Source organism: Sylvia atricapilla, chromosome 13 (genome assembly GCF_009819655.1).
Source record: "Sylvia atricapilla isolate bSylAtr1 chromosome 13, bSylAtr1.pri, whole genome shotgun sequence".
Classification (NCBI taxonomy): Eukaryota; Metazoa; Chordata; class Aves; order Passeriformes; family Sylviidae; genus Sylvia; species Sylvia atricapilla.
The window spans coordinates 13001155-13288449 of record NC_089152.1 but is presented as its reverse complement, the minus strand read 5'-3'; the positions used below and the strand labels follow the sequence as shown (position 1 = coordinate 13288449).

General features: G+C 40.2%; 9 protein-coding genes across 18 annotated transcripts in view; 8 read left to right on the top strand and 1 right to left on the bottom strand.

The window, feature by feature from the left end:
• RFX7 (regulatory factor X7) overlaps nt 1-29043 on the top strand; it is a 49679-nt gene extending 20636 nt beyond the window's left edge. The window contains exons 2-9 of the mRNA XM_066328481.1: nt 1338-1371; nt 8307-8389; nt 9209-9331; nt 15413-15529; nt 17312-17396; nt 18051-18258; nt 20520-20815; nt 21710-29043. Of these exons, the coding sequence (XP_066184578.1) occupies nt 1338-1371; nt 8307-8389; nt 9209-9331; nt 15413-15529; nt 17312-17396; nt 18051-18258; nt 20520-20815; nt 21710-25018 (4255 nt within the window). The 3' untranslated portion in view covers nt 25019-29043. The remainder of the gene's footprint in view (nt 1-1337; nt 1372-8306; nt 8390-9208; nt 9332-15412; nt 15530-17311; nt 17397-18050; nt 18259-20519; nt 20816-21709) is intronic.
• A 9359-nt stretch (nt 29044-38402) lies between these two features.
• Nucleotides 38403-87201, top strand: NEDD4 (NEDD4 E3 ubiquitin protein ligase). 2 transcript variants are annotated; one of them, XM_066328479.1, is made up of 29 exons: nt 38403-38484; nt 48042-48115; nt 49611-49689; nt 49896-49934; nt 50391-50444; nt 67585-67635; nt 68421-68482; nt 68807-68909; nt 69577-69746; nt 70324-70441; nt 70579-70746; nt 72501-72566; nt 73154-73273; nt 73688-73894; nt 74996-75073; nt 75331-75385; nt 75475-75533; nt 76374-76439; nt 77704-77933; nt 78482-78603; nt 78702-78772; nt 80175-80270; nt 81235-81308; nt 81465-81525; nt 82098-82157; nt 82251-82358; nt 82952-83048; nt 85248-85320; nt 85398-87201. In XM_066328479.1, exons 1-29 carry the CDS (start codon nt 38440-38442, stop codon nt 85498-85500), a joined length of 2709 nt encoding a protein of 902 aa, XP_066184576.1. In that variant the 5' UTR covers nt 38403-38439; the 3' UTR covers nt 85501-87201. The 2 variants fall into 2 exon arrangements, with proteins under 2 accessions (XP_066184576.1, XP_066184575.1); XM_066328478.1 differs by lacking the exons at nt 38403-38484; nt 48042-48115; nt 49611-49689; nt 49896-49934; nt 50391-50444 and adding an exon at nt 54067-55991.
• Nucleotides 87202-100921: 13720 nt separating this feature from the next.
• Nucleotides 100922-174452, top strand: PRTG (protogenin). The gene is given in 27 exon segments (XM_066328072.1): nt 100922-101003; nt 101570-101872; nt 129065-129209; nt 130209-130342; nt 130631-130768; nt 131890-132048; nt 132618-132777; nt 133383-133630; nt 137519-137683; nt 138713-139018; nt 139911-140099; nt 162848-162946; nt 163482-163668; nt 165284-165372; nt 165375-165400; nt 165403-165415; nt 166174-166262; nt 166264-166345; nt 169986-170051; nt 170054-170167; nt 170728-170848; nt 171768-171933; nt 172896-172985; nt 173564-173575; nt 174064-174093; nt 174095-174232; nt 174234-174452. Coding segments are annotated over 27 exon segments (3570 nt in total).
• A 15284-nt stretch (nt 174453-189736) lies between these two features.
• On the top strand, nt 189737-197769 carry PYGO1 (pygopus family PHD finger 1). The gene is made up of 3 exons (XM_066328477.1): nt 189737-189847; nt 194207-194292; nt 196084-197769. The coding sequence occupies exons 1-3, from the start codon at nt 189799-189801 to the stop codon at nt 197203-197205; spliced, it is 1257 nt and encodes a 418-aa protein (XP_066184574.1). The 5' UTR covers nt 189737-189798; the 3' UTR covers nt 197206-197769.
• A 6538-nt stretch (nt 197770-204307) lies between these two features.
• On the top strand, nt 204308-213725 carry DNAAF4 (dynein axonemal assembly factor 4). Of its 4 annotated transcripts, none has more exons than XM_066328475.1 (9): nt 204308-204361; nt 206640-206787; nt 207148-207281; nt 208285-208525; nt 209279-209424; nt 210022-210131; nt 210831-210984; nt 212027-212132; nt 213190-213725. In XM_066328475.1, exons 1-9 carry the CDS (start codon nt 204344-204346, stop codon nt 213297-213299), a joined length of 1167 nt encoding a protein of 388 aa, XP_066184572.1. In that variant the 5' UTR covers nt 204308-204343; the 3' UTR covers nt 213300-213725. The 4 variants fall into 4 exon arrangements, with proteins under 4 accessions (XP_066184572.1, XP_066184573.1, XP_066184570.1 ...); XM_066328476.1 differs by lacking the exon at nt 204308-204361 and adding an exon at nt 205903-206057 and having other exon boundaries at nt 209390-209424; XM_066328473.1 differs by lacking the exon at nt 204308-204361 and adding an exon at nt 205903-206057.
• Nucleotides 213726-215453: 1728 nt separating this feature from the next.
• CCPG1 (cell cycle progression 1) lies at nt 215454-267498 on the top strand. Of its 6 annotated transcripts, XM_066328467.1 has the most exons (12): nt 215459-215599; nt 219675-219746; nt 223569-223683; nt 224164-224243; nt 224458-224665; nt 225665-225760; nt 228700-228957; nt 229346-229357; nt 231900-232021; nt 233049-234460; nt 235628-235713; nt 267393-267498. In XM_066328467.1, the coding sequence occupies exons 2-12, from the start codon at nt 219687-219689 to the stop codon at nt 267401-267403; spliced, it is 2460 nt and encodes an 819-aa protein (XP_066184564.1). In that variant the 5' UTR covers nt 215459-215599; nt 219675-219686; the 3' UTR covers nt 267404-267498. The 6 variants fall into 6 exon arrangements, with proteins under 6 accessions (XP_066184562.1, XP_066184564.1, XP_066184561.1 ...); XM_066328465.1 differs by lacking the exon at nt 267393-267498 and having other exon boundaries at nt 215454-215599; nt 219623-219746; nt 235628-236359; XM_066328464.1 differs by lacking the exon at nt 267393-267498 and having other exon boundaries at nt 235628-236359.
• Nucleotides 236348-244219, bottom strand: PIGB (phosphatidylinositol glycan anchor biosynthesis class B; the record flags this gene model as incomplete). The annotated part of the gene is made up of 12 exons (XM_066328020.1): nt 236348-236836; nt 237412-237592; nt 238339-238549; nt 239476-239540; nt 240781-240992; nt 241404-241455; nt 241862-242002; nt 242598-242728; nt 242872-242976; nt 243603-243723; nt 243917-244040; nt 244120-244219. Coding segments are annotated over 12 exons (1575 nt in total), but the record flags the coding sequence as incomplete, so codon positions are not given.
• Nucleotides 267413-275238, top strand: RAB27A (RAB27A, member RAS oncogene family). The gene is made up of 5 exons (XM_066328471.1): nt 267413-267565; nt 269108-269193; nt 269828-269931; nt 270612-270735; nt 272881-275238. Exons 1-5 carry the CDS (start codon nt 267413-267415, stop codon nt 273077-273079), a joined length of 666 nt encoding a protein of 221 aa, XP_066184568.1. The 3' UTR covers nt 273080-275238.
• Nucleotides 275239-278034: 2796 nt separating this feature from the next.
• On the top strand, nt 278035-284740 carry RSL24D1 (ribosomal L24 domain containing 1). The gene is made up of 6 exons (XM_066328463.1): nt 278035-278179; nt 280363-280476; nt 282048-282120; nt 282830-282893; nt 283334-283419; nt 284331-284740. Exons 1-6 carry the CDS (start codon nt 278099-278101, stop codon nt 284402-284404), a joined length of 492 nt encoding a protein of 163 aa, XP_066184560.1. The 5' UTR covers nt 278035-278098; the 3' UTR covers nt 284405-284740.
• Nucleotides 284741-287295: the final 2555 nt, after the last annotated feature.

The following is a 287295-nucleotide window of genomic DNA, read 5'->3' as shown; positions in this document are numbered from 1 at the left end:
TTTTACTGTCCGTAGCACTCCCTGTTCTTAAAAATCCCCAGCAGCTCTGCTTTACTGTCTGCTTGGTGTTCCTGTCTACCCACCTGTTGTCTTCTCCTGCACAAAGTCAGCTGAAGTGGATGTCTGCTGATGAATCTGCTTCAGTGAACTTGTCAAATATTCTTGCCTGTTAAAATCTTTTATTGTGTTCTGTCACTATAGCCTGAGCAGTTCTTGTACGGGAAGGTGTTAGCAGCCTCTACAAAACGGATTTTTAGACTTCTTTCAAACTGGAAGTGGTGTAGCAAGCAGGACAACCAAACTCCTGCCTCTGGGCATCTGATGGAACAGTAGATGCTGGTTCCTGTCACCACCAGACAGCAGAGCCATTCGTTTTGTTTGTTTCTTATTTATAGTTTTAGTAGATCCATCAGCTGCCTGACTTGGTGCAGCTTTGTATGTCATAGCATCCATACAAAAGTAAAATAACTTCCATGAGATGTTTTGGTGTGTGAGGAGATTGAATTATGTTTTATTTTACTAGGAAAACAATTGCTCTCTGAACTCAAATGGTTGTTTGATGCTTGTTTAGTAGGTGCTCAGACTGGGGTTTTCTGTAGAGGAAACATGCTCCTCTTCAGAGCGATGACAAAATGCCTTCAGCTAGTGCTGTCAGATGAAGAATGTGAAGTAAAGCACCCTTAAGAAACACAAAAGCTGCTCATGGGTGTGTTTATAGGAAGTATAATAAGTTCCATACTGTTTGCCTGCCTTGGCACATGCACTGAGGTCATTCCTGGCATATTTCAGTTGAGTCCCCACCCAGTGTCCTCTTAATGAGCCAGCTGGGAGGTAGAGAGACTGACTTGGAAAACTCCAGAGCTGCCAGTGGAATAACAGCTGTGTGCCTTGTAGCAGCCCTTTGGAAAGTTAGAAATACATGCCTTGAAGTGGTGGGATTTACTGAAGCATGGGGAGAGGGAGATATTAATTGTGTTTACAGATAAACAAGTCACATGCATTTGAATTGTGTAAGAGCTACAATAAACGTAATGACATCCATCCTGGCTGCATTGCAGCTTGGGATAATAGCTAGGGATAATAGTTGCAATGGTATTTCATTTAAAAAAATACAGTTCTTATGTAAAAGAACAGAGCAGCAAGAATTCCAGCAAGCAGTTAAGGTGGGGTGACTTTCTACAGAAAAATAGCTGGCTGAGTATTATTCCATAGACTAGCAGGATATTTCAGAGCAAGATATAAACCTGTAGTGCAGCAATAGAAGTTCTAATATGTAATGTTTTTGTCATGGATTGTAGACTAATTCAGTGTTTCTCTTTTTCTTCCCTCACATCTAGCAAAACTGTACAATCTAAAGTGGACTGCATTTTGGTAAGTACAACTCCAGAATGCTTTTCAATATTTAATGAGCTGCAAGACCAAAATAGATGGCTCTGGAGACTGACAGCTATTATGAAGCCTTTCCTTAGCAATATTTCAAGATACTACCACTAAATATGATCAAAATTAGTTACCATCTCAGGTATCTTCCCAGAAATGTGCAACACTAACAAGTCTTGTTAGCTCTGCTATGCTGCTTAGGGCAGAGAGATAATTTTTTAAAGCAGGAAAGGCCCTTGGATTGCAAAAACATCATCTTCATTTGTGCATTAAAATAACAGAACCTAGGCAGTGATAAGAGATTATTTTTAGGAAATACCAGTTCTGAAAGAGGTTTTATTTGTTTTTAGTAGTGAGCGGGTTGTGAGATTTTAAAATCAGAGTCTTGAGTTCATGAATCTTAGGACTGGAAGAGATTGCTTATCCTGACTTTTTACCTTCAGCACTTCATCCAGAAGTACCAGTGGATAAGATAAAGGAGTATCATAGACAGCCATCTGGATACTATCAGATAGTATGGCTGAGCTAACAAAGAATACTCCTCAAAGTCATATTATCAAAGTCTAATTCAGGTGGTACTGAATTGTCTTGCCTTAAAATCTCTGAATTTATTGTTGTGTAAAATTTAAAGCTGTATTGTGTTGCAAACAAACTCTGTACCTCATTTAGCCTCTGTTTAAAAGTTCTTGGTTGCACCCAATGGGAATAGGGCTGTAGAATACAATTTTTGCCCCCTTTATTCCTTATTGACATTTGTGGACACCAAGCAGGTGCTTTAAGATCTTAACTATTTTGTATATGAGTCTTCAGTGGTAAAAGGACAGATTGCAAAAGTGCATTTGTAAAACTCTCTTAACACCAGGTATTTCTGTAGAAAAAAAAGAGACTTGGGGTAAGTGTTTCTAAAGTTGCATTGGAGAGGGAGTAAATAAGTAGGAGGTAACCAGTCTTCTGCTTTTGGCAATCTGTTTTAAGAAAATAGATTTGCACTAGGACTATTTTTGTATTAAATTCTGCAGATTTATGGACTTTGTGTACTGAGGTAGGGATTATCAGTTTGTGTGAGGGTATTGGGTAGGTCTTGTCCACTGGATTGACAGAGAAGTCTTGGACACAAAGCAGTCTCCATGGCTTGACTTGGAGCGGAGCAGCAGTGTCCTGATGGTCTAATTTTCTGTTCCAGATGCCTCCTTGTCTGTCCTGCTGATGAGTTCAGAGGAGTCGTGTCAACAGTGGAAAAGCCACTCTAGGTTAGCAAAGGTAGATCTAATGCTGTTGAGGTAGTTTATAATAGAAAAATCCAAGATCAGAATAGTTTGAGGAAATCAAAATTTAGCTGAGTTCTGGCAAAATGGTTTCTGTGGTCTTAGGTGCTTTGGAAAGCTGTGAGCTGCAAGACAGAACCTAAAAGCATGTTGAACTGAAAGGCTGTGGCTGTGTAGCTCTGGGTCCCTCCTTTGGTAGCACCAGTCACAGCCCCCGTGTGCAGAGCCACACACAGGTATTTATTCGTAGGCTGCCAAGTTAACACAGCTCAGCAAGGAGAGAGCTAGGAAGAAACAGAGGTGATGGCAATAGTCTGTTCAGGAGGTCTCTCGTAGCAGAGGGGTGTGTAAAGCAGCCAGTGTACTGGCACTGAGACTGCAACTGTTCATGCAAGAGTCCAGAGTTATCTGCCTTCAACTTGTGACACTGCACCACTCACATTCCGACATACTGTCAGTTTCTGGGAGATCATAAGAAAATCATTGTATACTGTGCAATCCAAAAAAGATAATTAGCAAGAATTGTGGTGTAAACAGTCATTAAAAATTCATTATAACATCTTTTTAACTGTAGTAAACATGTCTAGCAGTAGATTCTCTTATGACTTCACTCGTTATATTTGTAGCCACATACTAAGTGAACTTTTGAACCCGATTTTTGAAATGGTTTGCTCCATATAATCACTGAGCAAGAAGGCCAGGCTTTCTTTCCTTAGTCCTCTGAAAAGAGGCCAGTGCTGGGTGGATGGCCATGGCAGCCAGAGGAGCTGGTGGTGTGGGCTGTGCCCTCGGTCCTGCAGCAGTGAAGGTGCCACTGTCTGTTGGACCCTACAGGAGACAGGCAGAAGCTCCACTAAGCCTTGGCAGCTGTGCTTGGGCACTGGCAGAACAAAGCTGCCATGTGTTTTTAGGGCTTGTTTGGAATATTTAGCACCTGAAATATGTTCCTGCTTCTGCTCAGATAAAGCATATCAAATGTATTTACTAGCTGCTTTCTAGAATAAAAGGGTGTTTTTAGTATTAGTTATTTTCTGTCTTGGTGATATTTCCAACAAACCATGTGACCTAGAGTAACTTACTTAACCTTTGCTTTTTGTTTCTCTATTCATAGAGTGGGGAGATGATTGCTTGACTACTTTGCTATTTTTAGTTCTGGTTGTTAAATAATAGATGTTTGTTTCTGCTGAAGTATGATAAATTTTAGGACCTTCCTGCCAGTAGGTGCAGGTTACATTGCCATTGGCACAGTCTTTTTCACTTTGATTAAAGTATAGTTGTCTATAAATACTCAACATGTGGAAAGAAGTATTAGAGCAGTCCATGCTCTCTAGAACAGCAGTCTTGCATAAAGCTTCCAGAGTGCCCCTGGCCTTCAGCTCCTCTTATCCAAATCCAAGGACAGAAATAACCTGTAATTCTGCTTTCATTATGAAAATTTGAAATAGCTCAAATTTGAATGACATTTGCGCTGTGTACATTACAGAAGTAGCAGCTCTCCTGATCGTTCCTTAGTATATTCTTCTTCTATCGTATTTAAAATTTGGCCTGACTAGGTAAACAATCCAGAAAAAGCATATGGTTTTTTTGCTTGGCATTTTCTTATGGTAATCCCTTTTGAAAACTTAAAAATGAAGTTTGACTAATGTTTAGTCAAACTATCTAATTATCACCCAGGTAGGATAGTAGATCAGCAGTCAGAGAAAATCAGGAGAGAACCAATCCACCAAGGTCAGGAAACCTGAAAGATACTCTTTGATTTTGAGGAGTCGTGTTCGAATTTCTAGTTCAAGCAGAAACATGAATAAACTCTGTTTTCTATAGAGCAGATGAAGTCCTTAACCTCATTCTATGCTGAATAGATTTTTGTCTCTTTCTGCTGCAGAAACTTGCAGTGGCAAGTTAGTGTGTCCCTCAGAGTGGAAACAGATATCAAAACCTGCTATTTTCATTTAAAAAACCCCTTACACCACATCATTTTGGTCATCCTGGTTTATTTCACAGGTGTTTATTTTGCTCAACCAAAATTCCTGTTAGAATGAAAAAGAAAGTTGCATCTGTTTCAATGAAAATTTTATTCTGTATCTTAGGCAGCAAAAGGACAGATTGATTTGGAGCAGATGTGTGTGGCCACTGCTCTCTGGTTTAATTTGTTTGCTACTTATTTTGTGCATTTCTGTAGTTACCTATCTGTATTTGGTAACTGTCAAAACAGAAATAGCAGAGATTTCTTTTCCTTTATGTGTTACTGAAAGTCTTTGCTTAGCTGTGACTTGAGGTTTTTAATTCTTTGTCCTTAGTTTTTCTGTCTCAGAATATAAGATCACAGAGGTATTTTGAGTGCTTGATAGATTTTTTGGCTGAATTGAAGCCAAGCTGTACAAATTAGCATGAACACTGCCTGCTCCCCATCTTCATTGAATTTTCCTTTGTTTTATATGGTTCAGGTTGCAGGAGATAAAGATAATGTGTGAACAGCAAGAATACCAGAGGCGATGCTTTGTGCTGGCTTTACACCTCAGTCCTGCAAGCAGCTTAGATGCTTGTGCGTTTTTCTAATGCAAGTTCAAGAAATATGATTTATAAATAGCCTTTGGAGAATTATACCATCTTCATCTGGTGTGATAGACCCAGTCAATCAAGGTCAGGATACTTCACGCAAGACTTTTACTTAGATCCTTTTAAGTAGCAGAAGAGGATTCCCCAGATGTGGCACAGGCTCTGTGGTTTTTAGAACAGTAGCAGAAGCTTTAACAGGCTGCACAAAGGGGAGTTTGTCCAAGATGGTGCCAGCATCACATTCTTCCTTTTGATGCCATGACTCTCTTCCACTCTAATGACCTATTTTTTCCACACTATTGACCTATTTAGGGATTGGGGTGGGAATTTATAGAATATTTTACATTCTTGTTTCTTTTTATTTATTTCCGTATGTCAGCTGACATTGAAGAAGAAACTGTACTTACCAAGACTCTAACCAAAGTCTGAGGGTTTACAGAAATGCGTAGAGAAAACAGCCTAAACAAAATGTTTAATAAATTTTAGCTAAGCAAAACACGGTCTTTCCCAAGTCTACTTGCACTAACTGTCACACTCCATCTCATTGCTGCCACTTCTTCAGTTTTAAGATGATTTTCTCTAAATAGATTCAGTCTCATCTAATAAGCTTAAGTTTATCTAATTATCACCCAGGTAGGATTACCTCTGTGAACTGCCTGTGACTTCTTTTAACTCTCCCAGTCTGAGGAGGTCCTGCCTTCCCAGGGTTTCCCTGCTACTGTTGCTGGAAGCTGAAGGATTGTGCTGCCTAGGGCCAGGCATGGAGAGCAGTGGGGTTTGAGTGCAGACAGTGTGATAACTTCACTCTGCAGCTGCCCCTGCCAAGGATGTGGGGAAGCCATAATCCTCAACCACCTCACATGTAGGGATGCAGTTTTGCTCATGAGAGAGTTGCAGGCTCACTCACATCCTTTGGAAAACGTTCTCCTAACACAATCCCAGTCACATTTTTTCCTTTGTTGTTGGGGGTTTTCTTATTTTGTTTTTCTTTATTTGGGAGGATGGACAGATGGGACCTGTGTAGCGAGGTGGTTCAGACAGGGCACTTCCACACAGCCCTTTCCTCCTGCCGTGAAATGGTAGCCACAGAAATGGCTTCAGCTGGAGTGGGCACTGAGACTACTGCAGTGTATTTTGATGAAAGGTTTAATATTTCTTCTAAAACCTCGCCTTCTGTGTTGCACTTGGGCACATTAGATTTGGAAGGGAGATTTTTGTCTTCCACTTCAGTGTCAGACTCATGGGGAGAGGAGGGGGGGATTAATTTTGCCCTGGATGCTTTTGTCTCATGGATTAGTGTTTACCATGCAAGGTAATCCCACCCAGACAGTGCCCTTTGGTGTGCTGCTTGGGCTTTTGCCATTTAAAACAAAAAGAGCTAACTTCCTTGGACAAGAGGATGTCTAATGATGAAGTATGAATTTTCTTGTTAAATTTCTGCCTTCTCAAAAATGATTAATTTTCTGTAAATTCTTTCTTTGGAGAACATTGACTTTACAATAATGAGCTTGCTAAAGGAAAACCCACCAATTTAAATGCTGTGATTCATACAGGAAAGGAAGGACAGAGAATTAGACAAGACATACCCATTATTAAGAAATACCTCTCCGAATACCTGGTGGTCTGAGCACCACTGCTGTGTAAGCTGCTATAGAGCCACACAGAAATCAGTGTCAGCAAATTTCAGGAGTTTGTCAGAGGGAAAAAACCCCAACCAAATGTTACAGTTTGCTACAGATTATAAGAGAAACACATCCAGTGTCTGTTACCTGTGTGCTGCTGGAAGTGCTTCCCTTGGCTCTGGGCAGGTCTGTCACATCGCTGGTGGCCCCGTTGTGGGCAGCACTTCTGGGGTGGGGTTTGCTGGCTGGGATTACTGAGACACCCACGCTCTCCCAGCACCTTTCCCTGGCCTGTGTCCCACCAGTCCTTGTGCAGGGTCTGGGGTCAGGGAGAAGGAAGTGGAACCTCCTCTTTTAGGTGCTGCTGTCAGTTTTGTGCCAGCAGGGTTGGTCTGGACATGACTGGGTCTGGTAGGGAACCCCAGTTTGAAGTGAAGTTTAGCTTTTTGGTTTCCCCACACTCCATTCTGCTCACTGCTCAAGCAAGCCAGGTCTCACTGCATGTTGGTCCCTCCTCTTTTCCTTCTGGAAAGTGTTACGTTGGCAGCAAGACCAGTAAAGACAAGGGGAATTATCAGTAATCCAGAAGCTGTATTCTGCTTTAAAAAGAATCAAGTGAGTCTCCAGCTCTGTACTGATGGTGAACCACCTCAGGCAGTGCTTCTGTAGCATCTTCCTGAAGGAAACCCCCTGTGCTTCCTGCTGTGTGGCATTCCTTGCATTGCTGCTGAGCAGGCCCTGAGCATGTTACCACAATTGATTTTCCTTCTATTTCTAAGTCCACATAGCTGGTTTCAGATGACCAGAAGCTGGTCTCTGTGTAGCAATCGCTGGCTGCATACACCAGGTAAAACTCCCCCTCCTGTCTGATCCTCAGCGGGTATCCTCTGGAGGAGGAGTCTGGCATAACTGAGATGAATGTTAACTGAAGGGCTTGTGAGCAGTAACAACTTCAATAACTGATTTCTAAAGGAAACAAAAAAATCCGATATGTACATAGGTTTTTTAATTACTTCATTGAAGTCTGTGACACTTAACTATTAGTAGATATAGTGCATTGTGGGATCAGGTCTGGCATTCTATGCTCTTACAACATAGCTGGTTGTGATGCTGGATTCTGAGGTGATTCATATGTAGAAGACCAAGTTTTCATGTTACATGTCTGGTTACAGAAGTGATCCGTTGTTAACATTTTTCCAGATTCTGCTTTTATTGCATGTGAATTTTGTAATTGTAACAAGTGCTTTCTGGTGGGTGATGATGTGCAAATAAAATAGGAAATCACATTTCTAGTCACATAGTGCTCATAGTTGCGTTCTTTCACATAAGTAAATATATTCTTGTTTGAAATTATATTATTTAAGAATATACTGTCAGATGACAGTTTTTAGCTATCAAGCTCAACCATTCTTATTTGCTTTTTCTCCTCTCTGCTTCTCTCCACTTTTTTTTTTTTTTTTCCAAACCAAAACACCTTATCTAGCAAGAAGTTGAGAAGTTTACAGACCTAGAGAAACTCTACCTCTACCTTCAGCTGCCTTCGGGTCCCAACAATGGAGACAAAAGGTATGTGTGTGAGTGTAAAGGTGAGCAGCTGGTACTGAAAACTTGTTTTACTTCTTGTGGCACTTAACTGCCAAGGAATCATTCACATGATGTTGGTAGCAGAAGCAATCTTTATTAAACATTAAGTACTCTTGTTTTCCTGAAGATCAGATGCTGGGTTTTTTTTTAACTTTAGAATCTTTCATTGCATGAAAAGCTTGTGATTATAAATATCCTAAAATGAAAGAGTCATCAGAGAAAGTGTTTCACAGTCTGTGTAATTGTTCCTTCGCTGTTTATGTATGAAGTCACAAAATAGCAACACCAGTGTGATGGTGGGTGAAAGAAAAAACAGATGGTATTTCTGGTAACACTTATTTGACTAAAGGAAGTTCTAGAAAACCAACCTGCAGATCAGTGTCACAAAATAAAGCTATTCCCAGTAGGATGGTTATAAGCAGGCAGGTGCCTATAGAAGGCACACTGACTATCTCCTGGGAAAATTGGATGTTCCCAAAGGACAGGTGGCAAACTAAGTGGGCAGAAGCTTAGAGGTGGCCAGTATAAGGAATAATGAATTTAAGGGTCACTGTGTACTCGCAGTGTGTATCAGTCACTGTGTATCGGTCAAGAACTGGAGTGTGGAGTCTCTTCATTAACTTGTGGATGAAGGAAGGAGAAACTGCTGCCCATGGCTCAAGGAATAGGTAAATCCATCAAGTGCAGGCCCTCTTTGTCTCTGGTGTCTTTCCACCTATGCAGGCAGACAGTTTTTAAGTCTTGTAGGTGAGAAGGAGCTGTAGAGCCGTGTCTTCATCACCCTGCTCATTCTCTCCACAGTGATCAGATCTCCATGTCATCCAGCCGTGCCCAGCAGATGCACGCCTTCTCCTGGATACGCAACACCCTGGAAGAGCACCCCGAGACTTCCCTTCCCAAGCAGGAGGTTTATGATGAATACAAGTGAGTGCCACACCTATGGCTTTAGCCATGCAGTGTTCTGTGACACTGACTCTGCATGTACCCCACTGGTGTGTGTGGACATGTGACAGACCATGCTGCTGTACCCGAGGATGCAGTAGCTACTCTGTGGCAAACTATATTCATTACTGCTGTCTCTGGAGATAAGGCTGTGATTTTGAAATTGTGCATTGCATGTACAATTGCTGAAGGAAAGGTACAAGGATTTCTTAACAAGTAAATATCAGTATGAGGTGAATGAATGAATATTGGGTTTGTTTTGTGCAGTGTGGCACAGGTAAAAAGCATCAGTTACTATCTTTCCAATATGTATTGGTCTGCTTGTTTACATGCATACATGACTGCCTTAACAAGGGTGAGAGGTTGAATTGTTCCCCATAGATGCGGCTGTTTTGCACATAAGATCTTGCCCATTGCACCTTTCTTTCCAGAATAATGCATAAATATTGGACCTTCCTGCAGCAAACCTGATTTCTGCAGAGGCACAATATATCTGAATATGTATGAGACCAGTAACCAAGGCCACTGTGAGTCTGTGTTGTCAAGTCTCAAAGCTACCGTGTAATGAGAAAGCGATTAGAAGCAAGGGAGAGGGAGCTGTCTGATGAAAGTTGGATTTGAATTCATTTACAGAACATACCCCATGGGGGAGGGGGAAAGAAATAATCATCCTCAGCCCAGTTGCCTGAAGATGAATAACAGATTTATGATCTAGTATGAGCATTTCCATAATCTGGACGATTACAGTAATTTGCAGGGAGCTGAATCCCTTCACCTCCTAAGTGCCCACAGGATTCACCCCATAGTAATCGTTATTGCAGGGCTGCCTTCTGCAAATACCTCCTTTTAATTAACTCTCTCTGCCGAAGCGTTTGAGCGTGGTTGAGCTGAGGCCCATGGCGGTGGCTGGCCCGGGGTTGAGGCACGCACGCACCTATTTGTGGGCTCCCGCACAGGCGGCAGCGGTGACGCAGCCGGGCGGTGCAGCCAATGGCTCCGGCGTGCCGGCGCGGCCAATCCCCGGCAGCAGCCGCCCGCGCAGACACAGCAACAGCGGCAGCTGCTGTGCACCAGAGAGATGGGAGCCTTGTTCTTAAATATATTTCTTATTAAATAATTTATGGCCTGCTTCAGCAACAAATCTGCTTGGCTTCCATGCTGTGCCAAGCTGCAGATGCCCGGAAATATCATCATCTACAGATTGTGGAGTGTGAAATTTGGATGGCTTTGTATGTAGCTGCATCAAGTATTTGTGTATTGTATTTTTTTTCCCCTAACAAAATAAGGGTGGTAAGCAAATATTCAGGAAAATATCAAATGTTTGGAATCTGTTCTCCTTTGAAAGCTTCTGTTCTGTTTTTAAAACATTCAGTTTCTTTGAATATTTTCATGAGCTATTCTTGCACACCAAAGGAGAAGTGGAGTGGGACATGTGGAACAGGCATATAAATATGTGAGTTCGTTTTGATAAGTCCTTTTTCTTTCTTAAGGGTGCGAAGACCTCTCAAAACTCAGTTCTGTTATATTAACCAGTTACCATTTCTCTCTGCTATGTGCACAGATTGATCTTGCATGAGCTCACATAAGCAAGCTTATGCACTCTGCATGTGTAAATCTAAGGTGCAGGGCTTCAAAAGAGTGCTGCATCATACCAGCATCTTCATTCCTGGTGTGAATTTGGTCAAAATGTATCTTGCAAAACTAGCAGCCTTCTGCATCACCTTGTATTTTTTTTCTATGAAGAGGGAAAGACAGAAGCTTGCACCCCACACAAGTTCACCATTGGCAAGTGCTGATAGTGTTTTCAGCTCCTCCACATTTCATTGCCCCTTCTCACTGGGCTTGTTCAATACAGCGACCCTTCTTTCTGTTTTGTTACTCTTCAATTTAAGTGGGAATTCATGTTTCTAACTGGATAAAATTGAGTGGGTTCATCTTTCTTTTGAAAGGGATAAAATAAATTTAAATGCATCACAGTATAAGGCAGTAGCACTTGGGAAGGCTGAGAGCTTGCAGCTGAATTTTAGTAAGAAGGTAGATGAGAGCTGGTTCACCTCTTGTTGGTGCTGTGATGCTGCTTGTACTGACAGAATATGTTGAGCTGTAAGAAGTGGGTTTCTGTTGGGTGGTCACAGTTGTTCTGCCAGCTTCCTCTAGGAGTTATGGGGATACAGGCTGGAAAGTATGGGACCTCAAGGGGAGGTGCCCAGCGTGTTATCCAGCCTGCAGTGAATGGATGCTGCTTCCCATTAGATCCTTTCAATGTTTTCTTTTAAGTCAGTTTTACTTGGATGTCTTGTCCCTGTTAGAAAACATCCTTCTCCACACAGCCATGTGTAGATTTAGCTGAGTTTAGAGAATTAGGATTTCAAATCTAGATGCAGTCCTGCATTACTTATGCAGGCAAAATCCTTATTTACCCAGAAAATTATTTGTTGAGCCTTCAGTTAAACACTTGAGTCCTCTTATCTTACTTCTACTGCCATGATGCAAGGGACAAAAGTCATTCATATTTAAGTTTGGTGTCCTGAAGATTCACTTGGTACACTTAATATGGATTAGGAGGTCTTTGAGTCATCCTGTATCTCTTTCCTTTAGTCTGTAAATCATTAATCCTTGCTTTACTGCCTGCTAGGCCACTTGGTGCCACCTGATGCATAGATTATATGCACTAAGTGTTAAGAATATTAACCAACAAATTAGAAAAATATTCAGAAGCCAACACAGAAGAGGGCAGTAGGTATAGGTATACCATGTCTGTTGAACACGTAAAGGACACAAGGTATATGCTAATCTTGTTGGGTAGTGCTTATCCAGGGCTTTTATATAAAATTCTCTGATTGGAATAGATAAAACACCTATTGTGTTGCCAAGTCTAGTCCCATGTCATAAGCAACTACCCATATAATTCTTTTGAAAGCCAATCAAACTTGGTCGAAAGGAGTTGTTTCTCACCTCTGCTGCTATTCTAGGTCTGTAAACTTCTCAACTTCTTTGCTGCTGATCTTGAGAGTCTGACCTGCGATTTCATTTCTCTAGTGGTTTTCAGACATTGGCTTTCCATCTTACCTGATTATAAGTGCTCATTTATGTGCCAGCATTGTTTGTCAGCTTAATGAGAGCCTACGTCTTTCTGAGGTTCTTGACTCTAACCCATTTTTGGAGACCAGTTGTTTTGGGGATTGGATAAACCAAGACTTCTGTTTTGTTTCATTCAGTAGATTCTTTATCATTTGCTATTCAGGCTGGATTTTTCTGCCCAGGAAGCTGTGTAAGCTGCACTGCATAGCCTGTCTTCATCAGCTTTTTGGTGGTGGGGCTTTTTGTTGTTTTTTTTGTTTTTTTTTTTTAATGTGTTTTAATTCAGGTGCACTGCCAGTGTATTTTATGTCTGGAGTACCTTCAATTCAAAGATTAAAAAAAAAAAGAAAAAGCCTTTTCTGCTTATCATGTAGGGGAGCTCTGTACAAAAGAACAAAGCAACCGCGTGTCCGTTGTCATTCCTGTCTCTGCTTAGACCTTCCCTCCCCCGTCTGTTCCTCACCCACCCTTCAAAGAGCAAAACAGCTCCTGGGCTCAGCCGTGTGCCAAGAGTGCAAGTAGCAGAGAGAAGGGCTGCAGGGGAGAGACTCCTGGTCTGTCCTGTCAAGTCAATGAGAGACCACAGATGGACATGGAGGGTTCTCGGCCAAGCCAGGAGGGGGAGGGGCCGTGTAGGATGATCTGTCTGAAAACTGAAATTCCATGAGAACACTGATAGCTCAGAAATCACAAGCTTGCAGGAGCTGCCACTACGGATACGAGGGGACCATTTAGACTGTATGTTTTTGCTGCTGGCAAGTGATTGTCTTAAACCAGATGTGCGAGACTTGAGGAATGGATAATTTTATTCTCTTTTTATTTATTTATTTCCTCCTGAGGGGGGAATAATTTTAACTGTGAAGTTAATAGATTGGTAGGTGCCTAATCCTGGTGTTTTGCTAGTTTTTTTTTTTGAGTTTTTTTTTTCTTTTACTTTATTTTGCTGACATTGTTGAGTTTCAATCAAAGATACTGCTGACTATGGCAGAGAAATTTGGAGAGTCCTTTGAATGGTATTTGAGATTTTAAGTCTTGTAATCAGCATCAGTAAGCAACAAAGACTCTCCATTCAGGAATTTTCAGACTCAAGTTTGAATCTGTGGAGGCCTGGCCAAGATGCATGGGACAAAAAGCACAGAGAGATGTATTTATTACACATGGAGCAATGTCTAATTCTGATGAGGGTACAGTGAGGCAGGAAAGAGTTCCTTTATAATAACTTCAAAGGGACATATCTAGAAACCAGCTTCTGTGAGTGATGTATGTTGGAATGAAATGTGTTGGTACATAAATTTGGTATAAAGCTTCTTGATGTTCCACACAGAAACTGGACTGATGCCTCACTGGGTCCCAGTTGTAGGTAATGTCTCCTGGTTTGGATAGAGTGGCTCTGGATGTGAGGGGAGGCTCTGCAGGGGAGTGTCAGAACCAAGGAGTACAAATGTTGCTGTTTGTCATCATCAAAATCATTGCATCTATGGTGGGCTTTCCAAGTGGAGGATACCAACATACAGCCAGGGTAAAAGCAGCAGATACTTGCTCTGTAGTAACTAAGATTTTTACTGAGAAAGGAAAGGCAGTGGAAGTGTCTCAAGAAATACATACAGCTTTCTACACAGCTACAGCTTGGAAGAGAAGACATTTTGACTGGCCTGCTTGGATGCAGATTGTTACTAGGTGATACTGGGGGTGAAGCATCTGTTTCAGATTGCTACCTTTTCTTTACATCTGCCTGAGTTTCCAGTGGTTTGTTTGTGTGTATGTACCTGATTAGAGTAGCAGGCAACTGTGGGGTGTGAAATCATTGTTTTTCTGCTCTCTTGCTGATAACCATGCTGATGATGTACAGTCACCTTTTCAGAGGCAGGTTGTTTTTGTATATTGCTGATAGGACTTCTCATGGGAAAGGAGGTCATTGCTATCTCTTGCTGATGCTGTGGCTTGAGAAGGTTTTATACTGGTACATTTTAGGCCACAGCACATTTTAGGTCTGTGCAACAGTGCAGGGAGTTGCTGTCTTCGTGCAGCCTTAAGCACTTCCAGAGCAGGTCCTGGTTTTCTCCTTTGCTTTATGTTTCTGATTTTCCTGAACATTCACCTTTTGCAACAAGATCAACAATTCTTGTTCTCTGCCTCAAGAACATATTTTTTACATGTTTCAGATGCCGAAACAGAATTCCTTTTGCTGCTTTTGAGAACTGAAGACAGATAACAGTGCCCATTTTACTAGAACAAGTAAAGATGGCAAAATAATTACATTTTGTTTGTTTGTTCCTCTGTATCATCAGGTTGTATGCTGAGTTATGTGATGATCTTTATTTGCAGCAGCAGCTGGAATCTCTGTTAATTTAGGACTGTAAATAGAGTTGTCTACAATCAAGCAGCTCTCATTGTTCAGTAGAGCCACAGTGGTAGCAGGACTGGGTCCTCAGTATGTGCTTATGTTATGTCTATAAAGCTGGTTCCCTGGGAAGGCATCCTTTAAGTTTAGTTCTGTTAAGGTCTGTTAAATAGAAGTTGTATATGCAAAATCTTTCTCTGGACTCTGACACATGTCTTACGTACTGCTTTTCAAATATTCCTGCAGGACTGCAGGCCTTACCACACTCAAGCTGTGGCTCTGGCTAGAACAGAGTCTCTGCTTTATTGTGTCCTGAAATAAGTGAATTGAAACATATGCTTGAAACTGAGTTGTGGAGTAAATCTTAACTGTGCTCTAGATAGTGCCACTGCTTGTTATGTCTCCACATGACTTGTCTTTGAACTCAGTAGAGAACAAGGCAAAAACTGTGATATTAATAGCTCTGTTTATACATTTTTAATGCATTCAATTCGTTGTGGATAGCTTCATTAATGTTAAATGTGGTTCTAAATATGGATGGGGATAAGTGTTTTCTTTTGAAAACCTTTGGAGTCTAGCATGTAGATTGGCCTCTTGTATTAACTACGATTCCATTCACGCTTTCTTTCTCTTTGTTGCAGGAGCTATTGTGACAATCTTGGCTACCACCCATTAAGTGCTGCTGACTTTGGAAAGATCATGAAAAATGTCTTTCCAAATATGAAGGCCCGTCGTCTAGGCACAAGAGGCAAATCAAAATATCCTTTATAAGAACGATTCTCTTGTAACTTGTTCTGCACTTGCCTGGAGAACATCTGTTGTGGCTTAACTACCAGCTAAATGTAGAAGTAATGTTGAATAAAAAATGCCGACACTTTTCCAACGTTCTTTAAAAATTATTAGTTGCAGTAGTGTTAGGTTGCAAGATATAACTTTGGAAACAAGTACTTAAATTTAGGCTCTGACACTTAGTTTGTCACAGCAGCAAGGCATCGAAACCGTTTTATAATTTAGTGCAAAGAGAGATACTGGAATAAAGGGACCAAAACTGCTAGTGATTTTCAAACCAGTTTTTTCATCACTCAGAATTTTTTTCTTTTCTGACCTGAGAATTACACCTTCCCATGAGAACCCTTAGAAGCCACGGTGAAGTAATGTCCTACCTGCTGCATTCCCCAGGGTTGGCTCTCACTGCATCTCAATGTGCTGGGTAGGCAAAACCCCTGCAGTAAGCAGTGAAGGGAGAGCATGAAAAGGCTAAAAGGCCTTAATTAAAAACCACTCAAAAGAAGTAACAGTAATGACATGGATGTGCTGTGATACTGGCCTTTGCCAGCTCTCACTTGAGGCATGCACCTAGAGAATTAAATGCTAGCAAGCAACACAGAATTGCTTGTCTTCCATTGAGGAAAAAAACTTCCATGTTGTAGTAAATGGAGAAGTTATGTGTCAGTTAAACTCTTCCATGAAATACAGTGTTGGATTATCTGGCAGTGAATCTGGAAACTCAGTACTCACGTTTGGATAGAGCTAGAGAAGTGTTAAAGAAGAAATCATAGGAGGTAATTGTAGCTTGACCCAGGGGAACTCTTTAAGTTCTATTTCCAATATTTCTAACTTAGAATGATGAAAATGTGACCTTGTCTCATACCTACTGTAATTCCCAGGCTCCTTAGATTTCTTTTACTGTATTTATGCCCCATCCAGGTTAATGCAAGCAATTGCAAACTCAATGGCCTGGGAAAGAATACAGACGTATTTACAGAATGTGAAAGGTTAGTGGTCCTGGAAAGGATTTGTGTGTCATGGAGAAAAGACACAGTGTGTGAACCCCCAGACTAATGCTGTGGATAGGATAAGAAAGGCTGATTTGATTTTTAGACCTATAAACAAGTGAGTACAAGTAATGAAGGGAGCATATTTTTCTGTACCCATTTGATGAGTGTAAGAAAAAGTCTAGGTCTTCATATTTTTACAGAAAAAATATCATGGATGAGGAGAGAGTGCCTCAAAAATTATGTGAAATCTTAGGAAGGAATGCACTCATTCATCAGGCACTTTATCTTGTCCTGGGAAACTTCAGTTTGAGAAAGGCCTTCAGGAGAAGGAAACAAAGTAGAACCTAAATTTGAGAATACATTTTTTTTAATAGTGATTAACTTTTTTTTTTTTTTTTTTTAATTTATTCTCTCATCTTATTTTAGAAAGAGAATTTAGTCAAAACTTACGTTAATGATTTGAATATTGAGTAGCTAATTGAGGCTGCCTGGCATGGTTTAGTGCTTGTTCTAAGTCATCAAATGAAATTCATCATACCCAGAATCTCTGCATAGATTGAGAAACCCAGTGGGCTGGCCAAGAATGCAGCCATTGATAGACTTTAGATTCTGGCTGGCTCTGAGTTGATGCTAATGACAGGAATTCTTAGTTCTGTGTTGAGTTTGCTTTTGAAGCTTGTGGGAGTTATCAGAGGAATTACTGCTCTTCTCTCCTATTTCCCACCTAACAAGCAGACAATGTAGACCTTAATTGTTGTTCACATATTGCTACAGTGGACTGAGGAAGAAGGCTTTTGTGCATATGCCAACACTACCCAACCTTGACTTTCATAAAACTGGAGATGGGGTATGATATGTGTTTGCTTACTTATATATGTATTCCTGCAAGTTAACATTTATTATGCAGTTTTCCTGTCAGAACATTTCAAAACAAAGTGAAGATATGTGCAGCTTTTAAGGTTTTTATTTATGATTCTTACATTCTGAATCGTTTAACGTGTTTTTTTGTAAAGTTTATGATGAATTGCAGTCTTCTTAAACTAATTGAGAAGGTGAAGTAGATTTCCACAGTGTTCCTATCCACTGTGCATGTTTTAAACTCTTATTCTGTTTTGCTTTTACTGTATTTTCTAAGTCAGTGCTAGGGAAGAGATACCCCAGTGAAAGAAGCAGTTCCTGGGTAATAGTGAGTTGGCAAGACTCTGGATACAGGGGAAATCAATTGTTTGTGCTCCAAATATTAGGATTCTGTCTGTGATTTTCTTCCAGAAATGTCAATTTCATATAATGCCTTTAGAAACAACCTGTAGATTATCATTAAGACATTTAATTTCGAAAGATACTGATGTTGTGATCTCATTCTCTTAACTTAATGTAAAACTGTAAACGTACTACTTCAACTTTTGGTGTGATTCTGATAATAATTTGCTTTCTATTTTTGTTTTCAATGATGACCCTTATTAGTAAAAGTAACCTTTCCTCCTTTGTTTCTTTGGTTTAGTTGGATGGAGCAGAGCCATCAGGACAGCTGCAAACTGCTGATGAGGAAGTGGTCTCTGCAGCCTGCCGGCTTGTTTGTGAATGGGCCCAGAAAGTGCTGAGCCAGCCTTTTGATACAGTCTTGGAATTGGCTCGTTTCCTTGTCAAAAGTCACTATATTGGTACCAAGTCAATGGCAGCTTTAACAGTAATGGCAGGGGCACCAGCAGGTAATGAGATAATGCTGAATGTTGAAATGGGGGATCTTTCTACTGAGAGAAGTAACAGCTTGGTTAGAGAGAGCACTTCTCTTCAGAGTGAACTTTATCGCTGACTTTGAGCATTGAGCATTCATTTATGTGATTTGAGTGACATTGCTGCAAATCACTGTTCTTGTTGGTAGTCTGGGTAAATATCTGAAAATGAGCACTGGTTTCAGGTAGATGGTGGTCCTCCCATTGCTCTGGTGAGGATTCTGGTCTTCTAAAGAGCTTCAGGGCGTGTGAGTACTTGTGATGAACCTTCATACTTGGCTAGAACAGGAGTTCGATGTTGCTACAGTGCTGGTTTGTAGATAGACTTGTGGTGTAGCTGTGTTTCTATCTGCTAACCTGCTCTAGTTTGGAAACAATTTTCTGTCAAGAGCAGATTTTTTTTGTGTGGTTTGTTTGTTTCCTTCTGCATACTAAAAATCAAGTCACTTAATCATTTAAAGTGTGTATTGGTGACTGTGGATAAAGTAAATTACAAAATCAAGGTTGAGAAAGGAAATGCAGGTACACAACATGCCCCCAGACTTGCCTCTGAGTAGTTCTGACTAGGCCTATCAAGCAAAATGTCTTCAGATCAAGGCCAACCTCTTGAGACAGACAGTTTTAAATGGAAGGGGGTGTTCAGGTGATCCCCTTCTGGATCATGTTCTTTCTGCTTCCAGCTCTCTTTCTTTTATTCCAACTTGGACCTGACAGGTGGCAGTGGTGGGCTTTGGTGCTTGTATGCTCCATTGTGACCTAATGCTTGGGTACTTTGGTTTTGCTTCCCTTGCTGCTGGAAGGGACAGTCAGTGTATGGACAGCTCGTCGACTCACGTAGCTTCTCCCCTCACTTCCTTCAAGACAAGATTGGCTTTCTTCAAGGAAAAGGGCGGTTACTTCCAGTGCATGCCTCTATGCCTTGGATAGTCATTTTAGAAGAGGTTCTTCCTAGCATGACAAAAATATTTCCATTCCTCTTGCAGGGAACTACAGTGTCTCTGTGCATTAATTGAGAAAAAACCAACTTCTACCCTCAAAGAAAAATTCGGGGATTTTTTTTATTATCAGTATTACTTGCCTATATAGAAGAATTGTGTGCCAGTAATTGCAATATATTTGGGCATTTCAGTGCTCTGTGAAGGAGAAATTGTGAAAGTGGAGATGTGTTGTGACATTCAACATCTTGTGGTACATGCAGAATGCTGCTGAGAGTAGGCTCCCAGATCACAGCTCCTGAGCATGTGCTAGGCATCTAAACCAAATACTTGGGTTTAGTATTGTAAAATTAGTATTGGTAAAACTAGTAAAGTAGTAAAATGGTGTTGATTAATTTATAATTAGCAGTTATTTTAAAATTCTGTAACCTCAAAGTGTAAATGAAAGCATTTTAAAGCATTTCTAAAAGGGTAGTTCAGCAAGGTTATTTGGTCTCTAAAGAGCATGGTAATCCTCTTGACTGTTAATAAACAAAAGATCATAAATGTGCTGTGATTTTGTAAGGGAAATTAGTACAGAGGACACTAAGTCTGTTTTCTACCTGAAAACAGCACTTGCTTCTTTTGTGATCAGCAAAGTAATTTCTCCAGAAAAAGAAGTGTTTTACCATGCTAATTTCCATTGTTTTTTCAACTTTTTCTTCTTTTTTTCTTATTCTTCTTGAACAATTCTCTTTTTGCCATTTTGCCCCCATTATCCCTGATCACACAGAGGTTTTGATCCATTCTGGTATTAATCAGATGCACTATATTTAATGCCTTGGCCGTTAGATAATGTCATCTGCTCAGAGCTGCTCCTCTGTGACACAGTCCCACAGCTTTCTGGAAATATTTTTCATTTAAAGTGGCCTTAGAACAGGTAACCAAACAAAAGCACGGCAAGTGCTGGATTTTAAGGGCTCATGTGAAACGTGCCCGCCGCCCTCTGCTGCCGGTTCAGTGAAGTGCACCGGGCTGGGATTGTGTTGACACTCAAGTTGCCATTTGACGAGAGGCTCGGTACAGAGTATTTTTGCAGCTAATGCCCAGGTTGTCTAACAGACAAAGATTTTGCCACAGATGTGGAAACAAACTGAAGCTGAATAGATTTAAGCATAAAGTGCATGGGAGCACTTCATGGAGGAGGTGTTCCCAGAATGGTTTTGGAGATGCCTGCCGTGTATTCTCTATTAGACACAGAAGTGGCACCACAGCAGACAGGGTATGTTTGGTTGTAATTCGTTCTCCTTCTTTTGTTTTCAGGAATAAAAGGGATCCCTCAGCCCTCAGCTTTTATACCTACTGCTGAAAGTAATTCTTTTCAACCACAAGTGAAAACTCTGCCATCTCCTGTTGATGCTAAGCAGCAGCTGCAGCGTAAGATCCAGAAGAAGCAGCAAGAGCAGAAACTGCAGTCTCCTTTGCCAGGAGAGTCTCCAGTAAAGAAAACAGAAGGCGCTGCAACCAACGGTGTGACCAGTATATCCAATGGAAGTCCTGCCATTCTGTCCCCTCCACCTATTGGCATTGTTGTGGCTGCTGTCCCCAGCCCCATACCGGTAATGCTCTGCAGCAATTGTCTAGAGAATCCACCCTATGAAAAGGTTGTACATTGCCAGTAACTAAGCAGTGCTGTCAGTGGATTAGAATGGTTTCCATTCAAGGACTTGGGTGCCTTGATGCTTTTCTGTCTGGGCTGTGTTGTACCACATTAGTTACAGGGTTAATACAGAGGCAGCAGAATTCTGATCATGTAATGTATGCCAAGTTCATCTTTGAAGTCATTGAAGTGAGCCTTGACATGAAGTTTAACCAGATAAGAGAGCTGACACCAGTTGTGTGGGTCACTGAGGCCCTAATATGGAATCTAAATTGCCTTTCATTGGCCCAGTGCATTTAGTGACAGGTAGAATTTTATTTTGAATGAATGTCTGTAGTACAGAACATTTTTGTCTTTCAGCCGTATAAAATTGGGCTAGGAAGGTTATTTGGTTTTAAGATGTTCACTGTGCTGTTCATTTTGATCGGTAAGCCAATTTTTCTCCCTGATGGTGAGTTTGTATTTAACTCACTTTTGAAACCTTAACAATGAGCAGTATTTTGAACACATCATATTCTCTTTAGCCTTTGTACGTCTGTCTTTTTGTCCCAGGTGGTGAAGGATTGTATGAGAATGATCCTTTCATTAGCAGCAGAGCAGACTGGTGTGTACACCAGTGCCTCATGCCTTTGAAATAGAAGGCATATATCTGTCTACCAATCATTAGGCAGAGAAATAGAAATTGTCTTGGACATGTAGAAGAACATATTTTATTTCAGGCTGACATTCACTAGGTTTGGTGTATTGAGCTATGTTGTCTTTCACTTTGGAAATGCCCTGGGCTGAGGTCATACTGTGGGCTTTGGGGACTTCTTGGTTTGTTGCCACACCTTTTCTTTTTCTCTCTTTACAGGTGCCAAGGACCAGGCAGTTGGTGACATCTCCAAGTCCTATGGGATCGTCTGATAGCAAGGTCCTGCCGCTCAATGTTCAGGTGGTCACTCAGCACATGCAATCAGTCAAGCAGCCACCAAAGACTCCCCAGAACGTTCCCGCCAGCCCCGTTGGTGACCGCTCTGCCCGGCATCGCTACCCGCAGATCCTACCCAAGCCAGCAAACACCAGTGCTCTCACCATCCGCTCTCCCACGACGGTGCTATTTACCAGTAGCCCAATCAAGACTGTTGTGCCAGCTCCACATGTGAATTCCTTAAATGTGGTAAAAATGACAGCAATATCTCTTGCCCCGAGCAGCAGTGGTGTGCCCGTCAAACAGACGCCTTCAGTTAGCACTAGTGCAGGAGCAGTGGAAGAAGGGAGGACTGGTCCACAGATCAAAAATGGATCTGGTGTTTCACTTCAGTCTCCAGGATCCAAGCCTAGCACTGCTGCAGCTACGCCTGCAGTGAAGATCAAAACGGAGCCAGAAGCATTGCTGGATGAGAACTCTGCACAGGTCCAAGAGAGCTCTGACATGTCTAAATGCATAAAGGCAACCCCTGACCTGCCTCCTGCACAGCTAATTAATTTCGAGGTTGCAGCCTTGAAGGTTTCAACAGATGATGTCATGGAGCTAAAACCAGGTAAGGGCTGTGATCAGGAAGCTGAAGAAGCAGGGACCAAATATAAGACACAGTCTGATGAAATCACACCAGTTTCTTCAGCAGGCAATAATGAAAGCACTCTTAAGCTCACAGTTGCCAGTCAAAACTTGTCCAGCACCAGCATCAATTCACCTCCTACTGGTGAGTCTGTGATTAAAGACAAAACATGCACTAAAAGTCCAAGAAAGCGACAGCCTTCCACACTTCAGGATTCCCAGTTACCACCTGTAAAGAAACCACTAGTGGAGCAGTTTGCAACTGGTAATGCTGTGGAGGGTCAAAAAGCTAACAATGTTAAGAAGGCTCTGAAGGTTGGATCATTAGCTAGCAGTGACAATACAGCAACACTTGCTCAAGTTCCCAGCAAGGTACCCGTGACAGTACCTGTACCTTCTACAGCTGCTGCAAACCTAGCAACAGACCTTTCTTTGAGCACCAATTTAAATACCTGTGATCCTGCTTTAGAACAGCAGCTTACATCAGCATCATCTCCAGATATAAAAGTAAAATTGGAAGGAAACTTGTTTATCATAGAAAATGATTCAAAATCTGATGGCAGCTTTAACCCAAATACTTGGCACCATATCACCAAAAGCTCTGACTTTGCATCTGTGAATTGTGATCAGCAGCAAGATATCAGTGTTATGACTATTGCTGGGCACTCTGGCTCTAATGACTTACAGGAATCTGCGTGGGAGCCGGTGCACTGTGAAGGTATACAGCAGGATGTGTACAGCCAGCAGTTACAGAGCCAGATCCAGGACTCCTTGGATCAAATACAAGCACAGTCTTCAAATCAGTTACCTCTGCAGTCTGAGCTGAAAGAGTTTGAGCATACAGTCCCTCAGTCAAATGAAAACTTCTTTTCATTTGATGATGACCTTACCCAGGACAGCATTGTGGAGGAGCTGGTGCTCATGGAGGAGCAAATGTCCATGAATAATTCCCATCCTTATTCTAGTTTAGGAATGGCACTTCAGAGTCAGGTTGCAGCTCAAGGAGCTCCCGTGTCATCTCATCCAAGCAGCACGCACTTTTACCATTCGATCCATAACAACAGCACTCCAATTCACACTCCCACTCCCACCCCCACCCCGACTCCCACTCCCACCCCAACTCCAACACCCACCTCTGAAATGATTGCTGGATCTCAGAACATGTCTCGAGAGAGCCCTTGTTCAAGGCTGGCTCAGACAACTCCCGTAGACAGTGCCCTAGGAAGCAGCCGGCACACACCTATTGGAACACCCCATTCCAACTGCAGCAGCAGTGTCCCTCCAAGTCCTGTGGAATGCCGAAACCCGTTTGCATTTACTCCCATCAGCTCTAGTATGGCTTACCACGATGCCAGCATCATATCAAGTAGCCCTGTGAAGCCAATGCAGCGGCCTATGGCTACCCATCCTGACAAAACCAAGCTCGAGTGGATGAATAACGGCTACAGTGGGGTTAGTAATTCTTCAGTTGCAAACCATGGCATCCTTACAAGCTACCAGGAGCTGGTGGAAGATCGCTTCAGGAAACCTCACGCTTTTGCAGTTCCCGGCCAGTCGTACCAGTCTCAGCCGCGCCACCACGACACTCACTTTGGCCGCGTGACTCCTGTTTCACCTGTGCAGCACCAGGCAGCCCCTGCCAGTAGCACTACCAAGCAGGAGGGCTTTGCTGTTCCTGCTCCTTTGGACAACAAAGGAACTGGTTCATCTCTCAACAACAGTCTGAGATGCCGGAGTGTGAGCCCTGCTGTCCATCGCCAGCGTAATCTCAGTGGAAGCACTGTTTACCCCGTGTCAAATATACCACGCTCTAATCTGACACCTTTTGGAAGTCCAGTGACTCCCGAAGTTCACAATGTATTTGCTAATATCCATGCAGACACCAGTGCCAATAACATAGCACAGAGGAGCCAGTCAGTCCCGTTGACTGTGATGATGCAGACGGCCTTCCCGTCTCTTCAGAAACAGACAAACACTAAAAAAATAACCAATGTGTTGTTAAACAAACTTGATTCTGATAGTGATGATGCAGTGAGAGGTTTGGGAATGAACAACATGCCCTCAAATTACACAGCCAGGATGAATCTAACTCAGATTTTGGAGACATCCACTGCTTTTCCTAGTGCCAACCCACAAAGTATGATCAATTCCAGCACTTCAGTTTATGAATTCCAAACACCAAATTACCTCACAAAAAATAGCAGCACCGATCAGATCAGTTTTTCTTCTGGAGATAACCAAGCACAATCAGACATCGGAGAGCAGCAATTAGATTTTAGCAGCACTGTAAAAGACCTTTTAGGGGAGGACAGTCTGCCAACAAACCAGCAGCTGGTGAATCAGGTGGCATCAGATCTCAATAACGTTGCATCTGTCTTTCCCAGCGACATCAGGTTGTCTTCCGAGCTCTCAGGCAGCATTAACGATCTGAACACTTTAGACACAAATCTACTGTTTGATCCAGGTCGTCAGCAGGGACAAGACGATGATGCTACACTGGAGGAATTAAAAAATGACCCCTTGTTTCAACAAATCTGCAATGAATCCATTAACTCAATGACTGCATCAGGTTTTGAGTGGATGGAGAGTAAGGATCATCCTGCTGTTGAAATGTTGGGTTAATCTTGTTTTATAATATGTATGTAGCACACTGTATCTAAAAGACAGACGTATTGTATTTGTCTTAATGGAAGTGCCTCCCGCAGCAGAAACACTTGCTATGTATTGTGGCATTTTTAAAAAAAAGTTTGCTGTACCTGTTGCTCATTCTTCAGTAAGAAAAAGGCAGTCTTACCAATTTTAAACAAATTTCTGAAGGTGATGGGCTAAAAAAAGAGCCAGTATTAAAATTTGAATTTTGGAGTGTTTCCCATTCAACATTTCTTGTTTTAGCAAATAAAGAAGTGGTTAATGGCAGCTAGTGATAGCAGCTATGGTTGATGCTTTGGGAGGGGTTTAATTCAAGCTCGTTAGTAGGCTTTCATACTTTGTATTGGTTGTTACTCCTTAGTAGGTGGTCTTTACTGACCTTTGTCATCCAGGTTTGAAATGCAGGGTGCCTGCAGGTAGGTAAGATGGTGGGGAGTGGGTACAAGTGGACCAGGTGACATGCAGATGCCTGATCATTGTTTAGCTGTCTGGAGCAGTGCTCAATGGTGAACTTCAGGAAATCTCTGTAGGACTGGTGCCATTGGCATCTCCAGTGAAACACAGAGATGGGAAAAGCTAACAGGAATGATCAAGGAAAAAGATGCACTAAATTTTTTTTATTTAAGAGAAATAAATCTATGTAGTTATTTTATCCATTAATATTCATGACATACTTGATATTTTAGTTCTCATGTCAATGTTTTTATATTAGGTAAAATTAATGCAAAAAGATTTTGAGCACTGAGATTTAGTTTAGGCATAACCCCCTATTTTAAAGTGATAGGTACTGTTTATCGATGCTAGAGAAGGAACATGATATTTTTCCTCTTTTTTTCCTTTTTTTTTTTTTTTTTTTAATAGAGAGCTGCTGGAGCTCATTAAAATACTGTTTCTAAAGGTTCTTTTTTTTTTTAAAGTTTGCTCTTTCCTAACCTAGTGGAGGGCGTAGGAGGATGTTATTTTCTCTCTATTTCAGTAGGTTGAGCCTTTCTGTCTTTCTTGCTAACTCTCTTTCAAACAAAAGATTATTAAAATATTAGAAAACGTAGTTAATCTAAAAATATTTCATATAGAGCCATAATACTGCTAGGCACTTTACAGATACACAGTAAGACACGTGATCATTCTTTTGGTAAAATTTCTTTTAAAAGTACTTACTGTTTTAGAAGCCTGAATTCCATTTTCAAAAGTGATTTGACAGGGTTGATGAATCTTAATTTTTTTAAAAGGAAAAAAAATGCTGCTCCTCTGGAAAATGAGAATTAGACTTCTGTCTCACTGGTTCACTCAAACCAAAAAGACCTTTTATTTTATCAGCGTGGCATACATGCATCTCTAATGGTTAAAAGAGAGAGGTATTTACCCAGCTATGGCCTTGATGCTAGAAAGAGGACTTGGAGAGGCACGTTTTTAGAAGAGAAGTGGTACACTGAGTGTGCTATAATACTATCCCTTAAGCCTAGTATAAAATGGATTACTTTTCCTATGACCTGACACAAAGCAGAAAATAGAGCAGGAAAAAATTTTCTTCTTTTGCATTTCTTTTATGAGTGCTCATGTGTTTATGAAGAGGAAGGTTCAGTAAAGCCCTCCTAGATTTCTCTAAGGGGAAGATGCTCAGATTTTTCATGTAATTAGTGTTTTTCTTTAAGTGTCTTCTATTTCTTCAGTTTTTGAAAATAACTCGAGATCCCAGTACTGGTCAATTTTTTTTGGCAGTGCTGATTCAACTTGTGCTGCTGCATTGGCACTGGAGGCACTGGTATATCATGGCTTCTCTTGCCCTTGCCTCAGTTCATCACCAGTTTATGGCTTCTTCTGCAGGGACAAACAGTTGTGCCAAGCTATAGCACCTTATGGGGGCCTGATTTCACTGTGCTTGCATCAGAGGTTTTGCCACTTCATCAGGAACAAACCTGGAGAGTTCTGATCCCTCCTGGAAGCACAAGGATGTTGCGATAATGTGGTTTGCTTTAAGACCAAGTGACTCTTCCAAGGCAGTGAGGAGGAGACTAAAAGCTGCATAGTAGCCTTCTGTTGTCCTGCCAGGTGTCTGTCAGTAAGACGTGAGCCGTTTTTCTTGTAGACTAAGGTTATTGAAGGCAGGGCTTGAATCCTGTACTGCTTGCCCATGGCCTTTTGACAGGGATGTGCTGAACATCTTCTCACTCTGTAGGGAGAATGGGTGTGAGAGACACTCAGCACCTTTTTGTTTCTGTTTCCTGACCCTGTGTGAAGTGCCAGCACTACTGTGAATGGGTGAAACCTGCTTCGATGAAGGGGGAGGGTCCCTTCCAGCTCAGCCGTAGTGTGACTGTGACTCAGTGCCAGCTGCGGGAGGAGCTGCCCGGGTGCTGCAGCAGCCCGTGCTCCACGGCGGGCTGGCCTCACCCCGGGCCGCGGACACTGACGCTGCGGGGCGCTCGGGGGAAGGAAGCTTTAGCCTAACTGCTAGCTTTTTAAAGAAGATTTCTCACAAAAGCAAGAGTAGAGTTCAAGTTGATGCATTCTAAATTATGCAGCCATCACCAAAGGTTTTTAAAAGTGCATTTAAAATTATCTTTAAATGCAAGCATTACATTGGGCCTAACATGTGACTTAATTAGCAGAAATATTCTATAATCAGTGGGTTTAAAGCAAATATGTTTAATTTTAAAAGTATTAAATTCGATAAGAATTGTTTCAAGTAAAATCCAAGGCACAGGCACAGCTTTGTACATTGGTATGTATCATTTTAGAGATGTTTGTGTGTTGGTGTTATAATTAATGTTAGGTCCCTGTACTTAGTGCTAGTTAGTTCTTTATGATACATTGAGACAGAGCACTACTGCACACCAAAGTATGCAATACCCAAAGGAAAATTCTGTGATCCTAACAAATGGAAGCCTGTCTTTGTCAGATACTCCAAAACTATGAATTTGAGACAGTTCTGACCCCTTGTTTACATTATTGGCTTCCTACTAACATAAGAAATAAATTATTTTGATAGCAGTTTTTGCTAAAGTATACAAACTAGTGAATTTGTACCCTGTGTACAGTATTGCAGCAAACACTTTAAATTTGATTGCTTGGTTAGTCCAGCAAACTTTCTGGGTTCATATATTGCACTAAAATTCTGTTGAACCTGTGGCAGGCACATTCCTTAGGATAAATGCAACAAATACGGCCCACAGATTTAAAAAAAAAAAAAGGCAAAATGAAAAAAAAACCTTTTTAATGTGTTTCATTATTAAAAGGCAAAATGTCATTAAAAGTGACAGGTGAAATTGTCTTATGTAGCAATGTGCATTGATCTCAATGAGATATTTCTATTTTTGATTCTCTTACATGAGAATATTGCAGCAGGAAAAATTAAGTTTAGTTGGCTTCACCATGTTAATACATGATCACAAAACGTGCATGAGTGTTAATGACTTAATCTTGTACAGTACTAGATATATTCCTGTAACCACTTTTATTTTTTTTATTCTTTTGCTGTATTGAAGCTGGTTCAGTGTTAACCAGGTGAGCATAGTTATTCACAAGTTATTTACTTTTTTATGTTAACTAATTCAGCTTAGTTATTGTTGAATATGTTCCTTTCTTGGATTATTTTTTATTGTTCTGGTGTTGAAAAACATTTTTGCATCATTTTATCATGATAAGAATTCATGAAGTAAATAATTTGCAAATAATTGCAATAAGCACTGACTTCTGAACTGAAAAGAAGGAAAGCGTTTCTTGTGCAGTGCATCTGAGGATCATATAATAGTCTTGTACTATACTGTGCTTTATTTACTGCACCGTAAGGAAAGAAAAATCCCTGTTCCACATTTTCATTTAGTGCAGGAAATCCAGTTTCCTCCCCTCTTCCTCAGTGTTTTGTTGTCTGTTGTACTGCTGAAACTACAGTAGTTGAATATTGCAGTAGCATTTCAGTTATTTTTTTTATTGAAAGTGCTCAAAAATTGTTTTTTAAATGTTTTCAAAAACAATAAAAACATTTTATATTAAAATTATTTCTGGACTTTATTTCTTTATGTGGAAAATGTGCTTTAGGGCTGGCCTAAGTACACAACTTCGTGCAATGACAGATGACAGCTCCCCAGTTGAACCTTGCTGCAACTGCTGAGCCCAGTGAAGCTGAGTGTGAAGGTGAATCTTCCTCACTGGGGTGCCTTGGTCAGTCTTAGTCCAAGTGTTGGTTTCATGCCTGGGTGGTGGCTCTTGCTGTTGTGACATCAAACATCCCATTGCTGGTGTTGCCATCCACTGTGTTGGTGCTTGCCTGGTTTTGCTTTTCCATATTTGTAACGCACTCTTACAAGATGGTGTTAGTGTGACTTGACTTGCTGACATAAAGGGGAAAATACATGCTCTGATCTATGGACTCCTGTATTTGGATTGTAAAATTGCATGTAAACCCAGCAGTGTACCCAGCACAGTCTGTGTGAGCAGGATGGAAAGGCATTGCCACAGAGCAGGAACTGGCTACAAAAAGATGAGAGAGGATAAATATTGAGGTTTTCATGCCAAAGAGATAGCACTGGTTGACAGACTCCATCCCAGACTGTATGGGTGCTGAGATGGGCTGGTGGGTTACAAGATCTGACGGTGGCACAGAATCACTTAGGCTCATCATCAAAGAAAAAGAATTATCGAGGAGACATAAGACAACATAAATGAAAAAGGATCAGAAAGAGATTAATTTTAACATGTCATGGGAGGAAATAATATATCTCACTGCATTCTAAACATACTTTACAAAGAATTCTCAATGAACAGTTGACAGACATATTTTGTTCCACAGTCATTAAAAAATGCAAATTAAAAACTCCCAAGGTATGAGATGGGATATAATGTAGGAGATAATAGAAGGATACTTTAGAAATTGATAGTTCATCTGAAGTAGTAACAGGTTTTAATTGGAACCTCTCAGCCATAAATTTGAAAGAATTTGTCTTAATTGTTAATAAAAAGGATCAAAAGAACAAACAAATCTGTGAATGGTAATGTCCTAACAGGAAAGATTTAAGAAGGTAGAAATCTTAGAACTGAAGTCATGAGTTTTGTAGGTTTCAAATTATTAAATGCTTACATGCTTATTAAGAACATCCAGAGTAAGTCCTAAGCAATTGCTTTGAAATTTTTTACATTTGCATCTCCAGAAATACAAATCTGTATGTGTGAATGCAGCTGGTACTCCAGTAAACAGAATTACACCTCTGGGGTTAAGGATTGCTTTGTCAAATGAGGTGGTGGTTCATGTAGTCCATACAGTGTCTCTGGCAACTGATCCCTCTTCTCTGGAGCAGACCTGCATTACTATGTGGTCACAGAATAAATGGGCTCTTTAGAAACTGTTGAAGACTCAAGAGACACAAGCTCCATCTGAAGCCAGTCAGAGTTAACCAATGCTTGCATCTTGCTGCTCTCCTCCCTCTCTTAAAAATGGTACAAGTTAAGCTTGGATAAGGAGACAAAATTGAAGAAAAATATATAGTGAGGCTTACAAGTTGGAACAACACTGGGAAATTATTCCAAAATCAAAGAAGGATCAGACACCTGACTGTATCCTTCAGAATTTTCAAAGTTGGGGATCTGCAGAATAGTTAATTAACCTGAATGTGCCCAGGCCTGGGCTATGCTGTCCCTGTGCTGTGTTTGTCCTCTGCCTGCAGGGAAGCCTTGGCCAGGTAGCCATAACAGAGGAGCCTGCAGGGAGCTCCCACTCGGTGCTGGCAATAATGCCACTTGTGTGTCCTTGCCTTTTATCTGAAAGTGCAGCTAGAAGTTCTCATGTGAACATCCTTTCTGCTTGACCTTTGAAGTAGTGAGCAGAGTTGTTTTCTGGTAGGAAAATCCTGTAATAGCTCAAATAAGGCAGCCCTCCACGGGCAAGATGTGTGTGTGGATTGGAGGCCTATTCTGTGCTGCGCAGCTGGGGGATCTGAAGGGATGTGAGACTGTACTGTCCTGTCTGTAGTGCTTACTCCAGCAAATGGCATTTTAAATATTACTTCACAGGATCTGAGTGCCTTTGTTACTGCTGTTGTAACAAACCAACACCTTCTAATGCATAGTTAACATTATGTGATGAAGTGGCAAATCTTTCAGTCTCTTTTGGTTTTCCTACCCAACTTGTTAAAAAAAGAGAAGGGGATGAAATACAAACTCAGGAAAGCCACATTAATTATGTCAGAAGTGAACTGAGGACATGGAAAAAAATTGTTTGGAAAGCATTTAGTGCTAAAAAGACAGCTGTTTCTTGAAGATTTGTGTTTAAATACCCCAAATCAAAGACTACCTTGATATAATGCAGAATACATAACTGAATGATTATAGTTCGTGATAGGTCATAACATTTCTGCCATGTGCTTTGGATATGTAGGAAATAGCCTACTAGTGATGTAAATACTTGAAATGTGTTGGAACATTTGCATATGTATTCTCCAATGGCTTTGTCGTGCCTCCTCCTGAGTCTGTTCTTCCTGGGCCTGCCTACCCACTTTCTATATCTGGTAATACCTCAGTTCTGAAATCATTATAAGGGTCCATTTTTGTCCCTGTGGCTCATCTTTTCTCTGCTGTCAGCCTCCTTTTAAATAAACTGCTTTTATATGGATTATGATCAGTTATATATCGTTGGAACTTTGCCTAGCCACACTACCTAATTTGATGATGCCTATTAGAATAAAATTTTCAGTGGATCTCAAGCTGCTGATTCAAGTAATGTTAGCAGTATGCTACTGATGCAAAGCATACGCTGCTGTTTGTGTAGGGGGGTGTTGAGTCCAGTGTTAAAATTGTACTTGGAAAATTTGCCCAAGGACTGAAGTGAGCCTCAGCAGCTCATGAGCCTTATTTTAGCCTACCTGTGCATGCAAGGGGCCACCTTTTAATTGAACTATTTTTAAGTTGCATATATATTATACCAAATAAGCTAAATGTACTTTTAAAGCCTTCATATGTGGTCAAGGTAGGAAGAAGAAGATGCATAGGAAGTTGAAAATACTTTTTTATTTCTCAAGGGGTTGATATCCTTATGTTCACTTAGTAACCTAAATTTGCAGTGGATTTTTGTGATGACATAATAGAACAGGGTATTCATTACCTGACTGCTGCTGGGGCTGAGTCCATCTGTAGCCTCAGGTTTGTGAAGCACTGTGTGGAGGAGGAGGTAGCTAGTGGGAATCAAGAGAGGCTGTCCCTGCAGTTTTCCTCAGGTAGCTAACCGACCTATTGCTTCAAATCAGTACTTCTCAACATCCTTACCTCAGAGAACTACTGGGCTCTCTTTTTGCAAATATTCTCCTTTTGTTCCTAGTGTGGATGGGAAAGCACAGCACTGTAACTTGTCCTACATTATAAATTAACTGATAAGGACTTGGTCATCTCCTTTCCCTATCAAGAATGTCCTTGAGTGTTTTATTTGCCTGCTCTGTATCAGTACTTCAAAAGGACACTTGTTCCAAGGGCTATGATAATCGTTTCCCAGAGAGATCATGCCCAAATCCTCATTGCTCTGAGACAAGAAGAGGCATTTTCAAATGTGTTGTTTAAAAAGCTGTGTATAAGCAATCATTTCTGACTGGGAAAAAAATCTTCTTGATTCTATTTCAACTTGCTTTGAAAAATTAAAACCATCTCTCCTGCTACATATGTAGAGATGAGAAGGATGGTGAAGTGCTTGTGTCTAAGAGGCTCTGCTCAAAGGTTCTTGGTTCTTGTACTAATGGCATAACTAAAATCTGCTCTGACAAGGGTTAGTTGTGGACAGCAAAACTAACACAGGAGCCTAAAATGGCTGTCTCTGAAAAACCAAAATAGGAGATCTCAGGGCTTACTAACAAGGAATTGCTGGAGACCTGTTTTGCACATAACTTTAAATGGCTTCAGTGCTTTAGGAGTTATCTGAGGTTAGCTTTTTATCAAAAACAGGAGCTGTATAATAACAGGAGGATATTTGCATTTTCCTTTGCTTTTAACAGAGGTAATAATCTAATCATTAATAAATATCATTTTACAGCACGCACAGAGCCCAACATTCTTGTCAGTCAGCCTGGTTTGTAGGAGTACCTCCTCGTGGAATTACTTCCTATGCCAGCCAGACCTGACGATATGTGGATATTTCTTGGATGATGTGCTATTAAGTGTAGTTTGGCATTATCGGTAATTAATTCCCAGTGACAAAACTTTCAAGATCATTGGAAGCCAGTCAGTGAACCAAGGATAACACCTTGAAAATCTGTGTACTCAAAAGTATTTGAACATTAAAAATACCTCAGAAGTAATTTGAACCAACTTAATAACAGCAGTTATTTACTATTCCCGTTTTCCTAATGAAATAAGAGAGAAACACTATAAGAAGGAGCATCTTGTGTGAAACTGCTATGTGGGAAGATGGGAGTGCATTAGTGGTGCTCAGTCACACGTCACAGAGCTTCTCCCGGTCTTAGCAATGTTTTAGGCACTGGCAAAGAGCGTATAGCACATACTACTTCATATGCATATGAAGAGGGATAATCTCAAGGTATTTAAAGAAGAAAACCCCAAATATGTAATTCCCTGGAAAGTTCTTCTCTAACTTTGTGATGGGTTGAGCTGTTAGCAAAAATACCCACAATTAGTGTGTTAAACATGGGATCACTGGTGGATAATTAATCTGGGAACAGTGTGACAGCAGTTGACTGGAGCTCATCACCTCCGGGTTTCTGTTCTGGCAGCTCTCCTCCCCCTCAAACTGAAAATAGAGTGAAAAAGATGACATCTGAGTGGTGGTGATTCAGACAAGTGTTTACCATTTCATTCAAATGCATATGCACAAAATGAGTGTGACTTTCCACCTCCACTACAGTTGCTCTTCTTACTATGCAGGTTTGCTCATCAAGACAAAGATATTTTGGAAAGAAATTGCTTGTAAACTGTTATACAAGTCACAAAATTAGGAAAAACAGTTTTTATATCTTTCTCTTCTACCCTGTGAGAGTTGGAGAACTCGGCATATTTCCTGGGAGACAGGGAAGAAGGGAGCTGGCCCAGGGCAGGTGTTGATGCCTGGAGAACACAGGCCCACGCTTGGAGAGCAGTGTTAAATTTCGTCTGCAGGTTGCCCTGGAAAGGAGCTACTTGAGCAGAGAATTTCTTGTTCACATCTGGTCTTGTCCCTGGGTGATGGTCACACCTTGCTGTCATCCTGCAGGAGCAAGTAGAGCTGCAGGGCTTGAGACTGCTGGAGGCAGTGACTTGGCTTCAGGCAACACAGAAAGCACATGAATCCAAACAAGGATATGCAGCTTTTAAGGGAAAGGAGGAAAGTTAAGGAAAACAGAACCTGTGACTTTGGAGAACTGAGAGTGAAAAAGAGCAGGAAGGGGCTGGTGAAAACCTGCAAAAGAGCTAACAGCAGCCCAGTTGCAATGCAATGCAGAGACAGCTGCCAGCCTGGAGTGACTACAGACTGAAGTTCTTTCTTACAAAATTTAAACCTTTATGTTCCTATCAGTTTTACATCTTGTTGTCATGGTGTTTGAAATCTAGTATTAAATGCCAGGCTCTAGCCTGTATTTAACAGTAGAGCCAACAAGAGTGTTAAGTCTTGGGCTCTTAACTAGATCTCTGCATTAGTCTCTTTACTGAGACATTGCCTTGATAGTAAAGAAATTGAGACTATTAGGATACCAATACATGTTTACTTCTCTTAGTCATAGCAGTGACTCATGACCAATATATTTTTTTTCTATTAATTCCCTGTTGTACACAGTTTTCCATTTGCCTGTCACTGTGACATTGTGAGTGGTTCATAACATTTTCTATTGTATGACTCAGTAGAACAAAAGACAATAGGACAAAAATGTGTTTCTGCCATTTGCATCTGGGTTTTGTTGTTGTTGTTTAGTTGCAGTTAAAAAGACTTCTATGCCTTTGGTTTAAAGGAAGACCAGCAGAGATAATGTATCCAGTTTGGTTTAAAATCCTCTGTAGCAAAAGTGTATCCTACGCTTCATAAGTTAAAACATCCTTTGGTGTTACTCGATGTCCCACTTTTTTATCACTTAACCATATCTATAGTTAACATATATTCTTAAATTAAAGACTATTATGATAATCCTTTGAAATTCTGAAACAATTTTTTTTATACACATAATTTCCTCCTTTAAAAGCAAACACTGCTTTGTTGGGTTTTTTCAAAGTAGTTCAGTATATGATTCACAGATTCTCTTTGGCCTAGGAAAAGCATTTATGATAAAGACACAAACCATATATCAGAAATGTATATAAGATTCAAACCACAAATTGGATCTATCGGGATGAATGTCATCAGCTAAGATATGGATTTTTAAAAAAAAAAAAAAGTTGTAAATTTTTGATCTTTCAAGGGACTGAAAGTTAATTTACATGTCAAGAAAAGTCAATTTTGTTACCAGATAAGAACTCACTATTGGGATGGAGTAATGAGATAAAATATTAACAGATTTTTAATTGTGTGAATATACAGAGTGTTCCATTGCACTTAGATGATCCAAATTCAGGTTATTCTCTGCAACTGAAAATCAATTAATTGCTTTCAGAAGAGCTCTCTCTCACTAATAGTTTGTAATAGCATAACACCATAAAATATTAAATGCTGGAGATAGATATCTAACCTAAGAAATGGATGTTTGTTAATATATTGTGGTTTATGTTCCCCTGTTTTTAGGTAAAATAGTTATTTGGGTGAAGTGATAGATATCTTGCTGGAATATTGGAGATAACTATTGATCCCACTGAAAATGCACATAGACTTTACCTTAATATATGGATGCCTCGGGGTATCAAACCCAGAAACACAAGGTCTGTGTTTCAGATGTGTTCATAGCAGGTCATCTGCTTATGGATTTGGGCATTCTGTGTTCTAACTCCTGTTAGACTGTGTTCTAACTCCTATTCTGGACAGTCAGTGGTCTTTCCACACAAAAAATGAGTCAGTGCTGTGTTACTCTGCAACTTAAAAAATGTAATATAACAAAATGAGTATGTTAATGTCCTGTCGTGAATTTCAAAAGGGCATTATTTTAAATTTCAAAGTTATTGAAATGACACATTATTTAAAATTTAATGTTTGAGTTTTGATGTTCTACAGAAAAGCCCAATAAGTGAAGTGCTAATGAAATATTCACAGTGAAAACCTTTATTGAAAAGGACTTTAGGATGCTTCTTCCTATAGTCTTAACTGTAGAGAAAAACTGAGGCTGCAGAAAGGCAGACAGAGTTCTGGCTAGTGACAGTAAAGTATAGTAAGATATTTATAGGGAGAAATAAAAGAGTACCTTTTAGTAGACTAACCAATACAATTTTGAAACAAAAACAAACAAACAAAAAAACCAAAACAAAAAACCTCAGCTGTGAGCTTTTGGGGCTCTGATGATTTCCGTTTGACATGGTTTGTACACTCTAGCAGAGTATGGGAGACAACACTGCAAAACCCAGTGCTCGTGTTTGACAGCCACAAACCCACATGCTTTTTCTAGCAAGCTGTAACAACAATTTAGTAATCATCGTTATACTCAAACCCAGAAAAAGCTGGACCTGGAAATCGTGCCTGTTGTAACTTAGGCAGATTTTCCTTCCTTGGCTGTCACCCAGAAATTTAAATTTGGACAAACCTCTAAACTTGTGCTAGGAGAGTGATATAGGCAAAGCTGAGCCAAAGGAATTGGAAACTTTGCGTGTCCAGAGGGTCAGTTCAGAAACAGAAGGCCGTTTATTTTGAAATACCCAAAAACTTTTCTGGGTCTTATTTTCCAAACTTTCTTGGTTGGTCTTATAACAGACATTGTTTTCCCAAGTATATCTACCAATTCATATGAAGCCACTTGCCCAAATGCCACTTTGTCTGTCTGTAATACACTCACCTGAATTGTCATAGGTAATACCCTACACTGATTTTGGGACATGCACAAACTGATGTTTATATTAGGACTGCGTTTCCTTGGAGCATCTGGTTAGCCTCTGGAAGGAGAATGTGAGTGTGTGTGATAATGGGCATAGGTTTGCCTGAGTCTTTCTGAGGAGGTGTTACCTGGCTGTTCTGTGCTCTGCCTGGGGCACAGTCCAGAGAGCTGAGCCTGGGTCTCTGTTTGTTTTGGAGAAGGAAGAGTTTCCCACCGGATGATGGTGGCAGAAGTAGGTCACTCAGGGCGTGAGGGGCCAGGCCGGATCAGTGCAAAGGTGACGAAAGACCCTGGTTCCTTGCCAGTACAGGTGCTGCTACATTTGTTTGTTGTTAGTGACCCGTGATTTTCAGCATGTTCAGCCTAAGGGGGAGGTATGTTCTCTGCACTCCCAGGCTGTGCAGTGCCTGGAGGAGTTTGGCTTAGGCTTGTAGAAAGGCTTATGGTTATAAAGCTCAGACTAAAACACTCCATTTACAGCTTTTTTAGCACAGCTCTTGCTGTTGTCCTCCTCCTGCTGGAAAGGGGTGCTTAGGGAGGGATTCCTCAGGGATTGATTCACAGGCTTGAACCAGATTTTTTTCCTCAAGAAAAGCCTTGACAACATTGTTGTTTTGATTTCAAACACGGCTTTTACAGTTTATTTTTTTCTGTCCTCTGGCATTCTCTTTGCTTGGGTGTTAGGTCAGCTCCTCACACAGCTGGGACTTCCTTCCTCTCAGAGCACCCTGGAAAGGCAGCACTGCCTCATCCTGGTGGGCAAAGTCCTCTTTTCCTCTCAGTTTTCCCCAAATTTTTGCAATTTCACGTTCCCCGAGTACAAGGCTTTAGGCAAGAGCTCCATAGCTTTGGCCTGGCTCTCAGAGGTGCAAAAATCATAAGCTGCATCAGGAGAGGTTTAGGTTGGACATTTGGAAGAATTTCTTCACACAAAGGGTGACTAGATATTGGAACGGGCTGCCCAGGGAGGTGGTAGTCACCGTCCCTGGAGGTATTTATGAAAAGACTGGACACTTGGTGCCTTGGTCTAGTTGACACGATGCTCTTCGGTCGTAGGTTGTACCCGATGATCTCAGGGGTCTTTCTCAACAGAATCGATTCCGTGATTCTGTAAAGAAAGACCTCGACAGTGTAAACCACCGGAGAAAATTTTAGAAAAGCGGCGTTATCCCGCCGAGGCCCTGGGTAGGGCTGTGGAGGAGGGCAGGGCGGAGCACGGCGCGGTTCCCGCGGCGCCCTGAGGGGCTGAGGGCGGCGGCCGCGCGCCCCCTCAGGCTGCCCGCGCCGCGCGTGTCTCCAGGCGGGGCGCGGAGCAGGAGCCAATCGGGAGGCGCCGCCGCCATCCGTGTGGGCGGGGCTGGGGCCCCGCGCGCCAATCAGACGATGGCGATATGCACGGGGCGGGGCCCGGGGCGGGCACAAGGCGGGGCCCGGGGCGGGGCGCGGGCAAACGCGGCGGCGGGGGGCGCGCGCCGCGCGGCCATGGCGGCGTCTCCTGCGGAGGTGCTCGGGCTGCCGGGCGAGGAGGTGAGCGAGGCCTCGGGCCGCCCCCCGCGCCTCCCGCTGCCCTCTCCGCGGAGGCCGGGCGGCGGCTTCTCCGGGGGGCCGAACCCCCTGCGGGCCGGGTGTTCCCTGCGCACCCGCTGCGGTGGGGCGGGGGAGCGGGGTGAGGTGATGAGGGGGGTCCCGGCGGGACCGGCGCCCCGGTGCCGGCTTCTCTGCGCCCGGGCCCGCCGTAAGGTGGCGGCTGCCGTGCCGTCTGGCACCGGCATTCCTGTCTTGCCCCTTGGAAGCTGTGGAGCCTCCTCCATGGACGGAGCGATCCGCGTGCGCTCGCAACTTCCTCGTGACGGAGTGAAGCGGGATTTGTTCTCCCCCCCGCTCTCTTCCCGGTACCGAAGAATCCCGTCTTTGTTCCAGGCTGTGTCACAGGCGGTGTGACGGGAGCGGTGCGTGGATTAGAGCCGTACAAAAGGCAGTGCGGTGCGGAGCGGTGGGGCTCATCCCAGCATTGCCATCAGCGGGAGTGTGAAATCCTGTCTGTGTTCCGGTGTTTTTTTGCAATAAACCCGTGGGTGACTGGCAGTGGCCTCTGTCCTGAGGTCGTAGTTCCTGAGCACGTGGATCTTTTGGAAGGTGGCTGGGGCTGATGCATGTTTCTGGGTGTAAGCGGCAGACAGGTGGGGTTGTAACCGAGGCTTGTGCGCGGGGCAGAACATTATGGCATAGTTAACTTTATCAGGAAGAAGGAAAGTCAGGGTTTTTTTAAATTGCAGATGCAGGAAGACTAAAAGCAGTACCTTTGAAAGCTGTTTGGTGACCTGTGTGAAATGTCAGTAATGTTGTTTTTGAGCCAACGGGATAAATTACCCAGATTGTCTTTGATCAGCTCTTTTTTGTGTTCAGGCAATGATGATCTCTGTGTCAATGCATACTTGTTGCATCCATAATAGGAATTCAGTTTGTTAAAGCTTTAAAATACTATTCCTTGTCTTGTTAGCATGACTTTCTTTCTCATGTTAAGCTTTATTTCTGGAGAAGTAACTAAAAAAGCTTTTAAATGACTTTTTCTCTTCATCTTAGTATTTGAATTACATAGGATTTCTGATACAAAATTAGTACTGCATACTGCAAGGGTTGCATAACACTTCCTATTGCAAGATCCTGTTTTCAGTTGCTGGTAACTTTCTGAGGCTATGTAGTTGTACTAAGACATTCTATGCCTTAGGCTCTCTATTTTAACTTGGTTGAGCTTTGTTCAGTTCAGCTGCTTTGTAGCCTCCATTGCTATGGTGAAAGGATTTTCAAATCTGCTTAAAATGTAACAATTCTGATCTTCCCTCTGTCTTTTTGAGCATAAATATGTTTCTTTGGAACAGCTGGGGGAAAGGGGAGAAACCATGTAAAAAAATCTATCAGATCCAACTTTTTCTGTGGTTTAAAAGCTTAGACAAACTTTCTCAAGTGACATGTGAAAAGTGCAGTTTGTTTATGCTCAGAGACTTTAATATTCAGTGAGCACATACTGATTCGCATGTAAAAAACTTGTTCAGTTATCTTCATAGTTTTCATGTGAGATTCTGCGTGCAGAAATGACGAAACAAATGATCTTAGGGTTATAAGGAAACTGCTCTTTTAGCTGCTTTTGCCTAGTATACTAGAATGGAAAATAGAGTTCTTTGGATGGTCTTTTTCTGTACTCACAGAGTTTAGTGAAGATACTACAATCTTGAAGATTGTCTACACAGAAGCACTAGAAAAAACATGCTCAGAAACCCAAGTCATACTGAAAGTATCATCAAGGACTTTCCTGTTGTCTCTCTGCATTGTTTTGCAGTCTTGTCATAGTTTGTCTGCACGCTGCTGCTTCCCCAGGGCTGCTCTGGGGCCTGTTCTGTAAGATGGATTTGTTTGGGGTGTAAATCAGAATTGTCTAACGAAAGAAAGCAATGTTGTCTGCAAAACCTCCTTTTGCAGCTTTTGGATATGATCCTATGGTAAATATAATAACTATAAATGAATTGTTAATCAGGAAGGCAGGTGAGGAGAAGTTGGTGTAATTGTTGAGGCAGTTGAATGCAGCATTAGAGTGTGAATTCCATCATCACAACTGAAGTTGGGCATTTATTACAGATTTCTTTGTTAATGATGTATTAATCACTTGGACTCAATAAAGGAATACTGATGTGATGTTGCTGACAAGAAGAAGCTGGCATTAAAAAAAGGTGTAATTGAGGTTATTGTGGATACAGTAGGTTCATGTGTGTGCTGTATATAGGTGTCTGTGTTGCAATGCCTGAATCTAGCAGGTGCAGTTCTTAATTTCTCTGGTTCAGTTTTCCTTCTGTAAAGGTATCCTGTCACCCACAGGATTTATGACTTAGTTGACTATTGAAATAATGAGCTCTAGTAACATCAGTGTGGAAAGACCAAAATTCTGTATTCAGACCAAGGTCTTAGCAGTAGAGAAGTAGATCTCGAATGGTATGAAAATAAGAAGAACATGTTGCTTTTTGTCACCCTAGTAACTTTTTTTCAAGGGGAAAGGAATGCGATAAAGTGTACTTCCTTCTTCCCAGCAGGTCACACTCCTCTGACAGCACTCTTTGCCATGTTCCTTGGAGCCATCAGTTGGGAACATTCCCTGCTGCAGACTTTGGCGTGGCCGTGGTGTGGGAGCCCTGCCTGCTCTTGCCGTGCTCGGAATACATTTTCCTTTGAGTGTAGGGGCAGGTGTTGGTTCACACCCACAGGAGCAGACTGACACAACTGCTGCTGCCTTTCTTTGTCGCTGAAGGGTTTTGGAGGAGGGGCTTTCTCATACAGAACTTTTAAGTTGATGAGACTTGGGTTTCTGTACATCAATCACTTTGGTCAAGCATTTTCTGATGAGGTATTTGCTTCCACTTACTGTATTTTTGTGACAATTGACTGCAGTACTAAATACAGTATTTTCTAACAGTAATTATGGAATGTTCTTTCAAAGACTGAAGTAAGAATTGTTGATATCTTAGCTAATGCACTGTTATTTTTTTGGTTACAGAAGAAATTACATTTTTTTCAGTGGTTTGCTGTGTTAAAAATATAATTTCTTGAGAGTTGTCCTGTATCTATTTCTGTTTTCTATCATAATACCTGCTTCCACTGTAGGGCTTTGGGATGGCATTCAGTAAAACGGCACTGGTTGTCTATATAGATGTCTTTCATAGCCAGTTTAATTTACAGGTGTCTGTGTGTCAGAGTTCCTACACTCCCAGCCTGAATTAAAGACTTGTTTAGTTTAGCTATTTTTATGTTGGCCAGATAACGTTTTAAGTTAGATAGATTTTTAGATCTTTTGTATCTTTAATGTCTGGTTGCTTTCAGGAATGACTCTAGAAATGGGAACTTCTCACAGGCAAAATACACTTCCTACTTTGGATGCATTTGTCATTTCAGCTTTCTCAGTCACTTGAGAACTGTTTTGTGTAGAGCAAGTGTTCTTGTTTACTGCAGGTCACCTAAGATTTCTCATAGGCGTATGGAATTTCATTCTGGAAAGCTTTGTTATGTTCCTTTAGGACCTACCAGTGGAGTAGGTTGTTCATGGTTACTTAGCTTGTAGCTGGTGAAGGGAATCACTAGGATACGTGGTTTGTCTTCTCTGCTTCTGCACACCTTACCTCACAACTCTTCTCATATTGCTGTCTTTTGGAGGTGATGCTGATGTGGAGGAATGTTTCAGACATGACTCCAGAGACTGGCATGGGCAGATCTTCTTTTGGATTGCCTCTGACAAAACCAGTAATGTTGTTTGGCTCCTTTGTGCCTGAGCTTGAGGCTGCCCAGTGCTTCAATTCCTGTTCAAAGCCTATGGTCTCCCCAGTGCCTCTGTATGAGATGTCTGCTATATTTGACTGTTCTTATACAGGCACTCAGGCAGAAAAATAGGCATTCATGTCTCTGTGCTTTAGAAAGGCTCTCAATTTTTTCCAGGCTCTGAAGGGCTTTACCATTACAAGGCATGTCCTCTAATCCCATGTATCTGGATTAGTTGAGACCCTTGTAGAAACAGTGAAGCTTGCTAGTTTGTAGTCTTGAGAGGTTTCCAGATTTTGTTTAGAGTTTGCTTGTGTTTTTTGAACAGCAGTGTAATTTGTGCAGTAATCACCATTTCTTGGTGGGTGAGACTTGTATTTATGAGAACAGAATGCTCACATGGTACAATTAGGTTCTTCTAGTGAATTAGTAAGACCGATCTGTAACTGGCAGGAGGAAGTTAATGACTTTCATTATGTTTGAAAGATCAGCTAATGTAGTTTTATAATAGGAATCTTTCTCAATCTGAAACTTTGGTTGTTCTGAAATAATTTCTTCAGAGAAAAAAGGTTCAGCTCTGTTGGTCACTGTAGAGGGGACAGTGTTCTCTGGGTTGTGAAGCAGTGGTCACATGGGAAAGTCTCCTTCCCATTTTCCATCTCCTGGTGAAATGAGGTGATGATGCTAAAAAAGACTTGCTCTCATTTATGTCTCCTAACATATATGGCTGCCTCATCTGAGGAGTCTGATTATTGCAGGAAGTACTTTCCTCCACCTAAGGCTTCCCATTCTGTGGGAAATGCTTTCTTTCAAATGAGAACTATATGCAGACAGGAATCTTAAGAATGCCTTAATATATAGTTCCTGATGTTGCCAGAATCTTTCCAGCTGATGCTACTGTACTGTTTTATTGTTGTAATAAGCTTTGGTGCTCTTATCTTGGCTTTAGTGGTAGTTGATTCTTGGCCTATCTAGCAGGAGCAAAAGAATAACAGGATGTTATTGCCTAGAGGAATTGTTTACTACCAAGTGTTCTCTGTTAGACTACTCAGTCATTTTTATGTTGGCTTCCTCAAAAAAAAGCTATCTAATAGTCCAGCAGATACTGCCATTTTAAGTTTTACATTAAATTGACCATCCAAGCTTTGGCTCTAGTCATTAACATGTCACCATTTCTTGACCTCTGCCTTTTTTTCTCACCCTTTCTTCCTCCTTATATTTTTCTTCTGTCCTCTGCTCTCTCTTGGAGTTCTATCACTAAGGCAGGACTCACTCTCCCAGTTGTCTTTAGTGTTATTTTCCTACCATGTGAAGTTGGAAAGGATGGGGGTGAGCGTGAACAGTTTGTTAATACCTGTCCTTTGTAATTATTGACTGTAAGCCAGGCAAGACCATTCCATTCTCAGGGTTGTGAACTAGTTTTGAACTCCTTATAAAGTTGAATTTTTTTTCCAAGTGCTATTTTTCTTGTCCAAAATGAACAGTTTAAGAATGTCTCAATATATATTCATTGAACATGGGTAGTTTCATAGTGGATTTTGTGGAAATGAAACTTGTCTTCTGCAAGTGCCACTTTATTATTTTGACACTTGCTTTGCTGCTCTGAGAACAGATTTTACAACTATTTTAAGGCATACATAAAAAGCATTTCTGTTTATTATCAGTGCCAAGAATCAGAAGCTGGAAAGCATTTCTATTAAAGCTTTAAGTTACTGATTGTCATCATACTGGCTGGGAAACCTTCTATTTACACAGTAAATACAGTGTATCTGTTAGTAAATAGATTAATTATTAGAGATGGTGAAACTGAAGTGGTTTCTTTAGTCCCAGTTATTTTGACTAGCATTTGGAACATGTACTTTAGAATATACTAATACGATTAACAATAGAGTAATGATAAAACCTGGAAGTTGATAATAAGATAACCATCTTGCTGACTCAGCTCTGAAGAGGATGTTTTGTCTCACTTAATCAGACCAAGACGTTTTGGATAGTTTAGTCTCTGTAATATGTCATAGCCTTATTGCCCTACCCCATAGCTTTAAAATACTATATAATCCCTAAAAACTATTTAAGCTTGAATTTGTTGGGAGCAGACTAAGTGATACAAACACTGTGTGCAGCCAGTCCCTGGCAGATTCAGTAGTTTTAACAATATTTCTTCTATTTTCATTGGCTGTTTTTACCTGATTCATATTGGGCTGCTTACATTCTCAGAGGGAACAGCTTAACAGTTCAGTTGTAACATTATTGTATTCTTTCTTTTTGTTTGTTTTTTGCCTCAGCCTCTGGAATGGCTGGCAGTCAGAAGTTGTCAAAAGAAGCTGAATGTCCTTGTTCCATCTGTACAAACAATCCCTGTACAAGTCTGTGCCCAGAGCTGCTGCCTTTGATGGGCTGTGTGCATGTCTGTGTTACAGAGCAGCTGAGTACGAGGGCACTAAACCTGTGAAACCCCCCGTGGGTGCAAAGCAGCAGAAAATGCTCAGTTTCTTCAGCTATACAGACAGAATAAATTCAGATTGACCCGTTCAAGTTAATGTCAGGACTGCAGAAGCATGGGTAGACATTTATATCCAGGAAGAGACTTTTGAGGAGAGAAACTGGGCTGAGAGAGCAGTCTCTTAGATAAACTGAAGTGCTGCTAGGTGTACCTGGTGTGTTCCTGTTTACTGCCTATGTGCCTGTCCCCTCCTCTGCCACCACAACCACTGGAAGCATGGCAATGCATAAAAGAGCAGCAAGGCAAGTTGAGAATGTCTGTAGTCAATATGGAAGAGTAAAAGGTGTAGACTGCAGCCTGTGTATTTTTTGGACCACAAAAAGGCTTATGTTGCAGCTGCCTGTGGATCTACAGGAGTTAGATCCACAATTTCTTGCATGTGGCTGTGAAGGAGGCAAATAAGGATCTCCTGAGCAAAGGTGAATGAAGAGGATGAGGTTCAAAATAGCCTTTCAAAGCATGAAATTCTGATATTAAATCTGTTCCCTGTGGGTGCCAGAATCAAGTATCTGATTTGTCATCACCGTTGCAGAGCTTCATGGCCTAATTTTTGTCTGTATGAAATGAGCTTCAGAAGGTCCTGGAGCTCTTTGGCTGTTCTCTGCTTTGTGGGATCAGTGTGTTTGTGGCAGCAGTTCCTCAGTGGCTGTGCCATGGCTGAGTGAGGAGAGGTGGGATGGTCACGGCACAGGGTATCCTGTCGGCAGGCTCTGCCTCTTCAGGATGTGCGGGGTCACGGCATAACGGCTGCTTCCAGTGTCAGTCCCTGCTGACTGAGCTTGGATCAAGCTCTCTGAATTTCCCCTCACGTTCATTGCACACTGGTGTCACCAGAGAATAGGGAACCTCGTGTGTTGAGATTATGTATTGCCCTTGCTTCTTAGCATGGGTTTTTCCCTGAAGTTTCTCATCTCCAGAGTTTGGGAAAGGAAGAAGAGGGCACTTCGGTGTCACCTATCAGTTTGAAAAACCCCAAAGGGTGGCTTTTGGCAGGGAGAGCTGTTAGTTGAAAAAGCGAAAGTGAAAAAGGAGATCTGTTGGGAAGATTGTTGTGAACAATTCAGGAAGTTTTAAAAACTGTTTCTGTTAATCTAGAAAGGTGTTTCTGCGGGGAATGCTTTTTCATACTTTCATGGTGGTTTGGTTAGTTGCTCTTCTCAGCTAACTAAAATGCTGTCCTAGTTTGGCACTGACCCCAAATAAATAATAACCTTTCTTTCAGCAAGGCATGTCTAAATCAACCTTCAGCATGCCAGCATTGGGTTTGTGGCTTCTAGTTTCCTGAGGCTATGTGCAAAGCAATTTGTCTTTTTGTAAAATAGCTTTCATATTTCTATTATGATAGAAGTAAACAAACCATGTGATTGAGCCAACTTTAAAATCTCAGGAGCATAGATCCTGTTCTGGGGTCTCTCCTGTGTGGACTACACTGGTACACTATTAAGCCTGGCTTTGGGATGCCTGTGCCCAAAAGCATCGACTTGTTTTTGTTCTTCTCATGCTTGAATAATGGAACAAATCTCGTGGTCTAAGCAACTGAATGCAGATACAAGAAAACCTATTTGTCTTTTAGGGCTGTGTGTCCTACATCAGTGTGGAGAAGGAAAAGGTGGGGTTGTTTGTAAAGCTGATTTCTGTGAGCTGGGTCCCGTGGGCTGTGACTGAGGACCATCCTCCTGTTGGAAGGGGCTCAGGGTGCTCTGGGTGCAGTGCAGAGATGCTCAGGGAGAGGGGAAATGCACACATGGGACTCTTCTGAATCACTGCAGAAACTTGCTGATGTCGAATGTCACTGAAGCCAAGTAATTGGTAGAAGATAAATTCAATGTTGTTTTAGAATGTAAGATGGGTGGATACGTTAGGATACTTATGATATATAAAAGCATTAACAAATGGCTCTTCTTAACTGGATGCCAACATAGTTTTTTTACTTAGGTTTTCTTAAATTCAGTCGGTTCTGTTGTTGTCATAATTGTTGTTGATAATGTTATGTACCTTAAAAGCCTGATTATGACTAAGAATTTTGAAAGCTTCAGCCACTTTCTAGTGGTTGGTGCTGGGAGGGGTTGTTTGTTGGTCTTCCTTTTCTGAACTCTTAGCATTTCTAGAAGGAGACAATTTCCTTTGAGGTGAGCCCCGAGGATAGACTTGTGACTTGGCTGGAAGTGACTTGGACAATCAATTGTTTTGTCAGTAGGTGGACATTGTAGATGTTCATTTCAGTTCCCAGGCAATCACCTCTGACTGTAGAGGGTGGGAGAAACTTGCTTACTTTTTTGTTTTATTTTTATTTAGTGGTCTGTTCTCAGTTTTACATTTTTAGCTAGTAGTTCCTGCCTCAGGATGCAGCCCTCTCCGTTAGCTTTTAGAACCATTCCAGTTGGGGTTGGTTAAGGAGTCTAGCCCTGTGGTTAGATAGGAGACCAATGATAATACATTCTTAGTGCTTCCTAGGAATCTCCTTTAGAAAGCATTTTCAGTGGTATGTGGAATTCAGGAAACCTCCAGGGAGAACGTCTATTGCTTCACCCATTGCTCTTGTGTCTGTTTAACTCCTTAACCTAGACTGGGTCAGCTTTCCTCACAAGTGTCTCTGGCCCACCATCTCCTACAAACAGCCCTTCATCTGGAAAGCTTTTTGCTTTCCAGGGAAACAATGCTCATTTGTCTTCCTCCTCTGATATGGTCACAGCTGTTGGGGGCTTTTTTCCCTCTTGAATTCAGTACCTTATCAGATGAGCCATGTAGGACTGTGCAGCTGTATTAATTAACAGAAGTGCAATTACTTATGTCACTCCTGTGAAGCTAATTGGTATAATGTGTAATTAAAATATCTTTTGGTTTCTTAAAAAACTCATACCCTGATGGCAGGTCATATGAGAAATCCTGATATTTTAAGTGTGACCTCTCTGTGCTGTTAATTAAAAATAGATGCAAGAATGTTTTATTCTTGCATTTTTTCCAGAGTTTATTACTGCTTTATTAATCTATTATGATAAATTTTATACCATTTTCATTCTGCCCAGGAAATAAATATTGTCAGAGTCTATTTCCCTCCCTCTGATGAATGCCGAGATACCATCAGTGAAAACTTCTGTGGTCCGTGCAGATTTGTCTGAGTTGATAGAGCTATTTCTGTCAGACAGAGTGGCTGCATTGTTTAGTCTGTAGTTTTCAGTGTGAACTCCAAATTATGCCCGTAATTTCTTCTAGCTTTATTGATTAAAAATAGACCTGAAAAATAAATCTGAATGCATCTTTAATATGTTACTTTGCTTTTAAGGAGAACACGCGAATTGTCAGAGTGAAGGTTATAGCTGGAATTGGTCTGGCCAAGAAGGATATTTTAGGAGCCAGGTAAGAATATATTGCGAATGTATTAAGGGACAGCTGCTTCTTTATTTTCTTTCTACAGCTCTTCAGTTCTCAGTAAATTATTCTGTGCCTCTTGGAAAAAAAAATCCAAACTCTTTTGAACTCTTTCAACTGGCAACTTTATAAAATTATTAAAGACTATGTAAATGTGAAGATATCTGCTTTCTTGTCCAGGTGTGACTTGGACACATCTTATATATTGGCAAAACAAAGTAGAGGAATGTTTTATTCTCTGCATGGTAAAATAGCTCTGCCATGGAGGATAGATCCAGGTCTGTATTTCACTTCAGGTAGGCTGCAGTTAAAATAACTAGAGTTTAGTTGTAGTCAGAGTTTTCATCTGTGCTTGAGAGACCTGGAATGAACACAGTACTAAACACTGGCAGCTATAAGACTGTTTCAGCTCAAATTATGTGCAGAGGAACAGTGGCTTAACATTTAGCAAAGGGATGATCAGACTTGTGAGTTGGAAATTGAAATGCTTTTAGGATCTTGCAGAGTTGTCAAGTGGCAGAATGCATTTTGTGCTAAAGCCACTTTTGCTTCTGGCCTTTGTACAGAGGGTCTAGAAAAGTATTGATGGTTTAGTACAAGTTCTGCTGTCAGCTGCTTTGGCATATGTGCAGGAATGTTGTTATTGTAGCACAAAATTGCTGTGTGAGACATCAGTTTAGCAATAGAAAAATTTCTCTTGGGAAATTAATATTTTCCCTAAAGCCAGACAGTCTCCCTTAAAGGTTTTGTTCATGTGCAATTTTTTTTACTTCAGGCAAAAACAGATCAGCTTTTCTCATCATAACTTAAATATGTGAAAACCATATGCTCTTTTGCTGTATGGCAGACAATCCTGGTCATCTTTTGTTACTACTCTGAGCAATTGAATGCTTTGATTCTTCATGAAAAGTAGATATTCATATAATATGTTGGGGTTTAGTACCACAGAAAAGGAAAAGGCAGTATGACATTTTAAGCTACAATATTAGGACATCTTCATTAACAGAAAAATTCAGGTTAAACTCAAGCTCTGTCAAAGTGATAGAACATTTAGTAAAATTGTGGCATATTTGAGGAAGTACCTCAAATTCCAGGTGTTCTAAAGTGTTAAGATAGTTAATACTTCAAGATTTTTCAGTCACAGCTGATTTTTTTCATGCATGTCATATTGAAATGTGAGAGGATTTATTAAATCTGTTCTCAAGAAATAACTGTGCAAGAGGACAGAGTCCAATTGTACTGATATACAGAATGGCATAGCTGATAATGATCGTTATCACAACTAGTGTTTATATTAGTTTTATCTCTAAAACTGTGTAGGAAATGATTGTAATTACAAATGTCTGTGGTATTTGCAAAGTAATTGTAACCCCTGGTTACATAACTGCTATTAATTTAAGTCTTTTAAAACTTGACTGCTGATAATGGTGACCAAAAAGGGCATAGAGCAGCATACTATTTGTTCGGTTTTCTTCCCTACCAGTGACCCATATGTGAAAGTGACATTGTATGATCCAGGGAATGGAGTCCTTACCAGTATTCAGACAAAAACTATTAGAAAGGTTAGTAATCTTATCTATGTGGGTGTGGTGGGGTTTGTTTGGGGTTTGTGGTATTGTTTTGAGGATTTTTTAAATCAAACTCCAGAGGAAAGGTTAAAGCTGTAGGAAATACAAAAATTCATAAAAAATTATGTACACTTGTACAGAATTATCAGTATAACTAATGCTCTTTTGTTTTTTGTTTTTTTTCCTTCCTCTGCATATAGTCCCTAAACCCAAAATGGAACGAAGAACTCTTATTTAGAGTAAGTGATTTTGTTTGTAGCCTTATTACCTGTTGGATATTATGCTGACACATTGGGAAAAACTACTCACTACTCTCCCTACTTCAAAACTCTTCCCTAATTCAGAAATAACTCTACAATTAATGTTCTAAAAGGCTCACAAACTGCTTTCCTTAGAAATAGGTTTGTTAACTCTGGCACAAATGTTACATTTTCAGTCTTGATGTTGCCTTCTTTATTCTGTGAATGTTCAAAAGCATGTACATGGATTTAGAAACAGTTTGGGATAGTACCAGTTATGGCTTTTTGGTTCTAATAGAAATGCATTGCATAGTGGAATGGCAGCAAGGTATAAAATTCCTGTTTTATAGAGGCCTTTAGTATTTCTTTCCTCCTGCATAAACACAGTGATTTTGCTGAAGACAAGTGCTGGAATTCAGTATATGTGTTGATTATCACTATTCTTCTTTTTCATAGGTTAATCCTCAGAAACACAGACTCCTTTTTGAAGTATTTGATGAAAACCGTTTGGTAGGTTTTTTGTGTTAATTTTGCAGTGTATTAAAGACTTAAATGAAAGCAAGTCCATCAGGATTCAATGTGGATTAAAAAAACATCCCAAGGAACCTTAATTTCTATAATGAAACCTAAAGCTACAGGCAGACCTGATTAATTTATTTATCTGAGATTACCACACTCCTGAAGCTCTGAAGCAGTCACATTATTATTGTAAACTTCTAATGTGCTTTAACTCATGAAAGCATCATTCTTTTATAGTGCTGTTCACATGATAGCAAATTCTTTGCTGATATTGAAAGCTCTACATTGGATGTTTATTTTTCCCTACAAACAAAGCAGTATTGATATGTGATGTGAGAAGCTTCTTCAGTGTGTGAGAGTAGCATGAAAGAAGGCATACATGGATTTTCTTTGGAAAGCTCAAGAAGTGAACAGTGGATTGGGATCTTGTAGATAGGTGTCACTCTGAATGGTCACTGGTGAGATAAGGCTAGCTTGTGCTTTTATCTTAGTGAAATCAAAATTCTCCCTCTGACCCAAGCTCTCATTTTGTGTCCAGATGTCTAATTACCTGCATTTGTCTGTGTTTCATTGTAAGTGAGTAAGCTTGTAGCAGTACTCTCATGACGCTTGCATCTGTTTCACTGATGATCCTTGTCACTGGAACAAATACCTTTCCCTCTGCAGGAGTTTGGAACTAATAGGAGGGATTGAGTGCTCTTGCACGCCAAACACAGTTTCATTCCAAGTAAAGGATCTCTTTGTGCTTTGTGTTTGAGTGTGTGTTGGCCATGAAAAACATTTTTTCCTAAAGCTTTCTGCATGTGTTCAGTAAACCATTATATCTTTTATCAAGGTGCTGCTCTTCTGAGGCTGGGAAGAGTGAAAATGTGTGTAAATATAAGTACAAACTGCCTATAATAATGAGATTTAAGAATGAAGAGGCTTGTTTCTTGGTTATAGGCAGTACACCACCCCCAGACCATTTACTGCTTAACTGGTGATATTACCTGTCCCAAGTATTTCAAATAGGGTGTCTCTTTGATTTATTTAAAAGCAATGTTAAAGGGTCACAAGCACTTGTGGCCTACATGGGAGGTTAAATGTGTTTTTTCAAGATGCTCAGTTTTTCATCTGGTCACAGTATTATGGGTTACAGCATATTTCCTGAGTTTGAAATACTCTGTCCATTGCACATCTTGTTGGAGCATTGCTGCCACCACCTGGAAGCCACAAGACATGATGAGAAAGTAGGATTCTTGATTTTTGGGGGAGAAGGCCAGTGTTTTCTTTGTATTTTCCACCAGGAGAACTCTTTCACATTCTTTCTCTAATCGTGAACAAGTTGTTTGATCTGTTTGCACATGGGGAGGTACCAATTAAACATTTTTTTGGTATCAGCTAGGAAATGGTGCTCCATGCATGATTATATTTAGAGATCAAGGTATCATGACCTCATCAGTCACTCTGTAGTTCTGTAATAAAATCCCTATATTTTTCATTGTTTACATCTCACTTGGTGCATGGAACCTCCCATCTCCCTATTTCTCTTTAGCTTCCTCTCAGAAACAGTGTTTTTATCCAAGATGTCTTGGGTTGTTTTAAGTAAGACAAATTGTTGCCTTAACTATGATTGTTATTTAGCATTGACAAGCTCCCCCACTTCTATTAATTCATCATCACATGTCAAAAATCAGAAGTGCCTTGCTAAGTAGCTGTGACCAAAAGGTGTTTCGTCTTCTGTTACTACAGCCTGAGAAAGCTGGAGCTGGCTGCAATACCTGTGCAGGTGTAGCTGAGGAGGAGAGAAGTGTTGAGAAGCCTTGCTGGAATCCTAAGCCTTGAGTTACCAAATTATGTCAATTTATTGTTTTCTTAGGATTTCTTTAGTAAAATTGAACAAAACATTTCAGACCATCTACTGGGGGAGAAAGTAATGCTCTCATTAAAGGAAACCAACACCTCCAGTGGTTGCACTTTGTGTCACACCAATGTGTTACAAGCTGTGCCACTAACACATTTGTTCTTGGGGAGAGATGAAACCTTTAGAAATGCATTTTTTACTTTTCACTCAGTATCTTAGGGTCACTTGCTGATGTGTTTGGTTTGTGTTTGGTTTGTTTGGTTTGAAGGGGTTTTTTTACTGTGTTGCTTTGGGTTCAAATGTGAACACTTTTTGAAATTGACTAAAAGAATCTTTTATGGTATTTTCCTTTCCTCTTCTCTCCCCATCCCAGTCCCCCACCAACATCGAACTTCAGAAGAAGTGCTGTTGGTTATAATGAAATAAATGAAGTGTTGTATTTGTTGGCTTTTTATGAATAAGCTAGTATTCATTTATTGCTGCATTCTAATAATGGAATTCAGGTAATGGAGGTTAAGTACACCCTGGAGTATAATTAGAAAACAAATTTGTTGCTTGCAAACAAGGCACTGTGAATTTGATTCTTGGCTCTTTTTTGGGAAGGAGGTATAAATGTTAATTTTACTGCCTTCTAGCTTAAAATACAGTAAAGGTTAAATAAATATGAAGCAGAAAAAACTCCTAGTAGTATGACCTATAAAAGTATAAATGGCCTAGTGTTCTCTTCTGTTTGTACTCTTTCAGCAGCACTAAGTAATTTCATGTTAGTGCAGTAGCATTCAGTACTGCATCATATATGGCTTATGTACTCAAAAGTACGTTCATAACCCAATATTGTTGTTTTTCAAAACAAAACCCACAACAGAAATCCCACTTGACAGCAAGATTCAAGATTGTCTTTTATCAAAAGTCCCACTAGGTGCCAGCAAAGGACCTCTACAGATTATATGAGCCAATGATACATTTTGTAGGAATTCTCGATCCCTTTACTCTTGCAAAAATTGACAGTGTATTAACTTCTTGACATGCTGATAATTTCATTTAATAAATGAAAAAATATCTTTTAAAAATTAGTTAAGAACATATGAGGCAAGTAGTATATAATTATACAGATAGCTTTAATTATACATATAGCTTTCTGCTATAATTCTGTTTGGTAATGCCTTTTATCTCTGTGCATACTTAGTTCAGTGTTCTAAAGTTTGTGTAGCTGGTCGCCTATCTGCAAATCACATTGAACTGTAATGAATGTGTCCTTACTCTGGACTTCCAGCAAACAAGATGAGGTAGTTTCATTTGTAAGAATAATTTTGTTTCTTTCTACCTTTAACAACTGTAGTTAGAAAAGGTCAAACTAGAAAGAAAAACAAATGCCAAATTATTAACCAGAAAAACTTTTCTTGGCTCCTGTTCAGTTGCACCTCATTTAAAATAATGAATTAATAAACAGAGGGTTCTACTATGTGCAGATCTTAAGAAAGTGTGATTGCTTAGCAGCATGTGGATTGCAAGATAATGCCAGATTTCTTTCAAGTTTTATTTAAATAGTGCAGAAAAACATTTTCTTAAGGGAGAGGAGGCTTATTTTACTAGTTTGTGCATAATTCAGACCTCAGCAGTTTGCTAGCATGGTTACTATTTGGAAATTCAATCCTGGACTTGATACTCAATTATATGGGACTTCATTCCTACCAACTTCCTGTAATTCTAAACCTATGGGTAAAAATATTAGTAGTCATACGCTGCTGAGGAAAGTACGGACACATTGACTCAGCTCGTGCAGCCGCAGCAGGCGTTGCTGTTTAGAACTGGGAAGTTCTGGGAGCCTATTACAGTATTCATTTATGCAAATTCTGGAAGGTATAATTGAAACAAGGTCAGTAGTGTTTGTCAGCGTGTCGCAGCTGAGGTCCTTGGAACATAAGTGCTTTTTAAGTGAAGGCTTTCTGACTGCAAGCAATCGACGGTCCAGAAACTACAGTTCAAGGAATGGCTGACTTATTTCAAGAGGTACTTTCTTTTCAAATGCTAGTGTCTTGTAGAAATTAGGACAAAGACTGCAACTTTTATGGGCTTTTACTGTTGCAATTTACCAGCTCTGGGTTCTGCGCAGCTGCCTGTAGCCTTTCTGCAGAAGGATCTTTGTGGGTTTCATTTGCTAACATGCATGGAAATGAGAACAAATGGCACGCCGGTTAAGATTGCATTTTGCTACCCAAAGAAGCAACACAGATCCATTATCAGAAACCTCTGAAGATTTTTTGGATAGTAATAATTGTATGTACTTCAAAAAGTCTGAGAATTCTGCACCTAGCGTTACACAAGTGAAACTAACTCCTAGACAAGCTGCTTATGCACCTGTAGTGCAGCAAGTAATTAATCAAGAGAAAAGCACAACTGTTTCTTCACTGCAGATAAAAAAGAGCAGTTCACTGCACATTTCCTTGCAGTCTAGGAAGCAGAGTGGATGTTCTCAGTTTGGTGATGCTGTGGCTGCTGGTGAAGACACTTCATTCATTGGTATTGGTAGTGAAGGGAGCTGTAGTGCTGGAACTGTGGCTGATCATCGACCTAGTGACAGCCTTCTGAGCAGTGCTGCACTGGGCAGAGGCAGCCTCAGCAGCATTGCAGCAAGTGACAGTGGCTCGTTCAGCAGTGCTGGCAGTGACTATGGATCATGTGCAAGTACCACAAGTGATGGAGGTTCCTATAGTAACAGTGTCATCAGTGACAGTGGCAGTGGCTCTCTTTGGACAAGTGACAGTACTTTCTGTAGTAGTGTTGCCCTTGGTGACTCTTCATGTAGAAGCACGGCAAACAGATGTAATCCCTCCAGGAGCAACTCATCTCAGGAAACACTGTATAGAAGTAATACTACTTTTGACCAAGATGCTTTGTCAGTGAGGAAGAAAACTAAAATTCCATTGCGACGTTGTTCATCACTGGTTATTTTTCCTAGGAGTCCTTCCAGTACTCCTCCAGCTTCTCCAGTAAGCTCAGGCCAACTACCACACAGAGGCACCTATCAAACATCTCATAAATTAATTATTTCTCCTAGTGAGCTGGGACAAAAAGAAGATCAGACCATTTCCAAGGGATTCCTTTCAACAGCAGTCAATGGGCTTAGACTCTCTAAAACGGTTTGCTCTTCTGGCGAGGGCAGAGACATCCGACCGCTTTATTTGAATGCATCATTACAGGACAAAACTCAGATTTCAAATGGTCCTCAGCAGGCAACCTGTGAAGAAGTACCTGATGGCTTCTCATGTCTTTCAGTTCATCTTACACAAAGAGCATTTGCATCAAGCAGTGAAATGGTTAATGGCTCTTGCAGTCCAGAGTTAAATCTGAACTCTGGTGCAAAATGCCCTCATTTAAAACTGGAGCGTAGCACATCTGCATGTCTGCCCTCAAAAACAGATTCAGAATATCAGATTAATATAAATGAACTAGGAAGACCGAATGCACAGATGAGCAAAACTCACCATATTTTCCAAAGAAGCGTTTCCTTGGAAGGATCACGTCAAAAAGTTTCTTGCTGCTTATCCAGCCTTAAATACAAGTGTCATAGTGCAAGGACGTCTCAGTTGCACATACACTTCAAAGCTGGGAATGAAGGAAAAACAACTGGTGTTAAAAAAAGATATGGAACCTCTAAAAGGGAAATGTCTAGCACTTTGTGGAGGCCCCATAAGGTGAGTGTTGTGGTTTATAGAAAAATGTGATGGTGTTTTGCAGTTGAAATTTAGCTGGAAAGTAATAGAAGTTTGTAACTAAGACTTAAGCACAGTGATTTCAGAGTTTGCTAATGGTGTCAAATTATCACCATAAGGAAATTAATTTTTTAATTATGTGTAACCTTTGGGTTTTAGATTAGTTTCTTAGAATATGGTACATACAGTGGCATAGGTGAATAGGTGTTATGTATTTAATAGATTTTAAATAATAGTTTGCTATTTACATGAACTCAGAAGGATTTTCTTGTCTAGTTATTGAGACATGGGAGTATTTAAACTTCAGATTAAGTTTTGTAGTTATAAACACCTAATTTTTCAGTAAATTAATGATAGTTACTGAAGCTGTTTGCATTTAAAATGGGACAAAATGGGTGATCTTTTAGTTTTATTTCAGATAGGCTTTATTTTACAAAACAGTTTGTTGTATGTAGAATTAAAGATAAGTCCTATTTGAGCAGAGAAACTGTAAATACCATTTGTTTCTGTATACACCCTGAACCACAGGAATTTTCAGAGTTTCCTCTCACTCTTTTTTTTTTTTCCTCCTTCCAACTACTATTTCAGCCTGAGCGGTTCAGAGTAACTTAATACCTCTCCCAACAACATTGCTGTTCAAATTATAGTACTTGGGTCTAGAAGGCTTATATTAAATATATAATTTTTTTGGTAATGAAATTCATGTCCAGCTAAACTGCAGAGGTGTCTGCTATTATTAACTCTTAAGGCAGTTAGTAAAGCATAAGCCACATGAAAAGTGGATTTTTAAGCCTTGTTTAAATAACATTGTGAGGACTTAAATTGTCTGAATATTTTTACTTATGAAAGCTGATAAAAATGCAACAATTGATGGTTACTAAAATTGTTTTAAGAACTCATTCTCATTGATTTGACACTACTACCATATAACTAACATGCTTGTTTAGGTAAAGGGCTTTTTCCCCAAGACCTTATAATTATGACAATCCCTTTCTAAACTAGGAAGACAGTTACATCAGAGGTGTTAGTCTGGAATTTTCAGTCTTTTGTTGCCCTTAGAATAGTGCCTGATCACTGTACACTTTCTGACTTCTTTCGTGCCTTTTGGTTAGAGTTTAAAGGAAAATGCTCTTTCCTTCTTGGGAAACTGTGAGTTATGCTTAAGCTTCCTTATGAAACTCACAGTGGATCACAGATAACCACTATCTACACATGCATACATATTGGTTGGTGAGTCTTTGTCCCAAAATCACACTATAAAGTGCGGGGTAAAATCCACAATAAGCAGAAACAGATTAGATCCAGACTAATTAAAATGTGTCAATTGTTTTGAAAGTATATTGTGAAAAATGTTGAGTCATACGCTTCATTTCTCATCAACTTGCACTGCTGGATTTTGTGTTTAATTGGAACTGATATATGAATAATTTTCTGTATTTTAGTCCAAGTTTAGACTGTTAGCTAACATTCCCAGAAAACCTCCCCGGACACTGGACTGGCAGTAGTTTGTTTCATTTCCCAGAGGCAGTGTTTACAATGGATTGACACAAACACCAGGTACAGGAACCTTTCAGTCCTTGAATGGCTCATTTCAATTTTTATGTAAAACCAGTAAATAGGTAAATATTCTATAAAACATGTTATCAAAACCCATAAAAGCTTCCCCCACTAAACCAAGCAAAAACCATATTTAACTTCACAGGAGTTCAGCAATTCACTGGAATAAAATGGATAAATACCATTGTATTTGTTATTGGTCTTTGTGACCAATATAAGAGATTCTATGGCAATCATTTAATTACATAGTCCAGTTAATTATTATGGTGTATTGTGACTCATTTAAAAATAAACAACTCCCAAAATATTTCTCTTGACTCCAGTTAGTCTGGCCTAGTATATTGATATGCTGAGTCTGGGTTCAAATTTAACAAGTTGATACTGGAGTAGCATTTAGTAATGTCAGCTATCTGTACAGGGCAGCCATGAAATCAAATCACTGCTGTGGTCAGAGACTCCAGAGGCTGAAGCAGCAAAAGGTCTATGCATTCTTTTCTTCTGTGCCTTGCTACCAGCCTTCAGCCACCTCAGATCACATTTCCTGCTTTCCATAATCAACAGCTTGTTAAAGGCTGGCTTAAAAAAAAAATCAACACCATTTCTATGACAACTGGCCTTGGATTATTTTTAATTAAGTTACAAAACGGGGAATGGTGGTGGCTAGCGTGCCACTGTGCCACTGCTGGTCTTTACTGGAGACTTATTGAATAGGTTCTGTAGTAGATACTGGAATTTCATTTATGTGAAGCAGGAGGAAGAGAGGAGTCCATGGTTACTGCATTGAAGGTTGTCCTTAACTATGTATTTCTGCTTTAATGTTTTGGGGTTTTTCATTGTTGTTTTGGAGGTTTTTTAGTGTACTGCTTAGGGTAGAAATAATCTGCAGCTAAAGCATTTTGAGGTCACAGGTGTGGACTGGGAGGGTAGGAGTGAGTAAGGGAACAGGTTACTTATGATATACACATAAACTCCAAGAGGTACAAAGAAATTCAGAAACAGTGACTACAGTTCTAGTTCTTGCAGAATATAAACAAACTTCTAAAAAAATCAAAGTCCTGTTAATCTCTTCCACAAGTATATCATGTTGACATCTCTGTTGACATTAGCTGTTCCTTCCCCATCAGTATCACTCTCCATTGGATAATTTGAATATTGTAAATGTACTTGCAAATCTGAATTAGCAGCTGTATACCTTTAAAATAATTTCTTATACAGTTGAAGGAATCAATTGTGTTATAGGCCTTTTGTTTACAAGTAATTTTGCTCGAGTTTTGTCTCTAGTTATTGAAATGAAATGTTTTGAAGCAAAAACCCCCAATCTTCAGAGATGGTGTAAAATAAGTGATTTTCTACTGTCAGATTCATGTAAAGAAACCTTTTAGTTGGAACTCTTGAGCTTTTTTCACCAAACTCTTCATAAAAGATGCATTTTGAATCTTGCCATACTAAATTTAAATTTAGTAAAACAGTAATTTGAGGGGGCTGTGTATGAGGATTTCTCTCTTGAATAACTTCTCAGCTGATCTGAACATGCTGAGGGGATGAGAGCCTGTGTCTGGAAGATTGAGATTGCCTTGATAAATGCTGCACCACGAGTTAGTGCTGAATAGTCTGAGGTTGTCTTCTCTCTTGCATTCTCCTTAGATATGGAGCTTCTGTCATAGCATAATTCCCTCTCAGAAAATAGTGATCCAGCCAGGGAGAAGCACCAAGAGAAGGGAAGGACAACTGTGGCTTAGCTCCAGCTTTGCACATGGAGCTAAGGGCTGCATGTGGATCAGTGTCCCAGATCCGGGCAAGGAAGTGAGGTGGGAAAGGAGCAGGAAAAGCAGAAGATTATGGAGCCAATACAAGGCAAAGCACAAACTGGCATCTCTTTATGCTACTGTGCTATAGTAACCTCATAATCTAACAACTTTCATATTGTTCAGTATTGCATATCTTGAAGGATCACATTACAGGGCCATGTGGTGCATTGCTGTGTCATGGTCTGTCAGTTCATCAGGGGGAGCTGGGCTTGAGAGGAAGGTGGTGTCTTTCTGAGAACTCGTGGACTATGTTAGACTTAGATCACACAGGACTGTATGTGTTGTGTCTCAGATGAATTTTAGAAGCTGAGGCATACATCAATACATTGAAGGGAAGAAACGGTGTTAATTACAATAATTAACAATTTATAATTAGTTATAGGGGATTTCTTGCTTCTTTGCTTAAAGTGGCAATGACCTGTAGTGCTTTAATAGTTGGTACTAATTTCTTCTGGTTTTCATGTTGCTTAAATGCAGAGTTTAGTTACACCTTCTTCTCTACCTTTCTTCATGCTTAAGCTTTTGATTAGCAGTACTCCTTCAGGGGGAGAAAAAGATGGCACACAAAGGGTGGGATAGATCCTACAGCCTGGCTATGAATGGTTGCTACGTGGAGGCATTAGCAAAGGAAAGGATCAAATAATATTATTTGGTAGTAACTCCGTCTCTGAAGTTTTTCAGGTTTCACAGGTTGTATTTGGCAACTATGAACCATATGTAATTTTCAGAATATTGTACTGTAAGGAAGCAGATACTTGAATATCCCAGTATATTAAAGCTCTGGCACTTTTTAGTCCTCAGCAAACATTACATATACATATTACGGAGAAGTTTTATTTGGTTGTGCTCTGTGGAGATTATGATTAGCCTAATTCTGTTTATAGTCTGCAGCTGAACTGAATTTGGGCAGGTTTCTCATGCCAGAAAAAAATGGGGAAACTAAAACTGCAAAACCATGCAGAGCAGGCCTGCTGAAACAGCTTATGTAAATATGTAATTATCCAGTTTTCAGGGTGATTCATGCCCATTTAATCTGCCATGAGAGAGTGGGAAGCGTTGATGCTGTGGCTTCTTTAATGTTGCCACAAGCTATAGTTATTCTGTTTTTTAAAACTTGGTATACCTACAAGAATGTGTTTAAGTAAAACTTGCTCACAGGGCAAGCTAGAGACATTGTTCCTTTACTCCTCACTAGCCAAAGAACTTGCAGGCTTCCAGAAATGAGATCATGATAATTAGTTTAATTAATTTTTATTTTTTTTCCAAATAGGGAATTTGGAAATCAGTGTTGAAAAGTGGCAAGTATTGCACACATGAAAAGCAGCTAATGATGCACCTCTGCTGATGGCCTCCTTTACTGGTCAGGAAATGGTTTGTGCCATGGGGAAAGACTCACTGAAAATGTCAGCTCAGATCTTGTTGACAGACAAATAAAAGCTTAGGATTTATTAGGGAAGAAATAAACTAACAAAATTAAAAGCACCATTATGGAATTGTACAAATCCACACCAAATAGGTGCATGGCATGTATTTCTGGTTGTCCTTTTTCAAGAAGCATGAGTAACAGAACAAAAAAAAGAAGCGTAGCAAGATTGGTGTGAGTTTTATGTGAGGAGAAACACTAAGTAGGTCAAGAGGCTTTCAGCTTTGGAAAAAAAAAGATGGTATAGAGAGAGTTTATAAAACTATACTTTAGGAGAGGTGAATTTTTCCATTCCACTTTAAAAAAAAAAAGTTGTTTTATCTGCTGCTGAGGAAATTGTCTCAAGATCTGCATATCAAAAGTAGAAATGGATTTTAAGAAGATAGGTAAGTTGCAGAAAGGTCCACCAAAGGGTATTATATTTTCAATATGTATTTTAATGTCAGGATCAAGAGGTCCATGACCACTTACTCATTAGAAACTGGGGAGGAAGTACTGTTCTTAATTGCCACTATTATTATTCCTTAAGCATCTGCTCTTGACCATTACATGGAAAGGATACAAGGGTAGGCAGAGTGTTAATCTGACCCCCAGGCTCTCTGGTGCCTGCTCAACCCTTGCAGCCACAGAGGATCAAGTGGTAGAAATGCTTTCCCCTCACCCTTGGCAGCGAGTGCTCTTCTGTGTTCTGACACATGTTTTCTCATCTTCCAGAAGTGGATGAATTTCACAGATTAAGCAAGTAAGCAAAACTGAGTGGCCTTTTCAGTCATTTGCTTATGACTGACTTTCACCCTTGTCTGAAGGGGACTGCCCTGCATTTCTGTTAAGTGTCTCTTACTTTTTCCTTACTCCCTGTGACAAACAGAACATGCTGGTTTGGGAATGCAGCCAGCAAAATGTTTGTAGCTCATTGCAGTGTTAGTTTATGGATCTGTAATCATCTCTGTTTCAAGAGAGTGCATGATTCTATTTTTCTGTCATGATAGTTTACAATAAATCCAAAAGTCTACAGATAGATGCAATTATTGTTTGAGACCTTGGACTGTTTTCAGCTCTATCAACTGTAACATAAGCAAACAGAATTTAAGAAGGACATCAGCAAGTTCCTGGCTGAGGTTACATACAAACTTGAATTGGAGTCATTGAAGTTAGGGCATATTAAGATGCAAATGAGACACTCCAGCTACTCAGTAAGAGCAATGTGGTAAGAAACACAGAACTGGATTCTTTCAGACCTAGATGATTTCTCTGGCAATCAGTGGTTTTCCCAGCATAAGGGAGATGGCCTGTTTGGTAAGGTGAAAGTACAAGGGCTTTTTGAAGGAAAAGGAATTTCAGAATTTATTATGAACATTACTTATTTTTCAACACAGTTTCTACATTAGCCAGTAACAATGATTACTAATCATTGTTTCTATTAAGTTTGTTTTGGACAAATATTCAGCTTATTAATGAGAAGTCTAAAGGGGTTAACATCTGGCAAATTATACGCTAATAAAACCATATCTGAGATGGGAAGTGTAATATAACTTTGGTAGTATTGTTGAGCTTGTCTGAAATAAATTGTCATTCTGTTCTGTTGGAAAAGTCATTGTGGTTGGATTATTTGTGTTGTGGTCACCTTTTGTCATTAGAGGTTGAGGCACCCAAGGTCAGTTCAGACAGACTGGTTTTGGACAGGTGGGATTTATACAGAACGAGACAACCCCAGCCACTGAGTTCTGCTCTCACAGGTCCTTTGTCTACCTTTACCCCGGCAGCAGAAGGTTTAGGCTTGGGGCTGGGAGAGGTCGATAGCTGGGGCTTGAGGCTCCTGGTCAGCCGTGGGCTGAAGCTGAGTGTGGAAGGGGAAGCTGCGGTGTGCTGCCTGTGGCCACGAGGTGTGTGCTGCTGCAGAGGCACAGGGCAGTCCTGAGTTAGAGTTGATGCTGCATTTGCATCAACAGTCGACTTAAGAGTGCTTTTGAAAACTGCTGGGACTGACTTTGGAGCAGGGCAAGGCCATGCAGCCTGCATCCAGCCCTGCTCTAGGCTTGTTCTCTGGGAAGTGGCCGGGTACCTGTACAGCCCTGGGCAACTGATTTAATGTAGGGCTGAAAAGCAGCTTCCAGGTTCAGCCTGACTTTATGCCTCTGTGAGATCCTGAACTGGATCCAGTGAACTTCATGGGAGGGAGACCATGATGCAGATATGCTCCAGTTGTCTCCCTTTGGAGAAAAGTAGTTTATCTTATTTTTAATTCTATTTCTTCCCTCTTGCTCTGAAAAGCAAAAAGTTGATTGACTGCATCAAGTCCTTCAGCTGAATGTGTTAATTTGCCATCGTGGTAAAGATCTGGTTTATCTGTTGTTATTTCTGGGAGCAAATTACATGTGCAGATTTCACATTTGATAAGAGTTCTACACTTCTGTGTTTTAAGCTTTATAGTGTTAAATGGTGAAGGTAAAAGTGCACCTGGATTTTTTACTGTGAGAGTTTTTCAAACTTTGAAGTCTTAAGATTTTGCAAAAAAGCTTTCATAAATAGGTGCAAGAGTTTAATGTTTTTATACTGTTATAAAGATAACTGACAATGTCAGGAATGACTTGTTGAAATTGTACCTAATTAAATACTTGGTACTGTTTTCTAATTTTTTGTGGTGAATATTGGCAGATTTAACACAGGAGGACAAATTTGGATTGGCTTTTGGCTTTCCATAAAATATAATATATCTGCTTTTTATATGATAGCTTTTTGGCACATACATAGATCAAACCAAAGGAACTTGAAGTCCTGATGAATTAAATCAATGCATTAATAACTTTTGACATGTTCTCCGTTTATGTTTTTCTGAAGTATGTTTTGGTTATATTAGACAACTTGCTTTCTTGTGAACTGTGTAAGAAAAAAAAAAAAAGGCCTATCTTAAATTGGACTGTTAATGAACCATCAAGGACAAGTTCTGAAAGCAACACACATTGATGGACTAATATATGAATGTTGTCGTAAAAGTGCTGTAAACAAAATATGAACTTTTAAGAAAGCAGTAAGATTTTGATGCCAAATGTCTAAGCTATAAATGGAGAAACAGATGATGCTTTTTTCTGGTCTTTAGATAAGCAGTTGTCTGAAAATATCTTTGGAAGTGAGAGAGAATTAGTGGAAATATCTTCAGTGTCATTTCTAAACGCTGTCTGTTAAGCAGATGGTAAAACTGCTGAGGCATGTTGTGCTGACACCTTGCTGTTGAAACAGTCAGCAGGGCTGAAGGTCCTGCAGAAACACGTTGTGTAATAACCCTTGATCTAACAAAATGTATTCTCCCTATTTTGAAAATGCTGATGGGTTCTTAACATCTCTGTCAGAGATGCCAGCTTTAAGGAAATGCTTACGTGGCCTATGTGTCATTAAAAAAACCCTCCTTACAATCCACAGGTCCCCCTTAAAAATACAGGAGACTGGGACGGTAATGAATTCCATGCAACCAACTGTTTATTGCATTGCAAGATAGAGAAAACATTACTTGTAGAATCTGTGAATTTGGTACAATCTTAATGTCATAATTGAATCTTGGTTTTTTTGAAACAGTTACTTTTCCTTAATGAATAGGATATGCTGGCAGTATTTTATGGAAGAAAAAAAAAACCTCACTTTTTTCAATTTAGAGTTTAAGAGAACCAAATGATATACTCAGCGCAGCATGAAAAGAAAAATACTTGAATTTGCTAGTGTAGCTCAGGAAAGTTTTTTTTCATTCTCATCAAACTTGTAACTAATGTTGATGTTTGGGTGTTTAAACAAGAAGAATGTTCGTTTTATAAGGCATCTATTGAGCTCTTGTTTTCTTAAGCAGCGATAGTCCAGATCACTGTTTGTTTTTTCAATTTGAATTGATACTTATGTTCCCTCCAATAAAAGCTGTATGCTTTCTTGTTTTGCCATACAGCTGTGGATTTCTGTGCAAAGAGCAACCTGTGCACAACTAGCTGCCAGTTTATTCAGGAAAAGACTGGGAACATGCTTGGATTCTAATTAATGCACTAATACCACCAAACATTTGTCACAAAAATTGGTAGAGAAAATACTTGTTATTTCAACACCCTGGTCTTACACAAGAACTGTTTCAAAAGGCTGTGTGGTGAATCCAGCAGTTAAGAAAGGTGTTAAATTTGGTGACCCATTTTCAAACTGATAAAGGTTGTGCTCTCACTACTGCTCTTAAAGAGACTCAGACTCTGTGTGACTCAGATTGTGTCTGTTTAAAATCTACTTCAATTCCTGATGGGCGTTGCCGGGAAAAAAAGTCCCAAACCTAAAACTTATTAAGCATATATTCATAAAATAGACGAAAATTAGTTTTAAACAGAATTATTGTCTTCTGGTGCATTTCTTTGAATGCTTTGGCATTGCACTGGAGTTCTTCAAATGAATTGTGTACAGCAGCTGTCTGTCCTCACCTGTTTTTAATAACTTTCTACAGACTAAACCAGCGAATCAGTAAAATACAAGGCCTCTCTGTTAGTGCAGTATATCATTAATTGAGGTTTATGCCAAGCAGAAAGTTTGAGTTCTCTGGCTGTTAAGAAATTAGAAGTTGACAAGAACAACTGACCCACTTGTGTGTGTTGCCTGCTCTGATGAAACAGAGATCCAAACAGTTTCAGCTCCACTGGCATTTCGGTGCTCATGTGTGCGATGTCTGTTGCGAAGCTGCTTTGGCACCTCTTTGCAGGCAGTTAGTCAGCCTGTCATAGTGGGGCACATTGCTGGAGATCATTCCTGCTATCTGATTTATGTGTTAGTTGTTTGGAGGTCAACAAAAATCTCCGCTCAGGGTTTTGCTTTCTAGCTGGAGGAGAAAGTACTGTTTTAGAGTTGGTTATTGAGGCTAACTCTGCTAAAAATAGCAGGAGAGACAGCAGAATAATAAAGAGAATAACAGGAGCCCATACTCAAATTATGCTGGTAACAAACACAATGTTCTGAGGGTTTCTAAAATAGAGCAAACTTTTGTCCCACATTCCAATAATTTATTTGGAAAGCATGTTCCACTTGAGGATTGCCAAGAACTTTACAAATACTAAGCCTTTTAACGTGTCTAAGGTATGTGCTGTGCCATTTTAAAAAGAACCTCCTAGGCAAAAATGATAACTATTTTTATCCAGAATCCTGTGGTCTGTAATAGCACAGAAAGTTTTCCTTCAGTAGTTCAGGGAATCTTCCTCAGGTAGAAAACCTGTTGTAGCTTTCTATCTCAAATGAGTTTGTGGACTAAAAAGGCAGATGTTTTGTACATGTTTTCAATTTTGTCCCCTTCAGATCTGAACGTGACATCCATGCTGCAAACTGAATTTAAAGTGACATATCTCCAAATTTCTAGTATTTTATCACCTATGAAAATCCAGTAGCGCTTTTTGCAGGTGTAAAAATTAGAGGTTCATGTGAGAAGATGGATAGAATTAGACTGGAGTTTTAATGCTGTGAAACATTTGAATTGAAAATTAAAATAAGTTTTCCAGAAGGTAATTGAAACACATGGTTTTGCCCTGAGGTGAAGGAAATAGATGTCAGCAAGCTGCAAAGCCTTGTGGTGAAAAGTTTTATGGACAGACATGAAAGTTCTGGGGTGATCAGTTGGAATAAATGTAACAACAGATTTAGGAAAGAATGGGCACCAAATCTTTTGTTAACTGGAAAAATCAGGAAGCCTGGAATTTCAGAGGTTGCTCAAGCCACAGAGTTGAAGACTTTTACAGCTCCTTACTCAGTCTGTGTAAGAAAGTGAAGCCTTGTTGTAGTGTAGGAGTTGTTTTTTTTTAAAGTCATAAGCTTATACATACCTTCAAAATATTCCCTGCTTACCTGAGTTTATTCCACAGGCACTGATATGTCTTCATGTTAAAAGACCCTTATAATACTTTTCCTGCTTTTGTGAAGGTTCACAAAGGTTTTCAAATCATGAATTAATTTGAAGCAACTTAGCACATGCTCCATAATCCAGCAAGAAGTCAAGTAAAGTGCTGCTGGTGGTGATTATTGGTGAATACTGAAATTACTCATGTAGATTACTGAAATTGTAATTTCTTTGGCAAACAAAAATTCATGATGAAAAGTCAGGTATGCAATGATACTGTGTATTGTCAGTCCCTGTTCTGACAGCTCTGCATTCATAGTCTGCTCCCAGCTGGACAGTCCAGATGTCCAAGTCAGGCTAAAATCTTTGGATGGTCGTTGTTAAAACTAAACTCTGCAATGTGTGTGGACAGAAGGTATTTTTTCATAGTTCTAACAGATTTGCATGCCAAGCTTGGGACCACTGGAATTGCTGGAACTTCCAAGGCACTCACCACAGATTACACTTACTTTTGCTTCTTGTGATCTTTGACAGTAGCTGTATGATTTGGAAAAGAAAAAAATGTTTATACATGCCTGTTTCAGACAGCTGCCTAGATTTATGGCAGTTGTTGGGTGCTCCTAGGAGGAAGGTCCTTTAGGACAGTGCTGGAAATGCTGACAGTCTCGGTCTTGATGCTGAACAGCTCTCATTAGTCTGTATCATTTAGTAAATGGTCTAAATCTCCACTCACAGCTCCCTCAAATTTTGTTTTGAGAATGACAGAACTGTCCAAGGCTTTGAGTGTTGGGTCAATCAGAATTTGCTCTGTACAGAACAAGTTATTGCCTATAATTCAAAAGTGCTGTCAGGTTGTAAGAAGGCATTGCTGTGCTATCAGGGTGTGGGGACACTTTTTAAAACACTTTGCAGCTTTCAACTTTCTGTGGTGTTTGTTTTTGTTTTCTGTAGACTCGAGATGATTTTCTTGGACAAGTGGATATTCCTCTTTATCAGTTACCGGTTTGTATTTTTTGTTTTTAAGACTATGAAAGGGAAAAAATATTTCTGTATGCACTCTGTTAGTCATCTAAGGAAGTAAACAATACTGATAGTAAAGTAATTAAATTTTCCTGCTCTGTGGGTTCTTTGTTTTATTTTGTAGATCTGTTTGGAATTTTTCAGTGCTGATATTTATAAGATAATGTAGGTTACCTTGGATTTCAATACTGGAGTGCTTTCAGCTTTCCATTGTTTTACAGTCTTAAAGATAAGAAGAGATTGTAATTATTGTCATGTCTTAAAATATTTCTTTAAAGTCTGTAAATTTATTTTTACTGTTTCTTATTCACATAAACAGATATGAAAAAGAGCCTAAGTGGGAAATAGAGCTAGTGTTGCTTTGATCAATTTTTTTCTCTTTCTTGTATTCTTTTTGCAAAGCAGATAATTAGTTTTAAAGAAATATCACCAAGAACATTGAAATAAGTAAGCTTTAACATTTTTTTCTGAAATCTCAAAACATTAGCAGATACTAACAGATTTATCAGAAAGTGTCCTAAAAATAGGGTAGCAACCATGGCAAACCCTTTTCGAGAGCAAGTGTTTTATTCTGTAATGTGCATAGACACTGAACAGTAATTGTTTTCTTGAACCAGAGTACTGGTCTTGCTGCTAAGATTAAAGCTGGTATTACTGTTTTGAAATGTTATAAGGCCTTTAAAGAAATCAGTTGTAGATTTCTGATAATTTTCTTTGATTTCAAGTGCTTGATAAAGATTTTTCTTGAAAAAAAATTCTTATTCCAGACAGAAAATCCAAGTATGGAGAGACCATATACATTTAAGGATTTTGTTCTTCATCCAAGAAGGTTGGTAAATACCTCATGGAAATTCTAGTTTTTATATCTAAACAGTGCTCTTATGCAATTAGTTGTAAATATGTATGCATTTTCTAAGTTTTTCTGTTTCCATCAAAGAAATTTGAGGAGCCATTTCTAAGATATTCATGTTCTACTAAAACGTCAGCATTATTTTAAGTACTTAAGTATTCAGACGTCTGAAGCCTCAATGCCATTAATTAATGTAGATTATAAAATGTCAATTTTGTGTTGGAACACTTAAGAATAATCCTCTAGCTGTGCTTTTTCAGCTATTTTGTTTTACAAGTGTATGTTTTATTTTCTCTCCTGCAGCCATAAATCTAGAGTTAAAGGCCACCTTAGATTAAAAATGACTTACTTACCTAAAAACAATGGATCTGAAGAGGAAACCACAGAACAGGCTGAAGAATTAGAGGTAGGAAAAAATGTATTTATTGCTGAAAAGTGAATGTTAGGCATCACTAAGCTATAAATAGCGTGTTAGAAAGAAACCAGTTAAAAGTCATTGCTTGAATCTTGCCTACAATTTAAAGTGTTTAAGTTTCTGTGGTAGGTACTGTTTAATGTTGTTTGACCCCAGGCAGACACTAACATCTCTCTGGTTTTAGAATTTCAACTCTCTCCAGTCTATAGGGATATTTTGATCTTACCTACCATATATGTGTAATCTTTTTAAGCACATCCAAAGTAGATTAATAGACTTCTTTTCCAGACTTTATTCAACATACCTTTGCTGTAATTAAACTTTGTTACAGAATGGTGTGTTCATCTCCCTTATACATTCACAGCACATCTATGAAATGACAATATTTAAGCTTTTAATGTATTTGGTGAATGGTGTTTATTTTCCCACAATTAGCAACTTCTGATACTAATATATTTAAGGACTTTGAGTTAAAATAGGATTTCTGCATGCATAATATGCCCTGTCATTTTTTAGAAATAAATACACTAAAATAAGAGTCACATTCGCTGACTTAAGATGTAATGGAACTACACCTTAAAAGGGGAAGCGGCTTGATAAATTAAGATATTTTTTTCAACTTTTGTAGTATTAAAGGTGGTTATATTATGTCTTTCAGCCTGGGTGGATTATATTGGACCAACCAGAGGCTGCTAGCCAGCCACAACAGCAGCAGCAGGAATCCCCTCCACTGCCTTCAGGCTGGGAAGAAAGACAAGACATCCTTGGCAGGACCTACTATGTCAATCATGAATTCAGAAGAACACAGTGGAAAAGACCAACTGCACAGTATGTCTTTTAGCCTGAAAATTCAAATCTTATATTAGCTAGTGTAGTTCACCCTAGTTACATTGAAAGTGAGGAAAAATAAAAAGTGAGCAGCTTGAAAATTAGTAGAGACCTTTCCCTCACTTAACTTAGAAGCCCTCGTGCAGTGGTCACTGGCTAGCGGTCATTTTGACTTTACTGTGCTCTGGAAGTATGTCTTCAAATAGAAACTGGTTGCAGTTGAAGGGATAACAACTATAGGAATGGAAAATAAATAATTTTTCAGTTTTCAGCTTGGTCTTTTCTTCCCATCAGGGACTTAGTTAAATTGTTTGCCTTATTTTTTTAGGTTTATTTTATTTTAGGTTTATTTTTTTTTCTTTTTCCCCTGGAATGCTACCTGGTTCTTCAGCTTACGCTTCACATTGACAAGAATGCTTATTCATTTTAAATAGTTTACATTAATTTATATAGTCCAGACTGTTTCTTTTTCTTCTGCCAAAATGACTGTGATGTATGTGTTTGCTGTTAGCCTGGCCTACTGTTGAAAGATAAACTCTGGCTGCTGTTTGCTGACTTCTCCCCCCTGCCCCACCAGGGACAGCGTGGCTGTTGCAGACCTTGGCAGTGTGCAGCTGGAGGCCCAGCACGTGTTCACTCACCGGCGACAGATATCAGAGGACACAGAAAACACTGACAACAGAGACTCCCCTGAGGTAAAACAATAAATCTCAACATGTTTCTGACATGCAAGTGATTTTTTTTTAATTTAACCTACTCAAAAAGCTTGTCTTAACTAATCGTAACTTGGAACTACTTTTAAAAATGTTTCCCCTCTATTTTTCTTTTAAAGAGCTGGGAAATTATAACTGAAGATGAGGCAACAATGTACAGCAGTCAGAACGTTCAAATTCCTCTCTCGCAGAGTAGCTGTGACATACAGAGTCATCTTGCAGAAGAATTGAGTAACAGACTTACTACCTCTGGAAGTCCAGCTACTGGCCAGTCAACAGCTTACACTGTAAATTATTTTTCTCATTGTTCTGATAGAATTAGATCCATAAATATTTTATTTAGGAATTATATTTTTAATTTCATCTCAAATGCACAGACTTTAAGATTAGTCTTTTTACTTTTACTTCTTCCTCTCTGCTTTGCTTATATGGATTTCTGCCTGAGCTTAAAACAGATTTATGGGAGCTATTTGTCAGTCTGTAAATCTACCTCTTATTCTAGTGTCACAGAGTGCTGAAAACTGTGACGCTATTGAAAAAATCTGTCTGTATCCTGAAAGATTATTTCTAAGGGACTTGTGCTGTGTGAGTTACTTTTCCCATTAGAACAAATTCAAAGATTAACCATTTTTCATTTTGGATATTGAGATAAGGTTTTATGATTGGGTTGTTTAAACCTGCTGCTTCCTTAGCAGCAAAAAAGGGAGCTTGCTCATACAGTTCCAGCCCTTGTGCCAGCTGTGAAACCTGCCTGACCTCTGTGTGAGTCTGTTCAGCTTGCTTACCCAGCAGAAAACTACTCTCCTTTCCTTAACTCTGCTTTTTTGGAGTTTGAGCAACTGAAACAGCATGCTAGGTTGTCTGAGAAATGCTACAGGAGCAGAGGGAAAACAGCAGGCGTTTGTAGTCAGGGTGAAACTCGACTTTTTGGTGGTAGCAAGCAATTAAATAAGCTCAGCTGTCCTCTGCAACCCGAGCTCCACAAACAGCCTTGTAACCTGATATGTGACATGAGAAATCCACTGTTCATTGAGGAAAGCCTGTAGAGGTGACCCAGGCCATATAGTCAGTTAGATTTTGGTATTGAAATAATCATTAGTTTTTGGGATGTTGAGAAAGCCTTTCCAAATGTTAATTTGGAATTGACAACATTTATTTGGGTTTCTACAAATGTATCACTCGTGTTGCTGGAAACAGTCAAGTGAGAGTAACAAGACTTCACTTGATTTCTGCTATTCAGCATGGGATGGATAGCAGTGAAACTGTTATTTCAGCTTGCTTGGGTGGACTGAGCAAAGAAAAGGGCAGATGTTCAAATTATTTGCAAGAGACAGCTAGAATGGCAGTCTTGCCTTCCTTCATGTGCATTACACCCCACCCCCTTCACCAAAAAAAAAAAAAAAAAAAAAAGAAAGTTAATCATGCTTTTTCTTTGAAGTACTCCAATAGTATGTGGATAGGGAAAAAGATAGGGAAAAATCCTTCAAATAGTTGTGGAAATTCTGGAGCAAAATGAAATACAGGTGCCTAATTGCAGCAAATGAGATCTAAATGTGGCTTTAGGCAGGAAGATGGACACTTATGCAAAGTCCAGGAAATGAATTGCTCTTCTCTAATTGGTTATCTCAGACTGTCATATCTTTTAGTTATTGACCTAATCTACTCTCTGGAAAGTTGTGTTAGCTCTGCTCTATCACAGATTTTACTGACAACACAAAAAGTTCTATGCTGTAAACTCAAATATGCTGTAACAATTTGTAATTAATGTTTTGCATGCCAAAACATGTTTTGCTAGAGTTTTCTGAACTTTCACAAACCTCTGTCATTCTAAGATTATAACAGACTGTGAGCTTGACGTTTCTAGCTGTTAAAACAGGAGGTTGAAAAATACGATACTAAATCATGTTGCAAAACAAATACAACAGTTTTCTCAGGATGGAAACTGAAATAGCTTGAAGTGTGATAACCATGGTTGACTGTTTGCTGCCATCCTTAAAGCTGCAGTAATAGCTAATGTGTCATTCCTCTCCACTCCTTCAAGAACCATTCCAGCAGAAGAGGTAGTCTGCAAACATACAGACTTGAGGAGCAGCCTGCACATCCAGTGGTAAGTCATTTTTCAAAAAGCACAGGCTTTTAGCTGTGTTAGGTGCTGACATTTCAAATGGGATTTGGCCTTCCTTGCCCAGCAGCTGTCCTGACAAAATGGCAATTATGGGTCTAGTTCAGCTGCAAAGCTTTCATGTTTCAACTTTGTTTAGACTTAGATTGATGCATAGCCTGCAGGAGGAAGTAGTCTTGCCCTGATAATATGAATTTCGTTTCTCAAATGGTTTGCCTTATAATTGTTTACTTCTAATTAAAAGCTATACCACATTGCATTATGTTTTCATGGTGACACTGGAAACTGTGATCTCACAGCCAGAAGTACTAGGCTGGATCGGCCTAAACCAGGTATATAATTGAATCCTTTAACATGAGGAGTTTGAATTTTGTATAATCAAACAAATAAAAATCTGTGACTTTATACTATTCAGGAAGGACTAAAATACTTCTTATCTATTTTATCTAGTTCATAAAAGTCTTGAACCTTCTGGAAGATAGTTTTGTTGTTTTAATTTGACAGGAAAACCTTTTCACAGTAAGTTTCATAGTTTCCTTAATTGTTTTTCATCTGTTATCACTAATATGTAGTTACTGCCTACTTCGTCTGGATTACCCCCAGGCTGGGAAGAAAGACAAGATGAAAAAGGAAGATCATATTATATAGATCACAATTCTAGAACCACTACCTGGATAAAGCCAGTTGTACAGGTATTGCCTGTCTTAAGTTTACTGATGATTTTATTCATGGAACCTTTTAAACATCTTGCGTAATAGAAGCGGAGAACGACTTTGAAATAGAACACGTGAAAGGCATAAACTGTAATATATTTTATAATTTATAACGCATAAAATATCTGAGAGACAGCACAGAGAATGAGGAACAGTAATGTTTATGGCAAGTCACTCTCCCTTCTGGAGAGTGGTAGCTGAGGAGGTTGGAAGGCTTCTGTAAACCTTCAGCACTATCCATGATCATTAGTCAATGTGGTTGATATTAGGAAATCTGTTGGGGACTTGCTTTATGAAACTGCTTTCATGAGTCAAAAATATAGGTTAATAGAAGAAAGATATTGCTTTACAGGGCTTTGATTTGATAGGGTGTTTTTTGGTCATTTACCATAGATTGCTGTGGAAACAAGTCAGGTGTCAGCTGCACAAAGTATTTCTGCAGGAAGACAGCCACAAGCAACATCAAGTGATTCAGCACAACAGTCTTCTCAGCAGCAGCCTGAAATGGAGCAAGCCTTTCTCCCTAAAGGCTGGGAAGTCCGACATGCACCCAATGGGAGACCATTCTTTATTGACCACAATACCAAAACCACAACATGGGTAATGGAAAACTGTTCTCATTAACTCAAATCCTAGTTCCTCTTGAATCAAATATTTGCTGCTTTCGGCAAGCTTCCTTATGTTCCTTTAGTGCCAAGATAGCTGTCTGTCTGTTCAGGAGCAAGGTCAGAGCATGGTTCTAATAAAGCCGAGGTGGGGTGTTCAGTCCCTGTAGAGGCCATGGAGATGGACTCCATGATCTTTATGGGTCCCTTATGGAACACCCAACATGTTCTGTGTGAGTCTGAGTGATATGTAATAAAAATGCCAAGTTTTAATACCTGTCATGAGTAGAAGATTATCAATTTTACTTATTGTGTTGGTACTTGAAAGCTTAGCTTGGAAGGAGAACAGCAATCTGCTTCACAGATGTAAAGCCCCGCCTAAATGACATTTGCAGAACTGTGGTAGCTTATAGGAGCTGTTCACAGAAATGAGTTCTGTAAACATACCTTCAACAGGAAATCCATTACCTTGAGTTTATCACAGAGCACAACACAATTTTCTGTGAATGCTTAGAAAAGCAGACCATATGGATGAGGGAGTTGTACAGCTGCAGTTCCACAGAGAGGCACTGCACACCACTTGGCAGTGCTATTAGATGGGCTTAAGCGTCTCAAGAGTAAGTCAGTGTTACAGTCAGGTGAAAAGGAAAGAGAAATGCATTTAGTTGATTCAAAACGGGTATTCTTTTCTCCAGGTAGATGGAAAGAACTCATTTAACACAACTACCTTCATCCTAATTCCTACAAAAAAACCCAGCATATCAACCAAACAAAAAAACCCGCCAAACCCAAAAAGTATAAGATGTGTCAGAAGTCACGTGGAAAGAGTAATTCAACTCAATTACATAAAAATTGAGTTGAATGACGGATTCATATTTATATATATATAAATAAAATAAAGTGAAAGGTTACTAGAAAATTATTGTAAATTACTGGAGGACTGAGAATCTGCAAGGATTCCTCTGGCTGCAGAATATGCAACCATTACCTAATTGGTACTAGGCATGTTCTTTACAAAGCCATTAATAAAGACAAAAAAAATTTCAAAACAAAACAGCAAAAGGATTTTAACATGCTGCTTGTTTTCTTTTCAAAGGAAGATCCAAGACTGAAAATTTCTGTTTATCCAAGGAGAAAGACTTCCCTAGATCCAGTTGACCTGGGCCCATTACCAGTAAGTAAACCATTCTGTACTTGTTTTGCAGAAGAAACAATTCATCTATTTAAGTCAGCATTATTGAAATTTGCATATGAGAAAATGCAGCCTGCTTTTTCCTACAAAAAATACTGTTTTGAATTTCAGTGCTGATACTAGATGGGGAGGAATGCTCACAACTGCAGATCTTGTTGAGTTCTATGCACACTCTATGATCAGAAATTTATAATAAAAATTTAATGAAAACGTGTAATAAAAATGTTGCCTTTTTACAGCCGGGGTGGGAAGAGAGAACCCACACAGATGGAAGAATATTCTTCATAAACCACAGTATGTACAATGTAGTATTCTTCCCTACTCATAATTTTATTTGTGAACATTATTTAAATTAATGGAACGAATTGAAAAATGTCTTGCAGATACAAAGAAAACACAGTGGGAGGATCCTCGACTGCAGAATGTGGCAATAACTGGACCAGTAAGCTTTCCTAATGTAGATTTTTATATTTTTCAGAAATACTTTTAAAAGAATCCAAACCAACTCCTGTCATTTATCAGTTAGTCGGTCTAGTAAGTGAAACTTCCAGGTGTTTGAACAAAGCATTTTTCTTTCTTTTTAAAGACTGTTTAGAAAACCTTCTGGTCTTTAAATGCCAGAAAGAAAAAGCAGTTCCATGGTAGTAAGAAAGTTTCCTTATAGATGGAGGGGAGGGATTTGAAGTGGGTAAGAAGGTCTATTTTTTGCTACACGAGCTCAATTCATGAAATAAATTTGAGAAAAAAGAAGAAAAAGAAAAACAGAGAAAAGGGCTTAAAAGGAATTAAATTAACTTTCAACTGAAAAATAATAATCTAGCTTCAATACTCAATTTGAAGTGTGAAATTACCAGAACTAATTGCAAAGATAGTTTGCATTATAATTATAGATGGGTTTTAGTGTTCAGCTGATATCTGTGTTTATTAATAGCCTGCGTGTGTAAACAACCTTCGCTGTCCATGGAAAATAGAGGTGTTTGTAGCCAGGTCTCTCATGATACAGCAGGGAAATGGACGTGTTATGGACGTCACCAAAGGCATTTTGGTCACTTTGATCTGAGCCACTCAGGGATCTCAGGCAGTTCCATCAGCTAATGGGGAAGTACAGCGTGAATTCTGTGCATCTGATCTGAACAGAGAAGTGCTTTTCATTCCTGGTGTTTATAAATTGGAAGTCTCCCCTGGTACTCAGTTAAATATGTATTCCTGTTATCTCAGAATTTAAAGGGGTTGTCTGTTTTTCACAAGGCATAAGACTTTTTTCTTTTTTTTCCCCCCAAAGGCTGTGCCTTACTCCAGGGACTATAAGCGGAAGTATGAATTCTTCAGAAAGAAATTGAAGAAACAGGTTAGTAATCAGTAGGAATCCAGCAGAAGGTTATGAAACTTAGGCCTCTAAAGAAGGGAAATCTCAGGTTACAGGGAAGGTAAATTTACTGTCGGATCACAAATACATTTGTGAAGCACCAACTTGGTAACAATTGTGTTTACTCTAACACCAGGGTTTGTGACTTTATGCACTAATGAGACTGCAAGCAATCTAATTAAAAAAGAAATTCTCAAAGGTTAAAACGTCATGAACCTGAAAGTAAGATTGGCAACAGAGAAGTTTGGAAATCCCTGATCAGGCATAGAATCGGTTTTGAAAGTCAAAATTTAGAAAGTTCTCAGAATGTATTTTAGTCTGTGTATGTAGAAATCTCTGCTGTCATCATGATCAGGCTGGTTGACTGCAATAAATTGTTACAGCCTCAAAATCTGAAGTTTATGAATCTTGTTTCCAAACTCTTCCTAGTTTGAAGTGGCAGTGCCAGGTATATTTATAACATGTAGCACAAAAGACTGTAAATAGCATCTGGACAGCCAGATAACAATGAGTCTGCACAAGTTCAATCAAATATTACATCCTTGGGAGATATTTTACATATATAATAGCCCTTGAGTTTAGATCCATGCTTCACCTTCTACCTGCCAAGTCTCTCCATGCATTTTGAGCTGACAAGTAAATTGCACACAATTATACATGCACCTCGTTTTTTGTGTTCCTGGTCAAACAAGATTGACATTCATTCAAATGTCAGTATCTTAATCTGAGAAGTGAATGAGAGCTCAGCCACACAATACAGTTGTAAAACAGTTGTGGTAGTTTAAGAATTACATACAACTGTAGATTTTGTCTTATGTAAGAGAGCAGGACACGTAGGCTTATAGAATATTGAACTAGAAGGTGAAATAAGTCAGGTAAAATGGTTCCAGATAATTTTATATGTCAACTGTGAGCTGTTTTTAATCAAGTGTGTAATATGATAAATGTTCAGTGTCAGAAGAGACTCCTTGCTGCATGCAGGACAAGTGCTCATATGCTGTTACTAGTAAGAACTTAGTTTAACTGTATTTTCTTAGCATGAAATAGAGATTAGTATCTGAAGTTCTCTTTGCTAGTTGAATTGTAGGTAAATAGAGCCTCTTTTCAATCATACTGTGTTATGTTGCCAGGTTATGTAAGGAAAGGGTTTTCATGCTCTTTGTCTATTTTCAGAGTTGCATATTCTGCAAAACTAAGATGCTGGGTTTTGTTTCATTATTCTTTGTTTTCATATTCTCTTTCTTAGAGTGATATTCCAAATAGGTTTGAAATGAAAATTCATCGCACAACAATCCTTGAAGATTCTTACAGAAGAATTATAGCTGTAAAGAGAGCAGATTTCCTTAAAGCAAGACTTTGGATTGAATTTGATGGTGAAAAAGGTTTAGACTATGGAGGAGTGGCCAGGGAATGGTTCTTCCTTCTCTCTAAAGAAATGTTTAATCCTTATTATGGATTGTTTGAATATTCAGCTACGTAAGTAATACTGCTCTGGAAGATGTGAAAACATAGGAAAAGAAATTGTATTTCTCATACCTGCTTTAAAAATGAGGTTCCTGCTGCCCTTGCAAATGTATGGGAGGGTTTAGTTGATAATAACTGCAATAATCTGCACAATTGCTTGACAGAGGAGTAATGTAAAGACAGTACTTGTGGGGGTTTTTTACAGCAGTCTAATGTAAGCCATGCCATTTTTGCATGGACAGACATGTGCTTGCAACCATCTCCTGCACACAGAAGAGGCAGTATGTAACCAGTAATGCAGAGAATGTTATTATACTTTAGAATGAATGGGAGTTAATCCCTTCTCTTTGGTACATCTCTAACTTACTAAGGTAGTTTATGGTGGTTGTTTCTGATCTACTAATAGTCTTCTATTGCATATTGTTTAATATTAGATATCATCATGAAAAGCAATTATCGATTTAATAAGTGATGTCTTTCAGATCTTCAAATGTGCGACTGTTCCAATAGTACAACATTTTGTTTTTCTTTCTCTTCCCTGCTCCCTCCTTCACCTTCAGAGATAACTATACTCTGCAGATCAATCCAAACTCTGGACTTTGCAATGAGGATCATCTCTCTTATTTCAAGTTTATAGGTCGTGTGGCTGGAATGGCTGTTTACCATGGCAAACTTTTGGATGGTTAGTATTTATCTTATGTAATGTGATATTCAGATTAATACTGCATGTGTTTTGGGTTCCAAGTTACATCTGTTAAATTTATTTCTTCTTCTTTAAAGCCTTTTTTATTCGTCCTTTTTACAAGATGATGCTCCAAAAACCAATAACACTACGTGATATGGAGTCTGTGGTATGTAATTTGCTTTATCATGTGGATAATTTTCCTGTTAGTTTATAATGTTTATGTGTATATGTATCTTCAATGACATTTTGAAGGTTGAAAATGCATGATTCAAAGATATCTTAGGCTACGTCTTTTGTGAGTCTGTAAGTTGTATAGGAATTAAAACTTTTAATGAAAATCAAAGACCTAGACTCAGGTTCAAGTCAGTTAAGCTGCATTGGAAACTTGAACCTAAACTTTCTATGATGTTTTCTTAAAATGTTTTAGACACTGAGGTTTTATAAAATTAAATATAAGTACTCTTAGAATTCTTATCTTAGTTTTTTTCCTTTGATTATAAAAATAATTTCAGGGCCTGAAAATATTTGAGTGATACAATGTTAACATTTTTAGAGGAATAACATGTCCCTTAGACTTTTCTTGTTTAGTTGCTTCCCTGAAAATGGCTCTTACCCAGAATGCTCATGGCCAAAGTAAATTCTTTTTCTATTTTTTTAATCTGTTACTGGTTTTGCTGCCCTTTAAGATTGCGTCCTGATTTTTTTTTTTTTTGGTTGGTTTAGTTTTTGTTCTGTACTCTAGAATGATGGAATGGTTTGGGTTGCAAGGCAGGGACACCTTCTACTAGACTGAGTTGCTCCAAGCCCTGTCCAACCTGGCCGTGAACACTTCCAGGGATGGGGCAGCCACAGCTTCTCTGGGCACCCTGTGCCAGTGTCTCACCACCCTTACAGGAGAGAATTTCTTAATATCCAAGCTAAATCTGAACTCCTCATCCCATCACAAGGTCTCTCACTGTCTGTTCTGTAGCTCCTGTGTTGACACTGGAAGGTGCTGTAAAGGTCTCCTGGAGCTTTCTCTTCTCCAGGCTGCACACCCCCAGCTCTCCCAGCCTGTCTCCAGAGCAGAGGCGTTCCAGCCCTTGTAGCATCTTGGTGGCCTTCTCTGGACTCACTGCAGCAGCTCCATGTCCTTATGCTGGGGGTCCCAGAGCTGGGCACAGCTGAGCAAAGGGACAGAATCACCTTCCTCTAACTTCTGGTCACATTGCTTTGGACGTGGCCAGGATGTGGTTGGCTTTATTTTAATTTTCATTTCCTAAGGTTCTTTGTAGTAATGCCTGACAATAAAAAGAAGATAAATAGAGGATGAGAGACAAGAGAAAAGTCCAAAATATATTACTTCAGCTAGTGCTATACCATCTTACCACCATTTTTCTATGTGAGACATTTACATAGATTGCTGAGCAATGGGGTTTCAAAGTTTTCAGAGCTTTGTGCAACTGCAGTGTCTCTGTATCCAGTATAGGGTTACCCTAGGCAGAAGTGTTCACTGGGCCATCATGGAGCCTCTTGCAGTTTGTAATGTGGCTACTTTTAGTGTTTACTATTTTGTAATTCTCTCTTAGGATAGTGAATATTACAACTCTCTGAGATGGATTCTTGAAAATGATCCAACAGAACTGGACCTCAGATTCATAGTTGATGAAGAACTTTTTGGTCAGGTTAGTGTGTTCATGTAATATAGAATAGACAAAACATGAGAGAAAATACTTGACCTGTGAAATCAGGGGGTTTTATCTGTATGGTGTTAAGAAAAGCCCTTCACTCACTCAGCTCTTTCCACTCATGCAGTGCTTTCAACCTGGTACAATAAAGGACTAGGAAATACGCAGAGCTTTAAAAAATTGCTTGTGCTTTTTGTTGACTACTGCTTGCATTGAAATGTAGTTGTTGCTGTGAAGGCAACCAAGACTAAGATATCCATAGTACATTATTTGGGCTGGAGTAGAGGTTGGGTTTATGTGATTGGCTGGAATGGATGAGCTGCTTTGGAAACTGATGGAATCATTGGGAGATAACATGTTTCATTTCTCTTAAGATGTACTAGAAACCTATAGAAGAAACAAGTTCGTTATTGCATACAAAGCTATTTAACATAAGTCATGTAGAAATACCGCCAGTCTTGAGTAAACATCCAAATTACAGTTGCCAGCGAATCTGAGGATAATAATTTTTGAGGTCTTGTGTAACAACAGTGATCCTAAGAAGAGGCAATGAAAATGTACATCCATAACTGAAAATGAGATATTTGTCTTCTGAGGTTCTAGTAGTCACTTTGTAACTGGGATCATTGCTGAAGTGGTTTCTGTAATTGTTTTTCCTTGAGATTTGGAATGAGGACTGGGTCATGGAATATCCAGTTAGAGAAGCGTGCTTTACTCTGAACCTCTGTGCAGTTTTAGGTGGTGTGTTGTAGCAGGTCATTTCCCATTTCACCCCTCAATAATAGTCTTTTTTTTTTAATGTACAACATTTTATTTATTAAGTTACCTGTGTGACTGGATTTATTTCCCATACTTTACAAATTCTGCAGTCTTCAAGAGTTGCATGAGTTACCTGCTATTAACATAGGAATACTGTTATACATTCACCTTGTTTAAGACCTGTTCTGTGCATTGCATTTAGACCCATCAACATGAACTGAAAAGTGGTGGATCAGAAATTGTTGTCAACAACAAGAACAAGAGAGACTACATTCAGTGAGTAGCAGCTGCTGTGTGCAATGTACCTCACTGGGTTGCCCTCTAGTATACAGGGGCTCTGTGTTAGCTTTATTTACAAAAGGAAGTTGTTGCTTTCTATATAAATCACTTTTATTTTAAATGTGGTTTTGTTTGATTTGGTTTTTTTTGCAGTCTTGTAATTCAGTGGAGATTTGTGAGCCGAGTACAGAAACAAATGACAGCCTTTAAAGAGGTATAGTTTTAATTACAAAATAATTTCTTCTAAGAGTTTGTTGCATCTGATACAAGGTTTTTTGGACACTCTGAAGACCCATTAATAATTTTGTTAAAAGTATAAAAAAAGGCAGTGATACTGTTTGTAGTGTCAGCTTTGAATTATTTCAGAACTAAAAATATTTTGGTATGTTTTTACTGAGGTGTTTAATTCACCTTGAAAAATTTGCTTATTTCTCAATCCTGACTGACAGCTTTAGCTGTGGAGCAAACTATTTAATGACAACTGCAGAAATTAAACTTAATTATATTAGTTGGATTTAAACTTGGCAATTTACCCTTTTTTGTACAAATTGTATTACACAGTTGATATTCAGACTTCCATACTCATTGCTCAGTGTTGCACAGAAAAGATGTGAGAAATTAATTAAAAGTACTATAACAAAAGTGGGGACTACAGGTGTCTAAACATCTGTATTTGATAAATTTCTTTGGTTGTTTTTACCAAAGCCTCTAAATGTCCTTCTCAATGACTAAAAATCCTAAAATAATGTTGCCGTAATTTTTACAAACTTCCCTCATCTTTTTTAGGGCTTTTTTGAGCTAATACCACAGGATCTGATTAAAATTTTTGATGAAAATGAGCTAGAGGTAGGTGTATCATGGAAAAGAAAACAAACTCTGTTGAAACTTCAGTTTACTGACTAAAACTTTGGTGTTATTTGTTTTTCTTTATCTATGTAGTTATTAATGTGTGGATTGGGAGATGTGGACGTGGCTGATTGGAAACTGCACACAAAATACAAAAATGGCTACAACATAAACCATCAAGTAATACAGTGGTTCTGGAAGGTATAATAAAGTTCTAAAATTTTCTTACTGAAAATGTGTTCAAAAGCTGCTGCCTTTCTGCTAGTTTATAGTTTCATTCATTAAAAGGTTAGGTAAATATTATTTGACCATTAAAATTCCTCAGAAAGTAAGAAAACTAACTATGAGATGCATGTTAAGAATGTAAATGCAATACTGATGCTTGCTTTTTAAAAAAGATCCCTGTCTGACTGGGGTTAAAAATATTTGTGTAGGTTTTCCTGGCATGGTTACACTAAAGAGGTGTTAAACTCTTCTGTTTAATAAATTACAGGAATTTGGCTTCTAGTTCATAACATCAAGAAACTTCAAAGAAAGGAGGGGGCCAAATCTTCAAGGGAAGCATTTTAACAGCCTGCTAAGCCAGTAACCATACCCTCGTTACTGTGCCATTAAAAATCGTTGACTTCATAGCTTTAAGCAATAGGTAGAGAAGTAGGCTCTGTGTCACTAAAAAAGATGCATATGTATATCATAGACAGTGATTTAGAGGTAGATACTATGTTGCATAAGTCTACTAGCTAAAAACCTGAATTTAAAAACAAATCTTTAATTGTGATCATTATCATACATAGGCAGTCTTAATGATGGACTCTGAAAAGAGAATAAGATTGCTTCAGTTTGTTACTGGCACATCACGTGTCCCCATGAATGGGTTTGCTGAGCTGTATGGTGAGTACTTAAGATTATCTTCACAATTAAGTAACAAAGAAGCCGATACCAGCATTGTCCTGATCTTTGACTTCAGACACTGTCAAATTATTTTTCAAATTCTGTTTTAAAATTTAGTAAGTACTGGCAGTTACATGAAACAAAGTTAGAGAAGAGTCACTTATATCACATATTTCCCAAGTTCTATAAATACTTTGTTTTAATTCTGGTTCTGGAAGTTTTTAAATGTATGGGAGTCCTCAAATGAATGTGGATTTTTAAAGTTCTCAAGAGCTGCAAAAATCCCTTTTTAACACATGATTGAGCTTGAAGAAAATTCCCAGTTATCCAAGATCTGATTACAAAGGCATGCTGGCATCAGCAGTTAACTTCAGTTCCACAACTGCTTTTATCTGCTCATAAGCCACGGTTGTACAGATGCAGTTGTTTGTAAGGATATACTCCAAAGGAGACCACTGAAATGACACGAGTTAAACATAAAGTACTGAAGCTACAACGCAGAGACTGAGACAAGCAGAGGACAGCAGGGAGCGAATTTCAATAGCAAAGCCAGAAAAGCCACTGAGGGCAAGCAGATAGAGCCGCCACAAAGGGTGGGGACGCTTGGCTTAGGGGAAGTCTGTTCTCAGCTGCCATCACCTATTATGTTTTCTGCTAGACTACTTTATTAAGGCTAAAAGTGCTTGAGATGCTGTGCAAATGACTGAATAGCCTAACTCGCCTCTTTGATTAAACATTTCCTTTTTTATAAACAAGACATTAATGTGTTTATAAAACAAAAGGGTTGTGACAAAACCACCCATCATGTGCTGCCATTTCTCCATGTCTTAATTTTCATCGTAAATACTTGGTTTATTTTTTTCTCTGCTGTTCCATCAGTAAGTGGGTTGTGAGTTCCAGTGGGAAGAGCAGTGTGCTCTGCAGGCTTAGCCGTGTGTCTGCTGCTGCACCGAGCCTTGGTGTTGATGGTGGTACAGCACATTGCTCATCACAGGGGAACCCAGTCAGAATTCAGCTGCCTCAGGAGCTCTGACTGTTTGTCAGAGAACACGACTAGAGATGGAACTAAGAATTGATACAGTGAAATAAGTTCTTGGCTTCCTTTTCCTGGGGATTAGAATATGCTTGGACAGCCTTCTGTTTATTTACTCACTCGTTAATGAAAAATTCAGCTAGCAGTTGTGTTGCACAGTGCTTGCTTTGTGTCTCTTACAGTTATTTCTGTTTTACTGTTGCCAGCATGCCATCCTTACCAAACCCCAGTAACAATTACATTTCCTGTACCTTGTGTGGAAAGAGCTGTATGTGGTTTTTCAGTGTTTTGTGCTGGTCGGTGGCGCTTTGCTGCTGCTGGGCTGTTCCTTCCCACGGCCGCTCCGCAGCCCTGGAGCCGCTTCCTAGCGGAGATCTCCCTCTTGTGGCACCGCCGGGTGTTTCTGCTCCTCAGACGCCAGTGCTCAGACCCACCCGTGCTGCAGCGCTGGGACACGGAACAGAAATTCTCTGACGAGATCGTGAATTCTTTGTCTTTTTTTTTTTTTTTTTTTTCGTAACTGCGCAGTCTTCTCCCAGCTTAAGAAAATGGTTATAAAACGCTCTTTGCATCTACTTGGTGAGAACTGAGAAGTCAAAGAAACTTTGAGAGATGAGATGCTGTAAGACAGTTGTTGAAGGATAGAGGGAGCTGTGGCTGCCTTTGCTAGCCAAAAATGTTCTCTCAGGTGCAAAAGAACATCCTGGGAATACACGTGATTGCCGTGTTTCCAAAAGTTCTCACTCACTCTACATTGTTGTTGTGTTTGTAAAGGTGAACATTGACTACTTTCTACCAGGTTATAAAAAAACTTGGCATGTGGTCATAAACATGTATAAATTTACACATGCAAAATTCATAGCAATATGAAATTGTCTTGTCCAGAAAACTTCAATGCCAGCTACTCTGCATGTACATTTAGGTCTTAGGCCTATGAGCTTCAGGTGTAGAGGCTTCTTGAAAGTGAGTTATAGCAAGAAATAATTAAAATAGAAGTGAATTTGTGTTATTGACTATTGCTGCCTATAGTCCATATTTTATTCATATAGATAGCTCCTTCTAATGTCAGAACTGGATTACAAAACCCCCAAATATGTCATAATTTGAATCTCTGATTATAAAAGGATTTCATAATAGGGTAGAAATTGATGTGTTCTTCTCTTCAGGTTCAAATGGACCACAGTTGTTCACAGTTGAACAGTGGGGTACCCCTGAAAAACTGCCAAGAGCTCATACCTGGTGAGTATTTAATTCAGATAAATTATGACCTCTAGGGAAAGTGATAAAATACTTAAGAGTTTTCATCTGTTTTTCAGCTTTAATCGATTGGATTTGCCTCCGTATGACTCATTTGAAGATTTATGGGATAAACTTCTTCTAGCGATTGAAAACACTCAGGGTTTTGATGGGGTTGATTAAGACACAGACATAAATTATGTTGGTCCAGTGCTGCAATTTCATTTTAAGGGTTTACAAAGAAATCTGAATTTTCCAGGGACTACCATTGTATTTAGTCACATGGCTATTGAATCTTCATAGTATCTCGTGTAAAATAACTAAGTATTAAAAGTCACTAACTTTTGAAGATGTACTTTGTCATTTCCATAGTTTTGTGTACTTAGTGATACATGCAATATACACATTGGATCAGCCAGTGCCAAGTAAGTCAGAAACGAAAATGTTTTTAGCAGTTGCCTCTTGTACAATATTTGAGATTGTCCTGCAGTAAACTACTGAAGTAAAGCTGTGAAGAAATCTTTGCAGAGGATTTAAATTTGATTTGCTGCTTTAAGAGGAACAACTGAAATTGTTAAACTGTTTTTAAAAATACCCAGCCAAACAAAAAACACCCAGCAAACCTCATGTATTACATTATCATAATCTGTGCTGCTTCAAGCTCTTTGCAACAGATCTGCCCAAAGCACCTTATAATTCAGCATATTAGATAAAACATTGGAAAACATTTGTTTGCAGAACACTGACTTGCTGACACAGTTCTTAGACTTATGTTTCTAACTTGCTTTTGCTAAAACAGTGTAACAAACCCAAGATTTTTATACCAAACAGATAAGCAGCATAATTCTGAATTACGAGAAATAATATCCATTTTTTGTTTGAATTTGTATACTGATGTTGGTTTATTGAGTGTTCATCACTTTTTTTGATAAATTTATAGTTGAATGATAATATTTTCAATTCAGCCTTTTGCAACAAATCAATCTTAAAGTGAAATTTGTATGGATATCACTCAGTATTTAGTTACTGATAGTTAGAGGCCTTTATTATCCATTCTTGCAGTATTGCACTACATAACAATAAAAGAACATGTTTACAGGGTTTTCTGGGCCAAATTCAGCAGTCTGTTATGTGCAAACTCCTCTGAACTGCATGGAGATTATGCACATGAGATCAGGTGCAGAATTTGGTTCTGTGATATGTTTACAGGTTGCTAGTTTCTACAGCTGCATTTTTATATTTTTTTCTCCAGTATTAGTCTAGAAACCAAATTTGTTAATACAGTATAACCAAAGTCATAACCAACAATGTGCAATTTATTGTAGATCAACTTGTCATATATAAATATTAGTTTGATTTATTTTGTAAATGTGGATATTTTTTGTATTAATGTTAACACTTTTTTTGAGCAAGTGCTGGTTAAAATGATTAGCAAAGTTGATTCTGAAAGAAAAAAAATTGGTTTGTATACCTGGCTTGCTCAAATTTTAACATTTTATTACCAATATGATCTGAGGAAATGACAGTACCTAGCTTTGGCCAGCAAATTTCTGTTTAGTCACAGTCTTTATAAATATGCAAGAAGGAAGTGTAGCACATCTCTCTCTGAAGATATGTAAATTATGTAACAAATATTAATGGGTCTTAAGGGATATTTAAAATCCCACTTTGTTTTATCCTTTGACTAGGTCATTAGGACTGAGAGACGTGTAGACATGTAAATAAAGGTAACTTATACAAATTTCCCAAATCTATATGCAGTTTTGTAAAACGTGGATGATATATCAGTAAATCTGTATAGATTTGAATGTAGCAGGTTTTGTTGCATACTTTAAAGTATAAAATAAGGATCTTGAGAGCATAAATAAAAGTTTATTCTAATAAGTTGTGATTCAGTTCTTTGAAGTGCAAATCAGTAATCTTGAAATAGCAAGAATTGAGTAATTTTTATACTCTTAGGTAGGCCACAGCAGTAGTTCCACCACAACATGCTTCTACTTTTGCAGAGCTGTGAAGATGCAGCAGTGCTGTCTCCTGGTGTTCTGCTCCTGAGATGTGCAGCCTTGGAAAAATACACATTGTGTTTTTATAGCAGCTCTAGGTCACTGTCAGCCTTCAGTGCATGGCCAGCTGGAGATGCTGAGGAGAGGCCCCTCAGCAAGGCCACTGACCAGGTGAGGCAGGGCCAGGCTCCTCCCTGCTCTGGGAACCCTCCCAGCAGGTGCACAGCTGCGTGGGGAGTGGGAGAGGGGCCCTGAATCCCTGCAGCAGCAGCAGGGAGTGCCCAGCAGCATGTCCTTTCTGTGGGCTGTCAACTAGGTTTGTGGGGGAGTGGTGATGGCAGCTTGTGCCTCAGTAAAGGAGAGGCTGGTGCTGCTGAGTGTCATAGAATGGCCTAGGTGGGAAGGGGACCTTGAAGATCATCCAGTTCCAGCCCCCTGCTATTGGCAAGGACACCTTCCACTAGACCAGGCTGCTCAGAGCCCCGTCCAACCCGGCTGGGAACACCTCCAGGGATGGGGCAGCCACAGCTTCTCTGGGCAACCTGTGCCAGTGCTTCATTCTCACAGTAAAGATGGAGTAAAGACTTAGATACCTAATCTAAACCTACTCTCCTTCCATTTGAACCTATTCACTTGTTCTGTCACTACATGCTTTGCCCCATCTATCCTGTAAGTTCCCTTTGGGGACTGGAAGGCCACAGTTAGGTCTCCTTGAAGCCTTTTTTCCAGAACAGTCCCAATTCTCTGAGTCTTTCCTCCAGCCTTGTGGCCTGGGGCGGGGTGATGGGAGTGAGGGAGCCTTTGTGGAGGATGCCACAGGCTGAAGGGGCCCTGCCTTGTGTGCCTGAGCACAGAGGCAGGCAGGGCACAGCCTGGGAGGAGTAAAAGACATGGCTCATGTTGCTGGATAATGGGAGGACTGCAGAAGGGCAAAAGGCTGGTGCAGACCCTTGAGGGAACAAACATCCTGGTCAGGACTTGCCCTAGGCTGCTGTTTGTCATGAGGAAGGGAGCAGGGTGGTTTTTGTAGCTTCTTGAGGAATTCTAGAATTATAAACCCTGGCTCTTAGGGGAGACTAAATCCCCTCACATCTGTGGGCAGGGTAGTGCAAGAGGAAACAACCTGGGAGGCTTCTGTCGGGGGTCATGAACAGCCAAACAGGGGTGCAGTCTGGGGCAAGCAGGGAGGTGCTCTTTGGGTTCTGCTGCATGTCCCTTTGTACTTGTGTTTTCTGCACATCAACCTCTATAATCCCTGAAGCACATACACAGAGAGAGGGGGAAATTCCAGAGACACTCCTATGAACACCAATTTTCTTCACCAGAAACACAGTTCTGCATGTCAGCTGCAGGCTTCTTATTGTGGCATTGCAGAGGAGAGGTTAACAGCTGCTTCCTTGTGAGCCAACAACCAGCTCGATCCACTGATTTCACTGCTCTGAACAGCCAGGTGTGGGTGCCAGATGAGGGGTAAGGAAGAAAAGTTTCTAAGGTAGGTAAGGGAAAAAATGGATATAGGGTTGGTGCTTGGTAAGAGATTTTGTGCAGATCTGGTTAAGAAACATTGATCTATGAAGAGACTGAGAGATGAGAAAGATCTTGAGAGTAATGTACATTCCAGGGCAGGGGATGGATCACAACAGGAGGGAGAGAAGGGCTGCAACAGGAATAGTTTTGCTTTCCTCAGCTTTAAAAACACAACACTGAAAATTCAGAGGAGTTTGTGGTTGCAGCTTTCTGTGCTGCTCCAAGCTGTAGAGCTGTAAACCAGTTTCCTCCTGTTGGTTGTGGCTTCTGCAGCTGAGTACTGATTCCAGACATCTTGTATAGAACATGGAGGCTCCAGTGGAGGCTCTGCCTGAGATTTGGGCTCTTGGCTGGGCTCTGGGGCCTCCTGGAGCACTGGAAATGGCTGGGCCAGGCCTCTGGGTCTGTGGGTGATGGGGCACAGCAGGCACCTGAGCTGATGCCAGAGGGGTTAGATGTGTTAGGATGGTGTGAAACCTCCAGGAAACTCTTCAGGGGCTGAACTTCCTTGGGAAGTTAAACTATTCCTGTTACATATTTAATAAGGGTGCTGGTGGTGTTTGTTTGTTAATTATTACAGTTATATAGTAAAGGGTATTTCTGAATAAAGAGTTATGATGCTTTTGAAGAAGGGAATTTATTTAGCCTAGAAAAGGTAAGTATATAGAGTAAAAAAGACTTGCAGTGGAAACTTTAAAATTCCTTCTTTACTCTGATGGTTATGTCTGTGTAACTGCTCTGCAGTCTCATGGTAGGGAAATGAGACTTTAGGCATGAATGAGACACATTCAACACTCACTTGGAGGTTTGGGGCAGTGGGTACTGTGGGGTTTTCCCTTCAAAATTAATTTCTTTCAACAGATAAATTTTTAAGCTGGGTGTTACTTGTATCAAATCTCACTTCTCAAGGTGGTGCAGGTGATTCTTCAGCATTCTGGCTGCATCATGAGGTAAAGCTGTTTGTTAAAAGGAAGTTAAAAACAGTAATTTCTATAGAAAGTGCCCTTGAGTCTTCACTTACACAATTTGAAGGACGCATTACTTAAATTCTTTTTAATTACTACTTTAAAAAATCACATTTGTAGTGTATTGAACAAGTTGGTTTTTTTAATTAGAGACTAAGACTAATGCATCAAACCTGGGCAAAATACATGAGTATAAACTACTGATTTTCCTTTTTTATCCTGTTTATCTCTCTAACCTTGCTATTTCATGCATTCTTTGTAGCAACTTTGTAAACTATCTAGTGCCTTGACATTTGATTTGCTCTATAGATCTATAGCACAGTTTGGTGCTATTTCACTAATTGATGACAGCTTTACAAAAATCTGAACACATGTCCTTGAAATCCACGGCTGCCTCTGGCATGCTGTCAACGTGGAACGTGTCCTGGATCAGCACAGATTTCCTTTTATTTTTTCTTTTGTACTTTTTTCAGTGCAATTTCAGTATTACTTACCAAATACATGATACTCATCAATTCCCTAGGGTGAGAATTGCATTGTGGCAATGGTAACATACTAAAGCATATGAAATACTTAAAACTGAATATGTGTACTTTTAAATATTGTCTTCATTTTACTAATTACTTGTGTAGTCAAAAATAATGTCAGTTGTTAAGAGACCAGACTGCTCTCTCTCATTTTTCTCTCTCATTTTTCATGCTGTCTCTGTGTGTTTTCCTTTTTGTTTCTCATTAATTATTTTGTTGTGGTGCTTGAGTTCTTCACGTAAGATCTTATGATTTTATTTTTCTATGAGATTCTGCTTTTTATCAGGCAGTTTGTTTATTTTAATATCTCCCCTTTTTAATCAACTATTAAAAGACTCACTGCAGTTCTTATGATGTGAACTGGGAGGAACTCATTTATCTGCAGTCTGATCACCACCCATACCTCTGGAGGCATAGAAGCATGTTTTTGAAATGTCTGTACATTTAAAAGACAACCCACACCTACCATCTTCCATGGTTATAAATGGGAATTAAGCGTTTAACAGCTGTCATTTTGCTCTGCAGCATCACAGAATCAGTAGGAGATGCAAGCACAAGCTTTGGTGCTCTAATACTAAATCATTTTTCTTTGAAGTGGAGACTTAATTGCTTTTTCTCTGTGGAACATATATCATTAGCATGCAAATCAGAATACAAACAACTCACAAAGGGGATAATGAGGGAGAACTTCCATGTAATGCTTGGTTTATGTCCACGTGATTCTGTAGAAAAATGTTTTGTTTTGCTGAGCTGTCCTTAATTTGAGGTTTCTTGCTTAATGAGACTTCAAACAAATTTTGCATTGTAGGTTTCATGTTCTCATCCCAGAGAGAGGCTTGGGATTTTGGGGAGGGGGGAGGCCAAGCAGCTTGGAAAACCTAAACAGACATTAAGTAAGTGAGCCTGCCTCTTGAGGAAAGACAGATAAGGCAGCCTTCCCAAATGTGACAGAATGTAAAACTTCCCATTGAAATACACCACAGTCTAAAAACATACATTACAATTTGTTTTTCTTAACCTATTTTGAGTTTAGTTTAATGGCAAATGTTTTCATAATTGTCTGTTAGCTTTTCTGTTATTTTCTCCAAGCTGAAATATTTCTGATTGGGGTTTTGTTTTGAGGGCTGGGAAGTATGACCTTTTAGAGGCTGTGAATACACCTCCTTCTAAGCACTGCTGCTTGGGAGTATGCAAAATGCTAAAGGTTTAAATCAAATTGCCCTGAGGACTGCTTACTGACCTTTTGAATGCAAAGCTGTCAAAACCTTCAACTAGGCATCAGCTAGAGAAGAACATTTAAGGCAGATCAATGCAAATAGAAAACAATGTAGTTTTGACTTTTGGTAATTCCTAGTTAGTGAAAAACAGTTCCTATGCTGCAAGAGCTTCTGGAAGCAAACCCACACTGTGAAAGAGTTGCTGTGAGTAACATATAGTTATTTTACAGGGAAAACCTTTTATAATGTACTTAAGAAATTAGAAGTTTTCATTAATTGCCAAATCCTGATATAGTTATCTGAGCAGGATGCTTCATTGACTTCAAAGGGATTTTTGTCTACTTAAGGAATGCAGGGTCAGGCCCTTAACTAGTGATAACTTTCTTCAGTGGGTTGTCAGATATGACAAACTATGCCACTTTAATGGAGGTTACCCTGGCCAGGCCAGGCCATGCCATCCCATCCCTTTGTCTGGAAAATCTGCTTTCTTCCTTTACCCAAGTAAGGAGTTAGTTTCTCTGTAGAAGTTTCTCTGTAGGAGTTTCTCTGTAGAAGATAGTACAAATTAGTCTCTACCTGAAGCAGTGATTAATAGAAATATATTTTATTTATTGTGAACAGCTACAACACATTATTTTCTAGTTATGATAACTATATAATAAATTCAGTTTCAGAAAATGCTTGATGGGGTTATGAGCCCCACCCATGCTATGTATTGCTGCCCAGCAATTAGTTGTCCATCCTTAATAGACTTATTCCTAATTAGTTGTTTGTGCACTATTGCTTCCTGCAATGCAGAGTTTTAAATAAATGCCTGCCTTTCTATCTAAGCCTACAGAAACAGGCCCAAAACCAGGGGACTGAGAAGCTGTTCATTCCTATTTTAGGCATCAGTCCAGTAGTTATAGGCATCTTGTGCTGAAGACTTACAGAATAATTATTTCACAGATTAGTAAAAAGTAATTCTCTGTGCTTTATGAGATTGTTACAAGTGCTTCTCTTAGTATAGTTAAAGGTTAGCTATCAAAATGTGAGGTGCTGCTTTATCCAATACAATATGTTTGACCTTTATTAACATGTAGCTAAAATACATTATTTTGCAGATTAGTTAATTTTGCTATTCTCCACTGAGAATTTGGAGTCTGACTGGAAGCCTTTCTAAGATCAGATTTTTATTTATATAAATGTCTACAATTTTGTAAAGATTAGAGGTGAAGTTGAAATTCTGCTTGCTTACATAGACCTGAATTTGAAAAATGAACAACATTTTGGTCACGTAAATGATTTTCTGCACTGGAAAAGGTCCAGCTATTTAATTGACTCTTAAGGTCCAAACAGGCTCGATCAGTTGATCTCTCACTGGAGAAAGAAATTAATCTTGATCCTGTATCTAATTGAAGCAGCTCAATTAGTTGGTGTGGGGCTGCAGCTGCTGCGGGGCTGGGCCCTGGTGGGGAATGGGCTCCAGGATGTGACTGGGGGCGTCCTGCACTGGAGGTGTTAGAGGGCAGGCTCCTCCTGAAGCCAGCAGGAGCTTGGCAGAATTTGGAGGGCTGCTTGAACGTTTGCTCTGGTTAGGCATCATGCTTTGTGTGCTGCAGCTTGCTGAGGCTGGATGGGGTGGCCCCAGCCACTCCAGATGGGGCTTCCACCCAGTGACTTGCAGTGGCCTGGTCCTCAGCTGAGCACATTAGGCCAATTTAACTCCCTAACTTGTCATAACTGCCCCATGCACGTGGCAGACAAACTTTTCCCCTGGTTACTTAGCATGAACATTTTGGTATGTACTTCATATATGTATTATTTCAACAATACAAGTTCCATCATGTGCCAGCATCTGGCCATGGTGATCTTACAGAAGTATCTGAACACAAATGACAGCAAAAAGTTATTTAGTTATTTTAGTTATTTAGCATTTAGCAAACGTAATCCTGGACTAATGAATAGCAGCAGAGATAGCTGGATAGCAGCACAGTTATACTGTGAGCAGCTTTAACTGCTGCTTGCTCTCCTGATGTATTATGCAGCCATACCTGTGTATGCCACACACTAAATTGAACCAGGGAATTAATTCCAGTGAAACAAAAAAAAGTCATGATTTGCCCCCCAAGTTATTTCCATCAGAATGAGTTCTCTTGATTCCTTGCTTGGCCACACAACCTCTTGGTAACTGGCAGTGCCTGTGCTGGGTTGGCAAGTGCTGAATTGCATCAAACTGAGGGCAGCTGGGGATGTGCTGCCAGCAGAGCTTCTGATCTCCTCCTGCTCTGCTGTGCCTTGCAGAGACCAGGTGAGACCTAAGCCAGGTTAATAACAGTGCAGGGGAAGGAGGAATTGGGGTGGGCTGCTTTGTTTCCCCACAGTGCTTGGGCCATGCAGGGCACTGTGATCCAGCTGTGTCTCCTGCCTTCATACCCTGTCCAGCACTGGGCAGAGTTCTTCCAGAGCCTTTAAACAGGGGAGATCCCCACACGGCCCCCGGTGACTCCTGCGGCCCAGCTGAGATAAAATCCCAGCAACTGCAGCTGACGGAGGCAGCAATTTGGGCATCAAAAGAAATCACCCCTGCCATGCCCAGCTTTTGGCTCCCCTCGGTTCACCCCCCTTAGCTCGCTCCTTGCACCGGGGTGTTGCCTTTAGCGGGTCAGCCCGAATTCTTGCTAAAGCCGTTTTCATGCAAGTCACAGCTCCGTGTGGCCCTTCAAAAACATCTCAGTCTCCATCCCCAAAGCCGCCTTGTGCACCGGGGCATTTGCAGGCCGACCCTCTGTGTGCCTGTGAGGGGGAGGAGGTGCTGGGAACATGCCTTGAAGGCTTCAAATCTGTTTATCTTCACACTCCTGAGAGGCGATCGCTCTCCCGTGACAGGGCAGTGCGCTGGAGGGAGCAGCGCTGGCAGCACCGAGATAAACCGATGGGGCACAGGCTGCTTTGGCCAAGTGGCCTCTCCCTGACCAGCAATTCCTTATGTCTCTGTGAGATGAAATGGGACAAGAGCAGCAGGAAGCCTCCTCCAATCCTTCTTTTTAATAGTTCCTTGGGATAAATTGTAGATAAGAGGAGAGACCACATTGTTAACATGCTGAGAATGCAAAGACAAAGGAAAGGCAATCTTTCACAGCAAAAATAAATAGGTATCTGTAGCATGGTATATTCAGCAATGTGTCCAATTGCTAGATAGCCTCTGACTTGCCTTGTTTTTCATTTATTTAATTTCGAATATTTGTTTTATCATTGCAAGCATATAAAGGAAAAGAGGAAGAAATTATTTGCCTGTTTCCTGTTGTAACAGCAGAATGAAGGTAACTTATATAGGGATGAAAGGAGACCATATTTCATGCCTGTTGCTAAAAAAAATAGCTGCAGAACAGTGGGTTATCATGATAAGCATGACAGACTAACAAAAAGCTGCCTCTGAGAGATTCCTTTGTAGATTCAAACATAGAAAAGGGTAACCTAGGAGATATTTTCTTTCTGTTTAGTTATTCTTGGTCTGATACTTATTGTATCGACCCAAAGTGCCTAAATACTTTGATTTATGGAAGGTAACATCAGGGTACAGTACTGCAGAATTTCCAGGATTTTGTTTGTTTTGTTTGTTTCCATACTGGGGAAAGGGTTGAGAGAAGGGACTATACTGAGCCAATTAAAAATATATACATTGCAAATGCATTTTATGGGACAGCTCCCATAAAATGGGGGTCTCCACTTGCTGGCTATTCCTGTGCCTTGTGATTTCTATGTATGCACAAACGCTTTATGAAAATACTCTGTGTGCTTCAGAGTGCAAATTCCAGCTGCTGCCAGTCTGGTGTCACTTTGGTCCCATGCCCGCCGAGTGGTGAGGAATTTCCTTCCAGGAGTGCTGAGCATCCCTGAGCTCAGAGGAAGTAAATGGTGCTTAGCTCAATGTTTGGGAGCCCAAGGTGGCATGGCAGAAGTGTGCAGGCTGCCTGGCCTGGGAAATGTTCATGGTGGTTTGGCTGATCTGAGCTGCTGTCCCATGCTATTGCCATACCTTCTGCTCCATGTTGCATCCCTTGCTGTTTCTACACCTAAGAGCCAGGCTAGGGAGATTAGCCAGGAGAAAACAAGCTTTACTGAAAAACAGAAAGAATTTTCTGGCAGGTTATATGTTCAGAGAAATTCACATCAGCTGTGGCATGAAGGCCAGAACAGAGCTTGGAGTTGCAGTAAATCCAAACTCCACACCATAAAGTCTTTCCACTGGATGTGAGGGCAAGAGTGTACCTGGGATCAGGTGTGCCCCTTTCTCTGTAGCTGTGTGGTTTGTTAACAGTACCAACAAGATCTGGTGACTTGCATCTAGGAAACAGCAGGATGACTGACCAAAAATATTTAGATATTTTTCACACAGCAAATGGGCATGGGAGAGCAAGGGGAAGAACTTTTCCAGATCCCTTATGAGGTTGCTCTTCCAAACTGCCTCTGGTTACCTCCAGCAGCAGGGGAGAGGATGTTGGGGTGTCATCTGTCTCCTGCTGAAATTCATGGCAGGGTTCCTCTTCGGTGTAATGAGCCTTCAAGGGTGGGGTAAACATCAGGATACTGCCTCTGGGGCACTGTAAAACAACCTGGCAAAGGTACACCACTAATCTGGGCCAGTGAAACACTGGAAGATGGCTGGAAGGGGAAAAAATGCTAATAGAGCAAATGATTTTATTGCTTTCACTTTGGAGTTGTTGTTTTATGATGAGATGAGATGAGATCTGTGTTAAAATCCCTTTGTCAAGGGTGTGCTTTTTCTGTACAGGAAGGCTTCCTGGAGATAAAGTTCATTTGCATCCCAAGAGCTCTGTCCAAAGTGTGCTTGCCCATCTGCTCATGGAAGGAGTGAATCTCCTCGGAGAAGGCAATGGAACTGTACACAGGTTTAGAACGCAACAAGAAACTACTAAGTGACCAAATGTGCCAAAAGTAAATATTTTTATGGTAGGTCTTAATAGAGTTAGTGTAACATACTTAAAATCCAGGAATACAGTTGTAATTGGGTCAGAAGTTTGGCATGAGAAACAAGAAAGTGTCTAAAGATGCTTACAGTGACACCAGATCAAAAACACTCAGAGCAAGAACTTGTAAGGACAAAAGGGGCTACCCTGAGAAGAAGAGTTAATGACACCCTGCCAGGAGTGCAGCGTGGTGGCAGCCCCTTAGCTGGGCTTTGGGGACTCTGTCTGAAGGCAGAGCTAGCTGGTGCAAATTGCTGTAATTCCCCTGCAGTTAATGGGTTTCTGGCAATTACCACTGCTCCCAGCCTGCCCTGAGCTGCAGCTCCTGTACTGCTACAGCCACCCTCAGCTGCCCGTGCTGCTGGTACCCGGCAGTGCCTGCAGCTCCAGCTTCCTCCACACCAGCAGTGACACCCAGCAGCTCCTACCGGCACAGCTGGAGGATGAGCTGGGACCTGGCACTGGTAGCTGGGAAGGGCTGAGCCTGTGGGGGACCAGGATAATGAATATACATCCATTTGAAAATGGATTTGGGCTCCAGGACCCCACTACCACTTCTTATGGACTACAGCTAATTGAGGATAGTGATTGTACATATTCCAATGGGGGCACTTTAAACTGCTGTAAATAACTCTCTCTCTACCTCTCTTGTTTCCCACCCAGAGGTGTTCATTCCCCTCCTTTTCTATTCCATGACATTATGGTGTTAGAGTACAGCCATATGAAGCCAAAACCAGAGAAAAGACCATGTGGGCAAAACCACTTTCCCTTTTCCAAACTTGTTAGATAAAGAGGGATGCAGCAGCATGTGGGAACCCAGCTCAGGCCATTTGTGGCCATGCCAAACACCATCCATACTGCTGTGACAGCTTTTCCAGACCACAGGGATGAAAGAGCTAACATGATGCTATTCATTTTCTCAGATAGGGGTGAAATGCTCAGTGCAGAACTGACCACAGACCAAACAGGACTGTTTCTGGTTTAAGCTGAAGGAGACATAGATGTTCTAACACCAGAAAAATCTTATTCTAATGTGGAAAGAATCTGCATTCTCCATCCTGGGTTTGTGGCTGCAGTGATCTCATAAATGCAGGGTTCACCTTGGGAAGGTCCAGTCAGTGAATTTTCAGCTTCTTTCCTTTTTCTGAGGCTGCTACATTCCATTCCAGGGAAGACTCCTGGCTATCACTTCACTTTCTGGAGATGTTGGTAACACTAGACAAAGCATATAAGTATCACAATCATGAGATTTCGTTCATGTTTGGAAAATCCTTCTCTTTGGTTCATAATAATACCAAAATTCTGGATTTTATAGCCTTCACTCAGTTTAGCAGTCCCGGTTGTACTGCCAGCTGCCCATGGAGCAAAACGTTGAGTCAGATCTATTCACATCAATCTGATTTTTAAAATCTTTCTTTCCAGGGAAGCATATAGATCAGTCTGACCAGACCTGAGGCTGAAATGCTGCATAAGGTAGAGGCAGGTTATTTACAGACAGCAACCTCAACAGCATGCTGTTGTTCCAGCTGTTGATAGCACTTCAAAGAGAGCTCTTACATAAAAAAGGGTTTCTATAGGTCTGAAAAGAACCACAAAAACTGGGGAAGTTTGGATAACCAAAAACACAGCTTGAGTCAAACAAAAAAAGTCTGTGTTAGTGACAGAAGAAAAATTGCTGCCTTGCAGCAAAGTGGGCATGGCTGTGTTTATGTTGGCGGCAAGATGTTGTACTCCTGGACTGCCTTTCTGTCTTTCTCAAGATAATGCTTCTGAAATGGTTGGCCAAGTAGATAATTGTGTTCATTGGCTGCATATTTACAAATACAGTGTATTTGACAAAGTTACAACTGGCAGTGCCTTTAAACTGTGGTTCAGTGAGTTTATCAGTTATGTATGAGTTTAGATATGTTATCGCAAGTCTGCACAATCTCTTACCCAATTAATTACTGGGAAATGTGTTAAAATAATGAATCCTGACAAATTAAAGAGGGAGAGTTTATACTCATCTAGCTATTGAACTGCTTAGTTCTAGTAGGAATTGTATTCCTATTTTGTTAAACAGAAATGTGAAAATGAAAACACTGGGGTTTGTAGCTGCCCAGACACAGGGAAGCTGGAGCATTCCAGAGGGAAGCACTTTCTTTGTGAAGCCATTTAAGACAAATATTGCTTTTGATCTCATTAGTCAAAATCTTCTGCTGGCAAAGTGTAGTTCAGGGAGATGGTAAAGAGATGGTAAAGGAGTTTCCTCATCACAGCAGAATACAGCAGTGAGCACAGATGACACACCAAGGCAAACTAGCCCCCAAATAGGACAGAAGTACAACTTTACAATTTCCTTGCTCGCTCTCTGTTGGTGGTTTTTTTTTTTTTTTTTTTTTGTGCCCTGGTCAATTCAGACCAACTCCTCCTTCAAAAAGGGCTAGTGAATTGGGCAAGGAGTGTTTCCTCAGGGACAGGTGGGGCAGTGTCCAGTGCTGCCCATACAGCTCAGCCACATACTCATGCCTGCAGGAGGCAATGCCAGGGTCTGCAGGGAAATGACCTTACATCTCCCAGGGGCAGCTCCAGCCACTCCACCAACTGACCAAGGCATCTGGCATAGAAATGTTACTGCATATTGCATTCTCTATTGTGTTTTTCTTCTAGGTGTGCTGAGCTCCTCTAGCAAATCTGAAATGCAGGTCACACTGATGAACCACAGTTTAGCAGGAGAGAGTACAGTGCCAGCATGAGCTGCAGATGAAAGTTGTGAGTTTCCCATGAGAAAGAATGAATATTTAATCATTAATGCTCAAAAATAATATTAAAAAACCTGAGATTTTTTTCATAGTTCACACTTTTCTCATTATATAAATTAAAATACTGAGGATAGTTGAAAAATATTGGGTCAAGTGGATCCTGTTGCTGTATTTGGACACCAAGGCAGTCCTCTGCTCTGCAAAGTGACTGTGAAACTGTCTGAATGCTTTTTCCTTAAGTGATTTGTATGTAAAGTAAATGTTTCCTGATTATCTTCCCTGAAAACTCTGCTTGTGTATTTTTGACAAGCGAGGAAGGTGATGTAGGTCAACCTATGGCTTACATCATCATTTGGTAGTTCTGATTTTCTCATGAAGATTTTCAGAGGAGTCACTAACTCAGGCTATAGCCAGTCCCGGTGATGATGCAGCAGAAGGGACTCGTTTGGCTGCCAGCTCTCAGCTCTGTGAGCTTTGCAGTGCTGGCAGGAACAAAAAGCAGTAAAAACTTGCCTGTCACTGAAGTCAGCAGCTCTCACAATGAATGCAAACATAGGGCAAATCTGCTGAGTAAGAAGATGCCTTCCTACACGGTAACTTTAGAAAGTAGAAATCTGAACAGACAAAAAAAGAGACTAGAAAGTGCTGGCTGCAAGCGTGGAGTAAAATCAGGGGTGGAACTGAAAGCTTAAATGATAGCGGCAGCATTTGATGGTATCTCCCATACACATTATCCAGAGAGTGCTGATAGCATAAATTCTCAAGCCATATTTGCTGTTTAGGTTGCGTTTTTGCAAGCTAATTGAGGCAAATGTAAACCTAAGGCTGTTTTCTGAGGATGGAAGTGAAGGGCAGCTCATCCTCGACAGCACAGGGCTGTTCCATGTGGCCAGCTGGAAGTGGTTTTGTTGGTGCTGTAGGATGGGCTCAGTAAGAACTACTAACAAAATTTGGCTTTTTATTTCTGATCAATGCCCATCCTCAGGTCAAACATTTGTCCGCACGTGTAGGAAGGCCAGTTTTATCTGGGCGTGAGGATGCTCTGGCACACCCGGCCAGTGCTGCACCTGCCCCGGGCAGTGCAGGGTCCAGCGCTCAGCATCTGCCCTGGTTCGGTGCTCTGGGCGGGGAGCTCTGGCTTTGGCACAGCCCTTCGGTAACGTCGCGCCGGGTCCAGCGCACGTGTTGCCGATGCTCGCCATGCCGATGAGCCGTGCGGTGTCCCGGGGGAGCCCGGCGTCCCGGGGAAGGCATGGCCGGCACTCCAGCCGCGGCAGGGAAGGCTCAGCCCGCCCGCCGAGTACCACAGGCGGCAGCTCCTGCCCGGCTCGGGGCGGCTGCCGTCGGGTCCCGGTGCCGTTCGGGAGGAGCCGTGCTCGGCCCCGATGGCGCCGGGGCCCGCGGCCCCTCGTCCGCTGCCGCCCCCCGCCCGGCGCATTGTCCGCCGCGACCCCCCGCCCTGCGGCCCGCCCCGTCCAGCCGCGTCCCTCCCTCCCTGCTCCGGCCGGCCCTGCCCCTCGCCCCTCTTCTCCCCAAAGGCCAATGGAGACGAGATGCCTAGAGTAGGGCCGGGACGGGCGCGCCGGGGCCGCTCCGTCCGTCCGCAGTCTCCTCCCCTCGCCCGCTGACCGGTGTGTGGAGCGGCCGGCGGGGCATGCCAGCCGCGTCCCGCTGAATGGCGCCGCTCCGCCGCCGGCCGCTGCTGCGGGCGCTGCTGCTGCTTCTCCCGCTGCCAGGTGAGTCCAGCCGGCCCGCGCCCCATTGTCCGCCCGGCCCCGGCCCCGCCGCACGTGGCTTTATTTATCCGGCAGCGGCGGGACCGGCCGCGCAGGGAGCGGGAACCGGCGGCGGCTCCGCGCTTTGTTCGCGCCGCGACGGGGCGGGGGGAGGCCCCTCCGCGCTCTGCTGAGGGGTTTTCGCTAACGATTCCTTGTAAAATCAGACTTTTTACGACGCGCCCCGCTCCGGCTGCTTTGGCAGGCTTGTAAAATTAGCGAGCGGGCCGGGCGGAGCGGTCGCACCTGTGTGGCCACCGCGGTGCCCGGGCCGGCGTGGAAGGCGCCGGTTCTCTGGCTCCTTGGCTTTTTGCTGCCTGAGGGCTTCGTGCCGCTTGGAGTCTGTACCAAGTTTCCCCAGAGTTGTCCGAGTTCGGAGCGTGTGATAGCGATGGCTTCACCTCGTGCTGCGGGTTCCGCGGGATGACTCGGAGCTCACAGCGCGCTTGGTAACTTGCACGTCTCTGCTTGCACGTCTGTCCTTACAGGCAAAATGTTTTTTGTTATTTTTTTTTCTTCTCTCTTAGGAGTGTGGTGCTTTAGTGAACTGTTTTTTGTGAAAGAGCCTCAGGACGTTACTGTGTCAAGGAAGGATGCGGTGGTTTTAGACTGCCAAGCCCGTGGTGAAGCTCCTATAACTATTACGTGGCTGAAAAATGGAGGCAAAGTGTCTGAAAATGAACGGATCTACACTTTATCCAATGGCTCCTTGTATATCAGTGAGGTGGAAGGAAAGAAGGGAGAACTCTCTGATGAAGGATTTTACCAGTGCTTAGCTCTGAACAAATATGGGGCCATTCTCAGTCAAAAAAGTCACCTTACATTAGCAAGTAAGTCCCAGCTCCTGTTTATTAACCTGCTCCTGAGTTTGTGACAGTAATTCCCTGAATAGCACACAACCTATTGTTTTGATTATGTACCAGAAAAGCTAAAATGCAAGATTATAGAGTAATTCTGGAGAACTTTTACTTCTTTTTGAATGTTTAAAGATTATGGGGAAAACTTATGGTGGTCCCTTTTTCAGTTCCTGATGTGGCAGAAGTGGTGCAGGCACCTGTGAGACTTCTTGGGCAGTGGTGCCTTGTGTGGATGGCTTATGTGTGTCACTGGTTTCTGGAACAGGTGGTGATGCAGGGTCATGCTGGCTACAGAAGTCCTGGGTCTTTTTTCCCAAGTGCTGTCCTAGCAGCCTTACAAGGGTTATCTACAGATCTGAATTTTTAAAAAATTCCTTGTTCAGTAGCTTGATGTTGTGTTGTGCCATCTTGGGTGGAATGATTAGTGTAGATGTTTATCTCTGGGAGAGAAAAGAGGTTTTCTGGTCGACTGTAAGGCCTTGCTTTTCTGACACGTGTTCAGCCAAGCAGATGTGGGTGGTGTCCCTTTTGGTTCCTCTGGAACCTCCCAGAAGGGCCTGTGGTGGCTCCACTGGGGAGGGAGAGTCGCATTTCTGGAGTGACTCCCTCCTGCTGGGTGAACGGTGAAGGGAATAGTTGTGTCTAAGTGCCTTTATGGCTTTAACAGTGACCCCGGGTGTTTGTTGCCCTCCATTTTCCTATCATCTTTAAACATTGAGCAAGAGATATGCGTGAGGAACGGAATGCTGTGCCTTTTTCCATGGCAGTGCAGAGCTTTGCCACTAGACTACTTCTACAACATGATCTTCTTTTGCTTCCCAAAAGTACATGGGAATGTACTTTTCAAAGAAAAGTAAATTTTGGCAAAGTAAAGAAAACTTTCATTTCAAAGCAAGTATAACACAAAGAGTACACAGTTTATGTAGTCTTCTCATGTTCCCTCTATAATAGGACTTAACTGATGAACTTAATCTAATAGGAAAAGACTTCCTTTGACCTCTTCGACCCTGTTCTTAGTAGCAAGTTGAATAAAACTAGTGCTGGTACCTCTGTGAAAACCAGACATTAGTTCTAAGTTGCAGCTTTTACTAAATTCAATCTGAAACTGTTTAATGAAATTGGTACATTAGCTTACATTAAAAAATGTGTGAATGTCAACATTTGTTAGGTTTTTTTCTGTGCGCTTCTGATATGATTGTAAAAACTGTCCATGAGATCCCTCAGGAAGGTGTGAAAAGCCTTGTTCAGTGAGCCAGAGCACTGAGTGGTTTAAAACCATCCCAGAAGCAGGTGGCTCCAAGAGAGTGCTGAGTTTTCACGTGCTGTAAGAATGTGAAACTCTGAACTCTCCATTTCAAAAAACCTGCCTACTTATTACTTTTGATCTTGTTTATATGCAGGATTGATAGACTAAGTAATTCACGGGTGCTTTTGGTTAAAAGGTGAAAAATAAGGTATTACAATTTTTAACATTTAAATTCACCTCACCAAGTTTCAGAGTGTCAGCATGATTAAAAATTAGACAAGAAAACCCTTCTAATGAGGATAGGATTTGTTGTTGTTGTTGTTAACTAACATAAAGCTAAGCAGTGGCTGATGGATTCTGTGGGTAGAAGTGGAAAATTCAGGGGCTCTTTGAAATGGAGACATTGCAGGATGAGCTCTGTGCTTACTATCAGAGAACTTCTGGAATGGTACAGAGCACTATAGTAGAATAGCCTGGTAATGCAGTTGAAGTGTTTGGTTCAGACAGTACTGGACTTCTGTAAATGTTTGTTTCTTGCATACACATTTTTTCATCAGAAAGGTGGTTTAATTCTGCTGATTTTCACCAAGAAAATCTTGTGAGCCAATAGATTGCGTGCTGTGGAGTGAGATTCTTGTTTTGCAGCCCTTTTTTTTCCCTTCCTCCCCTTCTCTGTAAGACTGTGACAAAAGGTTTCTTTTTCTTCTTTGAATACTTGAAAGGCTTTCTATGGCTGTTGGAGAAAACTGGAAGAGATAGCGGATCCATAATGATCACAGTAGGTGCTGTTGACTTAGTGATTAAGTGGTTAACTAGTGGCCAAACATGAAGTTATCCTATGTAGCAGTCCCTTCTCTTTAGTCATGCACCAATCAGACCCGTTTCAGAATGTCATCTTTACTGTAAAGCTGTGAAATTGGGCAGTAATTTGTATTGTGATAATTTGGAGCCCATAAAACACGTGCAGAATTAGTTTTCTCTCTCTTTTTCACAGTGTTTCTGCCTGCTCTCATGAGCTGATTGAACTTTGCAGACATTTTAAGTGAAATAAATGAAAGTCTTGTGGGGGATTTTGTAGCCTTACAATTTTTCTTTTTAGAAGCAGTTGTCAATTGCTGCAAAGGCAAATTACTTTGTGGTCAGGGTACAGAAGGAACTATACATATTAAACAGGTGGAGAATAGGCATTAAATGGGCATTCTTTCTTTGGAGGAAAAAAGCAAATGCTCTCTTCAGTTACTGGTAGCAGCAGGGTGTGAGGATGTTCTTTTACTTTGCCTGGTCAGAGGTTTTGCCAATAAGCTTATCTTTTGCTTCAGAATTGTAATGTTTAGTGTTGCATTTGGAAATCAAAAACTTTAATCTGTCCAAGAGTTTAAGATCTGAACACACAAGGAGATCAGGTCTTGGTTTCTAAAGTTAGAAACTGGAAGCTGAAGGTTGCACTCTTGGCAAGAATTCCATTATTCATGTGCAAATTAAGAATTCACAGGGTTAAAAGGTTAGAAACTGGCCAGGATGAGGTTTACCCTTGTGATAAAGAGCAGATGACCCTCATTCATTGGCCAAAGCTTTCATGTAGCTCCTCTGCAAAGTTAGTGATTGCCATGAATTGTTCTTGAGGAATGCAGAAATTCAAATGTGAGCAGGCCTTTCCTTAAGTGTCACTATGGAGCCTTATCTCCCGAGCACATCAGAGTAGGTCTGCAGGGACAGGGTTCTTCCCCAGAGGCCCCAAGGCTTTGCTTTCCTGTTGTTCATCCATGCACAAAAGAATTTGACTAATTTAGGGCTTTTTTTTTTTTTTTTTTTGTGAGATCCCCCTACTTTTTTAAAAGGAAACTCCGGTGCTGAGGTAGTGCTTAGGTAAAGCTAAATATTAGTTTCAGTACATGCTTGTAGTTACTTCCAAAGCTGGCTGATTGATGTGGGGGCAGAGGAGGAGGTCCTGTCTGCTTCTTTGTGAGGCAGCATGTGGAAAGATAATGGTGCTACTTAAGAGCATGACTTACTCAAAATTCAACTTTTGCCACTGCTACCGAGAGAGATCTCTTTTAACAGAATATAAAGGGAATGTAGACTTCAGAGAAAGTCCTTTTGGTGCAACTTTAAATCAGCCAAAAGAGATGAGATTTTTGTTTTCCTGCATTTTAAAATTTTGATTATTCAACCACAGTTAACTAAGAATTCTGTCTAAGAATAAAGCTAGACTTCCAATAAAATTTTATTCGGGAAAAATGGAGAAAGTGGATCATGTTCTGAAGCTGGTAACATGGGCATTGGACAGTGATTGGATAGGTTGCTCACTGTTTGTCCTTTTCACAAAAAGTAGAAATGGAAGTCTTGTGGTGGTTGGATGGTATATGAACAGCATTCCTAGATAACCCTTTCTCCTCTAGTGGCTTGGCTGAATTGATTTTGATGTTTGTGAATTAGAAGAAATGTAAGTCTAATTTTTCTTGTACGGGTTTCTACATTTCACAAGAGTGAAATGTTATGCAAGAAGGTTTCTGGGATGTGCTCCTGGAGGGATGTGTGTGTGCCCAGTGCACTGCAGCTTGTGGAATGCTGGGCCCTTTACACGTGGCAGGCTATACTTGGTGGAAAGTTCATAATTTTGCTTAGCTACTGAGGCAGTGATGTGACTTCAGGTCCCACTGTCATGGCAATAATTTGCCATATTTACGTTTTTATAGCCTAATAGCATCTTTTCCTCTGCTTTTAAATATTTGCACTGAGGAGTGCATCCAGCTGAGCCTCTTTCTGTACTGTTCCCTTAGCAGCTCTAGCTGTTTGTTCCCACTTTGGCATTTTGCTGTTCCTTGTGTGGGCACAGCTGCATGTGTAACTAACTGAGCAGGGAACTGGTCTGGGTTAAAAAAATAGAATTAAAACAAAAGATAGTGTTTAACCCAGATGAGTTCCCTGATATGATTTGTCTTGAAGCCACTCAGTGATTGCACTGGTGTAACTGAGAGGACTGAAGTGAAGGTGGGAAGACTTAGTGGGGACAAGGAAGAGTTAATGAAACTTACACTCATCAAACTATGACCTTTGTGAAACATGTAGGCAAAACTTTTGCCCCTCTGCTACTGATTTTTTTTTAAAACATTTTTTATCTTGCCTTAAAATAACAGGATTAATAGCTGTGGTCTATCAATATAGTTTTCGCTTTCTATGAAATCTGTGAGTTCTATATCCATTTGGAAGACACCTGAAATTAAAGTTAGGTTTAATTATTTCAGATAGCAATGGAGAGAGGTACAAATTGTGAGAAAGAAGGGTGATGTTAGGGGGCAGAAGTGGTTTCGGATTGAGGTGGAAGCGAAATGGCAAATGGCAGCTGTAGGCAATAGTCTTGTATTGAAAGAGAGCAAAGTCTTAATGCTGTAGAACTGGTGTGGTTACAGACAGCTCGAGGAACCTGGTGGTCTGGGTTTTGACAACTGCTGCCCTACTGCTGTTGCTTTGATAAGTTGATTTGAATATCCTGAGAGAAAAATTTGTTTCTAAGCTGAGAGTGCACATGGCTCATCGTTAGTGCATTTAAATTCCAGTATTTTTAGGCAGGAGGATGAGGTTCCAATATCTTAGTCAGCAATGACAGTTGATAACAATGAAGAACACTAAGAGTTTTGTTCTTTAATTGAGATATCCTTAAGAAATAAGAAAACTAGGAAACACTATCTTTCTTAACCCTTTTTATTGTAGTATTTTCCTTTAAATCTCCCCCAGGCATCTTTTGACCTGCAGCACCTTGACAGAAGACAATTATCAGCATCCTTTAAAGACATAACCATTAGTTACTTTTTTGTTGTTGGTACTAGGGCATTCCCTCCTTTTTCAACACTTACTGGGCTGCACTTGTAAGAGTTCTTCCACAGAATAAGGAATGGGCTTTTTTATTGTTAGCAAGATTAAAAAATGTATAAAACTTAGCTTAGCCCGTATGAACAGTGTTTGTTTCCACTACCATGTCACTTGAGAGGTGGGCTTTTTATGGGTTTCCTCAACACCTCACTTTCAAATTTGTGTCAAGCCTAGTGCCAGACTGAGGCCTTCCATACCTTTGCTTTTCTTCCTCGCTGGTCAGACCAAAGCTGTTAGGGTTTATTTACTAGCTTTTATCATTGTAACTTTACAATGTATAAAGTTTTTACTAGCTTCTCTTTAAAAAGAATGCTCAATCTTTTTGGCTGTGTGCTCTGTAGCTAATAAAACCTTTACCTACATGAGAAATGTTGAAGGAAAACGTGGCGCTGTGCTACACATTGTTCAGAGCTCTGTCCAAAAGCACTCACTCCTTACCTGGTGCAAGTTCTGTGTGTGCTGTGTGCACAAACCTATGGAGATTCCTCTCCTGCTTGCAGAGCAATGTGTGGCAGCAAAAGATGCTGTTCTGTTCCTGCAGTGTGGTGCTCCCCTCCCACTGCTCTCTTTCTTCCCCCTCCCTTTTTCTCTGCATTTCTTGGTGTAGAAATTGTTGAAAGGGCATTCAGTAAGGCCCCCTTTTGTCAGCCAGCTCTGATTATCCTAAAGAAAAGGATCTCACTCTGAGCAGTTGTTTGCCTAGAGACTTGTTGTCACGTCTTCACAATTTAACAGCTGTGGCTATTGATGGTGTGCAGAACAATTTAAGACAATGACAAAAGAGAATCTTGGAGGAAGAATTTAGAAGTTACTATGCGTTTTCCTACAGAAATATGGTCATGCCCATTGTTGGACAAACTTGTGCTTAGTATTTGTCTTTCTCAGCATTTTGTATTTTTTCCACACTTTATTTCCAAAATTGTGGACATAATCTTTATTTAGTTTAGATTTTTTTTTTGTTTTGTTTTTGTTTCATCAATAGGCCCAGCTGTTAAATTGGGATTGATTACTTCCAGTCTTTATAACTGGTAATCACCACCTAAGTGAAAAAGTAATCAACAATGTCAAGACTCCACATTTTGTTGAGTAAGTGTGGGTTGTATGGTCAACATTAGTTACTAGGGTCAACCTCTAGGTAGCTTTTAAGCAGCAGCATTTTAAGCAGTGAATGCATTTTAAAGTTGATTGTCTCAGCAATTGAGTTAGAGGTGGAAAAAAAATCGCACTAGATCATTCGTGTTGGGAGTTAGAAATCCATCTGGCAGCCTTCCAAAACCTGCATCTGTAGTGGAAACAATTTTTGCTTGTATGGGTTAAATGGTTACTTGTAAAAGACATAAACAGCAGACTTAGAGAAGAGATGTCTGTGAAACCACCTGAGTATGGACAGTTTGCTTATGACTTAGTGTATGGAATTATTGTAAACTACTCCTCATTTTTTTCTCTGTGTAAAAACTTTGGAGGGAGATGGCCTTCCTAACTTATTAGAGGAAAAGATAAACAAGCATTACTAGACAGATTTTTTTTTCTGCTGCTTTTACTTTGTTTCATAACTCTTGATAATAATTCTATTGGTCTTATTGATTTTTTAAAAAATTAAATCAAATTTGATCTTAGGTGAGTAGAAGTTTTTGTTTGCTTGTTTGTTTTTAACAACATAAAGCTCTCAAAGACAAAATAAACTAAGTGGTATCTGGATAATGCAGTTAGCATCTCAAGGCCCTTTTCGAAGTGCTTGTTTCTCAAGTGCTCATCTCTTGTTCTGGTAGAGGTTTCTGACACATCAGAGCATCTACAGTGTAGGGAAATAGAATCTAGGTATCATTTCCCCCAGAGGCAGACAGGTCTGCTCCTGAAGTTCACTTAGATTCTTGTTTTCAAAACCCAACAATGACAGAATGTGTAATCTTTGTATTTAATGGGGTAAAAATTTCAGAGTTGCTGAGTCTTTCTGTGCCAGTATTACACTAAACAACTTTTAAAGCTCCCACTGTGGTCAGGGTCTTTTCTGACTTTGGCTGAAGAGAAAACTTTTTGGTAAATTTTTTGGTAGCTAAGCTTGAGCAAGTTTGGTTCTAGCCTGAATATTGTAGGAATAGTATTCAGTAAGTAACTGCTGGGGATGTCAGAGCAGTAGAATGCAACATGAGAAATGAAATACTGAAAATGAACTTGTTATAAAAGATACAGGAATGCTGACAACAAGCTTTATATCCAAAGCTTCTATCAGAATTTAATAGTTTGAGGCAAATGTTGCAATGTACCAAGACTACTTCACCATCTCTAGCAAGGTTACTGGAGAGGAAGAAAGTCAGCAGAGTGCAGTTGTTTAACCTTCTGTAGTCATGATTCTTGCATTTTTACCTGTTTTAACTGTCTTCCTCTTCATCGTTGCTTTGGATCTGCAAAACTGCTTCTGGTGATCCTCCTTCCTTATTCCTATCTGATGCCTGGAAGGAGGTGCTGTTTTCCAGTGGAGCTTATTTTCACAGCTGTGGCAGAGGAGGGAAGTGTCATAAGATACTTTGAGGTCAGTTTTGACCCCAAATTTAGATGAGGTAAAGATGATTCTACGGAAGTATAATATCTTGTCTCAGGTGCTCTGCCTATCACGTAAAATCAAACAATAATTATGATTAAGAAAAAGCTGTTTTAATACCCATTGCAATAATATACAATAAAACCAGGTCAGTATTACACTGTACTGTTTTTTGCTCTACAGCTTGTTACAACTGGGAGTTTTCAAATAACCCGTTATCTTTTCAAAGAAACCTTAAAATTAAAGTCTTTGAACACACAGAAGAATTTTAAATGCTTACTCCTACTTGTATAATCTTGAACATATTAATAAATTGCTTAGATGACTTATCAGCAAATTAACTAGGGTAAATTATTAAATTGCCATTTCACCATCCACATCAAGATCTCTAGTAAACCTCTAATAACTGTAACATGTGCCTCAGGCAGAGCTGTGCATTATGTATGTTCTTTGTAACAAGAATTCGTTGACTTTATGAAGCCATTGACAGACATTTATCATTTTGTTCATTAAACTTGTCTGTGACATCCGGTAAATTGATGTTAACTGGAAATATTCTCTGGGAGTTCTGGCACGACTCTGTCATTTTGCCTGAGGAGAAACTTTGTACCTAGCGTGTCCCAAATTACAAGGGTGAAACTTCCTTCCCCCACCTCCTCTCTGAAAGCCTAAGTGAGCATATGACCAGCTCTTTTTCTCCCCCTCTTGCTCCTAATGCTTATTTATGCAAACAGCCCTGTAGCCCACAGTTTGCCAGCAGATTTATCATTGATCTTCAATAGAGGCTGAAAGTGGATCCTGCTTTTATTAGTTCAGCCAGTCTGTGCCAGGAAGGCAGCTCAGTTTTATCCCACAGCGTACAAGAAATTAACTGTGGAATTCTTGGGAGCATTGATGGGAGTTCTGTGACATTCGCAGCACGTGGCAGTTAGTGCTTGTTTTTAATGGTCATAATCTTTACCCAGTTTTGCTTACTGCTGATTTTTACAGTGTTTGGTAGGTGACCAAATGCATTGCTGAAAGCCTTTATAAATAGTGCTTTGTGTGGTCCTTTGAAATTACTTTGTCTGGAATGATGAACAATATTTCTTTTTTTTTTTTTTTTTTTTTTTTTGCTCCTGAGTACCCAGTGTGGAAAAAATACACACTTCTAACAGCTGCCAGTGTTTGATTCCTGTGGGATAACTCTCTCTGGTAGTGGTAGAGGTTGTTAATAGGATATCTGCCTGCCTTCTAGTGTTCCTGTTGTGCTACCTGAATCCAACTGTATTGGGGATTTTTCAAACCAAAATGAATGGACTAACAACTTGTGCCATAACTGACCAATATATTTATTAAAGGGTCTATGATACCATCAAAAAACTGAATGTCCAAAAAATCCATTACATAAAATTTTTGTCTTTTGAGAGAGAGTAGAGCAGTTGGCTCTTGAAAATATATTGTGTCTCCCTACATAATAGTTCACTGGATTAAATGAATTTATTGATTTCTGCTTCTTTACTGACACACATTTATGAGCAGTTTCTTTGGCACCATGGCCACATGTCAAAGGTCATAACTTTCCTTCACTGTGGAAGAATAAAAGCTTTCAGATGGTGAATCCCTGAAATCTAAACAGGGTTTTATCCTCCCTTCCCCCCTCAATATAATTACTGGTTTTGCATGGGTTTATTTAAGATAAATGCACAATAATAATAAAGAAACCTGTACATACTAAAGGAACCTCTATATGAGCTATCATAAAATAGCTGCAGGAAACTCTATACATAAAAGGCAACATATCTAATCTACTAATAGGTATCATTATGGAGCACATGATAGTATATTAGACTCCTTTATGGCTGGAGATTTTATTGAAAATTGTCACTTTTTAGAACAGAATAAATATTTTTTTATGAAGAATTTTATTAGCTATAGCTTAGAAACATTGTTTCTTTCCTTTTAGAGTTGTGTACACTTGGTGCACCAGAGGAGATCCTGGAAGTAGATCCTACTGAGAGAATGAAGCATGTTCAAAGTCTGTGCTTTGTGTTCAGATGAATGTGTATAATGTTGACATTTCCTTTAATGACCTTAATTAGTAGTAAGTAGCCTGTGGGGTTTTTGGTGTGCTCTGGATATGAAAGTCCACTCATGATGTAAACATGAAGTTGTTAAATAAAGATACTTCAGTGAAACATAAAGAAGTTTAATCACTCCACTAGTTTGCTGGAGGTAAGTAGGCAGGAGCAGTGGGGCTTTGGCTCTGTCTGGGAAGAGCTTGTCTTCTCTTTTAGCAGCTACTGACTGGTAGATGAGCTCTGGCCGTCTCGAGAAATAGCAGTGTGACGGTAAACTCATCAAGGTGTTGATTTAAAATAGTTGAAATATTTGTGCTAGGTAGGGTGACATAGGTTTGAATTGTTAGTATGGTCTGGCGGTAGTCCTCTTAGCAAGGATGTTTCTGAAGGAACAGCAGAGCCCAGAGTTCTATCACTGGGAAAAACACCCCATGGTCTTCTAAGGAGGCATAAAAAGTCACCCCACTGCCTGCCCCAAGAAAGAATCATCTGCCAGGCTTTAGTTTTGCGTACTAGAGATGAAGCCTATTGATGCTTTTAGTCATGATTCTTGAAAAAAAAAATCAGTGGTAGACTTTTCTTTTGCTCTATTATTTTTATGTGTGTGTGTACATTCTAAGGGGGCTAGTGGCACTCTGATCTTAAATTTACCAAATATTGTAGAACTGTAGTTGCTAATTTTCTGACATGTTAACATTTTTGATAGAAATTTGTCATGTCAGTATTCATGTCTGCTTTTTAATTTTTCTAATACAGTATATTTCATCAGGACTGTTTATCCTGTTCCCTAGAGCAAATTGAAGATGAAACTGTTTTCTCTGCATTTTTTTTCCCCCTAGGACAGCATGGAAATGTCTACTTAGGGAACAGAGACATGGAACTTATTGAGGTCTTTGTGTCTGGAAGTAGCTTTTGTTATTGCTGTGATAAGAATTGGTTGTCCTGTAAGTTCTGAGGAAAAACCTCAAATTTCTTTTGTGTTTTGGCATATGTTCACACATCTTTACTCTGCTTGACTAGCTCAAGACAGGAGGTGATGTTTGTGCTGAGCCTGTTGCTTGTGAACACCGAGTTGGGCTATCCTTCTAAGCAGTCCTGGACAGATGTAGACTTGCTTTTTTCCCCTGTTCTGCATTAATGAGGAGCTGAAGTGTGATCTAACACTGCCTGGAGAAACCAGCTGGCATCGAAAGCTGGAAACAATGCTCTAATTACCTGGGGAGGAAGTTTGGGAGGGGAAGGGGGTGAGGTGGAGGTGTGAGTGCTCTCATGTGTCTGGAGGTCAGGAAGGGTATTGGTGGGAAGAGAGGAGTGCTGAGGAGACTCTTGTGGAGTGAGGGGACCTGGGCTTGGCTCGTCTGCAGATTGCCACGGGTACAAGTTCAGAGTGGAAGAGGACTGGGGGTCTGGCAAAGACTGGCAAAGAGAGTGCCCATCAGAGCAGCTGAGCTTTCAGCACATCGGATGTGGACCAGGAGGCTGGGCCTTCCCTTGGGAACTTCAGGAAGACAAAGAAGAATCTCCTAGTATGGGGAGCTTTAGAGCATTAAAAATGCATTTATGCTTCAGCCAGAAGCTTCTGCAATATGTGACATGAGTCCATTTGTCCTGACTTTTCAAGGGAAGTCCTCGATTACTTATTTCTTGTGGCCTCAATATTTGATATGAGGTTCTGAGCTGGAGCTGCAACAAGTTGGGGGAGCTGTCCACGACTGCAATACATGGAGCAGTGTGAAAGATCAGTGTTGTGTCTTGGATGTCTAAATTTAGTGAACATTTCAATCCACCATTCGAAGGTTTGTCCACACCCAATAGTAAAATTAAAATAATAATAGGATGTAATCTCAAGGTGTTGTGCGAGTGGATGCAGGAACATTTGTGAAGAGCTGTAGTGCAGAGCCCTGCAGGGAAGGACAGAAGGAAGCTGGTAACTCTGTTCAGGGCAGTGCTTAACACAGTGTAATACAAGGAACGAGGCCACACACTGAACAGAGAGGAGAAAACAAAATATTGAATAGATGCTCATTATGTGAGTACCATTCATTTGGTGCTGTGAATGGTGGGGGAAGTGTAATTGTGCACTTGTATTGTTTCCTAAAGCATGTATATAAACAGAGCAAATCAGTTATATAAACAGCATAATTTCTTTAGTTTCCCAACCTCTGAGCATGTGGGAAATTTTCATGATGTGTGTATACACACATGTAAGAGAGATATTGAATGTGTGAGTGGGAAAGTTTAGAGATTAGCTTCGTATATCTAATGATATATGTAATTTAAAAAATGAAATAAATATTCTTGAAAGTATTAGACTTTTATTTAGCAAGATGTAATGAAAAAACGATTTGTAGCATAGGGTCTTGTGGCAACTTCTTAAACAAGTAAGTTTGTCAGAACTTTCTGATTCAACCAAAACAAACAAACAAAAAATAATATATACATATGCTCATACATGCACTCTCTGGTGTTTGTCAGTTCAAAATTGACTCTTTCTGTCATCTGACTGAGATCAAATCAGGTGTATTGCTGGTGCAGAGGAGAAGAGCTTTTTTGAGGTGCCAGGCAGGACTGTGGGCTCCAGTGCTGTGGAGGAGTTGGCACCTGTGGGCTTCACCTCCTCTTTCATCTGCTCTGTCTCTTCTCTCAAATATTTAGTCCCCCACATAGCCTAGACTGTCAACTGCTTTTTAGGCTACAGGTCTTATGCTGAGCTGTAGGGCAGATTTTTTTGAAAAACAGCCCTGCAGTCACAACTAGAGAAAAGCTCCAATGCTTGTTTGGTTTGGTTTGTTGTTATTACTGTTGGTTGGTTGGTTGTTGTTTTTTCGGGGGGCTTTTTTGTTTGTTTGGTTTGGTTTTTGTGTTGGGTTTTTTGTTTGTTTGTTTTTTTGTTTTGTTTTGTTGGGTTTTTTTTTCCTTCTTTTCCTGATACATTTATGTAAAGAATCTCAAAGGCAGTGGAGCATTCAAGACCTTGTCCCTTCGATGCAATGTGTACATCTAGATCTTCTTGGGGATCTGTACCTTTGGGTGCTGGCACCTTCCTTCTCTGAGGATGCTTTTCACAGGTCTGTTCAGAAGCTAGAATTATGGGGAAGTATAAAGCATTATTTTTATTTGTTTTAATTGTTCCTTTCCTCACTACTTAGTTGCTGCTGTGTTCACCATTGTCTTCTGTTTATCTAAATAATGGTTGCCTGGCCTCTCACAAACTTGTGATGGGGAAAGATGGTGACCACCTGAAACAATAATATCTGTGGCAGAATAGCCTGAGAACTTTAAATAACCAAAGGGGGCTGTTTCCAAGGCAGCTAAGTGACCTTTGGATCCCAGGAGTAGACTATTCATAGAGGCAAAGCCTTTGTCCTGCTTTGACCAGTGGTCAGTGAACTCTGGCAGGCCCCTCGGCTCACCATCTTGGCCCTAGACTAGCAGCTGGTGATTGATTCATTTAACTGTCCAGATTCACATTCTTCTGTCAAGGACTTGTCAAGGAAGAAAAAGGTTCTATGGAGGGCTATTCATTTTGCTAAAAGGAAGGGGATGCATTATATGATTGAGTGGATTACTTTTGGGTCAGAAGAGTTCCTGCATTGCTCTGTTTTAATTCGGCCTTCAATCAAAGAGAGATTTAGTTTATCAGTGCAGTGTGGTGCTTGTGTAGAGGGACAGATAATTTCAATTCCATCAGTGCAATAGGGTTGTGTTGTTTGTTGTTGTTTCCCCCCGTCCTTTCTGTGATCTGTCCACCCCACTATGTTTCTGTCAAAAATCCATAGATTTTTGTGATTGGTTGATATGACAGAGTTAAGAATATTAATTACTATTAGTCTCACTCTTAGATTTAATGTGTGTATTATAGGAGTATTGATGTTCCTACTGCCTCTCATATATGGAGCAATCCAGGAAAGCATCAAGTAAGTAAAAAAAGATTAATGTGTTACCTTTGTTTTGGATGAAGAGAAAAGTGAGAAGAAAATAAATTAGACAAGATCAAACTAATGAATGACTTTCCTCCAGACAACACAGTGATGGTAATGCTGAGGGTAGAACCTCGAATTTTCTATCTAGTACCTGTGTCACCCAAAACAATAGTTGTACAAACTCAGCACTTTCTAAATGCTCAGGAGAGCTGTTCCCTTCTACTGGTTTAGGATGCCCTTTTTTTTGTAAAACTGGGAAGGTGTTTCCATGCATTATGAAACTTGAATAATTATTTCAGTTTTGCAGCTAATATGTCAAAAAAACCAACTTTGCGTTGCACTAGGGAAGTGTGTTTCAGCTTCAGTGTGTTGCCAGGCCCCTCTTTCCATTTGCTCTCCAGCTGGGTTGTGTTTCCTTAGCATTAGGATTTCCTTGCTGGTCCTCTTCACGAAGTCCTGAGCAAAGCATGGAGTTCTTAGCTCCTTCCACTGGAAATAACAGGCATTAGAGAGCAGATCCTGCCAGTTAACCTTCTGCCTCCGTTTGAATGAGCACGATGAGCTGCAGCAGATGAAATACGACCTTCAAGTTTCTTTTCCCCACTCTCCTAAGCTATGTATTGTTTTGATTTGGCTTATTGAACGTATTATGAGGGATTTTCTGATTGGCTCCAGGCCAAGATATTTTACTTCTGCTGATGGAAGTGCAAGTGCATAATTTAGAAGAAAATACATTGAAGCTTGATCTGTTGTATCCTTTTCTCTCCCTCTGTTTTTGGGGAAAAGGGGAATTTTGTATTTGTCAAGATAAATGAATGGCTTAACTACCTTAAGAGCACAAGGGAAGATGGAAGTCTGAGATAATCTCACCTTGCTAACACTTCTCTGTTATACAGCTCTGCATATGTGTCAGAAATCTGGGATAAGTAAAACACCTGTTGAATAGGCAGCCTTCTTTCATGGAAGCCTGGTGGTATTCCTCTCCTGCCAGCGGCTGCATTTCCCAGGGATCAGTCCGCTTGCTTGGGACTTGCTTGTTTGAGGCTGGAGTAGGATGCCTGAGATGGGGATAGCAGCTTCTGTGGGCTCCTGAGAACATTTCACTCAGTGTGAGAACACTTCACTCAGTGCTTCCCTGGTGGCTTTGATTCATGGCCTTCAGTTGGAGACAAACAATGAGCTTTTAAAAATCATGGAAAGGAAAAATGGCTTGTTATGGGGTATTGAAAAATATAAGTAATCTAATAACTAGATGTGTTATCTACTTGGGAGAACATGGCTGTTTGGTTGTGCTATGACTGGGCAAACTGGAAATCCAGGAGTCCAACAACTGCCTCCCATCCAAGCAGCCAATAGCCATAGCAAGGTGACTTCCTCTAACGACATTGAAGGCAAAACAATTTTTATCTGAAAGCTGCACTTCTGATTTGTTTCATGTGAAAATTGCAAGAGATGTAAACACTTTCCTCTCCTGCACCTCCGGAACTTTTCAGGTAAACATCTAGTGAAAGGATTTAAGTAGCTCCAATAAATAGGTGGTACTGACAGTGTCTTTCGTTGTTTGGGGTTTTTGTGTGAAATTTGTTTCTGATTTTCTCCTTGCTGCTCTCAAAGTTTAGGACATTCAGATTTTAACTCATAGTTCCTCCCCTCTGCTGAAGGACTCTTCTTGGGTGAGATCTCTGAGCTGTGTAATGCAGTAGTGGGGCATTTGGTGACAGGGAAATGAGCTGCAGGCATTTGGCCCTTGAGAGTGGAGGCATTTCTTCTTTCCTTTCCCCGTGGGAATGAGGAAATGTTGACATTTGGAGAGGAGGCTGAAGGGTTCAATTCCCAGCACCCCTGCTCAGCGTTTTGCATTGAAATGGTCTTTCATCCTGGGATGCCGATTCTGAAACATTGTAAGCAAAAAAAAAAAAAAAAAAAAAAAAAAAAAAAAAAGATGGAGAGCACTCCTATCTCTCAGGAATAGCATTTCTGAGAGTCCGGAGACTTAACAGCACCACCATATCAACTTACACTCATTCATATGGGGATGGTGTCAGTTTGCCACTGTATGAAAGGAAACCCCTTCCTCTGCCTTCCCCAGATGTGAGGGGAGGCGCAGGGTGGGTGGTGCAGCACAGGAATGTGTGGGGCCCCACTCCTGGCCTGGGATGTGCTCTCTGGTGCTTCCTCTGATTGATGAGCTAGGCAGGGTGAGGTGAAGAGTGGGTTTTGCATTCTGCTTGAGGTCTAGTTTTATTTTAGCCAGGAATAGCATTTATTTATTTTTAGAGATACAAGATCGATAAATAGAGGTCTTACCCTTCTGCTAGCATCTGTAGTGAAATTCATTGGTCAGAATGGGGCAGATTTATGCTTCCAGTGCTGCAGACTTTTGTTGCAAAGTGCTAAAATTGTCTTTTCTGTGTTGCGCTGGGCAATTATTACATTCTTCTTGTTCTTTGAGTAACTTTAGAATCATAGCAGTCAATCTTTAAATATTTCATGGTCAATTTTGATTTGTGTGCTTATGTGCTTATTTTGGTTTTGTTTGATTTTGTGGGGGTTTTTTTTCCTTTTGCTTTTCTTTTTGGCTGCCCTATTAGGTTAGTTGTGAAGGGACACGTCTTTTGTTGCAAAATCCGGCTTGTGTTCTGATCCTTGTCTTCATGTTGTAAAGTGCAAAACTGTGCTGGATGTTCCCCGTGCAACAGTTGGGCTATTAAGCAGAACTAATTCTTCACAGAATGGCAGCAACTCCAAAGAAAGGCATCTGTGGGATTAAGCATAGATACTAGAAGGCAATCACTGGGCAAACTGCTGAAGGAAATCAGTCCTTGCAAGGGAGAAAGTGGTGTGTTCTTTCCCCTGAATGCATGCAGCCACACAAGTAGAACAGCTTTGAAGCTGGTTAATGTGGCTTACTGTGTGCCTTTTCTCTCCTATTTCCTATGTTTCTTGTCTGCAGAAGAGCAGAGGAGAATTCCTTGATAAGTGCATTAGCATTTATTGTGCCTTCTGTGGCCACACACTGTTGCCTGGATGATAGATAGACTGAGAAGGGAAAACCCCAGCTGGGATGCCTTCAGAAGTGAAAAGATCAAATCTCTCATGCTTGTTTACATGGTTTGGTAAGGAATGTCAGTCACACCATCAATAAACTGTTGAGTATATAGAGCCACACATTTCAAAGCCTCAAGCTTTTAATTCCTTTGAAACAGTGTTAGTGATAACTCCTGAGGTGATATGTTTGTCTGCTTTTATTGGGATGGTAGTGGTATATTTGTTGCCTCTTATTAAATGATTCCGGTGTAGTAAGGCAATATGTGTACTCCTGTGAGTAGCTTGCATGTAGCTGCAGGAGTGGCATTTTTACAGGATCAATAACTGCTTCTACCAAAGTAAAATAGAAAGACCTGGGTCTATCACCCCGTACTTTCTTCCCTCACAGACTGAGAATTCTGATGCATGCCCTTGCATTGCAGTATTAAATTCTCATCTCAGTGTGGCTCTAAGAGCACCTGATGGGCAGGAGAACAAACTGTAAAATGAGGCATTCACGGGTTGGTGCTGTGTCACTGAGGATCCTCCTGTTATTTTCTCTGGCACATTGCTGCTGCTCAGGATCCCATTTATTGTCACAATTATGTTAATATGTTATGGAGAACAGGCTCTGTGTCTGTTCCAATGGTTTGAAGAAGTGAGGAGGGAACATTCTCTAATGGTCACCCTGTCAAATCGTGCCTTTCTATTCCTGCATGTGTTTCTGCATTGAAGAGAACTTTTGATGAGTGATTTTCCACTTCTGAGGAGGCAGTTTTCTTCAACTGCTTTGAGATTTTTTTCCATAACATAACAGAGTGGACACGCTAATTATGAACTCTTTCTGTTGATAAGGTTAACACTTTCCAAAATTTAGTGCTGCCTAAAATTTTAGCAAAAGAAAAGAGCTTCTTTCTTATATTTCTTATAGTACTATTTCTTATAGTACAATAGTACTATTTCTTATAGTACAATATATATCCTGAGAAGAAATGATTGCTTTTATCCTTGAAAAAATTGATCGGTATCAGAAAGATTCCTGAGGTATTATGATGGTATTGAGATATTTTTTCTTTTCATGGTTTTCCTCCTTTCTTGTGAGCTGTCTTCAAGATGCATCCACTTGAATCCTCTCCTCTTGATTTTTCTGCTCTGGCATAGATCAGAAACTTGCTCACAAAACATCAGTTCTGTATGTGGATATTGTGGTTTCAAGCTGAAACCAGGACAGCGGAGAAGACAAGATATTTTCCTGCTTTCTGAGGTTGCTGTAAGAATGAAGGAATAAGGATATAGTGTAGCAAAGAAAGGATAAATAAGTACATTTCCCTAAAAACCTGGTCCGGGAGAGCCTAGCTGACTTCCAAGATTTCAGGAAGAGAAAATACTTTATGTGAAACTTCAGACTGGTCTCAGCTTTGAGAAGCTGGTGGTGAAACCTGCCTGTGTGTGGCCATAGGCACTTTTATAGAACCTAGTCCCAGCCCAAATGATGGAGAGCTGAACGATCTTCAGTGAACAAATTCATACTTGGTTATTCCTGTACAGGGACTTTTAAAATGATCATTTGTCAGCCACTGAATTAGGAGCTTTAAAGAAAGGAGCAGGGGGACCTGAAAGTGTTAGAGGAAACAAATGAGATTGCAGCTGACATCTCCAAGGGAACTTTTGTTCGAGGGTGCTCAGGCTGTTGACCTCTTTGCTTCTCCATTTCATTGCCTTGAGATTATAGCATTCTTCAGTACCAGAAAAGTAGTGGGTAGTTTGTGAATGGGCAATTTTTAGAGTTTTGGTTTTTTAAAGCAGACACATTGGACATCCCTATATAAAGATTTTAATGCACAAAGAATCAGTTTTGCTTTGTATTTTACAAGTATAAGTTTTGTGTATGAGGTTAATGATGTCTTTTCTCACTTCTTATCAGAGATTGGAGAGTAATTCCTGGTGATCTGCATTTTAGTTTGGAATTCATTGGCTCTAAACATTGCACTTCTTAGAAATCTGCGCAAGTTGGCAAGAATGTGAGAGGAAAGGAAAAGTGAGACCATACCTTTGTTTCTTACTTTTTCCATTACTTTCTCTATTGCATTTCTCTCTCATTGATTAGTTTAGTGTGGAAGTTAGTATGTGGTAGGCTTGGAGTAATTGTTTTTGCAATAAGATGACTGTAAGTTTTAGCAGAGCAGTTTCCCAAATTGTCTGGTGCTATGCTGGAGGCAAACTGCAGTAAGCTGTGGAAAGGAGCTCAGCTTTTAGCTGAGCAGTCAGGAGAAGATTTGTCCAGAGCAGAAGTAGTGAATTGAGAATAGCAGAAAGGGCAGATGGCCCAAATCCTCACTCACCACCTCATCTGGGATCTTCTTGGTATTTATCAGTGAAAGCTTTCTGTAATTACCCCTATGTGCCAAGCATTTTCTGGTCCCTCCAAAACTCAGAATGTGATTTTTGAGAGGGTTTTGCAGGCTAATGCCTCAGAGAAATTTCCTCCTTAGATACAACAGTACTGTTCTGTGAACTGAAACGTGAGGAGCACATGGTGTGAAGGATCAGTTTTGTCTAAAGGGAATGTCAATTTTCAGAATGTGAATTTTCATGGCCAAACCTGCCTCATATTCTGTGCTTGTGTCTTTCACACTGTAGAAGTGGGGTTTCTAATATTGTTTTTCTAATTTCTAATATAGCTTTTTGCAACATGTGGACCTTTTTCTTTCTTTTTGCTATTTTTATGGTTGTTTAGGTTTGTGTTTTCAGGAACCCAAATTGTAGGGCTAAGGTAGCAGCTCATAAAAATGCAGTTCCATAATTTCCCTCTCTGCAAGGTTTTCCAAAGCATCACAGCGATTGCTGTAGAATATCATTGTATTCTGTACAAACTGTAATTCTGATCCACCTTCTCTAAAATGTTAAAAAGCTGTAAGGAGATTCTAAATGGCAAATGGTTAAAACACTTGTGGGATAGAGAGATTACTGGGCTTCCCATATCAATTATTGATAGTGTCAAATCAATGTGGCACTTTCAGTCTCATTTACCCTCCTTATTATTTAATTGTAAAGTAATAGTTTGAGTCTGGACTCCTTTTTCGATGCAGTTCTGAACCATCAGCCTTAAAACTGCTGCTACAGTGTTCATACTAAAGGGAAGGATTTTCTTCCTCAGATTTGATATCAGTAATTCAAGGCTGCTTTTTGATTTGGTCTCTACATTTTTTTAATTTCTTCCTTCAAATATTTCTCTTCTGTTACATAATATCTGAATTGAGTGTCATTTCTCCCCAAACTTTCTATGTGCAACCTCTAGATTTCCCTGGAAAGTTATTTTCTTTTTCATATTGAGAAATTACATGTCATAGTAATGGCAAACCAATGTGTTTCTGTCATGTCTTAGGTCTATCCTGCCTTCTTTCTAAGAGTGAGTTTGTAGTAAGCTGCTCGAAAGAACAAAGGAAAGGCAGGAATTAAAGCTAAAATAGGAAGCTGGGAAATAAAACAGAAAGGTAAAATGAATTCCCTTTAGCTGGATGACCACATTTCCAGGCAATTTGAGTGCATACTGATTTTAAAGTCATGTCTAACAGTTTAGTGTTAGTACCTCATTAAAATCCAGGGATTAATAGCAGCAATCTCCTTGTTGCACATTAAAAGGATTTAGTTTAATTTGGGATTAGTGGGTACAAGCTACTCTAGCAAAGCTTTTCCCAAAAAAAAAAAAAAAAAGCTTTTCCCACCTCACTTCCCATCAGTGAGGTGAAGTGAGATAGCTTAAAGACTCTGGTTTTTTCTAACTATTGCAGTTATGCTACACACACACACACACGCGTGTATGGATTTTAAAACTGTGGTGAACTGGTTCGTTAATCCTTTAAAATGTATGCTACCTTTGGAAGTGAAATTGTCTGGAAAAGCTTGTTTGAAGTGTAAAGAAAGGCAGCTGGAGTTGGAAAGGCACTGAAGGTATGGTTGGGCCTGGGTCAGTTCAAGGACATTAAAATCTGTGGGTCCTGGTGTTGGAGATTCAATCTGTCATCAAGACTTCCTTGTGCTTTACATAATGATAACGTGCAGTATTCTGCTGTCCTCTCCTGCAGCTACACAGGGGTTGGAACAGGATGAGTCATTGTTCTACTCCCTTCTTCCCTCCTACAGGTGTCTCTCAGCATACAAGTGAGAAGAAGAAGCATCCTGAGAGCCTTAAGTTATAGCTGAGAAAAGGCCTGTGAACACTATGGTCCCCTCACTGGTTTTAGAATTTTGGGAGAAGGAGAGAACAGTTGTTTAGTTGTTTTATTGCTATCAGTTGCTTTTTGTTGGGCTAGCCCAACTCATTAGCTTAGCAACGTGTTTACTGCCATTTACAGTAAATTTAACATTTACTGCCAGGGATTATTAATACAGAGAAAGAAAAATTCAATTTGAAAATTCTCATAAGTTAAGCACCTGATATAGTATTCTCCAGAATTTTCACTGAGTTCTTAACATGTGGGCAGTGATGTCAGCAGCCTGTATAATTTATCTGATTCTTTATTTATTTAGTGCTGCATCTGATTTTTTGGGGGGAAAAGCAACTAATTTTGTTCCAATTAAATTTAAGTATCAGGCTTCCAGTGTGGTCTGGTTATTAATTAAAACTAAGTATATGAAACTAAAGTTTTAGCCAAAATAGCACTTAACCATGCAATTTGAGAATATCTCTAAAATGCAAGGTTATAGAAAAAGTGTATTTTACTTAAGCTTATTTTTCCAACCATTCTGGCAGAAATTTAAAATAGCAGCTGACTTTAGTGAAAAAGCCACACTTTGCCATTTATCAGAAGAGTTAAACCTCTGGTAATTTATCAGAATGCCATTACCAGTATGTTGTTTGAATTACAGTCTTTTATAACAGTCAGAATGAACTGACACTTTTCCTTTGTGCCTGAAAGGGCCAAATGTGTTCTGGATGATATCACTTCCTCTCAGAGATGGAACTCAGCTCCATCTCAGCTCAGTTGTTTGCCTTAAATAATGGCCATTAGCGGAGGGAGATGCCTGTGCAGACAATGAGTGAGGTAAAGTCTTTGCAGATAGAGTTGCCTCTCTTATTTGCCTGCTCCGTGCCAATACATTTCCATTCAGCAACCTCACCTGAACTTCCCATGCTGGAGCTAAAACCTCTTCTTGCTTTTGCTGGTCTTACAAATATACAAAGAAGTATTAGAGAAAACAGAGAGCAATGGCTCTCATTAATCAGTAAGATTATCACTTCTCTCTTGAGATTCATTTCCCAGGGCTAATCAGATCCCAGCTCTTTTAATCTTTCCATACAGTTCAGGTTCTTTTTCTCTTGAAATCTCTCATTTTTATGCCTCACATTTTAAAAATAGTACTTCTAGGTTGAACAACACTTGATGAAAGTTTTAAGAGTGAGTGTAAGAAATCACTTTGCTTGTGGTAGCACATACAGGATGCCCTTTCACAGTAATCTCTTTTTACTTACAGTTATGAAAATCTTTACCCATATTGCTGTATTTGTGTGTCATTCATCTCCAAACTGTATGTAATAAGCAGAACTTGGACTCCAAAAATCTTAATTTTTACTGGTGTCTCTTGGGAAATGCAGGGAAGATTCACCCGTTGTATCACTTGATACAGCCCCAGCTCTGTGTACTCCACATCCTTGTTCAGAAATGAGAAGAGCTGTGTGTCTGCAGTCTTGCCAAGTGTCTGGATCTGTAAGTATATACTCATATAAAGTTTATTCCAAATCCAGATCCAGACCAAAGTGTGCCATTTGAGCAGCAAATCATTGGAAATGTGTGTTTATATAGCCAAAGGGCATGGCAGATCTCCTTTCATAATCTCTTTTAAGCCTCATTCCTACAAGAACTGAGAAACTGCAAAAGCTCCAAGAAAATATGTGCAAATTAGCTTTGGTGTAAAAATATAATACACATGATTTTTCAACACTGATTCAGAGAGAGTGCATCACAAAAACTGGATCAAGAAGACAAGAGTTGTCTTGTGCTTCCCTGAAATCTATTTATTTGGAAAAAGCCATAGCTTCTCTTTAACACACAAGATTATTTTTCGCAAATGAAATCTCTTCACCAGAGAGTTAAAAAAAATTGTAAGATTCTTGTTTTCACTTGAAGGGTTAGGGCTATTGTGAAATTCTCAATAGCATTAACAGATGCCTTGTACAAACAGCATTATGCACTTTTGTTCTTTCCACCTGAGCAGTTCATCTCTCTGAGTGGCCATTATCTCTTGAGAAACACTTAAGCATCGCCATCCTGTGCAGCACAGTTTCTCAGTATTTGGTGCATTCTGGTTTGTTGAAAACTGTGCTGCACTTTCTGTTTTGGGTTTATCTTTCATTCTTACAGGTTTTTTTATTTCACAGTTGTAGTCTGGTCCTGGGCTAGAGTCAGCTGTGATGAAACCGTAATCAACGTGAAAGTTGTTGAAATTTCCTTTGCTTCAGAAAATGAGTTCATAATGACATGAAGTGTGTAAGTAGAAAGTGCAGTGTGTAAGGGAACAACAGGTCGCTGGATTTGTGCTGCAGCAAGCTTCAGGACTTCATTTCAGGAGTGAATGAAGTGGGTGTGTTTTGTGTTTCTTTTTTGCTTGTTTGGTGTTTTTTGTCATAATTAAAATTGGTGAAGGACTGCTGCTGCATACAGACAAACAAAAGGGGTGATGCATGAGCTTCTTAAGTTTGACTTATTTATACCTTAATAGTTAAATGTGTAAACCTGCTTAGGTACACAAAGTTTTTATGTGATGCAGGATAGCATTCAATCCATATACATCAGCAGCAGTTCTCTAATACTTCATTAGCATGTGCAGAAAGCAATCATTTGGGTTTTGAACCTGAGGATATTTGCCTCAATGGTAAATGAAGGAATTCGTACCAGAACTGAAGTCTGATTTCCCTCTGTGCAGAGATGGCATAAATCACACAGCTCTGCCCAGTGAAGGTCCTCATTCTCAGAAGTAACCGCACAAACACATGCACCTATCACATAAATTTCAGGAATTTAGATCAGTAAATACAGTTTCTAGTTATTGTCTTCTGCTTCTGTAAGCAGTGTTCGGTATCCTGCAAGTTTAAAAGGGTGGGAGCATCAGCTTCTCAGAGCAGCATTAATCATTTTCTTTTGGCTATAAATCTGGGAACAAAATGATTAAACAGACTGGAGAAGAGGGGGGAAAACTCAAATAAAAAGGCACTTACATTTATTGCATTGCGAGGTTGTTTTTGGGAGCAGAGTATGTCTCTTGAGACTTTGTTTCTTATCCATTTTATAGAGCTCTGGCCTCTTAACAGCACTGCTTTAATGACTTTTTCTTGGGGTTCTGAGTTGGAATCAGTGCTTGCCAGGAAAACAAGCCTGTTACAAAGAGGTCAGATTTCATGAGACAGCAATAGACTTGTAAAAACAGATTTTACTGGAACAAAAAAAGTCAGAATTAAAAAAAACCCCCCAGACACGTGCATAAAGATTGATACAGACGGAGCAGGTATTGAGCTAAACTGCTAAACAATGTATAAACTTAGGTAAGAGGTAAGTGGGGATTTTTTGTTTCTAAAAACTACATTTAGTAGCATTAATAAGTTTTTTTTAAGATTTCATGCAGTTCTTCCTAGTTGTGACTTTTGCTGTCTTTAAAGATGAATTTTCAGGGGAAATACGTTGTTCCTGCTCAGGTGGAAGAATATTCTTTGCATATGAGCTTCAATTAACAACTTGCACTGGACTTCCTGTACAGTGTAGCTGAACCTGTTCTTGCCTGCTGTTGTGATGGCATTTTGTGGTGTGTGAAATACTAATTGTCCTCATTTTGCTTTGTAGTTCTTGAGAGTCTCACTTCTGTCTTTAATCTATAATTCTAATGTACCAAGTGCATGGAAGTAAATAATTCTTTTTATATACATAAAGGAAAACTTAAATAGTTTCTTTTGTCTCACTGCATCTCTTTAGGTAAATGTGCCAATATAAGAAAATTCTGGATGCAATTTTATAGTTCCAGTGGAGATGAAAATTTTAAAGCTGTGAAAGAGCTTTGTTTAATAAGGCTGTATGATTACCTTTCTGCCTTGCTGTAATGATCCTTTCTCATGCCACTGGCTGTGGTGCTGCTGTGCTACAGGATGGCTCTGAAACTCACATTGCATTGGTTTGGATAGTTCATATAATTTATACCTTTATTACCTTCCTAGAGTAATATTCCTATTCTGAAATGTGAGCAGACTTGTCTAGTTTGCTGCATCATACTTTCAGTAAATAAATGAAGAATACAAAGCACTGTATTTTCTGTTAAGAAAGAAAATCTGTTAAGAATTGCACTAGGGAAATATAATTCTGACTCCAGGTGAGCACAAATTTGTCTAGGGAGAAATTAGAACTAAGAAGAAGAGAGGGAAATAAGACAAGTTTGGATTCCTTTTGTTTCTGTTTCTTCTTTTTTACCACCTCTCTATTTTGTGGTGGAAGACTACAGGAGAGCTGGATATCATCAAATCCAGCACAAAGCAAATTTAGAAAGAGCAGGTTGTTCCCACATCTAAACTCTGTCCAGGTTATTTGCCTTGTACTGAGTCTGTTTTGTGAAGCTGAGCTTTTGCAAGTAGTCAAAAAACTAAGTCTCCTTTTTACTTCTGATTCCTTTGCAATCAGAAAATCTGTTTAAGGCAAGAACTGCTTTTGTGTGTCCCCCAACAGGCTTTAAATGTGAGAGTTCTGTTATATTATTAATGTTGTGGGGTTTTTTATGTGTTCTTGAACCTGGTACTGCTGAAAGGTTAAAGAAAGTAAAAAGCAAAACCTAGTTGTGTTGGTGAGAGAGGATAGTTCTGTCTGCAGTGAGAGTGGGGAGGGAACAGCCTCAGAGTGTCTGGGGCTGCTGCCAAAAGCCCAGGTTTGGCTGCAACAATGGGTTACATCTCTGCTCCCCGTGTGGGGGCTGTCTGAGCCACCCTGGAGGTGCCAGACCCCGTTTACAGTGGCCACAGTGTTTGCATCATGTGGCTCCACCTGCCTTCAGGTGGTTTTGTGTACAAGGTGGGTCTGTGGTCTAGTCATCCACAGTCCTTGGGAGGTCTGTTCACGAAGCTGCAGCACTTGGACTGCTGGTGTGATTAGGAACACTCATTCCTGAAGTGCTGCTGCAGGTACCGGAATGCAGTGCCAAAAAAGGGCATTTATTCACACCTGCAAAGTGAAATAAGCATGTGAATAATAGGAATCTTTCTGTTGTGTAGTCAGGCCTATGCTAGAAGTTAATTTGTGCATGGGGGGGAAGCAACCAGGTGAGTTCATATTTCCTTCACACCCCAGTATGCATCTCCCAGTGCTGTGCTGTACCATTAAAATGACAGGGAGAGGGAGCACTCAGTACAGTGCCTGTTGTGCACCAGTGCTGTCTCCATGGCATTTTTCAGGATGAAAAGCCATTTCCATTAATAAACAAGTAAAATAGAGAAATCATTTGAACACAAAACTAGAATATTAAGAGATGGGTAACTTTTTACTGTTGGTTTATCTATTGCAATCATGTTTCTCTATAATTTATATGGGAGTAGAAATTTAAGTGGAATCTGATTTTTTTAAAAAAAATAAAAAAGAACCATAAAGTTTACAGAGGTTGTTCACTCTGCAGTTACAAAGGGTGGAAACGTGTGTGAAATTATTTGTGTTGAGTTATCCAAAAGAAGTTGCTTCTAAAGAATTGTTCTGTTAGTTGTAAGTAAGTAGTAGTAAATAAGCAATTAATTAGCAGGTTTTGTATTACTTTCCCCTATTTTTGAGCAAGGAAATCCAACAACTGATCAATTCCTTAGCTATTAGCTGCAGAGTATCTATTGATCTACTGCTTCAGTTGGCTCAATATTGTGGACTCCTCAAGTTGTAGATGCTCAAAATGACATTGATGCTCTGTGCATCAGATGTCAGCTTGGTGACTGCTCAGACTGTTGTGATAAAAGTGTTCTCACCTCCTTAAGGTTATTTTGAGATCTTTGTTTGATTTTGGTTTCTTTTTCTTACCACACATGAACTTGTACAACTCTGCAAATGCTTTCTTTTATTAAAGCGAGTCAGGAACCAAAAGTCGTTTTGAAAATTTATTATTGCAGTCAGTTTTTTTAAGGCTGTCCCAAACTAGTTGAATTGACTTGAACTTTGTTCGTCTAATAATTGATATGGTTTTCAGCTGCATGCCAGTCAATTTGTATGGTTAATTTATTTAAACGTGTTGTATTTATTTTCATTGAAACATTTTTTTACTGAATTAAGTTAAAGCAAAGTTATTTTAAGTAAACCTTCAACCAGTGAAAGCATTCTATTGAGCTAAGTTGACAAGGCAGTCAGATCCTTCTTTCTTTGCATACAGAAATAAAAAGACTATGTGAAGTATTTCTGGGTATTTTTACAAGTTGATCTATGAACTAGAGTTTGATTTAACCAGGAATTTTTTTCTCACTTCAGTCCCTTAAAATTGATGTTCTCCTGTTTTTAGCCATTTCTGCATTTGAAGTCCAGCCACTTTCAACTGAAGTCCAAGAAGGTGGTGTAGCTCGATTTGCCTGTAAAATTACAGCAAACCCTCCTGCCACTGTGACATGGGAAGTGAACAGAACAACTTTGCCTTTAGTCATGGACAGGTATGTGGGGTTACACATTTTAGAATGTATTTTATTCTTTGCTGTCATTTTGATGCTGCCCACAAGGAGAAAATCTGAATACTTGCAGTGTCATTACATTCAAAAGATTCCATGTCAGCTGTTGAAATAGCTGGTCATAGGTATGTTGCTAATGAATTTTAAATAAGTGTTATGAATGCAGATCAGAGTCACCCGCTATTGTCTGCACAGTAATCACTGATCTTTGAATTCTTATTGGTGAATTTTGTGTGCAAGTCATCCTCAGGAACAGGCATTGCAGTGGGGAATGGAATGGGTGAACTTTGGCTCTGGGGGTGGCTTGAACTAGCGGGATTGCTTTCACTGGAGAATTGATGCTGAATTTGTTTTTATTTAGAGGGACAATAAAAATGATATATACAGAAAGTTGAGTTAAAACACTTTAAACCAAGGAAATTCTGTACAAGGGGTCTTCTCATTAGCTGATTATCTTGAAGAATACTGTCTGCTCTCTAGCAGATTCTTTTCCATGTCCAGTTTGTGTTCATTGAACTGACTCCTGTGCATTTTGACCTTTAACTCCATTTTAAAGTGTCTAAGATACCCCCATGCAAAGGAAGGAAAATGGAGAAACTAAAAATTGAAACTATAGGTGGATTTCTGGTAAGTGTACACCAGTTATGCCCATATGTCAGAAAGTGCTGTAAAAAATCAGCCAACCTGAACAGTATGAATGTAGTAGCAGACTAAAGAAGGCTGGGATGGTTGATTCTGAGGGTGAGAAAGATCTGCTGGTTGAAAGTAAATTCCTCTGCTCTCATCGTGGTGCTGGGGGGAATTTTGCCTGTAGTTCAGAAAGGCAGGAAGGTGAGTCATGTATTGGGAATGTTTTTGAGTCTCCAGCCTGCTGCTCCCAGGTCAGTGAAGCAATGACTGTTTGTAAATCAAGGAGTTAATTCCACCATGGTGTTCGCTGGCTGAATGTTTATCTACATTTCTAATTTTTTGTTTCTGTGGCAGGATAACTGCTCTGCCTACAGGAGTGCTTCAGATCTATGGTGTTGAGCAGAAGGATGCTGGCAATTACCGATGTGTTGCCACAACTGCAGCCAATAGACGTAAAAGCACCGAGGCAGTGCTGAGTGTTATTCCAGGTATTTGCCATGAGAGATTTTTTTCAGTGGCACCATATTATTTCTTACAGTTTAGCAAAAACACTTAAAAGCCTTGAAAATGTGTAGGTGAACCACTCGTCCAAATAATTTTGCTTGCTTTTATTTTGTGCTAAAATATTGTTCAATTTAAGTTTACCCAATTATTGAAATAAGGCTTTGATGTAAATGTAACTTTCAGTGTCCCTAAAAAAATTGTTTTATTTCATATTTAATTGAGTTTTTGTTCAACTATGCTCACTTTTATCATTTTTTTTAATCTCTGCAAAGCCTCAGACTTGAAGCCTTTTCACAAGCCGTCTATAATAGCTGGTCCTCAAAACATTACAGCATCTCTTCATCAAACTGTCATCCTGGAGTGTGTAGCCACAGGGAATCCAAAGCCAATCATCTCATGGAGCCGGTTAGGTAGGTCTTAAAATTACAGCATGCGACCTTCAGCCTGTGGAGAGGAAGTAAAACTGGAAAAAAAGGATTTGAGCAATTAGGTTTCTGTTCTGAGGCTCTGTGGAGTAGGTAATGATTAGTAGGTGAAGGTAGGATGAGTGAAACACTTTCAGTTCCATGCCTCAGTAGTGCTGCCAAGAAGCCCCAAGGTTTTCTGAAGCTTTGGACTCTCTGCTTCTGCTGTCGGTCCAGCAGTGTCCTGGGCACAGGTGGGCACAGGGACAGGCAGGGTGGTGACCTCCAGGGATCCGTGACTGGAGAAAAATCGATGGTGGGGCACGTTGGGGTGGCTGCATCATCAAACAGACCTGTAAGAATTCCTTCCACTCTTCATCTTAGAAGCCCTGTGAGAATTGCACCTTCTGCTGATGGGCCATTTGGACTATGAATAGGTATAGATAAACCCAGGACAGTCAGCCTAGAAGGGGAGAAGAAGGAATACAGTAAGAATAATAACACTGAGCACTACATCACATCTTTTTCATGAAAACTGCTTTCTGTTTCCATTCCAACATGTACCTAAATGTACCAACATGTAGAGGACTGTATGTGTAGAAGCAAACCATGAAAATTTTTCCTCTATTTCTAAAAGTGTAAGAAATAAATGTATCTTTCCTGGTTGATTCAGTGGCTCTTATAGACGAGCAAATAGGAAAAAAAGTTCATATAATAGCTGTAGAGCATTTGCTGTGAAAATAGGAGAAAATACATGGTAATCAAATATACTAGTTTCATCTGCAGCATAATTCAGGAGATGGTTGATCACTGTTTGTAAGGATGTGGGTGTTGGTAGTGATCAACTGAATCATAGTGCTGGGCACATGGGAGGTTAACTTCTAGCTGAGATGGTGAGTTCCAGACATAAATCACTTAAGAAGTAGTGAGGCCTAACCATCTGAATGGTCAGGTAGTTGGTGAAGAGCAAAGTAAATGCAAAATGGAAACCTCTGAAAGCTCAGCCGTGATTTCCTCTGCATTTTTTGACTTTTGTACTTTAAGCCATTACTGTGTAGACAACCCAATTTAGGTAAGTTATTTTGATGAAGAGCCATGTAACCCACTTCTGCTGTTCTCTCCAACAGACCATAAGTCCATCGACGTCTTCAACACCCGAGTCCTTGGGAATGGGAACCTGATGATCTCTGATGTGAAGGTGCAGCACGCAGGAGTGTACGTCTGCCGGGCCACCATTCCTGGCACTCGCAACTTCACTGTGGCCATGGCAACTCTCACTGTGCTGGGTGAGCCCTCGCCCATCTCCAGTCTGCTTGAACATCTTGTGTCTGTCCTTTGGAGCTCTGCAATGTGCTGGGCTGACGTTTTGCCTCAAACATCCAGTGCCAAGGGCTGTAGGGAGACTGCAGAGATTGAGCAGATCAGAGAGCTGTGGCTGCCTTCTTCTCTCTGTTGACTTAGATGAGGAGTGTCAGATACTCAAGATTTGAGTTGTGAACTAGCACTTGGAGATACCCAGGTGCAATGTTTGCTCTGGGAAGACAGGCTTTCAAAATAGAAAAGGACCCTGTAACCCAGTAGAAATATGTAACGTGTATCTATGAGAGAACAGTTTGTCATAGTGTGGAGTTTGATTTGTTTGTATTCATAAAGGCATGAACAAAAATACTGTCTGTGCAGATAGTGTATCTTTAAACAAATGTGCTTTGTTTACAAAGAATGTGCCTTCTGCTTGTGTGTATCTGAGGAGAGAGGATTTATTTAGAAAACTAAGTATTATTACTGTTTTGACTGTCCTTGCATTTGTAGAGGCTTGATTTTTTAACTATTTTTTCCCCTTGTAACTTATCTGCAGCTCCACCTTCATTTGTGGAATGGCCAGAAAGCTTAACGAGGCCTAGAGCTGGTACTGCTCGTTTTGCCTGTCAGGCAGAAGGAAATCCTGCCCCCAAAATTTCGTGGTTAAAAAATGGAAGGAGAATACACTCCAATGGTAGAATAAAAATGTACAACAGGTAAGAATGCAATTGCTGTAGGAGAGCTGTGCTAGTGATGTGCTACCAAAAGATGACATTACAGTAGCTAGCCATAGACAGTCAAGATGGAACTTAATTCAACCTGAAATGGGACATTAAATGTAGTGATGGATATACATTAATCAATAGCTAAAGTTAGAAAAGCTTATATGGTAAGTGCCTTACCTGGCGGGGAGGGTGGGCAGGACTGAACTGAAGAGTTTCACCACAGAGTTACTTTAGATTTACAGAGTAGCAGAATCTTGCTACTACTTCTGTTGAGCGAGCAGTTTATATTAAACAGTTGGTTAAGGAATCACAAGCTTGAGGGTCTGCTTTTTGCAGGGAGGGAATAGATGTACAGTTTTGTTTCCACTGTGCCTGGCTTTGCAGGCACAAACAGAAACATGGCAGGTTTTGCAGAATGCTTCAGGGTGCTAAATTTCACTGCTGAGCATCCATTTGTAATAGAAGAATTTGTGGCATGAAAGTCAATTGTAGTAAACTTAGGAAGCAGAGACAAACATAACTTGTTGGGAATGTGGAGCTAAGTTTGTCCAAGATATGAGCTTTTTTTTCCACCTTTTTCTTCCTTTTGGGTGCAGTAAATTGGTGATTAACCAGATCATTCCTGAAGACGATGCCATTTACCAGTGCATGGCTGAGAACAGCCAGGGCTCGGTTCTCTCCAGGGCCAGACTCACTGTGGTTATGTCAGAAGACAGGCCCAGTGCACCTTACAACGTCCACGCTGAGACCATGTCCAGCTCAGCAATCCTGCTGGCCTGGGAGAGGCCTCTGTATAACTCAGACAAAGTGATTGCATACTCTGTGCATTACATGAAAGCAGAAGGTAAGCAGTTTGACTTAAATGCCATCTAATGGTTTGAATGTGGCAAGAACTTGAATGTCCTTGCACAGACTGTCAGATTTGAATGGTTCATATTCAGGGCCGTGTCAGAGCATTCCAGCATATAAATGCATACTGTAATCAACAGGCAAGCTTGGGGAAAAATGCTATTCCCACATAATCTCAATTGTGGGGCTCAGGGTTCTTCTGACTTATCTGTGTTTGATGGCTCCAGTGAGCAGATTCTAAGGTTAGGAGAGGACTTTGGAACCTGGGGCCTCCATGGTGCTCACTGGATTTCCCTCTGTCCTCAGCAGGAATTTCTGCCTACTCTCTCCTTAGTGTGCATGGCAGGGAAAAACAGGATCCTGGAGAGCTGAACTTCTCATCACAGACTGCTCTTTTTTCTAGTTCCACAAATTCTTGTGACTTTATTTGCTTTCAGATATTTTGGAGTAGAATAGGTGACACTTGGTCTTCACTACCTTCTGTTAAAAGGAATATTGGCCAAATGGTAAAATCCACTCTTTTTTCACCCCTTGGTATCCTGTAATGAGAAAAGTCTATTCAAATGCTGAGTGGCCATGAGTGGCTTATCCAGTCTCTGAAATGATACACAGGTTCCTGTACAGAATGGAATGGATAGCTGGAATAAAAATGAGCAACTAGACATTTAAAAATCCCTTAGTATTATGTAATTGCTTTGAGTTAAGGTAATTTAAGATCATAGGGAACAGCCATTTTTCAAAAGCAGGAGGTGATGGCTTAATGACTTGAAAACTTGTTAGGTGCATGGCTTCAAGTAAGCTGCATTGCAGCCCTGTTTTCTCAGAGTGATTTCTGTTTCCATTTCTATTCAGTAAGTGGTTTATTCAAGGACAGGACTGCAGATGCTCAGCTCTGTGTGGAATACCAGCCTGCCATCTGCTAAGCAGAGGACAGGAAGGACAGCTTAATTACTCTAATACTGATGCAGGAATAGCCACATTTGCTTTTGCAAGTGGGATATTTCAGGACACAGGAGAATTTTGTCTGGAGGAAGGAAGGAAGGAAAGAGTTTTAAAAGATAATGAGAACAAGAGGTGTGGGAAATTACCCCCTACTCTTTCAGTCACTGAGGTATTGTGCTCACAACCCCCTCATACAGCTAATATGAATAAAGTCACACTGGATAAGTTATCTGGATAATTGTAAAGAGCAGAGGCCTGATAACTTCAAAGAAAACTGGGAAAGTGTCCTTAGGGAAGTTTGTATTTGTGCAGGAATTAATCTTGTGCAGTAGTGAAAGGAGGTGTCTTCTGGGATATGATTTTTGCAAAATCATTTTGCAGTCCCTGCCTTATTTGCTTGCTTATCCAAAGGTTATATTTTGTGAAAAGAGATAATAGCTTGTCCTATTTTAAAAAAACCCCAAACTTCAAACAAAAGCAAGCAGCCAAACAGAAACCTCTGAGTTATTTGAACCTACTTTCTCAAATACCCATTTTTTCATATTTCCTGACTGTCTTTTGGTATTTATTTTATTTAATATAATATTGTTGTGCATCCTTTCACATTAGTGAAAAAAATCCACACAAGGAGAGTGGAGAGGGCTGTGTAAACAGGAGTAATTACAGTGGTGAGATTCAAAATGTAGGTGATCTGCATGTGTTTTTAAATTTGTAGCATGGTTGCATAGTATCAGAAGTTTGCATCAGATTTCTTTTCTATAAAATAAGACAAAACCTCATTTTTGTCTTATTTTAAAGAAAAACGTTGAGTTTCAAGGGCTAATGGCCTGCACTTCTCTATAATAGCTTTCTAGGTGATAGTGATAGCCTGTAAACCTTTCTGAGATTTTGCTCTTTTATCAGAGGCATTACTGAAAGTCTAGAAAATGCCTTTGTGAAAAATTAGTACATCAACCATCTCTCTAATGTAAATTTAGAAACAACTACATTTAAAAAAATTCAAATTAAATATTAAGGAAAATCTTTTGATGAGATTCACACTGTGGCAGCTCATAGGAGTCTGTTGACATTGTCAACATCTTATTTGCTCTCTAAAAATTCTAGGTAATTATGTATTAATGTGAATATTATGTATGTATTGCTTTCATTATTCCTTTCAGCTTGTCTTTCCCCATTCCACCCTCACACCCTGGTTCTGACTCTAATGACGGTTAAAAATTCTCTTGGCTACATCGGACTTGACGAGGTTTTATCTTTGCTTGAAGCTTCTTATGAACATAAATATATAAACAAAAAAGTTATGTATATATTGGTCTCTTTTTTTAGTTAGGAGCCTCCTTTGTAAGTGTGAGTAAAGAACAGTTTTGCCAAAGGAAAACAGTGCTTGCCAAGTCTCCTAAGTTGTACTGATGTTTGCAATAAACTTTTAACAGAAAGCAAAAGTGGATAATGCATGAATTGTATGCAGTTTTAAAGAGGGTTTTTTTGTAGACATCACAATGTGGTAGGTACTTTGAATACAAAAGATACCATCACTTATTGTTACATTTCACAACTCACATATTCCAATGTTTCGCTGCAAACACAAGTTCAGGTTCTCTTCCTTCTATACAAAAAGTTAGTGTTTTAATCAAGCTAGCTGAAAAAACTAACAGGTGTGGGTTTTGTGTGTTTGTTTTTTGTTTCTTTTAGCAGAATATTTTACATTCAAATTGGGGTCATAGTAGCAAGAAGAATAAGGGTCTGATGAGCATGCATGTTGGAGTGTGTTAATTCCTTGTTAGTGATTTAGAAAAGGCACAAAGGGAACACTGATTGTGGTGGAAGGCAAGCCTTGTTCTCTATTATGGCTGTTTCATTAGGGCCTCTGCATGAGGCCTAGCAATCCATTCAATGAGAGAACAAGTCCTTTTAATTTGAGCTCAAGGATCTTGTTTAGCAGGTCAGAAATCGTGCCTTGCAATTCCTAATTAACAAGCCATTAACTAGTCTGTTGTGAGATGCTCGTAATCTTGTCTAATTAAAATGCTATCAAGTTAATTCATAAATGTGGGAAAACTTAATGGTGGAATTTGCCTTTCGTTTTGTTTATAAATTCAGTTGTGGAGAGGAGGAGCTGGCTCTTAGAGAGTTTTGATTAAGTTGACATGCACTTGGTGTGAATTGTTCTTTAACACAGCAGCTTTCACCACACTTGCTCCACTTTATATCCTTCTTCTATAGGAATAAAGCCCAACAAAGACAAGGACTGCTGCATGCATTGCTATGCATGTTTTAGTGTGAATTGCTGACAATTTTTTTCCTGTTTTATTTTTTTTCTTTTTTGACAACTTGCTAAGGACCCAAACATTTTTGAAGATTATTCTGGTCTGTTCTTATTGGCCTTTCTCCAAATTAAAATAAGAAAACGTGTCAATCAAATGTAATAGAAGTGGCAGGGCTAAAATGAGATCCTTTTGCTGAATAAATTCTTTTTGTTTGTTTCTTTTGGGGGGCATGAGGGTGTTTGTTTTGTTTTTGATGGAGTGGAGCCCTCACATTCCTCACAGTCTGCTATAGAAAGGCTCTGTAAATAGGTTTGGAAAAAGAAGCCCTGACTCTAAACAAATAGATTTAGAAGCTGTATGAATGATAAGGCTATTAGAGCTTGCCCCTTGTGTTACTGTACATTGGGCACGGTTTGTTGTGACTAGTGCTAAATAGGGTTTAGAGTTGCATTCAGCATCCCTTATTGAGGAAAATCCTGAAACACCACAACCTGTACTACAGCAAGACACAGTTACTCCTGTGCATAAAAGAGCTCTTACTTAATAGGGCTGAAAAAATAGAGGTAGGCTGGGGAAGAACATGAAATTACCTTTGTAAGAACTTAAAGCCAAGATACTGTGATGTTTGAGGATTTTCAGGAATTTTTGTTTGTCTAACCCTTGTTTTATACCAGGTTTAAATAACGAAGAGTACCAAGTGGTCATTGGAAACGATACAACCCATTACATTATCGATGACTTGGAGCCAGCCAGCAACTACACCTTCTACATCGTAGCTTACATGCCTTTGGGAGCCAGTCAGATGTCAGATCATGTGACTCAGCACACCCTTGAAGATGGTAAGGAATGATTTTGGTTAACGTTTTTGTCTGCACTGGGTCGAACTGTGCAATCCAGTGGTAACAGATCTTGAGGGCTTTGAATTTCTTTTGATACCAGTGAGACTTCTGGATACCACAGTACAAGACAGCAACTCATGAAAAGAATGAGAATAAAATAACATTGTGCAGAGCAACACTGTGTATTACACAGTCTCTTTCTATGTTGAGAGACATTTAATTAAATCATGTCAATAAATATTCCAGATCTTTAAGAACTCCTTTCATTATGAGATTTTGACAGTAGCCTAGGATATAGTCTCTATAATGCTCTGTTGGACATCTGAAATGTGGTTCTAACTTCACTCCTACCACATCTTTTGCAAATTTTGTAGGAAGATTAGAAATACTAATTTGCTGTACAGAAAAAAAAAATTAACCTATTGTTTTGTTTTGTGGGGTTTTTTGTGTCTATATGCCTTTTTTAGTAGAATCAGAATTTTGTAAAAGACCCTGCTGACTAATTTCTGTGCAATGATTTAATTAATCTGAACATCATGGCAACAACAAACTGTTTAGTGTAGATCATTAGATCTGATTAATAAATTCTGACAGGGTTAAGCTTTGGCAGCATGGAACATTGCCATTTCTAGTTGTCTGCCTGTCTCTTTTGTCAGAACCCTCATTACATGGTAAGTGGAAGAAAACATGCACCAAGTGTTCAACTGTGCCGGTTGTTGTCTGGAGCTGCTGCATCTAACCTTGGCAGGCAGTGTGTCAGACCAGCCAGATGCTGATTGCCTTTGATTACTGCTGGCAGCAATAAGAGAAGAAAATGTTGAGGGCCTTAGAGAAAAGATTTTGCTTAAGCTGCGGTGCGTGTGGGAGGTGAGAAGTGTGAGAAGTGTCAAATTATCCTTAAACAAGAATCTACGCAACTGATTGGATTATTTAGTCTTATGTTGCTGACATTTCATTATGGGCTGAGGCATCAGACAAGAATTTTCTGTCTTTTCCCCGAGCTCAAAAGCTTTGTCTTTGCCTTTTTAGTTCCCTTGAGAGCTCCTGAAATCAGTTTGACGAGCAGGAGTCCTACAGATATTCTCATATCCTGGCTGCCAATTCCTGCGAAATACAGGAGAGGCCAGGTGGTCCTGTACCGCCTGTCCTTCCGCCTGAGCACAGAGACCAAAGTGCAGGTGCTGGAGCTCCCAGGCAGCTCAGATGAATATCTCCTCGAGGGCCTGAGGCCTGACAGTGTCTACCTGGTTCGTATCACTGCTGCAACCAGGATTGGCTGGGGAGAGGCGTCCTTGTGGACCTCGCACAGAACTCCCAAAGCTACAAGTGTGAAAGGTAATTCTGAACAGACTGAGCCCTGAACAACAGTGGCTTCTGGGCTTGTTGGATTTTTAAATTTTCTTTTCATTTCAAATTATGTGGAACAGAAGCAAATGAGTCTAGAAGCCAAAACATCTGAGCAGCTCACAAACATGAACTAGAGTTTTCTGTACCATTTTGATCAGTGTAAAATATATTTCTGCAAACTAGAACACTAAACATTAGCAGTGTAATGTGCTAATAATATAGGATCTGAGCTTATGTCTGTATTATAAAAATGCATGTATCTTTTTAATATGCAAATTGACTTGATATGTGAAGTCTAATTTGTTATAATCAAGCTTTGGATTTTATTATTATTTAGTAATGTCATGCAGAAGAACATTCAACTTTGCCCAGATAGCTTGAAAACTATGCAGATTTGAATTTTTCACTTTATTCCTTAGCTGTAGTCCACATTCTTCTGCTTTGGATTTGATTGACTACTACAGTGAATTATTAACACTTGATGAACTGAGATGGTATCATTAATCATATTTCCTCTGGCTCACTTTAAAACAGGAAGTTGCTTTGTAATTGTCTTTGGAATGTTTTCATTTTTGTTTAAAAAGAACTACCTTATAAATTTATTTATTTATTCATTTTTTAAGATGCAGAATTAAAGCCTGTTTCTATTCTGTTGCATTCTAAATTAAGTTGTTAAATTCAGTTTATAGGGAGTCAGACATTATAAGAAAGAAATAATTACATGAATACACAGATGAATTAGAGTCAAAGTCCAGAGTGAAGTTTGGACTGATGGACATCCAGATTTTTGCCTGAGAAATAGCTGTTTCTAGAATACAAGACTGTTTTATATATATAGAGAGAGATAGAGAGATATTTATATGTATTTCTGTAACTCCAGCCCCAAAGTCTCCTGAGCTGCGTTTGGAGCCCATGAACTGCACAACCATTACAGTGCAGTGGCAGCAGGACTCTGAGGACACTGCAGCTGTCCAGGGCTACAAACTCTACTACAAGGAAGAGGGGCAGCAGGAGAATGGACCCATTCTGTTGGATGCCAGTGACCTGGAATATACTGTCAGTGGTTTGGGTGAGTGCACAAAATATTTCTCAACTCTCTAAGGTGTCACTGTCTTCCAAACGAGCTTAAATCAGTTACAGGCCTGTAAGGCAACAGAGTTAGGTTTGGCGACCTATTTTCTCAGCAATAAGCTTTGCAAACTTGAGTTAGGCTGCTGAGGGAGTAGTCTTCATATAAATATGTGTTATATAACACTTGGATAACTAGATCTTGTAAATCTTGTATAAGTTGGAAGGACACCCTACTACTTATCACAAGATATGGAACTTAGTGCTAGAAAATGAAATGTCTCTTTAATATTTACTTTAATATGCAGGTTTTTTATGTTTTTGATTTTTATGCCTGATCTAGGAACAGTGAAAGATTAATACAAAACACCAAAGATTTTTCTCTGCTATTTTAAGTGCATTTCTGTCTTGCTCGTAGCCTTAGTCACAGGTATACTGCACGACAAGAACTGCTTGTTCAACATAAAAGCAAGTAGCTCTTGTGCATGTTATAATTCTGTTAATATTTTTAAGGAGTACTAGTAAATATTTGCAGGACTGAGCACAAAGATTAGGGCACAGAGCTTGCTGAGTGCCACTGGAGTCTTTCCGCTCAATGCCCAACTCTGTTTCCTCCTGTAGCTCTTGCAATGTGTATTAGTACAGATTTGTTGGGATCATCCCAGGTGGAAGGTACTTTGTTTACATGCAGAACTGAGAGTTTCTTTCTATCACATAATCAGTAAAGGTAATACAGGACTTGACGCTGTTTGAATTGTGTTGAGATAGTTTACTTGGTGGTATTGCAGAGAATTAACCTTGACTAAGTTATCAAAGTTGACCTGCAGTCTTAACTAAGTCAAATGCCTTCTTGACCATGCTCAAATATTTTCATCTGCTGCATACAGCTGAGATACAATTTTAGGGGAGATTTGAGAAGAGTATTCTGGTCTGTTAACTGGACAACTGACCATCTGTGACCATTTCTAGCCAGAGCATCTGGCAGTGGCCGACTGTTTAACAGGGCTGCGAGACAAAAGAGCACTTCTGAGAGCACAGAAAGGATGTGGTGTCTGGGTGTCCTAGGACAGAAATGCATAAATCTTTTTCTTATTATGCAATAAAAAGCGGTAATTTCAAACACCTGCAAAGTTATTAACAATGAGATCTGCATGATATGGATTTTCTCAGTACACTAATACTCCTCAGATGAAAATACTGTTTTACAGAATTACATTAAAATGTATATATCTGTGTGGTTTTGTTGGATTTTGTTTCCAGTAAGCATGTAGACAGATGAGAAAATGAAAGAAAAGTGAGTTTGGAAATTACTTTCATATGGTCACAGCTGATTGAATTTCAAGAAGGAAGAATTCATGTGCTTGAGTTAACCATTCAGTCATGATGCATGTGATGTGTTGAGTGTTTATTCTTTATCATAATTCTCAGTATCTAAATACCATATACTCTGATTGCTGTAATTTATATTTTTCACATCTACATAATATGTATTGCTATAGCATAGTTTCACTGAAGAGTAGTTAGGTGGGTTTTTTTTTTTTTAATGGGATGTATTAAGTTATTTGAAGTGTATATCAAATACGAGTTTTCCTAAGTTCCTGTGCTGGTTTTTAAATTTTTTTTCCTTATAGCATTTACAGTAGAAGGCATTCATCACTACAGCTACAAAAGACTCAGCTCAGGAAAATTGATTAGGTCATGATTTTCCACTGCTAAGATAATTACTTACACTGCAGCTTGAAAAGTTCACAGAGACTTCTCATAGTGATAGTGCCTGTCTAACTACTGTGTTTGTCCTTTGCCAAACTGCCTGCTTGAAATACTTGTGCATGCCAAATTTTTTCTTAGAAAACAGTGCACAGCCAATCTTCTGCCTCTGGCAGCTGCACATGTGGAGATTATAGCAGGTAGAATTGTATGCAATATAGAAATCCACAAAGACTGTAGACACGTCCGTACATTAAGAAGGTGATTTGTTCATCTTTTTATTTCATGTGAATAATTGAAGTAATTTGGACCAGTACATCTATTTATATATGCATCTAAGAATTAAAAAAATTAGTTATTAGAATGTGGTCCTACCTGGTAGGATTTGAGGTGAAACAAGGCAAGCCACCACACTGGGTTTTGTGACTGTGGTAAACTGATTTTTCATGAACTGGACAGAGGCTTTGAGGACTGATGTTCTGTCATCCATTCGCCTCTCCTGAGGACACTAAACTACTGATTTATTGACAGAGTCTTTAAAATAAATGTCTTCACTATGAGCTACAGGAATTAGAATACTGCAAGTGTGAAACTTGAAGGGGAAAGGTGTGTGTGTTAAGATTTTGGTATAATATACATTGGGTTATATGGTCAAAAGGTAAGGTTATTCCTAATTTGAAAGAATAAGCTCACAGTTCTAGGTGCTTCCCAGTGGCAAAGAAGGAGCAGTTTCTCATGCATTATCTGTTGCCACTGAATTTATATGGCTTCCAAACTCTCCCCCTTCATGTCTTTGTCATGACCTACGGCTGCCCTACCATTCCCTGTTTTTTTGCATAGTTAATGAACTGCAGATAGACTTGTAGAGCATGTCAAGACTTCTGTCCATGGAACTTTGTGCAGATGTTGGTACAAATGCCAGTTGTGCAAGATATGTGTACTTAAAGAAGACATTTCCCTTACCCTATGGCAATTAAAGTACATCACAAAATGAGAGTTCATGATTGTCTCAATCAGAGAGAACATTAGCATTGTTATTACAAGCACTGTTGATTGCTTGGTTGTTGATAGCTTTGATATAACTACTGTAAATGATTGCAAATGTCTACAGGACTCTTGATGGAAAAATAATGATGATGGATAAAGCAGAATCAGCAATGCTAGTGTGAAATAGATGACAATGATTAAACATGGAATGTAGCAATATGAATATTATGCTGGTTATTTTTAGTCTTTTGTTGGTTCCTACTTTGTTTTCTGAGAAGTGACCTCTCTTTCTCCGGTGTAGGTCTACCCAGTTACTTCTGTGTGTTTTTAAACTGGATTATTTAGCATGATAGTCACCTCGTAAATAGAATTAAATGATCTGATAGTTTATTCTCAAAATAAATATCCACAGTTTCACAGAGACATTTCACATTTGTTTGTGTTAAGGGTCTTTGCATTTATTTTTCAATAGCAGGCCATTTCCTACTCCAGTGTAAGGTTCCATTATTACTTGAATTTGCCACAGGAGCAGACCCTTGGGTGCATACCATGCATTTTTGCCTCTGCTTTCAATTCCTCCATTACTTCCTCCTGGTCTAGAAATTTTTTCCTCACAGAAGGTTTTCCATTGTGAGCCTTGATAAGTCTGATGGTACAGGTAATGGTTCAGGATGCGTGTTCAGAAGCTGAAGTGAGTTTTGCTGATGGGAGGGTTTGTTGGGGAACCTTCTCACTGTGCAACAGGAGAGGGACTGGCAAAACTTGAAAGCGAAAACAGAGGCAGTGTCCAGAGAACACTTTCTGAGTGTGTTCAGATTATTTTTTTTCCAAAGAGTATTCATGTGCATGTGCATCTGTGCCTCCATGATGTTGGCATCCCTGCTGGGCTAAGTGTAGCATTAGCCTGTCCGAGCTCACTGTATTTGCAGCTGTATCATTGGTAGGAAAGTGGAGCCTGTACAAGGATGGCAGTGACTCAGAAGAGCCCATCTGAAGCTTATCTGGGAGGATAAAATCAAATTCAACTTCTTGGTTAGCAAACTTAAGAAAATGTGATCAGTTCTGATGCTGTGACACCAGAACTGTTTTTCAAGCTTCCTGGAAATCTTAATCTCTGAAACGGCATTGTTCAGTTCTTATCATGCTGGTAATTAATTAAATGAATGCCACTGTGATGAGGGGTTGGAACATGTTCGTGTGCCTTTAGCCTCCAAGCCTCCTGTACTCAGAAGGAGGGAGGAAACCAGAAATTCACTGCTAATTCATTTTCCCCTTGCTGCTGTGTGGGAGCTGCATCACCCTTGGTGCTGGCAGTTCCAGGAGTTTCAGAAAGTTGCACTTCGGTGACAAGGCAGACAGAGGGTCCCAGTAAATGCACCCAAAACCCTGAGGCCAGGAGGTGTACTGGCAGAGATGTGCACACTTCTGTAGGTGCTCTTTTGTTTTTGCTGCATGATGATATCAGAGTAACATCTCCCACACAGACACCTTAGGGGATGGAAAAACAGGTCTGTTTGCTTTGGTGAAGATGCCTTGAGCATGGGAGCCCATGTTCCTTGGCCTTTCCCTGGAGAAGCCTCTCCCAGGACAGCCTGTGGAGAGGAGTGTCCTGTGCTGGGAGCACTGCTGGCTCCCCAGGGCCTGGGGCTGCACGGGCAGAAGCTGCCCAGTGCTGCATGGCCACGAAATGGAGTGTTTTATAAAATAAACCATTACACTAATAAATTGGTTGATGATTCCTGAGAGGCTAGGAGACACTGCAAGCTTTCTCTCTGGGAAAGCCTCTCCTGTGCTGATGGGATCATCTAAACTGTTTAACGTGAGGTGCATGATAACCCTGGTACTTCTCCTGTTACCCTGGTTTTACATTACCCATTTGCTTTCTCCCCGCCCCAATTTAGTACTTTTGGAAAAATAATTAGGTTCTGTCAGACTCGAGTGTGATGTACTCTAAAAGTTTGATCTTAATCAGAAAAGCTTCCCCATCTGAAAGATCTTCTATGTTCTGCCTCTTCCCACTTACAGAGAGGAGAAATAAAGCAAAGTGCATTTCCCATGTTCCTTGACTTGGACAATATTTCCAAGTGAAGAATTTGCCAAAGTCTGAATGACACAAAGGTGCATTTTGTGACCCTGCATGGCACCCCCCTTTGGAAAGGGAGCTTCTGCTGAAGAATTAGCCAGCTACCTACTACACTTAGGATTCCCCCAGAGACTTGGCCTTCAGTTGTTTCATTCCTTGGGATCTATTTATATTGTGTTACAGCCATGACTGTAGCAAGCTTTAGTCCAGGGCAGCAAAGATGACAAGGTCATTCAACAGTCTGTAGAAATTGAATAAGGGTGTGGTAAGAAGAATCAGTGCAAAGAATTCCTCTGATTAAGTTGCCTGATGCACATCACCTAAGCTTTTCTTGTAATAATTCTGTTAAAATGCTTTAAAGTTTCATAAAGCAGTTGATAGGATGGTCAGATAGCTCACAGCAGTTCATTTGCACCATATTGCAAATGAATGTACTGGAAAATGTAAGTTGAAGAACTTAATGGTATCTCTGACCGTGTTGATGCTATCTTTCTTAAGAACTGTGAATGCTGAAGTATTGAGAAAGAACACTAAGTACATTTCATGTGTTAACGTAGTTAGTTCTGAAAGCTGGGGCTATAATTTCAGTTTTATCCCATGTTTTGTTGGTGTCAAAATGTAGTCTTACGTGCTTGTATCTGACAGTTCTGGAATACTGAAAATTATATATATGGGAATTGATATTCTTTTTGTTTGTAAGTTATTGTGGAAATTTAGCTTGGAATTCCCATACAAATTCAAGGAGCCAGGCATTCCTAGTTTAATGAAGTGATATGAAAGAAACGCAGGACTTCTTGGGAAATAACTCTTTTTTTTTTTTCCATTGTTAACTGTTCTCAAATGGCATTAAAGAAAATATAATTTAATATAACAAGATATACTTCTTTCTGTTTGAGGTATTTTACACAAGATCACACATCCACAGTTAATGAAATGCTGATTTGAACAAAAGACAGCTCTGTTAAGAAAATAATCTAAAATTGCTTTAGTTCTTAAAAAAGACCAACTAAAAACTCTAATTTCTTGCTTGGAAAACCAGATGATTGCACTGCCTGCTGTATATACTGTAGTCATTATATTTACATTGTTACATAGTGGAAAGTGTGCAATAGCCCAGTAGGTGACCAGGACAAATATTACCATTTATTCCTCTGTTACAGCTGGGTCAGTCTAGTGTTTACTCATGCTGATTACATCCTTAAACTAACCTCTTATCTGTCAATTCTCCTGATTGTTGTGGTAACAGCCTTGCTACTACTACTTATCAGCTAAAACATAAGGGATTGCTGAGAGGGGAGGAGGAATCAGTCAAATTGCACAGGAATAAAACCAAAAGCCCTAGAAGTGAACTGGGTATTTTAAAACCAGCTAACTCTTTCCCAGCCATGGCAGGTTATGTATATTTGTAGCTCTGCGATGATAATGCTCCTCTGGCATGTCAATAAACAAGAGACACGCATTCCTTGCTCCATAATCATGAAAGACAGACCTGTCACCACTCTAAATGAGTCTGTCTTCCAAAATGCAGACATGGCATATCTGCATATCATTTTTTCTGGTTTTTTTCTTCCTTCAGGTTTTGAAAGTTAGATTGTAGATTAGAAGAGAAGGAATGGAGGGAGCTTTATTACCCTGTAACTTTTTTACCTGTAAGATATCAAAGCAAATGCTGCTTTGATAAGCTTTTTACCTCTTTTATATAAGGAACCATATTGCATTTTACAGGCTGTAAATGTAAACAGAGATCAAACTGTGTTTTTTGTTCTGTTGTGATTTACAAACTGCCGCATCATGTTTTTGTTTCCAGTGTATGTCAATGCTAGTAATTTCTCTAGGCCTGTTTGTAGCAGAGAGGCTCCCTTTAGGCTCAGATTTACCATCCATGCTTGAGGAAGACCAGACTGAGTGGCTGAGGCAGGGAATGCCTCCAGTCTCTGTCCTGTGTGGCATTTCTGCTCATGTCCTTGTTGGTCCGTGTGCAGCAGGGTTGTACTGGGGGACAGTGCAAATACACTGACACGAGGTGACCAGACACTGATTCCACACTCACCCACTTGGTTCATGCCTTCCTTATGGAAGGAAAACACTGCAGTGCTCTGTTTAGGTGAAAAATTGATTCATCAGGGTTGTAAATTGGATTCTTACTGGGCAAAACTGAAGCTGGTGTTGAACCTCTGTGGCCCTTTGTTGGAGCTTGTAGCCTGGCATCCATTACATCAGCTGTGTCTGGGCAAAGCTTTATTTAAGCACTTTTTGCACACGACTGAGTGGGAATCCCAGATAAATATCAGCTTGTTCTGAGCAGAATTTGCTGGGGGAGCAGCCAGTTTAACTCTCAGGCTGCTAATGCTGCATGCCTTCTATGCAGTTCAAGTGACACATCTGTAAAAAAGCTGTATGCCTTCTTTCCTGTGTAGTTCTGCCATTATTTGTTTTGTGTTGTGCAATATTGCAGATTTGTATCATTATTGCATATTGTCACATGAATTTTTGTTTTTTAAAGAAAGATTCTTTGTCCTCTATGTTTTCTGTCAGAATGTATATTTGCCTCTAATAAAGAAATTGGTATATGGTGTTTTAAAAATGACATCACAGTTACTTCTGCCCATGTTTTTGGTTTTTGAAAGTAATTGTTACTTTCCTACAGTTAATTTCTAGTGGAAAGCTTTAATTAATTTGTATGTATTTGCCAATTTTAAATTACACTATCCATTACCAATTAGCCAGTAATCAACTTTAGTAAGCACTGGAATACTGATATTGTAAACATCTGCATTAGCAGCATACGTGTTTTGGTGTTGATTTTAAATATTATGTATGACAGACCCGTATGAAGAGGAATCCCTGGACTTTCTTTGAATAACGGCAGAGTCTAAAAACTCATGGAAATGTATTAATTTTTCTGCATGATAAACAGTTAATCTTGCGCAGAAAGATGCATTCTTGATCTCTAGTTTAGATCTTCCAGAACCAGGTAATTGTGTTTTGGATGGATTTTTATGTCTAATATCTTTTTATGTAACCTTCTGGAATATGCTCCGGTCTGATTTGAACTCAGTTTACTCTGGGAAAATAGTTGTGACATCCTCATTTAAACACAGGCCTTGACTTTTAATTTCCAGACTAGTGGCTCTTCAAAGGGGCAGGACATGGCAAGGGAGTAGATCCTCAGTGCAGATAAAGATTGAGTGTACTGTACTTAAAAAAGTCAAAAATAAAGAGTGCTAAGATAAGTTAAGCCCTTCTCTAAAGAGATACTGTGAGCTGTCAGGATGAGGGAAGTGTCATTGTTGGGACAATGCCTTGTAGCAATATTAAAAGGTAATAATGTAAAGATATGGGCTTTGCTAAGGCAACAGGAGAGTTGTGTTCCACGGAGGGGTTTTGCCTATTTTGAGACTTCTGTCTCTTTATAAACTTTCCCCACACTGAGTTGGATGCATGTTTTTCTCAGGGGATCAGATTAATTCTGTCATAACTCAAAGAACTGGAATCAAGTGTGCTTCAAAGCCTTCAAGGCAGGAGGAGGAGATTTTTTTTTGCACTCTGGCAAAATAACTTGGCCAGCCCCTATGAAGGAAAATGTGTTGTCTTCAGGGTATTTAAAGGTAACTTTCTGATGGTGGGGAAAACGATTAAATCTTGCAGGAAATGCTCTCTGCTGCTCTGCGTTCCTGGGTAGGAATTCATTTAGAGCTAAACCTTGTGGGAATCAGTTGGGAGATTGTGTCATGTTGATTGAGTAACAGTTAGGATGCATGCAAATAGTGTTGCTTGTTCAGTTGCTGGAGCTGAAGGTTGAAATTTGCTTTCGTGAAAGGACATATTGATCACTCCTTACAATAAGAAAGTAGTAATAACTTTAAATTAAGAACCTCCAAAATGTTTTTAAGTATTATAGTGAATGTGTATAAATAAGTTTTGATAGCTGTAAAATAAAAGTGACCACTAAATAAAGACTTAGATTTCTGCAACTGGAAATTAGGGTAATGTATACTCCCGTTTAAAGCTAAAAAATGAGCAAGCAGATGATGACAGGAATGAATAGATAAGTGAAAAAGTTCTTAAACAAAACAACAAAATAAACCAAACAAAGGAACCCCAGGAATCTGAACTGCTAATGTACATTCCTGCTGTACATCCTTTTTAGATTTAAACAGAACTTTAAATATGGTGGGTGGGGGTTTTTCCCTCCTTTTTTTCCTGGAATGAGAGGATTTGTTTCCGGGAGAACAGCATTATTTAATTTGCTATTTATTGGACTTCATTAGTTAAATACTTAAGTCCTAGATTGCAAGAAACTGCTCCTTGGAGAAAGCTTAGAGAAAACTCCTGTTATAGGAAATTAAATCAACATTGTCCATTAATCATACTGCATGTCAACCCCCAGACCTCTCTTGATTGTTCTTGGTGATGTGAGGAACCATTAGATGTGTGAGGTCCTTAAAGGTCTGAGTAAGTCAAAGGGGAAGAGTTTAAAAAAATGCCACCATTAGCACATGAAAGAGACTTCAGAGTGGACAGAAGAAAACATTTGCTGTACAGGCTAGTTACAATTTCTAATTTTTTTCCCTTTTTTATTTATTATTTCTTCCATTGTTAAGCAACAATTCCAGATGTTGTGATCCAATGTTGATTTAATTCATCCTGAAGCTTTTTTTTAATTAGCTTTTTTTTTGGGGGGGGGGGGGGTCATGTTACCAGTTGTAGCTGTATGGGAAAAGCATAATAGGGGATCTTTGTATTTCTGTGTCCGTGGTAAGTAAATGCACTTCTAAAGCTAAGCCATACCAATGTTTTCTGGTAGCTTCTGCTTGCCTTGAGTAACACCTTGGTTATATTTTGCCACTGAAGGCAGTATAGCTAACAGAAACATTTTTTTCAATTTTTGGGGAAAGATGCAAAGTGAAAAAAGCGCTCGTTTGTTTTGTTCAGGGCTTCCTGCAGTCACACTTCTGTGGCAAATGAAGGAGGGGGGATGCAGGAAGGGGGGGAAAAAGACAATCTTGTGTTGGAAGAAGCCCTTCTTGCTGTAAAATGTCTTTTCCAAGCCTGGGATTGAAGGTGGTGGGGACCATGGGGGGGCTTGTGTTGGTGTGTGTTGGTTTTTGGTATTTTGTTTGTTGTTGTTTTGGTTTGGTTTTTTTTGGGGTTGTTTGTTTTGTTTGTGGGGGTTTTTGTGTGTTTTTTGGGGGGTTCTTTTTGGGCGGGGTGTTGTTTGTGGGATTTTTGTTTTCTAATCTAGGAAAACATTTAGTAATGAATAAGATTTGCATAAAAATTAGCACAGCACTTTCACAGTGTTTTTTTAACCTTTAATCATAGCTGAATACTGTACCCCTGTTCAGGACTGGTTATCATACAAAACAAAACCACTTGTTACGCAAGTGCTTGTTAGAAACTAGGACAGGGAAATCACTCTGAGCCTCTTGGTAGATCTCGTGAAAGACTTGCATTTCTTCTGCCTCTTGTGGCATCAGTGTGGCGTAGCTGGGGTTCGTTGTACAGCTGGCACTTTTGTATACTCAGACAAAGGAGGAGTATAAAAAATCCTGTATGCAAATACACCTCGAAAATGTGGAATTTTTCAGGCAGTTGAACTGGAGATGTTTTGGGGTGGTAGGTAGGATGGTGTATGTGGAGGAGAGACAGATGGGTAGAAGTTGCAGTACTGTGCCTTGTGTCCATTTACTTTCTCCCTTGTATATTCCAGGCGCAGGGAGGGCTGTGCTCACAGCCTGCTGCCCAGCTCATGTGTGTGTCTGCATTTGCATGTGCATATAGACAGTGCTGGGAAAAAAATAAGATAGCTTTTTGATCCTCTTTGTCTTAGTCTAGCCCAGTACTTCTCCACCACAAGTGTACCTCTTACTGTGTTAGAACTTTGTTATTTTCATGATAATTGCTAATGGCCTTATTTGGCCTTTTTTCTCTCATGTCCTGGCTGCCTTCTTACAGCTTCTCACCTGCCTTTATTTAATTTCTCATAGTTTCCCATCAGCCCTTGTTACCTTGGTGACAGTCACTTGCCTTGGAAATCTCTATCTGTAGCACTCCCTACCAGTTGTTTGTGCTGGAAACTTTTCTCAGAGGTGGCTTGGATTGATAAGGCCTGTGTGTTATCCAGGCAGAGCAGACAGGAACATGGGGGCTGTGTTTGGTATCACTGTCAAATGGACAGTGGTGTTCATCCTTCTCCTTCAGAAACTGACAGCCAGATCTTGCTTCCAGCCAATGCAATCAAATTCCTGAAGAAAGGCACCAAAGCCCAGTGAAGCTGTAGGACAGAAAAGTGAAATCACACACTGCTTGGTGTGATTCAGACTCGGGCATACTCAAGGTACTCCAGCTGACCCAGCAGTGCTACCCCTCCCTCTTTCCCTTAAGCCTCCCTGTCTCCCTGATCTGTCTCTCAAGGGTCATCTTCCCCCTGGCTGGAGCCTGGAGGAATGTACCAGTGGGGCCTTCAGAGCCTGTGTTGTCTCTTGTACCCCTGTGCAGGGCAGCTGAAACGCTGCCTGGAGCATCCACTTCAGGCACTTATTCCTATTTCCACTATTTCCAATAACATGTGTTCATACTGTCTGTGCTAAGAACACATGCTGTGCTCTTCCAGCACTTTGTTAGCATTCCCAGGAGTTTACAGGAGTGTTCACTGTCCCGTGTTCCACACTGGGTACCTGGAACACAAGGCAGAGAAGGGCCATTCCATGGGCTGCTCAGGTACTGATGATGTTTAAGACTGGGTGGGATAATGCTATCCCTGCAGTCAGTGGCAGAACTGAGCTGTAAATATTCAACTTTCGCAGCTTTGCATTCAGTCCATTAGATAACAGCTCCCCCTTGAGGGAAATGACTTTGTTAATAAAGTCATAACACAGCTCTGCGATCAGTGCAGTTTTTTGGGTAGGTTTGAGGGGTCACAGTTTCACCAGGCTGTATAAAACAAAGTGGACTCAATGGTGGCGTGTGCTGAGCCCTGACCAGCTGCCAGGGCTCCCTCTGCTGCCTTGGATGTTGTTTAGCTCTCAGAATTCATCCAAGTGCAACTCAGAGCACAATAAAGTAGCACAACCTGGCACTCTTGGAAGAAAACACCCCACATTCCTTGTGTACCTGTCTCTGTGAATTTGTGCTGCTCTCTGTGCTTGCACACTTCTGACACTTGTGTCAGGGCACAGGGTGGAAGTGGCAGAGGAAGGCAGTGGCAGGAGTGAGTGCTGAAGGTTGAGGGGAGCAGCTGGCTTCTTTCAGGCCCACACAGCTAATGCTGCTTTAAAATCTCATCAAACTGCAGGCTCTCCACGGAGCTATTTGTAAGCTGAATTGATGATGAGAAACCTTTTAATTGTACAGAGGGAGACAGCTAGCTAAAGGTTAAGTAGCTGTTGTTTATTTTAGTTAAGTCAAATCAATCAGTCAGACTGCTTTCCACTTTCTAAGTGTTGTATAAACGTCAATATGCAGAGGGATTACATCAAGATAATTTCTTCTTTTTTCATTCTAGATATTGGATATAGGTTAAATTTAAATCTTGAAGCATTAGAAAAGTTAACACAAAATAACTTCCATTATGAATTGTATCCCACTCTTTTGCTCTGTATCCTTTCAGTTTTGTTAGTACAATGTTTGACATGTGTTTTAAATGCTTGTTCTTCACAAAACTGTTTGAATAATACACTAGGTAGGGCAGAAGATTTAAATTATAATTTGTCTGTGGTCAAACATCTGGACAACGGTAGCGTTGATTCTATGAAAGTGATTTTGCTTATTGCAAAGTTAAACATTTGAGGAAAAAAATGAAACCAGAACAAATTTCCATGTATATAATTGTGGAAAGTACTTTACAGATATAAGAAACATTCTTGAAGAAAGGAGAGATCATTAAAGTTCTGCTGCAGTTTCTGCAGAGGTATATCTTCTTTTCCATGTTGTTATTGTTATTCTGAGCATCCTTTAAGGTACAACAAGTTTGTGCCTGTGTTTAAATATTATCTATATTAATACCATGTAATATTGTAACCCATTTTCATGTAGGGAAAGATACACTTTTGTCTTTATGAAATACAACAAAGTATAAAATAAATCATAGAAGATGTGTTGGCAGCCAGAAGTGCAAAAGATTTTAAAAGTTTGAGGAAGCCTGAAATGTTTCAGGCTACTCTTCTTGTTTAGATGCTTTGTGTGGACATTGAGCATCTTTGTAGAAGGGTACTCAGTCCACAGTTCACTGAGTAAAGGATTTGACCTACTGAGAGTATTAGGTCCAAATTCAGATTGCACATGTTGGCCTCTTTTACACCACCTGCAAGATTTCTCTGTGGTGCTTTCAAGAGCTGGTGTTTCAGAAACTTGGTCTTAATTAAATAGTCTTCAAATAAACCATTATCATCTATTTAACTAAAAGCAACAACATCATTAACTTGCACAGCTGCTGCCACTAACATAGACTGAGTAATCCTCCTGATAAATTATCTTAGAGGAGCAGAGTCTTGGCCTGGAAAGAGATGAACACAAGATGTCATTGAAATGCTGTTTTGGGAGGAATCAATGTGGAGATGAAAAGTTGTTATTTTGATAGAGAAGCAGGTTGTTCTGGCCTCCTAGATGGGTATTTCCAGCAAATTCCAGCATACTGAAAGGACTCAAAAATAAGTGTAAGTATGTAGTATATCAGGCTTCATTGCCTGGTGACAAGCTGTCACTTTTCTGTGTTCTTTTAATAAACGTTTCTGTGCAAATTCATAGCTCCTGCCAATGTGCCATTGGATTGTTATATCCTTGCAGTGGATAGAACAGTGGTGAATGTTAGAGCTAAAGATGTTGTAGGGTCCTGGATTCCTGGATATTTCTATTGTCATTACAAAAGGAATTTTCTTTAGGGCATGTTTTAGAAGTTTGGGATGAGCTGTATGAAATGTAAACCTAAAAATAACACTGCTGTGCCAAACCATTAGGGGGGTGGTTCAGCATAATCTAAATGTAATCAAAATGAATACCCTTACTAAATGTCAGAGACACTGAAGGGAATGAGGCCTCTAAGAAGGGGAGGGTAAAGTAACAGACATGCTCATGTATGGGAGAGATCCTGCAATGCATCTCATGGCTGAGGAAACAGAGCCCTGTGTCCTCGTGCCATCACACTTCAGGTGAAATTACCTGCTGAGCTAAGGCATTTTAAGATGAGCTCTTTGCAACTTCTGTTACCTGTCTTCCCTGCTTCCTGTATATTCACATGTTAACTGGAAATATTTAGCATTATATGATGGATTTCCAATGAATAATTGTATTAAAAGTAGTGTAGAAGAGAAAGCTCAATGACAGCCTTTTTTTTTTTTTTTTTTTTTTTTTTTTTTTTAATGCATCTGGATTGAACTTCAGCAATTGAAGTATGAGAGTTGTAATATTAGCAGTAAATGTATCAGTCTAGCTGGCAGCTCATGACAAATGGGTCAGTTTAGCAATTTCACTATAAGAATTTGTCAGCTGTCTAGGTTAGCTTGCCCCCCTTGACCCCTTATTCAACCATTGAGTGCCAAATTTTGAGCTTCCTTAAGAGGCTGCTTTATTTACATGTGCAGACAGTGTGTGATAACAGTTCAGTGCCCACACAGCTGTGCATGTCCCCAAGGCCGTGGGACACGAGTGCAGTGGGTGTCCTGTGCTGCAGTGAGAGGGAGCCAGCCTGTGTGAGCCCAGCAGGGCTCGGGGACACCTGCAATAACAGAACATCCTGCTGAAGTTGGGGCCCTAATTATCCATGCAGCTGGACAGAGCCTGTGCAGCCAATATTGACCTTAAGAAAAATACAGTGGTGGTTTCCCTTCACATGTATTTTGTTTGTCAAACATTGACTTGTTTGACACCTAAGAAGTTGAATGTGTTTTAGTGCAGTTTCCTGTTACTCTCTGAAGGAGGGAAAGAGTCAGACTGATTTTTGTTGCCCTGCCTAAAATTTTGCATCTTGCAGACACGCTTGCAACAGCAGAGATCTTAAAGCTTGACATCTGAGTCACCAGACCACAGATGTTTTTGCAATGAAACCTTGCACCTCCTACAAAGTCACTGTGGTGCAAGTAATGATAGATAGTGTTTTCATTTTGCTGCACAAAAGGGTCAAAATGGCACTGGGAGTCCATGACAGACCAGCAGAAAATGTTGGTTCTGAAAGAAAATTTATATCATAGCTCCAGGGGAAAGTTTGGGTGCTGTGAACAGATTGCCTTTGTCATTGTGTGCAAATGTGTTGTTTGTAAGGTGATGCCGGATGTCAGGCAGTCAGTGCATATGTATGATAGAGCTTGGTACCTAAACAAATGTTAAACCAAATTTGGTAAAGTGCTCGTTGCACTGTGTTAGGTGTGTCTTCTGGAAGCATTCCTCTTAGCATGAAGGCCAGGCAAATGGTCTAAACTTTCTTCCTATCTGCAACCGAGAAATGTTGCTCTCCACTGAGATCATCTTTTCAGCCTCTTGCATCTTACAGACAAGACCTTTAGTAGCACGCTCCTGTTCCAAGGCGTGTTTGTCGCAGCATTTCTGTGTGGGTTATTTCTTCCCCCTTCTCCTGAGGCACTGCTGCAATGTTCGGTTCTCTAACAGTGCTCTATCACTCGTGCACGGCTCACTGCTGTATGTAAGGGAACCTGTTGTGTGGGGTGGCACATCCTGTTTGGATCACCGCATGAATTCTCAGCGGACTGTGTGTGTTAGTAACTGGGTAATTACAGCCCTGCTGGCTCCTTCGGACACTCACCCTCCCCCCCTCGCCCTCCCTTTCTTCTTCCAGAGATGGCCTCTCTACATAATTCCATTAAAGTGATTGTGCTTGGAGGGGTGGGCTGAGGGCAGTGCTCTCATCTTTCAAAGCAGGACCAATGAGCTATGTGCTTTCCACTGGGCAGCAACAAAAGAAAAGGTCTCTCAGAAGAAAAGACGAGCACAAAAGATCAAAATTAGGTGTTTGTCCAGGCCTCTGGTATTGCTTTCAAGTTAGCTTTTGAGGGCTCACTTTGAAAACGGTGAGCCAGGCTAGTTAACATAAGGTGTCTGCTGGTTTAGAGAGCGCTGTCAGAAGAATATTGGAAGAGAGCTTTTTGCTCGTGCAGTTTACCAGTTCTCCGAAATGCAGGAGAAACGCAGGACTGATGGCAGACCTTACAGGCATGGTGGGAATCTCCCACACCCGTGAGGAATTCGAGAAAACTTAAAACCTTTGAGCATTGTCTCACTTATTTCAAAAGAAAGAGCTAAAGGTCTCCAATATTATTTCCGTGGGCCCCGGGATGCTGTGCACTGGGGAATGCCCTGCCCGCCCTCCCCCAGCCCTGTTCTCTACGGAGCCGCTGTTGCTGATGGTGGGCAGCAGGAGAGGTGATGTTTTTACTGCAAGGGGGTGTGAGGTGCTGTTTGTCCTGGGGCCCTCTAAGGGGACAGCACAAAGCTACAAAAGGGATACAGACCCTTTTCACATTTAGACAAATAAGCGAGAGCCATCCAAAGCCGTGGAAAGCCAGACTGTTTAGCTGGATCAATTCATGTGTCACATGTTCCAGTTTCTACCAAAATAAACTTTTACAATGTTGTACAAAGAACAAATTGCTTAGTTTCTACTCCAGTTATTTAGTTTGCAAAGGAAAACATGAGTATCACAGACAGTCTTGTTCCATCTAAATGGTTAAAGTTACCTTTAATTTAAAAAAGAAGTCATGAGATATAAAATACTGGTGATTTGTAACTACTCAAACTATTTTGATGTGATATTAAAAGGTTGTTAAATTTAAGATTTGATCATTCAGTTGTGCAACCAATTGCAATTCCAACTTTTTAAAAATAAAATAAGTTAAATATTATTATTTGAAGCTAGTAATAATGCTTAGAAATTGCATATCCAGAGCTTCAACAAGTTTTTAAAGCTGTAATAGAAGAGGGTTGCTTAACTGTGTTTTAATTGTTTAATGATATGTATAAATAAGGTAAAAGGGCATTTTTTAGAAAAGTGAAATGAAATCCAGTACTGAAAATCTGAGAGGGAATACATGCTTTAGAGAGGAACAGAGCTGAGTCTGTGTCATCCTCCTATCTCCCAGCTTTATGTTCCTGTTTGGATTGATGCACTTCTCTGGTACATTTGAAATGTATTTGCTTATTTTCCTAATAAGTTTCTGCTGTATTTTACATTACTTTGCTTCAAAAGTACATTTTTAAGATAGTATTTCTCAGTGCTCTTCCTTTCCCACCCTTCCCCCTTAATAATTCCCCTGGACCTCTGTTGCTTGGAGCAGACCTTTGGCTAGCCCCAGATTCGGTGTCAAAGGCCATGACCCGATGTCAGAGCAGCCCATGCTGCTGGCCTCTTCTCTGAATAATTATCTGGAGTTTTATTGTGTTCAGGGGATGGGCTTGGGGGCAGCACAGTCACCTGGCAACCAGGGCCAATGAGGGCTCCAGCCAGACCACTACCCAACAATGGACCTGTAGGTTACACAAAAAAAAATCCAGCACCACAAAAGATTAAATTAAAAATGGACATTTGGGCGCAGAGTTTTGTCCATAGAACAACTACTTTTTCAGCCTACTGTGGGTTTTGATACTTTTAACTGAAAGGAAAAAAAGGATTATTTTAAATTTTGTATGCAAGCTGGAATAAAATTGAATATTTTTCTTGTCCCCATCCCTGACTGTTAGAATTGCCATACTGACTGTAGCTTAGGAAGTTATTTCTAGGTTTTTAGTCACTGAACTTGGCTAAAAATATTGATACCAAACCTTTTTTTTTTTTTTTTTCCTCTAGAAATTTAGTGCTGTAGCCATCCTTTTAGGGACAAGAGCAAAGCCCTCAGTATTTAATTTCTATCAATATTTTCCTTTTAAATTGCTGAAAACAGGATGTTCAAAACAGGACGAAAGTGTGTTCCAACAGTAAATGATAGTAAAATGTCCATTTTCTTTCATCTTCCCTATCTTTTCCTCCCCTCAAAGAGGACTTAAAATGTCTGAAATCCAGATTGTGGGATGCTGTCTCTTCTTATCAGGACTGAATGAAAGGCTGCTGGAGGTGGACTCACTGTTCTGGAGGGGTAGGAAAAAAAAAAGAAGTTCTTTCATGGTCCTGACCTCGGATTCTTTCTTAATTTTATCTAGCCCTGACCTGTTGGCTCTGCTCTGGCTCCTTTCAAGGCCTTCAGAGCTTCACAAACATGCAGCAGCTGAAAGAAACAATGACAGGGCTTTAGGGGGTTGCAATATTACACTCTCTTGTAACCTTGGCTAAGTAGCCTGTAAACAGATGCTTTCTCTGAAGCATTTGCCAGAAAGCCAAAATTTTGGCTGTGTGTGATATTGGCAAACACTTTCTAACACTTTTGGTTTAGGGACTCCTGATTTTTTTATTCAATATAAGCTTCAGCTGAATGAACAGTTACCCAGAGTATGTCTCGTGTGAGACATATATATATATAGAACCTGCTGTTAAAGGTTTTATACTTATCTTTAAATTTGCCTAGAACAGAAGAATTGTATGAAGACAAATTATCAAATCTGAATGGGATAAACTGATTTGAAGCTGGTGTTAATATGTAATCGGGACATTTGTATTTCTCTGTGTTCTTTTGAGAAGGGAGGATGGAATATGCATTGATTAGGATTTTTCATTGGCTGTGTTGTGTCATGCTGCTTTAGTCTTAAAGAGTTTTAATAATGCAATATAATATTGAAAATGGAATTTTTTGTTCCTGTGAATGCGGAAGTGACTTCATTTCTTAGTGATTTTTTCTAAAAGTTTGGTCTGTTGCAATCTTGGTAATTTAAGAATGAGGTAGCTGCATTATAAAGTGCTTTCACCAGCTGCAAAGTGATTAGAAGCACGTTTCTGTTTTTAGTTGTTTAACTGCAATAGGGGCATTTAATCTTTGATGCCTCCCGTTTTCCCCAGCTGTGTCCATGGGGAGTGCACGGGGACACCACCTGGCTGCCGTGGGGTACTCTACCAGATGGGAATGAACCTTCCTCTCTCTCCCCACGCCAACCTTTATCACTTGGGAAATGGCTTCAAAGCAGAGAACCTCGAGTTGCTTCTGCCTACCACTGTGTATATATTTTTACTAAACCATTTATTTTATCCCAGGCTTTGAAAACTAGGCTCTGAATGTTTAATCCTGTTTAACCAATAAATAGATGTGATTTGAACATACTAAAATCAAAAGTTGGAAAAGAAATGGGAGTATCTGATATGAATATTTCTGACTGACAGCTGTTTTGTAGTTGCAAGTTTTCCCCTTCTGAAAAGAGAACTGGAAGATTACATAAAAGCAAGGCTGATGGCAGGAGTAAAGAATCTGAATAATTTCAAGCTGGTGCAATAAAATGTAGATGTTCCAGTGAAGTGTAGAGCAACAGAACAGCTAATAAGTCAAGTCTGGATTCTTTGTGATATTTTTGCAGTTCCTCTGTTTCTCACATGCAGACAGATAAACAGCTGTGGTTTTTCCTCCATGCTGGGAAATGAAATGAGTTGTCACCAAACCGGGTTGGTGGTAAACTGTAGGACCAGGAACATCTGAGTGCACTGTAGTATTTTTCTTGAAGAATTTGTATCTGCTGTGATCTTTCTGTCTGCTTTCTGACAAGCTAAATATAATCCTGGAGATTATATCTCAGGGATGTAGAAAGACAGTAAAATACACCAATAAATCATGTCATCTGAATTCTTACTAAAATTCCGCTACTGTAATGTTTTATGTTTTTCCAATGTTACAGTCTATGTTTTATATTATAGTTCAGCTTAATTTTTTGCTCATACTTGCCGTATTAACTTTGCTGTAGTTTTACTCTGAGCTGCAGAACCCATTGTGCACTCACAAATGAAGACAAGGCTCCCCCATGTGTCTCTCTGCTGAAAGACCTACCACTCTTGGATCTGCAGGACTCACTGCAAATTTTTATGGAAGAGTGGATGACAGGATGTGGGATTCCAGAGGAATATCACCGGGGAGCAGTGACCTACCCCAAAAACTGCCATAGGAAGATGAGGCTGATCTGACATTAATTGCAAACCAGTGGGGTTTTTGGGGGGGGACAGTATCTATTTGATATTTGAAGTTAACCAAATAAGCCATAAACAGAAGACATAAGATACCTTTTCCTACTCTTCTTTTATAGGAGTATTGTTACCAGAAGCAAATTTATGCCTCTGATGGAACTGTTATTCATGTGCTCTTAATGCTGATAGGTTTGGTTACACAAAAGGGTGTGTGCAGCAGATCTCTTGAGCTGTGTGAAGCTACTCCAATTTATCACATCCACTCTGTGGTGTCTAAAGACCATCTCTGTTGTTCCAGAGGCACTCCTGTAATAAAATTTGTGAATGAGCTTTAGTGTGTTACTATCAGCATCACTGCCAACTCCCTAAATTGCACAGTGTAGATTTTTTGTCCTTTCCACCAGCTGATTTAAGTAATAACAATAAAAATGCCTATTGAAGACCTGTAAGTGCTGTGACAATCTTAAAACACATTTAATACCAATAGCATAAAACCCCCCAAATGATATTTTACAGAAATAAATTACTTTAAAAATTTCTTCCAGTTGGTAAATAGGCTACAGAATTGTTCCTGTTCACCTTAGGACTGGGAACAAGCCTTCAACTTCTACACAAATGCTGGCAATGGCACAGGAATTATTTGAGACAATTCAATGTTGCTGAAACAATTCAGTTATTCAGAGAAATTTTGCAAATGCAGAGATGAAGTCTTGATATGTTGTTTTTTTTTACTCAAGCTGAATTTATGTTGAGTGGGCTGAGTAAATCACTGCACTTGCTTTGTCTCTGAAGAGCAGGGATTTTCTGTGGAGAGATTGTGTTACTTCTGGGTCTGTTATGAGCAGGACTGTATCCTCCAAGCCTCCTGTGCGTGGATGGTACACACTGGTTTTGAGGCTGTCAGTCCCCAGGTGCCCATGCTATCCCCAGTCTTTTATCAATGATTATGTGTAAACTACTCCAGATACCTGTGGTGGTTAAAGATAAAGCTCCTGAGGGTTTGTTTTCTCTCTACGGATCTGTCTGGCTTTGAGTGTTGGATCCAACTAAAGAACTGTGAGATGGAAGTGTTTGTGCCAGGTGTGTAGTGGGATTGCCACTGAGGAGTAAATTATATCATCAGCATATATGAAATGTAAAATTGTAAAAAATATTCTAAACAAAGGTTGCTTCAGACAAAAAATATTTCCCATTACCTCATAAAACAAATCGTGAGCAAATAACTGCTGGAACTGAGGCAGGTCTTTGGCAGAGCTTTGGGTACTGTGTTTGGCACATGGTGAAAAAATTATCCATGTGGATCTGCATCTTGGTGGTGATTTGAACTGATCTTCCTGAGGTTGTGTGTGTACTCTGTGAAGCAAGTTTCACATCGATTTCTATTGCTGCTCAGCACACTGTCTTTAATTCTTTTCTGTTCTCCTTTTTAGATGACTGTAGCATTTAGGTTTTGCTAGGCCAGTACATAATGTACTCCTCCCTCCTCAGTTGCTATTTCAATTACAGAAACAGATGTTAACTTTACCTAGTGGTATCTCATTTACAGCTGATATGGGTAACTACAGCACAAAAGTGTGTCTATTTCAAAATAAATACTAAGAGATTTTATAAAGTGGCATTATTAGGAAGTTACTCTGCCACCTTCACAGAAACATTCAATCATTTTGTTCAGATGGTGTTGCTGGTGCAGTGGACTGCAGGGGGAGCCAACGATCTGATGGAACAACATCCTGTTCCTGGCGAGGAATGTCAGGACTTGGTGTTCCTGTTTATTTCCTGAGAGGTCACTTCAAGTCTCAGCTAAAAGGAGAAAGGGAGGAGCTTATTTTGAGAAGGGATAATATCATAATATCTTAGGGCAGGGAAAAAAGACATGAACAAGATCAGCACGGGTATATAACATCTCGAACCTTCTGAAATCTTAATTAAAAGAAATAGGTTCATGTTCATAGAAGAGGAGAATATCCTAGTACTTGCATCAGTACTGGGGTGAAGTTTAGCTCATATGAATCATAGCAAATTCCGCCACTGCAACTCATTGTGATGTGCAAGGGGTTGGTTGCAAAAGCAGTAGCAAGGGAGTAGCTGCAGGAAGCAGAGCAGCCACCCTGGTGCCTGCCTTGCCTCCTGTGGGTGCTCCACACCATCACCACTCAGAGAGCTCCAGGCCCTTCCTAACTCATTTCTCTGTAGCAATTTTCACTTGGATCAAGGGCAGCATATCATCAACAGAACAGAGAAGCAGCAAACTGAAATGGGCCACCCAAAGGTCTGGGCAGAGAAAGGCTATGGGGAGATCCTTCCAGCTTGGAATGGTGACCCTCCAGGAGTGCCAGAACCAGTTGTGAACAAACATCTGGAGGCAGAGTTTCCTAGTCAAAGCATTATTAACATTTCTGTTGTTTCACAGTTTATCTCCTTCACAGCCTGGAACCAAACATTTCCCCTTTCTTTGCTGGGTGCTGTCTTGCTGTTGCTTTGACTGCCCTGCTTCCTTGTGGCTTGTGTATCCAGAAACAAATTTGGTCTCTGTGGGCCTCCTGCTGTTTGTTTTAACAAATCTTTATTAAAGGTCTGAAAAACACTTCCAATATACTGACTTGGACTATTAAATCTAGCTCTGTAGCTGTGAAGGTGTGGCTTTGTTAAAGATAGAAATGTGGAATTTGTCCTATTCCATTGATTCTGTTACAAACCTTTACTGTAGGCTATTGTGAGACTGGGAGATGAACTGGGGAATTCAGAGTGCTGGAGCTAAGACAGGCTTCCAGGCATCCAGCCTGTCCCTCAGTCCACTGCTCGTAGCAAACAAGTTTTGAAACAAACTTTCAGGATCAACTTGTCTCACTAGCTGTGTAAGTCCAAGTATCCTTTTTTCTTAAAAAATATATATATATACTTGAGCTTAATTATTCCTTTGTTCTTTCTGCAGATCCTAGAAGAAAGTATCATGTAAGGCTACTGGCATCTAACAGTATGGAAGAAGGTTATCAGGCTGACCAAACAGTCAGCACTCCAGATGTGTCTGTAAGTGTTGTAGATACATGAAGAATTTATTGAGAGTTGAGGTGTTTCAGGATCCCAGCAGCTCTGTGTTTTTAACTTTTAAATAATCAATTAATTAAGTGTAAACAGAGAACAAGAAAGATCCTATCAGTGACAGATACTGCCTTAGTCATCCTGCAAATGAGACAGTGTCCTGTGTTCATGAAGCACACTGAAGAAACAAAACAGCCCAAGCACATTTCCTTCCCTTGCTGGACTGTATCTGTATCAGCTAACATGATGAATCCTGTATCTTAAGAGAGATTTCTCTCTTTTCCTTGTCTCTGCTGATGGTTTTGACTTCATTTTTGGTTTAACAAGTGGGATTGCAGAAATAATACAGGACATGTATTGGGTTAGGAGGGATCTCTAATAGCTTTCACTAGATTCCTGGGTCTGAATACCAGCTAGTGCGGGTTAGGGCAGGTTTGTGTCTGAACTGTGAGCTCAGACCTCTTAATGTAACCAGCATCTGTACACAGTGCAGTAAATCACTGCTGCTCCCATTTTGCTTTAATCAGCTGTCCGTGATCGCATGGTGCCACCGCCACCACCTCCTCACCACCTGTATGCCAAAGCCAACACCTCATCCTCCATCTACCTGCACTGGGGAAAGCCTGCCTTCACCTCTGCTCAGCTCATCAACTACACCGTGCGCTGCAACCCCGTGGGGCTGCAGAATGCCTCCCTGGTCCTCTACCTCCAAACGTGAGTGCAGCGCTGCTGGGCCTCTTGGATTGCCAGTTCCACATCCTTCCCGGTCACTTTCTACTCCTCCGCTCTCTTTTAGTTTCCTTTTATACCAACAACTTCTGTTTCCCTCAGAGAACTGTGTGTTTGCCCATTGGCTGCTAGTTCAGTTTCTTGGGTTTTTTTAAAGATAATTCATTAGAACAGCTTATTCTCTGCAGTGATCCTTGTGTGGATCATCAGGCTAGCTCTTGATTTTTTAATGTCTTTTTAGCTGTATAGGTTGAATTTAATTTTAACCTTTTTTTCAACTATACAAAAGACAATATTTATTTTATAGGTAGCTGTTCTGGCAAGATGAACTAGTCCAGTGTCTGATTTTAAGGCTGAAATGAGAACTTTTTGAAGGGTGAGCATTTCATGATGGGATTTCCATGTTCCTGGTGTGTTGTGTGACACCCTGCCAGGGGAAGCTGAGTAGGATTGCTTGCTCTTGCAGACAAGCAACATGTGAGAACAGGGAAGGGAGCCTGCCTGGGTTGCTGTTCAGCCTCTGACCAGCTGGTGTGAGAGTAGAACACTTTGCTCCTTGCTGGGGCACATGGGGCTGGTTAAGGAATCATGTGTGTAGCTCCCTCAAACTTCAGTTTACTCAAGCCTCAAATAAGAAAAATGCTGTCTTAAAGGATAACTAGTTTTCATCCTTATATTCATGGCTTTTCTTTTCCAAGAACACATCTGCTGCTGTATAACTCCCTGGCTTATTAACGCTTAGACACAGTATAATCACCATGTCAAGATCTTAGTGTGCAGGTGGAGCATAGGAATGAGTGCTGCTTTCTGTGATAGGATGAGGCTATTGCAAGCACTGGTTACTGCCCCTGCAGTACAGAAGATGAAATACTAAATGAGATTTAATAAAGCAATATCTGTAGAGTAAGACCATTTTAAATGACATTTAATCTAGATTGGGGTATTATCAATCCAGACTTAACCCTGGCATATACGAAAGATTTCCCTCTGCCCTAGAATCAAAGTAAAGTGAAATGTCTACAACTGACTTTGTGATCAAATTGTAAACTCAGTATTATAATTAACAGAATCAATTCTGCAATTAATAATTACTAAATATTGCTACCAGATGAGTGAAGAGCATTCATATTGATCCCCTAAACATGAGGTGTGGGGGCCATAAGTGGAAGGGGATGTTGCCCATATAGCCTCTCTGTGTGAACTGGGAGGCAGATCCAAGAGCCAATACCATGTGCCTTGTCAGCTGTGATGCAAGTGTGTTACTGCAGCTTGGAGCACAGTGTCCTATGGACGCGCGTGGGAAGAGCTGAGTTTGGGATACTGTGGTGATCAGCCAATAATATTGTTTGGCATCAGCTGTTCAGACAACATCTATAAAAACTTGAACTCACGTCAATTGACAGCAGCTATAACATCCTCCTGAGGGCTCCAGGGCTGGTACAATTGCATTTTCCAGGGAGGCAGCACAGATGTGCCACAGGTCTGGACTTGGATGGTTTGTCCTGTGTTGAACTGACAGTGGGAATCTGCTCATGTGACAGAGACATCTGAGTTGGGGATCTCTCAAGTCAACTGCTGCTGTTTAATGTATTTATTCCAGGTCAGAGACTCACATGTTAGTTCAAGGTCTTGAGCCATAAAAACCATGTATGAATTTGCAGTTTCGACTGCATGTGGACCAGCTCTCCAGTCTTGGAGTCCTGTAGTCTACCACACCTACCCCTCCCTGAAGGTAAGGAACCAGGAGAGAGACGCCGTGGTCTAAAAAGAACGTTCTGTAAACTAAATGGCCTGAAAAAGTGCTCATTAATTTAAGCTGTGTGTAGGAGAGGGAAATCCTTTCCTCTGAGACACTGATAATGCTCTTCTTGGTGGGAGATAGAAAAATGCTAGCAGGGAAATCCCTGGTTTTGGAGCTGTGAAATTCTTTTTCAAAATCCACCATAAATCAACATTGATTTTTGTATAAACTGTGATACTTTCACTACTGCCAGCCACTGAATAGAAATAACTTGAATAAGATTTTAAAATTTGTATGTACTGAAGAGGCGTGGCTGATTCATAGGCATTTATGAAAACATATTTTAACCCCATAAATTTTGGAAACTAAGAATATTACAGATCTACTGACTTAGCTGCTGGTTTGATTTAATGTTAACCTGGTAGGAGAAACTCCACACCTGCAGTTTCATGTTCTCACCCATCACTGTTTGGGAGGCTTCCGTGTCACAGGATAATGGAAGTGGGAGTTTGTCAGTAACTGTTTCTTTCTGGAGTTGAGGGAAAATACAAAATTGGTTTTTACAGAATCTAAGCTATTGACAGCTCAGAGTTAACAGGAGAGTGTCTCTGAGGAGCAGTATGTGTTTGTTTCAATGTGGTTTCTGGGATGGAGCAGTGGCCATTAGGACTGCACATCAGTTCCTTTCTGAGCATTTAATTGCATGTAAATTGGGTTAGCCTAATAGCATTGTGTTACTGTTCTCACAGCACCATCTGGCCCTCCAGTAGGAGTGAAGGTGACTTTGATAGAGGATAATACTGCTTTGGTTTCCTGGAAGCCACCTGACGGTCCTGAAAACAGTTGTTACACGGTACACCATCCTCTATGCATCCAGGAAGTCTTGGATTGCCGGGGAATGGCAAGTGCTGCACAGAGAAGGTAAACCAAAATCATGAACCTATAAGCTGGACAAACAGTGATGCTACTTAAAAGATGCTTGTTACTTTCAGCAACCTTGAACTACACCACTACTATGAATCATGAAGTAAATTCATATAAATGTTCACAATAAGTTCCAATTAGTTTAGAATTATTGCCATGGGGAGATGTATAAAAACAAGTTCATATTCAGTAGGTGAGGGGAGAAGGGGCTCTCTGTGTTACTTTGGAGCTCAGTGTGTGCATGTAAACTAAAATATCTTGTAAATCCAATTACACCCATCTTAGTTCTGTTGTAGCCATGATTGTGATGGTTTCATTTTGTAATGCACTCTTTCACACCTGAAGTCTCTGAGATGCCTTGCTCTCCAGAAGTAAGTGTTTAAGTGTGGCTGTGTGGGTTTATATGTTTCTGTTGATCACTGCCAATCCAGTTAGCTCAGTTTGCTTAATGAACTTTCTCCTACTCCCAGTAAATCACTCTGCAAATTCAATTTAACTCTCTGGCTCTGTTCTACTGCTGGAGCCCCAGCTAATCTCACAGTACCTTGGGTATGCTTATGTGAACTGCGTCACATCTCTGTGAGTATACGTAGAGACAGTATGAACTTTTGTAGGCACGTTTCTGAATAATACTGGGGTTTGAAGAGCTGAATCAAGCACAGATTTCTACTGTAGCCATAAAAAAAAGTAAAAGGCATTATTGTTCCTTTGATAGTCAAAATAGACAGAGGTAGTTCAGAACAGATAACTTTCTAATTATTTCTCTTTCTAACCAGAGGGGAAAGCTCAGAGTTACAGAGTAAAGTCATGTGCTTGAGTAGCCTATTTAAGAGGATTGCCCTGGAAGAGTTATTGTTTTGTTGTTCTGTTTTGTTACTTGGCTGGAAGCTTAGTTGTCAGCAGAGAGTGAGGCTCTAAATTTTCTGTGGAGACAATTCTAAAACTTAATGAATATGCTCTCACAGAGGGTAGTTCATTTCACCATCATGGAGAGTGAGCTGTTCTAGTTCAGAGCTGTTGTTCTTCGTGATGCTCCTGCAGAGAGGACAAAGGACCAACAGCCCCTCTGAAAGGTGGCAGTGCCACGTAGGTCTGCTGCAGCACAATGGTGTTTGTCAGGCTGGCCTCAAAGAGAAGGGGCAGCTGTCAAGGGTAACAGGAAAATGACTACTAAACTAAATTTGTGAAACTAGTCTCTGAAATATCAATCAGGTTTTCTACAGGGAAGATTGAGCCCATGGGTTTTCACTGTTAAAATTGTTCAATGAAACAGTAATTTAAAAAAAGTTGTCCAACTAAATTGTCGGAAGAACAGTGATATTGTTACATTAAAGGACAAACTGACTGTTAATTTTACTCAATAAAAAACCCAGCAGATTTAAATTCACGGAGAGAGCTTATATTGAAGACTAAATCTTGTCATTCTGTTGATGATACACTGTATTTGCTGCATGCAGCAAAGTGGCTGAATTGCTTTCAGATACATCGTTCAGCTCAGTCATGCCTGTGAAACTGAGCAGCAGCGTCTCTGATAGTATTTCACCAGAGATTTCGGATGACAGGATGGCAATAACAGTAAACATTTTCATGTATTCCCATACTGAAAGTGTTTGGAGGGAATGAGCAAATGGAGAGCTATAAATCTCACTTGTATTACTGTGCCCATCAATGTTGGAGCCACAATTTTTGCATTTTGACAGTTATATTAGGGTTTGAGGCATGGTGTGGAATTCAGGCATCTTGACACACTAGGACAATCTATTATGGTCGTTAGTTAAAGTATAGATGAAAAAGTCTGTGAAAGGGAATTAATATGTAGAGATAGAACTGGGCAAATACCATGATCAGTCCTGTGACAGTCCTTTCATAGGTAATTTGAAGTAGAAGCAGGGTTTGGGTTTTTTAATGCATTTACTCTTTTTAGATTAGTTAACCCTGTGCAATAAATAGCATTGTTTTGTCCTGATGCTAAACTTGTTCTGCAGATGATTTGTGAAATCATGACTCTATTCCATTCTCATACTCCCAGAGAAATCCCCTCAAATAATAAAAAATATTAAGTAACCCATCACGCTAAAAAACCACAAACCAACCTGCAACCTACAAAAGTCCTAGCATGGGCTTCAGTTTTATGCAGGAAATTTTCTCCCAACCCACCCCCTAATTGACCAAGCTTGTGTTAGGCCTGGCAAAACCAGCAAACAAAACTGCATTTTGGTGCTGATCCATGATGTGAGTTGTCTTCAGCCACCTCCCCTTCTTCCCTGGGTCTCTTCAAGTGGACCAGAAGTTACAGCCCTTGCACACCTGGTGTGCAGTAAATCAGTGCCAAGTGCTCTCTGGCTTTAGCCATGCAGCAGATTGGAAAGGAGCTGGTGGCAAAGAGCCTGTGATATTGAAATGTGACCTTTCACCCCTGCTGGTGCTAAATATTACAGCTCCTTTGGTTACAGATACCTCACATTTTACTTCAAATGCTTTCAGCTAATGGTTTTTTTTTTTATGGAAGAACTGAAATAGCTTTTGAAGTAGCTTCCTTTTTTGCCGAATGTATAATCTTTTCTGTCAACAAAATAACCTTATATTTTATACGCTCCCATGCTACTATAAATTTTGACTTCTCAAACCAATTAAAAAATTAATTTTTGACTTAAGTCTGAGAAAGTAAATGAAATATGTGAAAGTGATGAGATAGATTTAGTGCTGTAACTAAATTTAATTTTAATTTATTTAATTTTAGTGCTGTAACCAAATTTTATTTAAATTAAATGTCACTGTTAGGGAAATAAAAGCAGCATATTTCTATGGTAGCAAGAAACACAGGCATTTTAGAAATAAATTGGAATTCTAAGCAGTAGTTGCAGTCCCTGGGCAGGCAGAACTCTCATTGACTTTGATAGGAGTTTTGCCTGTCTAAGGACATGCTTGTGAATCCTATTTATGTTCTTAATCTTTTTTTTCTGCCTTCAGGGACTTAAGGAAATGAATCCCTAGCATACGAAAAAGACATTTTCTGCAATATTCTTAGTAGCACGGCTTAGATGCACAGTAATCAAGGAAGCCCACACAGGTCTAAATAAGATTTAATTTTATTTTTAAATCATGGTGTAAGGTACTCTTGCAGAGCTGTTCTGTTCATTTAACAAGACCTGAAATTTGACAACTGAATCTGGATCTTTTGTTATGTCAATTTTCATTCACATGTTCATGCTACAGGAGGTGGAGGAGAGGCACGTATGTTCCATATGAGAGAGGTTTAATGGTCTGGTTTCTCTGCCTGAGAGTCTGGTTAATGCTGGGTGCATCTCCTCACAGATGTGATCACACTGAAAGGCAGCTGTGCTAGATTTAGGGTTGGTGTGTCACAGCCAATACTTGAATCTTGGGTTGAGCTGTATTGGCACTTCACAGTGTCTGTGTTCAAATAGAATGGAAAGAAAGGAAAGAAGAGATGAGAAGGCAAGCCCAGTGTTATTCTGTAGCTTGTATACGCAGGGTAAAATGTCTCAAAGTGATCACAATCCTCAAGCAAGAATAGAGGTGCTATTGGGAAAGAAGTGTATGGTCCCAATGTCTGAATCTAATTCTTTTCCCAAAAGTTTGTCAAACTGGAACTGTTTATTGTGTCCTTTCATAGGAGCGATGACCATGGCTTTGCTGGAAAACCTTGTAGCAGGAAACATCTACTTGGTTAAAATAGCAGCCTCAATGAAGTGGGAGAAGGACCCTTCTCAAATGCAGTGGAATTTGCTGTGCTGCCAAAGGAGACATCAGAGTCTAACCAGAGACCTAAACGCTTGGATTCTGGAGATTCCACAAGTCAGTAGCAATGTTTTGATTACTAAAACATCGTCACAAGTACTGGGAGAAAAGATCCCTGTTTGTTTTAGCTGTAACCACTTTCTGGGTAAACCATTGTTTCACGTGTGACAGTCCTAACATTGTAGCATTTTCTTCTCCTAAATGAAACAGTGTTGGAATTTTTATCTCAATTCAACTCAGAACTAGTCTCATTTTCTTGCTCAGAAATGGAAAGTTGCCTTTCAAATGAGAATACATAACTGGTTTGAATTTTACGTCAGTAGCTTTGCAGCCAGTCTTCTAAGGCATTTCCTTTAATTCCTTTTTCTGGCTTTGAGATACAGTAGCACTGGTCTGTCCTTTTCCTCCCTCCCAGGACTGCACTGGCCAGACACTCCTCTGGTCTACAAGTTTTATTTTCAAAAGTATCAAATGTACCACAGAGAAGGACTGCAAATCTCGTTAGAAGGAAGCGTTTGTCTCTGTGGTTGTAACTGTAACCTTATTAATTTCCTGACAGGGAGCAGGGGTTAACTCTTGTTATTTACTGAGCCTTGCTATGTTCCTTTTTGATACAGCTTATTCTGACTATTACCATCTGGACCAGAAATCAATGACTGGCATTGTTGTTGGGGTTTGCATAGCCTTGACCTGCATCCTTATCTGCATCCTGATCTTAATTTATCGCAGTAAAGCCAGGTATGTTTTTGTTCTCACAGATGAGCCCTTTTTCAATGCACTCACTCTTGCATGTGCTTTCTCCTCCAAGAGTGCTAAGTTCTCTTCACCTGTTTCTACCAATGCTGGAAACAAAGCACTTTATTGACTCTTCCCACTCTACCTGAGCCCCTTCTCCAGTGAAAAGGAGGAAGAACCCACAGAGGGAGTCAGTGGTGGTGCTTTGACAGCCCAGTATGAGGCATGTTTCCAGCTGAACCCCTGTTTTGGGTTCAGATAAGCATGCTGCTGTTCATCACCTGCTCCTCCTGCTGAGCCCTCCACACCTGGTTTGCAAGGCTTTAACCCCCTGAGTGCTGCTGGACAAGAGGAACTCTGTCATAAAGGAGTTCCATGATGCACATTTAAAAGCAGATTATGACGCAGTTTCTTTGCAGTGGTGCAAGCCACAGTCTTTGTCTCCAGCAGCTAGAGGGTATAAACTGGCCCCAGTGATTCTTCCCAAAACTTTGGGATCAAAATAACATAAGTCACTTGAAATAATAAATTTCAAAACCCTCTGAAAGTGTTTTTCAGTAACAAAGGCTTTTTAGTTTACATGCAGGAAAAGATGGATTGGGAAACAGTCTCTGTGTCGTATGGTAGAAAGGTCTTAATGTCATTAGTGGTTACTTCCTCCAAGTAATATTACTAATCATGACAATTCCTGTCTGCACATAAGCTTGTAGCCTACTGTGTATGATTAACTGGAAGCAGATGTTATTTTTATCACAAGCAATAACATTTAAATTCCAAGTGAGTTAGGAGTATCATATAACAAAATGTAAATGCCAAGAATATACCAGGATTACTTGATTAATAATAGCTTTGAAGTTTATCCTTGATTGTTTTGTATTGTATTCCTGTGGGACAATTTTTATTCCTCCTTAACATTGTGTAGGAAAGCATCTGCTCCTAAGCCTGTGCAGCAAAGCACTGACCAGCTGTCACATACCAGCATCTCATTAGCCAGTCCTAATGAGGTGGAGAAGAATATTGAAGGAATTGCAGAGAATGAAGAATCCTTATTGCCAATGATAGTGGGAAACAGCTTCATTGATGCAAAGGTACTGTGAGTTTTATTAACTCCCAGGTCAGAAATCTTTCTTTAGAATTCATTGTTATAGCACCAGAGTCCTTATCAGAAATAAAATGTATATCCTAGAAACCTCCAGGAGGCTGTTTTACTAATGGGACTAGTGCAAAGTTGGCAATCCAGGCTCAAATTTTTTCAAGACTTATCTGAAAGTTCAGCTGGAGATCTGGTTGGAGTACATTTCTCTTTGACTGTACTCTGCAGATTGCAGAGTTTGGCCTTGGCACAGCATCCAAGGATAAAGGCTCCATAGACTCAGGGCTGGTGCCAGGAGATAAGTGAGAGTCCTTGTCAGCACCTAGCTCAGTCAGTGCTGTGCACAGTCCAGCCAACCATGGCACTAAGCAGGTGTAAAGAAAAGTATTATTTTTCCATGTATTTACTGGTAAGGCAGGTGTTGCAGTTTATAAACTCATATTCATTCAAATTATAAATGATGATGACAGGATGTAGCAGTGGATGTGCAGAACCTTCAGTCCAGGAGTCCAGTGTGACAACACCATAGTGGCCTTCCTTTCACATGCAGACATTGTGAGTTCAGGCTTGTTCTGTTCACACTGCAAACTTGAGTGCAGCTGCTCCCGAGGATATGTGTGAGAGCTGAGAAAGTGGAAATGGACCCAGCAGAGGCACAGACACTGCCTGTGAATGGCCACATTTGAAGTACTAGAGCAATGAGCAGTAGCTGGAATATTTTGCTGTGTGCCTGCGGTATGGCAGCTTGGGTCTGGACAGAAAGCTTGCCAGATTAGTGGGTCTGTTCTTGAATTGTCTTGAGCAGATGGGTACCAGACCACAAATATGTGACTCACTACTGAGGCTTCATTTGTCTTTATTTTCAGTATGGAGCCAAGAGGTAGGAATAGAAAATATTTTCAAGCATCTTCGAAATTAGTATATTAAAATAAATGTCTGCATCTTCCTCTGTTGTAGGGAGGATCTGATCTGATTATTAACAGCTATGGGCCTGTCACAAAGACTAATAACAAGAAGAAGTGGCTGTTCTTCCAAGATGCTAAGAAGGCGAAAGACTGAGGAGGTAATGCTCTAATGGGCAGAGATGCACAATCTTTACTGTAATACCCTCTTTGCAAAGGAAGATACATAGTTTTCTGTTTATGGAAAACCATATTAGTGGTCTTAATATTAATTGGATAGTTTCAATTGTGTAAGGTTGATGGTGCTCTTGTCTCACCATAGTAAGTCTTACAGAAATTCCATTTTCTGACAGATATTGTTGTCAGGACACTGTGACTACAGTTGACAGACACTTTAACTCTACCATTAACTGATTGCCTACTGCCTTTGCATCTGTGAGCAGAAAGATTCCTGTGTACTTTGCATTGCATGAACTACTTCTGCAGAGACTCTGTATAAATATAAATACAAATTAAATATGTATTTACAAATAAAAATATATATTAAAATAGAATCCTTTCCTACCATGGCAGCTAAATTTTTTGTTGGCTGAAGAGAAACAGATGAGAGGAAAATAGATGATATACCCGAAGTACTGAGAAAATTGAGAACCTGAATAGGAACTATTTGGCTTCTGAAATGTTGGTCTGGACATATTTGCTATTTGCTGAGAAAAAGAGCAGTTTAAAACGGAAGTGTTAAACCAAATCTGGAACATTACTATGCAAATTCACACCTATGGAGCATATAACCATTCTTCATTGCATTTTAACTTGTTATTGTGCTCTTGTGTGTTTAAGAATTAGAAAGTCCTTGATATCCATGTTGTAAAATCATATCAAAAAATATTCTACAAGCAGCTGTGTATTTCTGCTGCCTCAAAATGAAAAGATTTGCTATCACCTAAGGACTAATGCTTTAGGAATATGCATGAGGGGATGGGAGGGAGCTCTACCAAGTGAGTTTTTAAAATACTCTTCACGTTCTCCAGTGAAATAATTTTTTATCAGCCGTGCTCTATCTAGAAGGATTATTTCATCTGCTGTGGAAAAGAATGGGCAAGACCAGAGATGGATTATTTTTAAACTGGGAGAAGCATTCTGGTGGAGCAGGAGACAGGGAAGGCAGTACAAACGCCGATGCTGACGCGGCGTTTCTGAGGCTGTGTCTGTGTGCCCCGCAGGCTCCGAGGCGGTCCTTGCGGGCGGTGTGCGTTGTACCAGCCGCGCCCCGCGGCGCCGCCCGCCTCCCCGGGCCGGCACCGCGCCTTCCCCGCGCCCTTCGGCGGCGACACCGAGCACTCGGCCAACAGCGAGGGCAGCCACGAGACCGGCGACTCCGGCAGGTTCTCCCCACGAGTCCAACGACGAGGTTCTCCTGCCCGCCGTGCCGGGGCTCTCCGCTTTGGGCAGCAGTGACTCGAGCCCCGGCAGCGCGGAGCCCCCGCTGCTGCTCCCCGGCCCCGCTGCGGGTCCACCCCGCGGGGCCCGACTGAGCCCGGAGCCTGCGGTGCGCGTCTGTTCGAAGGACAATGAACAGGGAGCCAAGTTTCAGTGTGGAAAGCCTGACTAAACCTAGCAGGTGATCCATAGTTCTGTTGAATGTTGGGGGTTTTGGTTTGGGTTTGGTTTTTTTTTTTTCTCCTATATTTTGGTTTGTTGTTTTTTTTAAAGCTCACTCATTTGAATGTTCAGTGGTCAAAAACTGTGAAAGGAGCGAAGATTTCTGACTGAAGTTTAAAATATGTCACTGGAGCAAAGGGAAGGCTGTTGGCCCTTTTGCTGACTATCTACCTCAGTTTGCCGAGAGGTGAACTCTGAATGATGACTGCTTTACTCATTTGTGTTCTAGTTGCTCTCAGCTATGGAACTGATGATACTTCCTAGTAGTGTTGTTTTATTTTGGGGTTTTTAGTTTTCATTCCCTGCTCCCCGCAGTTGTGTGGAGAGAGAGAGAGAGTGTGTGTATGTGTGTATGTACTCAGTGATCAGGGAGTTGTATAGGTTGGTGGACAAGATTGTTTAGCTGAAGCTCTGTCTTTAAAAGAAGGAAACCTCAGAGTATAAAATGTTATGACTTCATGTGGTTGACACAGAGTATGTTAAAAACTGGGGAGAACTGGAACTTCCACATATACAGCCACATGAAATCTTTGTACCTCTTGATTCCTTAGACCCTCAGTATGGCCTGGGACAGTGCCTTTCCTCAGCAACCTGTGCCAGCAGCTGCTGGCAGCACATCTGCTCTATTCCTGGGCTCTGGGACATGCTGGATTCCCCACACTGTGACAAATAGTGCCCCTGTATTCACAGTAAGGTTAAAAATTGTAGCAAATGAAGAAGTACTCATCATTTTCAACAGCTTAGCTCTGCCTGAGAGTTAAGCAGTAGATGACCACATGCTGAGTGTTCCAGTATCACAGTACTTCTTAGCAGTGGTGCCTTGCATTATATATTATGTAAATACTGATTTGCCTTATTCCTTCTTAGTGTCATAAAGTTCCTTTTGGAGTACAGAAGATGCCTTAAATGCTTCTTAGATGTTTAAGTAAACTGTAACATGAGTTTATATTTCATTTTTACCCATTTTTCAGTGCTGATAAGCAGTGCTAGCATTGTAGTATGTCTCAGAACTGTTGTTAGGATGCAAACCTGCTCCTTGCCTTCACCTAGTGTGCTATTAGCCAGGAATTTTAGCTCAGGGAGTGATCTTACCTGTATGCCAATCTAAAACTCTGATGAGGCTACCATGAGAAATAAAAAGCCAGAGCTTTAGTTGAAGAGTCTGTTGAAAGAGGTGCTACTGCCTCGAACCCATGCAATTCCTGTTTATACTACCTCCTTTAAAAATTATTCTAGTGGGTTTTTTTTTTATTTTGTTGTTGTTGTTTTTTCCTGTACTCAGGGAACAGTTTTACTTTTAAGCTGCCTCACGGAAAAGTGGAGCAACTGACAGGGTATCATTTTGTGTTTTAATAGGAGAGAGCGAGAGACAGGGAAGAGGCTGGTATCATCCAATGTTATAACTTGCCTGTATCTGCATCCAGTCCTCTTCCCACTCTTCCTCTTTCCCTGTTCTACTTAAACAAGAAAGAAAAGAAAAGAAAAAAAAAAAAAAAAGAAAGAAAGAAAAAAATTAGGCATATGTTTTTACTTTAAAAAAATTGTTACAAATATAATGTTATGAGAAATCAACCATAGGAACTCCTGGCTCTATTTAAGTCTGTCAGAATTCCCACTGACTTTAGTGGGGCTGAGATGTCACCTCCAGGAGTGCCAGGCTGACTCCTGGGTGGGCAGAAGCTGTGGGTGAGCCCTGCTCTCGTGGTTGGGGTGTGCTGAGGACTCAGGCTCTGGTTCCTGGAGCTCTTGCCAGTCTGAAGCACACAGTACACATTCACCTCTCCCTAACAGATTTGTTCATTCAAGTGCTTGAAGAATGATCTTGTACCAAGACTTTTCTGTGGAAGAGAAGGAAGCCACATATGTCCAAAAGGAATTGAACTAGTTTAAAAAGCTATAGGTTTGAAGAGCTAAATACATTTTATTGTATAAGTAGTTACTAACAAAACCAATAGGGCTTCTCGATTGTAGTAGCCGATTGCATAGGTGAGTTGTATGCTTCAACAATTTTAACTACCTTGTTGTTACAAGAGCCTTTAAAGAAAGTTATAATGCCAGCAGATATCTCCAAAGAATTCCAAGTGTAATTTTTTTCTCCAGCATGTAGTTGATGAACAGTACAGTATTAAGAAAGAATATTTTTAACAGTTTTTTTATGTACGTGCTGAAGAAAAGAAAACCTTTTCACCAAAGATTTATTTTTGGTCTTGTCAGGCAGAATGTGTAGTGTACAGCAGAGTACTGTTTTTAGTTAGGTAAAGTGTGAATTAATCAGAACTAGAGTAAGAATGTGTAACTGTCGCATGAAGTTTCACACTTCATCTTTCAGAGTAGCCTCTTGTGTTAGATGCATTCAGAAAGAGCTGATATGCAGATGGTAACTGCTTCTCCAAAGACTTGTTTGCTGTAAGTACTGGCAATGGGGAATAATTTTATAATCCTTGTTACAGGTAAATAAATACTATAATCTTAAACTCTTCCTTCCAAAGACCCATTCTGTAGTTTAACCTACAGATAATCTGAGAGAAACAGAGTTCATATAAAAACTGCCAATCTTATATAGATGCTTGAAGTTCAATAGCCAAAGAATTGAAAATATTCAGTGTATTAGAGAGCAGCACATCCAGAACTGGATTCATCACTTAATGTTTTATCAAGGTACTTCTTATCAGCAAATAAAGAAAACCAAAGATATTTAAGGTTACCTCAGCATATAGGCAAACTTAGTTAGGCATTAATTATTCTTTTTCTTTATTTTTATGTTAACCAAATATAAAACACTTCTCCAGAACCCAGTCTACATTCATGTGCTTCCCTTTGGCGCAGTCATAATTTAGGCAGAACAAAAATCCTCTCTTCAGAATTCATGGCCTAGTATTAATATATCACAAGATTTTGTGTGAGAAAATTTGTGTTATAATTGAAAATGCCAACAAGGTAAGCAAAGGAATATCCAGAAAAATTGTAAAAATTGATAATATCTCTTTTGAACTTAACAGTGGAATCAATCCTTCATAATTGTAACAGTGCAAAATTTAAAAGTTTAAATGCTTCATAGCCTTGAAGCCACTGCATGTGATTATAAACATGATCTTACAGATGATAATTTTTTCCAAAGTTTATACCTGTGGCTGTCTAAGGGAATGAATTTTTCACTTTGCTCATTCCATTTGCCTAGAAAGAGCTGGCAGAACAGAGCAGGCAGACTGGTTTCAGGTTTTCCAGGTTTTACTTCTGGGTTGTGTCTGTAGAAATTGGGTCCTGGAGAAAAAGATTAATTTCTTAATTATGACTTTATGAAATATGTTCTGGAAGATGAACATAAATGTGGAATTTAGTGTTACACTATGTGAATTGATTTTGTTTAAGTGTAGTAAGAACTAAGGGCCATGGCTGGTGTAATGAGTGTATGTGCAACCCTTGTGTTTAAAAAAAAAAACCAGCAAAAGTGTTACTGTAGATGTGACTTAAAAAGCATCAAAACTTACAGAGGAAACCTCAAAACTGACTTCCCATGGTGATGGTGTCTGTAAGAGAGGATCTGCCCTTCAGTGCCACAGCAAGGCCTGGAGCCAAAACTCAAAGCTCAGTCTGCCCACAGCTTCACCTGTGTGCTTTCTTCATATTTAACAAATACAGAGCACTGGCATCTTTCAGGAGTTACCCGGGATTGTGACTGTGTGTGCTGTGCAGGACAGGCACATCACTTGGTTACTTTTTAATAGCTCTGCTATTCTAAGAGAAACCTGAAAAATCTACATATCACTTTTAGTAATTTTTCTCGATTTTTGAATAACTGATGATATTTTTAAGAGAAAAGAGTATCAAGAGATTGCTTGCCTGTTTTTAATTATCTTATAGTTCATTCCCTCTCTGGGTTTAATCCCATGCTTTAGATATGAGCTTCATCTTGTTTGCCTTATTCAAGTCAGGGTTCTCATCCTATTTCTTTTTAAGCCAATGAGGGAATTAATTTGTATTTCAGTTTGCATAGTCTGGACAAACAAAATAAGCTTTTGTTTTTTAACTCTTCATAGCACTATTATTTTAAAAGGACAGAAGTCTTAGATGGTTGAAACTCTCACTGGCAAATGCATTTTTGTAAGGTAAGTCACCATGCATCAGAGATCCTCTGTAACTCTCCATGAATCCAGTATTAGCCTGTAGTAAACACTGAGTATTTCAAGTCAGTTTACCTCTTTTTCATTGCAAATCAAGTCAAGTTGAATGACTTCTCATTTGCTGCAGCCCGGGTGTACACAAGCATAGTTACTGCTAGCTCACAGTAAATGCTACTCTGAGCAAACTGAGCTTTTGTTCATTTTATGAATTTTTGTCCATTTAATGCAGTTCATGCAGGGAAAAGCCCATCTCCCACCGTGGGGAACATTGGAAGGTTTTGCAGGGCACTCCATGTTTAGCCAAAAATGCCATTCATAACAACAGAGAGAGCTGCACAGGTGTAATGCTGGTGGTATTTCACAGAAACCAATTTACTGACATTATTCTCATAAAATTGAAAGCAGAATTACACCTAGTAATTGCAAAAATAGTAGTTCTTAGCTTGAACAATTGTTACACACTGGCCAGTCGCTGCAGCTGCGGCTCTTCTAATGCAGGCAATCTCCAAAGCAGAGGGATTCCTGTCTGCAGGAAACACTGGGCACCTTTCTGCAATAACACTATGTAGTATTTTGGAATATGTGTTTCAAAAACCACAGTTCTTCAATACAAGTGCAAACCCAAATCACTTGCTGTTAACAGAGAAAAGAACACAAATTCAGTTTGGCTCAAATAGCTCTATTTCTTTGAAATTCCTCTAGATTTATGCTTAGCCCACTCCTGACTGACTCAAAAGGGATATAAAACATGCTTAAGGCTTTGCTGTGTTGGGCCCTCTGGTTCCATAGGGCTCCTTTAAAAAAAGAAGTTTTCAACTTTTTATGGTTGCATATACTCACATTGCATCTGCCTGGTGTGTTTTCAGTGAAGACTGATTGTATATGAAAAACTGATTTATACAAACGTTGCTTTTTGATTGTTTGGCTTTTTTTTTTTTTTTTTTTTTAATTTTAATTTTTATTTTAAAGTTGTGAATGACTTGCCAGTGTAGGAGCCAGGTGTGTATCTGACATTGTGGTGGTCTGGATCCTTTCACTCTGTGTGCCATTTTCTTCTAAGGGCAGCAATGGCTGACTGGCTAATGGAGGATGGAGCTGAATTGTATTAATTTTATATTTGTCTCAGGGGATCAGCTCCATGAATTCCATTGCATGAGGGAAGCTAATGTTTGCCCTGATTTGAATGTAACTTTTTAATGTCTTTTAAAAACTATTTTGTTTAATAATGTGGATTTGTTTTTCTTTTTCTAGCATTCTAGTAAATGTTACCTAGTGTGTTGGTTCATTTTCCCCCTCCAGGGTTGTTTATATACTACCCCAAGGTCATGCCAAAAAATAATAGAAGTTTAAATGCCAATGTTTATGAAACTGCTGTCTAAATACTGATTGATTGCACAGTTGAAATAAAAGTTTTCCTTAGTAAAAGTGTTACTTGATATTTATTTTCAGTGTCTCTGAGGAGTGGCTCAAAACAAGGAAGATAAAAACTGCAGCACCTCATTTCAGGCTGAGCAGATGGGGATATTGTTGGCATATCATGAGGTCATAAAAAGAGGTAGACAGTAAATGGAACTTATAATTGAATTTCATAGAACTTTCCCAACCATGTATTCATTTATCACTTATGTACCTGGAATTATTGCCCACCTAAATCTCTGTGTCCCACTGCTGAAAGCCCATGCAAGATCACTCTTCTGTGTTATTTTCATGGGGTGTGAAACACGTGGTTCTCAGTGCAGTTGCCCTCAAAAGCCCAGAAAGCTGCAGGCAAAGCTGCATTGCTGAGTTTCCCCAGCACATTTACACCTGTTGAACCCAATGTTCAGTGTATGACAGGACTGAAAATGCCAGTGCTGTTGGTCAGAAGGCAAACGGCTGCCCTGACAAAGGATTTCTATAGATGGAAGCCAGTCAAGTTCAGTTAGTGAGGAAGTTATGTTCTGGAGGGATTTAATGGTTTCTGTTCTAGCAGGTTGATCACTGATTGCCACCTGAGAGCAAAGAAAACTTGGCTGGGCAGTTTGGAGAGTTGAGTTCTGAGCTGGATTTAGAGTATTGGTGCCCATGCAAAGTACTGGGAATGTAACCACAGAACTGACTGCTGTCATTCTCAGGGTCTCCAGGGAGACTAAAATCAAAACACCAGTGGAAGTGGAATCTTGCCATACTGGGTAGGTTTGACTTCAGTTTTTGTCTGTGTTGATCCCTCAAAGATTTGAATTCTTCTTTACTGGCACTGGATATACGTAATGGAAACTGAAAGATATTCACAGGTATTTTGAAGCTTTGAAATCACAGTATTGGGAATTGAAGATTTGAAATAAATGTCCACTAACTTTTCCCCATGTTCAAGAAATTATTGTTTCCGAATACAGGTACTTTTACTTCTTATTCTGACCATTTCTAAGAGGCACGAGCACCTTCAGGTGCCCCCAAGGGAGGGCACACTGTGAACACCCCGGGAGTCAGAGCTCTTCTGCTTTGTCAGCATCTCCTGCTGAGCACTTGGGATGCCTCAATTCTGCAGTAGGACCATAAAGTCTCTTTCCTTTTGAATTCTCAGAAGACAAAAGAAATCCCAAAAGCCTCATCATGCTTCTTTATGAATCACAGCTGTTCGTACCTGCAGGGACTGCTTATAGACCAGTTCTTCCTAGCTTATATGACATTTATCCCTGGGAGTTTTAGAGCACCAGCTGTGGAGATTATTTAAAAAACCAGCTCTAATCCAAAATTCTTTATTCCTTATGTTCAAATATAAGAACACTGAAATATAGTTATCAAGAGATAATTGAGAGAGTTAGACCAATGCTGAAAATATGATCAAGTATTTTAAGAGAGTATTTGTAAAAATGAATAAATTCTAAATAGACTAAAATAAATTACATTTTAAAAGATAACAATTTTAAATAGCTAGGGACCAGTCAGTCTTGGACTGTGCAAAAAGTCCAAGAGCAAAAAGCTCGACCAGTGCAATCCAGAGATGATGCTCTTTCTCTAAGTGAGAAGAGGAACCAACTGCAGTTTCCAGTTATGTTACTGCTGGTTAGTACAGGTCCATTTTACAGTCCAGAATCCTTGTTCTCAGTAGCAACAACTAAACAGTAAAGCTCCATCTCCCAAGGAGTTACTGTTACAAAGGAAAGCTTAGAAACAGCCCTGGTTTGGGGTCTGATGCTGTCCTACCTGCCAGCAGTCTGCCACCAACCTGAATGTCTGAGCTACAGACAGGTGAGTGCAGTGGGCCACTTACACTGAATGGCCACGTTTATTGAGGTGACAGCATTGCTGTTCCTTTGTTTAATTTATCAGTGACAGCAATCTACAGTCTTATCTTAGGTGTTTTTTGGATAAAAGGATCAATACCTTGGAATATGAAGGCCATCTGAGCTAAGAATCTCCTCTGCAGCTAAAGCCAGACTTCACATCTTATTATATATGAAAAAAAGAGCTCTGCTTTCCTTTCATTTATTGAAGTTACTACTCTGAATATTTACAAGTAAATCCAAATCCAGTTGGGTTTTCTGTTTGGGGATGCATAAACATTTGCTACCTGTAGGATTAAACTATGCCCTAACTTATTTCTGATGCATGGGCACTGCGCTGCCCAGCCTGTTTTCCCTTCTTCATCTGCAGTCATGGCTCAGTATTGGCTGCTGGGCAGTAACGCATATCCTCTGTCAGTGAGAGAGAAGCTGTAGGGCCAATGTTACTGCTGTCTTTGTTGCAGGGTCCTACTCTTTCTATAACTGATGTATTAAGCCTTTGCTTCACCTTTTCCTCCCCACACAGCAAAGAGGACGGGATTTGAACCCCTCTCTTTTCACATACTTGCATGTTAGAGCCCCAGGTAAATGCATTCAGATTTGACAAGGAGAGATCAAACTGTTTCTACCTGAAAGAGGAGTGTAAGCTGTATTTAAATCCCGTAATTTAAACCCTATTTACACAGGAATGCACCATTAAGACATACAGAACTATAAATAGTTCAGGATCTAGCTGTGCCCAGTGGCAGAGGTGCTGTGCACGGGTATCCCTGCTCCATAGGATCACCCTTGGCTGCCAGTGGAGGCTCTGACCCTGAGAGACTCCTGCCCATCCTGGTGGGTGAGTCCCCCTTTGGCCTGCAGGAACCAGCTGAGATGGTTTCCTGGGAGTGCTGCCAAGTGGCCCAAGTTCCTCAGGGTTTTTCTCAACAGATGACTGGAAGTTGACCAAAATTCCAGGTGGGTTCAGGGGGTGCTGGGTACTGTAATTATCCACAGTTTTGAAGGGTAAAAGTAAATTTTTGTGGGCAGTAGGAGATAATGTTTCCTATTATACTCTGTGGGACATTTTAAATCACTGCCTAAAACACTGGATTCGACTTGAGCTGGAAATAAAGTGGGGACTCCCTAGAGCTCCTGTTAATAGAATGGTTTTGAATTGCCTTTTATCTGCATAGCAATACACTGGGAGAAAAAGATTTTCATGAGTAAAGCAGCAGATTTCTGGCTAGGCTGCCAGGCTCCTGCACCACATGAAAGCAGGAAAAGTGTTGCACACACTGCAGCTTACTACGGTCTTTAAACAACTGGCAGTTTGGTGTGCTGGTCTGGGAGATTAACCCCCCCAGTGTGCTGAAAAATATCACCAGGGGATGAGTGACAGACCTCAATCTATGCTGCCTCCTCACTTTTTGCAGTTTACAGACACAATAGCATAAAACAATCCCACTGAACTACTTGCTCATAGCCTTCCTTATGATAGGTTATGCAACTGAAGTTGGAAGTAAGATAGTTTGCAGCACAGACTGTAAAATAATAAAAAAATCCATTAAAATTATTCATGTTAGCAACCATCCTGCTTTGGAATAGGTTCTGAATATTTAAAAGTCAGTAACAGCTTGCTCAGTCTCTACCAAATAAAACAATCTGGCTTTGCTTTACACAAAACCCACAGTCAAGGCAGAATGAATCCCTTGAGATCAAGATTTCCAGCTTCAAAGGAAAAGTAAACCCCAGGCTTGAGTTTCTAAGTATTTCAATTAAAATTCTTCTGATAAATCAAAAGCAAGACAACCTCCAGTTCATAACAGGAAGAATTCTGGCTTTTAAAACACTTTACAGAAAAATGGCTATATTAAAGAGGAAAGCACTCTCATTTGTTATAAGCTGCTTCTCTGCCTTTGTGGTGTACCCCGGGTAGGATGAGATCAGTGAAGAAGGTCAGTGTGCTGGAGGCCATTGTACACAGCTGACAACCCCAGGCAGTCCCCAGGAGTTCACCTGTGCTGGGAAAGGCTCAGAGGTCACCTCCATGCTGAGCACTGGCCAGGGGTGGGACCCTGGCCCCCAGCAGGGCTGGCTCCTGCCACAGCCTGGCCTTCAGAGCTCTCAGCCCAAGGGAGGAGGTTGCCATTTCTAGTGGGGATGACTGGAAATAGCCTTTTAATAGGAACACTCTGCAACTTAGTTTAGCATTCAACAAGGTTTTAAGAGTTTATGATGATGTTTCTTTTCTGTAGCTCAGCTGGGGCAAAACTTAGAGCCCAACCCTGCAGCTGCAAAAAAGAAAATGACAGGACCTCCAGAGGAACAGCTATATAGCATCCTAAAACCTCTGCCTTCAAATTTCAGATTTGAATACTAGACAGAATACATGCCAAGTAATTCAATCCAGTTTGGTGTTTGCAGACAGACAGTGCATATCTTTTAAACAGTTCTACACTCTTTTCTTGAAATCCTGGATTTCATGTGAATTTTAGCCTGGGGATTAGGGAGGCTCCTCTCAGATGTAATGGGTGAGTGCAGCATCTATGTAACTAGGTCATGGTGTACTTAGGCATATTTAGTTATCTGTTCTTGTGTTCTTCCCTACTTTAGTGGCACAATAAACAAAAGAGGGAATGAAGTTGGATTTGTTATCTCCTCTCAAAGGATGGCAGAAGAGACTTCATAGTGGAGGTTTCTTTGCTGCATTTTCTAACAAATGTTTGTGTTTTTTTTTCCATTTTGCATTTTGTAAGCAATGAAGTGCAGGAATTAAATGCTTTTCTCTCTTCTCATCAGACCACAATAAACAGGAAAATGCAAAGGATTCAAGGCAATGATCCAGAAAGAGCAAGAAATTGCATTTCTTTCCTTTCCCCACAGAGTGTCCCCATTTCACTGTTCGTTGCTCAACAGACAACCACCTCTGAGTAGGCAGAAATCCTTTTTGCAGAGAAGCCTACAAAGCTTACTTAAACATGTATTTGTCTCTTTCTAAAATGTATTCTATTGCAGTTAACAAGGCAAACTGAAAGTTCCCTTTTACTTATCATAGAGCATTTATCTGTCTTGGTGACTTGACGATCAAATGAGGATTTTTAATGCATATACACAGACACACTGGATTTCTAGTCAAAACTTTTGGGTTTTGATGCATATATAGCTGTAAATACAATAATTAAACTTAACTTCCTAGATAATCAATATCATCTTTATCTTTTAATTTCTAAGGTACTAATTAAGTTTTATATATTGGATACCAAATTTCATAGTTTAAAACTATTGGAAAATTGTAGGTTTTAACACTTCGTAAGTTGAGTGTTGTTGGCAAGAGTATCTGAGTGCATGAAAGCTGCTTTTTTCTGTGATACTTAGCATATATGTACTTTAGGTGCAAGCTGAAAAAATAAATTTGCACTCAAAAAACCCCAATGTCCCACTAGGTTTGATAACTAAGAGCTTGCTTTGAATGTTAAAATATTTGTTCCAGTATAGATATGACACTAGAATGGCCTTTGCACAGCTGAGACATTTTTGATCAGTTCACTAATAACTTGTTTTGCAAAGCTTAGAAAGATGTGTTTCATCAGCCAGTGATTTTGCAATGTGATTAGGCAAAGGCATGATCGTTCTCAGACTGGTCATATGGAAGAAAACTAATATAATGGGCTAATATAAGAAAAAAACTTCCATTCTTTCACAGGTTAATTCATAAGCCAATATATTTTGCACTTTTCCCCCTACAAACAGTTTTGTATCCATTTCAGACTGAAGTCAAAACATGAATAAACTATTAATTAAATTCTGTTTTGTATTTTGTACTTTATATTATGTGGCTAAGTGGCTAGTGCAGAAGTTTAGGCAGTCCTAATTTTTGCTGATTAAAAGCAGAAACGAAACAGACGTGTGCTGGTGAGGCCTGGTTTACATCACCAGAACAGATGTAGCATTCACCAGCAGGCAGAGCAGTTTGCACTGAAATGGCTTCAATGGAAGTGTTTCTGTCACAGCCACAAGCCCTCAGGTCTGCAGAGATGCTCTGGAGCCCACAGACCCAGAAGGGACCTGCTGAACACATTTTCCCAGAGTGGTATCAGCTGCACAACCAACCAGGCTAAAAAGCATAAAAAGCACATCTCAGTGTAATTTATAAACATGCACGTGTTCAGTTTTACTACCAGCAAAGGGAGGTGTGGAGGAGGAGAACAAATGACTCTGGAGCAGGGGTGTAACTCCAGCAGAACAACAAAGGCAGATTTTTAGTGCTGTCTCTGGCCTGACAGAAACTCCCCCCAGCCTTGATAAACAGTCCAGTTTATCACAGTGGGGCTGTGAAACATGGACAAGGTTGCAGAATTAGCACTTAAATTTGAAAAAGAGGCCTTTTAGAAAAATGAATTACTGTAATTTTCCCTCATAGCAAGTGGGGGAAGTGAATCTATTGACGCTGGAATACTGTCACAAGCTAAGACTATTGCAATCCTAATTTCCTTAAACATGTCCCCTTTTTTCCAGTTCAACACTTTCTATCCAGGTGGGAGAGACTACTGGCTGCTCAACTTGTGTGTCCATATGCCAGGAAACCTGCCCAGGTGCTGCCAGATGCTGTACCTTGGCTCTGCCCTTCTGCAGTGCTGCTCTCCCAGCTCCAGGTCCATTGCACAGGGCTTGATTTCTCTCTGTGTAGGAGTTCTGCAACAAGCTGGTAAAGCAGAATAAAGCTCTGCATGTACTTGGGAATTTTATGTATTTTCAAACATACATTGCTTACATGAGAGAAAAACATCCGGACTTCCCCCTGGTACTGGAAGTGGCCAAGATTACAGTTTAGCCAGTTTCTGGCTTATTTTCTTCAGATGTCACACTTTCTTTTTTATTTCTTAATTTTGTTCCTCTGAGATAGTATCTTGACCTCCATAAAATCAAACAGAACAGATCTTTTATTTTTTTCCTTTTCTGAATTCCTTAAACATCAGTAAATTTCTCTAAAGTGTTTATATTTTTTTTCCACCAGCACTTCTGCATACATTCATATGTAGTCAAAATGGGCTTCTGTGCTCTGCTACTCCCTGCTCCTGAGATATGCAGTAGATACACATGAAAAAAAAATGCTATAAAAATCTATTATAGATCCAAGTCTAATTAATATTTGTCTCCTGAAAGGTTAAACAGTGTTGAATGTCCAGATGCTATGACGACAATTAAAAAAAACTTCCTCTGCCTTCTCATATTTTGCACAAAAAGACTCATTTAGTAGCCTTCTTTTTAATCTGAATTCAGATGGAAAAGACCCTAGAAGTTATCAAACCAGCTCCTCTATACTTAAGAAAATGTTTAGGTCTGACGAATGGTTGAAGTCACTGTTATCTCACCAAAGTCACCCTTCTCACAGTCAGGACTGGTTATACTGAACAACAGTGTTCACAACTGAGTACTCTGGCAGGGACTAAGTGCTTTCTGTGTGGTTGGTATTGTTCAAAAAGAAAAAGAAGAAAATTTACTTGAGAATGACAGCATCATTATGGTTCAAAAGGACTTTGGAGGTCTTGACTTCGAGTCCAGCCTCTGGCACAAAGAAGCCTAATGCTGAATTTGGACCAGGATATTCTGGGTTTTGCCCCGTTAGAAGCTCATTTCAAATTATAGGTCTAATTTTTCTGTCACACTCTTCTGTGAAGAGCTTTGTCTCTCTTTTCTTGGTAACTTCCACTTAGGTGTTGGAAGCTTCCTAACTAGCTACCCCTAAGCCTTCTTAATTAATGCCAGCTTTTTAGGGGAAGAAAGGTTGGAATAATTTTAAGGACAACAAATGAGCAGTGAGGCTTATCAAGTGGTGAATAGCATGGCATAATGAGAACTTCTGTCGATTTTTGGGAAATATTTGGGATGCTGGTGTAGCAGGCACCTGAGCCAGTGAATCAGCTCCTTTCAGACACCACATCAGCTATTTCCAATGAGAGTTTAGAAGTGAGTCCAACAGGATTTTCAGAGACTGCACACAAAAGACCTGAGCCAGTTAAAAGCTGAATTTGGATGAACAGCAAAACAGACATAATTTTTTGCAACTAGAGCACTGGGTTAAATCTGAATTCCCAGCTCCCATTTCTGATGCAGACAATCTCCCCGTAGGAATCTTTACAGACTCAGTGACATCAATCTGCGCATCCATAATTACAGTCTACATGCCATTACACGGCAGCCGTGCACAAAGCTCCTGCAGCCCTGGGAGGATCAGCCCGGCCTGCAGCAAGCTCTGCCACAGAAAATGCAAATCTCCTCACAGATAAGGCACATCTTCCTCCAAATATAGACAAGCTCACACCCACCTTGCTAATAACAGGCTCTACTTCCCTTCGGTAAGATTACACAAAATCAAGCATCTCATCTCCTGAGAATACTGGTGGTGTGCTGTACTTTGAGGTATGCGCATCTGGGATCGCTGCAAAGTAAGAGGCTGTGGACAAATAAAAATGATGTCTAGGGAAGGACAGAAATCAACACAAATTGAATTACTTTCTCCACTTCACTTTTGCATTTTGCATGTCTAATAGCTATACCACTATCTTAAACTTTACAAGAATGTAACTTTTTCCCCTCAGAAAAAATGTTCCAAATACTGGAAAAGTCTCAACTATCCCTCTAATAAGAAAGTACATAAAGAAATAGCACTGCCAAGTATTTTGAAGTCAGGCATGTGAGCAAACCCTATTCTGTACAGCTGGGTATTTTTTATCCGCATAGGAAGAACAAACCTTTATGCAAATGGTACTTTGAATGCAGTTGATTAAAAATTTTGATCTGGATCAAAAATTCCATATGTAACACCGCTAAAACGCAGCCACTTCATAAGATGGGAAACCGAGGCAGAACGTGTTTGCACACAAATACACCGACACTGGCAGCGATTTCTCTTGTCCCCGTGTGTTTTCAAGGGTTCCGCAGGGTTTAGGGAGGCTGTGAGGGCACCGGCTGGGCCCGGTGGTTTGTGCGGTACCCCGGGGCAGAGACGGCGGGTGGCAGCCGTGTGTGCGGAGCTCTCCGTGCGGAAGGTCCCCCGCGGGCCGGGGCCGCCGGAGCGCGGTGCTCCAGCGCTTCAGACAGCCGCCCGCGCGCTGGGAGAGCGGGAGCCGCAGCCTGGAGGCGGGAAGCGGGCGTCAGGCACGTGCCGCACCGGAGCCGCGGAACCACCGACCCGGTCCCGGCCAGCGACTCCCCCGTCACGGCGGCGGAGGCGGCCCCTGCCCCGCTCCTGCCGCTGCCCCCCCGCGCTCACGGGCACCGCCGGCCCCGGCCCGGCCCGCGGCTGTCCCGCGGCCGGACCGAGCCCCAGCGGCGGCCGAGGGGAGGGTGGTGGCGCCGGCGGAGCCGCCCCAGCGCGGCGCCTTTGTTCGGAGCGGCGGCGCGGCCGGGGCCGGCAGTCCCGCCGCGCTCATGGCGGGAGCAGGGGGAGCCCCGCGGAGCGCCCCGCGGCCGCTGCCGCCCCTGCGCGCCCGGGAGCCGGCGGGCAGCGGGGGCTCGGCGCGCTGAGCGGCGCCGTGTCCGGCGGGGGCGCTGCGCGGGGCCCGGCAGCCCCGGCGGCGGGGGCCGGGCGAGGCGGGCGCCCGCAGCCTGCGGGGGCCCTGCCCGGCGCGGCTCGGCGCTCCGCGGACCCCTGGGCGGCCTCGGGGCAGCGGCGCTCCGCTCGCCGGACCCCGCCCGGCCTGGCCCCCGCCGCGGGCCGCGGCGGAGCCCTCCCGCTCCCAAACTTTGCAAAGTCTCGTAGCTCCGCTGCTGGGGCGGCGGCGGCTACGGCAGCAGCGGGCGGGGGGCGGCGGCGGAGGAGGCGGGGGCGGAGGGGGCGGGGTGCGGGCCGGCGGCGGCGGCGGCAGCAGCATCAAAGAGCCCCGATTCTCGCCGCCCTGGGAGCCATGCGCTGCTGTCTGTAATGTCAGCGGAACAGGAGAAGGACCCCATCGCGCTGAAGAGATCCCGAGGTACGGCGGGGGCTGGGCCGGGCCCGGGGGCGGCCGCCGCCGGGGCCTGGCTCCCGTGCGGAGCGCTGGCCGAGCCGCGGGATGCGCGCACCGCCCGCGCCGCCGCCGCCCGCCGGGTCCCCGAGCCGCGCAGCGCGGGCCGGGCCGCCCCCGCCTCGCTCCCTCCCTGCGGCTGCGGCGGGGCCGGCGGTGCGGGGGCCGCTCGAAGTTTGGTCGGTGGGGCCCGGCCGGGCCCCGCGGGCTCGGGCAGCCTGCGGGCCTTGAACGGCAGCCCCGGGGCTCGCCGTGCGCGCAGGTGTGCCCCGCGGGGGAGGGCGGCGTGCGGTCCTGTCTCTTGTGTGTCTGGGGATGTGCAGCACATTAGTATGCAGCGAGCATACTGCTGGTGCAAGGGAATACGGCGGCAGTGCCACATGTCCGAGTTCGTGCTGATGCAGAGCCCATAAATTACACTTGAGTGTTCGCTCTTCTGCCCCAGTCCTGGCTCCTGTGCTTGAGTCTGATTGGGGTTTTGTCTTTCCCTTTTCGGGAAATGGAAAAAACAATCGAAATATTATTCTTTACTCATAGCACTGGTGTATGGCTCTGGTGAGGCTTGAAGTATACATTTCTTTCAAAGGCATATGGAGAAGGGCAGAAATGCAGGATCTCCTCTGACTTCGGCAGTGCAGCTGACTTTAATGGCAGTGGCACATCAGCCTGCGTCGTGATAGTAGTGTCCTTATAGTCCTTAGACACAGAATGCCTTTCTGAATGAAATAATCAAAGATAGCAGGATGGGTGACTGAGTTGGGTGAAAATCATTGCAAAATTATAGAATTTCCAATTTAGTGCTTCTCATTTTTTTACCTCCTGTTTTGCCCCTGGAATTCTATTGTTCTTGAGGTTTTAAGCATTTTTTTCCAGTTGGATAAGTGGGAAAAGGTGCAGATTCCACCGTGCATGTTGTCATTGATTTACAGTTTGCTTTTCTAAAACTGTTATAGTAACAGCTGGATTGCAAGCTTGAAAATGAGAGAATGAAAACACACAGTAGTGTTACAAAGGAGACTGGGATTCATTAGACTCCTCTGCTCTCAAGCCCTGATTCTGCAAATATTTAAGCATATATGGTTTCACATGCCGGAGTTACCCACCAAGTTCCACCCAATTACAGCTTTATATCAAAACTGTTTACAGTCTCAGGGCCACAGAATAGGCTCACCAAATCTGGTTGAAATTAGACTATTTTTAGTTTTCTGTCTATAATGAAAAGTTTATTCAGCCATTTATGTTTCTTGGGAAAATGTCCTTACTGAGATGAAGCACTGTTTAAAAAGACTCTGGCATCCATCCTCTAAAAACCTAGACAGAGATTTGTCAGTGAATATGAAAATATTCCATACTGTATTTGCAGTATGTTAAGTATGCATAAATTACATGCAAAGTCAAAATCCCTTAATGTGTAAACAAAACTGCAACTTGCAATTCTCCTAGCTAAAACTGAAAATGTCTGTCTTAGGTATGCATGAAGTACAAGAGAATATGAGGCTTATCTCTTCTCCTTTACCCAAGTGTGAATGGCTGAAATTTATTTTATCTGTAGTTTAATAGGGGAATAGTTATCAGATATGTATTTATATCTTTAGATCCATGAGATAGATGATGTCCCAGTCAAAAGAAAAATTAGTCTTGGACAATTAATAATTTTTCATCAGTGCAGAGTTCCAAAATGCTTGGTACACCTTTAATGAAAGTCTGTGTGGTAGGTACCAAAAGTGACTTTGTGGAAAGTTTATTTTGGCTTCTTGAAAATGGGCCTTATTCACTCTTTTCTGGAGGTATGCTAGGACTAACATTCTGTTTCCTTTCATGTATAAATTAAATCATTATAGAACCCACAGGGAAAATAAAAATTCTTAGGGCTGAATTAAATCATTGACCTCACACAGTGAGAACTGAAAATACAAAAGCTTTGTGCCTTTCCAGACACAGGACTTCCTTCTGTAAACCGAGGCATGTGAATGGCCTTGCTGATGAAAGTAATTCAGGTAGAAATGGATGGAACTTGTCACTGGAATTCTAATGTTCATGTGCTTATGCTTTTGAAGAATGATATCCCAGAGAGGGATTTATACGTAGTTTTATAAAGTTTTAACTTCAGCTGCTGTAAACCAGCATTTGCATATGACCCTCAGTATTCTACTTGATCACAGATTTGCTGATGTCTGTGCTGCTAGTTGTTGAATTTATTTTAATAAATCTGGGTATTTTTAATATTTTGCTATCAGTGGTTAATGTCATTTATGCTTTAAGAGTACAGGGACATGGACAGGAGTGTGATTTATGCAGTTGTGAGGATCAGTGCAATCTTACACTAAATTTAGTATAAACTTACAGGAACGCAGAAGAAGAAGTTGATAGAAAGTACAGGAACAGTTTTGAGAAAATAGATTATAAAGAAGATGATTTATAGAGTTAAAATTTAGGGGAAATTTGCCATAATTCTTGATGTAAAACTTAATGCAGTAATCGTTTAGTATCTACAGGTGATGCAGTGGCAGTGTTTCATAGCACACTAAGTATATGGAGGATTGTATATTCTAAATGAAGGCAAAAAACGTCTTTTTTAAAAAAGTAATCCCTAGTATCTCTTAAGGTATCTTAGACCACAATATGCTATGTGCATGCATAAGTTCATTTTGGGAACTTGATTGTAATGTCATGTCATTGTCTTTGAAATTCAGGCTTAAAATTTGATGGATGTTGATCTGGGATATCCATGTATCTTCCTCATGTGTAATGAAAAATAAAATAAAATTTCAACAGTGGCAGCTAGAGCCAAAAGGAACTTATTTAAGCAGAGGCAGAACTGGAGTCACTTGGGTCTTACTTGAAGTAGGACTGGTAAATTCCCTGAAACCTCAAACAAACAAACAAACAAAGGCAGGAAGTGCTAGGAGTGGAAATTTGTAAATTTGTCAGGCCTCCTTGGATCAGGAGTATTTCAAATACCTTGGATATTTTGGTCTGTGTACAGTAGGACTGCAACTTCCCTATGAGAAGTGCTGAATACTCCTAAAGCTGGTTTACCTGTCTGCTGGGAGCACTTGTCTAACAGAGCACTGTAATGTCATACATTGTGCTGCTTTGCATAATGCTGTTGATAATTCACAGTTATCTCCGGGTTGTCTTTGGTAATGAAGACCTGTGTGTTCAGCTGGATGCTTGCATCTTGATGAAGTTTGACACGCATTCTGAATACCAATTTTAAACAAACAACAGTAAATTTTTTAGATGGGATTGCCTGCTTACTGTTCTGTGCTATTACTATATACTTATATTAAAGAGCAAATAAGCTATTATCTTAATGATCCTGGGAAACAAAAAATTAATATAATTTAAGTTTCTTAATATAATGATGTTAATACTTTACCATGTGTTGCTCTTGTATCACCTGAAATTGCTTTTCATACTTCAGCTCAGGATTTTCTTTGTTTTCCCGTATTGTGGCAATTTCACTTGAGCCCCATGAAGACAGTTAAGGATAATAATGAGTGTGTTTGACTTATTTTTCATCTATGGTCAAAGTAGGGTTTTAAAATTCATACAAATTTGAGAGCTTGTCCTACTGTTGTGGAAGGTGGAAAATTCTAGGTGAAGTACAGATATCTCTTTCTATTGCTTGGAGTCAAGTCTGATTGAGCAACTGGTGAAATGAACATTCCTTACATCTTTTTGTGCCAGGATGGCCTTGCTGTTATTCTGTGGACTTTCTGCAGATGTGGGTTGGTTCACTTAATTATTGGCAGGTGTCTTTTTGTTTGATCAAGTCTTGCATTTAGTGAAATTTAGGTTTGATACACTGGAGATGCGTCTAAACAACATGGCAAGTTTTCAGTGGTTCTTGTTAATGGATCTGCTACTGTTTGCTTTTCCTTCGTAGTGGATTGTAACACTCTTGTATATTGCTACACTGAGTTTGATAAGTGCTGTGTCTTTGTGAGTTAAATAAGAGGTGAGTCTTAGACATGGCTTTTTGCAGTTCTATTGAAAGTTTTATGATTTATGCAAACAAGAAATACTTTTAACTGGTGGCATGGACATGTTAAGAACCAAGGGATGAATAAAAATAAAATAAATGGAAATGTTTATTTCAATAAGAATGAGGATGAATGGGACGTGAAAGTGATAGTAGACAGAGGTATAGGAGGGGTGTTAGCTTACCTTCAGATGTGTGCTCCCTTAGCGCTTGCAACATAAGGCACCAGAGTCAATGCGAGTTCAGAATTTGTAACAGAGATCTGAGGCTGTGGTAGTTGCAGGCAAACTTACGATACAATCTGCAAGAAAATTAATGCACTGATTGACATCTTGTAGGTGGTGACAGTGGATTGGATGGGTTAGGAGGACCAGGAGTTCAGCTTGGAAGCCCTGATAAGAAAAAGCGCAAAGCAAATACACAGGTAAATTCCCTTTGCTTCTTTTAAATTCTTAATAAATGGTGCACTCACATGATGTTTGCTGGTATGACTGTCTCTCATTGTTCAGAGTATCAGTTTGTTGTCAGAAATAGCAACTACATACCAAGTATTTCAGTTTTACTTTGAAGTTGAAATCTTCCTAAATGCTAGTTATTTGTGCTGAAGTTTTAATCCCTGTAAGTTGCCAAAGACATATAAAGAGAGGAGCACATTCAGACTGCAACAACTTGTACTTTTACCATAGGGGTTTGATTCTGGGACAGACTTTTTTTTTTAATGACTTTGTAGCCATTGGTAGAAATCTGTACAGCCTGAGTAGCTGCCATGATACTACTTCTCTCCTTATTTTCATTCCTGTATGTGTAGGTTTGTTGACTAATAAATAAGTACAAATTGTTAATGCTTTGACCAAACTCTTGGCATGCTCCCCAGATGATTTTCTAGCAAAAGCTAAGGCAGGTAGGGCTCCTTTCCAGTGAATCCCTGCAATGTGACATTTCTAGGCAGTTTTTCTTTCCAGAAAAGAAAGCCTCAATACAAAATACCTTAAGCAATTGGATATCTGTAGTGCCAAGTTTTCCTTTGTGTGTTTATTCAGCTTTGAGTGAGAGTATCTGTTAATTTGGTACTGCCCAGTGGGAATACCTTTAGTTAGGTAAGAAAACAATCACTTTCTGTTAGGCCTATGCAGAGTCCATTGAGCTGTGGATCTGTTTTCTTCATTTTTGCTTTGTTTTAAAGTAATTATGCTGAAACCTGCTCTGAGAATTTTTCAGTTTCTTCACGAGGTTTCACACCTCTTTCTTAGTGGAGTTTCCTTGTGTTTTGGAATGGTAATAACTCTAGAGGATATGTAGATTAGCTTGTGTTCCTTCTGACCAGGTTAAAATTTGCACTGCAGCAATGAATTTTTTTAATAAATTTTCAGTCTTACTTTATTAGTACTTAGAAGGAAGCGCTTTCTGTGAGCACAGTTAGCATGAGTGTGAACCCAGCAGATGTTTCCTACAGGCTAATCTAGAATGAATTTCAATTGTATGACTGCACTGGTGACATTTAAACAGACTCTGGGCTCCATTAAACACTTGATTATGCTCTGCAACCAGAGCATAATCCTCATGTTTCCTACCTACTGACTATGCTTTGCAGACTGTCCACAATCACTGAATGCTCTGTTTGGTATAGAAATGTACAGCATGGAATATTCTACAGACTATAGAAAATAGCAGTCTGCTGACTCCTGTATTATAAATGCCTTTTTTAGGGTTACAGTACCACTAGGTTTGTATATCCTCACAGCAGTGGGGTGTCTTAAGAGATATGTATTCAGTAACATGAACCCAAAATGAAATTAAGGAAATGGAAATGTTTATTTCAAAATATATTAAGCTCAAAAAATTTGAGCTTCAAATCTGCTCTTCAACAGTTGGAAATACTTTGTGTATGTGTTTGTGGCAGTTGGATTTCTGTATTGTTGCTTGTATTTTGTAAAAGATTATGAAATAGAAGTCACATATCAAGTAGTATTTTCAACTGCAAACTTTTTAAAACACTGAGACTACTATAAATCACCAGATTATCTGGAGCCCAAGCTCCTCTGTTGCCTCTGTACTGAAATTTCAGACAGCCTGGCAGGGTACAGTAGGTGAATTTTACACAACAGCTGAACAGTTCTTTCAGCAGTTGTATTGCTAATCCAGAACCTTTTTGGTTAGTCTGTCTTGCAGGGAAATACTAAAACTAATTAAAGTTTTGTATTTAAAATATTTGTAGGGGTCAACATTTCCTCCTCCATCTGAATATGCTCCACCACCGAACCCAAGCTCTGACCACCTCGTAGCTGCAAATCCATTTGATGACAACTATAATACTGTGTCTTATAAACCACTTCCTTCAGGAAATCCATATTTTAGTAATCCTGGTTATCCTGGCTTTGGAGGCTATAACACGTTCAGAATGCCACCTCACATGCTGCCCAGAGTGTCCTCACCATACGGTGGTTCTTACTCCCTCAGAAACCAACCACATCCTCTCCCTCAAAACCCTGTTGGCATGGGTTTTAGTCGACCCCACTCCTTCAGCTTTGGTCCACATGATAACCCAGGTTTTGGGAATCAACCACCTTACGGCAGTGGTCAGATAAATCAAAATGTCAATATGCCTGCTCAGCATTTCAGGCCAAATCCTGGGGAGAACTTTGGCCATTCTGGTCAGATACCTCACCCTGATGTGCCAACTAACTTTGGGCCTGGAAACAATCCAAATTTTCCAAATTCTCAGCTAGAGTCAAACCATTCTTTTGTTGCTCCACCAAACACGTACAACCAGACAAAACCATCAGCACAAAAGCAAGACTTTAGTCAGGGTGCAAGCAAAGCATCCAGCCAGAACACTGCTGCTCATCAGCATCATCACAGGACAGAGGACGTTGTGAGTCAAGGTAACAGTGACCTAAAAAATGTTACTCGAAACAATGTGGTAAATCAGGATAACAGCCATTCTAATAGTGCTGAGAACACCAACGCTGGCCACGCAAATGGCACACAGAGCAAGTCCCGCCAGCCTCGAGGTGCTGCGGAGGGATGCAACTCTGAAAAGAGCAGCAAAACACCCCTCCATCCCAGTCGTCATGGACACTCGTCCTCTGAGCCCGTCTACCCGTGTGGAATTTGTACACATGAAGTCAACGATGACCAGGATGCCATCCTGTGTGAAGCCTCTTGCCAGAAATGGTTCCATCGGATCTGCACAGGCATGACAGAGTCGGCCTATGGCCTCCTCACGGCGGAGGCGTCGGCAGTGTGGGGCTGTGACACTTGCATGGCTGACAAGGATGTGCAGTTAATGCGCACGAGGGAGGCTGCAGGACCACCTGCACTGAACACAGAAGGCTGACACAGCCTGACTGGCTGCTAGGGAGCAGATACTTGCTATGAAAATTCGGATACAAATTGGGTACTTCACTTTCTGCAGACAATCACTTGTGTTTGATTGCTATAATCTTTTTTTTCCCTAATCTCTTTTCATTCATAAATTTCCATGTCAGCTTTCGTACTCTTAGTTTTATGTGTGCAAATGTTTTACAGGATGGGATATTTTTTGTTTCTGATGGAACTGACAATTGATCGGAAGTAGGATGGACATTGACAATATTATTGAAGGAAAAAATGTGCCTGTATGAATAGCCCTAATTTGTTGGTGTGTATTAATGTGTTAACTAACACTAGCATTTAGTGCTTGGTTTTAATGGTACTATATTTGCAAGTACTCATTACTTCGTTTTTTTCTTTTGGAGTGAATGTCTGTTATTGATGTTCTCAATAGCCTTTCTTTGAATATAGTAGAGATGACATGGAGGAATGTGCAGTACTAATAGTTGTTATTTTAGGGTAAATGCAGAGAATTTTGTATGTGCTTTTTCCTATTTTTGAAGTAAAGCATTAATATGCTATTCAAAAATCATGAATTCATGCTTAGTAACACAATGAAACCCACTAACTATTACACATTTCTGTTTCCTTGAAAAGGCAATAATCTCTTGACTTCTCAGCAATTACTTGCTGAAGGCTCTTGCTAGGTCTTGCATTATTTGGAAATCGTTGTGAAATAGGATTAAATTGGAAAAAGAACACATTGAGTTTATGAAGTCTACTGCTTTAAATCTAGAGAATGCCAAAAGTAGGGTTGCGCATGTAACCTAAATTCATTTATCTTGAGGACATACCTTGGGATAAAGTCTTTGTATCTGTCATGGTTGTGCAGTCATGCACCTCTCTCTCATTCTTTTTCACTGATGGTTCCAGTCTCCTGCCTCAGTGCTGCCTGAGAACTGTGGATGAAGTAGTGCACGGAAAATCCTGCCCAGCTTCTAGGGCTGTCAGCTCCAGCCTGCTCAGTCACCCTGAGCTTACACAGTCCACTTGGCACGAAGGAAGGGGGCAAGGCAATGGAGTGTGCTCTTCACAGGCTCTGCATTGCATGATAATTTGGTTAGCAAAGTCTTAAAACTAAATTCTCACCTCTGCCTCAGCCAAACTTGCAGTGAGGGGGTGGGAAGTCTATGGTGAAGAAAGAAAATACAGCTGTCACATCAGGTGAGTTTAGCTCACATCAGAACTAAGTAGTCAGGAGTTTAGCTCCTTTCCTAAACCTGATATCCTACTGACAAGTATGAATGGCACTAGAGCTTCATGTATGATGTTAAGAAATTCTATTTTAATAAGGGTAATTTGATCTTATTCTTAAACTCAGAAATAACTCCCTTTCTCTCTTGAATGTTGGGAAGCATCTAGCCTTGAGCAGTTCAGCCTTAGCAGTGTGGTGGAGTTGCACATGCAACTGGAAAAGTTTCTTTTGAGAGAAATGTCCTTTTGAATTAATAAAAGGAGGCACTGTGATAGCAGATTCTGCTTGGAATACGTACCACTGTGCTGGAAACAGTCTTTAAACAGCAATTAAATTATATGTTAAGCTTACAGGTACTAGTCATGTTCCTTCATGTGATAGATTTTTCAGCTCTGTGATGATGAATGATATAGGAGTTTATAGAGAATATACAGTCATCTAATAAAGAGGTAGTTTTTATGGTAAGCCATGCTAATTAATGAAAGTAAGGCCTGTTTGATAGTTCATGATCATGTTTGATTTTAATTGAGCTCTACTCTCTACATTCGTGGAAGATGCTGTGCAAATCCATACAACTTGTTTTATTTTAAAAGTGAAAAGTTTTGCCTCTCATCAGAAGAAATAAAATAATGTCTAAAGTGTAAGTGACATTTCATATCTTGAGAATTTTCATGTATGGAGATGTAAAGTGTGAGATAGATCAATCCAGAGCTTCTGTTGTCATCACTAGTTGCTTTAATTTAATACATTAACTAGACTTAATCTTGTTTTTTTAGAGGTGTGATTTTAAAACCACCAACGAAAAACCAAACAAGCCACAACCTCTGTTAGTGAGATTTATTCCTCAGTAGTTTTCCTAATGACTAACAGACTGTTTGAATTCGCTTTTGGTACCTGAAGTAGCAATTAAACCAAACCTTGTTTAGATAGATTTGTTCCTCTGGGAATCAGTTTAATCTCTGCAACAATTAGCACTGTGAACATAATGGAGCTGGTTCACACCTACAGTAATATAAATGAAGTAAGTTGCTCAGTGAAAATTCAACCAAAGCTCCAATGATGATATTGTTATTTTTCCTACTCTCCATGCATCCTGTGAGAATATTTGGGGGCATTTGTTCTCAGAAGTCCAATTCATGTTTTAACATTTTGGAGCAGACATTATATTTAAAATAGCCATGTATTTCTTAATCTTTTCTTCAACCCAACATGAAGTTAGGCAACTATTTTCCTAGATTAGCTGTTGGGACATTTGTATTTAAATATAGTGTTCTTAAATACTTAAAATCAACTAGAATATCATTTCATTAGGCCTTAAATTGTGTATTTGTGAAACTTATTCCAACAATTTATTTTAGATTTTTCTAAACTGGTATAATATTGGGTTTGTAACCCAGTAAATTTTCTGCATTTATTAACCTGTAAGTTCACAGCATTAGCAAATGTCAATGATATGAAATAAAAAGAAATGAACAACCAACCCCACACTTGTTAGCACACTGATCCTAGAGACAGGACTGACAAGGATCTCCAGAAGTCATCCAGCCCATATGCTTGCCCTACTGATATGCTCTTGGCATACTTGAACTCTTTATCTAGAAAGCAGTTATATTTTGGTTTTCTCTGCATGTGTTGACTAAGTAGTAGTTCAAGTATGCACAGGAAAGACAGCAATCATGTTTAATTAGTAAGGTACTAGGAAAATGTCAGCTGATTAGCACTAGAAGTTAGTTCTAGAATGATGGGTGGGAGGGAGGGCGGGGGGGTTGATTAGAATAGGTGAGGTTTTTTGTAATACATGAAACAATTTGTATTGAACTCTCATGTGCTTCTTTCATTACTGGTGATTTAGACTGTACTGGTGCTGCACACCAAAAATATTGCAAAGATTTTGTAAATCTTGCAAACCTTAACATTTTTATGGGAAATGCCTGTGTCCTTTTAAAATAGTTTCTGGTCATGATCAGAAATGCAGCCTTATATTGCTCCCAAATTTCCCCCACCCCCCCCCCCCCCCCAGGCTGAAATAAACAGGTATAAATTGGATTGTGCTGTCCTTAATACTTTTTTGCTAGTGATCAGTTTTAAATGAGAAAACATGTAAGTGACAGTGCTGGATACAGACTAGAGGGCAGGTAGCAAAAATCCTGTTTCTTCCTGTTTTACTCATTTCTTCTACAACTTGAAACTAGCAGGTTAACTGTTTGTGCCTGTCTCTTCTGAAAGAAGATGGGACTGATGCTTACTTCCAAAGGTTGTTTAGAGGCCTAGTTACTATTTGAGATCTTCAGATGAAAGAAGCTAGAGAAAAGTAATGAAGTTTGCTCTACTTAAAACAAAAATATAATTTTGGGGGCTGCTCAAAGAAGATTATACTTTGTGACCTCTGAAGTTTTTAATCTAAGAACCACTTTTGTAATCACATTTTCCAGGCTTAATTTCAAGCATGTGAGAATTAATGAAGTCAGTGAAACTGCATGCAAACAGTCAAGAATGTTTTAAAGTGTTTGCAGTTTGGGGCCTGTGATACTTGCAAGTGAAACACTTTTATGGTTTGAGATTTTTACAAAATCAGTGGTGTTAAAATGTAGCACCTTTTTACCATTTGTCTTTATTCCAACTTAATACAGTAACACATCTGCATTATATATATTCTTTTCATTTTATAAATAAACATTGCCTGTCAGTAAAAGTATTGGTGTAACATTTTTAAAAAAGGAAGTCATGCTTCTTATCATGTTGTATGTGACTTAAATGACTGTTTCATATTAAAACTAATCTTTCCTTATGTACTGCTTAAATATACCTGTTTTGGGATATCAGTTCAGTACTTTTTTATACAATCTTGAATGTGTTCCACATTGGTGACATGTATTTTTGCAACAACTTTTTTGTTTTGATTTTAAATTAGAGCATGTCTGATGTAATACATGCATTAGTGCTGTGGTGTGTGACAAAGTTAATGTATGTAATTCAAATTGGAAAAGTTTCCAGACTTTGTCCAACATTAACCCTGTGCCCAGGGATTCAATTACTATGTAATACAAATTATTTCATACCATGATGTGTTTTAAGCTACTCTATGAAGTATGTGAAACATTATTGTTTATGGATTGGTAGCTGGTGAGGTATCTTGCATAGAATGAGGTATGATAGATGGTAGCAATTAATGATGATTAAAACTGAGTACCTTTCAGAACACACAGCACTGATATGCATTATCATCTTGTTGCCATTATTTAATATAAATTTCTTAATATTATCCACTGATAAATGGGTGAACATTTAGTAATCAGCTCCTGGGTGTGAAAATTCAATTCTAACGTTCTTTACTTGTTTTACAGAACATTTTTTGTTTGTTTAGAAGGCATATAATTTTTTTGTCTATTGGATGTGACTAGTTATTTGCAGGAGGATGTAGAACTGGATGTATTTTAAAGTTATTCTGCAGTTGCTAGGTTTTGGCAGAAGCTTTCTATATTAGAATAGACTCTTCCCTAAAATTGGAAACTAAGTGTACTTAGCAGAACTCTTTAAGGCAATATAACCGTCCTACACTACATCTTGAGTTATGCACATTCACTTCTTTATGTGGAAGTGATAACTTCTGCTTTATATAGAAGAAAAGAAAGATCCCATTAGTGCTGTGTGTCATCAGTTCTGGGGTAATTAGTTCTGAGTGGTGTTCAGGCCCTCAGAGGTGCTGCCTCTAGCCAGAAGTTTTCAGTGTCACCCTCTGTCTCCTGGTTTAGAAATGGCTTATCCCAGCACCACAGGGAATAACTATTTCTGCATTGTTTACCATACGTAATTTTCCTTTTCATGTTCAAAGAAGGTGCCTCGAAATAATTTTTTGATCCAACTCTACCTTTTTATTTGGAGATTTGTGCACTGTATTTCAGGAATTGCTGTACAGGAGATGTTTTGGGATTGGAGTTATGAGAGTTGTCTGTTCCTAGACACTCATCTTTTCCTTTACAGAATGGTCTAAATCTGAACTTCCACATAACTTAAGGAGGGCAAGCTCTTAATATATTATTTTTGTTGTTGTTTTTCTTTCTTGGTTTTTTTTTTTTTTTTTTTTTCTGAAATGTGAAATAATACAAAGTTGTTAGGGATTTTTATTTAAAATGTAGTCTTTCCTGCAAGCTTGTGTTTGTGGCCTTTAGAGCAGGCACTGTGGTCTTTAAGGCCTTCTGACTTGGAATTTTTTTGTCCACATTCTCCTTTTAGAGTTAAAAGTGAGTAGAAAAAGGCAAGTTACCAATCTACTGCCATCCAAACAATGCAAAATATAAACTAATTAAGATTGCTGACATTTAAATTTTTTTTGTTAATAACAGTGTGATATTTTTACCTTTTAGAAGAACATATATCAGAATCTGATTCAAGTGTTCTTGGAAAATGTATATGGTAGACTTTGTCCAGCACTGTACGTAACTGTTGCTTTCTGTTGTCTGGTTTCAATTTCTTTTAAAATAAAGATAATTTTTGTGGGGAAGTTGCCTGTTGACTTTCTGAAGATGATGTAATGCCTAGATGGACTCTTCTAATGTTCTGCCTGTGAGAACGTGTTTGGATTAGGTGTAATCCTGCAAGAAGCAGCATGAGGTCATATGGATTAGAAAATACAGCTCCTGCCCCTCCTGGAGAGCTCCACGCTCTGTAAAGGTGTTAATCTGCAGTAACTTCAACGCAGATGGGAAAAGGTCTTGTGCCTTCAGCCCCATTTCTGTCCTCACAGGATGGGAGGGAAGGCTCAAGCACCGTTTGCCCGAATAGATTTTTTAAAATAACTTTCTACACTTGGAAAGTGATTATACAAAGAATTATTTATTCCAGTTTATAGAATTATTACTAAGCTCTACCTGTTGGTTAAAATGCCAGAACTAACATATACCAAATCACTGCTTTACCAATAATTTTTAAAAGTAACTGATATAGGTCCCAAGCCACATATTCAAAACAGTTTATTGAAATAAAAAGAATCTCATAAAATGTTTCTGTTTTTTGTTAATGATGTGGAAGGATGAGAGAGAATTTAGAAAGGATGGGAGGAAAAAAAGGTTAATAATTAAAAATAAGAAAATGTAAACTATCTAAAGGAATTTTTTTTTCTCCCATATATTAAAACTTCTGAAGCCTTTAGAAGTGAAATAACCCCAAAAAGGATATATGTATGTATAGGCATCTGAAAGGTCCAGAATATTAATAATGTAATTAAGGTTTGTGTGGTGCATAAATCTACATCCTTCATAGCACAGGAGATGGGAACTTAGGAATCAGATCTTCAATGGAAAAAATTTATGTTCTTTCACTGCAAACTTTTCACTGCAGACTTTTGACTGATAAAGCTAGTGGCAGCAGAAGAACCAGGCTGCATGGGTGTCTCTTGTTTATTTTGCACGTGTGTCACAGCGAGAGCACCGCAGCTTGTCCAGGTAAGGCTGTGGAGGGGGTGGGACAGAGGTGGTGGTTCTGCACATACACATCAATTCAAAGCTTTTAAGGTTGATCCAAGACCTTGCTGAATCCCTTTTGTGTCCTTTAGCACCTAAATCTGCTACTTTGACATAGAAACATATTACAGATAGTTACTGTGTCTCCTACAAGCTTTGCATTGCAGATCTAGGTTTTAAGTAAATAGACATTTTGGTTGATGTATTGGAGCTCTTCTGTGTAATTTGAGAAGAGTAAATACTGGTAACCCTAACTGTGTCTTGTCTTGTAAAGCATGTATGCATAATATAGCTCTTCTAGCAGGAATAAATAGTAAGCTACTTCATTTCAGTATATTCTCTGTGATTAAACTAAAAATGACACCTGAGAGACCAAGGCAGACGACCTGCACTCAAAACCTCTGACTTCTGGCTGTGAATGAACTCTGTAACTGCAGGATGCTTTCTGGATGGCTACACCTGGAGTGGTAGGAGATTTTGGGCTACTACTTTATAATCATTGTAGCTGCTGCTGCTATGTACTTTGAATGTTCTTGGAAAGAGGAATTTGGTTCTGTTCTCAGATTCCAGTCCATGCAAGGATTCTTCCAGATGATATTGATGTGGGTGAATGAAGATGGAGAATAACCCAGAAATCATATGAGTTATGATGGGTTTCTTGCTCTGAAAGTTTTAAATCTCTGCATGATCTACTTTTATATATCTACACAGCATTTAAAATTAACCCCTACTAGTTGAATACTGCTGTGTATTATAGGTAATAGAACATAAAAATTAAATTCTCAGTGATACACATCAGAAATACTAGGTAATGTGAGCCGTGTTAAACTCCATTATTCTTGGTCTCATTTTAAAAGAAAGAGGGAAAACTAGACACTATTTCTGGATTTTTCCTCATAGTTCTAGGTAATTGTATACTTTTTAGGAACTTAAACATACATCTTTAAGGCCATATTCTCCAGAAGCAGTTGCTTCAATATACTAGACTTTACTTTGGCAGATACAGTGTTACAGTTTGTTTGAGAAACGTGGAGTGCTAATGTGCAAATTACCTCCTGAGCTCTTGGCAGTGACAGTCCAGCAGACAATATTGCTTCGCAATAGCGTGGGGCTGCCTGTATGACCCAGTTATTTTTAGGGGACCTGTGGAAGTTTCAGTGCCAGCATTTCCAGAGTAGGTCAAGGAAGGTGATCCTGCCCTCTGCTGAGCCGTGATGAGGCCACACTTGGAGTATTGTGTGCAGCCCTCAGCTCCTCAGTACGGGAGACACGGAGCTCCTGCAGCAGGTCCAGCACAGAGCTACCGAAGCTGGTTCAAGGGTCTGGAGAATCTCTCTTACAAGGACAGGCTGAGGGAGCTGGGCCTGTTCAGCCTCAGGAACAGGTGACTGGGAGGGGACCTCAGCAATGTGTGTAAACCTCTGAAGGGAGGTGCCAGAGGATGGAGCCAGGCTGTTCTCAGTAGTTCCGAGCAATAGAACAAGAGGCAACAGGCAGAAATTCTCAGGAAGTTCTGTCTGAACCGAGGAAGAACTTCTGTGTGGGTACAGGCTGCCCAGAGAGGCTGTGGAGTCCCCCTCACTGGAGATATTCCAGAACCATCTGGACGCAATCCTGTGCCATGTGCTCAGGGATGGCCGCAGTTGAACAGGGACGCTGGACCCACTGTGGTTCCTTCCAACCTAGCCCATTCTGCGTATCGATAGAATCCATCCTCGGCTTTTGATTTTTTTTTTTTTTTTAATCAGAAATTCCACACTACCGGCAGTTTTGTCTCTTTCTAGAGCTGTATGTGGACGATACGAGCCGCATTCCCCCCCGCGGTGCTGAGGCGTGAGCGCCGGCGGCCGGAGCCGCGGCCCTCAGGCGCCCGGGGACTACAGCTCCCGGCGTGCTCCGCGGGCGGGCGGGCCCGGGCGGAGCCCCGGAGCGGGGGCCGGGTGGAGCCCTTGAGCGGGCCCGGGCGGAGCCCTTGAGCGGGCCCCGGGCGGAGCCCCGGAGCGGGGCCGGGCGGAGCCCTGGAGCGGGCCGGCCGCGGCCATGCCGGTGTGGCTGCGGGAGCACAGCTGGCGGCAGACCCTCACCGCCGTGTACCTGTCGCTGCCCCTGCGCGGCGCCCGGGCCACCGCCGCCAACATCTTCTGCAGCGAGCAGTACCTGAAGGTGGGCGGCCGCGGCCCGCTCGGCTCACGGGCCCCTGCCGCGCAGGGCCGCGGGGTTGCTCCGTGACCCTGCTCAAAGGCACGCGCGCCGTGCGCCATGGCAACACGTCAAGTTCATCTTATCTTTTATACCCTTTATCTTTTCTAATTTCCCTCCGTGTGCCGCAGGCTGTTAAACGCCCGTCCTGCGCCAGATAATGGCTTTACCACTGCTCATTCCCTGCTACTGCTCGTGCCACGCAACAGGTGCCAGCCTGTACTCTCATAAATAAACTGAATTGATACATTTGCTTACACTGTGAATAATTATCCTGAATTTGAGATCTACGGCAGTGGATCAGCAGTGCTGAAGAACCGACTTTTCCAATGCCATTAATAAAATATATAACCTTGTGATGACCCACCCTTAAGGGCAAGGAAGCGCCTTCTCTGGGCTTCTACAAACCTCCACGGTGGATACAAAGCAAATTAGTTCTGTCAATAGGATCTGTTTCTTGAGGCTTACTGTATGCTTGTGCTGTGTTTTGAATATGTGAGAGTTAATTTTAAACAGTAAATATTAGTACAAATTATATTTTTGTAGGTAAGCATCCCTCCCTTTTTATTTGAAGCCATTTTATATGCTCCTATCGATGACACAAATAGCACAGCAAAGATTGGAAATGGAAACATTTTCTTCACTTTGTATAAAAAAGAACCGGTCATGTGGGATTCCCTTACTCTAGCAAATGGTAAGTTCTCTATTCTGAAAATTAGATTATGTGTAAGAAACCCATACTGTGAAACTGCTGCTGGTAGATATCTGCTCAGCTCAACCTTGGTGTTCACTATTAAAAATAGAAAGTATGAGCGAACAAATAACATCTACTGGTTCTAGCATGTATGAAAAAACTCAAAATTTCTTGTAAAATTTTTGTGGGTAAGAAAATCTTAATTTTTCTCTTTTAGACATGGGCTTGGTAGACATTAGTTTGTCAAATTGTAACCATGTTGTATTTGCCAAAGTAGCAGAAGAAATCCTGTTTTCATTAACATGGTACATACCAGTAGAACTCCAGGCCTAAATGACTAAAACAGTTTATTTTTTTAAGCTGCCAAGGAGAAACTACAACATCTGAGAGAGAATGCTGTTCTAAAAGCCCATGAAAAGGCAAAAGAGGAGACAGAAGCAAAAAAAATAACAAAACAGGAACACAAAAAATATGCTTTGGAGGCCACAATGAAGGTAGGTTTGGAAGGAGCTCTACAAGACATACAAGTAAACAACTACCAACTAATCTGGCAGATGCTTTGCTAAAAGTACCAATTTTTATTAAAGTGGTGGTGAACCTTATTATTTATTTATTTCTATAATTTAAAATGTATTTATTAACAAATATGAAAATGTTACAGAAAAAGTGTCTAGCAGTTGCTGTTTTCTGTGAGTAATACTAATGAAAGTTTTTGGTGACAAGCTCAGATTTTTGTCTATTGAAAGGAGAGTGGAGTTATGTGGCAAATCTGTAGTCTTTTGTGGCCTTTGCAGGTGTTTAATCCTTTAGCACTCTGAAAAATACTGTTTTTAAAAATTTGCACTTATTCTTTCTGGTATTTTATATCAGACTTGCTTTTTTAAAATGTTTGTCTTTTGTGTGTTGGTGTCTGTTATTCTGTTATTTATGTATATTTTAAGATATGTTCTTAACATTTTTATGTATATAAGAAGTCTGGTCACTTCACTTGTGTTCAAATGAATTTTTTTTTTTTTTGGAGCATGCAATGAAATATCAATATGCAATATGGACCAAAAGGAGCTGCAGTTAGTGACTTTCTTGTTGGCAGCGTTGCACCTCTTCTAAATATGTAATGACCTCAAAGAGAAGAGGAGAAATAAGAAACAGAGTATTCAGATCATCATATGTATTTTACATTTCTGTATTCTCCAGAGATCCACATTGGAACATGGCTAGGATTTTCAGTGTTTAAAAGTAAAACTTAATTCTGAATGTTTCTAGATTGTACCTTAGGGTTGTTAGTACAATAATTTAAAGATGAGACCTCTAAAGGCTAATCAGAAATCTTTATTCTCAGAGTAATTTTTAAGCATCTTAATTAACTCTGCTTGTATGATCACATTATTGGTTACACTATGCTTGGGATATGAAACTGGGAAAATAATGGTGACTTTAACTTAGTCAAGTCAGTATTATCAGATGTTACGTGTCTCATAGGGCTTTTTGTTCAAATAGCTAGAGGAAGAAGAAAGAAAAAGAATTGAAGATCTGAAAGAAAAGGAGCGGCAGAAGGTTGCTAAAGAGTTGGAGTTATGGAAAAACCAACAAAAAGATGGTGATGCATACAAGAGCATACAAAAAAAGGGAAAATTACATCAAGAAATCGAGCCATTAAAAGAGAGAAAAAGTGAAAAAATGAACCAAACTCGAATTCCTAATGAAGGAACTTCTAAGACCAGACTCAAGTCCACAAAAGGTTGTATAATTGAACAGTGCTTTATAATTCTTTAAAGTGTGGGTATAACTTTATTCCTAGATGTTTCTAATTCATCACTTATCTTTGTCTCCACCATATCGAACCAGTTCTTTTAGCTTGCAGTTACTATAAAATTGTTATTTTCAGGCAATTTATTGAGCTAAAGCACATGAGTTCTTAGCTCTTGTTGAAGTCTTTGGAAATACAAGGGTGGGTTTTGTTCTAAGCTTTAGAAAAGTAAATCAGAAAGCCCTTCTGGTAGTGTAATGCAGGCTTCCTGGGGGTGGGGTTTCTGTTACCCAAAGTTACCTAGCTGCTGGATTTCATAGAAATATTCAATCTTCTTTTGTGCTCTCTGTCCTGTGTCTTGCCTCCATGGAAAGCTAATTCAGGGAACTAAACCAGCAGAAGATGTTTAATTTTCTGTTTGTTTGTTTGATTTGACAGGTTAGTTTTAGCTCTTATGGTTGCCCTGTCACAGCATCATACAGACAACGAAGAGAGAGGTGTAAGAGGAGTTTAAGTTAGTTTGTGACAGATGCTGCATAATACCATTTATTTACTTGCTACATTAGGAACAAAAATTGTTTGAACCTTCCCTTCAAAAGAAGAAGTTCAAACTATTCTCAAGCAATTAGAGGTTTAATTCTAATGCGCCACGTTTCTAAGTCAGGTGTACTTTGGACTTAGGTAGAAAACCAGAAAAATCTGTTGCTTCAGTTTTCATTTCCAGTGCTCTAACTCTTTTCCTAGGTCCTGGCTCCTGTAGTATATTTTCACAGAACTTAAAGGAAGAGCAGTTACCAGCTCCCCGATCTGCTGCTACAATTAAAGTCAACTTCACACCCCGAGTTTTTCCCACAGCTCTGCGAGAATCTCGTGTTGCAGAAGAGGAGGAGGTAAGTGGGGAATTATTTATTATGTATTCAGTCAATACAAAAATAATGTCTGTGCCAAGGAATGTTACCTATGCAGTTTCCTTATCTTCCAAGGAAGGCAGTCTTTATTTAAATTAGGATATAAAGAAACAATTTTCCATAAAAATTCTTTTCACAGTGTGGTTGTGCAGATTAATAAATAACATGTTCCTTTTTTGGGAGGGGGAGAAAAGACAGCAATATTAATTTAATTCCTTGAAGTGCAAAATTTGAAATGTCCTAACTCTTATGTTTAAGATTCTTTCATTTCTGTCTTAAAATAAGCTCACGGCTCTTTTGAGCTCCATTCAATGAACACAGAGTAATTTTGAAAGATCAAAACAGACAAGTAAACAAAAATGTGTTAGGGATGTGGTAACGTGACTTCTCCTGGTAATAAAATATTTGGGGAAATAATGAAGTTTTTCATATTGGACACTATCACATGTTTTTCTCTGCCCGAAATATGTGGTTAATAGAATTCTTTTGATAAGTATGAGTGAAGAGATGAAAATGAAATCCTGTTTTGGATTTGAATTTTTGCTTCAGAATTAATACTAGCACATTTTGTATTTACAGTGGCTACATAAACAAGCAGAAGCTCGAAGAATAATAAATTCTGATTTATCTGAGCTGGAAGACTTGAAAGAAGAGGAGAAGAATCCAGATTGGTTAAAGGACAAAGGAAAGTAAGTTACATTCCACTTAAACGTGTATTAAAAATTAATTAGCTATATGGTGTTTGTTTACTGTTCAGTTTTGGTATAGTCTATTTATTCTAGACAGAGTTGGTGAATGTCTAGAGTAGTCATGGTAGTTGTATTAGAGATTTTATTGACAGCTTATGGGCTTAGAATCTGATAAATCCAGAGATGCAATTGTTGAAGCTCATGATGAACAAAATCATTGTAAACACATTATACATATTCTTCTTTGAAGAAAGTTGGGGCAGTGCACTATTATACCTAAGTGGATTTAATTTTGTTTGTACTTTTTTAGTGAGAGGTTACACATTTGTATAAAATAAACTTTAGGAACTTGATACAAATATTGGTTTATTTATACAGCTGTGTTATACAGAAAGCTTTGATTAGGCAATCATAATGAGATATACAAAGCTTTCAAAATGAGTCCTGTGTCTACATAAATGTGTCTACTCTTACAATGCTTCATTGCTTGTAAGCAGTGACTATTTTTGTCACGTATCTCTAAGCTGTATTGTCAGCATCAAGGTGCACTGAACTTCAGCTATGTTGTTCTCAGAAAAGGTTATAAAGGGGCATTTCAAAGGAAAAATCTTTTGAAAGTGAGTTAACAATAAGTAGGTGTTTATTTTGTATTTATCCCCTTCTTTAAAGTGCATGTTTCACTTTTTGTTTAACACTTAGCAAAATGTTTGCAATGGGAGACTACCTTGGGGCTGTAAATGCGTATAACCTTGCAGTGAGGCTGAACAATAAACTTCCCCTGCTGTACCTGAACCGTGCTGCTTGCCACCTTAAACTGAGAAATTTACACAAAGCTATTGAAGATTCCTCTAAGGTATAAAAATCCAGCAGCTCAGGCTGTCATCTTATGCATTAATGTGATTTGTTACTGTGATGGTTCTGTTCTAAGCAGATCTGTAAATACATATTAGTGTAATTCAAAGTTTTAAAATTCAAAATTGATATAATGAAGCCATGGCGAAATATTAAAATTTGATAGTGATTAATGAACTTTCAGAAATTTAAAACAAAATAACAATAAAGTAAACCCTAAACCAGGCTTCCACACATTTGTGACAAATGGCCATATATTGGCCAGTATGTTTCTTTACAGGTAAAAAATATTGTAGCAATATATACACTTGAAAAAACCCACAACTTGGAGCAGAGAAAAACAAAAACCAAAGTATACTCATATGTTTTCTTTTATGTTGTGGTGTGCTTCATTTGGCTTGAAGGAAAAAAATGTGGTGGTGATGAGCAGGATAGCTTAAAAAACCTCCAACAAACCAAATATTTTTAAAGAACAGCTGTATAGTCCTGATGTTTTAGCAGCTGTTATTTGCACAACAAGAGGAATGATCTCAAATGGCACCTGAATAATGTAGAAAAAGTTTTCCAAGGATTTTTATGTTTTGAACTAATAAGTAGTTGAGTCTTGAAACTTGTGGGTTTTTGGTCTTGTTGTTGTTCCTTTCTAGTAACTACTACTAAAACACATGTGCTTTTTTAGTGCTACCTTTTTTTTTTTTTTTTTTTTTTTTTTTTTGATAGCATGATGGTTATATGATGTATAAAACCAGAACATATTATTTGACTGCAATAAGCATTTAACATGGTATTTGTCAGTCTTTACCCATGGCAATGTAACTGGGATTGGCAAACAGGGATGATGGATATGAATCTTAATGACTAGATTCACAAACCATTTATAGTTAAATTTGAATAGCTATTTTCTATTCCTGTTTGAATAGTTATTATGTCACTGTATAATAATAGTAATTATAGGTGAGAGAAGTGTTTGTAAATGAGAAAAAGCCCCAAATTATGGGAAAAAAATCTACTTATAAATACTTTGTGTGCTCTCATTTGTAAAGGCACTGGAACTGTTGACACCACCTGTTCCTGATAATGAGAACGCTCGAGTGAAAGCCCATGTGAGACGTGGAACAGCATTTTGTCAGCTGGAGTTATACACTGAAGGTGAGGGCTTGCTTTTCTGAAAACATGCACACGAGTTTATAGTGACATGCAAGTGACTCTGTTCAGCTCAGTGAGGCTGCTCACACCCTCATGTTTTCAGGAGGTCTATACGATCTGTTTGTTAAAAACCTTTATACCACATTCTTTAATTTTTTTAAAGAATTCACTGGATACTTGAAAAATCTTTACAAGTTTGAGAAAATGGATTGCATTCTTAATTTAAGGAGTTTTTCCCATTGAAGATGTTAAAATAACATGAAATATTTCTAAAATACTTGTGAAGTGCTTAGTAACAATTTTGTAAAATGAGGTAGGAAACCCATATTGATGAGTAAAATGATTTAGCAAGTACAATTGATTTGTGTGAGAATACCTGAATTTGCAGTGTCCCTATTGAGTTCCTCAGGAGTATCCAGATTAGTTTTGTAAAACAAATTTACAAGTGAAAAGCTGATAACAAAAATTAAGAATATTCAAAATATTAAAAAAAAGAGTCAAAATTCAAAAGTGTTGAAGTACTAAGCTTTGCCCATTGTTTGCCTTTATCTACTTAGGCATCACTTGGTTATTCCCTCACAGCTTCATTTGCACTTTGAAACCTTATAAAAAAGACTAACGTAGGCAACATTTTACTTCCTGTACTCATGACTTGGTTTTTTCCCCACAAGCTCTAGTTTTCACAGTCTTTTTTTATTCTTATTTTCGCACAGGATCATTTCCTCTCTTCAGCAGAACACTTTAGAACAGTCTCCTCATGCACACACACATATATTGGTGTATATATGAATGTAGAGGTTCTATTTTCATGTTTCAAGACTTGAAAATGCTTATGTGGTAGAGTGTTTCCACTGAAATGTTTTGTAAAATAGGAAAAACAAACCAAACATTTATTTACTGATGGAAGCTTAACTAATGTCATTCTGATGCCATCTTACTTAAGGACAAACCTCAAGATCAATACTTTACACATATGACTGGGGAGTAGTTATTTCCAGTTAGTTGCTAAAGAGGATGTTCTTGCTTGATTGATATTCTTATTAATGTGTCTTAATATTAGGTCTTCAGGATTATGAAGCAGCTCTCAAGATTGATCCTAGAAATAAAAATATAGAAAAAGATGCTGAGAAGATTCGACATCTAATTCAAGGAACAATGCAAGGCTCTTAATTTTAAAAAAATATAGAAAGGAAACTCTTTAATGCCTTTGAGGACATCAGAAGGAAACTTCTCTTTAGTGTGTGTTACCTAGACATTTTTCTGCTTCATTCAGAACACTTACAAAATTAAAAGATTGGATATATTATTGGAAAGTAGAGTATTATAGACATGATTAGATCTATTTTATATTATTTTGATACAAAGTTGTCATATTTTTGCTTTTTGTTAACATCCTGTATTACTCTGACAATCTGAAGCCCTGGACTTGAAATTATTCCTTTTTGTTAAGTGTTCAGTCCAAGCTGGGACCATTTCAACTACACCTTTCAGGAGTTGTTTTAGCAGACTTCTGAATTTTCTGCATCAGTCTCTTTCCTAAATACCATTTATGACTGATTTCTGTCTTTATAATAAAGTATTTATCATGCAGGTATATATTATTGTGTGCAAATTTGGTAGTGTTGTATCAGGCAGGCATTGTTTCCAGCTGTTTTACTTAGTGCCTTGAGAGGAGTGCTCAGTCAGAAATGTCTGGGGTAGCTGCTGCCCCTGCTTTCCTACAGAAAACTGCTGCATTGCACTGAAAGGGGCTGAAAACACTTTTTTATAACAGCTGGAAGGAGGGCAGTGCAGCAGTTTGGGTGCCTCAGTTGAGTGTAATGCTATCCTTACAGATATTTCTGTTTTCTTGTTATAATTACTGAGGGGAAGTGAGGGCTAAGGAGAGGAGACAGGCAATGGGAGGAAGATACATCTTATTCAACCCATGTTAGCCTTTCAACTAATGGGGCAAAGCATTTCAAATTTGTTAACTGTTTGTGGTCAGAGCAAATATTGCTCAAGATGTGTATTGAAACACATGCATGGTGGAGAGTGAGGAACTTAACACTTTGACCTTATTTAGTAAACTGTGGACAGTGGTAATTTGACTCATAAGACTATGGAAGATAGTAAAATTTGAGCTTTGCATCAATTTCTGCATTAGTGATAATCCTGAGCATAAAAAATATCTTAATATGTGTGGCAGAAATAGTTAATATGGGTAATAAAAATATGAATGAGAGTAAGAATAGAGTGAAACTGTGGGTGATTTGATTTAGTTCTGACCTTTTTTTCTAAGATACAGGAATATGAAAAATAGAGTCCTAGAGAAATGTACAAGTGACTGTGCTTCCTCCCTCATGCTCACATGTGTGTATTTTTATTTTATTTTATTTTCTCTGTAGGGAGTGAGTTATCATATGACAAATCCTTCTTGGTCTGTTAATGGAAAGTGCTCTAGTATCATTGAGCCTGCTGTAAAACTTCTCTAAGGTACCTCCCTAGTGCTGCTGAGCAAGCCAGTTACAACCTGCTGCTCTTCAGAGGTGCACTGAAAGCTTCTTTCTTTGTTTCTCAGTCATATAAGACATGAAGCCAATGCTTAAGTTGCTATTTTAGTTAAAACTTGAGTAAGACATTGACTTTGTTAATGAGGCCTGTTGTCATCTCCGATTAATTTTCTTGTTCCAGTATCAGAGCACTGTTGGGGTCTAAACCTCTGGGATTTTGGATCTGCTCTGTTTGTGCAGTGCCTGTTGATGAGATGTGGTCTAGGGGCATGGGGGCGAGTTAAGAGTTGCCTTGTCCCCCGTCTGAGAGGCTCTTGGGACAGTTTCTCCTGAAGCAGCAGGGCCTGTACTTTGAGGAGACTTTCCAAATTACTTCCTAGTCATCAGAGTTTTTCCACTTGAGGCTAGAAGAATCAAAGATTTGTTTTTAATACAGCACCTTTGGGTTGGATATTTTTTGGGGGGTAGGCGGGCATGTTCTGGGGTGTTCTTTGGCGGCGCTTTTGTTTGGTTGGTTTTTAGGGGCTGAGGGTACTGTTGTTTGTTTTTTCCTTTCCCTCAGTACCAGCGTTACTGGCACGGATCGCAGCGCGGCTCCTCAGAGCTGGCTGTCCCCGCGGCCGGCTCTCCCGCGCCCAAGGGGCTCCGCGCAGCCCCGGCCCGGCACAGCGGCGGCCGGCCCGAGCCGGGCGGCGCGGCGTTGCCATGGCGGTGCCCGGGGCGGGCCGCGGGGGGCCGGGCGCTGCGCTGCCGCGGGCGCTGCGGCTCCGGGCGGCTCCGGGCGGCTCCGGGCGGCTCCGGGCGGCTCCGGGCGCTGTGGCCGCCGGGCCGCGGCGGGGCGCGGACTGCGCTCGCCAGGGTGCCGCGGGCGCCGCCCCGCGCGCAGGCGCCGGCCCGGGCGGGCCGGGTTGTTTGTGACGGCGTCACCGGCGGCCGCGGGCCCTCGTCCGTGCCGGGCCCCGCCAGGGCCGCGCTCAGGTAGGCGGCGGGACCGGCCCGCGGGGGCGGCCGCCCTGCCCCGGCCCGGCCGCGGGGAGCTCCGGGGGGCGCGGCGGCCGGAGCGGGGCAGTGCCCGGGGCGCCGCGGCCGGGGCGGCCGTTCCCGTGCGGGGAGCGGGGCGGCCGCGAGGGGGGCGAGCGGGGGGCGAGCGGGATCCGCGCCGTGGTCGCCGCCGTGCCGGCCCCGGCCTGGGCTGGCGTTTGCCGGCTTCCTCCTCTGTCATCGGCTGCCGCTGCCTCGCCGGCTGATGCAAGGTGCTCTGTCTGATAAACACTGTCCTGGCGCTTTAAGTGCGCTGGCGCCGAGCCGCGCTCGGGCTCAGGTGCGCTCCAGGAACACCTGCGCGGGACGAGCGACGGAGCGGGGAATGGCCAGGGGCTGGCTTGTAGGAGCCGCGTTTGTCTTGCCTTCATGACAAGGGAGTATTCTGTATTTAATATGGGTTGCTAAATATATTCTTAGAGCAGAATGTTACTTTGGGAAAGAAGTGAAAGCTTAGCAGAAATAATAAACTTCCATGAGAACCCTGAAATGTAATAGCACCGAAACTGTTTTTATTTATGTTGTGCAACAAAGAATCGACTGTAGAAGAGAACTGAGAGTTTTTACTTGGAATGACAGTGCAGCAAACTCTGTAGAACACATTTGTATTCCTCTTGTTGTCTGTTACTTGTCTTTGTCAATGCTTATTGAAGGTTATCTTTTTAGTCTAGGAAACCCTCTTTTTAGATAATAGAGCTTAAGAGTTTATTTAGACTGAAGTAGTTCTTTTTAAGACTGGTATTTTTTCTGCTTCACAGTGGATAAATAGGATGTGGTATCTCAGATTTATTTTTATATACATATCTGGGATAACATGGTATTGTGTTATCAACAATACATATGGCTGTAAGCGTTTACACCTTATGCTTCTGGTTTGCATTTCACTACGGATAGGCAAATAGTTCACACTTTTGAATCCTGCCCCTGTTCCCCAAATACATACAAATTGAACTCTGAAAATAATGGGTATTTAATTTGTCCAAATAGAAGTTAAGAAGATGATGTCCAAAGCAGCAATGAAGATACGTAGTGAGCATACAAAATGAGTGTACCAGGGGGTGTGGTTTTGGTTGTTTTTTTTTTCCCCAGTCTTTCCTTCTTGGCTTGGCCTGACGTATTACAGGACATGTGTAACACTGGTGTATCCTCCAGTTACCCCTGCTGTTACTGGGCTAGAACCCATTAGTGTCATCTTGATTCGTTGGGAAGTTTGAAGGCTTTATGGCTTTTTAATTCCTGCTCAGAGCTATCTTTTTAAAAACATTTGCATTCAGGAAGACAGTGGCAGCATTTCCAGCCCCTTTAGCTGGTTGGAGAAGCATCCTGGTTCTTACTGGGACTTTGGCATTTGGTGGAGAATCAAACTGGAGAAGATTTTGTGGGTGGATCAGTTTGGCCATCAGGCTCAAATTAGTCTTCTGTTTTTCAGCTTACTTAGGGGATTGAATTTGACCTAGAATTTAGTTATGATTATGTGTATTTTATTAGTCTGTTACAGAAATAAGCTGTTTAGCTGATGGCTGAAGTTTAGGAACACTGTACCTAAGAAATTTTTTTATTAAAGTTTTAGGTCTTTTTGATCTTTTAGATTTAACTAAGTAATAAAGTGCTTTAATTTTGGTAACTGTTTTACATGTGTATGTTTGCTGAATGTACCTGTAGGAATACATTTACTCTATAGATGCCCTTCAGTCTAATGCCGAACTATCTATCTATGGTAATTTGGCTAAATTTAGCAATTCTAACCATACATCTTAGCATTCTTCTAATTATTCTTTTTTAAAAAATCCATTATTTTTCTTAGTTTTTGGGATGGGAAGACAGATGTCTATGTGGAAGGCAAAGCCATAGTTGTATGTTCATAAGATCCATTTGGGTTTCTGCAGTGCTCAGGGTGTTTTGTAGCTGCACAGGGAGAGCAGGCTGGTGTTTCTGTCGGGGTAGCCTGGGCCCGGGGTGAAATGCTGAGTTAGCTGGGGGAAGGGAGATGTTGCAATGTCCAGCACAGAGTCTGCCATTACAATTTGGGCTTTTAAAATCTCTAGTTGTACTTGTATCAAACTGTACTGGTGCTCTGAAGTTGTCTTTTAAGAATTCACTTCAGGTTTTGCAAGGTAGCCAGTGATGTTTCTGACAGCTGCTGGGAGTTACCTTCCTGTGAAAGGAATGCTGCTGCTGCTGGATGCCTGGGCACATTTAGGGTAATTAATGACACCAAGCAGATGCCCTTGTCACATGTAAACTCCAGAACTTAGTCTTTGCCATTTGGGCACTTGTTATTTTGATGATTGAAGAAGTGTGATTTAAAAATAAATCATGATTTAAAAAAAAAAAAAAATAAAAAGATCCTTGTATGCAGTGTGATTTAAAAAAACCCAAACAGCTCAAACCAAAATAGATTTCTTTCCACCCCCTCCCAACCTGACATCCCCTGGTTGAGATTCCAGGAAAAGCACTAATGAAGGAAGAAAAATATCTTTGGGAAAATTACAGCCATATTCAAAGTAGGGCTTTATAAAAAAATAGAAACTCAGTTTTTCTCTAAGTTTCATATACTTAAGTTGCCTGTTAGTGAATATTTGTGCTTAAACTGTTGTTGTGATTGTGCCTTTTTTTTTACAGAGGAACTCTAAATGTATTAGTTGAACTTGATATGAAAATGGTTTTTTCTTAGAAAAACATACAATAGCTACCATAATGCATGTTTTTATGCATCATATATGAGATATGAGACACATTTACTATGTTTTGTGAGAAAATTAAGTGGAATTGGAAGTTTTATATTTTGTTGTGCCAGTTTCTAGCCACACTGGTGTATTTAGATGTTCTTATTCAAAGTTCTGTGTATAATTTCTGTGTTGAGAAACGGGGAGTGAAGACAGGATTGATGATAAAGTAAAGAACAAATTAATTTAAACACATACATGCTTTCCTCTGTGTTCTTACTGGAACTAAGAGTGGGAAATAAAGCAGGTGTCTTAAATTCTGTGATAAAAGATTTCTTGAACCATGATTTCTTTGGCTGTTTTTTTATGTTGATGCATAATATAACAGGCAATCAATTGGAAATTGTTCAATTTTGGCAAGATGTTTTCCACCGAGATGAATCCATAGTCAATTTTATGTAACAACTTGATGTATTTTTATTTCAAGGAGCAAGAAATGTATTAAACTCCTTTATAAAGTCTTTTTGCTAATTAAGGACTTGAAAAATTGATCAGAATATGCAATGATAATTAATACTCTGTATTCCTGGTAAATTCCTGTTAAAAAGGAGAAAAGATAAACAGGCAGCTGCAGTTGGACAGTTCTCTTTTGAAAGTGGGTACCAGTCATCTGGTAATGTTAAAAAAATTTATACTTTGGGTTATTTTCATGCTGTTTTTGTAGTTGCCAGGTACACTCTGAATTTTCCTTAGAATCTGTGTGTTTGAGAGTACTTAAAAGGAGTGAAAGAAACAGGAAATATTGTTTTAGCCCAGTAGTTGAAGGAAATTGCTACCAAAACATTCTAATCTGTTTCTTCTCAAAAAAACCACAGTGTTTTTTTGAATAAACTCTAGTTTCTGTGTATGCAACAAAGCAGAAATTATTTCATGTACTGAATCATGTCCTATAATTTGTCTATAGCATCATTGTTTAACTTTGATTATTAGTTTACTGACTAGCCTTGTATGTGTGTCTATCTAGTCTAAGGCTTTTTGGCTGGCTGAAATAGGTATGTACCCTAGCAAAGCTATAGTTGCTCCAAGTATAAAGAAGATAATAGGAAATAGGTACAAAAGAGTATATTTCCTTTTTTCAACTTTTATTCTGGTTTTTTGGGGTTTTTTCTCAATTCCAGAATAACAATTTGTGTGTTAGTGTATTGTTCTGTAACATCATGATTTCCATTCTTCTGGGTTTTTGTTTGTTTGTTTATTTTTTGTTTGTTTGTTTTTTATTTTTTATTTATAATAGAGCAGTGAAATTGTGAGTCTTGCATATTAAAAGAGACTACTTTTACCTGCAGTGTGCTTTGAAAATGTCTGAAAATTCCAGTGACAGTGATTCATCTTGCGGCTGGACTGTCATCAATCACGAGGTACCCAGTTTCACATTGCTAAAGTTCTGTCAGTTTAAGGCTATCTATATGCAGTAAAATATTATTTCAGCTTACTAATTCTTGTTTTGTGTGGATGTTGCATACCAACAGAGAATATAGAAGAGAAATTTATTAGTAAATCATAAAACTACTATTTTAAAAAATGTATCATTTTACTATAGTTGATATAAATTTTGATATTTAAAAGGATTTCTACTTCTGCAAAGGTTTTACTTTGAAGAGCTGGTAGAATTTTATGACATGCATTCTTCTGTTCCATCCTGCCTGAAAGCATTTACATTCTGTTTAACTTGTCTGTTGTTGCTGATGTATTTCTTTTTCTCCTGATAAATCTGTACCCTCATCAAAACAAGCAAAGTTGGGAATCCTGGGCAGGAAAAATATCTTGTGCAGAAGGGAATGATTCCATGATATCTCCCAGATTTTTCTACCACTAAGGCATCTGATCCTAATTTCAGCAGTGCCTGTTCAGGAACAGCCCTCTGTCCTTACATAGTCTTCCCTGGAGAAAATTAGGGCAGGGACAAGTGTGTATTCCATGGCCATAATGGGACAGGTGTCTGGATCTGATGTTGGTTTCAAAGTTTGCGTTGTGTGGGTGAAATCAGTGCTGTCAGTGGAGTCTGGAGAGCAGGAGTCTTATGTCAAGGTCAGCACTTAGGTTTGATCAAATGACTGCACTGACTGTGGTGATTGAAACGGTGCCTTCAACACCTGCTCAGGTGTAGACACATGAATGTAGATAAGAGTGTTTTATCTTCCCTTCCCACAGGGCACAAGGCAAGCCTGAGTTGCTCAGAGTAGCCCTTCCTGGTAGAGTGGGTATCCAGTATCCTTTCCTCCTTCAGTCCTGAGGATTGTTGTATCTCTTCAGATCTTGGCTGATGTGTGAGTGCAGGATGGGTGGGTTGGTTCACTTGTTTGGTTTGGTTCTTAAGTATTTAGCATTGTCTTGTAAACTGAGGAGGCCATTGAGCCAGGATCCTTAGGACAGATGAGTTGACAGTTTTCCTGGAATGACAGGTATTGCCTGCATCTACTTGTTGCCTGCCTCAATCTCAGGGCAAGAAATTTTCAGGACCAGTAGTTGAGGTGTTTCATTCAGAAGAGGAAAGTAGGAAAAAATGGCTGAAGATCTTGCATGGTGATCAGCTGTCCTTCACTGCACACTGTTCTGCAGATTATAATGAAAATGGGTAACTCAGAACTGAGCTGTTACAAACTTGTGATCACACTCATGTTTGGACAGTTCTGTGATGCTTTCATTTCTGTTGGCAGCAAAGTGATATTTCAGAGGTGGTTAAAACTTCTTTTCCTTGTTTTGGGCTTGATGGCAGGTTGGGAATCTTGCCACCAAAAGAAACAGAAAATTCATGCACTCCATTCCTCAAGGCCAAGTGGGCTACAAGAGTGTGCAGGCTGCTGGACTCACAGAGTTCAGATAAAAGTGAAAGATTTTAGAGGCTGAGTTCAGCAGTTGAGTTATTAATCTCTGCAGACTTTATTTTCATTCTTGGGATGGTTATTTTACACTGTAACTGCAAATGAATTATGCAGTCTAAATAAGTTAACATAACACAAGACTGTAGGATGGCTGGGATTTGTCTAGCCAAAGCAAAACAAGTTTCTGTGACATGGAGATTTTGTGTTCCCAGTTACTCATCCCTGAGTCAGTGAAATAAAAATGGGGAAACATTGGTGTTTGAGAGCTGCCATTTTTAGCATTTTTCTTGCAGGACAGCTTTGAATCTGAGCATGAAAAAAGTGGAATGGATGTGATGGCCAGGTACCTTTCACACAGCTGGTACCCAGGGAGGGGAACGTGGAGTTCCATAAACTGCAGTGAGTTGATTTGGATATTTAGGGCAGAGGTAGAACTACAGGTTAGACAAATTTGGAGTACTGTAGTATTATTTTCTCACATACTGTTGTAACCTATACTGATGATGACACAGTGGAATATGTTTTTTCTGGATATGTTTTACAGTGAGTTGAGGGGCAAGAATTGCCTATTGTCCAGGCTGTGGCTGCAGGGAGCTGACAGCTGTGTGTGCTGGGCTGAGGGTGGCTTTGGACAGAGAAGCAGTGCTGTGCTTTGATGGACTGCTCCTAAGAAAGGACTTGCTAATTTTGTGTAGGAGTGTAGGAAGGTGACAATATCTTCTCTTGACCTCTTTGCTCTCAAGGTCCAGCATCAGATGAAGTGTATCAGAGAGTTCAAGCATTCACATTTGACTGTGTGCTTTTAAGAAAAGGATGGCTTACCATGTACCTAACTAGCCTGTTTTCTTGGGTTTTTAGCTAAAATTGTAATCTCTCTTAAGCAATACTCCTGATGTTTTTCTTCTTGTGGAGCCTGAGCCAACTGAAATGTTCTTCTTATTATTCACAATTTAAGAAATTAATGTAGTGGTTCTATCACACCAGAGAACAATTACCACATAATAAACCTGTATACCTATCTATAAAACCCAACCAACCCCAAAACCCCAAATAACTTCATAATTTTTTTCCTGAGATTTCACTCAGATTATAGTAAATTACTTGTAAATGAGAGCTGAATTTCTGCAAAACACATCAAATCAGCATTGTGATACTTCTGTAGTCAGAAGGAAGAAGATAGAAGGTTTAGATACAAAGTGTTTAAAAAGATACTAAGTATTTAAGCTGACGGGAGCAGGTAATGTTTGAAGCCGTTTACAAAGAAACATAATTTTGTAACATGATCATAGAATGTACCTTATGCAATTCTTTTTGAGGTGTCTAATCTTCCTGAAGCACAGTCTCCCTAAAAACAAAAGCATACATGTTTGCTTGAGTCCTGACATGAGACATCCAGGGAAACTGATCTGGAAGTAATGCTGCTACTGTAATTTCACACCTGCTGTTGCAAAAATAACTATCTCTGTTTACAAAAACAGCTCAACTTATTTATGGATCAGAGTCACTTAGTGTTTTTCAGTTATGTTTTGCATCTTTGTGGTTTGCTAATAGCCTTACTGGTGTCTCATCAGTACTTTTCAACAAAAACTACAATATAAAGATTAAATATTTGGAATTGTCAAGCATAATGCTTGCCTTTAGTACCCTGCAGTCTCCTGGTGTTTTTTATTTGCAGTTCCTGTTGTGCTCTGGTGTTGCTCACTGGCAGCAGATTAATAATGAAGGCTCCTTTCTGGATTAAAGACAGAAATCTAATATAGAGTTTGTATAAATATTTGGTTTTGAGGTGTCAGAGATGTACTATGTAAGCAGCCTTTCAAAATTTGTGGCAGGAATTGAGATGGAGTAAAATTATACATAGTTTTTCCTGGTAGTAGTATTTATCAGAACTCGTGTTGTATGCTTGAAAGGTCTATTTTTGGGATGGGAGGGTGTGTGTATTTGCATAAAATAGATGGACCTGGGAGCAAGAATCAGATCCCATATTCAAAACCTCCTCTGTTTCTCTAAATTCCATTTTATAAATAGGTCTAATAAAGACAATAAAATAATTATTTAAAATACTCAGTGTAGTTGTTAATTAATGCCTAAATTGCTGTCATTTTCCCCGCTAGAATTGTCCTCATCTTACTTTTTTTAACCTTAGTTACGAGTATTACAAATTAACACTTGTTTCACTGTAGTTAATTATTTGGTATTTCACTTGCTTTTCTTAGCTCAAAGTTGTCTTCAGTTTTAAAGGCTCAGTTTTTTTGTTTCTCTTACTAATATTCTATTTTCTTTGTAACCCTTTTTTTTCCTACTTTATTACTGGAAACCCCAGTAACTGTAATTTCCATTCAAACTCTTCACCTTCAGGGTTCTGACATAGAGACAGTGACCTCTGAAAATGGAAGCACGAATGATAATCCTGAATTTGTTTCAGAAGAATATGTTTCTTTGCAAGAAGAGGAGCAGGCAATTGATTTGCAAGGTAAGATATTAAAAGAGGAGCAGTTTGATGAAACAGGTCAATATTTGTTGTAGCATTGGCACAAAATTAGTATTTTCAATAGATTTTTATGTACTTTGTGGGCCTCTATCAGGGTATTTGCTTCACCAGTGTTATGAAAAATATTCAGTCATCAACTTTATGAAAATATTTTTTCCTGAAGCAATGTGAAATTAGTAGAATGTCTTTGATTTTATTTGTACTTTAGATGTGTTTATAAGATAGCGTGCACTGGTGTTGCTGAAAGATAGTTTATAGAAGTGTTAGTGATAAAAGAAGTATTCCCTATTAATGTCATAGATCAAATAAGAATAATTTGGAAGTAACCATCAATACTTGTACTCCTAAAAATGACATTGTGACGCTGTATTTTAGTATTATGTGGGTGTGGGCATAATTTGTGGTTGTTGCTTTTAATCCCATGTTCGTGTGCTTGTTTATTTCCTCTTTTTATTATTATAGCTCAGTGCAACAATGATGAAGAGATCCCAGCAGTAGATAATACTCTATCTGGTATTGAGGAAACTCAGACAGTTCCAGAGGTAAATTTCATTACAGATTACATTATTCAGAAGCTTCTGTAAGCCCCATCTGTCAATGGCAAAAAATGTTTTCAAGGCATTAAAATAAAGACACAAGTTTTTCCTTTCCTAAAATTCCAACAATTCTTGGTTGGTTTTTTTTCTTTTTTTAATTTGTTTGAATTATTTTGGATTTTATGTGTGTGAATAATTCTCACATTGTCCCTTTCTCTAGGGAAATAAAGAAAAAGTTCCTGATGATGTGTCCTGCATTGGAACTATTAGCGATGATTCTGACATTGTTACCCTTGAAGCTCCAAAACCAGAAGAAACTCAGAGTCAGGAGGAAGCTCCAGCTGATGGTGAAGAAGCTCAGAGTTCAGAGGATTTTAACATGGGTTCCTCCTCTAGCAGTCAATATGCATTTTCCCATGTAGAAACTGGTAAGAGCAATACAGTCCTATGCAACTGTATGCAAAAATACCACTAGGAAAAAAAACCCCAAACCAGTCTTTGGTTAGAGACCCCCTTTTTGTAGAGAGAGGAAAAAATAATGGTCTTGTTGAGTACATATCAGTCTCTAGAAACACTCTAGGTGCTCTCTACAATTTTGTCTAAGTGTATGTCTGCAATCTTTTTTTTTTTTTAAACACTCTCTCTCATTAAGTGTTCACTATTTTAAATAGAAAGTTAATTTGTAGCATATCTTGCAGAATTAAAATTACTTTTAGTTCATGGAATAATTGTAGGTTTTCTCTTGGCAATGTTTTGGGCTTTATATAGAGTTGGTATGAATGACTAGCAAGTGGGAGACACTTTTTGGTGCCATGAGGACTAAGCAGTATGACTATGAAAACTTTGTACCACCCTCATAGCTATGTAGTGTGTATTTATATATTTAAGATACTCCCAGTGCTTGGCTGAAATAAGCAGTGCTTTATAATCAGGAGGAAGGAGATGAATATTTCTCCAATGAAGAGCAACAAACAAAACCCCAACAAATCCAAACAAAAAACTTCATGTTTTGTTGCTCTTCTGTAGTTCTCTACTCTTCCCCTATTATTCTTTTTGGCTGTTTGTTTGAAATCTTTTCTGTTCTCTTTGTTCTCTATGACACCTTTGTATTGCTGATCTTTATCTTTCAAATTAAGTTTATTACATAAGCAGGATTTTACCTAAAATATTATTTTATCTTAGAATAGGATACAGCATTATTAAATGTTTGTATATCTGTATAGTATCCACTGGAAGCAGAAAGTGACAGATTGGCATCTAATTATAACCAGTGAAGATTTGTAACAAAGCTGTCACCTTCTTTAAGTTGTTTGGGGAATCTGGCTTAATTTTTAAGTTACGATTTAGTTGACTTTGTTTTTTTTCTTTTAGAGATGAGTTCTAAAAGTGCTTTTTTTTTTCCTCCTCTATGTTTTTGTACACAAAAGTCAGTTGGCTGGAGAAGCTGTGGAAGATTCCTGATTGTGTAAGGGGATGGGGAAATGAGGTGAAAGAGCATGTATCTCGCAGTCTTCCTTTCCAAGGTGGTGTGATTAAATTTGATCAGCTTCTGCAAAGCTGATTGCTTATGGCTTGCATGGAGTGTTCTTACCATTTCTGATAGCAATCTGACTTGATCTTGTAGTAGCCATATTCTAGACAGATGCTGAAAGCCAATCCTCACTGAAGAACTTGGCTAAGCTGTCAGTGTCTCATGTGCTTCTTTAAAAAGATGTTAACCTTGCACGTAGGTTTGGAGCAGACATCAGTAAGGTTTGTAAAAGATTTTAATGTGTGTGCTTGATTGTTTAAATGGAGAGTTCTTGTTGGATTCCAAGCCTACGTGTGACTGGCAAAAAGAATTTATTCCTTCTAACTTTAAGCTGATTTCAGCATGACTTTTAGTGCTGTACATTCAAGTGATCAAGTATTGCAGAAAATGTCAGGAGTATTTTGCAGTTATTTTAGATGCTGAAGTTTTAGCAGGGACAAAAAGTGGTGACAGAAATCTTTGCCATTCACTTCCTGTTGAGTGTTCTTTTGTCTTGGAAAAGGATGAGCCTCAGAGTCTTCCTAATGTAGATACTGAAGTGTCCTACAAGGATTTTCTGCCACTTCTTTTTTGCCAACCAATTCCTGTTTAGGCTGTCTTCATTGTGCAGACAGAAATGTTTTAATACTGCTTCTTGAGTGACATTGAGCCAGCAGAAGTGAGCTCTATCTGAGCTGTGTCTGTGCAGGAAAGTCAACTGACTTAATCTGATTTCTGATGTAGATCTGACACTTCAAAGTCACAGTAGAAACTAGGATTTTGGACTGCTGTTGTGGTCACACTTTGTTTCAATTGTAGTCCTCTCCATCCTGGTACTGTTAGAGCACAGCTTTGTACTGAACTCCAACAGCAGCTGTAAGGCAGTGTCTTTCTTGCCTGGAAGTGTAATTGCTGTTGACAACTTGCCAGCAAGTGCTTATGAATGGCTTTAAGTGTCTTACAGCATTTTTCTTTCTGATTGTCTTTTTTTTCTCCTTTCCTATTCTTTGCTGTCCAGTGCGTATCAAAGAATTTTCCCATTTTCCTAGAAGCAGCTTCACCACTTAGTGACTCCTTAACCACTTTTGTATTCCATATGTGTAAGCTTCCTTGGTTGTTGAAAAACCCTAAAAACCCCCACAGAGGAGCAAGAATGGCACCTAACTTTACTAAGTTTGTCTTGTATATTTCTTTATAATGTCTGACCTCTGCATTCTAAGAATGCATTCTGAATGTTTGCCTTTGTTTTCCAGGATTGGGAAGAGTGCATCTGTTTAAATGACTGAATCTAAAATAGTGTCCTGCTCTACTAAGCTATATAAATTCATTTAAGTGTCTGCATGTCTGAGTCACTGTTTAAGTGATTTGTCTTTATTGCAGAGTCTGCTTGGTTGGTCTGGTTTGACTTATTTACTAAAATGGGGTTTTTTATTAAGGGAGGAAGTTGTCTTTCATAATCTGTCATGTTGCTTGTCCATGGACTTAGAAATTAGAAGTGTTCCAGATACTAATTAATAATCTTTTCTGGGCTGGACACAATCACTTCTATCAAGTTGTAATTTATTTTAAGTGAAGAATCTTAAGTGGTAATGCATTTTATAGATAATAGTTAGCACTGCTTGGCATTCTTGTCTGTTCAGTGATGTGTGCATGGCTTTGCTCAAACAAATGATTTTTCTGTTGTGAACTGTTCAAGGACAGTCTCTCTATATTTGTATTTTTACATTTTGACTAATGACATAATTTCTAGGAGGGACATTAGTGTTGTGTGATTGTGAGCAGCAAAATTAGTGTCCAAGCAGGAGCACTTTGTCATGTCTGGAGACTTCACTGATCCCATTCAATTTATTGCAGACATGTGAATTAGGTACAGAACGTAGATACTTAAAAGCTACTTTTCCACCCTACTACTGCTTGCCCTGGATATTTACCAAAAGATAGGCTTTTAAAGGAGGGAGATTAAATCACTTATATACTGGATTATATAAATCTATTTCCAGTAGCAAACATTTGTACAAATGGAAGCAAGCAATTACAGCTCTGTTGTTATTCTCCTGGTTAGAATATGTGACTTTTGGGCCATTGAAACATGAACATACAAATGATATAATAAGTATAATTTTGCAAAAGTTCTATGAAAGTTATTTTTTTAGGGTTAGAATTTGTTCTTATCGCAAATCTTGTCCAATTTACCAAAACTTCAGTCAGGTAATAGCAGAGTGTTGGGAAAGAACAAACAGAAAAATACTTGAGTGTTTTTTTTTCCTGTGCAGTAGTGGTTAAAAATGGCATTTTTGAAAGGTGGGTAAAAGTGTTAACAGATAGTATATGGTAGATATTAAGATAAACAAAATTGCATATTTAAATAAATTTGTATCTTGATTTTGAATATTTCTAATAGCTACATTAATGGAGCTTTATTGGAATTTTGTCTGCAGTTGCATGCAGATCACAAAAAGTTTTTTGAGAGTACGGAACAAAACCATGTCTGCCTTCTAGGAGGCCTTCTTTTAGCAAGCCTTTATATTGCTCTTTCATTATTAAGTATTTCAGTTTTAATAGCTGCAAGGGAAGGAAAACTGAATTCTTAGTCTTTCTACCTCACAGGAATTTGCAGAGGCAGTCCACGTAGATGCTTTAGGAGACAGGATTGGCTGAAACACTTTGTAATGAGTGAATGATAAGGAATGGGGAAGCGCCATACAACTTTTTACTGATGATTTCTCGATTCTCTGTCATTCAGTTGAAAAAAACCAACAAATTAACTTTGGAGAGCACACATTCCTTGCATAATTTCCATCACAAACTACATCATTAGGATTTTAATTTTGTTTCGTTAACGTCCTCAAAGATAAACGCCGCATCTATTTTGCATAAACGTGATGGCTCTGGACGCTCAGTTTGCCCTTGGTATTGAAGGCGTTTTAACCAGCGCTGTGCGTTGCTTTGCAGTGTTTCCAGCGTCGCAGGCCAGCGCTGCCGAGTCGAGCAGCGATGACAGCAGCGGGCAGAGCAGCCCGGCGCTGCGCAAGCGGCGGCCCAGGAGGCGCGGGGTGTCGGGCTGCGAGCCCGAGGGGCCGAGCCCGGCCGAGGCGCCGCCGGAGCCGCCCCGCCACGAGCAGCACCAGCGCCACTTCGGCAGCGGCCTCAACAGGTGCATCGTCCTGGCGCTGGTCATCGCCATCAGCATGGGCTTCGGACACTTCTACGGTGAGTTCAGGGAAGGTCCGCGTCTTGCCTAGCAAATGCTGGTTTATTGTGACTGCCGTGGTTTTCTTATCCTCGGCTAACAACCTGAACCCAAAAATGAGAGAAAGCAGCTGCCGCTTTATTGGTAATACAGGGATGTCCTTCAGCAGTGCAACTGTATGTAATAACACTCCTTCGTATAGTAATAAGGTAAATAGTGATTTTTTCCTGAGTAGCTCTAGTTTTATATGAAGATATGCCTGTCTGAAAAGACACGTGATTCAGTTGGAGGTGGAAGATACATTCTCTTTGGATTTGGTGTTGACTAATTGCTAGGGATTTAAATTTTGGTGCTTCTTTTGAGATTTTTATTATTCTTCACTCGATCCCCATTTTTTTTTATTCTTAGGTAAACCTGAAGGTAAGAGCCTTGAGTGATGTACTGTGGATGCTGTGCTTGCATTCAGATTTACTGTTTGAACCGTGTGTGTCTATGTGTACACACACATCCACCTATGTATGTGTACTTACATTATGAAAATAAAAAATCAAGTCTCAGAAATTGCTATAATCCCATGTATAACTAATCCAATCATACAAACACATTTTGTGTAGCAGGTACAGCAGGTAGTAATAACTGGTGTGAGAATTGGTTGGTGAACATTGGCATGTTAGAGGCATAGAGGAGCACAGTGACCAGTCTCTGATAGTGCTTGTGGTGGGAACTTGAGATTCGTTGGTAATCACTTCACTGTGTTTAGTTTGATGTCAATGATGAATACTATCCTTTTAAAGAACTTGGAGATCTATGGATGAAAAATACACTTTGAATGTGGATTCAGGGTAATGCATTTTTAAAAGAATTCACTTGTTCGTTCATTGAATCTGTACTTCTAAATAAAAATTGTCATCACTGATGACAGTGATGGCAGCATTTTCAGCAGAAAGAAGGCAATTCTGTGTGGCTTCAGTTTTTGTTTCTTCAGGTGAAAGTTCTTCATGGTTATATGATAACTTATCTTTCTATCACTAGAAAGGAAATAAAGTCCTGGTTCTATCTTCCTGTTTTTAGGTTTGGGTTTTTTTTTTATCAACACAAACTTGCAGAGAGAAGTCCATCTCCCTAAAGGACTACTGTGTATTTTTGTGGTTCAGCTTGGAATGAATGTTTCCCACAGCACTCTTCTAATGTTAGGCTAATTGTCATGTAAGAGGATTGGAAAGGGTAACTTTTTATAAAATTACTTTTCTTTTTTTGGGTCAATATCAGGATAGTGTTTTCCTTTTAGGTAGAGCTCCAGGACCCCCTTAAGACTTCTAGAGATATAGAAAGCAACTAGGGTTAGATTTTATCAATGACTGTATCCTAATCAGTATTAAACTGAGTTAACTAGTTTTATAATGCTCTAGGAAGGAAAACTGAAAGAGGGCAAACTTTTCAGTAACAGGTGAAGCTTAAATTAGGTAGAAAGTCCTTGCTAGAAAAATGTCTCCTTATAGACATTCAGATATTTAATTTTTGTCTTTAACCAGAAACTGCAAGGGGGACTATAGCTATAATGCTAGGGATTTGGATTGGTTACTTAAAGAATCTGAAGGATACTGTGACTTAGAGTACCAGCTGGAAACACAAACCAATTACTGAGGAATGGCACCTCAATATGTTCATTTTCTGTGCTGCTAAATGTCATTTTTGTTTACTGTACCTAAAATAGGATTTTTGATAAGGAGAGAAGGAGAGCTTTAAGTGTTTTTCTGTAATTCAGCTTCTACCTAACATGAACCCTTTACACTAAATGATGATTTTTCAGATGCAGGCTTTAGATTGTTAGGATCTATGGACTTCCTCAAAAGTATCTATAAAAGATAAATATTAAAACTAAATTTTTGTCAGTATACTTAAATTCATTTATAAAAGGATCTGTCCTGCCAAGAAGTGTTTACTAGGACTCTGCAGACTTAAAATCATTGCTGTAGACTGAACTATTATAATTCTACTTGATTTAATATAACAGTCTTTTTTTAAGGTCACACTTGACAATAGATATAAATTAGGAGAGCAGAAAGCATTAATCAGTGCAAGTGTACTTACAGTATTTCTTCTGTTTAACAATATGTCTCCCCCTGTCTTTAAATACAGAAGCAGAGCTCTGAATATGCTGCACTGGTTTTGAAAGAAATACCTAAAAATTGTTGTTGCCTTCCTCTCTAGAGTCAATTCAAGAGAGTCTTGAAAGCAAATATATAAAAACTACATCTGTGTTAGGATTTAGAGAACATGTGTTAGGTGAGGAAGTACCAGTCAAGAAGTTGTTCTTGACAAAAATTTGGTGGTTAGTGCAGCAAAGATAATTTTTCTGAAAACCAGGGTGTGTCAGCCTTTGTTTGACAATTGTGACAGGACAATTGCTTACTCTGCAGCCTTTGCTTATGGATAATGACAAGACAGGGCCTGCGATACTTGCTGCTTTGTGAGCAGTGTGTAATAATTGTATTTCTGCATGAAAATTTAAATACTGTGCTAATACCCTCTTATTAATGTAATTCAATTAACAGTCAAGGTTGTTGTTCTGAAGTGGATAATACCTGGACCAAGAGTCACTGTTTTATCCTGGTTGACTTGCATGTTACTAAAAAAATTACAGAGAAGTCACAAATACTCTTTCCTGCATAATTTTTTTTGTTTGGATCTAACTTCTATGTAGTGCTCCAAAATTCCTTTTTTTTGTTATTGATGAAAGAAAACAGTGTAGAAGCAAATTTTTGCATCTGAGAAATTGTTTATCATTGAAAGAAACAATTTTTGCTACAGATAAACAGTTACTGGTAAGGACAGGGCTGTAATGACAAGGTAAGAATGCTTTTGAATTGGCAGAGAGAATGAAGATAGTGTTTAAGTTCCTCTGTTCCTCTAACTGCTTACTCTAAGTCAGTATATCAAAATAAATTTTTTATCTTTGTAGGTACAGTGCAGATCCAGAAACAGCAGCAGCTGGTGACAAAGACACGTGAATTAAAAGATATGAAAGATGACCTTTACCAGTGCCAACAAGAGCAAGGAGATCAAGTGCACCACAAAGCGGGGGTAGGTATGAGCTTAGCTGGAAGTCATTGCATAATTCTGTCATTATGTGTGTGTATGACACAAAGTAAAATGAATTTCTCACACAAATCCAACACATTTTTTTGTCTTTACTAAGTTCTTTCAGAGAACTTTCCCCTGAATTCTTGACAAAGATTTATGTTGATTGAATTTGCTCTCAGAATGTGTTTAAACAATGCGGGGTTTTATGTCTGTAGCCTGGGAGTTATCTGGACACAGAGACACTGTTTCCCTGTGATACAATGCCAGGTTGTTAGTAATGGGGACAGCTGAAGTAGAAAATGGTTGTAAAAACATGTTGAACCTACAGGTTTTGTGAATTTGCTTTCTAAATTATCAATAGTTAATAATTTTTTAAATACATAAGCCGAACTTCTGGTTTTTACTGTTGCATCATCCAGAGAGAAGATTAGGGAGTCTGGGGTATTTTTAGCTTTTCTTTTATGTGTCTGTTAGCAGCATTTGTACATAATTCAGTATGTTCTAGAGTTTGTGAATGATGCCAACAGACTGGGGAGCTCCTTTTGTGTTAGTATATAGTTACACAAACAGGTATTTTCAGCAACAGATTTGGTTCAAAATCAGTTTGTGAACTTTCTGCCCCAACAGCTAAATGTCTATGCTTCTGCTAATTTATTTTTGTAATCTGTAAATCCAGTTTGCTGAACAGCAAACATGCACATTTTGATTTCTTTTTAAGATGTTAGGGTTCATGTACCCAGCTGCCTATCCTTCAGCTAGTTAAACCAATACAAGTGAGGGGTGATGACCTCTGGCTGGCTGGGGGAGTTTCTCACATGCTCTTTGTTGCCAAGAAAGTGTGTGATAAACAAACCCAACTGAGATAAACAAACCACCTCTATTTTTGCATCTTGCTAAGCATGTTTCACTGCATCCAAAATTACAAGTAAGCTCTGTTTGGGCTACGTTGGTTTTTCATCTTTCGAGATAAAATTGTAACAGTTCTCATTGTAGTATTTCTGCTTGTTTTCTTTTTGGTTTTTTTAAGTCACTCAAGGGAGATCCTGCCACGTGTTTGACCTTTACTGATGTGCAGAAGAAATCCTTTGATTCTCAAAAAAAAAGTCTTGCTGCAGAAAATCAGCACTTAAGAGAATCTCTAGAGAAGGAAGAAAAAGCTTTGGCCTCACTTCAGGAAGAATTAAGGAAGCTAAGACAACAAATTAGAAACTTAGAAGATAAAGGTAGTAGCACTGAATCTATTGTAATAGAAAATCAGAAACTAAGGGAGCATTTGGAAGAGGAAAAGCAAAGAAACAGCAATTTTCTCAGGCAAAAGGAAACACTGTTTGCAGAGGCACAGATGTTGAGGCGAGAACTGGACAAAGAACGTCATGTTACAGAAGCTCTGAAAAAAGAACTGGAACAGTTGAGTTCTCGTCAAACCCCTGACAGTGTTAATGATGATGATGATGAGACATTAAGAGAAAATCAAGAAATAGAAACTCTGAGAGGAAGACTGGTAGAACTAGAAAAAAAACTAAACTTTGAGCAACAACGCTCCGACTTATGGGAGAAGCTGTATGTTGAAGCAAAAGACCAATCTGAAAAACAAGAAATTAATGAAAATGGACAAAAGAAAGGCACTAAAGGGCAAAATAAGAGTAGGAAGAAATCAAAGGAGACATTTTTTGGTTCAGTTAAAGAAACTTTCGATGCTATGAAAAATTCCACAAAAGAGTTTGTAAGACACCATAAAGAGAAGATTAAGCAGGCTAAAGAAGCAGTGAAAGAAAACTTGAAAAAATTCTCTGATTCTGTGAAGTCTACATTCAGACACTTCAAAGATACCACAAAAAACATCTTTGATGAGAAAGAGAAGTCATCAAGCGATAAAAGATATGAGGCAAACAAGAAAGCTCGAACTTTTTACCGAGACCATAACTCCTATGAGAATCTGAAGCACATGCATTACAGGGGACCCCACATGCCAAAAGAATCCAGAAATGGAAGGAAACATCATTTTACAACATTTGAGAAAGATTCAGATTCCCAGAAATGTCTCAATGATCATTTTTGTAACAGAAAGCATCAGTTTGCCCTAAAGGGCTGCTCTGGCATTTTTGAATGTGCTCATCAGGAATTCATTAGTCTCTTTAACAGAGTTTCGGATCCCATCAGGGTGGATGAATTTAATCGGCTAATGAGAAAGTATTTGCAACAAGTTGTACATAACTTTCATCACTGGAGAGAACTAGAAAATTTCATCAGTAAGTTTTTTCACAATGGATTGTTTATACACGACCAGATGCTGTTCACTGATTTTGTTAATGATGTCAAGGATTACCTGGAAGATATGAAGGAGTACCAAAGTAATAATGAAAAGGTTTTTGAGGATTTGGACAAATACGTCTACAGATACTACTTCCATTATGATAATTCACCCCAGTATGGACCCAGGTTTGTTTCCATCTTTCCTGAACTTGATAATACAAAGTGGTTTTTGTAAAGACAACTAATGCCCTTGTTGTAATGGATGATCTTTGAGCAGGTGTGTGTATACAAATACACACACACATATGCTAGGAGACTTTCTGAAGGACTAAGTGGAAATACTAGATGATGTTATATAAAGTGGATCTGTAGTACTTTATATTGTGTACATAGCACCATCTGATGTTTCTGCTGGGTCCTTTAGAAAACTGTAACTGCCAGCAGGATTTCTTTAGAAGAACACCTCGAATAGCCCATCTGATGGAATGGATAACTGTCTTGGAGCATTAACTAGGCCTTCCTTGTCCTTTGCTGACTGAGGTTTTTGAGTATATTTGTGGTGTCTCTGAGTCCTGTTCTGGCAGATACATTTCACTGCTCTCCTGTAGGTTAGTGTAATACTGGGTTAGTCTGAATGCCCAGAGCAGAGCTCCTCACACAGCGGGCTTTACTTCAGATCCTGACCCTGGCTACATTTTGTTCAGACTTGCCCACAATGGCCCTTGGTGTCAATTGTTTCCTGCATTCCTTTCCTGGATCTAAAGGTGTTCTCAGGGCTTTACAGATTTACACTTGTATTATTTATCATTTTGTGTACTTTACTGCAGCTGGAAGTCTGAGTTATTAACTACTTTGGGGTCACTAAATATTATGTGAGGTAGCACTTTCTCCTATTGAAAACAGAATCATGAGGGTGATAGTCCTATTTTCAGCTACCCAGTTAATGTGGTTTTGGCAAACACATAAGGTTTATGATTTTACTCACAGTTCATCTTCCTAATTTATTATGAAATTAACTTTATTTTTTATTTTTTTAAAAATAGGTATTTAAATACCTAATTTGTAAGAATTTCAGCCTGCAGAAAATCAATTCCAAATTCTTTTAGATACTGTTACAGAGAAGTTTGTGACATCAGCTGCATTTTTATTTTTAGGAAGCATTTCTTTTATATGTACCATCTTACTGATGATTTAAACAAACAAATGCCTCCCCCATTTTTCTTACAAGCCAAAGGACTACTTATTACTAATTTTATTTCCAATGAACCTCAGCATGTTAAAAGCTGTACTTGAAAATGTAATTGTGTTTCAAAATGCTTTTAGTAGTAATAAGCTTTTGTTTACTCCTTGCAGTCGACCTAAAAGACCCTTTACACAAACTGAAAATTCCAGACATGAAAAACAAGCTCAGAAGTACCAACAGCGTAATAAAAGAGAAGGTAAATGGCATAAACATGGTCGCACTAATGGAAGACACATGGCAAATCTTGAAATAGAATTGGGGCAACTACCCTTTGATCCAAAATATTGAGTAATTTATTGTAAAAATTAAGATTAAAATTCACATACTCTCTGGAAACTAATTGTTTTTCAACAAAGCAGCAAGATGCAAGTTTTTTTTCTGAATAATTTGATTTTTACACATTTTTGTTAACAGGCTTTCTAATTTGCATATTCTGTACCGTTGCTTTAACTGTTCTTTGGAAGTGAAGATAGTTTGGGTGCCAGCAGTATTGTTGCAGAAACTAGGCATGCCATGACCTGTGTACGAAAAAAATGCTTAATTGCATTCCATTAGTGTAGTTAAAGCTTGAGCCATGCATAATGTACCAACTACTAACTGCAATGTTTGATATACTAACTTCATCTCATCCTTCAAAAAATAGGTCAACATTGTGGTAATGTATTTGTTAGTGTTTTGTAACCTTATATTTGCTTCCTGTCTTTGGGGGGGGTTCAAGAGCCTGTTGAATTGTGAAGAATTTGCTGTGCTGCATTCTAATCAGCGTGCTGATTTAAACACTTGAAATGTCTTGCATATCTGCATATTGTAGAAGAAAAATAAAAGAGACATTGTGGGTAAAAGTCTTTATTTATAAAAGAAACTTAGCATAGCTGTACAGTCCTATAAAAATGGTCCAGTCTTGTCTGTATTTTATTGCATAAGTATTCATATGGTAACTTTGGTCTTCCCAATGTTTTCTAGTGTTGTAAGGTAGGTCAGCAACCCCACCCTGCCCTACTGCTACTGAAGCTGCCTTCAGGAGGAGGTTTATGTGTTTGCAGGCAGCCACTGGCTGCTCACAGGACTTCCCTTTGACTTCCCCAGTTTCAGACTCACTGCTCTCTCCTTTCTGCCGTAGGAGGTCTAAGCATAGCTACTGCTATGCAAAACTGATCTCGTTAGGTCTGAGCTCCAGACACTGATCTTCAGGGAGAATTCATTTCAGTTTTTCTCCTGTAGATGGAGATGTAGCTTCCAACTCGTCCTTGAGGTACATGAGTGTGAAAGACAGTGGCTGTTTTCTCATAGCCCCTTACAGCAAGAAATGATGATACTTCCTGTAAATGAACATACATTAATTTCCACAGTAAGAAAACACAGCTGGGAGCATAAGAATAGTGTTCCAAAGTCTCTTGACAGCCATCAAGTTCAACTGTCCCTGGGAAGCTTTATCCTTTATTTTAGGAAAGCCTGCTAGAAAAAGAAGTACCTATCCTGTTTGATCCCGTCTGGAGCGGATATTCACCAGCCACCATTGTTTGAGTGCATGGACTTCATTAAAGATTTGAGAGGTTAAAAGGTACTGTGACTGCAGGTGTTTTTGCTTTTCATTGTTACTTACTCAAAAGTGCAGCTTCTGGGAACAGATGGCACATTTGTTTTAACATGGATTGAGAAGAATTCCATGAAACATTACTTTGTGGCCTGTAGAATTCTCACAGAGGAGAGGGCATATGTGAACATTAAATATATATCAGTGGAATGATATCAATACTCTTATTATGGACTAGAGGGGTCAATTTTAATATAAGCTGTGGACAACAATTTAAAAAAACATTAACTCTAAGTCTTCCCTAATTTATTTTGTAACTTATCCTGAGAAGTAGTTTGTTTCATCTTGCAGTTACCATACCTGTTCTAGCACATTGAAGAGGATCAAGTGACTGGGTAATAGTGTGTCATTGTGAAACTCCTTATTCAGCCAGCCAAGTGGGTTAGAGAAAAACACATCTGCTTCATCAATGTAGCTCTCACTGCCAGTCAGGTTTGGGGGACACTGAAGGAATCTCATTTTTAGAGGACAGTGAACATGACTAGGGAGAAAAACAAAAACACACATTTCATGATAAATTGACCAGAATCAGAGATTTGAAATGACTCATCACTTTAAACGGTATCTCAGTCAAAACAAAAATGGATGATTTTTTTTTTCCTCAGAGTAGTAATTTCTTCCCTTCAATATTCATATGAAAGCAAACTAGAACAAGCAGACTCAGCTCAAAACTGCTGGGACTGTGTTGTTAGCAGTTAACATAGAGAAAATACATTTATCTTAATAAAAACACCATTTGTGTAACAGTTTCTTAAAAAGGTACTTTTCCATATCAACTTCACTATTCATATCTGCTTTCACATTTTTTTTATTTGCCAGGATCTACTGCAAACCTTTTGCAGTGACCTCAGTCACTCTGTAGTAATGACATTTCTTTAGTGCCTAGCAGCAGAAGTAAAATTAATACATTTTAATTGTAATAATTAGTGTTCAGTTTTGCTACAAATGTTACCATAATGAAGAAGTGTAATATACTTGATGAAGTACCCTGCATATCCTCATCCAAAGCTATTTCACAAAAATGAGTAAGGCTTAGATGCTGAATTTTATTCTGTGGTATAAGCATTTGGCTTATGTCTCCTATTCACTCTATTAACTATAAAAAATCAAATGTATTCCTGTATACATTTATCAGTCTCAATATATTAAGCCTTGGAAAAAAGCAATCTAGATTTCTGATTAAGAGTATGGATTTCAGTGTAGTCCACTGTTAATGCTTTTAAATACCTGTAAAATGGAGTAGAGTGGCATGGCATCAGGAAGAAGACAAAAGCTTGTGACTGCTGAGAGTTATTGCAGAGCTGCTGGATGTGACTCATAACATCCAGAGTGCCTCGCTGGTGAACCAAGCCTGTGTACAGGGCTGGGACTAAATTAGATAAGAGCAGGAAACTTGCTGCAGTTTTCTTCCATGCCTTCAGGTGTTTCAAAGAATATCCTATAGAAACATTTGAGTAAGTTTGGGAGATAAGCAATTCACACATTTTTGTAAAGTACCCTAATACAGTGGCAAACCATTACTCAGTCAATAACAATACTTTGCTTTGAGATACTTTAATACAGTTTTCTTTGATTCTTCACTCTTTTGAATGGAAAGTCAAAGGTTAGACTTTGCTCTTCTAATTCTTGGATTTAACAGAGTAAACCTTAAGCCCACACCTGTCTCCTGAAAAACAGAAATACAATTTCAAAACAAGTGCTTTGTCTCTTTTAATTCTATTTCTTGTAGTGAAAAACAGTCCATTCAGTAGTTTGGATGAATGATACATGGCAACTTAGTGATGTGCTCTGATTCATGCAAGTCCACGTAGAGCCAGAATAAATGGTAACTACATGTGCATGGCTGGGCTATTCTTTTTCTCCAAAATGCTGAAAACTACAGCATTTCTTTATTGTTACTAACTTCTGAGCTGCTGGCCTTGGAAGAGCATACTCCTTCATTTTTCTTCCCCACCTCCAATTGCTGCCCCTTTTCCCCACTTTGTTTGAAGGAGTTAAGAATGGGAAAAGGTATTTCTCCTGGTGGGAGATGGTTGCAGAAGCTCCTTTCTCACAACCACAGCTTAGGTGAAGATGGCACAGATAATGAACGTGGCACAGACACCAACTTCATGTTGTAGCCAGTCTGAAACAATTGTCATGTTTTTGCAGGAATACTTTTATCCATGCTAAGGATTCTTTATCTGTGCTACAGCCACTTGCTCTTCCTCATCTTTTTTCTTTCTCTTTTTAACTACCTGTAAGAAAAGGCTAGGCTAATTCTAAGAATCCTTTATCAAATACCTACATTGATGACTAACAGTCTCTCTCTGGGTAAAAATTATATCCAGGTAAGGTTGCAAGACATTTGAAACCAATGCTTACCACAAAAAATCATGCAGAATGGCAGTACTGGGTAGATGAACCTGAACTCCTTATGGCTCATTGTGCTGTAATAAAACATATAATAGTACATCGAGAAAGTTAAATGCTTCAGTTCTGTTGACAAAATGTGTTTTAGAGCACAGAGGACTGGAAGAGCACATGCAAGTATTAAGAAGCTTTTGGTATTGAAACAGTTAAGAGTAAAAATCCAAACTGTCACTTTTGAAGAACATAATAAGTACATTCAAATTAAGATTATCTGGTCAGTTTAAACCAAGCACTGGGAAAAACTCCTGGCTACTAGAATTAAGTGGTCTGATTCTTTGACAACTAGATGTAATTTAGCTAGTACTTCACCAATCTGTTTCCTGCAATAAAACACAATAAATACTGTGGATGAAAAGCTAAGATTCAAGTGCCCATTTGTGTCTAGCAAACTAACAGTCAACACTAATACAACTAATACAACACCACACAATTTCCCATGCCAACTTTTTGGGCTTTTTTGGGGATTACTGCAACACTTGTGTCTTGGGAATCTAAGAAGTTTTTACAAGACTAAGGAGATAAAAAAAAGTCCTAATTCCAACAGAGCTACTTCCAGTTTTGAGTTGGAAAGAAGAAATGGCATTTCTGGTGTTGCTACTGGTTTGCTGTAGCCTATTACTACAATACTATAAAAGTCTTTATTGCTTAGTATTTATTTACTTAAGGTATTTTTTTCTTGTCTGAAAGTGTCTTTCCTGTTTAATCTACAGGTAATTCTGATGCTTGAGAAAAAACTTACCTTTTCTTATACTTCCGAGCTTAAACTGAGAAATACAGCCTTATGATAGTTAAGAGCTGTGTGTAAACTTGTGAATGGAGTAAGTTTTAGAGGTCTAAGAACATCTCACCTTATCAGAGATGTATTAAAGAATCAAATGAAATGGTGTTTTCATTAACAGGCATCTAGTGAACTCAGTTTTCTAACTAGTTCTATTTTTGCTTAAACACCTGCTGGGTGATTGAGTGTTGGTTTTGGGATTTTTAAATTTCATTTTCCATTGCATTTCATGATGAATTATTTTATTCTTTAAAGGTCTAACCAATTCTAAAGATACGTGTTGGTGAGAATACAAGACGCAGTATTACACAAAATTCTAGAACCAGTTTTGTAACTGACTGCATTTCTCGGAGTGTTTGAAGAGTTTCAAGTTTTCTGTCACTTAACCTGAATACTGTGCTGCTTTGTTTTGGAGAGTACCCGGGCTTTGCAAAGAACACAACCAGTGAGAGGCAGCAGTTCCACTCAGGAGAGATTACCTGTACACCAGCACTGTCCAGATCACTGCCAGTAGAAAGATGCGGCACCTCCTTGGTGCCAGAGCACAGCCGTGGATAAAGAAAGGCAGGTGGGGACCCAAGACGACTGGGAGTCCCTGAGTGAAGTACCAGTGCCAAGGATGAGAGCCATAAAATGTTCCCAAATTCTGCAGCACGTTGAATTTCAAGAAGTTCAGCTGAACCAGCACCCACTGGGAGATGGGGGGCAGTTAAACACAAATCCAAAGTCAAACCCAACAGCTACATTGAATTACACAGTCATCACTGGCCCTATATAATACATTTTCACTCCTATTTCAGGTTGGTTTTTTTCATGGACTCAGCATGGACTTCTATATTTAGCAGTTAATCGCAGAAGTGTGTAAGTTTGCAGTTTGATGATAACCATTGAGGACTGAGCATACTGATTTTTTGTAGCAGTCCATCATTTGAAATACCTGAGCAGTCAGTGTCCAAGGGTTTGTGGCTTAGGATATATTTAGAGATCATAGGCCAGACACTGTCACAGAAACAAGAGAAGTCAGAGAAGTCTGAAATATCCATCAAAGCTAAAATACTAAACCCAAACCTTCTTCTTATAAGTCAAGTTTAAAACAGCTTACCTCACCAAAAAACACACGGTCAATTATTAAAGAGGTTCCTACTGTGACCAATCTGCAAAAATGGAAAGTTTGTTGCACTGATATTGCCTGAATTGCTTTTGTATCTTCTCCAGATAGCTGTCAAAACTCTGATTCTGAGCATTTTTGAGAGTATCCATACTCATGGCCATTTTACAGTGGCCGCTTGCCATCACCTGGTATCCTTGGCACGATCCCACATTAAGTGGAATGCTGCTCATGTCTCACTATCATGAAATCTTTCCTGGTCCTTTTTTGCAGCACATACAACAGTTTAAAGGAAACATCCCCCTTCTTTAAACTTTTGCAAAAGGACTCTATTTGTTCTCTTTTTTATTTACATGATACCAGGTTTTTTGGCTTATCTGCCTTTGCAGTGGTAAAACCAATCTTAAGATGTAGCTGTGCACAGTCACAGTTTAAACTGAGAAAGAACTTACCCAACTGGAATGCAGTTGTGTAGGATAAGGTCTGCTTTCCTCTGTTCTTGCAAAAAATGACTGAAGACCAAAGGTATCCATGGGATAACAGCAGTGGGACGAATAACAATTGCAAGTGCCACCAAAGCTAAATACTTAGAACTAGAAGGAAGAGACATAAAAACCTATCAGCTTATCAAAAGGTCTGGTCAATTCTTTTGCAGGCAGTGACATTTCAACAACTGTCATGTCTCTGGCCAAAAGTTTTTCATACTGCAGGCAACTTTGACTCTCTGAGTGCAGATAACTCTGTTTTGCTTGGAAGGCTGCAACTCTAGAATTGCATTGTTACAATGATGTTGCTAACTAGAGGTACCTACTTTAAAATAGCAAGCGGTAAAGAAAATTGTGACCACAAATTCACCTATATCTGACCCCAAAAGCTTTTTTATCTTTTCCCAAGTTACTATATATTCCAGTTTTTTAAAGTTTAAAATAAAGTTTCCCATAAATTCACACTTTGCAAAAGGAAACGGGAATAGCTAATTTTACATACCAGCTATAACATAATCTTAAAAAAAATATTTAGAGGAAATCCTAGAATGTTCCTTCTGTGAGACAGAACTCTTGCTACATGAATGAGGGGACTTTGGTTGCCTGAGATGTTAAGGAAAAAGTTAGCATTTTAAACAGTATCAGTAGATTGATGTCATCCCAAACCAAAAATTATCAGTACTGTTAGGAGAAAGTTTCTCACCTGTTCCCCATTTTGGAGCCTTTTATCGGATAGTAGGAAAGAGCAAAAATGGTAAGAATAGTCTCCATGGTGTTTGTTAGAGTTCTGGTACAGGAATACCATGTAAACCAGGAGCAGAGTTGGCAGAAGAACTGAAAATAATTATGAACACATTTAAATAAGTTCACCAAATGAAGGTGGTAAGTCTTCAAGGTGTGACGTATCATTTTGCTCTTATTTACAATGCAAAACCAGTGTTTGTTAACATGCATAATTTTTAAAGGCTGTGACTCACCACAAACTTTGCTGTTTCTGAATTTTCAAGGTGTTGCACTAATGAATAAAGCTTCACATCAGCAAAAGCAGCCAGCACTGCCTGTGCAAGTCTAGGGACCCAGATCTGTGTAAGCAGAGAGAAAACTGTACTTGCAAACAAACCAAGTTAAATTCCAAGTTTTAAGAGAGGACTGAATTAGTGAATGACTGTTCAAGTATGAAAATAGTGAATTGGTGAATATGCTCTATAGCTTTTTATGATTTTAAAAATAAAATAGTAAGGTCCTCGGGTAAGGGTAGTATCTCTGCCAAAACAGAGAATGCCTACTGTTCAACTGAATGTGTTCAGAGATGGAAAGTAGAATTATCTGCTTTACAACTCCAACAGTAATCAAAAGGGGCTGTTGTTAGTTAGTTGTTGTGGGTTGAGTACAAATATACATTGCTAAACACTCTGGAAAACTGAACTGCTGTGCAATTATGATGTAGTGGCAAACACAATCAGTATGAAAGTCCAAGGGATTGATGGAGGCCGAGAATAATCCTCTGCAGTGGCAGGCATCAGTGCTGTGACTGGAATGAGTTCTGCCCCCATGGGAGGTCAGTGGGGTCTCTGTGCTCGCGCATCTCTAACTGCCGGACTCAAGGCTTTGCATTTTACTTGGACAGAGATAAAAATCCACTGTGCTTATATACAATGCTTTAAAACTGAATTTTAGTAGCAGACGCACATTTTTCGATTATACTCACCAGCAGCTGAACATGATCCTTAGCCAGCAGCTGTAAGGCTTTGTACATGCTGGCAAAGATCAGTGGGTACGAGTAGCCCCTTAAGCTACTTGTCCATTCCCAAGTCAGGTAACCATAATTATGAATATTAAGGACAGAACACGACCAACTGAAAGGAAAAGCTTCACCCGAACCATCCAGGTCGAGACCTTCTGTCCATTTGGGCCAGAGCGGTGGGGTGTTTGTTGCTGCTTAAGCCAAGCCCTTATTGCCGGGGAAAGCCGCGCCCGGGCGGGGAGAGCGCCCAGGGCACCGCGGCAGGCGAAGGATATTTGAAGACCATGCGATGCGCCACCTCCAGCGACTGCCAGTACTCGTCCGGGACGAAGCTGGTCTGGACGAGGAAGCAATTGAGGGTCCGCAGGGCCAGGGCGAGCGCCAGCAGCGGCACGGCCGCACCTGCGGGGGCGAGGCTGCTCTGTCACGGGCCCCTCGAGGGCCGCCCCCGGCCCTCCCCGCCCGGCCCGGCCCCGCTTACCGGCGCCTCGCTGCGCGGCGGCCCCGCGGGCCGAGCCGTACAGCACCGACCGCCGCTTGCGGAGCCGCACGGCCCCCGGCATCCGCCGCTCCCGGCCGCTCCCCCCGCCCGGGGCATGCGCGGCCGCGGGGGGCGGGACAGCGCCGCCACTTCCGTCCGGTGCCTGCGGCGAGCGGGAGGCCGGGCCGCGCCGTGTGCCGCCGTCAGGTGAGGGCGCCGAGCCGGGGCCGCGCTGCCCCACGCGTGTCCGTGAGCGGGGCGGCGCCGCCTGCCGCCATGAGGGGGCGGCTGCCGCTGCAGCACCTGGCCGTGGCCGTGGCGCTCGGCGTGGCCAGCGGGCTCTACATCTACGGGCCGCTCTTCCAGCCGCCCGCCGCCCCGCACGGGCCCGCCGCGCCGCCGCCGGACGCCGCGCCCGAGAAGAGGCCCTGAGGGAGTCGAGCGGCGCCGTTCCCGGGCCCTCGCCCGTCGGGCGCGATGGAAGCGCCCGGAGCCGCCGTCACCTGCCGGGACCGTCCCGCCCCAGCCGCCTCTGCCGCCGGCCCCGCCTGGAGCCGCCCGCCTGCTGGAGCCGCAGCCCCTGCCCGGGTTTGGTGCCAGACTTTGGGACGTGAATGTTGAATCGTGTACGACATTCTGAATGTCTGAAGGTCTCTTTCACATCCGAGTTTAAATAACATCAGGACACTCGAAAAAGAAAGCTGCTGCTTTGTGGGTTACACTTCATGGGTTTTGCTGGATTACCTCTGATTTGATCCTTAAAGTGATAAATACCATTTTTCTCTGTTTCTCATGGTTTCAGTTTTTAATACGTCAGCTCAGTTGGGAAAGCAGTTGTGGAAATGGCTGAGAAGGGAACGGCACCAAACTTTGGTATCCTTAGCTTATATCAGACCTGGCCATATGTACATACACACCCGTACCACATGTGCTCATTTCATTCCTGACAGTGAGCTATAATGGATGTAAAACAGATTAATCTGCCTGAAAAATGGGTTGTACTTGGAGAAAAGCCTCAATGTGTAGCTCAGGAAGACAGTATGGCTCTTGGACTAGGTGTGGATTAGTCTGATAGAACAGAATTGAGTCTTGGGGAAACCAAATCAGTAGATATGTCAAGACTTCAATAAATCGAAAAATAAACCAAACCCAGGAGATCTTGGGGCAAACTTACCCCAGGTTTTGGTTTTAACACAATCTTGTTTGGACAGGATGAGGGAAGAAACCACTTACCTGGGTGTCTATATTAAGCCAAAAACAATGTTACAGCTCAAGGCAGTGGTATGAAAGCTGAGATGGGAGGATAGCAGTAGAAGGTGGGCTGGAAGGTGCAACTGAGTGCAGTAAATTCAGTTTGGACATGACATTACATGGGCAGTGGCTTTTAACTGAGAGGGCAGGTTTAGATCAGATATTAAGGAGAAATTTTTTACAGTGAGAGTGGGAAGTCAGTGGCACAGGTTGCCCAGAGAAACTGTGGCTGCCCCATCCCTGGAAGTGTCCCAGGCCAGGTGGATGGGGCTTGGAGCAGCCTGGTCTAGCGGAAGGTGTCCCTGCCAATGACAGGGAGTTGGAACTAGATGATCTTTAAGGTCCCTTCCAACACAAACCATTCCCTGATTCTGTGAGGAATTGCCACGAAAGTTCAGTGGAAATACTGAACTGCAGTGACTCCAGCAGCTTCCTTTACAGTACCACTATATATTAAAAAGGTTATTTTGAAGAGATGTATCTCAGGTCTAGAAGGCACTTCGTTTGCAAATATGATTGGAATTGTCCATAAATTGTCCAGTTGAATTTGAAAAGCCTCAAGATAGAGGGTGTCTGAACTGATGCAGGTGGAGAGGGTTATTGATGCAACTGAGCTTAAGGCTCTGCTTGCTGAATTCTTGAGACTGCTGGATGTAAAGCATTTAATGGGAAGCTGCTGAGAGTGAAGGGTACTTTTCCTTTGCGGGGAAAGGCAGGCAGCCAGCAGGCGGCAGGAAGAACTCATTAAACTCAGCGGTGCGCGTTAACCAGGCACCGCGGATTTTCGCTGCAAAACCTGTTTCGCCTCCCATGAATTCTTAGTCCACGGCGCTAGACCTTCCCGAGCGGCGAGCAGGGAAGGGCTGGAGCCGGCCCGGCCGATGCCGCCGGGCACCGCGCGGGGCTGCCCTCGGGCCGCGCTCAGCCCGCCCAGGTGGCCGCGGCGGGGCCGGGACACGCCGGGGCGGCGCCGCCCGGTCCGCCCCCACCTCGGGCCGCACGGGAAGTGATGTTGTCTTGACGGAAAAGACACGGTGGGAGCCCAAAAAAGGGCAGGTGCGGCGTGACGCGGCTGCGGGAGCTCCGGCGGCCGGGAGGAGAGCAGGTAGGGCGGTAGGGGAGGCGAGCCGGGCAGCGAGGGGGCGGCCGGGCCGGCAGAACCCCGGGACGGTGTTCGGGCACGGAGCTCCGGCAGCCGGCGCTCCGGAAAACCAGCCGGGCTTTAACAAAGGGGCCTGACGCGGGAGGTGGGAGCGGGACGTCGGCAGGCTCGGCCTCCGGGCTGCCCCTCAGGTGCCCCCCCGAGGGCCGTGAGCGCCCACACAGAGCCCGCGCCGGCCTTCCCGCGGCTGCTGCCGCCTCTGCAGCCTTCCCGCAGCCCTCAGCCTGCGCGGCTTAAAACACCGCGGAACGGGCGTGCGGGTCTGCTTTACATTTTTAAAAAGGCTTAAAAAAGGGTAAGTCGTTGTGAAAACACTATCACGGTGTTTTACCTGCCTAGCCGGGGCTCAGATCTTATATGTGACTACCGAGGGACCTGTTGCTCCTTTCTGAGCACCGCACGTTTGTCCGAGGGAGGCTTTGTGCTGAGAGGCCCTTCGGCCTGATTTGCAATGCTTGGGCTGGATTTACACTTGGATGATCTTGCATCTAAGGGAAGCCAAATCCATCAGAAACACCTATTGATTTTCCTAGCTCTCTAAGTAACTAGAGTATATTAATATATAACTGGTGTTTTTAATGGTGCTAGCAAAGTATAAAGGACATGCTCAGAACGCTTGAAAACACCAAATTTTTATCTCTTAGAGGTGTATCAGAAATATTTTGAGCTTTCTGATTATATAAATCCTTTAACACTTCCCTCATGGATGGCACTTAGGAGATTTTCGTCAGGAGCGCACATACATGTTTGGGGTTAGTTCTGAAGGTGATACTTACAGGTTTTTCTTTGAAACTACAAAATCTACCCTGCCTTTTCTTGGAAACTTAATCTTACATAGACATCTTCTGTCAGCCCTTCTTTCTTGTCACAGACTTTTGCTATTTTTGTGAGTGTTCCAAGTATTTTCCAGCCAGGGAAAAGCATACACTGCCATATGCATTTCAAATGTTTGATAGGTAAATGTAGGAGTGGTATTTGTAATGCTAAATGAATGTCTCAAAAGCATGGTTAAAAAGATGGAAAAAAGAACAGCATATTCCCGTGTTTCTCGTTCGGGGTTCTGATTTTACATCTGTTTAATCTCTTGCACAAAGGAGTTTGGGAGAGAGGGTGTGCTACAACTTCCACTGGTTTATTTTCACAGTTGACAAAATTTCTCATGAGCAACCAGATGTCTAAAACCAGACTGTAAGTTTGTTTTATCACTATCGTTAAACATGGGAACCCATTATTTTATCACTTGATTACACATTTCCTTTTCTTTCAAAGAGAAGATAAGGTGAGATAAAAGAATTCTTAAGTATCATTTGACATTTACAGAAACAAGTATTACGAGCAGTAACCCTGCGTGCCTTTGAATTCTTAGTTGTGCTGTTCCTGCCAGGTCTCTGCCGTGCTGCCCAATGACCAGTGATAGGTCTGTCAGTTTCCAGCATGACCCGGGACTTGCAGATCAGCACCATTACTAAGATCAGCCTGTCACAGTCAAGAGGCAGTTAGAATTTAATTTAATTTGAAGAAACAGGAGAAATTTGCACCAGAAGTGGAATATGAAGAATGAGAACTCCTTTTGCCCTGTCTCAGGAGTTAATTAAGCTGCATTTTAAATGTTTTAAACTCATGATTTAAGTAATTAATCATGAAATATCCCCTTCTGTATTAAAGCTGCGTTATTGTACTCTGCATATGTGATTGGTCCTGCAGAGGGTCACTTGGATACTTGGAGCTAAACTTTTCCTGGGCTGGGCATACGTAGTGCTCTGGAACTTGCTTCTGCTGCTGTTGTCTTCTAGATACCACTCAGTGCTGCAGATAAAATCTTTGAGTTCACAGCACTGGCTTCAAACATGCCTAAAAAGTTGTTTAGGTACATCATGGTTTGATAAATTCTTACCTAAAGGCAGTTTTTTTTTAGTAGAAACATTTTTTTTTTTGTATTTATACAAATATATTTGCAATCAGTCTTTCTCTGGATATGGCATCTAGTTATGAGTTTTCTTTTCCTCATTTCTTTTCTTCTCAGTGAGAACTCAATCCCTGTCAGGAGGCAGGACTAACTTGAAACATGTTAAATCAGCTGAGATCACTTTATGATTTAATGATCCTTTTATCTCCAGTGGAGTTTTGTGAATAAGTCCTAGCCCTGACTTTCTTTCCTGGAACACCCTTACATTGTTGTGTTTTCATACATAAAACAGCAGAATTTACTTTTGATTTATAGTAATAAGTAGTCTCAGTGCCTGTGATTTATTTTCCAATCTAATAAGCCTTATGGCATATAGATTAAAATATGACATATAACCAGCATACTTTTTTCCTGTGGTGTCGGTGTGGCTTCAAAGGGCTGAGGATGCTTTGGGGTGTGTGTGGCAGTTTTGCATAACCTGGATGGTGGAATTATTTTCACATACTGGCACATTTCAGCACTCTGGAGCTGACCTAACAAGTTCTTCAGTATTTTAGACTACAGGAGGAAAAAAAAAAAAAAAAACCCAGACAAATGTCCTTGCTTCTGTGGCTCTGAGGATGATATCAAAGTGTAAACCAGTGCAGTGATATTTTCCTGAGTTTGCAAACCTATTTCCCATGGCTGTTTTCTTTCTCTATGTCTGATACTTTTACTGATTAGAAATGGGTAAGAATCAAGTGTGCCAGACAAAGGCACTTTTGGAAGACAATGTGAAGGCTGGTAGTAAAGTAGCAAAGGGGCAGGAAGCAGAAGTGAAGGTACAAACTTAGCAGGAGTACAACTTTTCTAGAAATCTGTGATATGTGATGGACAAAAGAAGTTGGTTAATGTGTATTCAGTGTTTTTAAATTAAAAAATTTGTGGGCACTTGCAAAAAATATTTTGAAAATAACTTTACACTGCAGTAATTCTTTGTATAAATGTGATGTGTGAATGACAGGACTGTAAGGAGTACACCTTGCTGAATATATTTTTTTAATGTGCAAATAAAGCACTAGATGGGTATAAGGACACTGCTACACAGATCAGGTAGCTGAGACCAAATTAAGTTTGGAGTTTGTGATTGCAGTTTTGCAACTGTGTACTGCTATTGGTTTAAAAGGTGATAACAGGATAAAGGAATAAATAGCAAAGCAGATGAAAACTGACTCTTCAGTAATACTTTCAGCTAGGGAGAGCTCCATGGGTAGAAGCAGTGCCTTTCATTAGAGCAGTTTATTTAGTTGGAAAGGATAGGCTTTCAGGTATGTAAGCCCCTCTCAGGCTTGAATTAGAAACAGCAGAATACAAAGCAAAATTGAAAACAATGGATGCACAATTTTTATAATACTTTTACTAAGCATATATCATTAGAAAGTGATAAAGGTTCTCTGGAGAAGTGCTGTTGTCCTGAGTCAGCCCAGTCTCACTCTTAAGGCCTGTTTCATTATTTTCATAACTGTGGGATATTTCACTTGGTTCCCTTATCACCCAAAGACTGTAAGGAAAACGGTTGTTCTGTGAACTGAAAGGAAGAAAACAATTCATTCCAGTAACATCCTTGGGGAAAGGGAATATTTGAAGTAGACTGAAGGCTGCTAGTGCTGATAAGGACTAATAAAGCATGTATGGTGAGTAGGGGGAAAAGAAAACTTCATTCATTTTTATGGATAAAAAATGCAGGTTTTCTTTTCTTCTCATGTGTCTCCACCAGTCTTGCTAGTATAGTATTTTATATTGGTAATTGCTGAGAGAAATTACCTTCCTCTTGGAGATCCCTGCTGATAACTGTGTGACTGTCATGGAGAGTGGTGCATTTTGAGAATTCCAGGGTATCACTCAAGGCTCATAGTTGTGGGACTTGCGCTGTGAAATGGTTTTATGCAAAGTTTGCATGAGATGATTTGCTGCTACAGTTATTGCCAGTGGCTGGTGCTTTCCACGACTGCTTGGAAGCCTAGATAACATTCAGAATGCAGATTATAGCAAAAAGCTGCATAATTGGGGTCTTTCTATGGTGGCTTGTTTTGTTTTTTTAATTGCAAAAGCTAATCATAATTCCTCCTCCCCCATCCCCACTTGTTTTGTTCTAAACCAAACTTCATGCATGACTGAGTGTGACCCAAGATCCAGGTATCAGGGTAGTTCCAGCCCTGCTGGTATTATCCATTTCCAACAGAATTTCTCATGCAGCACTTTCAGATCCTGTACACGTAACTGCACATGCTCCACTGACTTTCTCCTCTAACACTGATTCAGCCTGACAGGTCTTTTCTGTCAGGGCATGAACTGTCTGACTAATACTTAATTTTTCCATATTTTTTTCTTGGAATGGTGTCAGGATAGACATTTTTGTACAGAGATGGTGTTAACCAAGTTTGAAGGCATACTGTCTGATTTGATGGTATTTCTTCTGAATTTCATAGCAAAATTCTCGTCATTTTAGTTTGGATAAATATAGGCTCAAGTTGGAGTTGTTAAAGTAGTAGCTTTTAAAATGTCCTTTGTCTGTGAAATAGAAGAGGTGAATACAAATCTTTATTTGATAGTTTTCTAGAATTTCCAGTTTGGATATAGCCCACAGGGCTTGCTGTGTGTCAGTAGGAGTTGCAGAGCAGGCTTCGGAAGGCCTGTGAAAAGAATGTGCTGTAAAAGTGGAATCATGCTTCTTAGCAGCTCTTGAAACAGAAGATAACTCCTCCTCACCCAGTTCTGAACTGCTGATATGGCAAAACTCCATTGGTTTTATTCCATTCACTTTTTAATAATAGATGTGCTTAAATTTAATTTGCTTTTAAAATAGATAGTGTCTTTTAGATCCAGCTTGAAAGTAAATGTAAAATTGAATGACTGTCACTGTATGTGCTGCAGCAGCTACAGCCTGGGCAGCTGGTGGGTTTCCCTTGCAGAACTGGAAACTGTAATTGCCAACTTTCAGGGGAGGCACACGTCCCACTCTTCCCTTTATCCAGTCTGCCATTTTTTTTGCCATTTTTTTCCCAAAGTGTTCAGGAAGTTAGGATCTTTGTGATTTCTTCCCCTCTGTAAAGGTGTGTTAAAGCTGATCAGCGGGTTCAAATGTTGGGGGAGAAGGCAGAAATAATAGAAATTCAGTGTTTCTGCCCCTCTCTAATGAGCTTTATTTCCTTAGGAAACCAGGCTAAGAGGCATGTCCTCATTTCAGCTTTGTTTTTTGCATTGCAAATTTGGAGCTTTGTTCCAAGAAGTCCTTATTGCATTCATAATCTCCAGTGTGGTGTGTTGAGCCTTAGGGAATTTTTCTTCAGCCTAGCATCCTGTGGGAGCATGAAGAATGGGAGCAGTAACGTTTTTAGTAATTGGGAGTCACACGGGGAGTGGAATGGGGCCAATGGAACTGAAAGACCTACTTTGGTAATGCACTGCAGAATCACCACCTTTCCAAGCCCACCCATTCCTCCTGCACACCCTGAAGGAAGACAGATCAACCAGTCAGGTTAGTTAACCTGGGGAGTCACTGAATAAATGGGAATATGAAGGAGCTCTAATGTTAATGACGTTTGTGCTTTAAGAAATGGTAGAAAAAAATAGGCATCACAGGTGCTTAATTTGGTTTCATGTGCTTCATTGCATGGAAGATCAAACAATACACTGCAGAAGCAATACTTTGCTGTAGCTCAGAAGCAGCAGACTTCTCTGTCTGTCACATAGTTCACATAATTAACCTTTCCATTTTTCCTCCTGGGAGCAGAGTTAAAGTGCAAAAGGCACTGTTGTCAGCTTGTGAGGACAATGATGAACCACTTGCTCTGTTAAGTCGATTCAGAAAAGATGCGAGCAGGGTCTTCTTGTGCTGGAAAGAAAACCCAGCCCTGCTGAGATTGGTTTTTAACAACATGTTGGATCAGGTAGTGCCAAGAACAAACACGTATCAATTAAGCTCAAGTGTGGACAGAAATATGACAGAAACTTTCAAAGCTATATTATATAGAATTGTAAAACATTGAAAATCCCTTCTTAGGTAGCTGCAGTGCGCACACACTACACTCCAGTTCCTTTAAATTGGTACAGCAGCTTCCTGTAAAGATACTATGTTTTTTAATTTAAAAAGTTCACTTAGTCATCAACCCTTTAAAGTAGATAAAGATCATTGATCTAAAATGAGATTTGTAGCTCTTCAGGCTGAAATAAAGATCTTAGATTATTGGTGTGCTTTTTCAGCTTCTCACCCAGTGCAGGGCCACTGGTGTCTCAGGCAGTGCTGCTCTAGTGCTCTCTTCATGCAGGCACGAACTTCATAGGTCTTACAAAATGGGAACCAACATAGTCTCACAGAAGAACTGTAGCATGTCAATTTATCCATCTTTAGGTTAAATGTTCTTTTGAGTACAGATTATGTAGTTTGAGTAGTGTGAATGTTGCCAAAATACCAGTTCCTGTGTGCAAAATGATCACATTTGTTCATTTCAGTCAGAATAAATAATCATGTTTATTCATACACATTTTATTGCTATTTTAAATACATCTGGTTTGACCATTTCTTGGTGTTGTAACATCTTATACAAGGACATGTACAATAGTATTCTTTAATTCTATTTTCTTTCTGATATTTCAGAACTGTAATAAGAGAGAGAGGACCTAGTTCAGGTATTAAAGGGTTCTTTCCTTCCCCTTTTGATTCTATAGGATGGGCATCTCCGCTTGGCTTTGCTTTGGGACAGTGTATAAACATGTATACAATGTAAAAACGTTGGGAATATTGAATAACTGAGTAGATAGATATTCCTTTGTGGAGCTGGAGCTTCAAAACTACATCTCAGTTTCAGTAATTTTGATCCCCTACATAAACTAGGAAAGTGTCCAAGCTCTTACAGCCCCCTGGGATCGGGGTAGCAGTGGGAGGAAGGCTCACCTTGGGCTGCCTGCAGTGGTTCCTGTTCCAGCTGCTGCTGCTTGGTCTGTGTTCGCTTCCTGCCACCACAGCAGGGCTGCCTGTGCAGCGTTTGCTGAGAGGCTGCAAACGTCTTTGTTTAAAAACAGAGACTGTGAATAACTGAACATTGATGTCCTCCCGATATATAACTGTCTAGTTTGAAATCAACATAACTTCACCCTCGAAAAAAGCATTATTTCAGCTGTTCCTTTCTGGTAAAGTCTTACTATTTCGGATAAAACCCTTGCCTGGTAGGGAGGAAGGAAAAACTAGTTGGTGTTCCTCACACCAAGCCGGTATGAGACAAGTTGAGCAGCCTCATTTCATCCTGAAATAAACACTGAAGTCTGGGGATTATTTATGAATTGTTTTTCCATTAAAGATGGCAAACATCTGACTGTTTGGAAGAATTTGAACTCCATTTGTGTTGCTGGTTGAGACTTCCAGAGAGACAGTTTGTGCTCAGTGTGTGTGTAGTCACCCCCAGGGCTGTTTGCAACAGAGTTGCTGCTTTGTCTGTCAACAGTTCTTATCCTGTTCCTCCTTCTGCACTCTGAAGCAGTTACCAGACATTCGAGGGTGCTTCTCTGAATATTTCTCCACAATTAAGGAAATTTGCCAGTATTGATCAGGGAAGCAAGCAGTTAAAGATTAAAAATGTGCATGTTGCTGAAAATCGAGCACAGTTCTGTTTTTTAATTGCATATGGGAGCAAAAAAGGGCCTTTTATATTCCTCTGAAACTGGTGAAATTTGTAGAAGATTGGATTGAGCCAAGAATGGGTAGAGTTTTAAAAATTACAACCTGCAACTAAATGTCAAAAAAATGGATTTTAGTTAATTCTGGAAAAATGCTAAGGCAGGACATGAAAAAGTGTTCCAGCTCTGTATAACAGAACTTAGATGTTCACCAGGGCAAGGAGAATAAAAATTGCTTTGATTCATATATGAAAAGAGGCAAGATAGTTGAGCACTGAAACAAGTGAGAGTTAAGAAGCTCGTGAAGTTGTCTTTGTTACTGGCAGATGAATCCATATGTTAAATATTTGTAGCAGCCTGTCTGCAGCACTTCTGAAATTATAAAATTGGAGACTAGCCTGAGACACCACCTTAATTTCCTTTCTTTGCTGCTCTTGAAGCAGCTTGAGGAAAGAAACTGAGACAAGAAAGGATTGTGCAAGGAGACTTGTCTGCAAAAGCTCACATCAGCTAAGTCTTACATGGTGAGTGTCCACACCTTTCAGCGCTCTCCTGTGAGCACCTGTGGTGTCTGGGAGAGGACGAGGCCTCGGAGGACTGCAGGGGGCTCTGAAGGTCCTGTCTCATCCCTTGGACCCCGTGCAGGGCCCTCCATCCAGCGAGTGCCTCGGTGCAGACACTGGGGTTGAAACTGGGGCAGACCTGTGAATTCTGCCTCCTGGGGGCCCGGGTTAACAGGCCCTTGTGAACTGACTCTTTGATGAGTTGGTTTACATGTTAAATCAGGAGCTTGATTTCCTTGAAGTTATTGAAATGTTTAAACTGTCTGCGTGTGTCTCCCAGGACTGTTCAGGAACAGGAGCTTGTAGGTTTAGTGTCTGCGTTTCAGAAAGTTTCTGGCAACATCCTCGCTCTGATCTCTCCTTGGAGCTTGTTGCCATCAGAAGTGGTTCAGCCGAAAGGACTGGACACAGATGCCTCCAAAGCCCTGTGGTACAGCTGCCACTCACGTGGTCTCTCTCTGGTGTCTGGGCCAGTTTTATAATCAGGAACGTTTTCTGCTGCCTGTAAAGGTGGGAAATAGAACCAGTTTGGGGAACCCTGGTGCTTGCCGTGTTTCGAAATAGTAGACTGCTGTGTTTGCTGTATTTTATTATTTTTGTATACTTAGAAATTGTGCTCACACACTGCAACTTCCTCTCCCTAAGACCAGGAGGAGGGTCAGTAGTTTATGCAAAGGCTCAAGATGTGTTACCTGGTTTAGGGAGATCTAGTTAGCTACTTAACTTACTTTTTGAAGGGGGAGAAGAGATCACTTGATCGGTCAGCAAGACCACATGACAAGCAGCTGAATGTAATTAAGTGGGGAGGGTGGTTTTGTGGGGCTGGCAGCTTCCCATGCCCTGGGAATGTTACAGCTATTAGTCTGAACCACACTATTTTGGTTTTATTTCTTTCTCTGCCGATGCTTCCTGTAGATGAGAAATGGCTCTTTTTGCATGACTATGGTATTCAAGAGATCTGAGCTGTGTCAGGAAACTTGTCACTGAAGCATATTTGGAAAACTACAGATCCATTCACAGCTGTTAAACATAGGTATGTAAACACTTTCTCTTTTCTATTTATTTTCAGAAGATTTATTACATTGTTTTCCTTGAGCTGACTGTACCACCTGTTCTTCTGTTCAGAGTTTTGAAACACTGTTGCTGCACTTTAACAAGCTGCCTGGAATACTCTAATTTTGGGAGTTCAGCATTGCTGCATCCTCATGTTCTAGAGGGAACAGTAAAGCTGAGGACTACAGCTGGCTTATGTAACACAGACTTTGGGGTTAAATGACAAAATTGCATCTTTTTTGGTATTTATTTAGTCATTGCTTTTCATAAATTAACCAGTCAGGTTTAAATACAAACCAGGGTAAGTTTATTAACAAAATAAATAAAATTACTGTAGTGAGCAGTGTCTGGATCCAGTAGCCATAAGATGCCTGTTCTGGTCCCAAGTCATCAGCCTACGTTTTCTTCTGTGGCAGACTTGTCAAAACTTTTGCAGTTGGAAGGTAGAATTAGACCCCTGATAGTTAAGTGTGCTGTACAAATAACATTTAAAATACCCAACAAAGTAACTCAGTATTTTTAAATGTAGCAGTGCTTGAACTTTTTTCCCCTTTATTTCTCCCTGTGTTCCCATTAGTATTTAAAGATGAACTATACTGAATAAAACAGTTCTTTAGAATGGCAGGGTTTTTAACTGCACCAACATGGTTGTTATCATGTTGCTAAAGGGATAATAAAAGGCATGAAAATGATGTGTTGCACAGGCTGTTATTTTTAATTACAAAGAAAATTGAATAGCAAGGAACCAAGAGAGCTCATCCAGTTCACATTCCTTGTTCAATCATATAGTAATTGAATTGAATCTTAAAATTAATTACCATAAAAGCAATAGGAAGGTGAGCTGTTATTACTGTGTTTTGTATCTCCTTTGGAACAAACTCAGAATACATGTACTCAGCTGACTAAGTCATGCCATGCCATGCCAAGGATGATTTTGTAATCAGACATCCTTTCTAACCATGTGTTTACCAGCATTTTTCTAATTGTGGATCAGAACTCTAGTTTTTGTAGACGGTAAATAACCAAGGAGGAGTTGTTCAGAGAACAGAAAACAGTATTCTCCTCCACTTCTGCTGAGGTCACAAGACTTTCCCAGGATTTTATTTGATGTCTAGCATAGAATGTCTTAAGATGATTTTTCTTCTCCAGATCATCACCAGCTTACTGGTGTTTATGAGAGAGAAGTGAGGAATTCATAAATGTAGTTCAATAAATATCTTTTCTTGCTCTTTCCTTGTAGACATCCCCAGTGTATGAAAAGTTTATATAAAGTAACTGAAAAAGGATTTTGTAAACACTGATGCTTGGCTTACTGTTTTGGTTTTTCCTGTGCTGTGTGGATGGATTGGTTGTTGTAGCTGCTTCACTGTAATTTGGTGTTGTATAATACTTTCATCTATTGCATTACATGTCCTTTTTGAATGTGTTACTGAAACTATTTCTAGCCTATTTTAGTGTAGTGATTTCTAATAGCCTAAGTTATTTGAGGATTAAATTTTGATAATGTTCATTACTACATTCTTAGTTTCTTCTATGGTAAATCACATGCATTGATTTAAAATCAAACCAAATGCTGCAAGCCAAAGCCAGTCTTTTAGCAGATGATGAAACACCAGCACCTACTTTGATGATACCTTTCATGTAGAATCTCTGTGGGACAATACCATTACATATTCCCATTTTCTTGTGACTTGTGCTCAGAAGGGCATAGCTGAATAGATTCTTTCCTATTGCTTACCCTTTATATTCCATTCTTCATTTCAGAGGTTTGATGCCTTTCTCAGTTGAGGTGCAGAATTGTGCTATGAAGTAGGTTTGCCAGTTTGTGTGAGATTTTTGAGTTCTTCACAAGCAGGCAATGTTTCTATTTGTTGTCTCACCAGGACAGCACAGTCTGTATGCACTGTGGTGTGATAACTGCATATGCATTTCCCTGACAGTTTTCTACAGGAAACTTGCACTGCTTTTATCACTTAAAGCATTCTGACTGGCAATTTATTTTCATAGAAAAGCTTTATAGACTTTTTCTGGGTTGTAGAGGTGGTTGTTCTGTAAACTCACTGCTGCTAAGCCATTTACTAGCTATAGACAGAACCATTCTGAATTTTGATTGAAGACTTCTAAGGGTAGAGGTAGGGAATTGCCTGTTACTGTGGGTCAGCTCAAGTGTAACTTGAGGATGCTTTGTGTGCACTGAAATGTTACAAAAGAATTCTTTAGGAAGTCACCTACAGCATGAAAAGCTGGCAAGAGCTGCCAGGTTTCAGGTGGGGTTTTACTCTACAGCCATCTTGGGGCCCTTCCTCCATCTGGGAATAACTAAAAGGAAAGATATGGGCAAACTGTGACATTAGAATTGTGCTGCTTTTTGCTTTCCTTGCTCATATATTCCTATATCACACCAATTAGTGTAAGAAATTCTGGTTTGCTGTTTATCTCAGGAGTCTTTGCTGCATATCAGGATTTAACTATAATTCATGCTGTATTATGGGGTTCTGATCTGAACAGTGAGATAAATATTGTTGGCAACTCAGGTTGAAAAACAGCAGGCTTTTTGAATGCAAGCTTTGTGTTGAGCAGTTCAGCCTGCTTAATCAGTGCTTCTTTTGAATTATGCCTTCCCTGAGGCTCTAGAAAGCTGTGCTAGGATACGAATTGAAGCCAGCATTTTGCCAAAGCACTGTCTGGGTATTTTGGCAGACTGCAGGGCCTCAGTAGAAGGCTTGGGCAGTGTTAATTTGTGCTGCAGTTCCGGAGCTGTTCGAGTGGAGGATGGGGTGGAAGTAGGGGCTTGGCTTTCAATTCTTGAAAGAAAATACCACTCAAACGCCCTACTTGCAGCTTTGCTTTAGTTTGAATGATACTTTTGAGCCACAAGCAGGCTCCAAAGCGTCTGTTTCTTGCTGTCACACGAAGATTTCTGCTTTGCTGTCACATGTTAGTGACTTCCTGAAGAGACCAGGTTGTGGCCTGTTGAATACAGCCTATTTCAGGCAGAAGTGGTGTTTTATTATGTAATGGGCATGTTAAGTTTTGGCCAGAGTACTCTCAGCAAGTTATTTCTAACCTTTTCGTAGCATTTTTGAAACATAGAAGTGTCACATACACTCACTATCTCCAAACATGTTTACTGAAGGAGTCCTGCTCAGTGCTGGCTGAAAATCTGTTTCTCAGACTGTAGCTATTTCAGCAGACACTGAAAATAAAGAAATAAAAGAAATAAAAGCTCAGTTTTGGGTGGTGGGTTTTTTTGTGGGTTTTTTTTTTTTTTTTTTGAGACCTCTTAGAAGCAGATTATTCCCAGCTTCCACCCACCTCTCAAACTCTGAAGTGTCCTGCTGCCAGCCTGCATTGCTCTGACTGGCTCCCCATGGCAGCACGATCTCGGGTGGGTCCAGTGAGCTCTGCACCTGCAAGGATGCTTCTGTCAAGATTTTCTGATTTTTAAAAGATTGGGAGAAGTGAATGCTAGCTGTGAGCCTCAGTTTTATCAATCTAGATCCATCCTTCCAACTCTCTCCATTGTGTACCCTTGCTTGCTTAGCATTGCTGGCAGTCCTGTGATGCTGGATTTAAGGAGTAAAAGAATAACCTTTTCTAGTTGCTGGATGGGGTTTTAACTGACAGTTTCCCTTGCTTTCCCACAGATAACTATGAACTTATTTTGTGCTTTTTGTTACATTCATTTAAGAAATCCCTCTGATTAAATATTTTCACCAGTAACTTTTTATTATTCCTGGTGTTGTGCCTGATATCCATAGAGTTTTCCAGCTCACTAGAAATGGATATGGCTTAGTTGTTCAGTCAGTAACTTTGATATGTACTTTTTCTGGGGAGCAGGATGTTTTCACTATTGCTGGAAGAATGATTACATTAGTCCGGCTCCAAAAGGCCATGATGCCTTGTGATTAGCTGCTTTCAGAATAACTTCTGACTGGACTTGAAAATTTTTTGATTTTTCAGTGGCATCTAAATATATAAGAAAGCATTTAACTTGCTAAGAAATAACTAGAGGAACAAAATGTTAGAAATCCTCTGTACTGTGGCCCCTGTTAGTTTAGATGTCAGTATTACAGAAAAGCAGTAATGCTAAAGAATGGCAGTGGCTGCTGAAAAAGAGGTGGTTGTATCTTCCAATTAACAACTAGAGTAGCAAGGAAAAGTGTTTATTTACTTCCTATGAAAAACAAACTCCCCATGTATTTCCCAATCCAAAGGATGAAAAGGTGGATTAAATTCTGCACTGCAGTTCTTTACTGCTTAAACCCTTTGTATGATTGCCCGCATCATGTTAGATGAATGATGTAGTTTTATAGCCTCATTTGTATCATATTTGTGTGCTCTTCACTTTTATCTAACAATGATTAGGAAGTATCTTCAGGTGTCTGGTATCTGACTTTCTCCATTGACTTCTAATTCTCCTAATCAGGGTAATTTATTTTGCCAGATTATTCCTTCTCTAATGCAGGATGTATCTGGTATCTGTCATAAGCTTGGCAGTGTAACCTCTTGGAGAATTATTTTCTGTATTCCAGGTATCTGGCCTATGAAACCAGGTAGAAGGTTAGCTGAGAACTTTGCTCTTCCAAAAGAGAAATATATCTATATTGTATAATATTGCCATTTACAGTGTGTGCTTTAATGGAATTAAAGAATCTGGCCCAACCAACGTGTGTTGCAGCCTACTGCATCACCCATATAGGCAGAGCATAACTTACACTTTCTTCAGCATAAGTACCTGCACATGTTTTATTTGAGATGCCATTTCATTACTATTCTATCTGCATATATGAAACTGCTTCCTTTTTCAGTTTCTAGAATTTTAACTTTTTAAAAATTATTATTATTCCTCTTATTCTGTATTTTCATGTGCTTGCTTATCTGCTGGAGATTTTTATCTTCTGGAAAACCAAACCATTCCTTAAAGGAATACACAATTCTTAGTATCCTGTGTGATTCTTATTATCTTCTCCTTTACCCTTCGGTGGCTATTTCTGTGGGCAGAAATAGGAGTGTGCTCTTTTTTCTTGCCCTGCTGAATTTGAAAGTGTTAGTGAATCAGTGGATGGTCAAATTCCTGGGTATTTCCCACCTATGAATATGACCAGCTTTGTGGGTGAAGCCCTTGTGGCTCCTGTTTTGTCAGAAACAGTCGGAAGATTTATCTGTGTAAGACTGTCATTCATAATCCCTTGATGCTGTGAAGAGTAGGTACAGTGCAGTGATGTGTTCCAGATAGATGTTACGGGTGGGCTGTGAGGAAGGAGGTGGGTCCCAAAGTGGTCAGAATTGTCACGTTAGGGAGGATGCTGAGCAGTGCTCTTAATTTCCTGTTTATAAGTTAGTGAAAAAGCATGGAAGCCAGTGTGGCTTAATACATTTATTTGAGGAAGAGGGGAATGGTTGAGGATGGAGTAAGTAGTGTGGAACTGCTTAAAAGAAATTAAAAAGGCTTGCTTTACTTTTCCCCAGTTTACTCTGGAGTTTATTCACTTTAACAGATGTTTGCTTCAAGTTAGTGCTCTAACTTGAAAGCAGCTTCTGAGGAGAGTGCCAAGAGGTAACTTGTTAGGCAAAAGCTCTTGTTCCCAGGAGGGGGACAGGTCCTCTGAGAGAGTTCAGCTGTTTTCATCACACAGCGCTGCAAATCTTTATTTACCTATAGTAGTTCCTTACCATGGAGCATGAACATGTTAGGAACTGATGAGGGAATAGAGATGGTGCTGTGCTTTTCGCACAGAAGTTGAAGCTGCACAAAGGTTTTCCTGTATGGGGAGTGTTGAATAACCACCTGCAACATTCCTGCTTTTATTCTTAATTTTTTTCCAGTTCCATGCTGCTTTTCATTCATTTGTGTAACTGAGATAACCTTTGAAATCCAGCTGCCTGATTATTGGTTTGGTGAAGCTGAAATGCAAATGCAATTGCAAAACTAACTTGTTTCATTTCCTGTCTTCTCCGTTCCTAGTGTGTCCTGGTCTTCTGGAAATAAACTTCAGGATCTGCTGTTTCCTTGCCTGGCCTGTTGTGCAGGGTTCTCTCACCACATCAGACCTGCTTCTTCCCTTTTGTGCCCTCTTTCTGGGTGGGATTATCATTTTCTGCCTGGCATCTCCCATAGTGACTCATTCCCACAGTCCTTTGTGTGCCTGTCAGTTTGTGCTCTCAAAACGCTGCAGCTGTAGCTATGCTGAAAAGTGGTTGTAGAGCACCTTCAGCCAAATAAAAGGGACATCAGTCTTTGGGGGCCAAAACTTCCCAGCCTGTGTTTTTGTACCTAGTGTTGCAGATTCTTGTGTATCTTGAGCACCCTTAAAATCTGATCTTTCCAAGAAAGGGGCACTCCTTAGACAATGATCCTGCAATTCCTTAGAATTCCTCTACGGTGGAAGCTAAAAACATAATAGTAAAATGTCAGGTAAAGCAATTGAAAGTAACCAAGTATTTTTTTCATGTAGTCCATGTTACAGAAAAGCCTCAGAAGTCACAGAAAGTGTCATTTTGACCAAAACTAAAGCAAGCCAGGTCATACATTTTCCTAAGAAAAACAATAGTGCAGCTCAGAACATTTTGGTGAAGTGCTTATTCATTAGTTCTCTTCCCCCAGCACAGCAGGTACTTGAGTTTACCAACGATTCTTGTCATGATATGTTTATGTTACATTTGTACCGATCTGGCAGCTTTCAACAAAGCACTTCTAACAAAGCGCTGACTAAGCAGGAGCATTATTTAAGTCTCTGTCCCTTGTTTGGACAGAGCTGGCTGGTGTCTGACTGACAAGTTCTTCAAGCATTCAGGTGCTGCTGGAGCCTCAGAGCAGGGTGAGGCCATTCAGCACTTCGCCCACGCTGAGCAGGAATGTGTTTATTGCCTTGCTGTAGTGTGGTGGCAGCGCTGGTGTGACAGGATTACTGCTGCAGTCTGGAGCACTTTCTCAGTTTTTCTGCTGGAACAGATGGAGTGACACATGAAACACTCTTGAAGTTCAAGTTTGTGTAGTGTCTTGGTGAAAAAAATTTTTAGTGTGAATTGATGTGCACTTACAGAATAATCTAATCTGTACCAAATGCATTACTGCCCATCGAGAGATCTGCAGTGTCTTCTTTTTCTGTCTGGGGGGGATTTTGGACTCATTTTTCCTCAATGCCCATGTCAATTCTAATCACAAGCGTGGAGCCTCAACAGGAAGGAAACAGTTTACATTAAAGACTGCTGTAATCTCAAACCTGAGGTAAAGAATGTAAAGCTATGAATGGAAGTGAACAGGTGTGATCCATATACTCCATCATTAATGCATTTTTTAATGAAAGCCCCTGCTGGGAACAGTGTAATTGTTTTAAGGTGTGTGGGTGATTTTGCAGCAACTTTAGATCTGTTCCAAGGTAGGTCTTGCACGAATCTCTTTTGAAATGCTGTTTGCCTCTAGGAATAAAAGGGACATGTGAGCTGTGTAATTGCTTGCTAGCCATGCAGTGAGGCAGCACCCTCCTAGACACAGACATGGGCACACCTCTTTATCTCTGAGCACCCATCAACGTGGATGCAAACAGCTGACACGTAATCCTCTTGGCTGTGTGCTGAGGAGGTGGTGCTGGAAAAGTACTCCTATTGGAAGTACTATCTCCAGTGTGCCCTAACTACTCCTTTTGCAGAGGCTGGGGTAAGTGGTATACCTTGCTTTAAACTGCTGTGCTTGAGGACTGTCTGATTAGGGGCATGTTCAGATTTCCTGAATTTTACGCTCTGTGTATGTATACATGCTTTTATTTGCAGATCAATGCTTTGGGTTTTTTTGGCTTGTGTTTCCATGTATTCATCTCTTTTGCCTTCTTTTTTCCTGCTCTCCATCAGCTCAGTAGCAGCACAGGAGCTGCCTGTTTTGTCTAAGGCCAGTTCAGGAAGCATATCCCCTATTCCCATACTGCACAGGGGAAATCCTGCATGCCAAACCAATTTCCTTAATTTATACAGGAGCAAGTCTCCCATAGTCTGGAATGTTTTATCACACAGTAATGCTGTGATACCTGTGTCCCAGAAGCAAAAAGATGAACCCATTATCATTAATGTCTGTAATGTGAAAGTACCTTGGACTAGGAAATGCAGGGAACAAGAGGAGCACTTGATTTGGAGGGAATCCCTTCTTGATAAGGCATGATCTGTGTGTGTGTGTGTGTTGAGGCTCCAGGGTAGCAGCCGTACAGGCACAGCTCAAATGCTGGCTGTGGGGGTCCTGTCAGCCATGGGAAAGGCCAGTGGAGCTTTTCCAGCACTTGTTCATAGCTCTTGTCCATCTGCATACCAGGCAAAGGGCAAAGCCAGAGCTGAATAGGATTTAAGGAGGGATTTACAACAGGCAAAACTGTGGAGAGTTTGACGTGGAGATTAAAAGTGTGTCCATTAGTGATTTTTTTTTTTTTTTTTTAATTTAGGAGTTCTTGCTCTTAGAAGCAAGATTTGGGAACGATTTTCTTTTGGTGACCTGGTGAAGTCTAATTGTATCATTAGTTTTTTCAGGATCTTCCTTTTCTACCTCCTACTCTCCTGATCTACGAGATTTGGAAAAGTGGAAGGAAAGAACTGGAAGCTTTATAGTGAGAAGCTATAAAGACTAATTTAAAAAAAAAAGAGCAAAATTGGAAGGAAAAAGTGGGATGGGTTTTAGTAACAGGACATGATTTTTAAAAACTTCACAGCAGCTTTTGCTGTGAATATACTTTGCAATGAATATATTCTTATTTCTGTTATTTGAAACTGGATGTGTCTGGACACTAAGACTGCAGCTCTCGGAAGTGGAGGGTGGAGATCACTTCTTAAATATTTGTACAGGGAGGAGGACAAAGCTTGAAACTGCTATGAAAATAGCTCTTTACATGTCTCCAAGGGTAGGTTAACTGTGCAGGGTTTCACAAGGACCACTCCCTGGAGATATTTGAATAATAGATTGACATTATGGGGTGCAGTGAGAGGTGTGTGCATTTCAAAACCTAAGGAGAAAATTTCCTTCTCAAGCAAATCTTTTAGAAGGCATTTTTAGAACCTTTCCTGTGAAGGATTCCTCACCCTCTGTCAGTCCTTTGGAAATTGTGTTTTGTACCAACCACAGGGAGAACTGAGGTTTCAGTGGGCCAAATGATGAGGTGTGTGTGTCCTGACAGACACTCCACAAATCACATATGGCACAAGGAATACCTTTAGGTTTTACTTCCCCAAGGCCCAGTCCTGACCTTTCTGTTTTGGCCAGAGCTGTCACCAGCCCTGTCCAGTGGAAGGGGCTGAACTGTAACAGTTCCCCACAGCTCCACAGCAGAGCTGCAGGGCCCTTCCTTCCTTCCTTCTTTCCTCTGTGTGGTCTTGCACAGGGTGCATGGTAAATCAGCAGTGATCAGGTGCACTGTCATTGCTATTTGTTATTGAAAGTATTTTTGTACACCTATAGCAGCCCAACAGAAAACCAAGAAGACAAGGAAAATACCTCTGTGCAGGTGGCATAGCACAGTAAAAGGCATAAAGCAAGCTTGTCTTTGTGTAATATGCTTGCCCTAAGATTTACATCTAAATCTTTTAAAGCAACAATTAATTTAGGGATATTGAGATTGAAAGAACATGTGTATAAGTAGAGGATGAGCTTACACAGCTCTTACTCCTTTGAGAACATCTGAGGGCAGAGGAAACACCATGTGTGAGATGGAAGTCTAAATCAAATACAGTCTTAAGAAAAATCCATGTCTGTTTTTAAAAATACTTTTCCTTTTCTTGTGGTACATTTCAATGAAAAGACTTTGGTTGAGCTATAAGGTAGGTAATCTGGTTTTACTTTTTTTCCTTTCACCAACAGGGAAGAGGATTTACAAAATGAAACAAACCCCTCAAAATTATTTTTGCTGATGCATGTGAGTGTGTATTATTTTTGCTGATACATGTGAGCGTGTCTAATGGATCAGGGTTCTTAATTTCTTCTGAAAATGTTATTATGTCAGTGTTTGAGCTGCCTGTTCAACTTGCTTACTTGAATATGCTGCTCCTTCAGACCTGCATGGTGGATGGATCCTGCAGTTGTGGTGCATTTATGTAAAAAGCTCACTGATTACTCTTGCTGCAGGGCTCTCCCTTTCAGCCTTCTACTCTATTGCAAGACTTTGGTTAAAACACAACAGTAGGAAGTGGATTAGCTGGCTGTGATGTAGTAGTGAGTGTGAACTCTGTCACCCAAACCCCTTTCCTGCAAGCTTTTACTGGCATTGATGGCATAATGTGAAATATGCATTGGCTGGGAAAGGGAGACTTCGGTGCTTTTCAAAAAGGAAAAAAAGTGTCAGCTGCTTTCCGCTGACTTCAGCTGGAGAATATCTGGGGTAAATCTGACCGGTGTCTGCTTTTCAGTAAGCCACTTATGGCCACATCAACCAGTCACAGTTCTGGCTTGTAACCAAGAGCGGGACAATTATAAAGGTGAAGATTTAAAGATAGTTCCGGTTTTAGCTGAGTGGTGGTGATTGACGCCCACATGCTGGGGACACAGTTTGTTCCAAACCTCAAGCTGTGAGTTGATATTCAAGAAATTAATTGGTGTTTTCTCATTGATGCAAACTACTGCAGTGTTTGACTTGAAATTAATAACTTTATCTAGCTCAAGCTACAAGTAGTTCCAAAAACACTTACAGATGAAACAGCAGATTTGACTCTTTTCAAATTTTTTTTTTTTTTTTTGTATTGTTGGTATCTTTTTCTGTCCTTCATAAGAGTCAATTTTATGCCGGTTTTCTGTTGCTTTTAGAGTGGTTATTTTAGGCTTATCTTTTCATGTTCATGTCTTTGAACACAGCACAAGGCAGCTCTCTATGTTTGCTTTGGGGGAGGAGAGGATCAGTAGCTACTCAACAGGAAAGTGCCAGTGCACTTGCATCAGCTTTTCTAGTACACGTGAAATTTCCCAGTGATTTTTGTTACACATTTTAGTTGTTTCTGCACTTAGATCAGGCTCTAGAGAATATGGTTATTTTTAAACAGGCACAAAAAAGAGAATTTTTTTTAAATGTGAGTGAGCCACGGAGAAAATGTGTGTTTGTTTAATGACAATTCAGGACCAAGATTTAGTTTGAATGGCTAACTAGCATCACAATAAAAACTTTAAAAACTGAAGATTCTTCCTCAATACAAAAAACTCAACAAGAAGAAAAAGCTTATTCAAGACTGAAAAATAGCTAATAATAGAAATTTACTGTAAATTTTGTTTAAATATAATGGACAGTCCAGGAAAAAATTCAATTTTTTTCATATGTAACTAATGCCATAGTGAGTATGAGACCAGAATTGCATTGCTAGTAAAATTAAGTAGCTTTTGCCAGCTTCCATGAGGATTAAAAACAGTTCTGCAGTTTGTTCTAGATACCTTGAATAGTTTGACCTTGATTTTCAGTCTTGCCTCAAGAAGTTAAAATTGTATTGCCTTCCCTTTCCAGTAAGAGTAATGTAATAAAACTAAAGATGCACTTTTTCAGTCACAGCTGAATTTGATATTGGTAATTCGTGTAATTCAGAGTTTAAAGTGAAGTTGGTGTAAAGGAGCACAGAACTGGCCCCACCACTTGCTGCTTTGTAGTTCAGGGACTGATTTGTGTTTTAAACATTTGTCACAAGTCCTGGCAGAGGTCTGGACTAACTATTCCTTTTTGCTTTGCTTTTCAAGGTGCCGCCTGAATTCTCACTATGTCTGATGGGGACTATGATTACCTCATAAAATTCCTGGCACTCGGTGATTCTGGAGTAGGAAAGACCAGCCTTCTTTACCAATATACTGATGGCAAATTTAATTCCAAATTCATCACAACGGTGGGCATTGACTTCCGGGAAAAGAGAGTGGTGAGTTTGTATGAAGAATGTGCTACTTGAAATGGTGTCTGTCTGTGTTCTGCAATCAGTGTTACTGTGTGCTTCATTTTGTGAAGGCCTCATCTTGTCATTGCTGTGTACAGGCTCATTTCCTCAAAAATTAAAGAGCTGATTCCAAGAAACCACTTCTTTCTGCTCAGCAGGTGGTGTTGAGTGTGTCTACTCAGTGACTTGTGCACACAGTACCTGGAGTGGCACTTTTACTGTTGAACTCCTTTCACAAGGAAGGACTGAACTGTAGTAAAATGTTTTTGCTGGGTATGAACTGAAATGGCTAAACAAAGATGCAGTTTTTTAAATATGTGGATGAAATGGTGCATGCAGCTGATCTGGCTTCCTAAGCAGTCACCACCAGCAGAGAAGAATTATGAAATATAAGATTGCTTTTTTCAACCCCTGAATTTTTATTAAACTAAGCAAATGTCCTTCTGATATGAAGCTGAGCACTGCAGTATCATAACCAATTGGATGCTGGTCCTTACTGCTCTGAGAAATGGAGTTGGCACAAGCTTTTTGTTGTTACATACAGGTATTAAATGTTCTTCATTGTAGCCTGATGATTTCCTGTGTCCAGAAATCTGGATGGGGTAATGGGCATCATGCAGACTGGTTTTTAATGTATGACATCCACCACAGTAGTTCAAGGACTAGATATCTTAGTTAATGCCAAACTGGTCTCTTGAATAAGTCATTGTTCCTTTTGTGGGATTGTAAACATGGTGGTTTACTTGATCAGCATATTTGATAACTCAGGATAAGGTTTAGGCTTAGAGCCTGAATCTTATAATACATAAGCGTGCTGAATTTGTGGATCTCTAAAGATATGTTTGTAGCTCTTGTGATCTTAGATACAATGACATTTGAAGGTAAAGAAGATGACCTAACTTGAAGCATTCTAAACAAGAAATGAATCCATTTTTATCTGATCCTTCCAAGACTGATAGATGCCCTTATTTATTTTTTTCATGCTGAGCAAACTCTTCAGCTTTTATTTTTATCATCCAATTTCTGCTTCCTAAGCTGTGATCTGATAAGATCTACCCTCAGCAATTTTTCAGCAGCATTTTGGCAGCTAAGTAGAGATGTCATTATCTCTGAGCATATTCTGTTTGCTAATGAGTTTCTGCTACTACTACAAATACATTGCCAGATTGCATTGGTGCTTTCTTGTATTTTATTTGGAACATGATGTAAGGTAGCAAAAAACCAAGAAAATCAAAATACTAAAATTAATCTTGCCTCATGGCTCTAAATATCTGTCTAGAGTCCATAGTCTATTGGGTACTGGTTTTGCAGTTTCACTTTTACCCTTTTAAAAAAATATTCAAGTGGATGCAATATTAAAATGCATCTCATACTGCCTTTGTCTTGGTAAAGCAGGTGATTGAGTTGTAGTTGGGATTTGTGCATCAGCAGTGCTACTTTTGCTGCATTTAATGACTTTAAATGTCAGTTCTATTGTGTTCTGTGGCAACTGGACTGGTAACAGTCTTGCCAATTTACCTTTTCCAGGTGTATAGACCCAATGGGCCAGATGGTGTTGGTGGCAGAGGACAGAGGATCCATCTTCAGCTCTGGGACACTGCAGGGCAGGAAAGGTATGGCTCAAGACGGCACCAGGAGCTTACTTTAATAGCAGTGGAAAGCTTCATATGAGTACCCATTAAATTGTAACTGTAATTTACAACTGTAGAGCACAAAACCTGTAATTTCTGCTTTTTAATCTTTTTTTTTTCCATAGCCAGTGCATATAAATACTTTTAAAGCTTGACTTTTTAAAGTTCTCTTAAGTTTCTGTAAATATGTTGAGGTCTTGGGAAAGTCAGACAGGCAAAAGCATCTGAAAGGATTCTTTTCTGTTGGCCTATTAAAAGATTAGCATTCTTGTTGTTAGTCTTAAATTCAAGGGCTGATGTGTATAGGGGATAAATTTTTGTTCAAAGTTAGAATTTCACTATTGTTTTAATTTTTAATCTTGATCAAGGCATGCTTTATAGTAAGAGACTGTTTAAAGCTCTCACAGTCCAGTCTCCTTGATGCATTAGGCCTTGATTAGACCACAGTAATGTTAGCAATTTTTCCAACATGGTCTCTGCCTCAGCAAAACAACTATGAATATTTCCTTCTGGTTCATTCAGTCTTGAGTTACTTCAGTTCTTCTATGACTGTAAGCAATTACATTTTCAAAGTAACTTGTCAGATAAACAAATTAATTTCACTTTGCTGGTCTAGGTTTCGTAGCTTGACTACAGCTTTCTTCAGAGATGCCATGGGGTTTCTTCTGCTCTTTGATCTGACAAATGAGCAAAGCTTTCTGAATGTCAGAAACTGGATAAGTATGGCTTTTTTCCCTCTTTCTTTCTTTGCATGGGTGGAATGGGGAGTGGGGGTTATGTTTGTAAATACGGAGTCTCACTGAGAATTAGAACTTCAAGTACTGGTTTTTATGCCTTTCTCAGTAAAAGAACGTAAATGTTGTATTCGTAACTGTAATAGCTGCTAGGGCTCACCTGAAAATTCAGCTTTGCCTACTGGACTTGGATCTTAACCATATAAAAGAAAACTGAGACAATATCCTATCCCTGGCTCTGGTGCTGTTCAGTAATTTAAGTGTGGGAAGTCTATGCAAAAGTATTTTGACTCACCTGAAGCTTTGTCAGCAAAACTTAATGGGAGGCAAATGTTACTTGGCTGGTATATCTAGGCAGAGGAGTTCCCAGACTGCATCATCCATCTGGAGAGGGGAGTAGATCCTTTCCTGGCAGCTCCCTGTAGGTGTTTAGTGAGTGTAACTCCTGAAAATGCAAATGCCCAAGTTTCTGTGCTAACTTTGCCAGGCTTCTATTTCCTGGGGTTTTTCATTGGGTGTGTGACAGTGGAAGCCCACCTGTTCTCTGGCTCCCCAGTGCAAGTGGAGAAGTGCTGTGAGGCAGGAGAGAAGCAGCTTGGTTTGTGTAGTGTTCTACACAAACGTGTAGCACTGATTTGTGACCCTTCTTCGTGTTGGTGCTGCCAGGTCAGCTACAAATGCATGCATATTGTGAAAACCCAGACATTGTGTTATGTGGAAACAAGAGTGACCTGGAGGACCAAAGGATGGTGAAGGAAGAAGAGGCCAAGGAACTTGCAGAAAAATATGGGTAAGTAATTTTCTTCCAATTATTGCTGGGTTTAGAGCAGAATGAGATGTTTTCTGTAATGCTTTTTTCTGTACACTGGAAGGTTATTGTGAGAATAAGCATTTTGGAATGCTGAACTGGCTATGATATCTTTTTTTCTGTCTGATATTAATATTTTCTGCATTGCTTAAAAATAAGTACTTAGTCTTGCAATAATCTTGCACTGGAGATTGTGAAAATTTACACTGGTTACTGCCAAGCAAAGATTAGCCAAATGTTCTGGAAAAGAGAGAGAATTTGGCTAGAGAGGCAGGTGAATAATGGGGTCACTTCTTTGCTCTTACCTGTGCTGAGGCATCTGCACTCTCACAGCACTCAGGGAGTCTGAAAACTGAGTTAGACCAGTAGGAAAACAGGGTTGCCTTGCCCTTCCCCTTCCTGGCAGGCACAGGTCATGTGCCTCTGAAGGAAGTATGTGAAATCTTTATTCCTATCAGATACTAACTTGTACTTTTATTCTTCCTTAACTCTTTCATGGGGCTCATCTTTTGATTACATTTGCATTTCACTAGAATCAGAAACACGCTTCTGAAGGAAATAATCTGACACATTTGTTGTGTTTTAATTAACACAGTGAAGCAATTTTCTAGCACATGAACTGGATTCCTTCTCAAATGAAAACTGAGTTAAATGATGTGCTCCAACCACTAATCCACCTTCTTCTGGAGGGATAGAGTAAACTGCTCCAAAGTAAAGCCCACAAGACAGGTCTAGTGTGAACACTGGCTCCTCAGTGCAAGCTGCCTTGTTCTGCAGGCCTTCTGCTGTGTCATGATGTTTACTAGGTACAAATTAGCTTGCCTTGGCCTCAGAGAATCATTGGAGCCAAATCAGAAGCAATGTGTCTATGAGAGAAATGGGTTTAGTGCAGTAATATATTCTTACCTTTCCCTTCTCCTGTGAAAATGCTTGTTTGAAGTCCGTGTCACACAGACAACAGCAAGTGCATGTGGTACTTTAACCAGCTGCTGGTGAAGGAGCAAGAAGTTTTAAACAGCAGCAGATGGCATGTGACCATATCTTAAATCTCTTTGCATATGACTTCTGAAAATAATTTATAAAGTATTTATCTTTATGGCTGAAAATGCAACTTAATTTAGGAATAGTGAGCTAGAAGTCAAGGTCGTGGGTCACATCCAGTCTGTAGGCAGTTAAAAAGTTCTCTGGCCTGTAGAGGTAAGACAGGATTGCTGCTAGGAGTCATTTTCTCCTGAGGGGAGGCAAGATGAATCTGCTGCAGTGAGCAGTCTTCTAGTAACTAAAGTGTGAGATAGTGAACATCTCCTTCTGTGGAAGGGCCTCGCATGGATTTATGATGTATTTGAAACAGATTGTAAGAGACCTGCACAGACACGGATGTTTTTGGCTACTCATTGGGTCTTGCAAGTTAAGAAAGAAATACTTACAATTCTGAAGTGATGGTATCAGTTTCCTGGGCAGTAACACAAATGCAGCCACTGTAGCACCACACTGTGGGGAGCACTAAGTACAGAAGCCACAGCCTACAGACCCAAGCACTGTACTTTAGAAACCAAGGTGCCAGAAACTTTTCTTGACAAAGAGATAGGTGTTCTGAGCACTGAGATTTCTTCTTTTATGTGAGAAAGTTTAGAGTTTGGTGTCAATAGAAGAAAGTCACCTTCTGTTGTGATGAGTACCACCACATTGTGATTCTTTAGTGTCTTGCTTGCAGAGGAATGGCCATAGCAGCATTCCTTCTCCTGCAAGTACTTCATATGTCTGTGTGTGCACAAGTGTTCTCCTTACTGATTTCTGTGCACATCAGCTCTGGAGTAACTGCATCTCTTGCAGGGAACAGGGTTTAATAAAACAAACCTCAGGAGCACAATTTTGGGAAATCATCCTGACAAGTCTCTCTGTAAATTGTGGACTCCATTAACGTTTGCCCCTCTGACCTACCTTCAGTCAGCCATTTAATTAATTTCTTTTGCATTTCAGACCACGGAGCACTTAGTGTCTCTCTGCTATGCAGTAGCAGTGACAGTCTTAGTGTGAGTTCTAAGTACGTGGCAAGAATACTGTATTTTTTTTTCTCCTGTGAGTGACGGCTGTGTGATGTAAGGTTGTATTTTTTGTCTCCTGCAGGATACCATATTTTGAAACCAGTGCAGCAAATGGGAATAATGTAAGCAAAGCCATTGAAACTCTGCTTGACCTCATTATGAAGCGCATGGAACGCTGTGTGGATAAATCCTGGATCCCTGAAGGGGTGGTGCGCTCCAATGGCCACAGCTCTACAGAACAACTGAACGAGGAGCAAGAAAAAGGCAGATGTGGCTGTTAGCCCAGTTAGAGTTAATTGAATGTGTATGATACAGTACAGTTGCAGCTTACCTGTTTAACTTCGAGACAAATTGCTTTGTGTAGTTATTTAATGAGCTGTATTCTTGATATGAATTTTTATTTGCTTTCTCTCAAACAATATTGATCTTCATTTGTAAGGTATGCAGTTTATTAGTTGTGGGACAAAGGTTTACTTTGGTTTAGCACTGGATGTTCCTGGAATTCTCTGCTTGGGGGGAAAGGGGAGGAAAGGAATTTTCATTACCAAATTCAGAAACGTATCTCTATGGGCAGCCAGAAGGGATAGGCTTCTGAATGGAAGGGTTTGCAGTTGCCCTTGGCAGTCTCCATTAACTACACAGGGTAGGCATTTAGATTAGATATTGTGACAACTCTTGGTGTCTCCTAATAGCAAGATAACCAACTTACTTCTTGGTTTTAAACAGAAACATTTAATAATTTCACCAACTAATAACAATCTTAAAGAGCATATCCTGTGTTTTTCACAAAAGCCTAAAAGTAGTTTCTCTTTGCTCTCCTAATCCATCAGTTTTCAGTGTGAAAATCAAAGGGACGCTCTTCAGTACAGAATAAAAAGCTCCAGAGAAGCAAAGGCATGTGCACACAGAGCACTTGGGGCATGTCATGTAATTGAACATGTAAACTACAACTGTACTATATGAAATGTATCCAGCGCAGCCTGTGAGGCCTCCTGACATAATTTGAATTTCTAGAACATGCATGTATGTAAATTTATATGTAAATGGCATAACTGTGCATCTGTTATGTTTATTTCATATTGCTACTCATGTCTTAACAGGAATGTAAGGCAACCTAGATGTCAGGAAAATTCCATCAGAGTTGGTGCTTTGCACTGAATTTGTTTTACCAAACACAGATTGAGAATGTTTCTTCAAATTTGGATTGAGAAATGAATGATTATTGTCTTCTGCTGAGATGCAGCTAAGATACTAGTTCTGTAGATCAGTATTTCTATGAATTTATAATGCTCATTTTATTCTGCCAACCTTTGTGTCCTGAACACCTTGGTTACCATATAGTCATTTATGGCTTGTTCATTTCCTTTAGATTGTATTTTAAAACAAATAGAGTTACTTTTCTCTCCCCTCCGCTCCCATCAATCACATAAATGTAATTTTTGGTTTCAGTGGATCATGTCACTCTAACCATTTTTATTTATTCATATGACCTAGGAAACAATCAGTATTTTTTGGGCATTTGCCCAGACTGATTTATAAGATGTGCCTACCAAACTGTTTTCTACCCTGGCAGAGGTTGTATAATTGTGAGGTATTGCCAATTAAAGTTGTAACATGCCAAATTGAGTCTTGTTACAGACCTTCCACAGCAGCTTGTTTACAGAACTCCAAAGCTATTGCTTCTTTTAAAATTATGTATTTATTTATTTAAATATTCTAACTACTGCAATTTCAGGCAAGTATTGATACCAGTTATGTTATGAACATGAATTGCAGCACAGCAAAATTTTTGAAGGAAGGACCAAAAATGTTTCTAGAATAGTATCTAAGGAAAAAAGATTTGATATAGCTTCTCGTTATGATAATTAATACAAGAATAAGTGTTAAAACATGGTTCTTAAAATATTTTACACAGGAATGCATTGTTCTTTAACAAACACAATGTGTAAATATTAGATTTTTATCACAGCCTACACAGAATATTTTAAAAGTGCAATATAATTTGACTGCTCTGGGGCTAGGACAGAGGTAAAAGAAATTTATAGAGTATAGGGTTTTGGTTTTTTCTACTCCACTTCTAAAATGCTTGTAGACCGGAGTTACTGTAGTTTAATTCAGAGTGCCTTTTGAAGTTACCATCATGTTTCTGACCAGTAGAGTAAGAAACTCTACTGTAAGACACAATACATTTCAATGTACTTCAGTGTCTGAATTTCTTTTAATGTAACTCTTTGCTTTTCAGAGGGTTGCAGTGGAACTTTGTCATTCATTAACTTAAAATGGGAGTTTTCATGCTTATGGCTCCATCCAGTTCCTGAAAACTTTAAGGATTATTGCAACCAGATATTGAGCTAAGTGACTACTGAAATAGTGTAAAAATATTTCCTTTTGAATACTTATGTTTAAATTGGATATTAAATATTAAATACTGAAACTGTCATATCTGTGTCATACCTATTATTTGTAACTATTTACAAAGAGGATCTATATGAAATTGCTTTGATGTCAGCCTTTGAAATGTGCCATAAGATTTATCTGTTTGAATTATTGTGTGACAAAACTTCTGTTCCCTTTTAAATTCTCATGAGAAATCATAGTAAATGTTTCTTGACAGTAAATTACACTGCTATCACTAGACTAGTACTGGTTTTAAGAAACAAAGAAACAAGAATTCTTAGTGATGCAAAACTGTTATTTCAAGAAAAGTTGTTTCCATTCGGTGTCAGATGGAGACACTGTGATCTGTAATTGAACAAAGTTTTGGAATGTGTTTCCATTAAGATGGATTCTCCCAGGATTTCTTCTTATAATATAAAACAGTTAAACATAACCTGATATGAACTTTGCCAGCACTGTTGAAGTGAATTGTAACATTTCCTGTTGTCTCGGTTCAGTGTCAGTCTGTGTCCTGCACTGGTGTTGTGAGGATTCTTTGTTCAGATGTGTCCAAGGTCTGTGCTGGGACTGAGGTACTTTTTGGTACCTCTTGACCCTCTTGCACTGACCAAACCAGTCAGACGGGGCCTGGTGAGTGCTGGCTGATAGCAGGAGGAGCCCAAACCCAAACCCAGAGAAGACAATGGAGACATCAGTTCTGTGTTCCTGAGACATTCAGAATGCTGCTCATCTGAGCGTGTCACATGTTCAGAGCAAAGGGAATCAAAAAATACATTTTGTCAACTTTATTGCTTCTACAGAGGTAAGGAGCCCGATTTTTCAGAGTAACTGCTTCCATCAAGAGCAGTGTCTATTACCAGGTAGGTTATAATGTGCTGGAGGACATTGCTGCTGTTCAGAGGTTCCTTGACAGGCAAGAGAATGAGCTGAACTAAACCTCATTAAGGTTAAGAATGGCAAGTGTTACTGGGTAGTCCACCTGGGCTGCAATAACCCTATGCAGTAATGCTAGCTGAAACAAACAAGATTAAATAGTAGAAAAAGATCATCACCATACAAGTGATCAGAAATTGGAACAGGAGCTCAGGAAGGTTATAGAATCTCCATCCTTGAAGACTCTAAAAACTAAACTGGGGAGCCTGGTATTAATTTGTTCTGTTTTGAGCAGGGCTTTGCTCTAGATGATCTCCAGAAGTGTCTTCCACCCAACATGATCATATGTCTCTGACCCTACAAGTGCATTTGCCTGACAGTTGTTTATTCTTTCAAATGACTGCATGACAGTTCTTTTACTTCTGTTAGGAAACTTGTACAAGTATGTAAATACTTGCAGATCAGAGGTAGTCAGTTTAAGGTAGTCAGTTGAGATGTTTGGTGAAACAATTCTTGCTGTAGTAATCTGTGTCAAAAACAAATGAGATACTTGGTTTGCTGCAAAATCTCTTCTTCCAGTGAGGCTGGTTTTCAGCTCAATGCCTAATTCTGTCTGTGAATAACTATTAATGGAGTAGAAGTATATATCGTTTTTTTATAATTAGGCTGGATTCTGTCACCTGCAACCTTCAATCTAAATTGCCTTTTAGTCAGGAACAAGCACTTCAAACCTACAGCATTGTACAGCCTGTAGAGATTAGTGCTTTGATGTGAAAAAAAGAGCTGGGGGTGAAAACCTAATGGTAAGTGTTTGTATTATCACTGTGCATTCACATCCTATCTGTCTGCTGGACGTATTGGTGACAGTCTGTAATTCAAAATGTTTAAACTGTAGAAGCCAACAAAGACTTCACAACAGGAAAAAGCTGTCCTGTGCCAGGAAAAGTGAAATAAATACAGCCCATGAGGAAAAAAAATGCATAGGCAGGAAACTCAGTCAAACTGAAAAAGGAGAACAGCTCTGGACCTAAGCAAACTTGTTCACTATTTGGTTTTGCCTCTGGCTGTAAACTTGTCTTTATAGCTTCCCTCATAAGATTGGATTGTGTGTGTGTGTGTAGTTTGCTCTTATTAGGCGGGCTGCCATCTCTGTCGCAGGCACTGGGCCCTGGCTCTGGCCTGCGGTGTGAGTCAGTAACATCCTGCCCAGTGCTCTGCTCCTGCCCAGCTCTCCTGCAGCAGACGGCTGAGGTCTGGTTTTCAGCCAGACTGGGGACAGCCTCTGTGCTGATAAGGTGTCTCCACTGTGCTGAAGCAATTTTTCATTCTTCCTCTGGTATTAATACAGCACCAAGCTGACTGCCTTTCTTTTGTTCTAGAAACCAGAAAGCAAAAACTGCTTTAGAGGCATGTGCAATTCAACACATGGATTTTTCACCAGATACTCAGGTAGTTAATTTCTTTTAAATGGAAAGGCAGGAATTTTGATGATAAAGACTTATGTGGTAAGGAGGATTTCAGACTCAGAGCTGGGACAGCATCCTACAGGTGAAGAATAGAGAGACGATCCTTCTCCAATTCCAACAATTTGGAAGGTACGGGGCCTAGGATTTAGGTCCTTTCACAATAAACAGGTAACTCAAGGAGAGGGAACGGAAGGAGTAATAGGTACCTATATGATGTACAGAACCACTGGCTTTAGACATTATATCAAATTTTGCTTAGTTTGGATTTTACAGATACGAAAACAGCACAGAAAGTGTTGCCTCAATTTTACAGTAAATCAACTGTAGCCTTAAAAATCTGTATCGAACTCCCTTTTTTCCCTTGGGTTACTCCGTTTATCCTATTGTTAGCAGCGGATCGGTAATTTCTCGCCCGTGTGACACGCTTTTCCCCTCACAAAGGGCGGCCGCGGCCTGTGCCCGGGCGGGGCGGGCAGGGGGCGCTGTGGCGCTGCGGGGCCGGGCCCGCCCCGCGCCGCCGCCTCCGGTCAGCTGGGCCGCGCTTCCGCCCGCGCCGCCGCCGCCATGCGCATCGAGAAGTGCTACTTCTGCTCGGGGCCCATCTACCCGGGGCACGGCGTCATGTTCGTGCGCAACGACTGCAAGGTACCGCCCGACCGGCACCGCTCTCCCCGCACTGCTCACGGCCGCTCCCTGCGCCGGCCCGGCCTGTGCCGGCGGGCCCCAGAGGGGCTCGGTGTCACCGGCGCGCCTCACGCGGGGCGCTGACAGCCGGGGCCCTGTCCCGGAGCCCCTGTCCCGGGCCGGGGCCGCTGCTGGTGTCGGCACCGGGCCCTGCCGGGGTCCGCACGCACCGCCCGGGTGTGTGGGCGGGCGGGAGCCCGAGATGAGCGCAGCGGGTCAGAGCGCGGTGCTGAGAACACCGAGGCTGTGGGTTCGATCCCTGTACGGGCCATTAGCTTAAGAGCTGCAGTCAGCAATCCTCGTTGTCTGTAGGTCCGTTCCAACGCTGACTATTCCGTGAATCTGCGAAATTCATGTCTTACTGATCTTTAAATGTAAGGACCTGGAGCGATGCAGTAATCTGGCAGCTGCTGTGGCTGTCGGCAAGAGAAGGGGCTGAATTGTTTGTTTTCAGTTGTTACTAAGAAATAATACACTTAGGAGAGCAACACAGAATCCTCACCCTTTAATTTTCAGACTTTGGCTAAAGGTGGCAGCAGGTGGGTGCTGGGCTGTGGGCAGTGCGGGCTGCCGGCTCCGGGGGCGGGCTGAGGGCCCGTGTCCCCGCGGGGCTCGGGGCTCAGCCTGGCCCGCTGGGCCTGGCCCCCATGGGCCTGGCCCCCATGGGCCTGCCCCCATGGGCCCGGCCCCGCTGGGCCTGGCCCCCATGTGCCGGCCCCGATGTGCCTGGCCCCGCTGTGCCTGGCCCCGCTGTGCCTGGCCCCGCTGTGCCTGGCCCCGCTGTGCCTGGCCCCGCTGTGCCCTGGCCCCGATGTGTCTGGCCCCGATGGGCCTGCCCCGATGGGCCTGCCCCGCTGTGCCTGGCCCCGCTGTGCCTGGCCCCGATGGGCCTGGCCCCGCTGTGCCTGGCCCCGCTGTGCCTGGCCCCATGTGCCGGCCCCGCTGTGCCTGGCCCCGATGTGTCTGGCCCCGATGTGCCGGCCCCGATGGGCCTGGCCCCGCTGAGGCTGTCAGAGCTGCGCGGCCGTGGCGCTCGGGGCCTGCCGCGGCCTGGCGGGGTTACACACAAAACGTTGTGTATCGTTTCCCGGCCTCTGCCGCGCTCCGGATCCTTGCTGCGGGCCGTCGGAGCCGCCGGCGTGAAGCGAAGCTTGCTGAAATCGCTCCCTCCCCGGGCGGCCGTCAGAAGAGACCGCGGCCGGGGCTCGGGGCCGCGCTGACACGGGCGGTGTGCTCACCGCCGCCGGCCCGGCTGGTGCCAAGGTTACCTGCGAACACAGGCTGTGAAAAGGCAAAATACAGCGGCAGGCGTGCCCGAGTTTAGGTGAAAAAACCTGATAGAAGAGTGTTTAAAAAAAAAAAAAAGCTTTTCGAAGATGGTTGCCTTAATTAGAAGTTTCGTGTTTTCTGTTAATTTCTTTTAGAATGGACTGTTATTAGGTGGGGAGGAGGATATGGCTGTAGGAAAAGAGGGTTTTCAAAACCTCATGAATAACGTGTAGTTCTGACATTTTTTAAGTGAAAGAGTCTAGTATTCTGTAGAATAGCTAGAAAAATAGGGGAAAAAACCAAAAAGCCCAATTAAACGTTTTGTCATGTGCTTTAGCAGCTTTCAATAAATTCAGTCCAGGACTTAACTAATGTGCTTAGGACTCCTGCAGGGTAATCTTTGAGGTTTAAGGCTGCATCCCAGAAAACAGACGTTTCTCTGTGTGTGTTGCGTTCAGTGTGAGAGGTGTGAGGATTTTTTGTTGTTCTCAGGATGGTACTGTGTCTAAAAAGTGCTGGCAGCTGTAGAAAATTGTTTATTCATACTACAGGTTTGGCTTTATGGTTATTTTTGCAGCTGATAATTCTCAGAACTCAGGTGTATTTTATGATAATCAGCTTAATTGTAAGTACTTCTGCTTAACCCTGGCAGCTGTGAAAATGACTTTATAATGAAAAAAACAGCATTAGTGCTTGAAATTATTTTTGTTAATAGCTGTATTTTTTGTAAAAATACTGGCATTTGGAAACTGAGTATAATTTCTAATGAGCAGTATTGTTAGAGTAACCTGAAGTGTTTGATATCACACTTGCAGTGGGGCATGAGTAATATGATTTCACTAAGATTTTTCTTCTTTTTCATCCCCTTCTTTAAGATATTTAGATTCTGCAAATCAAAATGCCACAGAAACTTTAAAAAGAAGCGAAATCCCAGAAAGATGAGATGGACTAAAGCATTCCGTAAAGCAGCTGGCAAGGAACTGACAGTGGTAAGAAACTGAATTGGTTCACACATTACATTAGCACATTAAAATGGCTCTTTCTGTGGCACACAGGCTGGGCTGGTGGCTTGAAACAGTGTCATTTAATGAAATGAGCTGGGGAGAAGAGGGATTGTGGAAGACAATGTGAGAGGTTCTTGAGAGTGAGCTGTTCATTCAGCTTGATTAAAAAAACCCTGGATCTTCCCCCTTCGGGATGGAAGCCAGTGTCAGGTGTCTGTGCTGGTAACACGTGGTGGCTCCCAAGTCCAGGGCATTTTTCCCCACCAACAAATCCTCTGCTCTCTGTACATATACAACTGGTAGCTGTATTTCTTCACAAACAATCTGAGTTACCAGGTACCTCAGGAATCCTCTCAATGTAAACCCCTAAAGTATTTATCTATGAAGTCTTCTTAAAGCTTGCAGTGTAGGAAAAATCTTTGCATAGAGAGGAATGTTTGAAAAACAGCATGAGACCTCAAATGCAATTTCAAAACAAAGTTGCTTCAGTGCTAAAAGTATTAAACATTTACATTTGGGGGGACAGACCTTAAATAATTTAAGAATTACTGTGACTTAATTTCCTACTTTTTTACAGGCTATTAAAAATTTAGTAAGCATTTTGACACAGTTATTTCCTGCCTTCTGTGGATCTTTCCAAGGGAAAGAATGTGATTTTATTTTTTAATGTGATTCTGAAAAGCCGTGATTAATTAGTATCTTCAGTAATTGTGTTTCTTGCTTTTGAGTTGTTTCTGGCTATGTCAAATTACATTTTTGAAAATAAGTGAATTTAAAATTACCTTATACATGTCTGAATAGGTTACAATATGTTCCAGTTTTGAGATACATAATGTGTTTTAAGGATAAAGCCAATATATGAACTTGATGCTGTGTAACTCAGCTTTACCTCAACGAAACACAACCTTTGGGCAGGGAGAAGTCCTCAGATAAAACTGATAAAAAGCTAAGTGTGTCTGGCAAAAAACAAACAAAAAAACCCACCAAACCAAAAAACCAAGAAACTTTTTTTGTCTTCAGCCCATGGGGATGAGGGGATGGTTGGGGGATAGCAGCTGTTATCGATTGAAATATTTCACAATTTCAATTTAGAAATACTGTTTCAGTGTTCTTAAAACGAAATAGAGGTTGGGGTTTTTTTTTAAACCATTACAAGCTGTTGAGTAGAACTTATTTGTGCTGCAATAAATGCTTTTGAATCTACAGGTTTTCAATTTCGCCTTCCACCTGTCTAATCTACTCTGTATTTCCCATTCCACATGGGTTTTCTCTGTTCCTTTTGTCTTGCTAAATAGAAAATAGCTGTGGGAGCTGTTGTGGTAAATAGTTCTCTTCAGACAAAGCGCCATGGCTCCTGACACTTTGAGGTCAAACACTCAACTTGATTTCCTTCTCATATTTATCTCTAATGGTTGTTCAAGCCTAGGAATTGAGCTTCTGAAAGGGGGGGGAATATCCTGTAAAATATTCAATTATATGAGTGACTGCTACAGTAAGAATGTATTGATCTAAATAAGGTTCTGCATATAGTCTGTATTTACTTTGTTTTGATACAGGATAATTCATTTGAATTTGAAAAACGTAGGAACGAACCAGTGAAATACCAGAGAGAGTTGTGGAACAAGACTGGTGAGTCATTAGAGAGAAAAAACCAAAAGATGATTTTTTTACTTATCATGAATGTGTTTTCAAAAGTCTTCTTAGAGTATTGACAGCTTGTAGTGATTGTGTTTGAAATTACTGAAATCATGACTAAGTTCTTTGAGTTGTAAACAGTGTGGAGTTTCACTTGATGTTTTTTTTTCAGAAACTGGTTTGAAAATAAGGACCAGAAGTCCTTTATTTTGAATTGTTGTCTTCAAAACCTCTTAGTGGTTTTACAGTTTTTTAAGAGGCTTCCAATGTAAACCTTTTGCACTGATGCAGTTGTTTCTATTTGTGCTCAATCCACTTCAGTTTGTTTCGTAGAATCAGTGCCATAAAATAGGAGAATAATATCCTTATATTTATGTGAATGAATGCCACAAAGGAGAAGATGGTAACTTGCATCTTTTTTCAAGTAAGAGTCTTTTGCAGTGATGGTTAACCACAGAAATTATGTGTAGGCACAAAAGTGGAAGCATAAATAAGTTGTAAAATACAAGTAATAAGAGTTGCTACACAGAACATTCCCTTATCCTGCTCTTTGGAGAAGGAGTAGTTTCCTCTATATAGTGTAAGGTTGCCTCTGGTATTTGGGTATTATGGGAGCATTGGTAAGAGCTGTCTTACTAAAATAGCGTGGATTTTCTGCTGCAGGGACTTAAGCACATTTAAAACAACTTCTGATTTATTTCAGTGGATGCAATGAAGAGAGTCGAGGAAATAAAGCAAAAGCGCCAAGCCAGATTTATTATGAACAGGTGAGAATTATTTGTGTGATGGGCTCCCCTTGTGTGTGTGTGTTAGCCAACCTTTCCAGAAATGGGATGATCCACTTTTAAAGAGTAATTTGCTTTGTATATACACAGTCATCCAAAGGATGGGGTAAAATACACAGGTTGGGCTCTTACCCTGTGTTATTGGCTGTCCAAGGAAATGTGGCTTTTGGACACTCAAGGATAACAGTTGTATTGTAGTTCTTGGTTGTATACAGAGTCTTAAATTTAAATAAAACTCTGATAGGAGTTGAAATGGTGCTGTGTTTTCTTGAATTGTTCTTCAAATACTTTTAACCTTTATTTCCTCATAATAATAGTTATTTAAAGCCTAGACAGACCTTTAATGAGAGATACCATGCATTAAAATGAAAACATACATCTCCTCTTTGAAGGTAACTAAATCTAATTTTTCCCTTTCTCAGATTAAAGAAGAGCAAAGAGTTGCAGAAGGCAGAAGACATCAAAGAAGTCAAACAGAATTTACACCTTCTTCGTGCTCCCCATGCAGGTAAGAACTTGATCTACTGGTTTGCCTACACACTTTTAGGATTAATGACTTACTCTACAGATCAATAATCCCATACATTTGTCTTAAAATTAATTTGTCTGTTGAATATGGGGAATAGTTCTTGCCACTAAATGTAAGCAGTGTCTTTGTTCTGAATAAAATATACCTTTTTATTTATCTAGTCCTGCATTCATCCTTTCTTTTCCTTATTTCGAGTGTCTTAAATTGCACTCACTATCTGGCACTCCATGAACTACATGAGGAAAGCAAAAAGGAATCAAATTAAAATTGAATTAATAGGAATAAACTCAAGTGTTTATTTCTGTATTTGGCTTTTCTTGTATTAAATCAATGATACACAACACTGTGTAGTACATCAGCTCTCTTCTTGGTATTCTGCAGTTCTGATGGCAGAGAGAAGAATCAAATCTAAATCTTGGATTTTCCTTTTTCTTTGTTTTTCTTCTTGGTCACCTTATTGAGAGTTAACATTCTTGCTGTCCAACACAGCATTCAGGAGGGCTTAAATCTTCATTTAAAAACTAATGTGAGAAGGCCATTGATCTGTAATAAGTAATGAATCTTTGTAATCCTTTGCAAGGTTCTGCCAGGTGTTGGCAGCTGTACCAGCTCATCATAGCAGATGAAAACACGTTTGACTGCCTTTTAGATTTTGCATAAAACCAGCATCAGCTTTTCTGCTAAAAAAAGAACAGTTTTAGCAGGTGATGGAGGTTAGTAGTAAATACCTTTGAGCTTGATGGATTTGCTCATAAACAAGTCTTCAAGCGATGTGTTTAGGCAGTTTCACCTGGAACAGACGCGTATATTGTTCAAAGAAAAACGGTTATTTGGGTTTAGAGAAACATGGTGAATTTGATTTGGGTTTTTTTTTTTTTTTTTTTTTGAAGGTACACCAAAGCAGCTGGAGGACAAAATGGTGCAGAAGCTACAAGAGGATGTGCCTATGGAAGAAGACTCTTAAAGTGCTTTTATTTGCTATTTACACCTCTTCAGCAGTTAACAGTTCCTCACTGCCTCACCTGACATCATTCAGAAATGTGCTTACAGTTGAAGAAAAATGCATTTTAGTGAATAGTGGTTATTTACAATTTGAATTATTTTTTATTGAAAAATAATAGGATGGATACTACTTTGGGCAGTACTTAAAATTTTGCAATTTGAGAAAACCTTGTCAGCAGGATGGAGAGTGTGGCATTATTGTTTGAGATAACGTGTGCTCTTTGGAAAGTTACACTTTTTCTGGATAACTTTTCCATGTTCATGCAAATAATTAAATAATAAAAGATACTGGCCCTGAGCTTTTCTTACTTCTTCTGTTGTTCTTTCATAGAGGTGAAATCAGATAAAAAATCTATTTAAATGATTACAATGTGGGGCAGGTTATATTAATTTTCATCATTCTGGTGTGGTCTATACTTATTTTCTTTCTTGTCCTGGGAAAATTTTTCAGTTTGAAGAATATAGTGTTTGTTCTATCACCTTTTTAAGTCAGACACCCCAGGATTCCATTGCAGTTGACACCTGGCAAAGCTAGTGTTGATGCAGGACTTAGGTTGTGGAATAGTAATGGTGATCTCACCTAGTCTGCAGTTGGCCCTGCCCCCATCCTCACCAACCAAAATTCAAATGCAATGTCTAATCAGGCAGATGGAGATGCTCAATAAATCACATTTTAGACTGTTTTTACCTGACTCCCAGGATTATTTTGATGGAAAAGATGCTGCTAAATTGCAAATATTTTGCATATTGGAGGGGTACTTATTCACTGTGTCAGCACTGAGATAATCTGCTGGCAGTTGAAAACCATTTATCTGCAACAGCACGATCAAAGAAAGCTTTCAAAGGCATTTATAGTATTTGCTGTCACATTATGCTAGTTATCCTCAAAAATAATAATTTGTAGTTCTCTTCCAAACTTGGATATGTACTATAGCAATCACTGGAAAACCTCACAGCTACCACCCACCTGTGTATTGTGTAGTTCAGAGAAAAATCATATTTAAACTTACCTAAGGTTCATTGGGGAGTGTGTGACATGGACAGGCGTTGTACTCAGTTTTTCATCTCTTGATTTATGAGTTATATGTAGAAAATGATGTATTTTAGTGAGAATCCAAGTAATAAAATATAATTTCTTATTTTAATGAAGTTAAAATTTTGCCATTGTTTAAAGTTTGCTGTTAAGGCCATAGCTGATAGCATTTTAGGTGTCCAATATTAGTTTTTCCCCTGTAAACTGTATTGTAAATACCATCTGAAAAGCATATGGGAAGTTGCCCAGAAAATGTGTCAGTGGGGTAAAATCACTAAGAAAGTACAGTATAAATACAGTGTATATGTGCTATATGTACATCAAAATGCTTGGGCTTGTGGAGGGAGATACAGCATGTTAATTTGTATAGCCTCACATAAACATACTAGTTAACATCTCAGCTCAAGAAATGGTTTTTGAATGGCCTTTTCTGTTGTAGTACTTGATGTCCTTAATCCTTGAGGTGGGATACTTAATCTAAAAATTGTATTATGTACAATTTTTTTTATTTACTAAATTTTAAAGATAGGATGTTGAGCAAGTGCTGAGTTTTAATTTTCTGCCAAAATAGGGAAGTAAATATGTGCAAAGCAGAAAAGGTGATGAACCCAATGGAGTGTTAATTAGTATTTATATTAAATATTTTACTTCATCTGAGTTTAACATTAAATAATTTGCATTACATAATATCTGTAGTTCTGTTCACCTATCTTTAAATGAATTGCAATAATTACTGGTTTGTGTGCTCCATAGAAGTGTATCTGTCGGATTATTAACCCTTTCCTGTGAAGGTTTGTAAGTGAAGTAGCCATCGTGCATCAGCTAGGAGCCATGTGAGGAGCTTGCTACAACCATCAATCCTGAACACTGCCAGCCGTACGAGTGGCTCAGCCTGTGTGTGCCTCAGTGCTGCTACAAGTGCAGGCAAAGGCTGTGGAAGTTAATCCCGAGTTACCCCACTGCCAGATGTGCCATTTCTCTCTGGGCAGCAGACTTGCAGCTGGCTGTGTATACCTTGTAGTATGTAGGAGGTAGTTGAGCTTAAAAAATTTGTCATGAGTAACATCCTTGCAGCACCTGGTGAGAGAGTGCTCTGGTGATACATGTTTTTTTAAAAATTAATTGCTGTGATCTCCTCTTGTCTGTCAACTGGAGCACAAGGTGAGGGAGGAAGAACTGCAACTGAAAATCGTGGGGCTGGTGATCATTCTGAACATCTCTGCAAAACCCACTGCATGCAGAGGCCTTCATGGGGAGCTGCTGAGCTGCAGAGGAGTGGTGGTTTTCTTTCAGGAGGCTGGTTGTCTAGCCACATTTGTAGTAGAAATTGTTATTATTCAAGATATTTTGGTGGAGATCTACTTTCTTTGCTTGCTTAAGATGAAAATTTTAGATTTTTTGTTTTGTTTACAAGACTAAAGAAGAGAGAAGGTCCAACTGAGCAGTATCCTGGTGGCTGGGGATAAATACTGCCAAATATGAGGAAGAAAACACATTCCTCTTTCCACCTGCACAGCTCTGGGTCAGACAGTGGAGTTTGGGGATAGGCACAGGGGGAGCCCTCCTCTGCCTCCTGTGTGTGGGGCTGAGCTGTGCCCGGCCCCTGGGGAGGCAGGACCTGCCATTGCTCCCCAGGAGCAAGTTGGAGAGATGGCATTTTATGAGCAGCACATTGTTATTCAGAAGAGATCCTGGTTTAGTGTCATACATCCAAATCACTGGTCCTGTCTGTGCAGAGAACTAGTAGGAGCAGAGCCCAAGGTGCCTATGAGAACAGACTTACAAGACAAATGATGATGACGGTGTGTGAATATTTAATC

Bases quoted from the DNA above. Each gene is read 5' to 3' on its own strand.
- NEDD4 (XM_066328478.1), top strand. From the start codon at position 54,480: ATGGCACGCCGGTTAAGATTGCATTTTGCTACCCAAAGAAGCAACACA. The intron at 67,636-68,420 runs GTTTGTATTTTT...TTCTTATTCCAG, and splicing joins TTCCTCTTTATCAGTTACCG to ACAGAAAATCCAAGTATGGA. The intron at 78,604-78,701 runs GTTAGTATTTAT...TCTTCTTTAAAG, and splicing joins CCATGGCAAACTTTTGGATG to CCTTTTTTATTCGTCCTTTT.
- CCPG1 (XM_066328465.1), top strand. From the start codon at position 219,687: ATGTCTGAAAATTCCAGTGACAGTGATTCATCTTGCGGCTGGACTGTC. The intron at 224,244-224,457 runs GTAAATTTCATT...CCCTTTCTCTAG, and splicing joins AAACTCAGACAGTTCCAGAG to GGAAATAAAGAAAAAGTTCC. The intron at 224,666-225,664 runs GTAAGAGCAATA...TGTACACAAAAG, and splicing joins ATTTTCCCATGTAGAAACTG to TCAGTTGGCTGGAGAAGCTG.
- RAB27A (XM_066328471.1), top strand. From the start codon at position 267,413: ATGTCTGATGGGGACTATGATTACCTCATAAAATTCCTGGCACTCGGT. The intron at 269,194-269,827 runs GTATGGCTCAAG...TTGCTGGTCTAG, and splicing joins GACACTGCAGGGCAGGAAAG to GTTTCGTAGCTTGACTACAG. The intron at 270,736-272,880 runs GTAAGTAATTTT...TGTCTCCTGCAG, and splicing joins GAACTTGCAGAAAAATATGG to GATACCATATTTTGAAACCA.
- PYGO1 (XM_066328477.1), top strand. From the start codon at position 189,799: ATGTCAGCGGAACAGGAGAAGGACCCCATCGCGCTGAAGAGATCCCGA. The intron at 189,848-194,206 runs GTACGGCGGGGG...GACATCTTGTAG, and splicing joins CGCGCTGAAGAGATCCCGAG to GTGGTGACAGTGGATTGGAT. The intron at 194,293-196,083 runs GTAAATTCCCTT...AAATATTTGTAG, and splicing joins AGCGCAAAGCAAATACACAG to GGGTCAACATTTCCTCCTCC.
- RSL24D1 (XM_066328463.1), top strand. From the start codon at position 278,099: ATGCGCATCGAGAAGTGCTACTTCTGCTCGGGGCCCATCTACCCGGGG. The intron at 280,477-282,047 runs GTAAGAAACTGA...GTTTTGATACAG, and splicing joins CTGGCAAGGAACTGACAGTG to GATAATTCATTTGAATTTGA. The intron at 282,894-283,333 runs GTGAGAATTATT...TCCCTTTCTCAG, and splicing joins GCCAGATTTATTATGAACAG to ATTAAAGAAGAGCAAAGAGT.
- DNAAF4 (XM_066328473.1), top strand. From the start codon at position 205,935: ATGCCGGTGTGGCTGCGGGAGCACAGCTGGCGGCAGACCCTCACCGCC. The intron at 206,058-206,639 runs GTGGGCGGCCGC...ATATTTTTGTAG, and splicing joins GCAGCGAGCAGTACCTGAAG to GTAAGCATCCCTCCCTTTTT. The intron at 207,282-208,284 runs GTAGGTTTGGAA...TTGTTCAAATAG, and splicing joins CTTTGGAGGCCACAATGAAG to CTAGAGGAAGAAGAAAGAAA.